The sequence below is a fragment of the Hyaena hyaena genome, unplaced genomic scaffold, assembly GCF_003009895.1.
Source record: "Hyaena hyaena isolate Hyena2069 unplaced genomic scaffold, ASM300989v1 scaffold_452, whole genome shotgun sequence".
Lineage (NCBI taxonomy): Eukaryota > Metazoa > Chordata > Mammalia > Carnivora > Hyaenidae > Hyaena > Hyaena hyaena.
This window is the reverse complement of record NW_024081085.1, coordinates 371,469-648,813: the sequence shown is the minus strand read 5'-3', so window position 1 is coordinate 648,813 and position 277,345 is coordinate 371,469. Positions and strand designations below refer to the sequence as shown.

General features: G+C 41.4%; 2 protein-coding genes across 3 annotated transcripts in view; both read left to right on the top strand.

The window, feature by feature from the left end:
* The first annotated feature begins 116,326 nt into the window (after positions 1 to 116,326).
* On the top strand, positions 116,327 to 220,872 carry SDC2 (syndecan 2). Its single transcript, XM_039253460.1, has 5 exons — positions 116,327 to 116,871; positions 204,947 to 205,058; positions 212,229 to 212,362; positions 217,423 to 217,558; positions 218,471 to 220,872. Exons 1-5 carry the CDS (start codon positions 116,812 to 116,814, stop codon positions 218,632 to 218,634), a joined length of 606 nt encoding a protein of 201 aa, XP_039109391.1. The 5' UTR covers positions 116,327 to 116,811; the 3' UTR covers positions 218,635 to 220,872.
* A 31,938-nt stretch (positions 220,873 to 252,810) lies between these two features.
* CPQ (carboxypeptidase Q) overlaps positions 252,811 to 277,345 on the top strand; it is a 386,524-nt gene continuing 361,989 nt past the window's right edge. The window contains exons 1-2 of one of the 2 annotated variants that reach the window (XM_039253462.1): positions 253,188 to 253,286; positions 253,719 to 253,832. The gene's annotated coding sequence lies outside the window, so the exon portion shown is untranslated. Of the gene's footprint in view, positions 253,015 to 253,187; positions 253,287 to 253,718; positions 253,833 to 277,345 lie in introns of those variants that run through there. The other variant, XM_039253463.1, reaches the window with a different exon arrangement.

Here is a 277,345-nt window from a genome sequence, read left to right as displayed (position 1 = left end):
ATTGTTTAGCCTTAAAAAGGGAAGGAATCCCATCACATGGTACACATGGATGAACCTTGAGGACATCATGTTAAGTGAAATAACCAGATACAAAAAGACTAATACTGAATGATTCCACTTATATGAGGGATCTAAAGTAGTCAAATTCTTAAAAACAGAAAATAGAATGGTGGTTGCCAAGCGTTTGGGGAAAGGAGGAAAAGGGGAGTTGTTATTTGATGGGTCTAAAGTTGCAGATTTGTAAGATGAAAAGTTCTCGAAATCTGTATCACACAAATTGAATATACTTAACAGTACTGGACCATATACTTAAAAATAGTTAAAAGGGGAAATCTGTGTTATGTGTTTTTTAGCAATTTTTTATAGGAGCAGGTAAAATGAGTTTTAATACTATATAGATATAAATAGATATAGATATAGATACATTTAAGCTAGCATATCCAAAATGCTATCACTGCAACATATAATCAATGTAACAACTATCAATGAGACATTGTATATTGTTTTTCTTGTACAAAGTCTTTGAAATATGTGTATTTTGTACCTATAGCACCTATCAACCCAGACTGGACACTTTTCTCGTGCTCAATACCCACATGTGCCCAGTAGTGACAGTCAAGTTCTAGATAATAGAATAATAATCATAGAACACTTGTTGAGCTGACTTTAAGTGCCCACTACTGCTGTGAATCCTTCACATAGAATGACTCGTTTAATCCTCGTAACGGCCTATGAGATTGGCACAACTATTGTCCCTGTTACACAGGAGACAACTGAAGCTCAGAAAGCTTGAGTAGCTTGCCGGAGGTCACACACCACTGTGTCTCCAAGTGGAAAGCTGAATCCAGGTGCTCTGGTTCCAGAACCCTTCTGTAGCCACTGTGCTATGGGTGCCCTTGTAGGACTTTTCCCAAGGGGTCCTTTTCTGGCCCACTAGGACTCTGCACAGCCCTGGCACGTCTTAGGGCAGTGGGGACATGAGTGAGCCATCAGGCAGCCAGTTAGGCTTGTCTCTCCCTGCCAATCCTGAGGAGCATGGCAGAGGCACTGGCTGGCCCTTCTGAGAAGCAGAAAGAAAACCCATGCTCGCTTCACAACCACCTGGGATGTCCTCTGTTCTCCTCTGTGTTTTCATTGAAAGAGGTAGTGGGTCTGGGCAAATCAAGATGAAACACAGACGGGCAGAAAGACTGTCCTAACTCATGCATGTAACAAGAACTCGCTACCAGGGCCTTGCTGGTGAGTTGTCTGCATTCCAATAACATTCTCCTGGGTTCTCCATAAGAAAGACAGATTTCTTCATTTCCTGGGACTCCCATCAAGATTATGCTGACAACTTCCCCATTAATTATTGAATTATGCGCCCTCACAAAATGATTGCACTTGCTTCCTATCTAAATACCACCCTTCATTGCTGAAAAATCTCATTTAAACTAATATGCTTTTAACTTGCTTCATTTCAATACCTCCGTGGAGGGTACTAATGAGCTGACTCCTTGCCCAACTGGTCCCTCAGCCCTTCCTTGGAACAGTCCAAGCCTGATCTTGCTGGGTAGGAAAGGGGAAGACTCACCATTTGATTTAGAGTCTTGGCTGGAGGCTCGCTGAGGGCTGTGTATACTTTAACACCCGACTTTGAATCTAAGCTCCCCACAAAAGTGAGACCCCACTTGCTGCTTCCAGAACCATGAAAACTGCTTAAGAGCGTGTTTAAATGAATAAAGCATCCTCCCAGTTTTAACTGGGCAGCTTCGTGAGTCAGGTAATTAGACCCAGATTCCCTTTGCAGGGGCCTCTTAATTATTATTTAATAAAGAGATGATTCCAAGCTGTGACCTACAAGTTTGGCGGCATTATAACCACAGAGCCGGAGAAGTGCCTTCTCCCGGATGTTGTCCTTCTCTGGCAGGGAGACAAGGTGTTTGAAAGGACCCCTCATCATTGCTTTTGGAGGATATCATTTGCCAAGCAACTCATCTTCCTGGCACTGTCTTCTCCAGGGTGTCAGACGGGTCACTTCACTGGAGTGCTGTGAATCAGGTCAGTCTGTTCCTCTGATTAACCCTGATCTCATTCTGTTGGCAGCAGGCAGTGGCCTGAGGCCCTGCTGCCTTCCAAAGGCTGTCCACTTATGCCAGGGGTACTGGGAACAGGAAGGGCTGACTGTGCTCACACCATGGGCCAGGCTTGGTTCTAAGTACTCTTGAAGCCTGTCTCCTTAAATTTTCACATGGGTAATTATTTTACTTCCCTCCCTGTTTTACAGATGAGGAAACTGAGGCTCACTGTGTCATGCCCACTGCCCAAGGCTACACAATTAATGTAATTGGGAGAGCTGGGATTTGAACCTACATCTCTCTGGCTCCAAAGCTCAAGGGCTTAACTCCTGTGTTGTACTGCTAGGGGTTAGCTGGCCAGAGAGGAAATTATCTGGGCCATGTTTTCATGGCCAGAACTTGGCCAGATTGGGGCAAACGTCCAACTTCAGCTCAGGTCACAATCTCATGGTTTGTGCATTTGAACCCCACATTGGGCTCTTTGTCATCAGCACAGAGCCTACTTCAGATCTTCTGTCTTCCTCTCTCTCTGCCATTCCCCTGCTCATGTGTACTCTCTCTCTCTCTTGAAAATTAGTAAGCATTAAAAAAAAAAAAAAAAAAAAAGAACTTGGCTAGATTACCAAAGGACAGCCATTTTTGTCAATATGGATGGTGCATCATGCACTTGGCCTCTGATCAGGGGCATATACAGTAATCATATTTTCCCTTCCCCACCCTAGCCATAGTCATTAGACCAGGGATGGGCCCATTATTTCAGCCAGACCAGAAGGAGATCTTCCCTAGGAATTTTCAAATTGGAATTGAGATAAAAGAGGAGCCGGTCCTATTCTAGTGGTGCAACTAGGTAGATGAGAGCTCCAAGTGGCCATGGGTCATGGTCCAGACTGTGGAGAACGGCAAAAAGATAATGTTTGATTATATACAGAATAAGAGAAAAAATCCCAGTGGATGGCATTTGAGCCCTTGATTAGAATTTCTGGGGCACAACCCTTGTATTCCTTACAATACAGCAATGTAAGCAAATAAATTTCGCCTTTTCACCCAAAATAGTCCTACCTAAGTTTCTATCACACTAATACAGCATGCACTGGAATTTGGTCTATTAAGGACAATGCAGAGCCTCTAAAAGGCTTTAATGTGCACTGGAGAGAGGCGGGAGTGGAGAGGGGGACGCTGTGAGCAGGAAGACCAGCAAGGAGCCTCTTACTGATGCGGTCACACACAGAGATGATGAGGGCTAGAACCAAGGCAGTTGGGGATGGAGTCAAGTTGGGAGAAGTTTTCTGATTTGGTGATTGATTAAAATTTGAGAGATGATATTGGAGATGCCCAGGATGATTCTCAAGTAGATGGTGATGCCATTAGCTGAACAGAAAACACAGGAGGCAGAGCAGACTTGGGGAAGTGAGTGGACAAACAATAGGTAAGAAGCTTGGCCACGGGTGGCTGACTGGTACTAGCTGTGTGTGGCTCCTTTAAGCTGACACGATATGTTTTGGCACCATGACAAAGGTGTGTTCTGTCAATCACCTGCTGGCCACAGCCTCAGTCCTGAGTCATTCACCCTAACCTGTGCCTCACACTTCTTTCCATCCTGCTTTCAGCTCTCCTAGTCGCCAAATGGTCTTCTTATTTTGTCCTTGCTTCACCCTGCAGATTTGTCAGAACTGGTATTATCTTCCTGGTAGAACTTAGGCTCCTTTCCACAGAATTCTGTCCTTCCTGCTTCTCAGCTGAATTGAGCCACCTTGGAAAACTCCCACCTTGGAGTGGTGAAGATGGATGGCTAGCACTGTTAAAAACAAACAAAGGAATCATGCTGTGGAAATCTGACCCCAGCCAATTTGGCTGCTTATGATGATTAGATCTTTTGTGCTGGGTATCTGTAGCCTACCATAGTTAAAAGGCTATGAGGATTGTAGATCTCCTCTACTATGACTGCCCAGCCAAGTGGTGCAGGTAGGTTGCATTGAAAGCAAGACCCAGACCAAATTCTGCTATACATACAAACGTTTATTAATAAGCAGGCATTATAGTAATGCCAACCTTTTTTTCTAAGGTTGATGAAATCTCTGCTCTCTGACATACACTTTGTATGATGAGACAATATTCTAGTGGAAGAATTCTAGTCAAAATCAGGCAATAGCCTCATCTGTTAAGTGTAGCACAAGATAAGGTGGAGTCTGAGGCCTGGCAGGACATTATGATGTAGGTGGAAGCTGTTGAGGTTGAAAAATTCTTGCACTCTGCTCAAGTAGGCATGGGGAACATGTGTTGTATTTCTGGCTAAGCACCATTTGTTTCACCAATAAAAAATCACTTCTAAACCCATTTCATGGGAATGTAAACTGGTACAGCCCCTCTGGAAAACAGTGTGGAGGTTCCTCAGGAAACTAACAATTGAACTCCCTTATGACCCAGCAATAGCACTGCTAGGAATTTACCCAAGGGATACAGAAATGCTGATGCATAGGAGCACATGTACCCCAATGTTCATAGCAGCACTCTCCACAATAGCTAAAACATGGAAAGAGCCTAAGTGTCCATCTTCTGATTAATGGATCAATAATATGTGGTTTATCTATACCATGGAATACTTCATGGCAATGAGAAACAATGAAATCTGGCCATGTGTAGCAACATGGATGGACCTTGAGGGTGTTATGCTGAGCGAAATAAGTCAGGCAGAGAAGGACAAATACCATATGTTTGCACGTATAGGAGGATTAGGAGGAACTTGACGGAGGAACAAGGGGGAGAAGAAGGGGGGAAATGGTTGGGGAAAGGGAGAGAGGCAAACCATGAGAGACTCTTGAATGCTGACAAAAACTGAGGACTGATGGATGTGGGCGGGAGGGGGGATGGGCATGGAGGAGGGCACTTGTGGGAAAGAGCACTGGGTGTTATGTGGAAACTAATTTGACGATAAACTATTTGTAAAAAAAAAAATGAAAGAGAGAAACAAAAACAAAAAATAAATAAATAAACCCATTTCACAATGAGCAGACCCTCTAGTGCTGATGGAAGATAAAGGTTGCTGAAGTTCTACCCAGCAATAAACCCATGCATGTATGCTCAGCTCACGGAGGCTAAGAAGACTCAATGGGGAAAGGATAGTCTGTTCAATAAATGGTTTTGGGAAAACTGGATAGCCATATGCAAAAGAATAAAATAGGAGCCCCTATCATATACCACTCACAAAAATTAACTCAGAATTGATTAAAGACTCAAATATAAGACCCAAAATTGCAAAACTATTAGAAGAAAACAGGGGAAAATCTCCTTGACATTAGTCTTGGAAAGATTTTTGTTTTTTTATATGACACCAAAAGCACAAACAACAAAAGCAATTATAAACATGTGGGGCTGTATCAAACTAAAAACTTTTGGGAGCGCCTGGGTGGCTAGGTTGGTTAGGCATCTGACCCTTGACTTTGGCTCAGGTCATGATCTCATGGTTTGTGAGTTCAAGCCCTGTGTTGGACTTTGCACTGACAGTGTGGAGCCTGCTTGGGATTCTCTCTCTTCCTCTCTCTCTGCCACCCCCCACCCCACTTGCTCTCTCTTTCTCAAAAAAAAAAAAGCGTTTTCACAGCAAAAGAAACAATCAGCAAAACAGAAAGGCAGCCTACCAAGTGGGAGAAAATATTTGCAAAGCATCTATCTGATAAGGTGTTAGTATACAAGTATATAAGGAACATACAATTCAGTAGCAAGAAAATCCAAATGATTTAATTAAAATGGGCAAAGGACTTGAATAAGCATTTTGCCAAAGAGGACATACAAATGGCCAACAGACACACAAAAAGATGCTCAACGTCACTAATCATGAGAGAAATGCAAATCAAACCACAGTGAGATATCACCTCACACCTGTTAGAATGGCTTTTATCAAAAACACAAAGGATAACCAGGATTGGTGAGGAAGTAGAAGAAAGGAAATACAAATATGCTTTTGGTGGGAATGCAAATTTGTACAGCCACTATGGAAAACAGTACAGAGATTCCTCAAAAAAAAAAAAAAAAATAGAACTATGATATGATCCAGCAATCTCCCTTATGGGTACATATCTCAAGGAAATGAAATCACTAATTGGAAGAGATATTTGTATACCCATGTTCACTACAGCATTATTCACAATATCCAAGACATGGAAATAACCTAAGTTGAATAGATAGGGAAAATTAATATTTATGAATAGACAAAATGTGACATATATGTACAATGGAATATTGTTCAACCATAAAAAAGAAGGCAATCCTGCCTTTGCAACAAATGGACAGACCATGAAAGCATTATGCTAAGTAAAATAATCCATTCATAGAATGCATAGAAATAGAGTAGAATGGTGGTTGCCAGAGGCTGTGGGGTAGGGAAATAGGAGACATTGATCAAAGTGTACAAACTCCCAGCTATAAAATGAATAAATTCTGGGGATCTAAGGTACATCATGATGACTATAAATAACAATACTGTATTCTATATTTGAAAGTTCTTGACAGAGCCAATTTTAAGTTTTATCATCACCAAAAGTAGTAGTAATTATATGAGGGATGAGGTGTTAACTAACTTTATTGTGGTAATCATTTTGCAATATATATGTCTATCAAATCATCACATTGTACATCTTAAACTTACATATAAATCGGTAATATCTTAATAAAGCTGGGGGTGGAGGGAAAATTGCTGAAGCTCTTGTAGAAGCTACCCTGGAGTATAGATCTCCAATTAGAATCTATCAAAGACAAATGTCTTACAAGACATTTTGGAATGTGTATTGCTGATTAAGGTACTTCAGACATAACAAAATGCTCCTAGGATGTAGTTTAAAGCTAATACATACATCTCTCAGTCTAGGCTGAAGTATTTAAAAAAAACTACATCTAAAATGCACATATGAATATATATATATAAAATTCATACCATCTACTTGCCTCAGGATCTTTGCATAAGCTGTTCCCTGAATGCAGTGTCTTCATCCCTTTCTCACCCATTTGCCTGAGTACCTCCTATGTAATCTCCAGGACTTGGAATACCTGTCACCTCCTTCAGGAAACCTTCCGTGATCCACCACTATCGTCACCAAGGCCAAGTTGAATGACTATCCCACGTCTCATTTATTTTTGTAGCATCTTGTGCTAACTTCTCGTCATTGAAAGAAAGTCAATCAGTCTGTCCCTTCCACTTGACTATAATTCCTAGTCTCTTTCTCCATAGTACCAGCAGAATACCTGGCCATTAGTAGATGCTTAGTTTGTTTGTAAAATTGAATTTAACTCAAAAGAGAAATCAATTTTGTTTTCCTCCCTCCCTGCTTTCCATCCATGTATTGGAAAAGGGATCATCAATGGTTATTTGTTGACCAAAGATAGATAACCAGTAAGAAAAGGCTGAATGGGACACTGCTCTGGGTAGCTCATAAGTCTGAGAATAATTTGGAAGCAACCAAACACAAACATTTTTAATTTGTTTTCACTTTAACTGCTCCAAGTGTTCACTGATTTTCTCTCAGGGTGAGGTCTGGTGCTGGAGTAGTGGCAAACATCTCTTGTGTTGGCTGTTCATTGATATTTATCCTGAAGAGAAGAAAGCCACCAGAGGCCTTATCCAAGCAGTGCTTCCCTATGGGTCGTGCAACTCCTCATGGAGTGAAGGTCAGTGAGGGGTTGTCAGCCAGCCAGACAGCCCATCAGGGGGCTGCTGACCTCATTTTATCCACCACAGTCCAAATACACAGACTTGGACTTGACATTTGCCAAAGTACAGCTAAACTAACGGTGGTCAAATGATGCTCTGTGTATTTAGCCCCACATCAAAGTGGCTAAATAAGGTTTTAATGTTAGAAAATAGACTCAGTGGAAATCTTGAGACATGGGGCCTTTATTTGGAGGTACTCTTCCTTTTGCAGCTCTGAATCTGTAATTTTATTCAATTTTTTAAGTTGAATTTTATTTTTTTAAAAATTTAAGATTATTTATTTTAAGAAAGAGAGAGAGGGCACAGGAGGGGCAGAAAAAGAGAGAGGGAGAGAGAATCTCAAGCAGGCTCCACACTGTCAGCACAGAGCCCAATGAAGGGCTTGAAATCATGACCTGAGCAGAAACCAAGAGTCAGTGCTTAACCAGCTGAGCCACCCAGCAACCCCTGAATCTGTAATTTTAAATAAGGCCAGGCCTATTTCTGAATGGGTATTTCGTCCCATTTGAATAAATATTGAAGAAGGAGAGAGGATGATGTGGAATTTATGCATTCAAAATATGTAAAGTTTATGCCTTGGGATTATGTGGAAGATATTGTAAGTGAACGATTGCTGTCCCTGGAGGTTCCAGGAAAGGAATGGAGGCCGAGGAGGGGCATAACACCTGTTTCTCTTTTGTACCTTTATCCACAGCCCCAACATTTCTTCCTATCCTCAACCCCTTAGCCCTATAGAATACCACAACACCGTAAAACCACACCAGGATCAGCACTCTGGGAGTGGAAAATAATGCTGGAAAATTCGACGACACAGAGTTGAAAGCCGTAGTTCTAGGAAAGAGACTGGGCAGCATAAGAATCCCTGGGCCTGCCCTCAGGTAGAGATGGACAGGTGTGTACAGCCTCCGCATTGCGGGAGGGCAAGGATCCTCAGAAGAGCTCTTGGACAAAGGCTCTTTTGATGAAGGCCATTCTGTGAATGACATCTGGTGTGTTTGTAATTCTTTGCTCTAGTGAGTAGCAAAAATGGTCAGGGATAATTGTAAAAGGTTCCAAAGCCCTCATCCAAAATTGAGACTATTTCAGGTTTTAGAAAGGGAACCCCATAGCTGATCACAGACCTGCAATAACATTTTCCTGAGGGGCTAGTGCCTATCTTGAGAAGAGAAACTCTGATGTCCCCTCCTCCACTTAGGAAACCACAAACCAACACAGAGATTCAGGCTCAAAACCCTGATACTCTTCAGGTGAACCTGTGGCAACCTGCTCTCACCTGCAGTTTTCTTCTCAGAGATTTAAGACTCTGTGTGTGTTTCATTTCTTCTCTCTTTCTGCCTTGTGCTTAAGGCAGTGTTGGCTTCATGGCTCCTGTTGATACCTACCATGGTGAAATAAGATGGAAACATGGTTAGGGGCTAAGACCTGTGGTCAGAAGGAACTTGGTTAACATCCTACCTCCGGCACTCGTTAGCTGTTTGTTGGATATTAGGAAGCTGCTTAACCTTTCTGAACCTCAGTTTATTCAGCTATAAACCCTCTTGCAGGGTTGTCAAAAGAATTAAATAAGGCTATGAAATCACTGAAACTTACAGAATGCTTGCTCTGTACCAAGCACATGCTAAGAGTTCTACGTGAAGTGTTATTCTATCCAACAGAGGAAAACAAGGTTTATTTTATGAGAAAACAGACTCAGAAAGGCTAAGTCACTGGAGCCATGTTGCAATCAAATGGAGAAGCTGGCATTCAACACCAAGTGGTCTAACCTCTGGTACTTATCTACTCTTACCTCCTCTGCTTTGATGGCTCAGTAGATGGGTCAGTGAAATGTTTGCACGGTTTCTGAAACAGAGGGAGCTCTCAGTGTATGTAACTACGATGTTAAAGTGATGACAATGGTAAAGGAAGACCAAACTTTAACATTGGTGGAAACTGGAGGAAGGTCATTGAGCTATGTGGTTGTCGGCGATATTGTGCTCCTGACCCATATTGTGTTCCTGACTTGGGACTCCAGGGGGAAGCCCCACAGCTCTGTCAACATCCTTTTAAGTAGCATGTCAAGCATAACTGGCTCAGAGATTTTCTAAATGTTACCAAGTGCAGTAGCACCCATGCTTTAGGTCAGGTTCCTTGAGAAACAGACGCACAGATGGAGATTCATGTGCAGAAAATTTATTGGTAATCTAGAGATTACTGTCTCTGGGGAATAAAGGAGGTAGGATTGGTGGAGGGAAGAATTGCAATGTTATGCAATCCCAACAAAACCCTCAGGGTGCCTGGGTAGCTCAATCAGTTAAGCATCTGACTTTGGTTCAGGCCATGAACTCATGGTTTGTGGGTTCAGGCCCCAAATCGGGATCTGTGCTGACAGCTCAGAGCCTGGATCCTGCTTCAGATTCTGTGTCTCCCTCTCTCTCTGCTCCTCCCCGACTCACACTCTGTCTCTCAAAAATAAATAAACATGAAAAAAGCCCTCAGGCTGAGGCTGAGGCTGAGAGACTGTGGCAGGCAGAATTCTATGAAAGCCACAGGATTCCTGCCCTCTGGTATACACGCCCTGTATAATTCCTTTTACCTTCAGTGCAGGCAGTAAATATTTACCTGTAGATATGATGGGATATCACACCCATGGTTAGGTTACTAATAGGTTAACTTGGAGTTCATCAAAAGGGAGAGTATCTGGGTGGGCCTGACCTAATCAGATGAGCCCCTAAATGAGCTTGTGCTCTTCTAGAAAGTGAGATTCAAAGCGTGAGAGGGAATATGGCAAGGACCACTTGGCAAGAAGCAGCCAGCAGTCTCTAAAAAGCGGAGCATGGTCCCTGGTGGACACCCATCCAGGAAATGGGAGCTTAGTCCTATAGTCAAAAGGAACTGGATTCTGCCAACACCTGTTTGAACTTGAAGGAAGACCCCAAGCTTCAGATGAGACCACAGCCCTGGCTGGCATGTTAGTTTCAGCCTGGTCAGCCCTAAGCAGAAGATCCAGTTGTGCTATGGCTGGACTTCTGACCTACAGAACTGTGAGACAATAATGTGTTTTTTTTAATTAAACTTTTTATTTTGAGATAACTGTAGATGCACATGCAATTGTAAGAAACAATACAGAGAGGCCCTGTGAACCTTTACCACGTTTCCCTCAAAGATAACATCTTAAGAAACTATACTGCAAGATCACAACTAAGATATTGGCATTGAGATAGTCAAGATACAGAACATTTCCATCACCACTCATATCACTTGTGTCCTTTTAAAGCCACACCCCCTTGCCTTCTGCATCTCCCCAGTGTGAATTATCAGGGAACCCCCAATGCAAAGGCAGCTATTTGTAGGACAGAGCTGAATGCTTGAAGAGATACTTTCTCTTTGGTCTGTCTGCCATACACCTAAACTCTGCTCATGTCTCCTTATGCATTTTCTCTCCAGCAGACTATTTCAGGACCAGCACACAGGGCATTCAATATGTACTTGATAAATTGAACTGAACTAAACGTGGTTTGGCCAGGTTATTGCTTTATTATTATTTTGTGTGATCTAATCTGTATTTCTGGGACTTTTCTTCTCCCAGCTCCTACTTACCTCAATATTAAAAAACCCCTCCCTTCTCCTTGCTTTACTATGTTTGGCCTCAGATTTATGGGAAGCAGGAGCCCTGGCTGTTCAGTGGCTACTCAGGACCCCTGGACACAGCGTCTGTGCACCAGGGTGATCCTGCCGGGCTCTCAGGGCACTTCTTGGTCTGGATAGTGATAGACTTGGGGGCAGGGACTGAGCTGCCTTTGTGATGAGGGTGGAGGACATGACATTCCAATCTCTGCTTGTCCAGGGACAGAGGAGTATTTGCTTAGTCAATGAGTGCTAATATTTGGTTGGATGTGAAGCCCTCAGGAAGTTGTTCCAAGAACAGAGACTGATATCCCAGCCTTCAAGTTCAGTCCATCACCACGCCCAGCCCTCACCACTCACCTGAGTGCCAAAGACTGAATTCTGTACCTTCCTTCATTGCCTTCCTTTTAAATCCACTCCTGAAGCCTTCTCTGAGCCTCTTTAATGTCACTACGCAGCCTAGGCATCCACTGTCATCATTCTCTCCACCTGACTCCTCCTTCCTCCCCTCTTCCAGTCCAGGTTGTTGGTTCAAACCTGCTGTATCTCCATTTATAATAGCTAATTGCAAAGTCCTTACAATCCCAACCCTGTCTTCCTTTAAGTATTATCTGCTCACCCCTTGACCATGACAAACTGGCCTTGCAGCCTCCTTCCTGCCTTACAGGACAGGAACAGTGGGGGTGGTGTCAACGGTGAGAAGATTGGCTTCAGGGTGGTCCTAGGAAGTTGTGAGGATGTGCTGGATGCTTGGTTGAAAGAAGAGGCCTTCAGAGAAGAGGTTTCTAAGAATCATCTTTGAGAGGAACTAGAAAGACATAGAAATAATGATCATAGATGCTCTTTGTCAAGGATTTAGCTCCTGTGATACCCTATTTAAAAAAAAAATTCTCTAGGGGAGCCTGGGGGGCTCAATCGGTTAAGCATCTGACTTCGGCCCAGGTCACTGATCTCATGGCTCATGGATTTGAGCCCCATGTCGGGAGACTTGGGAGTCTCTCAGTCTCCCTCTCTCTCTGCCCCTTCCCCACCTTTCTCTCTCAAAATAAATAAACTTAAAAAAATAATAACAAAAAGAAAATTCTGTTAAGATCATACCCATTCCTTCCTCCGAGGTTGGCAGTGGAAGAAGATCCCCTACATGGACAAGGTGCCTGGATGTCATTTCCCCAACTCCCAGGGAATAGCTGTATCTTTGAATGTCCTGCCCAAGCCCTGTCCATAAATTTCTTCATCCAGTCCACCCAATTGGACCATGTTGGAGAATAGACACTCCTTAACTAGAGCACTATGACTCCAGGCATCCTCTGCTGTGTGCTCCCATAGCATCAGCATTTCCCCATTCAAATGGCATAAATGGCCATTTGAACAGATTATGAGCCCAAGTGGCTGCTATAGGTCTGCTTTCCCGGGCTCTATCTGGGTCATTCATCCCCATATTATAGATCATAGCTCAATGACTGCCACAGGATAGATGCTCAATATATGTTTTCTGGAGGAATGAATTTTGCTTAAGTCTCAGGAGCAGCAATAGAGAAAACAGACTTGGAAAGCTAGTTGTTGCTAAGGAATGGGGCTTATAAAGTGTAGCTGACTCATTTCAAGCTTGCCTTCCCCTCGAGGGCTTCCCTGCCTAGCTCCTAGCACACCTCCACATCTCTTCCTTCCCACCTGGCATACTCCAGCATTGTTAGACTTTTCAAGACAGACCCATGGGGCAAGAGGGAGACAGAAGATCCATCCCATAGTGGTGTAAATTTCTAAGTTTCCAGATTCCCACATGAAGGGCTACCTCTTTCCTGGTTAACAGATTCTGGGACTAGGGATGATGCACTGACTCTAGGCCAGAAGGGAAAATGGGGAATTAATAAGAAAAAGTAGGTAATCAATTAACAGCGACTGCCATGGGCATGGTCAGGAAGAAGAAAAGCATTTCTGAAGTGTATTTGCCTATGGCCTCAGCAGGGCAACCTGTCTTTATATAACAAAACAGTCTAAGATCTACACTAAGGGGAATTTATTTCATATGTACCATTTAAGGATTTAAGGTTTTGGTTTCCCTGGATAGTTTTCACACCTACTACTTACTACTCCACTACAGAGTCTCGAGGAGTGGGAAATTTTAATAATTTGTAATAATTTCTGTTGTGATTTCTTTTCTATTGAGATATAACAGAAGCTGAAGGAAGCAATTGCAACAGGATGGTATTTCCTTCCTTTTTTTCTTTCAAGTTTTTATTTAAACTCAAGTTAGTTAACACATAGTGTGGTATTGGCTTCAGGGGTAGAATTCAGTGATTCATCACTTACATATAACACTCCATGCTCATCCTAACAAGTGCCCTTCTTAATGCCCATCACCCATTTAGCCCATCCCCTCACTAACCTCCCCTCCAGCAACCCTATTTCTTAAACTCAATTTAGTCTTTTTTTTTTTTTAGAATTTTATTGTGAGCTGTAATGGAACGCTGTGCCGTTTGTCAAGCATCATTCGCAAGTGCTGGCAATGGTGACAGATAAACTAGAGATAGTCCAGATTGGTCCTCCCCACCTTCTGTCCCGCCTGGGTCTGAAACATGCCCCAAAGAGAGTTTGGCTCGCAGGCACACCAGGACTCTCTATACTGGGGCTCTTGATGGGAAACCAAGAAGGTTCTTCAGAGTACCCATGAGTACACTTTAGGGGATATAGCTGGGGAAGGGCCTGAGTGGATTTAGGTTGATTCTGGGTTTGAACCAACATGGGGAAGGGCACCTGGGTGGCTCAGTTGTTTAAACATCTGATTTCAGTTCAGGTCATGATCTCATGGTTCCTGAGTTGGAGCCCCACATGGGGCTCTGTGCTGAGAGTGTGGAGCCTGCTTGGGATTCTCTCTCTCTCTCTCTCTCTCTCTCTCTCTCAAAAATAAATAAACTAAATGTTTGAACCAACATGGGGATGTTTAGCAGAAGAGGTAAAGGATAATCTGATCCACTTTGCCTCACCAGTGCCTGACAGGGGACTGCTGACCTGGAGAGAGAAAAACAAAATGCCTGGAAAGCTTAAACAAAAGTTGGGGGAAAGCAGTTTGGAGGGATGGGAAGGAGTCATTGCCCAAGTGACATGGCAGGCCACAGGGACTGAGCACCCCCAGAGAAGCAGAATATTGTCCTTGAATGCTCAAACCACTCTGAATTTCTGGTCCTTTTCCAAACATGTGCATGTGACATTTCTAAAACTGTGACTTGTTTCAAAACTGTTAGAAACAAGAATAGATAGAGGTGGGTTTCTGACTTTTCAACATGGAAAGGGAGGTTTTCCTCTCTGGCTCAGTAATGGAACCAGTAAATTGAAACCAAGCAAGCATGAATGTATTACCCCACTCACAATGTCTCGGCTCATCTTCCTACACTTTCAGCTGTTTCTCAGACTTTGGAGTTCTTAATCTTTCACTTTCTCAAGGAGCAGCACATCTTACGTGAAGGTAAAGGACACCAACCTGGCTGATGGGCAAAGGCTGAATTTCTAGGAAATGTTTGTTTTCCTACCCCTACCATTTAAAAAAATTGTTTCATTAGAAGACAGACAAATGTAAACCTCCGCGGATGATTTCAGAAATGCAGTGATAATGACTTGGGAAGAGAAAAACCCATTCTGCACCCAGTCATCCCACTAGTGTCTGAGACAGAAGAATATAATTTTTCACTTTCTCCCTTGATCTTCTCAGTCAATAAAAGGTGATGACAATAGCAGCACATAGTATTCACAGTGACCATGTAATTGATACCCAAATTGGGGCTCTTTTGAGAGTGAAAAGGAATGTTCATAATCATCACTCCTAGACAGCAGGCTTACACATACAGTCATTTTATTATCAATGGAAATAGAATTGATTCTCTAGTCAGGCCCAGAACTGACTCACATACTTACCACATGAATGCAGACATGCTATTTCACCTCCAAAGCCCCACTTTCCTCATTTTATATTCATACTAGTCTTCCAAGATTGTTATAAAGATTAAGTGAAATAGCATATGTGAAATCACCTAGCATAGTGGAAGGGTGGCATTCCTCATGTATCCATATTCTTTGCTTTACAGCCATATGCCAGGATTAGCAAATTAATTCATTTATTCATGCACTTATCAGTGAACTGGGTAAGCATTATTTAAAAAAATTTTTTTAATGTTTATTTATTTTTGAGAGAGATAGACAGCACAAGCAGGGGAGGGGCAGAGAAAGAGGGAGACAGATAATCTGAAGCAGGCTCCAGGCTCTGACCTGTCAGCACAGAGCCCGATGGGAGGCTCGAACTCATGAACTATGAGATCATGACCTGAACCGAAGTTGGACGCCTAAAAGACTGAGCCCCCTAGGCGCCCTGGATAAGCATAATTGACTGGAAGAGGTCCTCAGTGGAAGCTATACTTCTCCACAGAAGATGTTTCAGAAATTTGTGAAGGTGTACTTGGTTGTCATAATGATTTTGAGGGTGTTGCTGGCACTTAGTAAGATGGTGTCAGGGACCTTAAACATCTTGCCACGTACAGAAGAGCTCTCCACCACAAAGGATGGCCCCTTATCTTTCATGGCCTTCTAGTGTCCCACTGGACGTTCATGTAGGTTAAAAAAAGAATAACTCTTCATAATGATCTGAGCCTAGAGACCGTTTTTATTTTGCACATAAATGCAAAGCATTTTTTTGTTGTTGCAGAATTCTAATATGCATTGGCTTTTCCAAGAATGTGTCAGATGTGTAAATTAAGGGGAATTTGTACTTTGTTCCAAATTTCTCACCATTTCAGAATCTCTCATTACTAGTAGCAATACCGCCATTGGGTAGTAATGGTAAAATGGACAGGACATGTTAGTCATCACTACAACACACCTGTCTGAAACTGCATTGAAGGACTTCCTGTTCACACAATTCTCCACACAGAAATTGGAGACATCTTACTCTCATGTCTGCTAGCATGGCCACACCTAAGGATTTATGTAATGAAAATCATATTATTTTCTTGACAATTATTTTTCTTTTATTTCTCTTTAATAGTAGAGTATTGTGGTTGTGGCAGAAACTGCTAGATGCTAACCAAAAGCTATATTCTCCTCCCTTTTGTGGGCCCCCAACTAGACTAGATTTCCCAGCCACCTTTGTGCTTAGTGTGGTCATGTGCTGAGCTCTAGCCAATGGTATGTGAGTGAAGTGTGACATGCTACTTCCGGGCCTGGCCCATGAAAATCTCTTACAGGAAATCCTCCCCACAGATTACTTATCTGCCAGTGCCATGATAGGAGCTAGAAATAGTTTCTATTGTGCTTAAGCCTTTAAATATAGGGCCCATTTGTTTTAGCAATCAGTGTACCATAGCTAATACAATATAGCTTTCTTTTTCTAATGTTTCTATATGAATTCCATTTTAAGATAGTGAAGAGCACACTTAAAATATTAGCTGTAAAAGAGGGCTTTGTTCTGATAGGGCTGAGAGCTACCGGCCTAGACTGTCCAAGTTTTTGTAAAGACTATAAGGAAGAATAGCACATGGTTGGTACTTGATCATGTTTATAATAGAGTGTGCACAAGTACGCCAACACACAAATGTATGAGGTAATAATTAATTTTAGGCAGTGTGTAACCAGAAACAGTTGAGTTGTATAGATTGGGTGGCCTCCAAACTTTTCTTCATTTTGCATCCCCGTTTGTTAAAAACATTTTTGAGCAAGCACACCCAATATATATATATTTCACAGAATTCAAGACACTATCAATTATATATGACATCCTTATCTTATGTCTCATGAAGAAAGAAAAGTATTGCTGCTAACCATATTGGGACATAAGCTTTCTTTACGCATCAGTTGTAAAATGGATTTCAATATGAGAGACATTAAAATGTGAAGCAATGTGTGTCTTAAAATTGATGAGAATTGGTCATATACTTATAAATGAATATATTAGGTCTATTTAAGAACACACATGATGGGAGTTTTAAAAGGTTGAAATTTTATAAGCATAACCTCTACTACTTTCTTGTTGCACCCCAAAGGATTACCAGAGACACCTACTTTGGAGACCTCTGGTATAGACATAGGTCCTCTGTAGAAGGACTGCTATTAGCTGTGCCTGCAAGACTCTGGGTACATGGAACAGCATTCCCGGTGAGAGAGATTTCCAGAGTACAGAGAAAGGAATGCCTGAATGGTGTTGGAGGGCAGCGAATAAAGCAAGGGGCTATAAGTGACTTTGATTCTGAGCCTTGGTGTTAGGGCCAATGGAAGAAGTAGGGGAGCCAGGAGAGGAAGCTAGTCCTTAGGGAAGATGTGAATAATGTGAACAGGGGCCATGCAGTAGGGCTATAGGATAAGCAAACACTAGCTGGGCTCTGAATTTTTTTTTTTTTTTTTTTTTATTTCTAGGAGAGAGAGAGAGAGACAGCGTGAGCAGGGGAGGGTCAGAGAGAGAGGGAGATACAGACTCCGAAATAGGCTCCAGGCTCCAAGCTGGCAGTCAGCACAGAGCCCGACGCGGGGCTCGAACCCACGAACCGCGAGATCATGACCTAAGCGAAAGTCGGACCTTAACCGACTAAGCCACCCAGGCGTCCCATCTGGGCTCTGAATTTAACATCAGCCTGGAGGAAGAGCAACATGACATCTTGGTAGGTGCCACTTCAGTCTGATGTTATAAGCCGAATGTGGTGTGTTTGAATAGTACGGGTCAGGAGATCCTGGCTCAAAACATCTCCCCTACTGGCTGTCATAGTGCCTGAAATTTCTCCTTTGAAAATGAATCCCTGTCAGCTAAGGGACAGAAGACCCCAATTAAAATACAATTACTCCTAGTAGAAGTAAGGTCTTTGTTTCTTGTGAATTAATACTTCAAAGGGGAGGGGCGCCTGGGTGGCTTGGTTAAGCGTCCGACTTTCGCTTAGGTCATGATCTCGCGGTTCGTGGGTTCGAGCCCCGCGTCGAGCTCTGTGCTGACTGCCAGCTCGCAGCCTGGAGCCCGTTTCGGAGTCTGTGACTCCTTCTCTCTCTGACCCTCTCCTGCTCACGCTGTCTCCCTCTCTCTCTCCTAGAAATAAATAAAACATTAAGAAAAAAATACTTCAAAGGGGACAGATTGCCAAAGGAATAGAAATATAGCCGGGAAGCTGGAGGTAAGAAAAAGTAGGAATCCCAAGAGGAAAAAAGATCCTACTAACAGGAGATGTAGGAGAACATAGGATCTACTGAAGAGACTTTTTTTTTAATGTTTATTAATTTTTGAGAGAGAGCGAGCATGTGTGTGTGTGCACATACATGAGCAAGTGGGGAAGAGGCAGAGAAAGAGGGACAGAGGATCCAAAGCAGACTTTGTGCTGACAGCAACGAACCTGATGTGGGGCTTGAACTCACGAACTGTGAGATCATGACCTGAGTCAGAGTCAGATGCTCAACTGACTGAGCCACCCAGGTGCCCCTGAAGTGCTTCTTGTGTTCATAATCTGCATACACAGTCTTGGATTCTTCACTGAATTCCATATATATATATTTATGTATTATATAACATATAATTATATATATTAGCCACCTTGTGAGAAAACACACATATATATTATATAGTGTAATTTATATATAACACACATTATATAGTGTACATATGTATTTCTGAGCATATATGATGTATACATTCCTGAGTTTTCTTACAGTTTTTCTCTTATGAGAAAACACACCCTATATATGATATATATAATTATGTATAATTAAGTGTGTATAATATTATGTATAGTGTATATGTATAGTGTATAATATATATTATGTATATATGTATAGTATTATGCTAATTAGGTATAATTATTATGTATAATTAGTTTATTAAAAGTAATATAATTACATGTATCATATAAATGTGTATGTGTTTTCTCACAAGGTGAGAAAAACTAAAATTGCAAAAGAAAAATTGTAAGAAAACTCAGAAATAACCGTTTTTAGCATTTTCTAAATCAAAAGCAAGGGATAAAATCATAAGGGAAAAGATCATAAGGGAATAGACAATTTTAAAATTCTGTAAAAAAAAAAAAAGAAAGCACCACCAAATTAGGATTAAAAGGCAAACTGCAGGAAACATTTGCAGCAAATACAACAAAGAACAGCTCTCTTTGCTGTGTAAAGAACTCAAGCAACCCAATGAGAAAAATGCAGAGAACCCTAACTGTAAACAGACAAGGTATGTACAGACAGGTCACAAAAGAGAAACTATTACTAGTCAGTGATTATAAGGTCCATGAGGAAAGGAACATGTCTGTGAGTTCATCATCTTAGCCCTTTGCCTGGGCCCATGCCTCTTACCTGTTAAATAAATATTTGTTGAGTAATTAATTAAGTGAATTAATTAATACAAAAAAAATCAACTGAATTCAATATTTTTGCCCATCACTGTAGCAAATATATTTTTTTAAGGGGTAATATTCAATGACTATAGTAAGTACATGGAGTGAAAAGGACTGTCTCCGGTGAATTGATGGTCATGTAAATTGGTGTGACTCTACAGGGAAGCAATTTGTCAATAATATTAACCTTGATGTGATAGAGGATTTCAGTGCTCCCCTCCTTCCACTGTGTGGGAAGATGATACCTCCTCACCGGACCGCATTCCCCTTGGAGTCAGATAGGGCCTGTAATTAGTTCTGGAATGTGGGTAATGGGCAGGGGTGATGTGTGTCGCTTCTGGACTGATGCATTTGAGAACCTTCCTCTGAAGATATAAATTAGAGAGGAGGCCTTGGCTGAGACGGTAAAGCCAGAGACTGAGCCTCTTGGACTGCTAAGTCCCTGTGGAGAAGACGGCAACTTCATAGATACTTTTATACTAAGATGTAGATTCTTTTTTTTTATGTTTATTTATTTACTTATTTACTTATTTATTTATTTATTGAGAGAGAGAGAGAGAGGGAGACACAGTCGAAACAGGCTCCAGGCTCTGAGCTAGCTGTCAGCACAGAGCGCGATGCGGGGCTCCAACCCACGAACCGTGAGATCATGTTGTGAGCCAAAGTCGGACGCTCAACCAACTGAGCCACCCAGGCGTCCCTCTTTTTTTTTTTTTAAATGTTTACTTTTGAGAGAGAGAGAGAGACAGACCGGCAGACAGATTGTGAGTGGGGGAGGGGCAGAGAGCGAGGGAGACACAGAATCTGAAGCAGGTTCCAGGCTCTGAGCTGTCAGCACAGAACCCGACATGGGGTTTGAACTCACAAACCCTGAGATCCTGACCTGAGCCGACGTCAGATGCTTAACTGACTGATCCACCTAGGTGCCCCTAAGACGCAGATTCTTATTTTGTTAGGTCATTGATATGGTAGAGCTGCTTGTCACCACAGCCCACCTAGGCTCTTCTGATTAATATGCTTCTCATTCTTTTAATGAATATCAACTGAGCTAAGCACCTTCTATAAAACAGACTCAGGCATTCCATTTATGTGGAAGAAAAGAATCCTAAATATGGAAAAAGATATTTATACATGAAGATGCTCATTTAAGATTATTTTAAACCCAACATTCCCATAATAGAGTTGTTAGTTGCTGAAGAAAAACCTATCACATGCATTTAGTAGATATTTATAAAGAAGATGTAATAACATGAGAAAATATTTGTGACTGTCATCTTCATAAACTTCCTATACATATAAAAAATTGAAAACAACCAAAAATTTTAAAGACTCATTCTGCTGGGTAACAAAAATATAATTTTCCATCCTTATTTTTCCTACACTTTGAAGTTTTCTAAATTCTTAAAAATAAATTGGCACCAATTCTCATAATAAATAGCAGCATTTCTCTCCCAGGTACTCAATTTTTGGATTTATAACAAACAGATTATTTTATTATCTCATTGGTAAGATGTTTTTCTTAATCTGGAAGCAGATTTCTCAAGTTAAACCAAAATCCAGATGGTGGATGATCTTTGTATTTTTGCTACTTTTTTGTTTGTTTGCATACATGCAGAAAATGCAAATTGTAAAGAAAAAATCTGTTTGTCTCTTTTAAAGGCATTGCAGAATGCTTATTGATACTTTAAAATAGAGAGAATGTGACCTTGAGCAAGAGCCTCCTCCTCTCTGGAACCCATTGTCCTTGTCTGAACAATGTGGGGGCTGGGTCTGATGACCTCTAAGACCATGCCAGCTTTCACAGTCTGTGACTCTATGTTCAAGTGGAGTAAACTGATAATCTCATATGTCAAAGTTCTGGAGAACACTCATCTCATTAGTCTTTGTAAACAGATATCTATGGAAACTACTTACATTTGGACTCAAGAAACATAATCATTTATGAATTTATCTTCATACAGTCTTCACAAAGATGAGATTGTGACCAGGCTAAGCTTCCAAAAGATAGTTTTACACCATTTTTGGTAGAATCAAATAAAAATCATCCTGACAAATTGAGGTGTCAGAGTTCCAGAAACTGCAAGGTTTCACTTGACAATACACCATATGAATCCTGAAAGTCACAGTACTCAGCGGACACGATTTCAGAAAATTTGAGAAAGCTACACTGGGATGAAAAGCAGAAGAGAAAAACTAATTAAATGCAGGCAGCATCATTTTTCAACCAACCTGGGTCATTTTTATCCAATGATTCCAGAATACCAGCTTGTTCCTTAATTAGCTGTGCCTCTCTGGCACAGAGAGCTTTGGCATGTAGAAAATGAGGGACCTTAATCAGATGACATCTAAGGTCTCTTGCAGCTTTAATAATAGGACAATTGAGCTAGCATTTACTTTTTGCTATCATTCGATGTCCTTCATCACTGATTAAAAAGAAGAAAGAAACAGGTTCTATGTTTGATATTGTCTGAAAAGCAGAACTGATGTCTTCCAGCTAACGGTTCATAACTTCTCTCTAGCTGTGTTGTTCAGGGCTCTGGTTGCCAAAGACAAAAGCTGAACATGATTTAGGTTAACTTGAAAGGGAATGCCTTGGCCCATGCAACCAAATCACTGAAAGGGCAGGGGGCAGGTGGCCAAAGGACCGAGGATTCAGAGACTCTCCATGCTCTTTGGTGTCAGGGGCTCAGCCTGGTTCCACTGTCCAGTGAGGACATGGCTGTAGGCAGCTCTGGGCTCACATTCCTACAGCTTAGGACCAGAGAAGAAAATAAACTCTCTTTCTCAAGAGTGAAAATTCACATGTGAAGACACTGATTGTCACGCTTGGGTCACCTGCCCAGCATCTGAGCCAATCACTATGCTCGAGGGCAAGAGAGATGATGATTTGCCAGCCTAGTTACTTGTCCAATCTTTTTTGTCAGGAAGACTTGAGTCTATTATTAGGAGGGTTTGAAGGGAACAGTGCTGAGCAGGGAAACAGAATAATTGCTGTATTAGCCTAGTGTTGCTGTGTAGCGAATTACCACAAATTTAGTGACTTAAAACAGTACCCAGCTACTAGTTCATAGAACTGTGGGTCAGAGGCTGTCCATAGCATGGCTGGGATCTTGCTCAGGTGTCAGCAAGGTTTTGTTCTCCTTGGAAGTTCAAGGTCATCTTCCAAAGTCATGTGGCTGTGGCAGTATTGCCATTGTAGGACTGAGGTTCTGAATTCCTTAACGGCTGCTCCCAGCTCCTAATGGCCACTTGCATTCCTTGCCTCATGGCCCCTCCATCTTCAAAGCTGGAAAGTGTTGAATCTAGCTTGCTTTTTGCATCTGTTTCACCAGGAAGGGTCCTGTCCCTTTTAAGGGTTCACCTGATTAGGTCAGCCATCGGCCCTAGGATAATCTCCCTATCTTAAAATCAATTGGTTTCTCACATTAATTACATCTACAAGATGTCTCTTCTGGACTGCCTAGCTTAGTGTTTGATTGAATAACTGGGAGAAGACATATAATGGGTAAGAGGGGCATTCGACCACTGGGGGCCATCTTAGAATTCTGCCCACCACAGCTGCTATAGGAGCTTAGGAAGTTTAAGTCGGTCTTGAGTAAACATATATCAAGAGATTAATCATCCCTAGACTAAGTTTACTTAAATCTTGAGCAACTAACTCACTTATCAGACTGCTTGCTTGACTCATGCAATCAAAATCAAAATAATTTGATTGAATAGATTTTTTTATTATTAATCTCACTGTCTTAATTTTAGGAAGATAGATAGATAGAAGCTGAAAACAGAGCTTCCTTAGTTAGAAACATGTTCTAAGCATTTTTGGCTTGCTCCTCCTCAGGATCACGAACTATTTGATCCCATAACCTCAATCTGGTTTCCCTATTATATACCCTCATGGAACCCTATTCTTTTCACTCGTGAACTTTGTAAACTCCTACTTACTTATTCAGCATCATTCCTGCTAGACTATATACTGATGACACAAAATCTGTGTTTTCTGTTATATGCAGTATCCCCTCTACAGAGCATAAAGCCTGGCACATACAGTAGATATTTATAGTATGAAAGAGGACAGATGTCATAACATGCCCTAGACCTTGGCAGACTTCTATGCTTAGGGCAGTGCCAGCACATGGTAGGTGCTCAGTCAAGGTGAAAAGTAAGGATGGGGTGGCTGGGCGGCTCAGTTGGTTAAGCGTCAGACTTTGGCTCAGGTCATGATCTCGTGGCTCATGAATTAGGGCCCCATGTCAGCTCTGTGCTAACAGCTTGAAGCCTGGAGCCTGCTTCAGATTCTATGTCTCCCTCTCTCTCTGTCCTTTCCCACTTTACATTCTGTCTCTCAAAAATAAATAAACATTTAAAAAAAATTGTTTTAAAGGCAAAAGGGAAGGAAAGAGGTGAAAAGAGAGGGAGGACACAGTAAATAAAATAGCTAACTTGTGTTATTCCGATTGATCAAACTATATCAACAGGTTCTTAGCATTTTACTCCCCCCCCCAAAAAAAAAGGATTGCATAAGTTGATTTAATTATTTTTGGAACTCTCCAGGCTTATGGGGTTTAATGGGCAAAAGATCCCACACCAAAAGTCGGCACTTGGTGCGCCAGAGGCTGTTTATCTGGCTGGGCTCCAGACTAAGGACTGGCCGCTGGTGCTGTTCTCTCAGACTGTATTATCCTGAGCTCAGTCACTTGCCCACTTCAGGACTGTACACAGAGGAAGCATGCTGGAGTCAGGTGCTCCTGTTGTAAAGCAAAACACTCATCCCCTAGGCCAACAGCAGCCAGGCGGGAAGGCCTTCTGGACTTGAAGAACGTAGCACTGATTATAGACAAGATTTCCTGCCACACCTGGGAGAGCAGTCCCACTTGTGTGCTAACTACCCCCATCAGCCCTGGGGATCTGGCTCTGAAGAGGGTCTCAAGATTTCAGACAGCTCAGAAAATAAGCACTTTTTCTGGGCCCAAAATATCAGTAAAAATGTATAAGCAGACCATCTTTGCTGAAGGGAATTGGGGAAATACCTTCCAGGCCATTGTCAATGACATTGTGTTGGTCTTCCACTGGCCCTCGCCTCAGTCTCCTTCTCCACAGCCCTGGCCTCACCCACAACTCTGCCTCACCTTTAACTTTTTCAACTGAAAATCTGACACAGATCATGAACATGCCCCACTTTTTCTTTCTCTGAAACACCAGTGGTTGCAGGAGGAAGCTACTCAGAGACCCAGGAACAAGTGAATGGAAAAAGACCACTGGCAAGGATGTGTTTTCAAATCTAGTCCCAGCTCAGTGCTGGCTGGTCCCCATTTATCTGCCTCCCTCATTCACTTATTGTTAAGGACCAAATGGTTGTGCCCTGTGGAAGCTCGTACTTTGGAGACCTAACCTCCCATGTGATGGTATTTGTATGTGAGACCTTTTGGAAGTGAGTAGGTTTAGATGGGGTCCCAAGAGTAGGATTCTCAAGATGGGATTGGTGCCCTTTTAAGAAACAGAAGACAGGGGCACTCGGGTGGCTCAGTCGGTTAGGTGTCCGACTTCGGTTCAGGTCATGATCTCATGGTTCATGAGTTCAAGCCCCATGTTGGGCTCTGTGCTGACAGCTTGGAGCCTGGAGCCTGCTTCAGATTCTGTCTCCCTCTCTCTCTCTGCCCCTCCCCAACTCTCTCTCAAAAATAAACATTTAAGGGGCACCTGGGTGGCTCAGTCAGTTGAGCTTCCTACTTCGCCTCAGGTCATGATCTCACGGTTCGTGGGTTCGAGCCCTGCATTGGGCTCTGTGCTGACAGCTAGCTCAGAGCCTGGAGCCTGTTTTGGATTCTGTGTCTACCTCTCTCTCTGTCCCTCCCCTGTTCATGCTGTCTCTCCCTCTCTCTCAGAAATAAATAAAACATTTAAAAATAAAAATAAACATTTAAAAAAATGTAAAAAAAAAAAAAAGCAGAAGACAGACCTCCACCTCTCTTCTCATGTACACACCGAGGAAAGGCCATGTGAGCACACAGCTAGAAGGTGTCTGTCTGTCTGAAAGCCAAGAAGCAGGCTATTACCCGGACCTGAATCTGCTGGCACCTTGATTTTGGACTGCCTAGCTTCTAGAACTGTAAGCAATAAGTGTCTGTACTGAAGCCACACAGTTTATGGTATTTTGTTATAGCAGCCTGAGCTAAGATACTTACTTACATTACGGCAATTATTATTATTATTTGTTATAATTTATTTATTAAAATATTTTAATGTTTATTTATTTTTGAGAGAGAGAGACACAGACAGAGCATAAGCGGGGAAGGGGCAGAGAGAAAGGGAGACACAGAATTTGAAGCAGGCTCCAGGCTCTGAGCTGTCAGCACAGAGCCCGATGCGGGGCTCAAACTCATGAGTTACAAGATCATGGCCTGAGATAAAATCAGACATTTAACTGACTGAGGTCCCTGTTATCATTTATTATTAATTACTTGTATTATGACAGATTCCCTCACTTTCCAGGATCATATCTTATTTCCCTTTGCCCCTATGGTGCCCACCCACAGGTATCTGACTATATAAAATCTTATTAAATGTTAAATCTTAAATTCTAAGGAGTTGGGACTTGGATAATGGGAGCCACTGACAGTTTTTGAATCAGGAGTGGTATTAGCTATGTATTCTCAAGCAAATAACTTGCCCTTTGGAACCTCAGGTAAGACAAATTCATTGCACAGGGACAAAAAGGTGTGAAAACTCTCTGGGCCAACAGCATAATTCATGGCATAAGTGTATGACAGCCAGAGAGGTTCATACTTGCCCCTGGTGCCCACCACACACTCCCTGCAAGGTGAGAGCATCTGCTGAAAGTCCAGTCGGCGAAGTGCTCCTCTTTGTTCTGTTTATTGAAGCTGGACTAACCTGGTGACTGAGGCGTTCTTTCTGACCCTGTGCTGTTGCTGTCTGGGCAGAGAAAGTGCCCACATGCGGAGGGGATTTGAAATCCTTTATTGTGGGAAAGATCTCCTATCATGGCTTGCAGCTTTACTTCTAGGCACTCAGTAGGCATGGCTTTCTTTCTTTTCTTAAATAGTTTGTTTATTTTTGAGACAGAGAGAGACAGAGCATGAGTGGAGGAGGGGCAGAGAGAGAGAAGGAGACACAGAATCTGAAACAGGCTCCAGGCTCTGAGCTGCCAGCACAGAGTCCAACGTGGGGCTTGAACCGATGAACCGCGAGATTATGACCTAAGCAGAAGTTGGACGCTTAACTGACTGAGCCACCCAGGCGCCCCTGTGGGCATGGCTTTCTAAATAGTTAAAATTTGCTTGGCTACCTGACAACTACTGAAAGGGATAAAACCTTGAGTTTAAATTTGTCACATATGTTCCAGCAGCAACCAGAGCTACTTAAACACACACACACACACACACACACACACACACACACACGCCTGTCACTGCTATTGCCATTCCATCCTTAGCATTGCTTTACTTCTAAAGACCACAACGTGCTGAACACTTCCTACAAAAATGTCCTAGGCGGCGAGTTAGCTATGTGATAAGGATTTCCGTATATGGGATTGTGACTAAGAGCCAAGAGAAAATGTGGCAGAGGCTGTTGGCTACAAATCTTGGATAATTCCCTGAGAAGGGGTGGGGTGGGGGGAGAAGGATAACAAACCCCGTGGCGCACAGGAAATGCCTGGCTAACATCACAGCTGAGCACATCTGTGTGGGAAAGTGCACGGGCTCATGGGCCCAGCTCCTGGCCGGGACGTGTCTTCAAAGTGTCCGCTCCCATTTTTCCCCTTTCAGACACCCAAGAGCTTCTTCTGGGACTTTTGGGACAGACCTTGGCATTTCAGGCCAGGACATTTGGAACAGCTTTTCTTGCAGGCTTCACTCTGTGTTTCCCTGCAAACTGTTAAATCCTTCAACCTCTAAATTTTGTTTTGAAGTCATCAATTTCTCTCCAGGCTTCTTGGTTTTCAGAAATCAGCGCAGCATGTTTCATTTGCGAACAACTGGAAGAAAGCACCTTTACTGCCAAATGGGAAAAAAAATGTTTTTCACATTTATTAGCTTTTAATTTTATATAAAGATATGCCCTGTCCCTCAGATGGAGGGAAGTCCACTAGAATTAAAGTAGCTTAATCCTCAGAATTGTCCTGGTGTGCTAGTCTAAAAATACCTCAACAGGCTAACGTGGTGGGCCGAATTAAAATATAAATGAGAAGAGATGGATGTGATATCTCTCACTTCGCTTCCACCGTTCAGCTGCACAAGCACATTTCGGAGGTTACCTGCCTGCAAGTCTGCTGGTCCCTGACCCAGTCTCCGTGGTGCTGTCTCCAGCCCACACCCAGACAGGGAGGTGGTGGGAGGTTCAGATGGACCCAGACGACAGTGCTAGCTCAGCCCCTTACATAGGCCTGTGTCTGGGGACAAGTCACCTCACTTCACTGAGCCTCACGGTTCTCACCTGAAAAGTAAGGAAAATAGGAAATCTCTCCCAAGAGATGGATCAGGATTAAATGAGATGACAGATGTGCAGCATTTATCACAGTGTCTGCTCCCTCTTAAGCTCCCACTAAATAAGAGCCTGTTGTTCTTAGGGTCGTCTGTCTCTGCCCAGGCACCACTTTGGAAGACAACTTAATTGGCAGGATCCACTCAACTTTGGGTATTTCTGATATAAACCAAATCTGTATAGTCATGACATTGAACATGTTAAAGCCAAAATGAATCTCTTTGGCATGAGAACGCAATCTAAAGAGCTTCAAAACCATTCACAGGGGCCCGGTACGTACATTTTTAAGGTGTCAGTCGATATCCTCGCATCAACCCTTCTTGGCAAGTCTCAGGTTGAATGATAGGACGTCCCCCCTCCCCACCCCACATGGTAGGTATGCGGCTGGAAGCAGCCCCCTGGCCCGGGGAGATTGCTGTCAGTCCTCTTCATGCCTGCTTTCTCCTTCCTGTTCATGTTAATTCACATTTCTTTCCTCCTGAGTTCTCCACACATTCTCTCTCTCTGTCTCCTTGGACCAGAGACATTAAGTGTTCAGACTAACGTTGCTACTGCTGTGTTTCTTTTTTATAATGACTGCTTGGGTCCTAATCCTCTGTTACTTAAGTCTCTTAGCATCTCTGTGCCTCCATTTCCCCATCTGTAAAATGGCTTGGAGTGAGAAAGTACCTGCTTCCAGGCAGTGTTAGGAAGGGAAATCCACTTGTGCCATGTTCTGGGGCCACGCGGCACAGTAGAAGGAACAAGAGCTCTGGCCGTGGAAGAGCCTGGCTTCAAATCTTGACTCAATCACCTTCTAACCATCTTAGCACGTGAACATGACACAGTCACTTTATGCCTTTGGGTCCAATTTCTCATTTGCAATCCAGCATGGTGGACTGTTGCTTATCCCTTAGTCATTTCCCATTTTTCTTTACCAATAAAACCCTGATTTTCTTTGGAGCTGAAATGTGTCCAGACAGAATTTTTCATCTTCTCGCTCTCCCATTTGATAAGCTGCGGCCCATGAGCTATAAGTAGAAATCACCAAGCACAGCTGATAGGAAGGTTGTTTCTTAAAAGGACAGCCTGGGCTGGCATGGACAGCCCTTGACTTTTCTGTTCCCCCTAGAATGTGGACATGATGCCCCAAAGGGACAGCAAGCCATCCTGTGTCCATGAGGTGACATATGAGGAGGCTGGTCTCTGATGGTCTCACAGGTTCTCCGCAAGCCCTGGGCTGACCACCCCAGTCCTGAAGAACCACAAGGCAAAAAGACCCTTATGTCTTCAGGTTTTCTTGATCAGTTTGTCTGTTATTTGCAGCCAAACTCCAAACAAATATTTAAATGAAGCTTGCTTCCTAGGTTCCCTGTGGGAATAAAAAGAGGTTAGGCTTGTGAAACATTTAGCACCACGCCTAGTACTGAGCTGACTTCCCCTCCATGTGTATTCCCTTCCTCCCTTTCGGTCTTCCCACTATGAATTCTCCCTGCTACCTGAAAAGATCAAGGGTGGTGGGGCCATCTCACTTTGCTTTTAATGTGCTCTTACATGTGGATTGCCCAACCGAAGGTGATCTTCCAGTCGGATGTGACTTCCCCAAGCAAATATGCTTCTCTTCTGCCTCAGCAGAGTCCCAGGAGAAAGGGAACTAACAGCCAGGCACTCCCTGCACCAGTACAGGGCATTTCAAGCTTTATGACAAATTCCAAGCCCCACACCTTAGGACAGACATTCCTATCTAGTGAAGGGTCTGAAAACCACTGTCCTTTTGGGTATCTTTGGATGTTTAGTTTAGAAAAGCAAAAGTTTAAGGGGAACATGGAAGCTCTCTTTAAATATCACTTGGGCTCCTAGGGAGCCTTGGCCAACTGTTAGCCATGTAGACATAGAAACAGCAGCTTCTAAAAACCTTTCCAGTTCTAGTTGAGATGCATTGCAGGTCATGGGCTTTGAAAGGATGACCATGATATATTCTCAGTAAATATTTAGTTAAATGATTAATTAATTAAAAAACCTTTTAAATGTTTATTTACTTTTGAGAGAGAGAGAGAGAGTGTGTGTGAGAAATGGAGGTGCAGCAAGAAAGGGAGACACAGAACTGGAAGCAGGCTCCAGGCTCTGCTCTGTCAGCACAGGGCCTGACTCGTGGCTCGAACACAGGAACTATGAGATCGTGCCCTGAGCCAAAGTTGGAGGCTTAACTGACTGAGCCACCCAGGTGCCCCTAATTAATTTAAAACTTAGGTATTTACCCGTTATACTTTGTGAGAAAATGCAGCCTGAGTGCACAATATCCAACTTAGTGATAACATGTCCTTGTGGAAAATGGGGTCACCTTGCTTTGGGGTCATCTGAAATCGAGCTTCACCTTTTTCTCCCTGATGAGTCTCTTTCTGGGAATATTCAGGGAAGACCACCTTGAAAGGCCAAGGCCTACAATCTGCCCCAGCCCATATTCAAAGGCAGTGGCAATAGAACTTGAATTGCTAAGGCCAGAAGGACCGGCTTAAGCAAAAATGATTTTCCTGGGCATCTTGTTTTATTGCAGCCAAATTAGCATCCCACATGTCTGGCATCTCTTCCAAGAAGTCTATTCAGTTGGCCACAAGCATATGAAATGAAGCCTGAGCTCTCAGAAACACTTTGTTGACTGTACTTGAAGTTATTAAATCTTGAATGCATGGAAAAGAAAGTCATAATGCTACCAGTGGAAAAGAGAAAGCATGCACAAGATCTACTAATGTGAAGACAGCATGTTGGGAAATGAAGCAAAAGGGAATTTTTCATTACTTGGATCTGGGTTTTATGTTATAGAAAAGTACCTGGCTACTACAGTTGGTTTTATGTATGCCTCATCTATAACTACCTAAGCACTCCACTGGGCTAAAATTTAATCAAATATCTTGGTTTCTAGTTAGTAGATTTGTGGCAAGCATCAGTGATAAAATAAAAAATAAAACCCACCTGAAGTATTCCCACCTTGGGCGTGATAAATGTTCTCTTCTCAAATTCAGGTTGAAAAGAAGGAATTCTCTGATGGAGACAAGTGGAAATGGATTCTCTCACTTTTTATTTTTTGACTTACTTAGACAACGCATTTGTTTTATCACAGACTCTTGGCACTAAGTTTGAGATTGCAAAGTGTATCATTTTTTTGAGGTGATATTGGAAAACAGCATCACATATATATATATTTTAAGTTTACTTATTTATGTTGAGGTGGGGAGGGGCAGAGAGAGAGAGGGAGAGAGAGAATCCCAAGTAAGCTCTGCACTGTCAGGGTGGAGCCTGGTGTGGGGCTCAAACCCACGAACTGTGAGATCATGACTGAGCTGCAGTTAGATGCTCAACCGACTGAGCCACCCAGGCACTGCAAACAGCATCACAACTTCTTAATGATCTTTTCCCCATGATCCATAAGAGTCAGCAGAAACTTTTCCCATCATCGTCCCTTCCTATACCCTGCCCCAAATTAACCTTTTTATTAAAACCTGTCAAATTTCAAGCAAAGTCTTCTTTCTCAAATTACAAGAAATTTTTAAAAATGAAGTTAATCCACACGACTTTGGAAATTAGGGAAAGGTCCACTTTGATACTTTCATTATGACTTCTTTTTTTTTTAATTTTTAAAAAAATGTTTATTTACTTAGAGAGAGAGAGAGAGAGCTGGGAAGGAGCAGAGAGAGAGGGAGATACAGAATCTGAAGCAGGCTCCAGGCTCTGAGCTGCCAGCAGAGAGTCTGATGTAGGGCTCAAACTCACAGACCGTGAGCTCATGACTTGAGCCGAAGTCAGATGCTTAACCAACTGAGCCACCCAGGTGCCCATCATTATGACTTCCTTGAGTTATCTAAAAAGCTCTGTATTTTTATTTATTTATTTTATTTTATAAAGTTTATTTATTTTGAGAGAGGCAGAGAATCAGTAGGCTCTACACTGCAAGCACAGAGCCTGATGTGAGGCTCAAACTCAACCAACCATGAAATCATGACCTCAGCGGAAACCAAGAGTCAGATCCTTAACTGACAGCTACTCAAGTGCCCCAAGGACTGTATTTTCATACATTTTTTTTCTTTCTTTAAGTCCTGTAACAGTAGGTAGCATGTATTTTTTAGGAAGGCAGGAAGAGGTCGTGTTAAAATATGCACATCTGGATCCCTCCACCAGTCCAGCAGACTGCATGCTCCTGGGAAAGACTAGGGAATTGAGATTGAGGATGAACCACGTCCACTGTATTTAGAGCTTGTCAGACAACGCCTGACGTCTTGTGTTCAGCTCTGTGGGCCACATTTTAACCCAGCTATGTTAATCCAGAGAACCTCCAGAGAGGCCGAAGGGCAGAATGCACACCAGCTGAGGTGTGCTTAAAAGATCTGCTGGTCGGGGCACCTGAGTGGCTTGGTTGAGTGTCCGACTTCGGCCCAAGTCATGATCTCACGGTTCGTGGGTTCAAGCCCCGCGTCGGGCTCTGTGCTGACAGCCAGCTCAGAGCCTGGAGCCTGCTTCAGAGTCTGTGTCTTCCTCTCTCTCTGACCCTCCCCTGCTCATGCTGTCTCTCTGTCTCATTCAGAAATATAGAAGACATTTTTAAAAATTAAAAAACAAAGATCTGCTGGTGTCCGGCACTGAGAGGCCGCTATGGGAGCTGGGCAGCGCCCCCTGATGCTTGAAGATGGAGAAGCAAGATGAGGCTTAGTGTCCAAAAGCCAAGATCAGAGTGGAAGGGAGATACGGGGACACCAGCATCAGATCAAAATGAAAAACACATTCTGACATGGAGAATTGCCCCGAACGAGTGGATTGCCTCATGAGAAGGAAATCCTAGTGATCACTGGTGTCTGTTAATCTCTTTAAAGATTGCAACACACTTCTCTAGGTATTCTCTCAGTTGAGAGGTATTATTCTAGTTTTACTGTGGAGAAAACAGAGATTCTTGAGAAATCAGATGACTTTCCCAAAGTCATGTGTATAATCATCCCAGAGTCTTAGAGGAGATGAAGGATGTCTTCCAAACAGAGAAGATGAGCAGATCACAGACTCACAACTCACTTCCCACTTCCTTTCAGCCTGTTCCTCTTACTAGGAGCTTTCACATTCTGTCTGGGGGTCTCACTGAGTCACCCTTCACCCCTCTTCTCCCACCCTCACACACAGCACTATGACATGGTAGTTGAGTCTTAACACCTGCCAGCTTTGAAGCCCCATGAGTTTATTTTCTTTTTATTTATTTTTTATTTTTTAACGTTTATTTATTTTTGAGAGAGAGAGAGAGACAGAGCATGAGTGAGGAAGAGGCAGAGGGAGAGGGAAACACAGAATCCAAAGCAGGCTCTAGGTTCTGAGCTGTTAGCACAGAGCCTGACGTGAGGCTCAAACTCACGAACTGTGAGATCATCACCTGAACTGAAGTAGGACTTAACAGTCCTACTGACTGAACCATCCAGGTGTCCCACCCAATGAGTTTCTTAACCTATCCAAGCCTCAGCCTCATCAGGCCCCCACCAAGGGTGACAGTAGTGGTTCTTATCTCATAGGCATATGCATCTCAAACAGAATTAACACCACTGGGTTTCCAGCTTGATTTTATTGCTACCATCACCTAGGCCAGGCCTGTTATTACTCACTGGGAGTTGCAATAGCCTCTTAAATAGTCTTCCCACATCCATTCATGCCCTGTCTGGTTTATTCTCCATCCTGTAAATTTGTGACCTTCCCCAAATGCAGATCTGATCATGTATACTTCCTGGCTTAAAACCCTTTAGAGGCTTCCATTAAAATCTTTTACGAAGCCCACAGCACCTTGCACAAACTAGCCCCTGTGCAACCCCTGGGGGGCTCTGACCACACTGGACTTCTTTCTCATACCATCCAAGCTCTTTTTTCACTTCAGGGCCTAGAATGTTCTACCACCCACTCAGGAAGTCAGGTTGCCCAACCCCATCCTACATATTCTCAGAGCCCTACGTATATAACCCTTAATGGCACTGTACTCACTCACAGTTATATATTTCTGTGATTATTCACTGTAGTCTGTCTCTGTAAACTGTAAGTGTCTTGAGGGTTATGCTGTTTCCTAACATCAATCATGGGGCCTGCCATTTAGTAAGTGCTCAAAGAATGTGTTGAATGAATAAATGGCTTCACAAGGGACACTTTCAGAGCAGATTTTTTGTGACATTTAGGGTGGAGGGGAGGACTAGAGGTACTCCAAGGCCCCCTCCTTCCCTGGGATTAGATGATTCTATGCTTCCTTTGTATATGCTCTCACCCTCCTCCGCAGACATTACAGCACTTAGATGAGCCCACAGGAATCTTTCAACAAATCCTTCAGATCTTACAAACAAATGATTCATAGAAAATGAAACTTGAACTGAATACCATGCAAATTCCTATCTTGATATTATCTCTACTCCCCCACAGAAAGGAAGATGCTTACTAGGTGTGTGCTGATTTGGGACAGATTAATTAATATCTCAGGGCCTATTTCTTCATTATAAAAATTATTAGAGCCAGTAAAGAGTTCAGCTAGATTGCAGGATGTAAGTCCAACATACAAAAAATAAAGCAGCATTCCTTTGAAATGTAACTTTTAATACATATTATTTATGATAGCAATGTGAAATGTAAGATATAAAGTATCTATGAATAAACATAACAAGAGTTATATACATTTTTGTGGAGAAACTTATAGAGCTTTATCAAAGAACATTAAAGAAGACCTAAATAATCAGAGAAACAGACCATATTCATGGATAAGAATACTTAATTTTCTTCAAATTAACCTATAAACTCAATAAAACTCCAGTCAAATTTCTGTAGGAGATTTTCATGGGTTTTGACAAGCTGGTTCTAGAATTTATGAAAAAGCAGTAAGCTAAGAATAACCAAGACAATTTTGAAAGAGAATCAGGTGGTGGAAGTACAGAGGAAATAAGGTGCCTTTAATTATCTGTAGCAAATAAGACAATGTAGTTTGGCACTGGGAGAGAAAAACAGATCAATACAAAAGAATAAAGAGCTCAGAAATAGATCCTTGCATATACAAAAATAATATTTGACAGAGTTAAAATTGAAGATCAGAGAGACAAGGACGATCTAACCAATAAAACTATGCTGGAACAGTCGGTTATCTGTGTGGAAAAAACTGGAAATAGATTTCTACTTCACTCAACTCCCTAAAATTAATTTCAGATGGATCAAGACATAAAAGTGAAGAGCAAATCCACAGAAGGAAATACAGAAGAATATTTTTATGAAGGATTTAAAAAACATACACAAGGTTCAACACATGAAAGAAAAGACTGATAAATTTGAATGCATCAAAATCTCAAGCATTATTAATGGGTACAGAGTTTCAGCTGGGAAAGATTAAAAAGTTCTGGAGGCAGATGGTGGTGATGGTTGTACAACAATGTGAATGTACTTGATGCCACAGAATTGTACTCTTAAAAGTGGTAAAAATGATACATTTTATGTTCTGTACATTTTACCACGACTTTACAAAATTCTCAAACACTATTTAATTTTTTTAATGTTTATTCTTGAGGGGGGTGGGAAATGAGTGGGGGAGGGGCAGTGCAAGAGAAGGACACAGCATCTGAAGCAGGCTCCAGGCTCCCAGCGGTCAGCATAGAGCCCATGCAGAGCTCAAACTCACAAGCTTCAAGATCATGACCTGAGCCAAAGTCAGATGCTTAACCCACTGAGCCACCCAGATGCCCCTCTCAAACACTATTTAAACATTAAAAGACAACTTGGGAACTGGAAGAAAATATTTTCAAAAGCGTCCACAATATGTAAGAAACTAGTACGAAAACACAAGTACAAAGAGACAAATGAGGAAATTAAAGAATGGGCAAGGGCAATGAACAGGCAATTTGCACAAGAGAAAATCCAAATGGTCAATAAGTATGTAAAAAGATGTCATATTTGCTAGTCATCAGGAAACTAAAAATTCATGCTTCAGTAAGATACCAGTTCCATCCCACCATATCAGCAAAAATTAAAACACCCGACAATATTGTATGTTGGCCTGAATATGAAAAATGCAACTCTCTTCACTGTTGGGAGTACCTATTCGCATCAACCACTTTTGAGGTATCTCTGGCAGTATGAAACTCAAGATGGCTGTAACTCAGAAATTCTATTCCTTGGTAGCCATCCCAGAGAAACTCTTGTACCTCTGCCCAGCACAAAGAAATGACTAGAAGGGCAAACAAGCAAAAACATAATAACCTATCCATCACCAGAAACAGAAATAAATAAGCAGTATGGTTATACAATGGAATATACTATAGCAATGAAATAGATAAAGAAATGAACCAGAATGTCATATATTAGCATAATGTATCTTTTTTTAAGTTTAAGACTAAAAGCGAGTCTCAGAAGGATATATACTACATAATCCTATTTAAATAATGTTTTTAAATAAATGAAAGCACAAAATTTGTTATATAGGGATTCTGATAGGTGTAACAAAAGTATAAAGACATTGACAGGAGCAGTAAACACCAAAGCCAGTTGAGTAAAAGGAAGTGAGTATAAACTGAGTATGGTACACAGGGAGCTTCAGCCATTTGGGAATATCTAGTTGCTTAAGATGGAAAGTTGGTAAACTGCTGTGCATTATAATAATCTCTCTGCCTTTTTGCGTATCTGAACTATTTCATAATTTTTTTAAATGTAATATATTTTTAATGATTGATCCGACTTAAAACAACAAGAGCAGCCACACAGAATTTTGTGTGGCTTCTAGGCATGTTCCCCACTTGTGTTAAATTGGGTTACCTCTCCCCTTTCTGGGCTTAGAGGTGCCAGGCGAATTTTGAGCATCTTTGCTGTGCCTCCAGGTCCCCTCTGTCCCTAGACAGACTCTCAGTGGACCCTAACAAGTACTCAAGCCAAAAGGTTTGAAAGAAGATGTTTTGCCTTTAGCCCTGGGCTCCAGGAACAGAAAACTATTCGCTTTTGCAGGCAGCAGGCAGGAAAAGGGGCTAAAAAGAGCAGAGGGGGCAAATAGATCTGAAGTTAGCTTGAAGGTAAGCATTTGTTATGGATTAACATTCTCCATTCTGGCCTGAAGGAACACAGGGCTTTAGGTCTTCACATCAGGTATGCAAATAAAAGCAATTTGCCTGTTGCACCCCTGAAGGCCCACAGGCAAAGGCTGCATCTCCTTCTATTTCCTCTCTATACCACACTACCCACCTGTCTTTCAGCTGCTGCCCAAGGGGAAAATGTCATCATAAATCAACAGGGCATTTTATTTGTCTCCGGATGATAATTTGTGTCGTAAGATGTCAACAGAGGTCTGCTTATGAAGTTTCCCATCCCATTGGCCCTATGCTCCTTCTAAGGAAGAACGTAGAGATCACAGACACCAGACAAAATGAACCTGAGCCCATGATGCCGGCAGGGCAAGTCTGGAGCCTCCAAACTAGCCCCATACGGTGCCGCTAGCAGGGAATTTCCTGAGCTTCTGTCAGCTTGAACCCCCCAGACCAAACCAACATCACTTATACATAAACCTCACACACTGCTCTCTGGTTTCCTCACCATCCTGACTTTAATACCTAAAGCAGATCAGATCTATTTCATTTTGCGAAAACACTTTATAGTTAAGCAAGCCCAAGGTTTGGGAAAGATGCTCTTAGCTTGGCTGATTTGTCCTTCAGTGCTAAGACTGCAGGGACCCTCTGTTAGGGTGGGCTTCCCTCCCATGGTGTGCTGGGCGATCCATCTTCTGCCTTCTGCCCTGAAGGTACTGTGACCTGTAAAAAATAATCTCCGTGAAAGTCACCAAAACTTTGTGTTAACGTGAGCTTTCTTCTCACAGTTCTGTCTCAGGGCAGCCCTAATGCAAAGGTGAGGATGTAGGAAGGAGTGTGATGGTCAAGGTGAAAGAGAAGAGGGGGGTGAATGGGTGGGGGAGGGAACAGCTGCTCTGCAGGGGGCAGAGAAGACTGTGGGACACAGTGGCCAAGCCCAAGGCTGGAAAGTCACCTGCCCTGCCACTCACAGAGTGAGGTGCTCCTGTAACAGGCTCACGATCTGCTGGCCCGCCCAACACATAAACGTGTGTGCACATGCACGCGCGCACATACGCAGGCCTGGTGGATAGGAGCGTGGGCTCTGGCACCACACTGGATTCAGATCCTGGCTCCACTGCTTACCAACTTGGTGACCTTAGCCAAGTTTTCATGCTTTTGAGTGCCTTGGTTTCCTCTTCTCTCTTAAACACATACAAGAAATGTTGGTATCTGTTTCACGCTCATTGCCAGGGGATGAAATGAGTACTGTGAGTTAAGTATTCAGTACTGGCATAGAACTGAGTCTGACGTCAGTGTTCCGTCGACCCAAATGCGAGGTTTCCCATTTCTCATCCTCTCCCCACTTGGCCTGCCTCAACCCGGCCCCAGTAAAACACTTGAACAGCCAGGTGCCTTCAGGCCATGCTACTTACCTTTCTCCTAGGCATAGAAAGGTTGGGGGGGGGGGCAGGGAGTCAACCACCCCCACTCTTCACCCCAGATTTGTAACAGTTGCCACCTGTGTCAGAAGGGGAAGGTTTGAAAGCCCCCTGACTTTAGTCACCGAGTGTTTTGAAATCTTCTCAGGGTGACTGAGTAGGGGTGGGCGCTCGGCAGCTCTTGACCACGGCTAGGTAACCCGTTCCCTCTTGTTTCATCTGCTCTGTTCTCCCTACAGAAACAAGGATTGTAGAAATGGCAGTGTCCCACACTCTTAATATCTCTACCTGCAGCCCGGATAGGGGCCCTTGCGCCATTTATCCAGAAATATTGCTCATGATTGTTAAGCGATTAACATGTGCCTGTTCCTTCGAGAAACAGCAAACATCTCTATTATCTCTTTAATCCTCTCAACAATCCCATGACAGGGGTGCTAACTAATACAAGTGAGGTTAAATATGGCTTAGGGAATTTAAGTGACATAGCAAGGTCTTATCTCCCCTCATAAGCTTCACATGCAGCCTGGAACTGGCTTTAATCTGTTGTCCCTTATTTTTTCTGCTGGCCTCTCCGGCAGGGGTTAAGAGAAGGGTGAGGGGGAAATGTTGCTCTTTTCCTTTTTTCTCCTATTTGTCTTGGTTTCCTGAAAGCACGTACAATTCTTAGCCCAGGGCTGAGTATATAGCAAACCGTTAATGAGTGTTAGCTAATATTATTATACAATATTTGTTGAATGCACAGTATCAGGCCCTGGGGAGTGGGCCGAGAATATAGGACTCAATTCCTGTCCTCCAAGCACTGACATCCTAGTGTGAAGATGCTCACGCCGGAGTAAATTGCAAATGCGTCCAATAACTGCTACACCAGAACAGCTGAAGGAGAGCTACTCTTGGGCTGAGGTCATTCGGGATGGTTCCTGGAGGCGGAGGAAGGCTGGGGAAGATTTCAGAGAGAATGGAGATTGTCTACAAACAGCATGAAAGGGAAGCAGGCATTTCCCATCGGGGCCTCCATTCTCAGAAACTCAGCAAGATGAGGGGCCGAGTGGGGAGGGCCTCTGAGGACAGGACACCCCGTGGTGACTGGAGATGCCCCTGCGTGCCCAAGCCTGGCCTATTGCTGTGCCAGGGAGCAGGGCCTTGCCGTCTCTGTGCCCAGTTTACAAATGTTGTATTTATTGGCTGTGTTTCATCATGCAGATGCACCATAGTTTATTTAACCATTCAAGGAGGCCTTTCGCAGACGCTTACTAGGAGTGTAACCACAGGCAAGTGGCTTAATCTTTCCAGGCCTCAGTTACATTATCTATAAAATTAGAGTGATAAAGCAACCTATCTCATTGAGTTGTTACAAGCGTCCAGGGAAAACACATTTAAGTTAAAAAATATTATCTACTATATATGACTGCTTATTATGTGCTTATTAGGTGTCAGGCTCTGTCCTAAGTGCATTGTATTTTAACACATATGAGCCTCGCGACTGCCTTATTAAGAAGATTCTGTTACTAATACCCTCATGTTCAATGTGAGTGAGAATCACAGGAAATTCTCAGAGGTCACTAGCCAGAATGAGACTGGTAGTGAATGTGGGTAATGGGTCCCAGAGCCCACATTCTTCACCACCCCTCTGCTCTCCTGCTCAGTGAGGGCTAGTTGTTGCTTTGTTATTACTATCCTGCTACTGTTGGTGTTGTGACAGGGTCTTTTGGAGGGTAAGGGAGGCTCTAAGTCACTTTCTGTCTTCTAAGCTTCTGGTGGAAATGAGGAATGCCAAAACAGGGTTTTTAAAAACATAGCATATTTTAAATGTTTATACTTAACGAATTCACACTAGGAGTTGTTTATTTTAAAACACAAAAATGCAAACGCTCTCAGGAACAACAGACTCAAGAGATAAGCCACCTGCTGAGTTTGCACTGTGAAGCACACGCCTCCCCCACACCCATACCAGGGTCTTACCCAGAGAAGCAGCTATGGAGTCTGGGGCTAGAATGAGAGAGAGTTGGGGGGAAATAACATGAAAGTGTCTGGTGGGGTCTTGGCATGAAAAGCAAATGCTGAACTTTCACTGTGTAAATATCAGCATTTTAAGATCCTGGAAATTATACCATCCATTTCCTTCCTCCCTGCCTTCCTTCTTTCCTTCTTTCCTCCCTCCCTCCCTCCCTCCCTCCCTCTCTCCCTCCCTCCTTCCTTCCTTCCTTCCTTCCTTCCTTCCTTCCTTCCTTCCTTCCTTTTTATTTTGAGAAAGAGAGAGAGCACATGTGCATGAGCGGGGGAGGGGCAAGGGAGAAAGGACAGGGAGAATCCCAACCAGGTTCCAAGGTCAGCACAAGGCCCAATGCGAGGCTTAATCTCACGAACCATGAGATCATGACCTGAGCTGAAATCAAGAGTCAGATGCTTAACCAACTGAGCCACCCAGGCGCCCCCATCCATTTCTTTATAAATGTATACTCCTGTAGCTTGCTGTTATTTTAGATTCCAAGTAGAACTTTAAATTTTTGAACAGCCGCAATCTTATTTGAACTTGGATATGGATACCAAAGTCACTACCACCTTCCCCTCCCTCTTTCCAAATGAAAATATAGAATAGAATTCAGCAAGTATTTATTAGACAAATCCTATGTGCAGAGTGCTGTGCTTGAGGAAAGACATTAGCAATAGCCATTTGGTGAGCACATCATACATACTCTGCACCAGCACAAGCTTGGTGCTTCCCATACATTATGATTATTTAAACCTTGTAACCACCCTGTAAGATCGGTGTATTCTTATCATCACTGTTATACTGATGAGAAAATTGAGGCTCACAGTGCGATCTACCAGATTTTAGGTCTGTTGGTCTACTGTTCAGACACTGCTCCCATTGAAAGGCCCAAGTTTAATAGACAGGTCAGACTGTCCCTTTATCATTAAGTTTTGTCATCTGTAAAACATGAAAATTGGACAAGATTATTTCTAAGGTCCCTCTAATTTGCTCTCCTCAGAAGGGTAGACATTTCATATAAACTGGAACTTTGTCTTTCAAATTGTGTGTTCCTATGGACTTCTACTTTTCTGCCTTTTTTTTTTTAAGTTTATAATCCATGTAGAGAAAACTTTATACATCTTGATGAATGAACAAAATAGACACTCACATGTAACCAGCATCCAGAACAGAATTATAGACTTCTATTTTAATTTCAGGGATAAAGTGCCATTAACAAATTTTTTCATACTAATATTCATTGAGTATCTATACCATGCTAAAACATGATACAGGGTCAAGAATATGAGAAGGCACTCCACAGATTGGGAGGAAATACCTGCCAAAGGCATATCTGATAAAGTGCCTGTATCCAGAATATGCAAACTCTTAAAAGTCAACAAGAAGGGGCACCTGAGTGGCTCAGTTGGTTAAGTGTCTGACCCTTAATTTTGGCTCAGGTCATGAGCTGTGAGATCAAGGCCCATGTTGGGCTCTGCACTAAGCTTGGAACCTGCTTGAAATTCTCTCTCCTTCTCTCTGCCCCTCCCCTGCTTGCGCTCTCTCAAAATAAAGAAATAAACATTAAAACAAATTTTAAGTGAACAATAAGAAAACAAACAACCTAGTTAAAAATATCCCAAAGACCTTAACAGACATCTCACCAGAGACTATATACAGATGGCAGATGGGCATATGAAAAGATGCTCCACATCATATGTCTTCAGGGAAATGCAAATTAAAATAGTGAGATACATGACACACCAGTTAGGACAGCTAAAATCCAGAACACTGGCACCACCAAATGCTGGTGAGGATGTGGAGCGATAGAATTCTCATTCGTTGCTGGTGGGAATGCAAAATACTACAGTCACCGTGAAAACTAGTTTGGCTGTTTCTTACAAAACTAAGCAAACACTTACCATATAACCTAGCAGTTATGTTCCTTAGTAGTCATCCAAAGGAGCTGCAAACTTTATATCAACACCAAAACCTGCACTGATGTTTGTGGCAGCAATTTAATCAGAATTGCCCCAACTTGGAAACAGCCAAGATGTCCTTCAGTATGTAAATGGATAAGTAAACTGGCACATCCAGACAAAAGAACATTAATCAGCACTAAAAATAAATAAGCCTTAAATCCATGAACAGATCTTGAGGAAACTTACATGTATATCACTATGAAAGAAGCCAATCTGAAAAAGCTATGTGTGGTATGATTCCAACTAAATGACATCTGCAAAAGGCAAAACTAGAGATAAAAAAAAGATCAGTGGTTGTGAGGGGTTAGGGGTAAGTTGGGGATGAATAGGTGGAACACAGAGGTTTTGCAGGGCAGTGAAACGATACTGTAATGGTGGGTCACATCATTATACGTTTGTCAGAACCCTTAGAATATACTCACCAAAAGTGAACCTGAAAGTCAACCATGGGCTTTGGGTGACAGTGATGTGTCAATGTAAGTTCGTGGGTCTTAACAAATGTACCACTCTGGTGGGGGATGTTGAAAATGAAGGAGGACTGGGGGCAGGGTGTATGTGAAATTCCATACTTTCGGTTCAGCTTTACTATGAACCTAAAACTGTGCCAAAAAATAGTTTATTTTTAAAAATGATGCAGAGTGGAAACTGACCTTAGGAGACCCTACTTCTAGGCTTGCCTCTCTTAGACCTGGGACACATTTCTCAATCCTTTCTGGAAAATGCAAAAATAAATCTTGGTAAGATCACACATACCTTTTAGCTCTAGATCCTGTGTAATGACAGTTATAGTCAGGAACTTAGATCATTCCACAAAGCATTTGCCTTTGCTTAACTGAATCGTCTTTATGTTGAATTTTCTCCTGTGACTCTTTCAAGGAAAATTCATCAGATTGTACTCATGTCTAAAACCTTTCCACAACTGTTAAGAGTACGAGAAGGTGCAGACTACAAACAAAGTTGTGAAGAAAGCAAACATGGCTTTGTTCCCTTTTGTCTTTCTCTTCCCTTAACACCACTTCTGTCTCCAGGGATCCTAGCACCTCTGGACTCTTCCTCTGCCTTCACAGAGATGTGCCATCAGGAAGGAGCTCTGTCATTCTCCACGACATACTTGCTTCACGGAGTTGGGGAAGATTCAATATGGTTCCTCTAGACATGCTCCAAGGTACTCAAACCAGCTCTGTAATGGTACTAGAGATGCAGGCATGTGTTCCTATGCCCCATTTGCTAACCACACTCAAGCTTCTTAACAATGAGAACCACATCTTCCTCTGAGCACAGTCTCAGTTTACAGTTTTGAAGAAGGTCACTTCACATTAAAGTGTCCATTGCTGGTAAAGCCTGCTTTGTTAGCTTACTGTGAACTTACATGATCCTTATTATTTACGGATTCTGTTTTTTGAATTTTCCTATTCACTGAACTTTATTTGTAACCTCACCAGCACTTTTGCCTTTATTCACAAATATGTGCAGAGACTCATAAAAGTTGAGTCACTGAAGCACATCTTCTCAGCTGGGGCCAAGCACATCAACCCTCTGTCTATTTGTTTTCACTATGTTTCAGCTTATTTCAATAGTGGAAACAAGTATCTCTTTGTGTGTGTGGTATATTTAGTGGCATGTTTTTTGCATTTTTGTGTCTTTTTTGGTGATTTTGCTGTTTAAAAAGGATTCAGGTACAGTGCAGAATGGCTGTCTAGTGCTTATTGGTACAGGAAGGCTGTGATATGTGTGATGGAGAAAACAGGTGTGCTAGATAAGCTTCGTTCAAGCATGAGCTCAAGTGCTGATGGTGGAGGTCAGTGTTAACAAATAAACAATATATACTCAGTGAGGTGGCCTTAAACAGAACACACATAAAATAAGGTTATGTACTGAGCAGTTGATAAAAATGTGACCAGAGGCTTGCAGGAACCTAACTGGACATTTCCTCTAGGAGTCAGGGTTCAGTATTTTCTAATTCAGTGTTTGTTCTGACTTTATAGAACATAAATACTATGAATAATGAAAATCAACTGCATGTGCATTTTTACAAGGAGAAAAGCCCTGAATCTCTTACAGGAATCCAATGACCATCACATACAAGTGAGTTTATTTGGTGGACAAAGAAGGCAGAGAGAGTGGCCAGTACGAGGGCCCCAAATCCACGTTCCTCCTCTGAGTGCACACAGTTTAAAAATTCTGCTCAGCTGTCCCCAAAAGCTTTTCCAGAAAAGTCAAAAGAGCAACCAGGTGTCTTACTGCTTTCCAGGATATGATTTTACTGTGATAAATCTAAACTTCATGGTAAAGTAAAAGCCAATTGCTTTCAACACTTAACTCTATTAGATCAGTAATAAGTAATTGGTTTTTTAAACAATTTATTATGAGGAAAACAAAATAACTCTTACCTAACCCTCAGATGTGCAATACTCTAAATTCAGATTCTTTATTAAAGACCAAAATACCAATTAAGTATTAAAATATAAATTGTTCTGAAGCATCAGAGAACTCATTAGATGATTAATATTGAGCAAAACAGCTCTTTACTGTTGAATAAATGTAAAGAAAAAGGCATCAAAATTTGCTATTTGTAACTTGAATCTTAGGTTCATTAATTTTGCATGCTTTTTTCCTCAAAATGACATAAAAGATGAGGGCAGTAACCTCAAAAACAAACAGCAAAAATAAAAATTGTAAACAGCTGTTGCAATACTTCAACCAAATAGTTAAGATAAGTGGCATATTAGTTTCCATGGCTACTGCAACAGATTACCACAACTTGGTGACGTACAACAATAGAAATGTATTCTCTGGAAGTTCTGGAGACCAGAAATTCAAAATCAGGGGCGCCTGAGTGGCTCAGTCAGTTAAGCATGTGACTCTTGGTTTCAACTCAGGTCATGATCTCACAGTTCATGGTATTGAGACCTGTGTGGGGCTTCGAAGCTTCGTGCTGACACACTGAGTCTGCTTAGGATTCTCTCTCCCTCTCTCCCTGCCCTTCCCCTGCTCACACACACACACACACACACACTCTCAAAATAAATAAATAAACTTTAAAAACAACAACAACAACAAAAAACAACCCAAAATCAGTCTCACTCGGCTGAAATCAAGGTGTCATCAGGGTCATGCTCTTTCCAGAGGTTCCAGAAGAGAAACTATTCTTGATCTCTTCCAACTTTTGGTGGCTTATGGCAGTCGTTGCCTTGTCACCTCATCACTCTGGGGTCACATTGGCTTCTCTTCTGTGTGTGCCAAATCTTCCTCCTCTTATCAGGATACGTGACTGCATTCATGGTCCATCTGGAATAGCCCAGGATGACCTCCCTATCTCAGCTTCCTTAACCAAATCACATCTTCAGAGTCCTTTTTTTGCCATTTATAGTGACTTTCCCAAGTCCCAAAGATTAGGATATGGGTATCTTTGGGGGTGGTGGTGGTATTATTCAGCCTACCACAAGTGGTAAACTTAATATTAACTATGTCTATGCATGAGTGACCTAACACAATGAAAAACTCAAGAGAAGTGCCTATAAGAACAGCTGCTTCTGTTCCTGAGCCCCCCATACTTCATGGTCAGTTATGATTCTTTTATAGGGATGATGACAATGAGGGGGAACATTTACTGCGCATCCGTCATGTGCCTGTTCCTGTCCTAAGTTCCCATACATTACCTCACAGAATCCTCAAAACTACTGTAGGAGGCAGGGGCATCATATTTCCTTATTCTACACACACAGAAGTAGAGGACACTAAATCCGTGTGAAGACAGAGGCAGAACCAGATTCAAAACCAAGGGTGTCCATCCCCGGACCCTGCCTCTGGTTCCCTGGGAGTGCGCCCTGGCTCCCTGGAAAAGAATGTCTCACAGGCAGAAGTGGGTGCCATCGCTGTAGGCATACTTTAAGGGGCCATTCCTACTAACGGATGTATGAACTCCAGCTCATGAGTTCCGTATTACCAATAAAATAAGTTACGGCAGTAACTCATAAATGAAATACGGTTATTTATTCTATTTTTAAATAAATAACTTTAAAATTTTTTAAGTTTTAAATAAAAATCTACTTTTAAGTTGCTCATGATAGCATAGCTGTTCAGGAGATCATTTCAGGTCTACATGAACATTCAGGCAAATCTCACCTTTCTGAAGGTGAATGAAGTCCATCTAACACATCAACTCCCTCCAATTTTGGGTCCCAGGAGTTTCTGTGACTAGCTATTGATGGCCATCAGTGTTGAGCCCATGGGGACCACTGATGTCCACAGAATAATGGGTGGCAGAAGCTGCAGATTCTTTTATATTTTGTTTTAACAGTGGAGGGGCAGGAGGGACTCGGGAAATGCCTGTGATTGAGATGCCCAGTGATATAAGCCAGACTTACTGCTCAAATGGAGTAAATGGCCTATAAAATGATTTTTCTTCTGAGCCACATGTTGCCCTCAGTATCCTGGAACACACTGTCTCCAAACCTGTGCTCATACTGCTCTTCTCATCTCAATTCCCACCTCACTCTAGCCATCCATCATCACATATTGAGCACCTAATGCATGCAGTGCATTGGGCTTGGTGCTGCCCATACCAAGACAATAGGGCAGGATTTCTCCCAATGGTGGACCCTAGAGTTAAGTAACAGACAAAGAACAGTAGCCAGCTTATCCCAACCAGTTTCTCCCAACACTGGTGAGAGTTAGTCATTTATTTATTCATTCATTCAACAAATATTTATTGGGCATCTCTGGATGCCAGGTACTAAGGAAATAAAAAAAAAAAAAAAGGCATCTAACCCAGACTGAGAGAGAGGGTAGGGAATGCTTTGAGGAGGAATTATAGACTTTGCTTCATCTGAAAGTTGGGTAGGAATTATCTAGACCCAGTTAGAGGAGGGTTTCTGGGCAGTAGAGTAGCTGTGTAAGGCTGGGTCTGGGGCAGCTGGGTAAGGAGTGCTGAAAGGTAAGGGTGGGGAGTTAGGGCCAGAACTGGGAGGGGCTCAAAGGCTGCATCAAGAATTCCAGACTTTATCCCAAGGAGGAAAAGGAGCTCTTGAAAAGTTTTAATTTTTTAAACAAAAGAAAGTTTATTTTCATCACAGGAAGCACCCAGACCCTATACAATACATACCATCAGCAGTAGAAAGAATATAATATGCATCTTCTACTGCAAGTTCACAGTACAAGAATTACTGCCTTTTATATAAATATACGATGTATCTAAAAAGAAGGGAAACAATAACATTTTAAAATACTGATGTGGATTATATAGATGTCATTTTCCTGGCTGTGATACTGTACGTAACTTAGGGCAAGATGTTATCATTGGGGGAGATTAGGTGATAGGGATGATGATGACATCTTACAACTGTATGTGAATCTACAGTGACCTCAGAACAGAAGTGTTTTTTTGTTTTTTTTTGTTTTTTTAATGTATGTACATAGAAAAATCAAGTCAAAGAGATCTTCAAGGAGGGGGAATGTTAATATAGTAACACAATACTGTGGAACCAACTGGTAACTTCTGAAAACCAAACCAAACCAAACCAAACCAAACCAAACCAAACCAAACCAAACCAAACCAAACAACTCCTTCTCAGGTGCTTTGGAAGTTTGGATGTGGCTAGAGGCTCATTGGTGGGTCTATAACCTGCTTTTCTTTTCTTTTTTTTTTTTAATGTTTATTTATATTTTGAGAGAGAGAGCACACAGGGGGAGGTGCAGAGAGAGAGAGGAAGAGAGAGAGTCCCAAGCAGGCTCCGTGCACTGTCAGCACAGAATCCCATACGGGGCTTGATTCACAAACTGCGAGATCATGACCTGAATTCCCCAGGCGCCCTGTAACCTGCATTTCCTTGCAAAGGAGTTGCACATGCTCAGGGCACTAATAGAGGAAGGGACAAAGGAATAGCTCAGGTGAAAATGAAATTCTATTAAAGCATAATATTGTGTAATTGGGAGAAGAGATGGCTGCTGGATTATGATTCAGAGGTAGGGCTAGATGCGCCTGACTCCCAGCTTATCTACAAATAAAATCATGTTCTTTCATTGGCTTGTATGGGATCTGGTGCACGTTGTTTCTAGCAACACTCCTAGAAGAGACTCACAAATATATGATATAAACTGCAGAGCAAAATAACCACAAATAGCAAGTAGGACATGCTCAGGTCATAATATTCAATTCGTAAGGCAAAAGTATGCAATCACAAACAAATTCGACTTCACAGTTTCTTTAAAGATTAACAATAGGACTGACAGAGTCAGATTTGTCCTTCACAAGATCATTCTGACAGTAACATAGACAATTTATCGGAGGGGGTGAAAGGAGAAACAATAAGGACTTCTACCCACATGGCAATGGCAATGGACAGAAGGTAGATTCCACAATTATGAAGGAAGTAAAAACCAGCATTTTAACCTCAAAACCCCGAAAAGAGCTTGGCCTTTGAATCTGGTAGGTTCAAATTTGGCTGCAAAACAGGAAACTCAAAATGACAGTGGTTTAAGTAGGATAGATGTTGGGGCACCTGGGTGGTGCAGTCTGTTGAGCGTTCGACCCTCAGTCTCAGCTGGGGTCATGGTCTCATGGATTTTTAGTTCGAGCCCCACCAGGGTATGTGCTGATGGCAGGGAACCTGCTTCGAATTCCATCTCTCCTTCTCTCTGCTCCTCCTCTGCGTGTGCTCTCTCTCTCTCTCTCAAATTAAGTAAATAAACTTAAAATAAATAAATAGGAAAGATGTTCATTGTTCCATAAAAAGAAGTCCAGTTCACGTGTGGTGTGGCAGTTCCAGAGCAACTGGTATTCCTTCTGATCCACCTTGCTAGTGCAGAGCTCCCTTTCCTCCAGCTACCCTGTGGTCTGAGGTCACCAGAGGTCATCTCTTATGACCACGTTATAGGTAGCAAAACAGCAGAATGGAGAAAAGAAGGGAGAAGGCTGAGTCAGCAACCTTACCAAATTCTTCTCAGATCTTCCACACAACGTTGTTGTTTATATCTCATTGGCCAAAGCACATGGATATACTTACTGACAAGGAAGAGAGGGAAATAATATATCCTAGAGGAGTACCTTGCTACCCTTACCCAAATATCTGGAATGGATATTTGGTGAATAATTAGCTGTCTCTGTCACAGCCATCAATCAAATGAGGCAGAGAAGGTCAGGATATTCTAATCCTCCAGGATGGTTGTCAAGGAACACAGTGGACACTGATGCGCCACCCAGGTCCCCCTCAATGAAAGACTTGCCTCAGCTGAAGGGAGTGTTATTGGCAGAGAGCCTTCATCTGTCAGCACCTTCAGAATAGCCTCTTCGTGGAAAGAACCCAGACAGCTTATATTCAATGACTGTTGATGCAGGAATATAAAGGCATGCCCATCTTGATCCAGCTGATGACAACTCAGAACTTTGACAATTCAGGATGAGCTTCAGTTCTTCCTGTGGAGTTGGCCAGGGCTCTTGTTAAACCACATGGTAGCCTGAACTTTCCCTCTGTCCACTCCAGCTTTCTTCTCTTCCCCTCCACAATGGGGCTGTCATGGTCACTCTTTAATAAACATCCTGTATGCCAAACTACACCTCAGAGTCTGCTTTCCAGGCAACCTAGCCTGTGGCAAGGAGGGAAGATACATCTACCTCAAGCCAGGTGTCAGAAACTGTAGGAGGCAAAACATTCCTATCTACTGAAAACAGAATGGCCGAAAAGATGGAGGAATGCCCCTGTATGCACATTTTCTTTATCGTGTCTTCTGCTTGCTTCCAATGGCTGTCAGTACGCAGTCTAGATCATCCTCCACATCCCTTCCACTGTGTAACTATCCATTTAGGTTTGGATAACCAGATTCTCAAACGTGCTCAAGTTTGAAGTTTTTGAAGAAGAGAAAATATTGGACGAAAGCTGGGTCTTCCCAGATACAAAGTGCTGGGGTGCCCTCATGGCAGAACTTCTATCGCCAGCTATGGTTAGAGCCCCTTTTTCGCTTCTTTCTTGGTTCTTGGGTAGACTCCAGAAGGTGAGATGTGACTCTAAATGCAGTAAGTTAGGGGCACCTGGGTGGCTCAATCGGTTAAGCACCCGGCTTTGGCTCAGGTCATGGTCTCTCAGTTCGTGGGTTCAAGCCCCACATCGGGCTCTGTGCTGACAGTTCAGAGCCTGGATCCGGCTTGGATTCTGTCTCTCTCATCCTCTGCCCCTCCTCCACTCATACCCTGTCTCTCAAAAATGAATAAACGTTAAAATTTCTTTTAAAAATCCAGTAAGTTAAGAGAGTAAAAAAAGAAACTACTCTGTGGCATTTGTTACTCTAACTCAAGCCAATTTTCCTTAGCCTTTTAGGTACTTGTGGAATTTTGTTTAAAAGGCAGCCCCTCTTCATAGACAGCCCTTCCTCCGTCATTCCATCTGCATGTTTCTGAGAGCTTGTCCACATAAATGTTCACTCAGCATGGACAGGGGTCACCTGGGCTCCTTGTTGTGTGTGAGGGGTGCTCATGACATGGGGAAAGAAATGGCCAAGAGGTGCCAGAACTTCATCAACCAGTTCTGGGGTTGGTAGTCTTCACCCCACCATGGTAATGCCTCCTAACCAGTGAGCATGTGTGATCGGCAAACATTAGACTGCACCAAAAAGTTAGTAGCTAGAAATGACTCAGAGTATGCATTATTCATATAGTACCTATGAATATACCCATCCCTGAAAAAAAAAGAGAGAGAAATTTATGGCAAGAAAAGGGAACTTTGCCATCCATTTTTAGGGGAGTTTAAATTCTAGGTTAGTAAGCCCCAGATGTTAGCAATACAAGTCTGCATGCTATGTGACTTTTGAAGCTTTCCTATTCACAGATCTTTCTGGCTCTTCCCATTTGTCTCTGTCAACAATTGACACTGCAGTCTTTTTTCATCTGGGGTTTTAAAAATTGAATTTGTGATAGCACCTTCTGTCACAAAAGCACTTTTCAGAGCTGGGTGGTTGAGCAGTCCATACCAATTTTTTCTCAGTACATTCAAGAGATGTGCAAGGAAAAGATCATTTTCACTTAAAAAACATTAACTGAACTCACAGAAAAGTGTAAATACATTTATATGAAGACTTTTCCTTGGAGCTCCTAGGTGCTCAGTTAGTTAAGCGTCCGACTGCAGCTCAGGTCATGATCTCATGGTTGGTGGGTTTGAGCCCTATATCGGGCTCTGTGCTGACAGCTTAGACCCTGGAGCCTCCTTCTGATTCTGTGTCCCCCTGTCTCTCTGCTCCTCTCCCACTTGCACCTGTCTGTGTCTCTCTCAAAAATAAATACACATTAAAAAAGAAAAGACTTTTATTCATCTTTGAGTCTTCTAGGGCTTGCCACCTGGAGTATGGTAGACAGTAAATCTTTGTTGAATGAATACATGAATGAGTGAAGTGAGGAAGTGAATGATTATTATTGAGCAAATAAGTGAACATAAGCTCAAGAAGCTTACTGGAAGGAGGATGCAATAGGTACACAAAAGGAAAAATGCAGAAAATATCAAATGCTTTAGTGAGAGGGAACAATCACATCAAGTGAAATCAGAGATACCCAGTCCTGGCTGCCATGGCAGAAAAGATCAAATGCTTTAGTGAGAGGGAACAATCACATCAAGTGAAATCAGAGATACCCAGTCCTGGCTGCCATGGTACAGTTCCCACAAGGGCTGGAGAGATCACAGAGCCCATCCTGTTAAATCAGAGACTTTGGGGATGGACCCAAGCGTTGGTAATTATTTAAGTTCTTCAGGAGATTCCAAGTTCAGCCAATTGAGACCCACTGGGATGGGAAGATCAGGAAGGAATTCATAGAGGAAGTGTTTTTTGTGAATACCATTTTACGGATGGATAGTGTTTTGACTTGTAAAAATCGGCAGGAATTGGGGAAGAGGTCTTGACTTTTCACGCTCCCAGCCACATTTCCAGCTGGTCTGTTTTACCTAATTAAGACAAATGTTAGCAACTGGTAAGGGTAAGGTAAGAAAAACCACAAAGCTGACACAAAGAGATGGCCACCATAAGGGAAAACAGCAATTCCAGAAGGAGAAACAGTTTCAAAACAGGCCAGGAGTAAATAATGAAGCAAGAAGGTTTCCTGCCAATGAGGAAAGAGCACTAACTGTCTTGCAAGTTTTAATGAATTCTACACCTAAGCATATCTTGGTAAATTTCTGAATCCTGGAAGTAAAGCAATAAATATTTCAGCCTCACAGTTAAAAAGAACAAGGAAGGAGAATCAGGTTGAGACTTCACTCAGCTGAATGGGAAGCTAGGGGCATAATGCGTATGGACCTTTGAGAACAAAGGATTGCAACCTAAAATTCTTATTTAAAGAATTAAAAAATTCAGCAAAACGGATAACCCCCTCTCAAGTCTGATTAAAGAAAAGAGAAAACAGAAAAGAAACAACATAGGGAATGAAAAAGAGCCATCATCACAGATACAGAAGAGATTGAAGTAATTATAATAATTGATTATATGCTAATTCTATGATAATAAATTTGAAGATCTAGAGGAAATTACCAAAATCAATCCAAGAAGTGAAAATCTGAATGACTAATTATAGTGAGAGAGAGAAGAAAGATATTAAGGTTTTCTACCATTTAAAAGGGTATCAGGCTGATGGTGCCACAGCTCGCAGTTTTCTAATCTTCAAAGAATAGATAATTTCAATATTAATTAACTTATTATAAACCATGGGGAAAAAATGAAAGCTTCCCTATTTTATGAAGCAGGCATAATTTTAATACTGAGATCTGATTAAGATAATACATAAAAGGAAACTATAGGCCAATCTTACAGCTATAGATGCCAAAATTCTAAATAAAATATTAACAAATAAAATCTAGCAACATGGCCAAATAATAATACACTGTAGCTAAGCAGAATTCAGTCTAGGATTACAAAACACAACATCAAGAAATCTATCAACATTAATATCTCCATCAGTAAATTAAAGGCAAAAAGCTTATCATGCTATCAATAGTTCCTGAAAAGGAATTTGATAAAATGCAACTGCCATACCTATTTAAGCTTTATGAAAAATAAGAATAAAATGACAGTTGTTAGATATAATAAAGTCTCTACCAAAAACCAATAGCCAATATCATTCTAATTGGCTAAATACCAAAAGCATTTCAATTAAAATCAAGAACCAGACAAGAATGCTCACTATTGCCATTTTAACTCAATATTTTCCTAGAGATTTTGAGAGTCACAAATCTAATAAGGTAAGAAAATGAAGTGATTAGTATAAATTTTGAAAAAAGAAATAACGTATTGGAATATTTCTTTTTGCTCATGGTTCTTTCTTTTTTTCCAGATTTACACCTACTATCACTGTTTAACTTTGCCTTGGATATGTTTAGGAAATGCAGTAAGAACATAAAGTTATGTAATTGATATGAATATTTGACAATATTTTCTTCCACCAATGACATGATTGCATTATTAGAAAACTTAGGACACTGGAGTTTAAAAAAAAATAAACAACCTCAAATTAATGAAGACCTACAAAAATGCGTACAAAAATCAGTCACCTCTCTATATTATAGCATGCTTATCAAAACCAGAAGTGAGAAAAAAAATTCAATTAATTTTGGTGGAAAAATCTTTAAACTATTAAAGGATGAATATAAAAGAAAGGTATAGAAATATGTGTAAAAAAAGAAACAAAATCTGAATAAATGTTAACATCATTTGTTCAGGAGAGTTAATATCACAAAAAATTTATTCTCCCCCAAAATATAAATATAATGCAATCTCAATTATAATCCCAGAAGGTTTTTGGATTGTAAGTAGATTTTATTTTGAGGTATAGTGTGCATACAGAAAGCACTCAAATCATAAATGTGCCCATGTAACCAGCATCTCCATAAAGAAATACAGTATAACCAGTACCCCATAACTCTGTCATCTTGCCTCCCCCTCGTCCATACCCCCCACCAAGGGGATCTACTGTCTTGACTCTTCATACCCTTGACTTATTTTGCTTCCCACAGGTTTTTCTTTTTAATTGGATAAATGCACTTAAAATTTACATGGAGGAACAGGTGTCCAGAAAAGAAGAAAAACAGGAAAAAGTATTAATGCTTTGGGAGGCTTAACTTTTTCAGATACCAGAGCACTCCAAAAATCCATTGTCATCACATCATTATGTGTTAGTATAGGAAGAGAACAACCAAGGAGACGTACTGGATAGGGGACTGAAAAAATTCAGTCCCAGGACAGGAGAGCATTTACATAACAAAGCTGATCCTTTAGGTCATCAGGGAAAATGATACTAGTTCAATTTACTACTCTCTAATAGAACAAACTGAATCCCATCTTATGCCCTAGACAAAAACACTTTTAGACACCTTAAGGGCTTTTTACATTTATATAAAATAAAATAATAAATAGCTTAGAAGGAAATCTAGGTAAATACATTGATTGGAGAGGGGACGGGAAACCCAGAACCTCTGATTTAAATTGGAAATGCTTAGCAAAGTATGATAGGCAAGTGATGATAGGTTGGGGGGAGGGGTTATACAGAAGACAGAGAAATGATAAATAACAATAAGATAAAAAGAGCTTACTTCCCTTATGTTTCTTGAAGAACATTAATGGATCCAATTCACAATCCATGTCAAGACATCTTAAACTACCCTTCTTCAAGGTTTAACTTCGGAGAAATGAGAATGTTTAGGAAAGAGATACAGATGGTGGTTACACAACACAGTGAATGAAAATGCCACTGAATTGTTACCTTTAAGTTGTCAATTTTAGGTTATGTGAATTTCACCTCAGTAAATTATTTAGAAAACAAATACCCTTTGTCTCCCAACCTGAAACTTTTGTATCTACCTCACTGTGAACTCTACCAAAAATGTACCTCCCGGAGCAGCCCAAAAACCTCTTCCACGTGTTCCCTCTCTCTTCCTTCCCGTATTTCTGGTCCCATGTCTCTGTACCCCCCTCTCCCTATTCCAGATCTCAGAATCCCGGGACACAGGCTGGTAAACACGGAATTCTCCACTCGGGTGAGGAAAGAGGGAAGCTCAGGGGGAGAAAGACACATTTTCCCTTAACAGGTGGTGGGAATCGGGGAGGGAAGGCTGGGATTACTCATTAGTAACTTCTGGTCACCTTCACATATGTGAGTCTAAGGTAATCTGGGGACAGGCCGCCTTCAGCAGTCTGCCTTCCCCCCACACCCTGAGCTGCTGCCCCCGTCTGTCACCACAGCTGTTCTCAGCCCTGCGAAGTCAATGTCCTGTGGCTGGGAGCCCCAGTCTAGGTTACTTTGGATGGGGACAGTGTTCCTCCAGCTCTCTCTGGGGGGAGGTAGGGAGCGACCAGAGCTCTGCATTTGGCAGCCACAGTCTTACAGAACAGGTGGTTTTGTTTATTTGTTTTTTCCATTTGATATACAAAATTGTACCCTTTACTGAAACAGCCCCAGAGCTCAAGCACAGCGAGTACGGGCTCAGTGAGATGGCGTTTAATTAAAATACAGAAATATAAGCAGTAGACATCATGAAGGAGCAGCAAATTGCCACAAAATAAACATTCAAGCAGCCACCGCCATTTGGCTGCTCAGTGACAAGAGAAGACAAGGAGACAGAAGTGTCCCTGCCTCAGCTGCTCCCCCTGCTCACCTACAGCAGGGCAGGAAGGCAGGAACGGGGCCAGTCTGCGGGGTGTAGGGCCCCAAGGCTCCAAAATGAACAACCCCACAGCTGCCTCTCCTCCTCTGACCTTAATGTGGCCGAGTTTCCCTGGGCTCTTTGCATAGGTCAACTGTGTTAGGGAATCACTCTACTTACAATATTACTAGTATCAAAGAACATTTCAGAAAGCCATCACGGCACCGTAAAAAGAATGTTCGACTCCCTGTCCCCCTCTTTTTAAGTCAAATGAACTTGGCTTCAGAGTCTGGCTCTGTCACCAACTGAGTTGAATGTGTGCAAATCACATGAATTTTCTAGGTTTCGTTTACTCATCTCTGGGGCAGGTAATTGGTTAGAATGATATAACAGGTTTATTGGGAGTTGTAATTCATTGGGGGCATAAATACGAAACGGTTGTATTTTTCCTAAAATTGCTCTCAAACTGTACTTAGGTCAACCCCCTCCCCCCACCTTTTCTGGCTGAGGACCAGCTACTTTGACAGATCAGCTCAATTCCCTAATGTTTCAGTCACATTTTTATTATTAAACAGTTACTTTTAGTCCATTTTGCCTTCTTCATTTTGTTTTATTTTTTTAAGGTCCTTTTTTTTTTTAATGTTTTATTTATTTCTGAGAGAGAGAGAGACAGCGTGAGCAGGGGAGGGTCAGAGAGAGAGGGAGACACAGAATGAGAAACGGGCTCCAGGCTCTGAGCCGGCTGTCAGCACAGAGCCCGACGCAGGGCTCAAATCCATGAACTGTGAGATCATGACCTGAGCCAAAGTCGGACGCTTAACCGACTGAGCCACCCAGGCGCCCCTGCCTTCTTCATTTTAAAACTTCAATTTTCTATGTACTTCAAATATTTTTTTCTTCCCTCTTAGGATTGTCAGATAAAATATAGAATGCCCAGTAAATTATAATTTTAGACAAATAATTTTTTTGTGTAAGGATACCTCATATAATACTTTTATTTTTCTTTCTTAAATCTGACAATCCTACTCTTTCTCCCAAACATAGTGTATACTTTGGCTTTAGAGAAGGGGTTCCCAATTAAGGGAACCACTCACTACTCATTAACAATTTCAGTGTCTAGAGGGTATATTGTCATTGATCTTGTAATGGCATTGTGTGATGGTAGCTACACTTGTGGAGAGCATAGCATAATGTAGAGGAAGTTGAATCACCATGTTGTACTATGGAAACTAATGCAAACTAGTGTGTCAACTGTACTCAAAATAGTCTTTTTTATTTTGTTTTAGAGTTTTAAAAATTATTCTAGAGAGAGAGCAGTGGAGGGGCAGAGAGAGCAAAAGAGAATCTTGAGTAGGCTTCGTGCTTAGCATGGAGCTCTACATGGGGCTTGATCCCACAACCCTGAGATCATGACCTGAGCCAAAGCCAAGAGTCAGATGCTTAACTGACTGAGCCATTCAGGTGCCCCTAAAATAGTTTTTTTTTTTTTTTAAAGAAGGAAAATAAATGAACTTTTTAAGACATAAGACAAATATAGGATAGGTGTTGCTATTCCCAAAGGGAGAAAATGGAAGAAAAAAATAATGTGCCAGTCCCAGCGAATTTTAAATTGAGCGGCGTGCACATTTCATCAAAAGTCAAAGCCTGAGGGGCGCCTGGGTGGCTTAGTCGGTTAAGTGTCCGACTTTCGCTTAGGTCATGATCTCGCGGTTCGTGGCTTCGAGCCCCGCGTCGGGCTCTGTGCTGACTGCCAGCTCAGAGCCTGGAGCCTGTTTCAGTCTGTGACTCCCTCTCTCTCTGACCCTCCCCTGCTCACGCTGTCTCTCTCTCTCTCTCCTAGAAATAAATAAAACATTAAAAAAAAAAGTCAAAGCCTGAAAATAAAAAAAAGATAAAACTTCAATACCTGGGTTCTACTCCAGATCAGATCTGTTATATCCGAATATCTTGGCTTACCAAGAATTTTATTTAAACTCCCCAAGTGATTTTATTGCACAAACAGGGTTGAAACTATCACTAGGGTGAGGCTGGTCCGGCTTCCCTCTTGTCCTCCCAATACCTCCTCCTTCCCAGAATGCATTTCTTCGGTGTTGCAGGGAGGACAAAGGGGAGTCGGGTCTCTTCTTACCAGACTGCCTGTTGTCAGCTAGTAACCTTCTCTGTTGGTCACCACAGCTCCTCCATTTGACACCCACAGGCCATTTGTTCCCTGTGTATGGCCAGTGTCCAATATGGATTTTCCTGGGGGTATATTTGTTTGTTCTTCAGTGGGCCCTGTGAGGGTCTTTCTCCTGCCTGGTCCCTGGTGTGGGGAGGAGATGTTAGGCTGCCCTCTCCAAATCAGCCCTCTGCTACAAGTAACCCCCCAACAGTCTCTCGCTGAGTCCCTTCCCTTGACTAGGCAGCCTTCCAAGAGGGAGGATACTGGCAAGATGGCGTAAACCACACTACCTGTCCAGCAGGGATGTCTCAGCTGGCCGCCGACACCAGTGTTCTCTGAACTTTTAGAAGTGGGATACTTAGGGGCACTGGGGTGGCTCAGTCATGTAAGCATCTGACCCTTGACCTCTGCTCAGGTCATGAGATTGAGCCCTGCATCGGGCTCTGTGTGGACAGCATGGAGCCTGCCTGGCAGTCTTTTTTTTTCTCTCTCTCTCTCAAAATAAACAAAGAAACTTAAAAAAAAGAAAACAGTGGGATACGTAGCACTTATTTTCAGGCGAGGGCCCTGGTTCCCAATTCCAGGACTCCCTCTGCACCCACCGCCATGTTACAGGCATAATAACTAATGTTTGTTGAGATTTTCCATGTGCCAGTGCTGTGCTCAGCTTCTTCAAACACGACTCTTTTAATATTCACAACGGGGCAGGGAGTTAGGAATCACTTCCTCACTCTTCAGATAAGTAAATTTTGGCTAAGAGAGTTTAAGTAATTTGCTGAAGGTCATCCAGCTAATAAGAATCAGAGCTCAAAGTTGACTCCAGAGACCTTGCTTTTGCCACTGTAATTTATAATACTTACTCCCACCGTGATATAATTTATGTGTGAAACTTATCTCAGTGTCCAGTACACAGCAGGCACTCAGCAAATATCAGTTCTCTTCCTAGATAACCCTTGAACTGTCACCAAGTGCACTTTTATAAGGTTCTATCGCTGTTACTGGGAAACAATTTAAAACTTTTTTTTTAAATCACCCCCATATATTAATCTATTAATTAATTCACTCATTTAAAACATATCACATGTGCCTGAATCTATGCTCCTACTTAGAAGATAAAAATAATTTCGTATTAGTGTTCTGTGGCTGCTACCACAAATTACCACAAACTCGGTCACTATTTTTTTTAAAGTTTTCATTTAGATTCCAGCTAGTTAACATACAGTGTTATATTAGTTTCAGGTGTAGAATTTAGTGATTCAACACTTCCATACACTATCCGGTGCTCATCACAACAAGCACATTCCTTAATCTCCATCATCTATTTACCCACTCACCCCCACCTCCCCTCTGGTAACCATCAGTTTGTTCTCTATAGTTGAGTCTGTTTCTTGGTTTGCCTCTCTCTTTTTCATTTCCCTTTGCTTGTTTGTTTTGTTTCTCAAGTTCCACACATAAGTGAGATCATATGGTATTTGTCTTTCTCTGACTGACTTATCTATCTTGGCATTATATTCTCCAGCTCCATCCATGTTGTTGTAAATGGCAAGATTTCATTCTTTTTTTTATGGCCGAATAATATTCCATTGTATAAATATACGGCTTCATTATCCATTCATCATTCAAACTTGGTCACTTTCAACAACAAAGATTTATTCTCTTATAGTTCTAGAGGCTGGAAGTCTGAAATCAAGATGTCAGGAGGGCCGCACACCGTCTCAAGGTTCCAGGGGAATATCTTTCTTTGACTCTTCACACCATCAGTGTGAGTAAAGGGGAGTTTCTGAAAGATTTGAAACAGGGAGGAGTGACATGATGAGATGTTAGAAATACCACTCTGGAGTGATGTTGGGGAGACAAGAAGAGAAATTAGCAGGTAGCCTGGAACTTCTAAGGTTTCATAGACTACTACTACTATTACTGCTAATAATATAATAATAGCAATAGCATTATTTAAATTTGTCACCTTTATTATTTTTGCTAAATAAGGATTAAAGGGAAAAAAGGTTAGTTAAGATTTTATTTATTTATTTTTATTTGTTTGTTTTGTTTCATTGCAAGATTTTATTTTTAATAAAACACATTTTCATACCAAAAAAGTATGAAGAACAATCTCAGATTAGAAGTGAGTTCTTTTTTTGTTTGTTTTTTTGCTTATAGCTTTTTTTCTGTGGTAAAATACACATGACATAAAGTTTACAATTTGACAATTTTTATGTGTATAGTTTGGTGGTATTAAGTACACTGACACATTGTACAACATTCTCCACCATCCCTCTCCGAAACTTTTTCATCTTCCCCAGCTGATACTCTGACCTCCTTAAATGTCGACTCTCCCATCCCACATCCCTCCAACTCCTAGAAGCCATCATTCCACTTTGTCTCTGTGAGTTGGACTATTCCAAGTACCTAATACAATTTTATGGATTCATAAAATATCTGTCCCTTTATGACTGGCATATTTCACTTAGCATAATGTTTTCAAGGTTCATGCATGTTGTAACGTGTCTGAATTTTCTTCTTTTTTAAGGCTGAATATATTCCATCGTATGTACATATTCCATGTTTTGTTTAGCCATTCATCTGCAGATAGACAGTTTGTTTCCACGTTTTGTTTCCACGTTTTGGCTATTGTGAATAATGCTGTTATGAATATGGATGTACAAATATCTATTTGAGTTCCTGCTTTCAGTTCTTTTGGGTATCTATTCAGATGTAGAATATCCATAGCTGGATCATATGGAAATTCTATGTTTATTTTTCTGAAAAGTCATCATACTGTTTATCACAGTGGCTGCACCATTTTACATTCCTTCCAACAATGCACGAGGGTTCCAACTTCCTCACCAATTTCCATATCCTCACCAGTACTCGTTATTTTTTAATAGTTGCCATCAGAAAGAATGTGAGTGGCATCTCATTGTGGTTTTGATTTGCATTTCTCTAATGAGGAGTGATGCCAAACTTTTTTTTTTTCATGTGTTTATTGGTCATTTGCACATCTTTGGAGAAATGCCTGTTCAAGTATTTACTCATTTTTTAATTGAGTTGTTTGTTTTGTTGTTGTTGAGCTACAGGACTTTTTCTCCAATTCTCTGGATTGCCTTTCATTCTGTTGATAGTGTCCTTTGACAGCACAAAAATTTTTCATTTTGAAGTGTGATTTTCATCTATTTTTTTTCTTTTGTTGTCTGTGCCTTTAGCATCATATCCAAAAAATATTTGTCAAATCTAATGTCATGAAGCTTTTCCCTATGTTTTCTTCCAAGAGTTTTATAGTTTTATTTTTATATTTAGGTCCTTAGTCCACTTTGAATTAACTTTGGTATATGGTGTAAGTTTAGGGTCCCACTTCATTTTTCAACATGCAGATATTCAGTTTTCAGTTCTCCATTATAAATAAAATTAGACTTATGGAGAAAATTACTCCATTGTCCTTAACTTTATTTGTCCCTTCAGATTGGTACAAATTTCACTAGGATCTGTGGAATGATACATGGCAACTCCAGTCTAGGAGAGAGGCAATGATGGCCTGAGTTAGACCTGCAGAGTGGGGTGGGATGGGGTAGGGTGGGAGAGGTGGAGCTCAATTTGAGACCTTTCTTGATGCTGAGTCAATAGGATGTCAAGGCTCATGGCATATGGAATGTGACAAAATCCAGGCAGAGGTCTGTTTGAGTGATGGGGCAAATCATATTGTGTTTAATAGTTGAACATAGATAAAATAAATCTTAAAACTGGCAGCCACATTATAATCCTTCTTGAGGAGCAAAGAAATTTTGGGGAGCCTGGGTGGCTCAGTTGGTTACACATCTGACCCTTGTTTTCAGCTTAGATCATAAACTCACAGTTTGTGAGATCAAGCCCCGTGTCGGGTTCTTCGCTGAGCACTAAGTGTGTGTGAAGCCTGCTTGGGATTATCTCTCACTCTCTCTGTGCCCCTTCTCCCCTCAAAATAAATAAATAAACTTAAAAAAAAGAGAGGGCAAAGAAATTTCTATTTAGGAAACATCCCTTGTCATTCATTGCAGGATGGAGGGAATAAACCTAGGCCTTGACATGAAGAAGAAGACCGGGCAAGAGAAGGCTGGACTCATTTGCAAAGGAAATGAGAATGTTTTAGTTTAACAGAGCAGGCACAGAGGGAGAGGTGAGGGACCTAGGAAGATGAGGGAGAATAAAGAAGATGCAAGGAAATTGGGGATAGGGGAAGGTGTTGAGTATGATGGCGGAAGTTGTGCCTAAGGGGGAAAGAGAGCCAGATTGGAAGGGTAGCACAGAGACTTGGAAGAGCAGGTTAATGTCTCATGTTGCTTGTTGTTCCTTGTGGTCTGTAACCACTTATATTAGCCTCAACTTCCAGTTACCATCTGCACAGACTCTGCCTCGTGATACTAGTTCTTTGGGAAGATAAGTCAAAGAAAAAGAGACTAGGTAACTTTAAAGATCCAAGATAGAGTGAAGAATGGTAAGTGAGGTGCAAAAACCAGCTCTTTTCTTCCCCAACTATTAACAAAATCTCGCCCCTTGCAAACCTGAACCAGTCCCTCTGGCAATCAGAATGCATAGCACTGATGAGCTTACATTGGTCACCCATCATCTCTGAAACAATCACTGAGACAAAGAGGTGAGGTTATGCTCGCATATGACATGACCTACCCTTGAGGTTAGGGGCAGGGCCGACCCATCTGCCACACCAGCTGGGAATGGTCCCTCCTTCAAGTAGGTGTACATGTTCTTGCTGTCACCATTTCCTTCCCCTACCAACCTGCTGAATAGTTTCTGGTTTATTCCAGTTAGTTCATGGATGTGAGCTTATGGTTCATGGATGTGAGCTTCTACAACTGGCTCCACCCTCACAGTCTTGTGCTTCCTAGGACACAGCTTTCTCCTCATGCCCATGGCACTGGGCTGCCTGCCTCTTGAATCTTCTTGTCACATGATCTGCAATGTAGAGTGACATCAGGGAGGCAAGATCCATTATAACGTACTGTGAAAAATATATGCAGGTGGCTTAAGCCACACTTCTTCTTTTTTTAATGTTTATTTTTGAGAGCGAGAAAGAGAGACAGAGGGAGAGAGACAGAGCATGAGCAGGGGAGGGGCAGAGAGAGACGGAGACACAGAATTTGAAGCAGGCTCCAGGCTCTGAGCTGTCAGCACAGAGCCCGACGGAAGGCTCAAACTCATGAACTGCATGTTCATGCCCTGAGCCAGTCAGAAGCTTAACCGACTGAGCCACCCAGGCGCCCCAAGCCACACTTCTTATGCAGCAAAATGTTGGTCTGATCATTTTTGAATTTTGTTCCTTAAAAATTTCTCTCTTAGAAACAATGAAATCTGGCCATGTGTAGCAACATGGATGGACCTTGAGGGTGTTATGCTGAGCGAAATAAGTCAGGCAGAGAAGGACAAATATCATATGTTTGCACGTATAGGAGGATTAGGAGGAACTTGACGGAGGAACAAGGGGGAGAAGAAGGGTGGAAATGGTGGGGGAAAGGGAGAGAGGCAAACCATGAGAGACTCTTGAATGCTGACAAAAACTGAGGACTGATGGATGTGGGGGGAGGGGGGGGATGGGCATGGAGGAGGACACTTGTGGGGATGAGCACTGAGTGTTATGTGGAAACTAATTTGACAATAAACTATTTGTAAAAAAAAAAAAATTCTCTCTTAATCTTATGCAAAGCTGAAGAACTCTTCAGGATGACAACATGAGTTTTTCTCTAAGGAGCTAATGTAGTGCTTCTAAAACCTCTCTTGTGTTTGTTGGAATGAACCAGGAAGCTACTCATTAGCTTGTTTTCCTCTTTTTACATGTCTATTTTACAGATCAAGAGCTGTCTAGATCCTAGAATAGGCTCTCATTAGTTCTTTGCACTTCCTTTACGACTAATAAACTCCTGGTGAGTGGGGACGAATTTGTGAGAGGCCAGCATATGACTGCCACTCCTTACCATCTTTGAAGTTTGGGAAGACCCAGCAGAAGAGAGAGGTGACAACAGCACTTCCCACCACCACTACCAAAAAAAGAGCAAGATACCAGAATGACAGAAAAGATTAGATGTTATTTGTCAAAATGCACAGTAAACAAAAGGGAATCCTGCAGTGAGAAATGTTCCTGGGCCGCCGGCTTTTGAGGACCATAAGGCTTACTTCTGCTGCAGATGGTATACCTCTGCATTGTTCAAGTGCAAGCTGGACAAAGGGGAGATGGCTCCAATGTAGGCTGACTTTGGAAGCAGAAACAGGAAAATCATGGATATTGGAAATCAAGGAATGAGGACATTGAATGATGACAGGATAGAGCATGCCTTTCCCAAACTGGAGACATTTCCAAGCAGTTGGCCACCTACAGATTTCTTGTAAAGTATCCTGGATCTTCAAGAAGATATTTTGTAAATAGAGACTAGGCTAAAATGGTACCACGGAATAGATTAGTGTATTCATTTTTTAAAGATAGATTTATCTGTCAAAAAGTGACAGATAGAAATAAAAAGTATAAAGACACAACTAATCTAACCCCATCACCTAGAGACCATAAGCTACTCTTTGGATCTCAAAGTCTTTGTTTCTTCTGTGCATATATAGAAACCCTCAAACTTTCCTTCCCCAAATTAGGAAATTATATGGCATATTTTATGTTATAACCTGCTTTTGTCAGTGAAAAACATATAATGATGTCATTCCATGTAAATACACAGTTTCATGCCACTTTTTAAAAAATTTCTTTTGTTTATTTATTTATTTTGAGAGAGACAGAGACAGCATGAGTGGGGGATGGGCAGAGAGAGAGAGAATCCCGAGCACGGCACATGAGCCCAACGTGGGGCTTGAACTCTCGAAACCGCAAGATCATGACCTGAGCTGAAACCAGGAGTCATAAGCTCAACTGATTGAGCCACACAGGCACCCCAGTTTCATATCACTTTTAATGAATAAATAGTTTTAAGTCATATGGATTTCAATTAATTAATGCCCTCTGGGTTAGAAAATGGTCTTTTTGCATTTTTTAATCATTATAAACAGTATTACAGTAAAGTCTTTGCTGATAAAACTCAGGACACAGCCATGATGATTATGTTAGGATAAATTCCTACAAGTAGAATCGCTGGAACAAAGGGCATGAATGTTTTTAAGAAGTTGAATAGTACTGCAAATCCCCTTTATGAAGGTCGTACTGATTATACTCCTGGGTCCTGCCGGCAGTGCGTACACACTCCTGTCTTCTTACATTCGTAATAAAGTGCACCTTACAAGATATTAATTCAGGAGAACACTGGCCACGCTAATTAGGCAGATTTGAAGGGAATCACACATCAAAACATTATTATTGCAGTTTGCTTCCGTCGTCAGCCCTTCACATCCCTGACTCTCTCTCTCCTTGCTTTCTCCTTGCCTTTATTTGGGTACCTATCTCTCTCTTGCATGAGGCTTAGCTAGTTTAAGGGTAAGGGACATGTCTGATGCGATTTATAGTCTATATCCCTGAGGGCCTAGCCCTGAGTTTTGCTTGTGATTGATTTGTTAGATATTTGTTAAAGTACCTGAACAGAATTCAGATATATAATTTAGATCCAAAGTAACTCAAGAGATAGAAAGTGACGGAGCATAGGGGAAAAAATAACATTCTATAATTATAAAGCAATGAAATGGATAGTTTTATTTTGAAGTCAAACGCTGCTTAGCAAGAATCCTTACCCTTGGGTTTCTAACAGAATCCTTGCCAATGTTGCCCATAATCAATGTACTCATTTAGTTCTTAATTCACTTGTTCAGACTCTTATGAGCAGCATATTGAGCACCTAGCACATTGGGGACATAAAACTCAGTCACTGCACACTCAGATTTTACAATGGATTTGGAGAGTGGAAGCATATGTATTGATGCATCAACAGTTATCTTGCACTCGTGATGTGCTCGTGGGATACAGAAATACATAATACTAGTCTGTGACTTCTTATAGTTTCTAATCCCATGGAGAAGAGAGACTGTGAACAAATAATTTCATCATTGTATGATTAGTGCTATTCATACACTAGCACTGTGTCAGCAGAAGGCACTGTGGTGTGTTTGGGGCAAAGCATCAGCTTCTGAATCAGGCAGACCTGCATTTGAATTTATGACGGTCTGCTTTCTAGCTCTGTGTCCCTGGGCAAGCCACTTTAGTCTTCACTTTTCTTACACTGGTCTGAATGCACAGATTGAATGAAATAATGTGTGTGAAGGGCCCTCAAAACCTGTAGATGGTAAATGATTGCTGTTAGCAGGACATGGTCAGGGAAGGATTCATAGAGGAAGGGTGCCAAGACTGGACCAAGAAAGCAGATGTGACATTATTGGGCACAAATTATGAAGAAAGGCATTCAAGCACAGGGAACAACTTGTATAAAGTGGAAGCATGGACACCACTGGTCTGTTTGGAAAGTTATCATAGTTTCACAGTATTATACCAAAAAATAAGAAATAAAGATGTTGGCAAAAAATAAGAAACAAGGCAGGAAGACGTTGGCAAAAGACCGATCACAGGAAGGCATTGTATGTCATGGTGAGAATGAGGTTGTTTCCTTCCACAGCTGTATTGTTAGCCACATGTGGCTATTTAAATTCATAGAACTAAAATCAAATAAAATTAAAAATTCAGTTTCTCAGTCACACAAGTCACATTTCAATGGCCAGTCTCAGTAGTCACATAAGGCTACCATATTGGACTGGCCAGATAGAGAACATGTCCATCATTGTAGAACGTTCTATTGGACGGCACTGCTCTGGAACCTTCCTCCTCAAAGTGGTCAGCAGATCAGAAGCGTTGGCCTCACCTGGAACTTGTTAAAAATGCAAAGTCTCAGCCTCTACCCCAGATCTAGTGAATTAGAATCTGCATTTTAACAAGCTCCACACCCTCCCCCCCAACCCCACCCTCGGCGATTCACCAGTAAGTACATGGAAGTTTGAGGCGCACTGCTCTCTGAAATGCGGTTGGGAATGAACCATTTAAGCAGAAGCAGCATGGTTAAACTCCCATCTTCTTTATTCTTTTCATTCACTATCTCCCCATTCTGCCCCACCCCCACCCCAACCACCACCATTCTGTTCTCTATCTCTGCAAGTAGAGAGAATTTTCTTCCTGTGCCTGTCTTGTTTCACTTATTAGCATAGTGTCCTCCAGGCTCATCCATGCTGTCACAAGTGATAGAATTTCCTTTTTTTTGAGTGCTCAGTAATATGTATATCACATTTTCTTTATCCATTCATCTATCAGTAAGCACTCAGGTTGTTTCCATACCGTGGCTATTGTGAGTAATGCTGCAATGAACATGGGAGTACAGATACCTCTTTAAAATACTGACTTTGTTTCCTTTGGATAAATACGCAGAGGTGGCATAGCTGGATCACACGGTTGTTCTATTTTTAATTTTTTGAGAAACCTCCATACTACTTTCCATAATAGTTACACCAATTTACATTTCCACCAACAGTGCACAAAGGTCTCTTTTCTCCACATCCTTGCCAACACTTATCTTTTGATAACAGCCACTCTAACAGGTGTGAGGTGACATCTCATTATGGTTTTGATTTGCATTTCTCTGATGATCTGTAATGTTGAACATTTTTCATATATTTCTGTATCTGCTGGCCATTTGTATGTCTTCTTTTGAGAAATATCTATTCAAGACATTTTTTAATGGGCTGTTGTTGTTGTTGTTGAGTTGTTTGAGTTCCTTATCTGTATTTTAAATTAAGCCTTTATCAAATCTGCAAGGTTTTTCTCTCATTCTGTAGTTCTCTTCACTCTTTCGGTTGTTTCCTTTGCTGTACTGAAGATTTTTAGCTTAACGCAGTTCCACTTGTCTATTTTTGTTCTGTGCTTTTGGGGTCATATCCAAAAAAATCATTGCCCAGACCATTGTCAAGAAGCTTTTCCCCTATTTTCTCTTCTAGGAGGTTTACAGTTTCTAGTCTTACATTTAAATCTTTAATCCACTTTGAGTTGTCTTTTGTATATGAAGTGAGGTAAGAATCCAATTTCATTCTTCTATATGTAGATATCTAATTTTCCCAGGGTTATTTATTAAAAAAACAAAATCTGTCCCTTTCCCCATTATATGGTCTTGTCACCCTTGTTGAAGATCATTTGACCATATACATAAGGGTTTATCTCTGGGTTTTCTATTCTCTTCCATAGGTCTATATGTGTGGCTTTATACCAGTAACCACATTGTTTTGATTACTGTATCTTCATAATAGAGTTTGAAATCAGGAAGTGTGATGCCTCCAGCTTTGTTCTCCTTTCGTAACACTGCTTTGGCTATTTAGGGTCTTCTGTGGTCCCCTATGCATTTTACGAATTTCTTTTCTATTTCTGTGAAAAATGTCACTAGAATTTTAATAGGGATGGCACTGAACGTGTAAAGATCCCTTAGGGCAGTATAGACATTTTAATAGTAGTAATTTTTCCAATTCATGAATGTAGGATATCTTTCCATTTTTGCCTCATCTCCAGTGTGCTTCAACAATGCTTTCAAAACCTGCATTTAAAAAATCTATCCTCATAGAAGGATAAATAAAAGGAGAGCAAGACTAGAGGAAGAGACACCAGTCCAGAGACACTAGCAATTGGGCTGCTGTTGCCACTTTTAAACAAATTAGAAAAAGTCACCTCTTCTTTGTAGAAGCAACCTACACAGGCTTGGTGAGCAGAGTGCCGGCTGATTTTAAGCCTTGCTCGGGCCCAGGCACGCTCTGCAGTGAACATTGTGCATGAGCACATGAGGATGCGTGGTGGCAATTGTCTAGGCATGTGATGAGGAGGGCCTGGGCTGCATAGCTTGAGGATTTTGATGAACAGTAACAAGGCACCACTCTAGAGAGCGCTATTTTGTAAAATGGCATGTGCTGTGGGCAGAAAAGGTAGCAGCAGTCATGAGAAAGTAAGGCTGCCTCCCACAAGCACCAACAAGGAGCACTGGCCTTTTCATGCAGCACGCTAATGGGCAACCCTGTTCGGTAGTGTCCCGGCTTCTTTTCACATCAGGAAAGTGATTAAACTAATTGCCTTAAACCAGTGCTGTATTTCATGTGTATAATACCCGTAATTTGGGGTTTGAATATAATTGTGGTAAATTATACTAATCACAGGAAAACTTCATTAAACTAATATAGGTTTATTCAAAAGAGTATAGTTTTAAGCAAATCAGTATTCCCTAGTTGAAATGGTGCCTTCTTGCTTTATAGTAAAAGATATTGAATACTTCAAAACTCTGTTAATTCAAAGTACATTTTTCCTACAATAATAGGAGTTTTAGAGAATATTAACCCATTTGGAGTACAGTCACCTTTAAAAGCATGAGACATGATGTTAACAAAGATTACAAACAAAACCAAACCCTCAAAATACCTAGAAGCAACCTTAAGTGGAAAGAGTCTTTAAAACTCAGTTCTCTCTTTTCTGAATTCTCCTGGATTTCTCAGACAGGCAAAATTTAATTTATGCACTTCCAATTGCCTTAGATAATGAGTTAGAGCAGAGAAAATGTCTACCATTTGCTACACAGGCTGTACACATGTACACACACACAGGAACACATCCTGTATTGGCTAGAACTCCTGCAGGAATTTGATGGTATACTCATTCATGGTCCTGGAGGACTGTTTAATAAAAGGCTCATGTCTAGCAGGTGGGTAGGGGCTCAATGGAATTAACAAGGACAGTAGCGCTCTGGGGCTAGCCACAGCTGACAGCTGTCACCACCCTAGGCCAGAAGGGGAATCAGGAGAAGGCACTTCCTCAAACTCTGTGCAGGTAGCTGCAAGAGAAGACTGACCACAAGAAGCTTTGACCTTTGGTGGAGAGATGCAACCAATTTACAGCGACCTGCTAGCAAGGCAGTTGAAGGGAAATGTATCCCAATCTCACTCTGTCCTCCTTGCCTTCTTCTCATGGCACCACCATTGGCCCAAACTAGTATATGTTGCCAAATGGTAAAGAAATCCATTGCTCAGTCCCTTCAAGGGAGGATCCCAAAACACAAAGCAAGGTGGAGAAGGGTGAAGAGTGAATAGACAGTATCCAGCACTCATTTCACAAATGCATGCATGCTTATACACAAACATACAGCTTACGTTTCCATAACACCCTACAGTAAGCAAGTACTTTCAAATATTTTTTAAATAGTCGCCTGACTTATAGCAGGTGACTATATCTATATCTATATCTATCTATATCTATATCTATATGTACACACACACACTATACACACACACACACACTATATATACACACACACTATATATATATAAATACACTGAATAAATAAATCAAACCTATGTTTTGCAACTGAACTAATTTTTTCTTATTTACAGCAATTAGGTTTTTAATATATTTTTTACTATTTAAAAATACATATGACATATAACTTACCATTTTAGTCATTTCAAAGTGTATAATTCAGTGGCATTAAGCACATTTGTGATGTTTTACAACCACCATTATTATCTAGTTCCATAACTTTTCCCATTAACCTCAAATGGAAACCCCATACTACAAATTTATTTTTTAAATGACTTGTTTTGCATGCAAATATTTGTGAAAGGCTAATGGCATATAAGATCTACTAAATGGTGTGACAATTTTCTTAGTAGTCAAGGATAAAAAAAAGCCCCCAAACTTCAAAATTCTCTTATCTATAGAAACATATTGAAATACACAGAGTAGTTACCCAGAGTCACATAGAATTAACACACCTAGAGTAGTTACTTCTAATATAGAACCTGGATAACTTCCAGTTGATTACTTTGATTGATCAAAGTGGCCAGAAAGTTGATCCATTTTTCACTTCAGGTTGACTGTAGAGATACTAATGCCTAAATGGTACCTCCTTCTTTCCTCTCCAAAGATGAAGTAACCATTTTCAATTCCCGGGCTTTGCTGATGAGGCCAAAATAAATTCCTGAAGCATTTTGAGCAATGTAACTTCAGTCTCAGTCAGCCTGTTGATGGCAGACAGGGTGTCTCGTCCCGGCTCTGCTGTTCACTAGCTGCCTGGATACAGGCTGGGGTCAATCTGGCCTCCCTTACCTCTAAAAAAAAATAATAATGGCTCTGGACTTTGATTCCTAATGCCCCTGACAGCTCTAACATCCCCGTTACTCTAGGCTCAGCCCCAAAATCTCCAGAGATTTCACTGGAGAACACTCTCAGTACATGCACTTCAAATATCTAAACACACAGTATTCACCCTTCTGATGAAACAGCCAGTGTGGAATTTGACCCTTTCAACAAATCGTGGATGTGAAAGCCAACGTTCCGTGCATATAAAGTCAGGTGGGGACAGGTTTAGCACTTAGAGAAACAAGGAAGCCAAATTCATCGACCAATAGAGTTTTGAATGGGTATTTTAATGATACAGAGATGCTAGCTCTGACCTTTATTCAGAAGCAGTTTTCCCAGTGGAGCTGGCAGACTACCCCTGATCCATCCCCACCTGGTCTCCTTGGTAACCAAGGGCCTAGATCTTCGAGGTGTTTCCAGAACATCTGGCCAGCGTTAAGGTGCAGACCACTGCTATCAGAGATCAAGCCCACAGCCTTGGCCTTTGAAGACCCTAATTTAATTAAAGACTTGGCAGCCACCGGCAGGGGTGTGGAGCACCCAGTAATGCTGGTGAATCAAGTTATCACAGTGGTTGAGAACATAAGCTCTGGAACCGCACTGGTTGGGACTAACTACCAATGTGTCTCTTACCGATGAAAGAACCTTGCACAAGTTTTAATTTGCCTTCCTGGGACTCAGTTGCCTCTTTTGTAAAATGAACTTCATAAAAGTAACTTCTTCATGCAGGTGTTGAAAGGATTAAATACACTTAAATGCTAAAAGTACCTAGAATCATATACAGCAAGAGCTCAATATGAATAGACCAGCAGTAGTAACAATGCGATAATTATGGGTAGATTATTTAAAAAATAGAGCTTTTCCAAGATGACCATATGCAGAATTGTTTTAGGGAGATCTACAGGAAAGATGGTAGGACTTCAGAACTGCAGTTGGAAAACCCTCTGCTATGTTCCCATAACAAATACGCAAGTTTAGACAAATAGGGCAGGGATTTGGAGAGCAGCAAAAAATTGAGAAGGTCAACATCAGTGGCTTTGGCATCAGACAGATCTAAGTTGGGATCCTAGCTCTGTAGATTAGTAGCTGTGTGGATTTGAGTAGCTCGGTCTAAGCCTTGCTTTCCTCAGGTTACAGTAGGGAGAATAGCAGACTTGCCCTATAGGGTTGTGCTGATGATTTAGGGCGAATGCATGAAAAATGCTCAGCACACTGCCCAGAACGAAGCAAGTGGTCAATAAATATGAATGACTATTATTACAAGGTCCAATTGTGTCCCATTAGGCCCCAGTTTTATCCCATATCCCTAAGTTTATATCTTTATTCATTCATTTCCTCTGTCAAATATTGGCCAGTGCTTGCTTTGTGTCTATCACTAAATGGACTCAATGAGCTTCAAAATAAGGACAAAGTGAAGTTCATGCTCCTGGTCTAGTCTGGAGGTGATTCATAGATCCACCAAGTAGCAGGAGAGCCACCTTGAGGCATTCCTCGCACAGGTGTGAGATTACAGAGAGGGGAGCAGCAGGGCGTGGTAGGGGTGGGGGTTGGCAGCGAGGTTGTTCAGGACTAAAGGGGGCACCTGGAAGATGGTCCTGCTGGCTGAGGAGAGGCAGTGGTGTCCAGCAGTGAGGAGCACAGACCTTCATCTCAGACAACCGATGCCCTCAATCCCAGATCTGCCTCCCTGTGCTCATGTGACCTTGCTTTAGTCACGTTATCTCTATTTGCCTCAGTTTCCTCAGTTGTAAAGTGGTGAAATGATAATACTTAGAGAAGTAAATGAGTTAAAAACCTGTGAGGCACTGAGGAGCACCTGGCTTGTAGTGAAAGTTACTGTTACAACATGAGTAAGAGAGAAGGAGAATTTTTTGGGCAGATAAGATATCAGGACCTTTGATTTTTGGCTTGTTTTGGTTTGCTTTTTAACTAGATATGACCATGGAATGCTGCCACGGGGCCCCTCAAAGTCTAGAAAGATGGATCCTCTTAATCTATCCCCAGTCTTATTTGTGGTTTATAAAAACCACAGGTGGCTCATAAAGGCTGGTGTAAATATTTATTTACCTTCTCTTTGGGCCACTTTTCAGCAAGTGCCGCGTCAGTACCGCATGGCCACATAGAAGCTCCTTCTCCTTGACCACCTACCCTTCCACTGCCTCCACCGCCTCCACGCTCTAGGGTTCCAGCCCCATCCTGTCATTGCCCCTGGGCAGTGGAGCTAGTGCGGTCCATCTCTCAGGGCTCCCACCGTTCCTTGACGGTGGTCCTGTTTGCCTGTGTTTATGTGGCACCCACCACATTAGCTAGCCTCTTTCAAGCTAAAACCAATCACCTCCCATAGAATAATTTGTATTTTATACTAAGAGAATCCCTTCCCACTAAGGGAGAATGAGGAGGGACAATGGGGGTGGACACAGTGTTGAATGTACAGAAAATATAGTAAAGAATTTCCTACTCAATTCCCCACTCTCCAGTCTGGCATAAAGAATATTTCATGGCTTTCTTTATAAGGTCACCCTACACCAAGCTTAAGCCCCAAAAGTGGAATTTAGGAGAGCTAAGGGTTTAGCAGAGGATTCGCATTGCTGAAGAGCAGCTGGATAGAAGCATCACCCACCGCCCCCATTGGGATTCTGATTCCAGTAGCATCAAAAGTCCTGTCATCCCAGCAACTCAGTGAGCAGCTCCGCACAGTGTGTCACCATGATGCTCATCACTGGATGCATTTTGCTTCGCCGGCCATATGGCAGTGCAGAAGAGCTCCTTTGTAGTTTGATGGGCTGGAAACAACTAAGTCTCTCCTCACATTCTGTGTTGCTGGCTCATTTCTGTTTGCGAAGAGCTAATGCTGCCAGGGCTTACCTTGCCCTTGACACTGCTGAAGGAGCCTTACGAATGGATACTTTTCATCTCTCAGGGACAAATATCTTCACTTATAAGGCAGATGGGTAAGGAGCAGTAGTTCAGAAGCACTTAACAATCAGCAAGCAGCGTTTCTTGGACAACAAATATAAAGACTCCAAATGGCTTGGTCTAGTGGGAGAGAGAGATGAGGAAAATGTCAATCACAGGAAAATGGGAAAAGACATAGTGGAGGGAGGCCATGGGAGCTAAGAGAGCCAGAAATAGTTTCCAAAAGCAAGCTCAAGTTGAGTTGTAAAAGAAGAGTATAATTTCTAGAGCACCTGCTAAAGCCAGGGCTTCTCCTGGTTATCCTACTTATGTTATTTTTTTAATTAATTCTCTCACCAAAATTGCAAATCTAATGATTATAGGAGCTGGGGTTTGAAACTATGTCCATGTGAACCCAAATCCATTCAGCTCCATCCCACTGCTAATGAACCAGGCAAACCTAGGCAGGGGGCTGGAGGATGGGATCCCGGGCCAAAGAGTGGGAATCCACCACGTACTTCAAGTCAGACGGAAGGGCAGATACAGGAATCCCTTCCCATGTCTGAGGCAGGTCCATTGCATTGTTGGTTTCTGAACCCTGAAGTGGCCTTAGAATCCTTCTCAGTCCATCACTCCAGGACCAGCGTGAGTCAGATTTGAAGCCTATTTGCCACAAAGAAGAAAAGAGTGGATCTGGAAAAGCCACAGGGGTTTCTAAAAGAATGTCATAGAACCAGAGGTTCCAGAAGGATGATTTGAATTTTCTCAAATTCTCAGTGGAGAACTTAGGGAGAACAAGTTATTAACCTGAAAATCCTACCGCTAAAAAGTTGAGGCTAATGTTTATCCAAGGGACAGGACCTGAGTTCAAGGTCAGAATTTTTTTTTTAAATTTATTTGGTTTTTTGGTCTTGTGCTAAAATCTCACCATTTGCCACTGGTAAACACTTGCTGACTACCCCAAATTGGACTCCAGAATGATACTGAAAACTTCGTAAGAAGTGCCCAAAATTGGGCCTTGGCATTGAAAACTTAATAGCCGAACAGATTCATACCAGCTGCTTGCTCTGCTTTCCACTAATTAAAGCACTCTGTAGTTAAGGAAAATGGTAAAGGTTGCCCAGCTCAGGCTGGGGCATTAATGTGAGGCTGAACTAACCTGGAATATCTCTCTGACCCAGCCAGAACTTTGATTAAAACCCTGCAATGTTTTCTGCCTCAATGGTTTTTGAGTACTTGGCTGATGTCTGATACCCAATTGGGATTAATCTCCACATCCTATTAAGAGGAACAACTATTTCTCAGGTAGTTGGGTTCTTTTCCTGGCTGCAATATCTTTGTAATATCCTTCCAGCGGCTCCTGTGGGATTAAATATACAACATTCAAAAAATGATATGTAAATGAATTTCTATCCATTTCATCAAGGGAGTTGTTTTCTCCATTTGTAATGTTTTTTTTTATGATTTTATTCTTCTTGCAGGAAACAGAAGTAGAGGTGCATTCAGGCCATGTGTGTAATTTTGGGATCAGCTTTCTGTAATGAAACTGGAAGTAAATCCCAGATAAGAGCCGCAACTCTTTCAGAAGAGCATTGCAAAGCCCAGTGGTCCTGACCAAGTTGTCACACGCAGAGCAGAACTATCGATGAGAGCCATACAACATCTGTTGCCCAGGTAACCATCAATCCACTAAGCCAGGCCTGAGTCATAAATGGCATGAGGAGGCCTGGAGCATAGAAGGCAGTACAAACTCTTCTCATGCTTTCCCCACCTCCAGATATGGCCCACGGCTGCCCTACAAGGTTAATAAAAACCTACTCTCAGACCCCTAAAGACCTAAAAGACTTCTTTTTTCCTAGCCCTCATTCAAAGATTCTTGGACCTCTATTAGTCTTATCACAAAACCTCCCCAGATTCTTTTCAGTGCCTAGGACATTACCAGTGCTAAGCAATACTACTCAAAATTCCAGCCTGCTGATTGGTACTCCATTGTTCACCCCCCCCCAACATCTGGTCCCCAGCCTGCATTTTGAACCAAAGCACCTATTCCTCAGGACTGCTGTGGCAGCCCGCCAGGGCTCACACACTTCTCGTGACTTTCACCTGGAACTGTTGGGTTGGCAGAACCAACCAGATGGGTCGCCTTTCACGTGTCCCATCACATCCAAGATGCTACACACAATCAGAGGGAAAAATGAATAAGTGTGCCTTTGCCAAGCAACTAGATCTGAGAGAGAGAGAGAACAAGCAGGGAAGGGACAGAGAGAAAGGGAAACACAGAATCTGAAGCAGGCTCCAGGCTCTGAGCTGTCAGCACAGAGCTTGATGCAGGGCTTTAACTAGTGAGCTGTAAGATCATGACCTGAGCCAAAGTCAGACACATAACCAGCTGAGCCAGCCAAGCACCCTAGTATGTAGTTTTTAAGTTGCTTCATAATATTATACTAATTTATACTGATACCACAATATATGAAAATCCTTGTTAGCACTAACATTGATTAGTCTCCCCCAAAAAGAAAAAAAGACACTATTACATGGGTGTTCTAATACTTTTTCATTTGATTGTTAGTAAGATTGTCGCCCTACAACTTTTTTCTGTTTTGAAATAATAAATAAATGTTTAGTAGATACTTCTGTATGCTTTGTCTTAATTAGACAGTAGCTAGTCATTATTTTGGGGGGGAGAATCCAATGGCAAATGCTTTAAAAGACTAGACTAGACACAGTTGTCCCTGAAGGAGGGACTGGAGAACTAGAAGGTTAATGAGACCAAATTACCTAGAATGCAATAGTGAGCAGAGATAGGAAATATGAAAGATGAACGATAAGAATATAAAAGGTAAAATTTTTAAATTCTGACAAAAATCAAATAGGTTGTATCAGTGAAGGATTTGACATTGCCCAGTAGTGGGAGGTGGCTAAATCCTCTAGAAGGCTGTTGCCTTCCTGTCTGATGCTGGAATAGGTACTAGCCTAGCCCCCATGGCCAGAATAGAGAGTCTCAGAAATACCAGACTGGCCCTGGTATATATCCTAAGACATAGGCTGTTCGGTCTCACACATGGTTCTCTTGTACTTCAAGGCATGGAGGGGGAAGAGAGACAACAGTAGCTGGTGGCCGAGGCCATGGAAGCCACTTAGTCTCTCTTCTCCAGGAACTAATAGAGATTGAATTCTGTATCTGAAACCTACAAATAATAGCACTGTAAATTTTAAAAATTTTAATCCATACCATTACTGTGTTGAGATGCTACTCATGTGGCAGTGTGGCAGAAAGCCACCAATGACATACTAAAATGCTGAAACTTGGCTTGTTCATGAGTTATTAGGGACAAAACATAGGACCACCATTATCAAGTGGCTTGGGGCTCTTGCCTATGACCTTTCTGCTTCTCAACTTTGTCTCCTTGTGAAAGCATCCTTTTTTTTTAGGAATGCCAAGAATGGCTGAAAAAAACAACAGAGAAACTTAGGAACACGATGAACATTGCCCAAGATTAATTTGGTCTCTGTTCTTTCGTAAATCGAGGTAAAAATCTCACAAATTAACAAAGACGGTAGAGGGTGGTAGTCTGTCAAGATGCAGGATGCCCCCACCTCTTTCCGATTTTAGAGTAAAAATACCAGAAAAAAATGGGTTCAGCAGCAATATGCAGAAGGGGAAGCTGTGACTGAACCGTGACGAAATGTACTGAACTAATGGATGCATGACAGATGGGCTGTACTTCTGGTGAGAACAGACTACATCCTCAGTGGTCAGTTTTCAGTCCTTCAGTGTCTACTTGTGATGCAGGGCAGTGGTTTTCACATTCTGCCATTCGGACCTTAATGTTCTAGAGGCCAATCCTGCCCTTCAACCAGAGCAACTCTGTTCACATCTGTATACGTATTGGAGTTTTATGAAGATGTTGCTTGAAAAGAGCCCTAATTTTAAAGTTCGCTTGTAATACCATTGGTATAAAATAAGGAACTGTGATATACACTATAATCAATTGATTTGAGTCCTGATTTTAATATCGATTAGCTTGTTATCTTAAGCTGGCTACTTATTTTTTTTAATGTGTATTTATTTTGAGAGAAAGAGAGCATGCATGAGCCAGGGAGGGGCAGAGAGAGAAAGAGAGAGAGAGAGTGAGTCCCAAGCAGGCTCCAAAGTGCTAGCACGGAGACTGATGTGGGGCTCGAACTCACGAACTGTGAGATCATGACCTGAGCCAAAATCAAGAGTCAGACACTTAACTGACTGAACCACCCAGGTGCCCATAGGCTGGCTTATTTTGCTTCTCAAACTCCATAACTATTGGGGGTAATGGGGATCACTAATGTGTGAAAAGACATTTTGTAAACTGTCACCATATAAATGTTAGGAATTGTCATCTAGCATCAGTGATTGCAAGATTGTGAGAAATGAATTTAGTTTCACTGCTGCCACAACAGACTGTAAAAGAAAACAACAAATGACTGAGTTAACCTTAGTGCAGTTTTTCTATTTGGAGGGATAATATTTCAGAAAGTAGCCAATGAAAAAAAATGAGAGAAAAGATTGAAAATAAAATGAACAGAACTTCAGGAATCTGTGGGACAATACCCAAAGGTCTGATGTTTTTGTCATCAGAGTCTCAGAAAGGAATGAGAAAGACATGTAGATTTAAAATACATACATACATTTGAAGATATAGTGGCTGAAAATATACCAAATTTGATTATTAAAGACATAAACTTATAGATTCAAGACTCTCCAAACAAGAGAAACTCTAGGAGATAAAATGCTGACACATATTAGAGCCAAACTTCAGAACACTAAAAATAGGGAAGAAAATATTGGAAGAAACCATAGAAAAAGGACTCTTGTAGGGGAACAATGATTTGAACAACTGTAGGTTTCTCCTCAGAAACTGTAGGGGCCAGGAGAAAGACACACAAGAATTTAAAGAAAAGAATGATCAACCTAGAGTTCTATACACAGTGAAAATATCGTTCGGGAATGAGTGCAAAATAAAGACATAAAAATCATTAAATTAAACCTCATTTAAAATGGAGCATGGAGCAGTACAGTGTGGAGGTTCCTCAGAAAATTAACAATAGAACTCCCCTGTGACCCAGCAATAGCACTGCTAGGAATTTACCCAAGGGATACAGGAGTGCTGATGCATAGGGGCACATGTACCCCAATGTTTATAGCAACACTTTCAACAATAGCCAAATCATGGAAAGAGCCTAAATGTCCATCAACGGACAAATAGATCAAGAAGATGTGGTTTATATAGACAATGGAATACTACATGGCAATGAGAAAGAATGAAAGCTGGCCATTTGTAGCAACGTGGATGGAACTCGAGGGTGTCATGCTAAGTGAAATAAACCAGGCATAGAAGGACAGATCCCATATGTTTCCACTCATATGTGGAACAGGAGAAACTTAACAGAAAACCATGGGGGAGGGAAAGGGGGAAAAATAGTTAAGGAGAGGGAGGGAGGCAAACCATAAGAGACTCTTAAATACTGAGAACAAACTGAGGGTTGATGGGGGTGGGGGAGAGGGGAAAAGGGGTGATTGGCATGAAGGAGGGCACTTGTTGGGATGAGCACTGGGTGTTATATGGAAACTAACTTGTAAAAGAAAAAAAAACATGAAATTAAATGGAGCCTGGAGGCAGCCGGGGAGCTCTCATGCTCTACCACCCCTTGTCAACTGCAGACCCCAAGAGAAAGAGACTACTTTGCATTCCCAACTGGATGAAGCCTATACTTTACTACCCCAGCAGGAGGTTTTCTCCTTGCCTGGCAACAGCTGGTCCCAACAAGAGACAGTCACAACTCAGCCAATGAAAAGCCACTATGCTTGGAACTCCCAATGACCAATGGACTTTTTCTTTAAAAGAGCTCCTCGCAGCTCCCCCTTTCCTCTATCAAAGAGCCTCTCTTTCTTTTGATCCCTGAATTTGCCCATGATTTTGCTGTAACTGCTATCCTAAGTGCTGCAAAAGTGATAGAAAACGCTCTGGGAGCTCAGATTGAAAAATTGACATTGCCTGGATCATGGTGAGTAGCTTCACAGAGGGATAAAGGATAAGCAAAAATTTGTCAGGTTGGGAAGGCACAGGGAGAAAGGTATTCAAGCATGGTTAACAATATGGGCAGGAGACACAGAAATGTGAAAACATATTCTGGAATGAAGTTCAATTGATAAGACATATCTGCTGTGCCACCTTACACACACACACACACACACACACACTCACATATGCTTGTATATATACATATACATATACATATACATATATCATAACTTAAATATGATTTTGTCTCCTACTGTTAGAGTGAAGCTTGCAAATGATCTAAATTTACCTAAAATGCTACATAAAGAAAGGGGAGAAAATATTTGGCGATACATGTTTACTAGGGAGAAGAAATCTCAGGAGTAAAAAAATCCTTGAAAATGTTTGTTTAAAGCTCAGTTTATATATAGGGGTTTTAATATTGTACAAAATTACAATAGCAGAAAACAGTCACTAGAGTAATATAGGCCACTAGAGTATAACACTCAGGCACCCTGGACCTGTTTGGTTTTTTTCCTCAGACATTTTGTTCCCTCCCTAAGCTTTTCAGTATCATTTATTCCCATTCTCCCTGTGCCCTTCACACCACCTTGTACTTTCTTTACAATACTCTTAAAGTATTCTTTAAGAGCAGAACACTGCAGCTTCACTTCCCTGCTTCTTGTTTCTCTGCCTTTGCTCATATCATACTTTGTACTAAGATGGTCCTGCTTTATGTCCCCACCCGACCCTGACTAACTCCTACTCATCCTTTATGCCGTGGCTCAAATACTACTTCTTCCAGGAAGCCTTCCCAAAAGGAGAATGCTTGGGTTGGGCATCGAAGTTCCTTTAAGATTCCTGTTTGTAAATTAAGGATGTTTCATATTTTTCTGCATTGCCTTTGGCTGTGCATTAATGTTTTATAATTTTATACTTCTTAATTCTAGAGCATAGGTCTAAGTAAGATTCAGAGAGGTTTATGGCGTTTCTGAGACTGTGGAGTGGCTGGAATCTTCTGTTGTCATGTTGCAGGAAGCAGATCTGAAAGATTGTAGCAAATGGGTGTTTGTTTTTCTTGGGTATTCTAAGAAACACCGAGGAGGGCTTTAGAAAGCAAAACTCTAAATGGGGGCAGGTGCTGTTATTCCAGAGAAGAAATTAGGCATTAATAAGGGTGTTAATACTAGAACCAAATGCATATCTCCTCTCTATGTTGGGAACTTGCTGGAAGGATGCCAGCATGTTGCATGGACACATCCTAGGCTCTCTAAGAAATACAGAATTGGATCCCAAGAGGACCTTCCAGGGAGGATAAAGTTTGTCAGCCATAAAGCTTTTAACCAGAAGTGCAAACCCCACAGAAACATTGATTCTCTCTCTCCCTGGAGCTCCCTATGGCAGGCGATAGAGAGAGAGGGAGAGAGAGAATACAAGTCTCAACAGAGTAAGGAAATGAACATGGCAGTGATGTGAATTTTTTATGACAAGGCATTACAACTATTATTTAGGACAAGAATTTTTGAACTGAGCACTGCCCTGCCTAAATGAAGTCAACATGTAGTTGCAGACAGGGAGCTGTGCTTGATAAGATGTTGTGTGAAAATGAAGTAAGCTATAGAATACTGTATATAATACCATCCTACCTCCATTTAAAAATAGGAACAAATGCTGCTTATTACAAACATTGTGAGGAATGTCATCAACACTTTAACAGTGGTTGTTTGGGGTATTGAGATTCCAGCTAATTGCTTCTGCTTGCTTGCCTTTTCTGATAGTTTTACATTGTCGGTACTGAGCACATATTGCTTTTATGATAGAAACGCAGCAAACTTAGTTAAATGATGGTAAATAAATAATGATAAATTAAAACATGAGGCTCTGTGTTATAGGGAGAGGGCATTGCCTGGACATGGGAATTTGACCAGTCAAGCCATGAACTTGCAGAATGAAAGCCTGGACAAGGTAATTTCTTACTCTTAGCCAATTTGACAAATAAAAAAGGTAACTCAGTGTTATTAATTTGTATTACTTTGGTACCAATGTTATTGAACATTTGTCTTTTGGAGAAAACACTGAGAAAGCACTTTGGGGATTTGCCATTCAGTATGATATCATCAAATGGGACATCCACAACTGTCCTCTGTACACACAAAAATCACACTTTTACCCTTGGTGAATTTGCCTTAACAACTGTGGATGAACTTCCAATGAATGGGTAAATAACATTGGTGGAATTCTACATTCCATTACAGAATCTTAGCCTTAGGTAGGAGCTCTGAACTCAGCGTGGGCCCATGGGTGGTAGGTGAGGTGAGTGGGCTCTGAAGAAAGGCTGATAATCCAGAGGGAAGAAGGTGGTCAACTGGCTACACTTTGCCACATACAACTGGTATACCAGGTGACTCCATCTCTGCCTTCATGTTCTGCCACTCCTCTACAAAGGCCAGCCGTGTGCCCTCCAGACACGCCTGGTAGACAACAGTGCCCAATTCTCAGAAGCTGACTCAGCCACTGATGAAGACTCGGGGCTTGATTAGAAAATGACAACGAAAACGAGATGAATCAAGCTTCATGGTTCTTTCTGCAGCTCCCACTCTCTGGTGTGGACCCACTGAGAGTTTTCCCAGGAAGTCAGAAGAATCCTTCAGTCCTTTAAAATCACACAGATGTGTCACTCTGGGCATCCCCCAGGAAGTCCTTACCACATTTTGAGCCATGACTCGCTGGCTTTCATGCCAATGGGGAAGAGTTATTGTCAATATCTGTTAGGCTCTTCCTACACCAATGAACCATTGAGAAAATGCTCCTGAGTCTCAGAACGCTGTTATCATAATCAGCGCAGCAGCAGCATAGTCAGCATTACTAACTTCAAGTAAATTGACTGTGCGATCTTCATGGCATTTGATAGCCGTCCCTTGCTGAATCAATTTTCTAAACAAAATCTCCCTAGTCTGACTGTAGGAGTTTTTTATAACACAGCACGAAGGCGTTGGCGTGAGCTTCGTGAAAGGTTTCTCAGGGTATGGAAGGGAAAACTAGCAATACTTAAAACAGTGAGATAGCGATCAATGGCAATTATTATTTACATCACCGACCCTCAATAATATCAATATTTATAACACCAATGACTCATTTGTAAATTAATTTTATTTTCTAAATTATCACACAGGAAAATCAATTCTGTTTTTTTGGTGTGCAGTGCTATGAATGTTAACATATGTCGGGATCCATATACCTACCACAATAATCAGGGTACAGAACAATTCTATTAACGCTAAAAACCACTCCTGCTGCCCCTTTGTAGTCACATTCCCCCGCCCCTGTCCCCTAACACACCGATCGGTTCTGTTATCACTATAGTTTTGTGTCTTAGAGACAGTGCTATACATGGGATCATATAGTACATAATCTTTTGAAACTGACTTCCTTCGCTCAGCATAATGCCTTTGAGATTCATCCAAGTTGTTGCCTGTATTAATAGTTTGCTCCTTGGCACATGTACCCCAATGTTCATAGCAGCACTCTCCACAATAGCTAAAACATGGAAAGAGCCTAAGTGTCCATCAACAGATGAATGGATCAAGAAGATGTGGTTTATCTATACCATGGAATACTACATGGCAATGAGAAACAATGAAATCTGGCCATGTGTAGCAACATGGATGGACCTTGAGGGTGTTATGCTGAGCGAAATAAGTCAGGCAGAGAAGGACAAATACCATATGTTTGCACGTATAGGAGGATTAGGAGGAACTTGACGGAGGACCAAGGGGGAGAAGAAGGGCGGAAATGGTGGGGGAAAGGGAGAGAGGCAAACCATGAGAGACTCTTGAATGCTGACAAAAACTGAGGACTGATGGATGTGGGGGGGAGGGGGGAATGGGCATGAAGGAGGGCACTTTGGGGATGAGCACTGAGTGTTATGTAGAAACTAATTTGACAATAAACTATTTGTAAAAAAAAAAAAAAAAATAGTTTGCTCCTTGGGACGTCTGGGTGGCTTAGTCGGTTAAGCGTCCGACTTTCGCTTAGGTCATGATCTCGTGGTTCGTGGGTTCGAGCCCCGCGTCGGGCTCTGTGCTGACTGCCAGCTCAGAGCCTGGAGTCTGTTTCAGAGTCTGTAACTCTCTCTCTGACCTCCCCCTGCTCACGCTCTCTCTCTCTCTCCTAGAAATAAATAAAACATTTTTTAAAAAATTAAAAAAAAAATAGTTTGCTCCTTGACGTTGCTGAGTAGTGTTTCAGTCTATGTATGCACCACAGTTTATGCGTCTTTTTTTTTGGAGGGCATTTGAGTTGTTTCCAGTTTTTAGCAATTAAGAATAGAGCTGCTATCGATATTTGTGTACAGATTTTTGTATAAATACAAGTTTTCATTCCCCTAAGATAAACACCTGGGAGTGGGATTGCTGGGTCATATGGCAATCCCATATTTAACTTTATAGGAAAGTTCTAGAGTGGCTGTACTATTTTGCATTCCCATCAGAGAGGGATGAGAGTTCCTGTTGCTTTGCATTCTTACCTGCACTTGGTATTGTCAATATATTTTTTATTTTAACCATCCACTGTGTAGCGATATCTCATTGTGGCCTCAATTTGAGTTTCCCTGATGGTCAGTGATGTTGAACATCTTTTCTTGTGCTTATTTGCTATCATTATATCCTTTCTGGTGAGGTATCTGTTTGTCTTTTGTCTGTGGTTGAACTGGTTTGTTTTCTGGCTGTTGAATTTTGTGGGTTCTTCTATATTCTGGATATGAATCATTTGTGGAAAATATTTGTCCACATTTTTTCCCAGGCTGCAGTTTGTCTTTTCATTCTCTTGACAGTGTATTTCACAGACAAAATTTTGAGGAAGTCTAACTTAGGATTGTATTCTTTCATGAATCATGCTTTTGTGTCATGTCTAAGCACTAACCCCAAGTTACAAATATGTTTACTTCTGTGTTTTCTTCTACAAGTTACATAGTTCTAGGTTTTACATATAGATCTATGATCTATTTTGAGTTAAGTTTTGTATAAGGTGTGAAGTTAGGGCAAGGTTCATGTTTTGCTATGAACGTCCAATTGTTCCAGCCTTATTTGTTGAAAAGACTGTCCTTTCTCCACTGAATTGCTTTGCACCTTTGTAAAAGTCAATTGGCTTTTGTATTTGTGTGGGGCTATTTCTGGACTCTATTCTGCTCTATTGATCTATATGTCTATATCCCTTCACCAATACTGCTGTCTTAATAACTGTAGCTTTATTTAAGTCTTAAAATCCAGTTCCTGCAACTTTACTTTTCTTTCTCAAAATTTCAATAACCAGTTGTCAGTGAGCTTTTTCTATGAATTCTATATCATGCCAAGCACCTTTAAAAAAGTTTATTTATTTATTTAAAGAGAGTTAAGAGAGAGACCAGGGGAGGGGCAGAGAGAGGGAGAGAGGAAGGGAGAAAATCCCAAGCAGGCTCCACACCGTCAGCACGGAGCTCACACATTGTGAGCCCAAGTCAAGAGTTGGACACTTAAAACCGATTAAGCCACCCGGGCGCCCCTACCATGCCAAGCACCTTACATGAATTATCTCATTTAACCTTCACATCAAACTTTTGAGGATGTGTGGCAGTTCAGGTTGCTAAGAAACAGATATCAGGGTGGATCTAGAAGTTCAGTAAAGGGGAGAGGGAACAGGAATAGCAGGGAAAGCCTTCATCGTGATTTGGTCTGACATCTGTGCAAGGGAGAGAGAAGGTAGGGGGCTTGAGGAGGAGGATACGCGGACTGTAGCACAGCTCTGAGAAAGTCTCAGCCAGGGTTATGGGGGAGGGAATCCAAAGCAAAACTCTCCCATTAGAGGAGTTCTGCTTTGGGCCCTTGCACCCCACCGTGGCCGGCCATTGGCTAGGAGCAGCCTTGGGCAAGTCTGGCCTTGGTGTGAATGCTGCAAGGGAATTAAAATCCAGAATGATCAAATCCTAACTCTTATTATTACCTCAAATGCAAATTTCATTTCACAGTTAAATTTCATGATAATATTACAAATGTGTAAAATAAATTGAACCCTCCCTTCCTCAAAAAGGGAGATCTCACAGTAAATGGAGTTAGACGTTTTACAGACGTTTTCTGCTCGGTCAAGATCCGAATATGAATAAAGTTTAATACTATGCTTTTTTTGGATGACATTTCCATCCATTTCCCTGGGCACAGCCAGGGGCCTGGGCTCAGATACTTTTTCTTGCTCGGGCTCCTTATTAATTGATGTTTCTTTCCTTAATACTGCTGCTGCTTCTCCTTCCCTGCTTATCCCTCTGTACAAATTTCTCCAGAGATCAAAGTCCCCATCCACTTGTATCCTCCTGTCTGGTTAGCAGAGGGCAGCTGTCTTCTGCTCCATTAAAACACCACATTTAGAATCTCTTGAATCAGTGCTCCCATTTAACATTAAAGTGCTGAAAGTGGAGGCGCTTGTGCGGCTCAGTCAGCTAAGCATCCATCTCCTGATTTCAGGTCAGGTCCAAAATGGTCCCATGATCTCACAGTTCATGGGCTCAAGCCCTGTGTTGGGCTCTGTGCTAACAGTACAGAGCCTGCTTGGGATTCTCTCTCTCCTTCTCTCTCTGACCCTCCCCTACTTGTGATCTCTCTCTCTCTCTTTCAAAATAAATAAATATTTTTTAAGTGCTAAAAATGATGTGGCCTCTTTGCCATGTCTATTATTGACTGTCAAAGCCATCACTGTACTTTGACATTCTACGTGCATGCCCTTGAACCTTTTAGAGCATTTCAGTTTGTACAAGATATTTGTAGTGTGTTTTAAATATGTAGACTGACCAGCAGCTAGCAAGTCAACACCCTCTCTCCACTGAGTTTTCACTGATTTTTCTATTCTTTAATAAAAGAAACAGTTACTCTTTTCAGTAACAGCAATGATAACGTCAACCTAAGTATGCACATTTCTTTTTATTTTGGAAGTGCTTCCTTCTCTTGATCCTAAAATGAGTCTGTGAGTCTGTGAGGGCCAGTGTTACCATCGCCATTTTGCATGTGAGGGAAGCATCGCTTAGAAAGTTACAGTGACATCCACAGCAGAACCGTGATGGGAATCTGAGTTTCGTGACTCAGATCATGTGCTCTCTTCGCTATACATGAAAGCCTGTATATAGCATCATAATATATAAACATAGAGGATATACAAACATTTTAAAAAGTAAATAGTTGACAGAGGGTTTTGAGTGTTTGTGAACGTGGAACATGCAAGGCATATACATGTTTATGTAGGAGCCTAACCACCCACACTAATGAGAGATTGACCCAGACAAGGTTCACAAACAATTGAGTGAATGAACAAATGAACGAATGAATGAATGAGTGCATGTGTGTGCATGAGAGCCTGCCCCAGATCTGGGCAAAGCAGCGACTGCCAGCATAGGGAGCCCGAGGGTAACCACAGAGCTCTGCCTGTTCCAGAACATGTCTTCCTGTGTCATGACATCACATTTTCTTCCCACTTGCCCTGAAAGCTTTCCTAGGTGGCCTCTGCTAAGAGTCCAGCAATGAAGGTAGAGTGTTTTCCCCAGCCCTGGACAAGCTGCACTTACAGGATGTGAGGACAAACTCAATGATGGATCAGCCTTTCCAATGAGCACATCTGTGCCCACTCACTTCATCCAGAAAACATATTGATTTCCTTCTATCCACCTCCCTGCCATCACCCTGCCATTTAACTCACCTTATTGTCTGCGTGTTTGTCTCCTTGTTCACTGAGTGAGCAACATGGCTTCAGGAGGACACGCATCCATTTTTATATTGTAAAGTATCCATTGCAGTTTGAGGTGTAGTTAGCATTCATTAGGCAATTGTCCAAATGAAGGAATGAGAGCTATATGTTCAGCATTAGGGTTGAGATTTCTAGAATTCAGATGAGGAGGAGGAGGAGGATGAAGAAGATGATGATACCAGCTAACATTTATCAGCACGTGTCCTATGCCTGGTTCTCTGCTATGTCTTTTACACACACAATCTTACAGAAGCCTCACACAACCTTATGAGGTAGGAATTTCTTTTTTTTTTTTTTAATATTTTATTTATTTTTGAAAGAGAGATAGAGACAGCATGAGCAGGGGAGGGTCAGAGAGAGAGGGAGGCACAGAATCTGAAACAGGCTTCAGGCTCTGAGCTAGCTGTCAGCACAGAGCCTGACGCGGGGCTCGAACCCACTAACTGTGAGATCATGAACTGAGCCGAAGTCGGACGCTCAACCGACTGAGCCACCCAGGCGCCCCGTGAGGTAGGAATTTCTATTAGCCATTTACACATGTTAGGAAACTGAGGCATATTGGGGTAAAATAACCTGCCTAAGGCTACAAATATTCGGCAGAGAGATATCTGTTGGATTCCAGGGAGCATAGTCTTAACTTCTGTGTTATTCTGCTGGCCATACCGTCCAACCCAGAATGCAGATTCACGGTCCAGACCATGGTCTTTCAAAGAAGACAGGAAAGATTACTTGCACAATCTAGGAACCAACTTAGCTATGGGAGAGAAAAGAAATTAAGTAGAAAACAAGGTCCTAAATTCAAGGAGACTAGTTATAACAAGGAGATGAGACAAACATGCATATTCCTGAGAGAGTGACCCAAACACATGAAACTGCCTGTCTAGATGCTCTCTTATTTATCTAGACAGCCACACCACTACCAGTTGGTGAGTGTACCCTATATGCCTCACCATACTATGCTAAGTGCTTTACATCATTTAATTAAAAAAAAAACTTTTTTAATGTTTATTTATTTTTGAGAGAGAGACAGAGTGTGAGTCAGAGAGAGACACACAGAATCCAAAGCTGGCTCTAGGCTCTGAGCTGTTAGCATAGAGCCCGACACAGGGCTTGAACTCATGAACTGTGAGATCGTGACCTGAGCCCAAGTCGGATGTCCGACCAACTGAGCCACCCAGGTGCCCCTATATCATTTTATTAATAATCCTTCCAATTATCTTTAAAAAGTATAGATTATCCTCAATTTGCAATTGAAGAAATTCTAACTAGAAAAAGTAGGTAATTTGTCCTAGATCACAGAGCTAAGAACAAATGGTGGATTTCGGTTTTCAAGACAGGTCACAGGACTTCGGAACCCAGAATAGAAACCCCATTCTCCACGTCCTCTGAACTAGGAGTGGTAGAGATCCGGCGGTTATGCCATAAGAGGTGAGATGGAGACATCTTATTTATAGAAATGAGAATCCTTAGCAAAAACTTACAGATCTGCTACAAACTAGTTCTTTCAGATTAGTAGTAATTCAGTCAGTATCTTACAGGCAGCAGACATAGGACAGATAAAGATTTCATCTTCTGCTCAAATATGGTGGGTCTGTATGAGGGCCACGTGGGCAATGGGACATAAGTCGATATAAGTAGTATAACCCAAGGACTCTGGAATTCTGCCAAATGGGTAATAGAATGATAAAGATCAAGTCCATGATTTCATCAGGGGCTGGCCCTGCTTACTAAAGTAAAAAATTGTGTTTTGGAGACTTATTCTTGGATCTCATTCTGCCTGTTTTGTTACAGCAAAAGAATATCTAGTAAAGTAACTAAGATTTCGGAGCACTTAGTACGTGTGTCAAGCTGCATTCTAAATAAGTTCTGCATGAGTTATATCTCATTAACTTCTCACAGCTAGCTAGGAGGTAGTTGGCTGTCAACAAGTATGCACTGAATAAATGAATCCTATATGGAGTAATCTGTCACTTGCTTTTATTGTATGTAACAGTATGTTTGGAGCTATTTCTAGGTCAGGTTCTTAGAAACTGCTACATTCTTTTAAATGGACATACATTATTCTGTAGTGTTGACCCACCATTCCATATATAACCATTCTTCTGTGTTTGGATATTTAGGACATTTCTATTGTCTTTATACAAACAATAATTCAGTGACTGTTTCTGTTCACACCACCTGGCGTGCTTTTGTCAATGTTGCTGTAGGAGGGACATCAAAAGTAGAGTGTCATAGTTTAAAAAAAATAAAACTAAAAATCCAAGCTTTATTAATTATTGAGTTGCTAAAACAACTCTAACTTCTGACCTAAATGGATTTTTGGAACATTCTTCATCTGTTTTAATGTAAAGCCGAAAAACATCTTTTTGGAAGATAGGAGGTATAAATTATAGGCCTTCTATTTTAGATAATAGACCAAAAAGCTATGTGTAATCATAACAAAGCTATAAAATTCTACTTTGTTTTTCAGCATGAGGCAAATAAAAAATTTCAGAGTAATGAATATAATTTGGGGTGTGTTGATGTCAAAGTCAGGCAATTCAGGCTTTATATCTTACAGTAATGCCCTTCATTACTTATATTTTCAACAGACTTTTTTTGTAGATTTATTTTTAATGCATGGAACACCAATACATGGTGGAGGGGATGTACTAGTGAACCCTTGAGTGCTTTTTTTCTTACTTTATTCTGCAACTGTGCATATTTGGGTTTCAACTATTTTCTAAGCAATTTAATTAGAATGCAGGTGGAGGGCGCCTGGGTGACTCAGTTGGCTAAGTGTCCGGCTTTGGCTCAGGTTATGATCTCACAGTTTGTGGGTTCGAGCCCCGCGTTGGGCTTTGTGATGACAGCTAGCTCAGAGCCTAGAGCCTGCTTCTGATTCTGTGTCTCCCTCTTTCTCTGACCCTCCCCTGCTCACGCTGCCTTTCTCTCTCTCAGAAATAAATAAAACATTAAAAAAAAATTTAGAATGCAGTTGGTAGGGAAGGGTCAATAGGAGGTGAGAAAATACAGAGCCAAACTAAAATGTTACCTGTGGATCCAGGTGCCTGAGTGGCTGGGTCAGTTGAGCCTCCAACTCTTGATTTCAGCTCAGGTCATGATCTCATGGTCGTGGGATCCAGCCCCATGTTGGGGTCTGTGCTGGGTGTGGAGCCTGCTTGGGATTCTCTCTCTGCCCCTCCCCCACTCATTTTCTCTCTCTCTCTTAAATAAATAAATAAATAAACAAACAAACAAATAAATAAAATGTTACCAGTGGGGCACTCCTCCTATAGACAAAGCTCCTAGACTCTGAAAGATTTACAGATAAGCAACTCAAATGTCCATCGACAGATGAATGAATAAACAAAATGCAGTCTACCTGTACAATGGAATATTACTCAGCCTTAAAAGGGAAGGGCATTCTGTCACGTGCTACAACATAGATGACCTTGAAGGACATCATGTGAAGTGAAATAAGCCAGTCACAAAAAACAAATTTTGTCTGATTCTACTTGTATGAGGTATCAGGAAGTAGTGAAACTCATAGCATCAGAGTATAGAATGGTGGCTGCCAGGGGCCACAGGAAGGAGGTAATGGAGAGTTTTTGTTTTAATAGACACAGAATTGATTTCACAAGATGAAAACATTCTGAAATCTGTTTCACAACAATGTGACTATACTCAACACCAAAGAGTAAATGTTATGTGTATTTTACCAGTTCAAAAAAATTACAGGGGCACCTGGGTGGCTCAGTCGGTTGAGTGTCTGACTTTGGCTCAGGTCAAGATCTCACGGTTCATGAGTTTGAGCCCCAAGTTGGGCTCTGGGCTGACAGCTCAGAGCCTGGAGCCTACTTTGGATTCTGTGTCTCCCTCTCTCTCTCTGTCCCTCCCCCCCTCTCAAAAATAAATAAATAAATATATTTTTTTAAATTACAAATGATCTAACCCAGACAAGAAGGAATCTGCTAGACTTTGCATAATTTTGACTTTGAGTAATCTACCTTCTAGTGCTCATATTTATAGATGCATTCTCAAAATTAGTTGTTTTATCTGGGATAGACTAGACCCCAACAAGTTTACCTCAAAATATAAAATGGCTAAAATATAATAGAAGATCATTTCTCTCTCATGTAACAGTCCACAGCAGGTGGTAAATAAGTATTTGTTAAATGAATGAATAAACATATGTGGGTTATAAGATATGTATGGAAGCCATAGTACCAGATATGAATTCAGTTTATAAACTCAGACGTGGAAAAATGTGATTTTCTTCTTCCAGAATTAAAGTTAAGATATACTTTGAACCTCCCTTCTGCTGGGTTGGGTGGCCAAAACTAAATCTGAGATAGTTCCTTGCTGCCCTGTGGTAGACAGAATAATGGTCCCCTAACGATGCCCACATCCTAATCCTCAGAACCTATGACTATACTACCTTATGTGGCAAAGGGACTCAGCAGATGTTATTAGAGTAAGACTCTTGGGATAGGGAGACCATCTTGGATTATCTGGGTGGCCCTATATAATCACCAATGCCCTTATAAATGAAAGAGGGAGGCTGGAGAGTCAAAGTAAGAGAGAAGTTTGCAGATGCTACATTGAGTGCTTTGAAGAAAGAGGTAGGGGCCATGAACCAAAGACTGTGGGAGGTTTCTAGAAGATGGAAAAGGCAAGGAGATAGATGATTCCCTAAAGCCTCCAGAAGGAACCCTGCCTACCTAACACCTTGAGTTTAGTCCAATGAAACCCATTCATACTTCTGACCTCCAGAACTTATAAAGTCATGAATTTGTGTTGTTTTAAACAACTAAGTTTGTGGTAATTCATGACAGCAGCAATAAACACGCCCCATCCCCCACCTTGCTGGCAGTGGTATCTAAATTCTGGATTCAGGAGACAACAGTGACACAGGAACTCAGAGTGGAGACCACTTGGATTTGAAACTCAGCTCCATCACCTGCTTACTTTGCAACTTCGGTGAAGTCATGTAACTTCTTTGTGAATGGCTACTTCATCTGTAGATTAATGTCCTCATCTGTAAACTGGGAGTAAGATCAATACTTCTTTCAGTGGGTTATTGTGAGGAATAAACATGTTCATTTAAATAAAGAGCTTATAGGGGGCTCCTGAGTGGCTTAGTCGGTTGAGCGTCCGACCTTCGCTTAGGTCATGGTCTCGCGGTTCGTGGGTTCGAGCCCCGCGTCGGGCTCTGTGCTGACTGCCAGCTCAGAGCCTGGAGCCTATTTCGGAGTCTGTGTCTCCCTCTCTCTCTGACCCTCCCCTGCTCACGCTGTCTCTCTCTCTCCTAAAAATAATAAAATAAAAATATAAAAAAAAATAAAGAGCTTATAATAGTGCCTGGCATGCAGTAAACTCTATAGAGGAATTAACTCTTACCGTGGTTACTCTTTTTATTTATCATTTGGCTCTAGGCCTTGATTAGTCCATGCTGGTTCCTGCCAGGTAGGCCCCCACTGCAGACCATAGGCTGTCCTAGCTCTGCTTGTATTTCAACTAACTCTGCTCCAAAATGCTCCCATGGCTGGAAGCATGATGCCGATTCCCATGCCAGTCTGAAACAGAAGACATTGGTGCCTCACCCCAATTCTTTGGAAACCCTTTTATTTGTTGGTTGGCGTGTTTGTCTCCAACCACCCCACCCCAGCTTCTGCCGGTGCTTTGGCTGAAGGGTCACCCCTGCAACCCTGTCTAGAGAATTGCCCTTGGGCAAGGGAAATCACCTTGCCCAGAGTTAAAATGGCCTCTTTCGAGGTCAGGAATCCTGGGGAAGGGTATAAAAGTCTCCCTTGACAGACTCTGCAGCATGATTCATGCTCTGGAGCCTGAAAGGATATGGTGGAAGCCACGTTCTTGCCCTTCCCTAGCCTGCTGTCCCTACTACATGACAGATGCTTCCTGAGAGAACTCCCTCCATATATCCCATGCAAGCAAAGTTCTATTGTGAACTCTGTTTCTAGGGAACTTGACACTCAGACACTCAATAGGAGCTGTTTTCCACCTGGGAGGTTGTAACAAAGAGCTGTGGGATTTCAGGGGCAGGAGAGCTTCGGGCTAATGGAGCAGGGAACGGCCTGCCCACTGAATGGCCTGAGCCCACACTGGGCCTGGACACACCGAATCCAAAACACATACTTTTAAACTAGGATTTGTTCTATCGGCCACCTTCAGATGTCATTGTGGCCCACGCACACAGAATGTGTAATGCTATTTTAGATCCAACCTTAATTGTCACAAAGTCAATTTGTGTTTCAAAAGAAGTAACACTTCTACCCCTTAAGGCCTCCTTATGTCCTAGATGTTAAAAGTAATACTTAAGAACTCAAATTTTGGCTGTACCTAGAAACCAAATAAAAAGTTTCTAAGACAAGTAAAATTATGTTTATAGTTTTTCCTGAATAGACTTAAAAAGAAAGAAAAAGGACCAAATTAAGTCATTAAATTTTGAAACATCTCAGCAATTCATACTATTACCTTTTTGTTTTATTTTCCCTTTAGGTGATATGCTGCTTAATATGTAAACATTTATTGCCATAGTGTCTCAGTACTTTATGATTTTACTTCATTACATTTTCTGTAGTTTACATGTTTATGTTCCTTCCTGACTTTCCCCACTATCCAAGACAACTCCTGCTGCCATTTAAACTCTCCTCTCTCACATCATCCATACAAATGGTTCTTGAAGCACCTTAAAAAAAAAAAAAGAGCTATGGTCATTGGCAGGCTATTCTGGGAGTTGTAAGAATATCATGTGGGTTCACTGAAAAAGGCACTCACTATATGTTCCACTGGAGGCGTGGACAGCATGGGTATTCCCCTGCTTTTCAAAAGTTCTTGTTACACTACTGTACTTGCTTTAGTATCTGTTTCTGCTAACTGAAAGAAACCTGAAGAAGATTTTCACTTTTATGAAGAAGGTTGAAAAGCAAAAACAGCGTTCAGGGTTTCTGTTTTTGTTTTTTGTTTGTTTGTTTGTTACAGGAAGCCCTTACAGAGGCAGCATGCACCCCGAACAGGGAGAGGGTCCCCACCGAGCTCCTTCCCCAAGAACCACACTCAGCATCTCAGCATCAAGCTGCCATAGCTTTGAACTGTGTCTGTGGTCATCTGTGCTTTATCTTGATTTGTTTTGTGCATCCATTAGCAAGACGTGCCCTAATGTATCAGAATAGCCTAAGAGAGGTTATTTTTGGGGTCTGGGGATGCTAAAAAAATTTTCCATGTAAATGGATGATAATTGCTTCCTCACTTTATGCCATTTTGGCTTACAGAAGCTTTCATAGGAATGCTCTACTTTTACACAACAGGGGAATCCTGTAAATCTAAAGGACAGTGTCTTCTTCCCAGGACATGAACCTGTTCAATGAAAGGAGCATCCAGCAAGGACCAATACTTTGCCACTGAAAAAGATGAGAAAAATGGTAATTAGTGACTCTACACCACCCATTTGCTTTTGTATTTCCTTCTTTCTAACCCACCACCTTCTTAGCCTTTCTGGACAATGGCCAGAAACCAAATGAACCAAACTGAAGTGTGGGAACTACCTCCAAGCTTACTCGATGAGAGAACAAGCCCCTTCCAGGCTGCCAGACGGACCTGCAGAGGCTGGTCCCCGAACAGCCCCTCAAAGGCTGCACATCCTCTCCCAGGACCAGGGGTGTTTACACCTCAGAAGGGGGCCTGAGAAGTGCTAAAGAGAGGGTTTCCCTCCCTTGCCCCTCTCTGTCTACTTCTTTTAAAAAAATTTTTTTTTAATGTTTTATTTATTTCTGAGAGAGAGAAACAGACAGCGTGAGCAGGGGAGGGTCAGAGAGAGAGAGAGAGACATAGAATCTGAAACAGGCTCCAGGCCCTGAGCTGGCTGTCAGCACAGAGCCAGACACGGGGCTTGAACCCACAAATGGTGAGATCATGACCTGAGCTGAAGTGGACACTCAACCGACTGAGCCACCCAGGCACCCCTCTACTTCTCTCTTAAAAACACACTGGCATGCACATGTTTTGATACTTTCACACTGAGAGTCTCCAGTGTAATTCTTCGCTTTTTGCTATTTTAGGGTTTAAGTTGAAACTTGAAAGGACAGAAAAGATACTTTACTCCTTCCTCTCATTTCCCTCTTAAAAATATACAGTAATATGTGCTTTGAGACTTTTGTATGGTCTTTTCTCTAAGTTTCTGCTTCACCCGTTTTAGTTCTAAACCAAGAATGGAGATAGACCAGAATCCAGATGCCTTACAAATTACTTCAAGGGGAAATGAGGAATTGTGCTAGTAAATATAGCATGTAGTAGTTAATCATACTGAACTATTTTTATTTCCAACAAAAGCCTTATAAAATGTGCTGGTCATCTCCATTTAATACAGCAACAAAAACAGATGAAAAATGGAGTGATTTGTTAAAAACTCATCACATTCATGGCAGAGGCAGAGCAAGAAAGCAATAACTCTTTGATCTGAACCCAGAGAGCTTATATAGCTTCCAATTTAATGGGGGAAAAAGTTGAGTACTCGTCTTTGAACATAAAATAAAAACAAATATAACTTCTAGTGCATGTACTAATTCTCAGAGAACACAGCCTCCAGTTTTAGAGTTTTAAAGTCTTTCCCAACATTTGAATGGTTTTAGCACCAGCCTTAAGTAAGCCTTCATTTAGATGGCTATTAGTAACATTCGTATACAAGAGATTGTTCTAACTAAAAAGAAATTAAATGCTTATATATCTTTTCCCTGTCCCCACCCCTAAATGCACATTGCTATTTCCTATTGTCTAGAAAGGCAATAAAAACATCATGAACAACTTCCATCTAACACTGATGTGAGCCTTTATGACTCACTTCTTGGATACTTACTTTCAGAGCACTAAAGCTGTACAGGAGAACCATAACTCAAACCGTGTCCTTAAAAGACAAGTGTCCTTTAGCCTATGACAAAGGATCTACAATGGGAATGTTAAAGGCAAGCAAATTAACAGGTATCAAGAAGAAAATGTCACCAGAGAAAAAGAGCATCAGAATATAGTGGGAAGAGATGAAATAATTCATGGTCATTCTTGGAATTTTCAGGTTTGGATAGGTTTTCTGGATTATTTTTATTCTAATTCTTTACAAACATGAAGACAACTACTACTTTTATTACTAGATAAAATATCTACCAAAGAGGGTGATCTTGTATTTGAATTATAGGAAGAGCTTTCTTGGTGTTCTATTTTCATCTTATAATTATCTAAAGCAGAACCACAGCCTACTTAATTATTTTTGCTTTCTGTTTCCCTGTTATCTTAAAGAAATTTTAAAAACCTAGGAGTTAGACTTAAATTCATTATTTCTAATTCATTCTTTGATTGTTGCTGCTGTTGTTATTATTTAAAACAATCACAACTCTTGACTCCATCCATATATTTATTCCTTCTCTTAGGCTCATTAGGGCTAAAAATAGATTGGGTTAGACTTAATTAATGCAATAATTTCTCAACTGAGAAAAGGAATCATCAATATTCTCTATGCTCTTAATGGCCCCTGGCATTACCACATCAGGGCTCTGACATGGTCCAAAAGATAGGCAAATGTTTTCTAGGCTGATAAAACTTTTTATAGACTTAGGTTCAAAACTTTGATCTGCAACACTAATTTAAACTACTTTGAATTTATGATCTTTGGGGAAATTTGTGATCCACATGCAAACTGTTATTACAATAAATTAGCTCCCGGTAGGGGTCGATATAAGGAAATGAGTATGATTCTATGACTAGGCAGAGGGAAAGTCTAACAAAAATAGTCAAGGGTTGGAAAGAGAAATGTTTTCCCAGAGATATCTTAAAATGAGTCAGATATTTATTTGTCCTGAGTGGTTTAGTTGAAACATCTCCGGACGCTGAGTGATGTATTATATAACTCTGAAGTTTATTCCCATTTCTGCAATCTGGTGATAAATCTCAGAGCAGTACCTTAGATTTGTGTTCTCACAAGTGGGGGATATGGACCTCTCCCCTTTGACTCCAGTGAGAAAAATATATGTTCAGAAATTGTCTTCTTAGACTTCTCTGTCACTCTTCCTGCCTAAAGACCCTGAAGACAGATGTAATTACATATAAAGGCAAAAAGAAAGGAAAGAAGGAAGGAAGGAAGAAAGGAAGGGAGGAAGGAAGGAAGAAATTGGATCCCTACCTCATACAAACACAAAAATTAAATCTATGTGGATTAAGGATTTATTTATATGTCAAATGCAAAACTTTAAAACTTTCAGAGTTCTGTAGGTGAGTATCTTTCTGACCATGGATCCTTTAAACAATGCATCAGATTGTGCTGGCCATAAAATAAAAGCTTGAGAAATTCAACTATGTTAAACAAAGAACTTCTGCTCATCAAAAGAAACCTTTCAAAATTGAAAAGATAAGCCACAGACCGAGAGAAGGTATTTATAACACACATAACAGACAATATTGTTATTAGGGCACATAAAGAACTCCTTCAAGTGAATAAGAAAAAGGCAAAAAGTCCAATAATATAAGAGGCAAAAGAAATGAAGAGGCATTTCATGGAAGAGGTAACATACATGACCAAAAAAAAAAAAAAAAAACATTTGAGGAGATAGACACACATGCTTATTAGTAAGAAGGGAAATGCAAATCCAGACTAGGAAGTACCATTTTATACCCAATTAATTGACAAAAATTCAGAAATATGACAGTAGCAAGTATTGGAAGAGATAGGCGTCAACAGAATCACTTGTACATTTCAGGTAGGAGTATAAATTGGTACATGCATTTAGGAAGATAATTTAGCATTGTCTTGTAAAGTCATATCTCATGACCTGGTAATTCTATTCTTACGCATATACTTGTCTACCACCCAAACATTCTTATTTTTAAGAATACCAAAAAAAGAAAAAAAAGATGTTCACACCAGTAGAATAGATACTATATGTATATATATTATATATATATGTAAAATATATATGTATATATATTTTACATATATATATAAAATATATATGTATATATATTTTACATATATATATAATATGATATGATGTGATATGATATAGCAGAAATCATTCTATTGGGTATTTACCCAATAGATTGAGTGAACTATAACTACCCACAATACAGATGAATTTTAGTAACATAATATTGAATGAGAAAAGCATGTCCAAGATATAAAATGAAGCAAACTAAGTAGCATATTATTCATGCATATATAAAAATAATAAAGACAAAATGCAGGATACTGGATGTTTCTGGAGTTGAGGTTGATAACTCATTGGTTAAGTTTAATTTTGGGGATAGGTATTCTTAGATTGGGATGGCAGAGTCATCCAATCATTTAGTTAAAAGTCACTTAATGGTTTTCATTAAATAACTAAACAAAAACAAATGAAAAAAGAATAAATGAATGAAAAGATAGCTAACTCCAGACCAAAGATGAAAGTGTTCATTAACCAAATTTTGTATGTATGAGATCTCCCCAAAAGAGAATAAAAAATAAATAAAACGTGATTTCATAATTGGTTTTATTTGTGCATTATAGTCTTTCAAGGATTACAAAATCTCTGACAAGTTTCAATCCATAGATTCTATACTACATAACAGTATTTTACCTACCTCCTCTGACTTCGTCTCTTCTTAGTGTTTCATTTTTGACTTCCAGTTGGAGAAATGGGCAAAAGAGAAAATACTTAAATGTTTTTCTCAAAACTCAGTAGTGAATCTAGATAAATGACTTCCTAGCTTTTATCTCTATATCCAACAGAACACTGGTATATACTTCACCCTAATTAACAGCAATGACATGCATAGTTCTTGTGAGTTTTTCATTTTTGCTTATTGGGCTTATTTTTAAATCAATTTTGCCAGCGGGTTAATATTTTCATTAATCTTTTCAAAGAACTGACTGTTTGCTTTGTTAGTTTTCTCTACTGGTTGTCTATTTTCTGTATTATTAATCTTTATTTTCCTTCCTTCTACATATTTGTGTTTAGTTTGTTTATATTTTATACTTTTTTTTTGAGAGAGAGAGAGGGTGCAAGTGAGCATGGGGTGGGGGGGAGACAGAGAGAGAGAGAGAGAGAAGTAGGGCACACCCAAGGTGTGGCTCTAGCTCACTCAATGTGGGACTCAAATTCACAAACCCTGAGGTCATGACCTGAGCTGAAGTCAGATGCTTAAGGACTAAGCCACCCAGACGCCCACTTTTAGATCTTTTTAAGATTGGAAATTTAGGGGGTTGGTTTTAAGACTTTCTTTGTTTCTAATGTAATCATTTAAAGCTAGACATTTCTCTCTAAATACTGCTTTAGTTACATTTCACAAACTTAATACATTATTTTCATTTTAATTCAATTAAAAATCTTTGTAAAATATCTTGTGATTCCTTCTTTGGTCCACTGGTTATTTAGAAGTATGTTATTTAATTTCCAAATGTCTAGGCCTTTTCTAAGTATCTTATTATTATTACTTTCTAATTTGTTATTTATTTTATTTATTATTTTAACTCATTTCTACTGTAGACAGAAAACCTATTCTGTAAGATTTAAATCTGAAATTTACAGAAACTTACTTTATGGCTTGGTTTATGGTGTACCTTGGTGAATGTCTTACGTGCACTTGAAAGTATATTCTGCAGTTGGTGGGTATAGTGTTCTGCAAATGCCAATAAGGCTAAGCTGATTGGTAGTTTTGTTTATATCTTCTACATCCTTACTGATTTTTAAATCGATTTATTATATCAGTTACTGAAAAGAGAGTGTTAAAATATCTAACTATGATTGTCTTCCTTAAGTTCTGTCAGTTTTTGCTTTCTATCTTTTGAAGCTCTTAGTTCATATATATTTATGTATTCCTGATGAATTGACACTTTAACATTTTTCAGTCTTTTGTAACATTGTTTAAAGCCCACTTTGTCTGATATTAATATAGTTATATCAAGTCAAGTTTCTTAGGTTTACTGTTTACCAAGTATATTTATTCCCTACTTTTAATTACAACCTATTTGAGTTTTTACATATAAAAGTGCATTTCTTATAAAGTACCTATAGTTCAGCCTTACTTTTTAAATTTTTTTATGTTTATTTATTTGTGAGAGACAGAGAGAGAGAGAGAGAGACCAGGGGAGGGGCAGAAAGAGGAAGACACAGAATCCATAGCAGGCTTCAGACCCTGAGCTGTCAGCACAGGGCTTGATACCGGGCTCGAACTCCCTAATGTGAGATCATGACCTGAGCCCAAATCGGACATTTAACTGACTGAGCCACCCTGGCGCCCCAACCTTACTTTTTAAAATCCAGACTGACTTTTTTTTTTTGCTTTTAATGGGTGTGTGTAATCCATTTGATTTTACTGTAAGTATTGCTATAGTTGGGTTTAAGTCTGCCATCTTACAATTTTATTTTATCTGCCACACGTGTGAGATAGGATGACTTACCAGCCCAGGAGACACATCAACCCCAGGCATACTATAATAGTTGGCTACTCTCGGATCACAAGATGCATCTTTACCTTATCAATTTCTAATTCAAATTAATATCGTACGTCTTCATATAAAATGTAAGAACCTTACTATAATTCCATTTACTACCTCTCTTTCCTTCTTTTTGCTATTGCTTTCATGGATTTTACTTACATATACATTATAAACTCCAAACTAAATAATAATTACTTTTGCTTTAAGCAGTCAAGTATATTTTTAAAAACTTAGAAGAAAAAAAGTTTTTTTTAGAAACATATGGTACATTTATTTACCGCTCCTGGTGCTCTGCATTCTTGCCTGGAGATTTAGTTTCCATTTGGTATCATTTTCCTTCAACGTGCAAAACGTCCTTTAATACTTCTTACAGTGTACGTCTGCTGACAATGAATTCTCTCGGCCTTTGCTTGTTTGAAAATGCCTATTGCATTCTCATTTCTCAAAGGCAGTTTTACTAGCTATAGAATTCCGGGTTGACAATTGTCTTAAGCCCCTCTAGCACATTAAAGATAATCTCCCACTGTCTTCTGGTCACCAAAGTTACAGAAAAGAAATCATATTACATTCTTATTATTATTCCTCTGTGCCTAATGGGTCTTTTATTTTTGTCTTTTTTTTTTTAAGTTTATTTCTTTATTTTGAGAGAGAGGGAGAGAGAGAGAACATGCATAGTTGGGGAGGGGCAGAGAGAACGAGCGAGAATCCCAAGCAGGCTCCCCACTGTCAGCATGCAGCCTGACATGGCACTCTATCCCATGAACCAGAAGATCATGACCTGTGCCAAAGTTGGGCACTTAAGTGACTGAGCCACCCAGGAGGTACCCCTTATTTTGACTATTTAAAGTTTTTTTCTTTATCTTTGTTTTCCATCAATTTGACCATAATGTGTCTTGGTGTGGTTTTCTTTGTATTCATCCCACACACTATTTGTTGTGGTTCTTTTATCCAATTTTGGAAAAATTTCAGCCACAGTTTGTTCAAATATTTTTTTTCTATACCCCTCTGTTCTCTCGCTCAATCTCTCTCTTTCCATCCGTCCCCATTGCTTCCTCTCCCCTCCACTCTAGTCTCTTCTCTTCTCCTTTTCTCCTCTTTTTGGGCAGTAAAAGATGTATTTTATTATTTTATTTCTTAAAAACATTTATTTTGAAATAGAGACAGTGTGCAAGCAGGGGGAGGGGCAGAGAGAAAGGAGAGAGAGAATCCCAAGCAGACTCTAAGCTGTCACCATGGATTCGACCTGGGGCTCGGTCCTACGAACCATAAGATCATGACTTGAACTAAAATCAAGAGTTGGTCACTTAACCTACTGAGCCACCCAGGTGCTCATACTACATATATTTTAGATCACTTGATATTGTCCCACAAGTTCCTGAGGCTTTGTTCACTTTCACTTGATTTTTATTTTTCTGATATTTTACTTTTCCGTTAAAGATTTTCATCAGACTCTTTCTTACAATTTTCATTTATGTGCTAATATTCCTTACTTACTTATTCATTATGTCCATCTTTTCCTTCAAGTCCTTGAAATATGTATATTAGCTATTTTCAAGCCCTTGTTGGCTAAATCTAACATCTTGGTCACCTTAGGGTCTACTTTTTATTAACTCCATATTTTTTTCTTAATCATTGATTCACATTTTTCTATTTCTTTGCATGTCTAGTCATTATTGACAGTATTCCGGGTATTATGGGTGATATGTTATAGGGATTATTTTGCCTTCCTTCAAAGAGTGCTGAAGTTTGTTCTGACAGGCAGTTATAATATTGTTAGATCTTCATTTTCCTGTCAAGCTTGATTTTATGCGCTGTTAGAGTGATTCTATTTTGATTTTATCCTTAGCCCTAGGAAATGGCTAGTTTACTCTGAAGGTATGGTATTTCTCTGGTTTTAACTGATTGCAATGACATCTCTACTCTGGCTGGGCCAGGACTCCAACATCTTCCAGAGCTGTAGGATGTCTAGTATCTTGGTTCTGATTTTAGCTTCACACTAGCTGTCTTCTACCAGGCTGCTAGCCTGCACCAAGGATCCATGATGAATCTCCACACACACTTCTGGGGTTGTCCTCTGTGTAGCTGTATCCTTTCCAGTACCCTGCTCACACATCTCAGCCTTTTGCAGCCCCACCTCTCATCTCGTCTCCTCAAAAAAAGCAACACTACTCTTTGGGCTTTCCCTTCCTGAGTTATGATCCAGAAATTTCTCCGACACAGAAAGCTAGGGTAGCCATGAGTGTCCCTTTGTCTATCTTCTTCCTCCCAAGGATCACAATCCTGCACTGCCTGTTATGCAATACTTTAAAACAGCTAGTTACCTCATATATTTTGTTCAATTTTATAGTGGCTTATGATAGTTGGGCAAATTCAGTAGCAATTATTCCATTCTGGACAGAAGAAGAAGTGACATTACTTGATTTTATAAGCTTTCATTTTGTTTTAATAAAAATTTTGAATTTTTATGGTGTTGCAAAGCAAATTGAATTATGACTAACATCCACAGTTCAGAGATCTAATTTCTCATGTTTTTGCAGAGCTGTCACATCTCCAACTGCTACAAGTTTTTTCCCTTTCATATGTCAGAATATTTCTCTGGAACTTTTGTACTTTCTTCCACCCCCACTCCCAGTGTTCCCCTCCTCATGCCAGTTTAAGGACCCTACCCCAAAATGGCTTACCATCCACATCTTCTGAAAGATTCATCTCAAAACTTGAATCCCCTAAATCTTTAAGAACTTTTAAAAGTCCAGGGTCCTGGGGCACCTGGGTGGCTCAGTTAGTTAAGCTCCGACTTCAGCTCTGGTCATGATTTCACGGCTTGTGGGTTTGAGCTCTGTGTTGAGCTTTGTGCTGTGACAGCTCACAGCCTGTAGTCTGTTTCTGATTCCATGTCTCCCTTTCTATCTGCCCCTCTCCCGCTTATGCTCTGTCTCTCTATCTAATAAGCATTAAAAAAAAAAAAAGTCCAGGGTCCAGTCACCATTTGTGCATTATGAAAATGCTTCTTGAATCTGTTCATATTTTCATTCTAAGCTCTATTTAGACAAAAGATCTCCAGTATGCAATTCTTTATACTTTTATGTATGTGTAGAATTTTTTACAATAAAATATAGCAAAAACAAAAAGAAATCTCTAAAAGTTCACAGTTAATTCTCCCTCATTAATTTGTTCTCTCAGAGTCAAAAAACTATCCTTCAAGAACTAAACAATGCCCTTTGTTTCCAAATCCAGAATTTAATGAACAAGTCTGACTTCTCTCCAAGATTACTTTCATTACTGTATAAACATAAGTCACCTTCCTAGTTTTCTTTATCCTTTTTAAAAATTGTTTATTTATTTTTGAGAGAGAGAGAGAGCATGCACATGAGTAAGGAAGGGGCCGAGAGAGAAAGAAAGAGAGAATCTCAAGCAGGTTCCACAATGTCAGTTCCGAGCTGATGAGGGGCTCAAACTCATGAACTATGAGATCATGACCTGAGCTGAAATCAAGTTGGACACTCAACCGACTGAGCCACCAAGGTGTGCCCCCTCCTCCTTCCTTTATTTTGTCTGAACTCTACTATTTCCTTTAGTCTCTCTTCATTGGATAGCTCTTAAATCTGTGGTCATTTTTGTTGTTTTTCTATAGAACTTTCAAATATCCTTTATGCTTCTTTCTCAAGTATAGCAATGCTAGCTGTATCTGATACTCTAGGCAAGCATCCACGATGGATATGGACAAGAAGAAAATGACCATCACCCAGCAAGGAGGTTCTGAGCTTACGTTGAGGTCCTCTTTGGCTTGAGACACATAGCAATGACAGATAAAAAATATCCCAATTATGTTCTCTGATGACAATACTGTTCATTTGGCAGTTGGTTATAAAAAGATAGATTTTAAAAACTACAAATGTGCAAAGTAAAAAACACATTAAAAACAAAACTGGAAACTCCCTCAGTGAAATATTTATAAATTTTGCATAAGCCTTTAAAAAAAAGCTAACAGGTAACTAATGGAAACATTTCAGAAGACTTTTAAAACTTCCAGAGTCACTGGGTTGGGAATCCTGGCTCTCAGACTCACAAGTTGGATCAATTTGGGCAAATGATGGAAACTCCTAGAGCCACAGTTTCTAGTCTGTGATACACAGACATTCCTTGGTTTCCATGATGTTTTCCCAGAAATGCCCACCTTGCAAATAACTCCTGTTCCTTAAACCCTTTTCTGTTCTCACTTAAATGGGCAACGAAACCTAGATCTGTCAGTCTGATGCCACAGCCCAGTCCAGCCACTCTGTTATAATTTATATAATTTTTATAATATATATAAGTATATATTATATTATATATTTATATAATTTTTTATAGTTTAGAAAATATAAAAGATAGCTTAGGAGAGGCCACCAAAGTGGTAGTCCTTAACACACACTCCCATTTATACCCGTGATTCCCCCAAGGAGAATCCAAAAGAAAATGGGCCGTAGAGTGTCTATAGGGAGAAGACACTTTCTGCTCCATGTTGGTGGGCTAAGTCTGGCTGATCCCTTCTACAGAGGCCCAGGAGGGGTGAATCTCTCCTGACCTTGAGGCTGAGGACCAAGGAAGAGAGAAGCTTCCTTCAGTTGGCCTGGCAGGGAGGCAAGAGAGCTGATGGTGTGCTTGGCTGTCAGCGCAGGGACACATGGGCAGACACCTTTGCCTTCCACTACCTGTGATCTCCATTAGAAGGAAATTCTCTGATCAGCTACATCTGAGACCAAAGTAGCCAACAAAGAAATAAAACGCCCCATCAAAGCAGTAGGTATCCAGCAGCCACAGAGACGAAAAACTATTAGATCATATACCTAAGGAAATAATCTGTTTTCCTAGAGGAAACAGATGAAAACATTATTTTTTTTAAACATGCACTTTAAGAACACAATTGCATCTGCAAATAAATAATATTAGTTAATAATAAAACACAAGATTTCCTAATAAAAAATTCTGAAGGTAAATTAAAGGAGAAATGTTTACTGCTGTAAAGATTTGAATATCAGTCTGGAAGTTCCTGAACATGAGCAAGCAAAAACATGAGAAGATGGAAATCATGTCAGAAAAGATAAGAGATCTGGAGAATATATTTAGGACATGTAGCAAACAAATACTAGGAATAACATACAAATAATAGGAGTTCCAGAAAGAAAAAAAGTGAGGAAAATTTAATAATAAACCTACCAAAATAAAACAAAGAAAACCTCACAATTAAACAAACAAACAAGGAAACTTTAACTTGAGTAGAAAGACGGGAGTCTGAAAACTGAAAGGCACGTTGATGAAAAATCACAAGGATGTAGGTATATCCCATTAAAAATGCTCAATTCTAAGGACAATGGGAAAAATCTTAAAAGCTCTTAAGCTGAAAGAGCAAATTACCTAAGGGGAAAATGCATAGTCTCAAGTGCTTTTATAATTACAAAAAAGACAAAAAATAAAAGAACTTAGAATTCCATTCAAGAAATTTAAAGAGATCAACTTTTTAAACAAAAGAAAAGAATGAGAGAATATACATAAAAGAGAATGCAAATAAACACAAAGAGAGTAAGGATAAGTAAATGTAAAAGTTACTCTAAAGAAGATGAGTAACAGAAGAGAGAAATCTCCAGAGCCAGATGAGAAAGAATTGTCAGAGACAAGGCAAAGAATGAAAGAAAGGATGCAAGAGAAATTTTAAGAATCACAAGAGAATGCTCATCTCTCTAGAAGCACATATATGGCAACGAATTTTAAGACCTAGAAGATAATAATTACTTTCTGGAGAAATGCAAATGGTGAACTGGCCCAAGAAGAAATAGTAATCTTAGGGGCACCTGGGTGGCTCGGTCAGTTAAGCATCTGACTTCAGCTCAGGTCATGATCTCGTGGTTCGTGGGTTTGAGCCCTGTGTCAGGCTCTGTGCTGACAGCTCAGAGCTTGGAGCCTGCCTCAGAATTTGTGTCTCCTACTCTCTCTGCACCTCCCCTGCTCATGCTCTGTCTCTCTTTCTCTCAAAAATAAAATAAACATTAAATTTTTTTTTTAAAGACTAATTATGGCAGAAGAAATGGTGGTAATAGGGCTAACATCTAAACAGGTACCAAGATTAAGTGGATTCCTGGAGTGGTGCTATCTAATCTCTAAAGAACTGATTTTTTTTTTCAATGCTGTTTAAATTATCCCAGGAATGAGAGGAAATATAGTCAGCCCAACTTTAATGCCAAAATCTGATCAAGTAGAAAATGGGATGAAAAAGTTACGGAGCTAATATCACTTTCAAATAAGATGCACAAAATTCTAAGCAAAATACTAGCAATTATTAGCAAATTCTCAAAAATAGATGCACTAAGATCAAGCGTTATTAAAGGAACATGAAAGTGGATTGCTATTAGAAAATCACCCTCGGGGAACATCAACACAATCTAGTACATCAATCAAGTAAAGGATAAAACCCACAGAATCATATTAATAAGTCTTGGGAAAGCTTTGATAAAATTCGACAACTATTTCTTTAAAAATTTTTTTTTAATATTTATTTATTTTTGAGAGAGAGAGAGAGAGAGAGACAGAGTGCGAGCAGGGGAGGGACAGAGAGAGATGGAAACACAGAATCCGAAGCAGGCTCAGAGCTGTCAGCACAGAGCCTGACACAGGGCTCAAACCCACGAACCACGAGATCATGACCTGAGCTGAAGTCAGATGCTTAACTGACTGAGCCACCCAGGTGCCCCAACAACTATTTCTAATAAAAACTCATTATAAGTAACAAAAATTCTGATCTATTGAAGACCACTCCAAACCAACCACAGCTGTCCTTTGAAATGATAAAACACAGTACACTAAATTGTTTTCATTAAAATCAGAAGCTAGAGAGAGATACCTTGTTATCACCATTATTGTGTATAACACTTCTGTGGTTAAATAGTTGGCAGGCACATGCATTAGAGAAGATATTAAAACCACACTTTTTGCGGATGATACAATTGTACACATGGAAATCCAAGAGACTCTAGTAAAAAAATGTACTAGATCGATTAAAGAATTTTTCAAGATGATAGCATACAAGGTAAATATTAAAAGATAAGACAGTTTTCCTCTAGCAACGTGTTCCTAAATGAAAACAAGGGGAATCCTACTTGTAATAGTAACATAGTATATATAAATAATGGAAATATATATATACATGTATATAAAGTCACAGGATCTATAAGAATTGATAAAACCTTATTAAGTAATAAAGATGTGAACAAAGTTGAATATAACCTTTTCGGGTTTGAGAGGCCATACTATCCTGAAAAATGTGAATTGTTGCAAAACCAAAATACAAGCTCAGGTGAATTTCAAATGGAATTCTAAAATGGTTTATTGCATCTAACATATCCTAAAATTTGTATGGATCAAAAGATGCCCCCAAAATAGTCAAGAAAAACATGAAAAGAAAAAGAAAACAGTGTGTGGTTAGGAAGAATAAGGAGATTGGAAATATCACAGGATTTTTATATCATCAAGGTAATCAAATGAATATGGCATGGCATGAGATTAGACACAAAGATCACTGGGTAGAATAGAGAATTGGAAGACTACACTATATATAAGAACACATGTAAGATGGCTTAATACCATAGTTGTCGATGGATATATTAATAGCAGTCATACAAGAGCTCTGACAAGGGGGCATATTATCATGTAGAAAAATGAGAAGAAAATAAGAACAGTTTCCAGAAGACCAACTCCAAGTGTAACAAACACATGAAAAGATGCTTTAAAGTACTAGTAGGCAGGGAAATTTAAATAGCACTAGCTACGAGCTGTCACTTCTTACTTACCAAACTGACCCCAATGAATATTAGCACCAATTGCTGGCCGAGGAGTGGAAAAAAGAAAAAGATACTCTCAAACGTCACTAGTGGGAGTATGAGAATTTTTTTTGTTGTTGTAAAACTGTCAAACAGCATCTCATAAAATTAAACACATTTATAGTCTCCAACTCAACATCCTACTCTTGGGAATCCAGCCCACAGAAAGAAAATCACCATTAATTGAGGAAATATATAAAAGGTATTTCCTGCAAGATTGTTTGTAGGAAATAACTGGAAACAGAAAGAATGCCTTTTGCAGGGATACGGCTGGCTGAAGTATGAAATGCCCACGCCAACGGGAAATAAGAAGCCATTAAAAAAATAAATACAGGTTTCTGTCAAGTGACTTGGAGGAATTTCTACAAGATGAAGAAAGTGTTTGATGGTAAAACATGCAAGAACAAAACAAAAATACTCGTGTATCATGGATGTGTGTGTATGTCTATTTGGGTTCTGTGAGAAGGGAAAGGGGATGATTTATTCACGTAGGTCACAGTGGGTGTGCCTGGGGTTAACAGGGGTCAAGGCAGGGGGTTGGGGGGAAGGACCAGCTGCTTTTACAGTGCAGCACTGGGATGAATTCTGCAGAGAAGTTGCCATCCTCTATCCTTGCATCACTAATAGCTATAAGAAGAAAGCATTTTTCTTTTCTTGTTTTTAATGTTTATTTATTTTTGAGAGAGAGAGAGACCAAGAGAGACTGAGCATGAACCAGGAAGGGCAGAGAGAGAAGGAGACACAGAATCCGAAGTAGGCTCCAGGTTCTCAGATGTCAGTACAAAGTCCGACGCAGGGCTCGAACTCTTGGACCTGAGCCTGTCGGATGCTTAACCAATTGAGCCACCCAGGTGCCCCAGCATTTTTCTTATTTCTATCTGAATTCGAAGGGATGTTTTTTTGTTTGGTTGTTTTCACAATTTAATTTTCTTTACTTCTATTTGAGAATTTGCAATGTTGGAATTTTATACTCTCTCTAGGTTTTTATTTGGGTTTAAACTGGTGATGGTGCACATTTCTTTGTCAAAGACAGAATGATGGGTACTTTTATTTCCTACGTCCTCTTAATGCTATTCAGTCTTTTTTGTTTGTATATTTTTTAGCCACACAACATAACACGTTTCTACAAGCAAGTTTTTCCAATGCTCAAATATTCTATCCTAGATCATAATTCATAGGTGAGCATTAATTATCCTACAGGTCTGTTATTCAGTCTAGGAGACTCAGGGAAGGCTACCTGGAGGAGGTGTGTGACACACGGTAGGCACACAGATATTTATTAGCAAGGACATTTCTAAATTGACACTGAAGGGATAGGTAGGAATTAGCCAGGCAGAGAACTGGGAGAACATTTAGGTTATTACAGGCAGAGGAAATACTACCAATGACAGCTGGCACTTACAACAATTGGCACTTATTGAGACAACTGCCATTTATTGTGAGTTCACTAATGTAACTTGCTAAATACTTCATATGAATGAGTTCACACACTCCACGCATTCACCCTATTATCTCCAATCGATAGGTGAAGAAACTGAGGCTTGCTCAGGTATCAAGGCCTCGTCGAACACGGTGGGAGGTACAACTGGGATTCAAACCCCAGTCTGTCTGTCCGCAAAGCCTGAGCTATTATGGGTTGTGGTGTATGGACGCCAGGAACAGCAGGTATAAGAGGATGCATTATGTCTCCTTCATGGATGGGGTTACTTAACAACTTACCAGGCATCTTACCTGTTTCACATTTCATTACCTGAAAGAATGTGGTAACATTTTCACACCTGGACATTTGTGCACTTTGTCGTCTAGATATTTTAGAAAAATATTCAATGAAATAATTCCCTGCATTAACCTGTAGGTGATCCCAGTATTAATACTATTTTATTCAGAGAAATATCAATGTATTCTATGCTGCTTTTAGAGTTTTTAAGATACGTTGCTCTCCTGGACATGGGAAGCATTTCCCCTAAGGTAATTCAATAATTAAAACATCTTTTCTTTAAAAATGCTTTTCCCTACCAATCTAGTTTTTTAAAAACAATTCTTATAGTAGTTTGCCTTCATTAGGACTGTTAAAAAAAAAGGAAAAAAAAAAAAGACTGTTCTTTACACATATGGGCCTTATAGGGTGAGCACTAAATGGTGAGGATTTCATTTTACTCAGGGTGAAGAGTGTCCAAACTCTCATCTATTTTCATCTCTGTCTTTGCCTGGGATCATTTGTTGTCCAGGAACAGAAGTCCTCTTAAACTAGTTAGAGTAAAAATAAAAAAATTTACCTTAAGGGAAATATCTCACAGATCGTAAAAGAATAAATCTGATTGGAGTCTCAAAAGAGCTAGAAAAGGAACAGAACAAAAAAAGTCAGGGACCTCCATTTCTCTGGAACCATGTACCCTCTATTTTTACTTCTGTTTACCCGCTTTATTCTTTCCACTGCACACCAACCAGTCTTTTCTATTTCATCGCACGGGACCCCTTGACAGTTTTGGATGATTCTCAGGTCAATGTACAGTTGAGTTCGACTCTCGGCTCCATGGATCTGAAGGGTGGATCTAATTGGTCAGTGGTCACTAACCTCTCCCCACACTGGGCCCTGGTTCACACAACTGTGATCAAGGAGGTGTAGGACCATTTAGTATATAGGATACAGGGCTCTCCTTCAGGGCCTTGGGGAGAGTGGCTCTCTAAGAACAGTGAGTGGGGTTAGAGCTAGCTGCCATCAAAGTCATAGCCAACAGACAGTCATAACAAGAGTAGTACCATTTTACATAAAATCATCCAGGATTATATTTTCATGTTCAACTGGATATATGCAAATGCAATGCAAGTAACTTGAAGATATCTTTGTGGAACCTTCCCGAATTCATATATCCAAGTTCAGCTCTCAGGTAAATGTCTGATGCCCCAAAATAATGTAGTCTATAAATAATGTTTTCTTTAAAATTTCCATTTCTGGATTTCAGGATACAATTTGACATGTACCTTAGTCAAAGACTTGTAATTCGAGGGCAACTCTTAAGTTAAAAATAAGCCAACGTCCCTGGCAAAAGAGTGATGCAAGTGAATGGAGAGAAAAGTGGAAAGGCTGAGGGTAAGAAGAGATTTTTTTTTTTTTTTTGGATTGCCTGTAGGTTTTCATCATGGCCTCGGTTCACTTGCCATTATTAGCCTGGGTAATTAATAGCTGGCTGGCTGGATTTCCTGTTATTTTCAGGTTCTATCATCTTTCAAGTGAATTTAGTCAGGGCTGATCTTACTGAATAGGTTTCTAGCCTAGACCCCTGGTGACATTCCAGGGAATGGCAAGTGAAAAACAACCGAAGACAACAAAGTAGCATCTTTCTCCCTTTGCAGTGTCCTACTCTGACAGCTCACCTTGGGCCACAGCACCTGCTTGTCCATGGTGATAACGTGACGTCATTAGGTTCCTAATGACAAGAGCCTACTGTGTCAGCTTAGGTTAAAAATATGTCTCTAGTAGCTTTCATTTCTATCATCTCCTGTGTTCTGTTTCTGTTAATTCACAGTGCCCTTTCCCCCATTGTTTACATGTCTGCCTCTCCTTAAAAATTTTTTAAAATATTTATTTATTTTTGAGAGACAGAGAGACATTAGAACACACACACACACAAACACACGCACACACACACACACACACACCTGTGCAGGGGAGGGACAGAGGATCTAAAGCAGACTCTGCTTTGACCAGCAGAGCACCGCATGTGGGGCTCGAACTCATGAACCTTGAGATCATGACTGGAGCTGAAGTCTTAACACTTAACTGGCTGAGCCACCCAGGCACCCCTGCATCTCTGTCTTTATATTCTGTTCATCTCCTATATTTTCTTCCAAGATTCTTGAGATAGGTTGTTTATTCTTTCAGCAATCAATGAGCTATTTGGGAAGTGATTAGTTTTGCTATTTTATTTGCTGTGCCCCTGAAAGCATAGCCCTCAAAAGGAGGGCCTGAAAACATACATGAGGGAGGAGCCTTTGACTTTAGCCACTTGCTATGTATATTAGATATATGTCATGAGATTCCCACTGAATTTTATTTAGTTAAAAAAAAATCACAATTAGCAAGACACACAAACAGGCTACTGTAGATTGAATGTTTGTGTCCTGGCCCCACCCTCCCACCCCCATACCTTTGTTGAAATCCTGATCTCCAAGGTGATGGTATTTGGTGATAGGACTTTGGGAGGTGATTAGGTCATTAGAGTATAGCCTTCCTGGATGGCTCTAATGCCCTGATCAAAGATGCTCCAGAGAACTCCCTCACCCCTTCCACCGTGTGAGGACACAGCAAAGAGAGCCATCTGTGAACCGGGAAGCCTGCTCTCACCAGACACCGAATTTGCCAGTGCCTTGATCTTGGACTTCTCACGTTCCAGAACTGTGAGAAATGTTTGTTGTTTATAAGCCGGTCAATGATATCTTCCTTATTAGCAGCCCAGACTAAGACATGGACCTTTATCATTTCCAAGTTTAGACATGTTCCTAACACCATCAGACAGCCTTTGTCCCCCTCCCACCACCACCCACTCCGCATGAGGCAACTTTTCTGTCCCCAGCCCTCGTGTAGGTGGTTTTCCTTTTAGGGCCTTTTGTACCTCCAGGTTATCCTTCTGGCCACACCTGGTAATGCATTTGAACACAGGATTTGAATATTTATTTGTTATCAAATACCTGATACTGTGTGACTCTCAAAATGCTACCATTCCCTTTATCACACATACTCTCAATGCTTCCGTACCATTTATAAAAAACAAATCACCAAGAGTCTCATAAACACCAAGAGCTTAGGTGTATATGTCCCTCGAACAGATGCATGTGCTTATTTATTTTTATCACTGTCTGCCCAAGCTGAATCAGAGAGCAGCCACCATGCTTCTTGTTAGGTAGATGCCCCGATAAACAGCAATAGCTCAGAGAGTCAGCAGATGAGTGCATTTCCCCCTTTCATTAGAGTTCTGATTTATCTGATGTTTGTAACTGTTGGGGAGAGAGGAGGTGTGGCCCTGCCCGAAGACTGAAGAGCAGACTAGATCTCTTTTGGGGGGAGAGGTAACATGTTGTGGCTCTTTGTATTTCTCTCACACTGCTCATTTTCCTTTTGAAACTCCTTCCAGAAGTCCCTCTCTCCTCCATCCCATGAACTTCTTCAAACCACAAAGAATCCGTCTTAGAAATATGGTTGTAGTTCATTCTTCTAAAAACCAAGCTGGACCCACATTGACCCGCAGTTGCCAGCTCAGTTCCTATGGAATCAGAAGCATCTGATGAAATAACTTCTGGTCTCCTGATTTTTTTTCTTTTTCTCCTTTGCCCGCTCTTCTATTTCTCTACATTACCTTTTTCGACTGCCAGTGCCCATGGGGAGGTTCATGGATGGCACTCAAACAGCCAAGGGCTGGATGTACTTGAGCTATAACTCTCCAGTTTTCCAATGTCTTTTTCTTTGAGATTTATTGCAGTGAAAGGTTACTAGGATACTATAATTCTCAGAGTATGAATGTATTTTATTCTAAGTTCAAAAATTACCATGGCCTTGTATCTATATATCCACATCTATGTATCCTAAAAGTTCACAATTCTTATGCAGTATAGATTGAGTTTTAGATAAAAATTTATTCAATAAATATTTATTGTGTGTCTTTATGTATCAGGAAGGAAATACAGTGGTGAAAAACAGAGAGGTCCCTGGTCTCCTGGAGTGGGCGTTCGAGGAGAATAGGTTCTACAAGTTTTACTCCAGAAGTCAGAGAGAAAAATAGTGTTAGAAACTGGAAGGGAATAGGTATTTGGCATGTTCTGTAGTATACATACGATAGATACAGAGTTGAAAAAAGTTTTCATCACAAAATATTTCAGTTACTTCTATTCAGGAAGTACATGCTCATTATTTTCTTCGAACCAAAAATTACTTTATCTCTCTTTTCTTTGAAGTTCTCTTAAATCTGTTATTATTCAGTGTCTCTATCCAATTTCTCATCAAATTGCCCTATTTGTAGCTTCCAAACGTTAACACCTCAATGCTGAAATGAAGCCTGTAAAATGACTTAGTGGCTTAAACTGTGTGTGAGGCAGAACTGGTATTTAAGTCCTTAATGAAATTATGAGCTTTGAAAGCGTTTCATTTTGGGTTTACTGGGGGTCACTCCTTTTTTCTTTCAGAAGGCGGTTTAGGAAGGGTGGGGAATACTCCTACTACACATTTATGACATTGCCTTCTCTTTTAAAATATAGTTTTCATGAACTTGTGATTTATGACCAGTTCACACTGCTTGAAGGCATCTGTAAAGTTTGTGTATGTTTTTCCAACTCCCAAAGCAGTTTCTTTCTACTGGTCTAATTCTCGCGGGCAGAAAAGCTAAAATATGTCTCCTGTTGCTTCACCGATCGCTTGCCAGAAAAGTGAAAGTGGGGAGACAAGAAAATAGAGAAGAAAAGAGCACGAAGGTGGAGAGAGGAAAAGAGGAGAGGGAGGGAGAAAACGAAGGAGCATTGGAGCGCTGGAGCACTGATTGCGGACCAGCAGATCCAGAGCGGCCACAGCGCGGAGCCACCGGCGCCCACTGGTCCCCAAAGCTGCCAATCGAGGCGTAATCCTGTAGGAATTTCTCCTGGGTTTAGCTGGGAGTCACATTGCCGCCTCCTCTCCCCCAGACGCCCGGAGGAGCTGGGAGAAGGCAGGCGAGGGAGGGAGGGAGGGAGGGAGCGGGAGGAGGAGAGGAGGAGGAGGGGGAGGGGGAGGAGGAGGAGGATCAGGGAAGGGAGGCGGTGGCGGGAGAGGAGGAGGGGCGCAGCCGCTGAGCCACTAGCCCCGCTCGGACGCGCTTCTCTCCATATACTCCCGGAGCTCCAGCCGCGCGGACCGCCCGCCCGCCCTGACCGCTGTGCCCCCAAACTTCAGCTGCAGCCACATTCCAAGCCATCTAATTTATTCCTCAAAACCAGCAACTGAGCCGCGACACGGGGACGGAGTCCGCGGAGGAGTAAAGCAGCCGCAGAACGAGACGAGCTCTAGAGAACAGCCTCCCCCGAGCAACAACTCGGCTTCGGAGTGCAGGAACCAGCAAGTGAGAAGGCGCCGCATTCCCGGGGCGCAGCCGCGGGCGGCGAGAGCAGGCGCAGGAGCAGCCAGCTCGCGCCCCCGAGCCGGGAGCCCCAGTGCCCGAGCCCGAGCCGCGGTCGCTGCGGCTCTGCCCCGGATCCCTCTGCACCGGCCGCGCCGGGCGCTGGGCAGCAGGCTTCGTTTCGCCCTCGGTGCAAGCCGCGGCTGGGAGCAGCCGGTCCCCGGGGAATATGCGGCGCGCTTGGATCCTGCTCACCTTGGGCTTGGTGGCCTGCGTGTCGGCGGAGTCGGTGAGTGGCCCAGGACGGGGAAGCGCGCGCCGTTTCGGGTGCTCCGGGCCGAGGGGAGTCCGCAGCTCCCACGGGCGGTCGGGCAGCGCCTCCCGGGGGATCCCTACCCCCGCCCCCCACCCCGACCTGGCGCCTGGCCCCCGGGAATCTAGTGGGACAAATGCGCTCGCCCCTCCACCACTTTCCCCCTCGCCTTCCTTTCCCGCAGAAAAGCGCCGCTCGCCGGGGTTGCCGCGAGGTCCCCGGGGGTGAGGGCGCGAGGATCGCAGTTTTGTCTACCCGCAGAGGCCCCTGGACTCTCTCCCAACATCGCCCTCGGAGGGGTCTTGCTGCGTGGCCCGAGAAGCACCTAGAGGAAAGGGGGGCCAGGACAGCCGGAGGAGGGCCAGCGAGGGAACCCGCCCCCTCCGCGCGCTCGGCGAGACCCAGGGACAACCTGGAAACTTGGGGATCCTGTCTTCCACACACCACCCCCCACGCTTAGCTAGCTTTCCTCCTCGGTGGAATGCAAGTCCTGGGGAGATGGGGTCCCGATTTAAGAAACCCGAGAGTGTCCGGAGAGGAAAGTTTGCAAAAGTTCTTTTGTTCGGTGTTCTCTGTGGCTGGGGCGAGGTAGCAGACACTTCGTGGAAAGGCTACCCCCTGAGGCCCAGTCCCGGGTCCCGCGGGGTGCGCGGAAGGCGCCGGAAAATACTGGGGCCCCGGGCTCTGGAATCCCAGCCCTCGAGGGGCGGGGGGGCAGCCCCGCGGGCCCTTAGGGGCAGGAGGACATTTTAATACGGATTACCCTGGAATGGAGCGTGCAGGGCAAGGCGGGGTGACACCAGGCTCGGCCTCGGGTCGCCTGGCCGTTCGGGGACCGAGGCTTGCAGCCTGCCACGCTTCTCCTGGCGGGCCCTGGCAGGGGTGCTTCCGAGGCCCTGAGCAGGCTCTTCTCCCGCCGGGGCCGGCTGCGTGCAGCCAGCCTCCCTCCCCGGCCGCGGCAGTGGGAACTTGGATTCTCCTCCTTTGGGTCGAGTTTCTGGGGCTGGAGTTTGTTTCCCTACGTCGCCCGATGAGCGCCCTCTAAAGGGATCTGCCTCCCTGGGTTTTTCAGGTCGGTGGCGGCCCCTACCTGGGCGCCCCCAGCTTTGCCAGGCTAGGTGGAAGCCTGAGCACCCCAATACTGTCCGCAGCCTCAGTGCTTTCCGGGACGGAGTGCAGCTGTTTGACTCCTTTTTAGCCCCTCATACCTCCTCCCTTTGCCACCTAGTAACTTGTCCCGGGATGGTTTTGTGAGTTTCCCTCCCCCTTCTCCCTCGTTTTGGAGTTGAAGCGGTTTAAAGAGTGGAAAACCTCTCGGGCACTGAACAGCAGATGGACATTTTCCATCAGCGTGGGAGCCGCTGTGTGTACTAGCAGGTCCCCAAACGTTATTTGGGATTGAAAAGCAGACCTGTACACTGTAGACAGAAGAGATGAGTGCTTGGGTGCTTGGGCTGTAAAATAGAACTGCGAGCCTTATCAGTACTTCTCTTTGGCAAACGATGGGCAAATCCTTTGGGACTGGTTAACTCCCAGCCAGTTATGAACTTTGACTCATTGTACACAAAAAGGGAGAGATTCTCTGTTTATTTCAGGAAAAACGTTATTGCTCATCTTGTTGCAAAACAGGGCAAAGGGAGAACTCCCTCTAAAGGTTTTCAAGAGAAGCCTAAAAGGCTGTATAGGGTTAAGGAAGTCCTTTTTTTGGACAAATCCTGTTCAGGATTTGCCAGGAACTGTTACTGTTTTGGGGTTCTCCAGACAGAATGCTTCTGTCTTCTGGTTCTCTGGATTTTTGCATAAATCTGACATTGCTTCTTAAGGAAGCTTTGTGGCTGAACTATTCTCCTGTCTGGTGACACTTTTCTCCTGAACTCTGTCTTTTTGGTTCTAATATTTCTCATTTCTGACCAGGATTAGATGCTTTCCCGGTGAGCTCCTTCCCTGAGGTTGATACTCTTTTCAGTAATTGGACTAGCATCCAAGAGGGTGATTAGATATTTTTAAAATGTCAACTTGGAGACTCTAGTAGACAGTCTTGATTATTAGGCTGTTTCAAAGCTCGGATGGCTACTAGTTCATTTCAAATTACTTTTTAGTCTCTGTTTGAGGTATAGCAGCAACCACATAGGCGAAGTTGAAAGGCTTAATTTTTCAACAATTAGCTATCATAGCACATTATTTCCAGTAGCTCGTATTTTAATTTGGAAACTGTAGCAGTTTCCTGGAGTTAGAGGTAGTTAGTGGTCTTCCGAGCTTTAAGTCTGTCTTTATAAGGAGGAAAGGAAAAATGTGTGCGGTTATTGAATTACTGAGTTTTATACTAAGCACAAGGGAAGGTGAGGGGGGAAGGAGGTTCTTAGGAATGAAGGCTCAAAGCTGTGAGAAGAAACTTGTTGGCTCTTCCTTTCTGAATGCTGGAGACAGCAAGGACTGTTTGTGGTGATGCGTCCGTTCATTGCACCAGCAGCAGGTTAGGGCTTTCTCTGCGGGAACACCATGTGAGGGGAAAGACTGAGTGTGGCGGTAGTGATATGCTGCTGTTTTTCTATCCATTTTTTTTTTAACTCGACTGTTTATCTTTAGAAATAATATATTGCAGACTGCTATAAACATGTAATTGGAACTGGAAATATGTCTAAGAAGAGGAAATGTTTTGAACTAGTGGAATTTTATACACATGTTTCAGTGTGTGTAAATTAAAGGAAACTGTCAAGTCATTTGGACCCATGCGTTACCTCTCTGCATTATAAAAGGCAGGCTTTGGAAAGTTTGCATTAGAAAGAAAAATATAAATTGGAACCATATAACCTTTTTCAGTTCTTTAAAAAAATATATTTTGGCTGCTCCAGTAATGAAACAAATTATTTCTGCTAGGGAATTTTATAGAATTCCTGTTTCTCTTTTAGTTGGTTATTAGAAGTAGGTAGACATCATTTAAGAAATAAATATTTTGTAAGATCAGGCTTGTGAAGGATGCATGTCCTAAAAGGAATTAGAGTTTGCTCTCCAGTTCCTGCTTCTGGGACCTGGTACATCTAGTTTTGAAGGACTGCGTAACATGATTACTCACAAGACACCTTGAATAATCATTAGTTTGGAAAGGATTTCAAAAGATTACCTAGTTTTTTTCCCGGGCAGGACTAATTCTCAAGTCTTCAGGAGATCTGCCTGGTCAGCCACAGGTGGCCTGGAGTGTCCTCAGGTTGGCAAAGCCCCGAGGATCCAGCCACCCAGAATCCGGGCAGCTCTGTCATTAAGGTTTATAGGGAGTCTGGTCAAGCCACCGTGCTATTTGGCATGTCAGCTGGCAGTGATCCAATAGGTGGTGTAAGGAATGTCATCTGGGTTTAGCTCCTCACAACACTGCCCCTTTTCAGCACTGCCAAAAATCAAACTAAATGATCTCTCTCATCATTTCTTTCTTTTTTTATATTAAAATTTTTTAAACGTTTATTTACTTTTGAGAGAGAGAGAGAGACAGAGCATGAGCAGGGGAGGGGCAGAGAGAGAGAGAGGGAGACACAGAATCCGAGCCAGGCTCCAGGCTCTGAGCTGTTAGCCCAGAGCCTGACATGGGGTTTGAACTCACCAACGGTGAGATCATGACCTGAGCCCAAGTCATACGTTTAACCGATTGAGCCATGCAGGCGCCTCTCATCATTTCATTCCCACCATGGAAGAAGACTTGCTGTTTCTGCCACCATCAACAGTACATTCCAGGTTCTCAAAAATCACCTAATTCTTTCATGGCCCAGAAGCCAAAATAAAGTTTTAGAGAAAAAAAAGCAAGAAGGAATGAAGAAGAGCCTTTGCTGAAAATAAGCTACTGTTATTTACTTTGTTTAGTTGTGCCAGTAACATCATCTTCATTCTAGTCTTTGGGATTTGAATTTTGAAGGTGTCCTTGAGTCATTCCACTTTGTTGACATCCATGTCCAGTTGGACGTTAAATCCACCTATGTGGTCATTCCACAAACACAGTTCAGCACCTACCGAGTGCTGGGGATAAAGCACTGAGCAAACCAGGCAAACTCTGTGTTCTCGCAGCTCACATTCTAGTGATCCAGGTAGCTTTTCCTTTAGTTTTGTCTTTCTTGAGACGTGTGCCTTTATGTGAGCAGCTTTTTAGTGGTTCTTCCTGGCCCAGATGCTCACCTGCTGTTTGATTTATCCTGTACCATTCAGATGGGGCTCCCATGGTCCACAAACCTCTGTGTTTCCTTGTTATCATGGCATGGACTCTAACTAAACACCTCTGCCAGGTTTAGAAGATGCTCATAATATTGCTCCTTTCTACTTCTTCTCCCTTAATCACTCTCCATCATGTCTCCCCGGCGCCTGCCCGCTGGCCTCACTCTCATGAACACTCCTGGGACATAGCCACCGCTTTAGTGTTTCTCCCTTAACATTCTGTTGATTCAGACCCAGCCTCCAGATGGCCTTTCATGTTTGACTGAGCCCTTGTTTTTATTTTTCTGTAAACGGTACAGCAGACTCATGATGAGAATCATTGGAGGTGTGTAAAAATACAGGTTTCAGGGCTTCATCTCAGACTTACATGATCAGTAGCCTGAAAGGGGGTGGGATATTTTTATGAAGCATCTCAGATGATTTTAATGAATCAGCCACATTTGGGAACTGCTGGTCTGCTCACGTACTTTACCTCTTCTTATGTGCTATTTTGGGTTGGTTGGTAGGCTCCTGGCAGTATATAGCTGTGTGACCTTGGGGAGCACTGTAGAACACTAAGGGTTCGACATGGGAGGTAGGTAAGTTGGGTTCAGATGCTGATACTTTGCCACTTACTGTAGTATGTGGACAAGATACTGCAACTCCAAGTCACTTGAAAAAATACATATGTACATGTGTGTCATTTGGACCTGAATGGCTTTATGACATGATTATAGTGAGCCTAAAATGAGGGTGTGTAGGAATGGTGCTTGAGAGGTGCCTGGGTGGCTCACTCAGTTGGTTAAGCATCCGACTTTGGCTCAGGTCATGATATCACGGTTCATGGGTTCGAGCCCCTCGTCGGGCTCTGTGCTGGCAGCTAGCTCAGAGCCTGGAGCCTGTTTCAGATTCTGTGTCTCCCTCTCTCTCTGACCCTCCCCTGCTCACGCTGTCTCTGTCTCTCAGAAATAAATAAAACATTAAAAAAAAAAAAAGGAATGGTGCTTGAGGCACAGAAGGTAACAATTGGTTCTTCTCTTCCTTTCTTGGCCTCTGTTTTCTTGTCTATGAAATGTGGGAGCTGTATAAGATGTTCTTAAGCCCTCTGACATTCTAATAGGTGAATTTTCTGTTCCATCGAGATTGGTGTCCTATAAGGGGAGGGCCTTCCTTTTCACACATTTCCTCCCCGCACAGTGCTGAGCTTGGTAAACAACTGTTAATGATCCATATTTAAGTGCTGGTGCCCGTGGCAAAGGCAGCTGGGATCCATCAGTTCCCCTGAAGCTCAGCTTTGCTCTGGCCACTGAAAGCCGTGTGGTCTGGGATCAACGGAATCCACCAACCCATGGGTGTACCTGGGCTAGTTTGTCAGTTTTGACTCATTAGACCTCAGTTTCATCAACATTGCAATATTGGCATGAAGAATAAACAAGACATTGCAGGCAAGTCCTGCAATCATTGGTGTGCATCCATGCTTCCTCCTGTTTGCTTCCATTGACATTCTAGCAGACTGGAAGGAGAGAGTCATGTCTGTATTGCATGCTGGGGTGTAGTAGCTGGTCACCTGAAAGGAGGTAGCAAGGCTGGTGAGGGAATGTCGGGCCGGGGGGAGGGGTGGGTGCGTGGAGAGAGTATTTTTTTAAGAGTAGAAATGCATAAAATTTCTCCTTTTAGCAATTTGAGTTTTGGTTCCTACTATCAAAAATCTCGCTGTGTTTTGACAACTCTGTTTCTGGGGCCGCATTAGTTTTAGCAACAAGGGCTAGAGGGGTGACTGCCTCTGAATAGGAAAGAACTCTGTTGAAATAGAATCATGAATGTTTTTCTTGGATATCTCAAAGTATTGGTAGGACTGGGAGAAGGGGAGAAACCTTGAAGTCTTTGGAGATTTCCCATTTGAATTTCATATCAGCAGAGAGAGGCCAACTTGTGTGCACTCGGTGATGTGAGAGCCAGCTCATGGTCTTGGACTCCAAGCTACCGTTAATGTTAAAGACAAGATATGTTTTCACATTTTTTCCCTCTGCTGTTCAGTTTGTTCTGTTGAAAATGTCACAAAGATGCAGAGAATGTGCCCTTTACAAAGCATTTGGATGTTTATTTTCTTTGCTGATTATACAGGTATATTAAATACAAATAGTACTGATATTTAAGGAGTATGTGCAATTAATAGAGTTAGTCTCAAGATAGGATGACACATGGAATGAGATATCCAATTATTAAGGGAAGATTTTTTTTTCTAGTTCTTACCAAGAAAGAGTAAAAGTCAAATATTAGTTTCAGAGGCTATATTATTAAATATAAAGACACTAAAAGTAGATGTACAATATTTAGGGCAAAAGTGAGGTTTTGCATACATGTAGTTAATTATCTTAATCCTTGTGGGACCTACCTTAGCTTCCCCATGTATAAAATGATGGCATGAACTCAAGAATTTTCTGTCTTTAACATTTAGTTTTTCTATATGCTTCAGGGTAAGATTGGGGAAATGTTCAGATTAACCTAATCAATAAGTAATTATTAAGCTCCTGCCAAATACTTACTATTTTATCACCGAAGGAGGGAATTCATTCACATTACTAAAAGGTACGTCATTTCTAAGAGCTGATGGTAATCAGTTAACTCGAATGGAGTGTTCATCATGTATTTGCATTAGATATGTTGTTCTGAATGTTCATGATCTAGTATTTTGTCATATATTTTCTGACATAAGCCGCTGTAGCATCAGCACCAGTTGATGTGATGATCAACACCAGTTGATGTGATGGAATTCACTTTCATTTTGGACAGAAGACAACATAACTTGTTATAATTTGGGGGGCTTTTTTAAAAAGTTTATTTATTTTGAGAGAGAACAAGAGTACGTGAGTGGGGGAGTGAGAGAGAGAGAGAGAGAGAGAGAGAGAGAGATCCCCACGCCTTCCCACGTGGGGCTCGAACTAAGAAACCATGAGATCATGACTTGAGCCGAAATCCAGAGTTGGACGCTTAGCCAGCTGAGCCACCCAAGCACCCCAGCGGAGGCACCCAGTCATCCCTAATTCAGAGGGCTTTTTAAGGCATAAGTCACTGAGGGGTCTCAGGCTCTTCATTTGGTTTCTGGCCTAGATGCCCATTTCTAGAGAGGGGCCTTTAACTGGTGCCTTGCCCTTGCTCCTCTCTGTAGCACCAGAACCCAGTGTAAGTGCTGTGGGCACCACAAGCGAGAATCTAAATGAGCAGGCAGTGTGGTAGACTGGCTCAGAGCCTGGTCATTGGAGGTAAGACTTGCTTGGGTTTGAATCCCCTTCACTGTGTAACTTGGGACAAGATTTTTAGTCACTCTGCGCTCAGTTTTCTCTATAAAATGGAATATTCTAAACAAGGTGTTTAGGATTATGCGAGACAGAATATATAGGAGCTTTTAACACAGTGACATATTCATGTTTTACGTCATGTGTTAATTACTATTATTCTGATTCATGGTTTTCTGATTTGTGGGGGCTTTGTACGCTACATGGGCTTATCCCATCAGCTCCAGCCCAAAGAGTGGCCTGGGAGATGCACGATTGAGCCTGCTCTTTTTTCTTTCTTTCTTTTTTTAATGTTTATTTATTTCTGAGAAAGAGAGAGAGAGAGAGAGAGAGACAGAGCACTAGTGGTGGAGGGGCTGAGAGAGAGGGAGACACAGAATCCAAAGCAGGCTCCAGGCTCTTAGCGGTCAGCACAGAGCTGGACGCGGGGGCTTGAACTCATGAACCGCGAGATCATGACCTGAGCTGAAGTCGGACGATCAACCGACTGAGCCACCCAGGTGCCCCGAGCCTGATTTTTCATAGCTGGGGTGCTCTTTCCTCATTTGGGGAGACCTAGCTCTATGTTGAGATATTGGGTATATGTTTGTATTCAGCTTTTCTCTAAACATGGGTGATGTTAGAGGATGTGTCATTGGTTATTACTGAAAGAGTCCTTGTAGGAACTAGATGAATCTCTGAGTGTTAAGGTGTAAAAAGCCCATTTTTTCCAGTAATTTTACCTTTCCAAATCTATCCAAAGGAAATAGTTATAGCTGGGTAAAATGTGTTTATTGAAGATTTATTAATAATAATTAAAAAAAGGAAACAACCTGAGTGTACAGTAGATTAAAGATTCTAAATTATACACTAAATATCATGCAGTCATTAATAATATATTTGAAGAATATTTATAACTTTGAAACTTTATAATAGACAAAAAGTTTGATATAAAACTATATATAGTGAAACTAAGGTTATATTAAATAAATTTACATATGTGTGTGCATAGACCTGTACATGTGATAAAATGCACAGAACTAAATGTACCCATACACACACACACAAGAGTACAGGTAAAATTTAGGAACTCTGAATAGGATTAGTGGATTTTGTCAATGTCAATATCCTTCCTGCGATATTCACTATAGTTTTATAAAATGTTACCAATGAGGGAAACTGGTTAAGGGGTAGAAGAGATCTCTGTATTATTTCTTTATAAAAAATTGTTTTAATATTTTATTTATTTCTGAGAGAGAGACAGAGACAGAGAGACAGCATGAGCAGGGAAGGATCAGAGATAGAGGGAGATACAGAATCTGAAACAGGCTCCAGGCTCTGAGCTGGCTGTCAGTACAGGGCCCGATGCAGGGCTTGAACCCACGAACCATGAGATCATGACTTGAGCTGAAGTCAGACGCTTAACCTGACTGAGCCACCCAGGTGCCCCTGTATTATTTCTTACAATTGCAGGTGAATCTGTAATTATCTCAACAAAAAAATCAATAAAATAATGGCAACAGATGTAGAGAGTTTTTCAAGTATGTTCTGCTGATCCTTGAAGGAACAGATAGTAATTGTTATAGAGTTTAAAGAATGAGAGAGGCCATTCTTTTTTCATTTTGTCAGGTTAGCAGTACTCTAAAATCAGACAGGGAAGATATAGGAAACAAATCTATAGGCCAGCTTCACTTATGATGCCAAAAATTTAAATATAATATTATCAAACTGAAAACAGCCCCTTAGTAAGAAAACTAATGATGGATCCAAATAGAGTTTATACAAGGCATGTTTCAACAGCAGAAAAGCATTGTAGTCAACAGTTTAAGGGAAATAACAATACGATCATCTCAATAGATGCAGAAAACATCTGAGAAAAGATTATAAAAGTGTTAATACAAGGGTCTCTAATTTCTGGTTAACTGAAGGTTTACTATTTAGGGTTAGTGCATCTGTGCTGATGGCTCAATACACTTGACATGTTTAGCCACCAAAAGATCACTGTTTACTGAGTTGTGAGGCAACAACAGTCTCTAGTTGCTGGGGTGACAGGTGTGTGACAGTGCAATAAAGTATGGGTCATAACATATATAGATTCTAATCCATATGAACTTGTAGCTCTAGCATTGCCAAGTTTCAATTTTGTGCTCTCCCAAATGAAAATGACACACAGTGGATGACCTCAAGAGTTTTGGAATCCCATGTTGGGGTCTGGTTTTTGGTATTGCCACTTGAAATCCACGTGACCTCAAGGAAGTTTCTGACCTTGTTTTTCAGTGTAACACTGAGCATTATAATATTGTGCTTTTTGGTTATTTTGAAGATTAGCTTCTGACTTTGTTTTTTCAGTGAAACACTGAGAGTTATAATAATTTGCTTTTTGGTTATTTTGAAGATTAGCTTCAATAATAATGGAAAACTTCTAACACAAACCTGACCGATAATAATGTGTTTTAAACACATCTGATTCTCTTTCCTTCTCGCTTTAAATTTTCTGATTCTGGAATACATTATACATTCATAAATGTGTGTATATATATGTTTTGTTTGTTTGTTTGTTTCTCACTTGCATTCTGACCCCTGACCCCATGGGACATCTAGTTTCACAAATTTATGACCAGCTTATTTTTTACCAGGCAGGGTGTGATGCTGAATTATACTTTCTTTCCGCCGTCATCTGTTTCCTGAATTACATTCAGCTAAAGCTCAAAATAGACTTGCATACAAGTTGAAAATTTAGTTAAGACTTCATGAAAACTTCATAAAACCTGACATAGTACTTGGGATTACCATTGTAAATGCTTAAAGAAGGTCAATATTGGAATATTATGTTTGTAAACACGGATTTATCTGTTAGGTTTGCCAGTGAACTAAAATCTTAATTTTATTTCTGTCCCCCTTTTGAACTCATTTAGATAAGAGTGGTGAGTATTTTTATTTCATAATTCAGGCATCCCCCTGCTTTTTGAAAGTTCACATTAGGCCATTGCACTTTTATGTAAGACCTATCTTAGTACCTGTTTTCACTAACTGAAAGAAATCTGAAGAGAATTTTAGCTTTTATGGAAAAAGGCAAGAGGTGAAAATATGTTCCTTGTTTGTTTTGCGGTGAGCCATTCTGGAGGCGGCATACACCCCAAGCATCAAGAGGGGCACCACCAAATCCTTTCTGCAGAACTACACACGGCATCTTTGCCTGAAACCACCACAACTGGGAACTGTGTCTCTGAGCATCTGTGCTTTATCTTGATTTATTTTGTGCATCCATTAGCAAGATGTGTCCTAAGATATCAGAAAAGCCTAAGGGAGGTTATTTTTTGGGTCTGGGAATGCTTCAAAATTTTCCCATATAAATTACTGGCAATTGCTTCTTCGCTTTCTGCCACTTGGGCTTATTAAAGGTTTCATGGGAATTCTCTGCTTTTGGATAGCGGAGGAAGCTGTATTAGATTTGATTAGATTTTGTGATGGTTCTGATTGGTTATTGAACGAGGTTTTATGTCTGGTAAGTCAGTCAGTTAAGACTTAAATCATGTTACTGCACATCAACCAAGAGCAAAACTCTTTGCTGGTCTTGCAAGTTAAAAAAAGAGATTATGACATGATACCTACCTTTAAGCAATTATCATCTACTTTTTGATTATTTAGGGTAGTTGAAGATGGGTTGGGCCCATAAGCAACACATGCATTATATGTAAAATATGTATCAGTCTGAATCTAGTCAGACATACCTAGCAATCAAAACTGCCAAAGAACTACATCTACAATTGAGAGGGATAAGAAGAACCCCTTGTAGAAGAGAAGTCACTACTTTCCCAGAAAAGCAAAAACAAAACCATCTTTGAAGTGGCATGGTGTGTTGGAGAAAAAGAATTCTATTCATGACCTGAAGTCATTTGATGTTCAGTTTTTTTTCTCTTTCCCCAAGTGTTCTCTGAGGAAAGACATCTGAGTATTAAAATGTATGAAAGACACGAAGATTAAGAGATTGTTTAGAACCTGTATAATTTTTTTTTTTATGTTTTTATTTATTTCTGAGAGTGAGAGACAGACAGCGTGAGCAGGGGAGGGTCAGAGAGAGAGGGAGACACAGAATCTGAAGCAGGCTCCGGGCTCTGAGCTGTCAGCACAGAGCCCTATGCGGGGCTCGAACCCACGGACCGCGAAGTCATGACCTGAGCCGAAGTCGGACGCTTAACCGACTGAGCCACCCAGGTGCCCCAGAACCTGGATAATTTATTGGTGTTTATATCCGAGGAGAAAGAAACCTTACATTTCGTATAGTCTAATTCTTGATGCTCCATAAACTTTGGGCTCTGACAGGTGAGAACTAGACTTTAAATGTTTGGCTAAGATCACATAGTCTTAGCTGATGAATGAAAGAGGTATAAAAGTGTTGGGATGATTTTCATTTTAGTCTTTTGGAGTCTGCCTTTTTATTATGTAACAACAGATTTAGAGATGGAATTGACTTTTAAAGGGAAACCCATCTAGAGAGATAAAGTGATTTGCCTAATATCACATAGTTAGTGGTAGAGCTATTTGTTGGATCTAGGCCATCTGATGTATTAGTAATTTTTTCTTACCATGAAACATTCTGGCTCCTTCTTCATTGCTCACATTAATGAGTAACACCTAATATTCTTACTTCTGGCCCATGTTTGATGGGTAAATGAAATATCAAATGGAACATATATGTTATATGCTCTGGATCAGTGAGGTTAGTGTGTTCCGTGCAAAATGAGTAATTTAAAATGATGTTTAGATAATGTCTCGGTTTGCAGCAAAACTTGTACTCTCGGGCGGACTCCATTATTATCTACAAACATTTTGGCTAATTTGGGGAGGAGAACAGAAAAGCAGTGGAATTTGGAGATACCAGGGGCTGAAGTCCAGTTGGGAGATTGTGGAGACTTGTAGACAGAAAGGGAGATGAAAGGTTCTTGGAGATAAGAATCAAAACTAGAAGCAAAGTCCTCGTGAATTAATACCACATTTTATGGGATTAGAAAAAAGCTGCTGTGGTAGGTTGAGGGAAGAAGAGCATTCCTTAGATTTTTATACTAAAAATATGTCAGTGTCTTCCAGGAAAAGAGGCCGAGGCACTTCTGGTCCAGGTAAAAGCACTTTTTCGCTCAGTTCCTTTTGCTGGTGTTGGATGTAGGGTCATCTTTTCTCCCAATGTTTTTCTCTTAAATACACTTTTGGTAAATCTTAGTGTAATAACATAGATATATTTGCATCATAGTTTTTCAGAAAATAAGTCTGTGGGGTGATATTTTTAAGAAATGAATTTTATTAAAGGACACTAACATTGAAAATTACTACACAGACGTCCTACTTAGAGCTGTGATAGGCACTTTCCATTCTTGTCTGTAATTGTCTCACAACTGCCAGGTGGGGCTTGCCACGACTGCATTTGATGTGACCTAGCAGAAGTTAGATCCTCGGGTTTTTTGTTTTTTTTTTTTAACTTTCAATAACCCTGACATGATACCATTATCTTTTTTTTTAAAGTTTATTTATTTATTTTGAGAGAGAGAGCAGAGGAGGGACAGGGAGAGGGAGAGAGAGAATCCCAAGCTTGCTCCACACTGTCAGCACAGACCCCTCCCTGCCTGAGGCTGGAACTCATGAACTGTGAGATCATGACCTGAGCTGAAATCAAGAGCCAGACGCTTAACTGACTGAGCCACCCAGGTGCCTTGATACTATTATCTTTCAAGAAAGCAGTGCAACTGTTTAAATGTATAACCAGTTTTTAATATGGTCTAATAGGTACAGCTCTGAACAGTGAGGTATCACACCCTTCATTTGCATTGGTTGGCCAAATACTCCAGATCTCCCATATTCTGATTTTTTTTTAAAGTTTATTTATTTATTTTGAGACAGTGACCAGGGGAAGGGCAGAGAGAGAATCTCAAGCAGGCTCTGCACCAGTAACGCTGAGCCCCACGTGGGGCTCGACCCTACCAAACCCATGAATAGTGAGATCATGATGTTAGCCTAAACCAAGAGTTGGACACTTAACTCACTGAGCCATATTCTGGTTTCTTTACCAACACGGAGCCTATTAGTTTGATGGCTTCTCTCCACAAGCCTGTGTCTGATAATGGGGGAACCAAGGAGTAGAATTCATAGGGTCTCTTTAAATTCCCAGCTCTGCCAGTATCTGGCTGTGTGACCTTGGGTAGGTTACTTAGTCTCTGTCTGCCTCAGTTTCTCATCTGTATAAAGGCGATTCGTCACAGTAGCCACCTGATGGTGATGCTGTGAGGATTAGTGAGTTCCTGCATGTCAAGCATTTAGAAGCGTGCCCCGTGTGGAGTCAGCACTGGCCTCTGTGTTGATGCTGATTGAAATGGACAGCTGATTAGATGTGCTGATCAAAGAAGAAAGGACTCTCTTCGGAGGTTTTGAACCTGAGACTAGGAAAAATGATGGTGCCGTGGATCAGATGGGAAAGACAGGAGATGGGAAAGAAAGGAGAGGCTGAATTCTTTCTTCTTTTTTCTTTTCTCGATGTGGCTATTGTATTTTATTGAAAAGAGGTGTTTTAGCCTCTCTAGCTCTTAGTTCTGGAGAATGAGGAACATGTTCTAGATCACTGACTCTCACCCCTTACTGCACATTAAACTCATCTGGGGAACTCTGACAAGCTCTCTGTGCCTGGGCTCCACCTGGGACATCAGACTCCTTGTGGGTGGGGCCTAGCTGGCTATAAAACCTTCCCAGGTAATTCTAGCTTCCAGAAGGTTTGAGAACCACTGCTCTGGGTGTCTTCTTGGGCTCCTCCAGCTTAGAGGGAAGGCTAGCAGGTAAGATTTTGTCTTCTTCTTAAGTTTATTTATTTTGAAAGAGAGAACAAGTGGGGGAGGGGCAGAGAGAGGGAGAGAGAGAATCCCAAGGAGGTTCTTTGCTGTCTGCGCAGAGCCCAGTGTGGGGCTCTAACCCACGAACTGTGAGATCATGCGCTGAGCCGAAGTCAGATGCTTCACCGACTGAGCCTCCCAGGTGCCCCAAGATTTTGTCTTCTTAAACCATGTTTCCTACTGCTTGTGACCAAGCCCGACAGATTGCAGTGGCTTCCCGGGACTGCCCTGCTGCTCGTCACAGACCACGGCTGTAGAGAAGAGGACATGCTTGTTCCCTTCTGGCTTCTTCCTTTTCTACCCTTCTCTTCAACATCTTTTCCTGTTGGCTCATACTTCTCTGATAATTTATGTTGGTGGATTATGATACATGCTCTTTACACAGATTATATACGTATAAATTAAGTCTTTCTGAGGATGTCTTAAAAAAAATGGAAACGTTTCCTTTCCCTTTCAAAAACTTTCCTTAGTGGAACAAAGGATGCTTGTCCTCCTGGCCTGGCTGCAGAAAAGCATGTTTGGTCAGCTTATTAGATTTGCCTGAGTTCATGCTTTGAACGGAGAGATTGTGTTTTACTGATTGGGAATGTGTCCTAGAACTTGTCTGAAGTTACTGATCATGTATAAGCCCTACACACGTGTCTTAATGATGGTCCTTTTCTTCAGTTTATACTTTATTACTTCAGCTGAGCTACTTGGATCTTGTTCCAGTTGAATTAATTCCATGGAACTCTACTGTTTCTGGCGTTGAAGTAGGGAAGAGCGAGCGCTTTAGGCTATCCTCTGAATAAGACAGCTGAGTTGTCTTTCGTTCTTAAGTAAAAAAGCAGCAGCCCATTATCTCTTTTCATAGTTTACTTCGTTCAGATATCTAATTTGGGAGCATGTTTGCCCTTCGTTCTGAAACACAGTTTTCCATCCCTTGAATAAAGGGGGCTGTCTTTAATTGACTCCAAAAAAAACCACCTTTGCTTAAGAATTCTAGAGTTTTCAGAGCTTTTAAAAATTGCTCTGTGGGATAACATTAAAGTGCTGACCCTTTAGAAACTGCCGCTCAACATGTATCGGTCCCACAATAGAGTTGGAAGGAGGATTATTCTGAGCAAGCTGTTAAAATAAACCGTTTGCTAGGTTTCGTACGCCTTTAAACCTAGTCGCTCTGTAATATCTAGAATGAAATTCAACATTGCTGGGTTTTTTGGAGGGGGGACAGCAGGTGTAAGTGTCTTTCCAAAGTATGAAGTAAACATGTAGACTAACTTTAGAAATTGAGGGAGTGGAAATGTGAATTCTGCCCTCCCCCTCTTAGCGTGTCCCTGACACATAGATGTTGCAGAGCACTGATATAATACAGTTTGCACATAGAAGTGTGTGTTCTCATGGGGAGGTCTGGGTGGCTTAGTTGGTTAAGCGTCGGACTTCAGCTAAGATCATGATCTCCTGGCTTGTGGATTCAAGCCCTGCGTCGGGCTCTGCTGACCGCTCAGAACCTGGAGCCTGCTTCAGATTCTGTGTCTCCCTCTCTGCCTGTCCCCCCCACCCCCTCTCTCTCTCTCTCTCTCTCAAGAATAAACATTTAAAAAAAATAGTGGAACTTGAAGTCTATTAGGAGAATTGTTAACCCTCGCATTAGGTCAGTTCTCTAAGTGTGGATGGGTCAGCAGTACCTGCATCACCTTGGAACTTGTCAGAAATGCAGCTTCGGGGCCTGATTCCAGACCAGCTGAATCAGAAACTTGAGAATAGGACCCTGCTTCAAGAAGCCCTCAAGGTGATTCTGTGACATGCTGCTAGAGATTAAGAGCTATGGAGAGTGGCTCTTCCCTGCTGTCCCAGACACTATTGAATGAGAGCCCCTGGCTGTGGAGCCTGGCTATCAGCGTTTTGGTTTTGTTTCCAAGCTGCCTTGGTGATTCTAGTGTGCAGCCATGCTTGCGGGGCCACTGCGGTAGGGCCCCGCTACTCAAAATGTGGACGCCAGACCAGCATGAGCATCACCTGGGAGCTCATTAGAACTACAAAATCCCAGCCCCACCTGAGACTCCTGAATTGTAATTTGCATTTTAACAAGGCTCCCAGTAACTCCTAAGCACATGAAAGTTAGCGAAACAATATAGAGTGAGTTTTCTTTATAGAAGTGGGTTCTAGAATGCCCTTCATTTAAAAGTTTTGTGAGTAGGCAGCGTGGCAGCTTTGTTTGGCTTCTACCCGGTGTTGACTCAGGGAAGCTGGCATTGATCGGGGGAGATGGTTGGAACGGTAGCTATTGCTAGAAGGACCTGGGACCCTCAGGTGTAACAACAGCCCTTACGCCGACATCAAGTGAGTGATGGCAGTTAAGACGCTTGCAGGTGCTAGCAGCAAAAATCCCAACGCAGACTGGCACTAAGAAATCAAAAGGAACGTTGTGGCTCCGGTAATGGGGGAAGTCCAGGAATATGAATAAAGGAAAAAGATAAATTTGTTTATCTTTGGCTGATTGGTAAGTGCTTTTTAAAAATGTTTTCAGTGAAGTGGTTTGCATCTTTAACTGCTAAAGATTGTATAAATAGGGGCCGTTAGCACATCAAACAGTGGTGAGTGTTCCATAAATGATGAATTGCCATGTTTACCCTCTCATTTGCAAGATTTTGTTTCCTTTATAAAAATACATACACACACACACACATATATATTTGTATCTTACTCATTAGAGAGAATTTGAGGTGATTTCCAAGACTGCATACCTTTTCCACAACCTTTAGAAGAAGTTATATAAATGGTTGGATTATACTCCTGAAACCAGAGCTTTCTAAAAGCTTACTGTGTAATGTTTTTCAAAAAAAGTTTAGCAACCTTAAATGATAGAAAAAGAAATAACACGATATTCAAAATATCCTGCTATTTCCATGCTTCTCAACTGAATGCTTATTGTCCTTTTAATAAAAATGTGGATTGCAGGCACATTTGATGTAGATGAATTAAAATTTCATTTGCCTAGAACTTTGTGTATTACGTTTAATAAGATTTACCCAAAACGCTATTGTTGGTTTAATAAATATTAAGAGAACATTTGTGAGCTGCCTCCTGGTGTTTGCTGTTTCTCTCCTTGGGCATTAACTACTCTTGTGAGTCTTTACCAGGCTGCTTTTGTTGTTTTGTGCCTTGAGGTATAAATAGAGGCAGAGAACCCAGAAGATTCAAATAAATTCCATACCATAAACTGTTTGCAGATGTGTTTAGTATTCAGGAAAACCTTTTAGTCTATTTAATATAAAGTTACTTTCTTTTAGCATTCTAGATGTGCAAGAGGTTCAGTTTTTATTTTACTGGAAATTTCAAAAACCGGAGTAAAAGGATTTTCTGGGGGGCGCCTCGGTGGCTTACTTGGTTAAGCATCTGACTTTGGCTCAAGTCATGATCTCAAGCCCCGCATCGGGCTCTCTGCTGTCAGCATGGAGTCTGCTTTGGATCCTTGTCTCTACCTTCTCTGTGCCCCTTCCCCACTTGTTCTCTCTCTTTCTCTAAATTAAAATTAAAAATTTCAGGAAAGTATCATCAACGAAGGACCAGGAAGATACAATGTAATGACTTACATCTGACCCTTTGTCTTCCTGGATCTTCTATTATTTTGGACAATCAGGAATAAAAGATCTGGAAGCTTTTAAGGGGGCAGATGTTGATTGAATGAAAGACCTTTCTAAAAGGCGGTCACAGAAGCAATAGACCACTTCAGAAGTAGCGAGGCCCTATACCTAGAGATAATATGCAAGCATGTGTTTGGCCATTTATTTGGGATCTTCAAAACCTCAGCTGGCTGGGAGGTTAGCTCACATTTACAGCTTCCTACTAACCTTAGATTCTTTCATTCATACCATATTTTGAACCACTTAAAATACCATTCTGTTTCCTTCCCTGATAACTTGGCCTGACTGAAACTAGACATCAGTGTTGGCCCTTGGTTGAAGGAGTATGGCATTCTAGGACAAACTTTCTGTTAAACTAACGGCAAAGCCTCTCTTTGCCACATTCAAGGCTCTGTAATTATTAAAATCTGGTGTCATCCAAACTTCAAGTGGCCCTGACAGGTACTTAATCAGGTGGAATAGCCAGCCTGACTTACGTGAGCCAGAGAGATGTGTACCTGGGAGATAAAGTCACAGTGGGTGGCCTTGAGGGGGAAGGGAGAGAGCTTCTAGAGGTGGAGAGGCAGAGGGTCCCTACTGTAGCATAAAGAGTATCCAGGGTAAGGGGCCCCTAGCAAGGGTTTGGAGGGTACCTTGGGCCTCCTAAGCATGCATCCTTCTATCGTTTTTGCCAGACCTCACGGACCAACTGGTCGAGGGCGATCATGTCATGCCATGAGCATACGTGACCCATGGGTCCTAGTGAAAAACACCACTGAAACAAACGATGCACAAGGACTCTGGGTTAGGAGCCATTCCTTTACCTCTTCTGCCCAAATAGCACGCACTTTGTATTTCCTTCCTTATCCTGGTGAGGCAAGACCGTAGTGGACAGGTAGCCAGAAGACCTGGATGCTTGTAGCTGGCCTTCCTCCACCAGCAACCAGCTGTGACTTCTGGCAAATCATTCCACCTCTTTAGTCTCAGTTTCCCCATTTATAAAGCTCCTTGATTTTTGTAGCCAAACATGCTGGAGTTCTCTATTGGCTGCACTTTCTTTTTTAAAGGAAATCATGTTTTCTTCCCTTCTACCTACTGCCATGGAATAAAGCTTCAAAAATGCCAGCCCAGACTTTCACATTGTGCCCTCGCCTCCTCTCTTCTCCTTTGCTAGCTGAGCAAACGTTACAGTCGTCATTTGGAAGGCAGTAATCTTTCATGACTGACCGTTTTCTCGACCGTTTCCTTTCAGAGACGCCTCCTGCAACTAGCTGCTGTAGCTCCAGTTTCCTCTCCCAGAGAGGAGGGTGGAAGTTGCCTATAGAAGCTGGAGTAGGAGGGAAAACTCTCACAGTAGGGGAAGAATGGTGTGCACCTGTCAGACAGGAAACAACTGGGGTGTGAAGGTGGCCCTCCTTATTCAGTGGGTGATTCCCAGCAGATTTATTTCCCCCCTTTCATTTGAGGCTCTGAATATTACACGCTGGATATGTGATCTCGTCCTGAAATCTAGTAGTTCTGTTACAAACTGGGCGAAAGAATACACTCCAAAGATCATGAGGCTGCAGTAGCTCCCGTTTTGTATTCTGGGGGCCCCAGGGAATTGGGGACCTTCTCTTCCAAAGGCTAACATTGCACCCAGCATGTTCTATCCACAAGTTTTCAAATTTAAAAATCTCTAGGGGCACCTGGGTGGCTGTCAGTTGAGCATCTGACTTGATTTCAGTTCAGGTCATGCATGATCTCTTGATTTGTGGGTTCCAGCCCCTAGTCGGGCTCTGCGCTGGCAGCACCGAGCCTGCTTGGGATTCTTTCTCTCTACCCCTTTTCCCCCTCCTCATGCACGTGCATGTGCTCTTTCTCTCAAAATATTAAAAGAAAGAAAATTTCCCAAATGCCTGTAAAATTGATGGCAAGAGTTACTGCGAAGCAGGTGAAAAATGCTGCCCACCTGTGCTCATGACATCCGCCATTCCCCCCACCCCCCAGTTTCCAGTTCATTAGCCCCAGGCTGCCGGAGGAAAGGAACCTTTCCAGGCTGATGGGCCTAGTACAAAGCGCTGTCCTCACCCTGCCTGGATTTGGATTTTCTGGGTGGCGATGGGATGGATTTGTTAAAAAGGCACATTCTTGGTTCTGACCCTAGTCTCTGTATTTGAATGTGGTCAAAACGTACTGAAGTTAGAGAATAACTGCTCTGGCAAAGCGACCAGAAAGCTTGGACTGAGTTTCTGTGGACCCCACTTCTATGCTCCTCTTCTGGTGCTTTTCGTTCCAGCTCTAAGGTCCTCTACAAAATGGCAAAATTTGACCCCGAGCTATGGATCAAGACATACCTAACATTATTGGGAAAGTGGTCCTTTCAAAAAAACTGTAGTTTATCTAGTCATGCGATAGGATGAATGTCAAACAATATCTTCTCTGCTACTTGCAGTTAATGTACATGATATTTAACAGCTCTCTTGAGATTTAACTCCCATGCTACAAAAAGTCACCCGCTTAAAGTGTACAGTTGAGTGGTTTTTACTATTATCACAGTGGCCTCAGTCACCACAGTCTAATTTTACAGCATTTTCATCCTCCCCAAAAGAATCCCAGTATTCGTTAGTAGTTGCTTCTCATTCCAGTCCCCAGCAAGTCCTAGGCAACCTCCCATTTACCTGCCGTTTTTTTTTCCCCCCCACGTTTTAATGTTTAGTTTTGAAGGAGAGAGAGAGGCAGAATGTGAGTGGCAGAGGGGCAGAGAGACAGGGAGACACAGAATCTGAAATGGGCTCCAGGCTCTGAGCTGTCAGCACGGGTCCTGATGTGGGGCTCAAACTCAAGAACCGTGAGATCATGACCTGAGCCGAAGTTGGGTGCTTAACTGACTGAGCCACCCAGGCACCCCTACCTTCTGTTTCTATAGACCTGCTTATTCTGGATATTTGGTGTGAGTGGAATCCTACAGTGGGTGGTCTCTGTGCCTGACTCTCTTCATTTAACATAACGTTTTCAGGGTTCACCCATGTCTTGCACATGTATCAGGACTGCGTTGCCCCTTATTGCTAAATCACACCCCATTGGATGGATATACCAAATTTTGTTTATCCATTTGTCAGTTGATGGACATTTTGGTGGTTTCAACATTTGGCTATTAGGAGTAATGCTGCTTTGATCATTCATGTACACGTTTTTTCTGTGGACATATGTTTTCGTTTCCCTTGGGTCATGTGGTAACTCCATGTTGAACATTTTGAAGAGCTGCCAAATGTTTCCAAAGTGTCTGTAACATTTTACATTCCCACCACGGCGGACAAGGGTTCCGGTCTCTCTACACCCTTGCTAACACTTGTTACTGTCCTTTTTCTTATAGTCATTTTGGAGGGCGTGAGGTGACCTCTCATTGTGGTTTTGCACTTAACCTAATGACTAATGATGTTGAGCATCTTTTTGTGTTCCTATTACCCATTAGTGTTTCCTTTTTGGAGAAATGTCTTTTTAAATCCTTTGTCTGTCTTAAAATTGGGTTATTTATCTTATTGAATTTTAAGAGTTCGTCATATTGTCTTAATACAAGTCCCTGATCAGACAATTCATTAATATTTTCTCCCATTCTGTGGGTTGTGTTTTCATCCTTTTGATCATGTCTTTTGAAGCACAAAAGTTTTTGATTCCTATCAAGTCCTCTTATCAATTTTTTTTCTTGTGTTGCTTTTGGTGTTCTTATGCAAGAAACCATTGTCTAACTGAAGGTTGCAAAGGGTTATTCCTGTGTGTTCTAAGAGTTTTATGATTTTTAGCTATTGCGTTTAGGCTTATAATTCAGTTTGAATTTTTGCATCTGTTGTGGAGTGAGCGTACATTCTTTTTTTAATGTGTTATTTAATTGTCCCAACACATTTTGTTAAAAACATTGTTCTTTCCCCTGATTGTATTGTTTTTGCACCCTTGTTGAAAATCAGTTAACTATAAATGTAAGGATTTATTTCTGGGTTCTCAATTCTATTCCACTTAAATGATCTGTGTGTAGTACCATACGCACTTATTTGCGCGCGAGCGTGTGTGTATATGCACACAAACACAAGGGCATCTTAAACTTGGTTGTGAATGCTCTTTCCTTTGGCTTTAATTTAGGCTGTTAGGAAATGAACAAAATAAAAAAGTAGGAATTTCAGACATTGACTACATCAGGAGACTTGGCCATGAGGTCCCTTAAGCCTCTGTTGAGTCCACTTGCCAGGGATACAAAGAGTTGGTAGCTGGGTGGTTGGTTTGCTTCTGTTTTTATTCCTCCCCCCACCTCCTGAGGTGGAATAATGCTGTGGAATGTTTTGGAGTGGGGCATGTTTTAGATTGCTGGTCTTGGCTTAGCCTTGCCGGTAAGTACTTGGTTAAGTGACCTTCAGGAGATCTGAATCCCTGCATACAGATTCCTGGGCCGGAGGTCTTTGGCTATGAAATGAAGGAGCTTGACTAGATTCAAGGAGATGCTTCTCCCCCAATCAACTTGAAATTCTGTGATTTGTATGCATGGCCATCTCTTAAAAAGTGGTACATTTCATCATTGTCATCTGTACATAAAACCAAAGGAATCAAGACCTCTGATTACCTTTACTCCTATTTTTCTACTGATTCTGTTAGGAAGATACTGGGAAGCAAACAAATGGTAGGGATGCATGACTAGCTCTCCTGTTATTTAGTTTAATGGTATAAAAAGCCTAGTTGTGCTCTTAATGTTTCTTGTTATCTTAATGTTTAAAGATGAAATGCATGACCTAGAGAAAGGAAAACATGAGACTTTGCTGTGATGTAGTATGCTTCTGCCTTGTGGATAACAGGTGGAGAGACTGCCTTACCTTGAGAACAGTTAACTACAGGTAAAGAGCTGAAACTTACTTCAGAAATGTCTTAATTTTATTCTTGGGTTCCTGGGAACTTAGAAATATAGGCTTCTAATTATTCACAGCTGGTGTATGAAGAGAGTGGTAGTAATAATTAGGAATAATATGGCTCACCTCTTAAGCTGTTAGTTTTAATCCCCTAAATTTTTTTGATCTGAAGTCTGGCAAAGTCTTCAAGTGGAACATTTAGAGGAGGTCCATCCTAGGTTTTGGTCAGGAAGTATGCGAGCGAATCTGCCTTGTCTCTCTAATTTGTTACAAGGATTTTGATGGTTTGATTTCCATGCCTCCCAACGAAAAGCTTATGTTACACAAAGCTAACCCACACTTAATGGAACTCTTCTGGACATCTCACTGCAGCCACCTTGGGTGGAAACCAGAAGTACCATCCGAGCCTGCATCGAAGTATATGTGGCGCTTGCCGCTTCACACGTGGCCTTCTGCAGCCAGACCATTTCTGCTAGAGGAACTTAGGGGGCTTGTTAGGGGAGGCAGCCTTCGCTTTAAAGGTTCTTGTGAATGGAGGCTGAACCAGGTGCAGCCCTCACAACTTCCTGGGGATAAGAAGAACTCTTTCAATTCTGATAGTAGTCTTAAAAATCATAAAGCTGATAAAACAAAAAAATTACAACCCTTTTTTATAAAATCCTCAAATTCCAAAGTACTAATATAGTTTATTGGAAGAGTCATGGTTTCTTAATGTTTCATCAGAGACATGTTTCAAAATGATCAATATTTATTAGAGAGTAGGTATAAAAAATAGAATGTGTTCTTGAAGAATGATTTGGATTGAAGTTGTATTCCGAATAACTTTAAAACAGAGTAGATGTCTTTTTTTTTTAAATGTTTATTTATTTTGAGAGAGAACAGGAGAGAAAACAAGCGGTGGAGGGGAGCAGGGAAGGGGAGACACCTGATCTGAAGCAAGCACCAGGCTCTGAGCGGTTACCACAGAGCCTAACACAGGGCTCGAACTCCTGAACCATAGGGTCATGACCTGAGCCAAAGTCAGACACTTAACTGACTGCGCCACCCAGGCACCCCAATAGGATAGATGTCTTATGAGAACATGTAATTGTATCAAATTTTTACCTTGGCTACGTGGGGAGATAAAAGCTCAACTTTGTATTTTGTATATTAAATTTTTGATTGCAATTAACTTTGCATTATGTTTAGAAGTAGTTGTATAACCTTAGTTACTTGCACAAATTGGTAGCTTTCCTAACTGATGCTGGCCACTAATTTGGCTGTTAGTAAATAGTTATTAACTGAAACTAAGTGATTTATCCAAATTCATCATCTTTACTTTTCTCCCCGGACTTCCTGGGACAAGATGACTTTTGCCAGGTATAGCCGATAGAAGAATCCTGCCAAGAAGACTTTGCAGTGACCACCTTTTTACGTTCGGAAAAGTACACCTTGTAAAAAGCTCTCTTGAATTTACAGATGGAACCCATTTTACGAGGTTAAGTTGTTTAAGTCACCTTATATTTCCAGGAAAACAGGATAGAATTATTTTTACTTTAGGGCCATAGCACTTCAGTGAAGAGAAGCTGTGACTTCATGGAAACATGAATCAGTGTTAGAAATTGGTGTGAGGTCTAGAAATTTCAGCAGTTTCTAAATGGGTGATTTTTGCTACTTTCCTCACTTTTACTATTTCATGAAAACTTGTTTGTCAGAGTGAACAGAGGAGCAGTAATAATTCCACTAATAAGGAGTTCTCTATCCTGCCCCTCAAAGAGCCTCTTTTCCCTTCACAGACTGTTTATATATGATCAGCATGTGGACACCGTGCACGCGTATGTTTTAAGTATTTGCTTCTGGAGAGCCAGCTTGAAAAAGCAAAACAGAAAAATCCATTGGCATTTTGAGAGTTGAATCCACAGAAGATGTTGTTTGCAATGTGCCGAAAACATAAGGTCCAAGCAGCCGGAACAGGCCTGGTGCCAGGCAATTTCACTGTGAGAGAAAGAGGAGGTCTGAAGCAGTTCTTTTAGGATTATCTCCAACTCAGCAGCTGCTGTCTGAGTTTGATTATGCACATCCTGCTCTGGGAGACCTGCATTAACCCGCGGGCCCCTGGGGAACATCAGGGCTGTCTTTTCAACAAAAGACTCTTACCCTGGACACCCAAGGGCAAAAGCCAAAATGGTATGGAGGTTAAAAGAAGGTGGAGCTTTTGAAGATTGTATTTGAGAGAACAATCTAGGAAGAAAGCTGTAGAATTTTGGGCTTGCAAATGGCTCTTAAGTAAGACCCTTTAATTGTACTGATGAGGAAGCAAAGGTGAAGTGATTTGCCCAAAGAGAACCAGTGAGAACTAAAATTCAGGACTCCTCATTCTCCGGTTAGAGCTGTTTTATATCGTACCACATTCTTGATGACGTAAGTCTCATGTCAGTTCAAATCCTGTCCTTCTGAAAACTGAGATGAAAGGGAAGAAACTTTTAAGAAAGCATTTTGGAATTCTGTATTAACCACCTCTGATAGACTGTCCAGGCATATTCAGATTTTATTTTCGAGCAGTAGCGTTTTTATCATTTTGTAAATCTTAAGTGAAGAGCGAATACATTATTCCAGTAAATTCTGTGCATGATTCTTAAAGGCAGAACAAGCGTATTGGAGAGAAGTGTTGGGAGGGAAAAGTGGAAATGGGAAGACTGCTCTGGAAACTAGGAAGGATGTTGATGTCAGGAATCTTTTGTTCAACGATGGCGGTCTGGAGCTGGGCTGCAGCCTCTGAAGATTTACAGCCTCCAGTCTGGAGAAGGTAGGTGGGCTCACATTATCTGTGTTGAGGAACATGTGTGGGGTCTATGAGCCTAAGGTTGTCCAGGTAACAGAAGGCTTTGTCAAAGAAGATGGCGATCTCACGTTCTTTTGAGAGTAATGTGTTGCTGTTTATTCCACATCTGTGTTGGGAATGGAAAATTTTCCCTGCTTTGTGGTCAACAGGATCCCCAGTTTTCTTCCTTTCAAAGGTTGGGAAGCTAATTTCTCTTAAGAAAGAATGCATTAAATCCAAGGATATCACCAAAATAGGGTCAGTTCTCTTCCCAGTTGAGCTGAGTTTGATATAATGGAATTATTTAACGTTGTGGACCTAAAAGGTATTGATTAAACAAGATAGAAAAAATCATGATGCTCTTTCTCGCTCAAATTCCAAGTGTATCTGGAATCTACTGTTATATTTTTTAAAAGTGGGATTTTTTCCCCTTTAATATTGGGTTTTATAATTGCTTTATTCATCTTTAAAGGTGACTGTGAGCTGAGTATCCTTCTGTGTCTGGCATCCTTTTCGCAAAGCTTAAAAGAAAATGTTACTTTTAGGATACTCTGAATGTCTTTCTCTGCATTTATTCCTCTTCTAAGATTTTTGGTGACCTCTGTAGCTATAAATAAAGGGAAAAAGAGGTCTGGAGCACACAGAAGAACCTCTCAAAGAGGCAGTTGCAAGAGTTCTTTCAGAGCTATGCTTTGGGTAATATTTTTCATTTGGTGGTCTAATTAGGACATACTTATGTCTGCTTAGTGATTGAGCTTTTTGAAGTCCTGTTGCCTGGAAGTGAGTTTTTCAAGTGTTTACTTGATACTTTTATCCCCTCCTCTGGCCAGAGAAAAGTTAGGGCAGCAGGGGAAGCTACTGTTGTTTTTGTTGTTCTTCACCAAAGACAAACCTTTTGATACCTTTGGAGAAGGTATCTAAAGGTGATTGGTTAGTCCTTTCCTCCTTTGTTTCCCTTAATTGATGATAGGAGGGGCTCTTTGCCCCCATTGAGAAATACTGTCTCAAGGCTGTTATAATGCTGTAATGATGTCAAAGGAGGTAACTAAAATGATTTTTCTCTGTAAGAAGTTATTCCAATTTATATGACATATTATAAAACTTTTTGGAGAACTCTTTGGACTTCTGTGGTTGGGAAAATAGATTAAGGATCCGGGATCGATATTTCATAGTTATTAAGGTATGCAGTTGGACGTTTAGCAGAAGGAGCAGTTTTGGGACATAGGGTGTTAAGATAAATCCTGTGTGGCAGAGAAGGACAAATATCATATGTTTGCACGTACAGGAGGATTAGGAGGAACTTGACGGAGGAACAAGGGGGAGAAGAAGGGCGGAAATGGTGGGGAAAAGGGAGAGAGGCAAACCATGAGAGACTCTTGAATGCTGACAAAAACTGAGGACTGATGGATGTGGGGGGGAGGGGGGGATGGGCATGGAGGAGGGCACTTTGGGGATGAGCACTGAGTGTTATGTGGAAACTAATTTGACAATAAACTATTTGTAAAAAATAAAAAAAAAAAAGATAAATTCTGTGTATGTACTGTTTCCAAATCCTCACCTTGACCAGAAGTAACAGTCTTCAGGTGGTAGCTGTCTCTAGGAAGAGGGTCTATAGGTCTGTTTCTGGATTAGTTTTACACAAATGAAGTATATTTCCCTCCTGCTGTTCTTGCCTGGGGTTGGAATTTTCCCTTTTCACTGCTTGTCACTTGGCATTTCAATGGAAATATATCGTTCCTTTCATAGCCAGAAGATTCTGGTTAATTCATCAGGAAAAATTTCTTCGTGGAGTTATTAATTCAGCTGCCCCATAGTATAGGGCTCACACTACAGTGATAGACCTCTGAATTAGAAATCTCTTCTGAAAATCTTCCCTTCAAAAAAGAAAAAAAGAAAGCAAGCATACAATGGATTTCTGAGCTGCTAAAAATCCCACATTGTATAGCACTGTCATTCTCTATAATCTCTTTTTAGAAGATTTGGTGGTGGTTTGCTGCTTGAGCTCAACTACGTTAACATGAAGTTTTAGGCTTTTGAAGTGTAGAAGTGGTTCAGGATTAATAACCGGAAGACCCTTTAGATTCTCTTGAAGAAGAAAGATGAATGTCTGGTGAATATACATGAATATCATCACATGTTTGAAAAATGTTATTTATGAATGTGGGTTGTGAGTTCAGCTTCCCCTGGTGGGCTGGGCCTCTTCCAGGGGGAGTGTATGGACCCCTAGTTGCTTTGAGAGAGGAGTCTTTCATTCTTGGCATTCTGGGGGAGATTTACAACTGTAAGCCGGATAAAAATACGCGGAAAGGTGATTAGTTTAATTGGCCCACTGTTATAATTATCCAGTAGGAGGTGACTGTGGGATGGCTATTATAGTCCAAAATGCCTGGTAGGAAGGGGAGGAGACTCATTGAGAGAACAGCAGCAACATTACAGACGCGGGTGAAACGCGCACTCAGTAACAAATTACCGCGGCACGAGGAGTTCTTCACTATTGGGGACAAGAATCCATCCCCACAAAGAGGTGGGCTTTTTTCAAGGATAATTGTGGGGGCATTCTAGCGACTTCTCTTTACTTAAAATAGTAACAGGATTTAGCGCTGTAAACTCACTCGAAGGGTTTGTAACATTAAGACCGTCATTCTCCAGTTGTCGCCTCACTCAGGGTGGCCACGGTGGTGGTGGTGGTTTAGCCTCTTTCAGAATAAAAAAAAGCATGGTGCAGGGTCATGTTATAAAGTGGAGTATTTTTCTTTGACATCAAAGGGCGGGGAATGTTCTACAGACAGTGAGCTAAGAAGTAGGGAGCAGGCATTCAGTACTTGTGTTGGGAAACTATGTGTGGAATGTCATAGTTCATGGACCAGGGACCCTGAAGTGAATCCAGGTGCCTGCACGGTGCCGTTTTCCTGGAGCAAAATGGCTGTGGGCAGAAATTGCAGCCAGATGAACCAAAAATAAAATGGATGGCTTTATTGGACATTCTTTTCATGAAATCTAACTTTCTAATGTGCACATATATCACTCCGGAGATGTCATTACAAATGGCTGACCTTTTGTTTGGGGGAGCTGCTGTTCACTGTGTGTGCGGCTCCACTCAGCTCAGCTTTGATTCTGGCCCACATCTGTTGAACATGTGTGTGTGTGTGTGTGTGTGTGTGTATATAAAAATCCCCCCCTCCCCCCCCCCGCCGAAGCACACTGACAACTGACTAAAAAGATTTAATGAAAACCAGTCAGAACTAATTTCAGTTATATATTCCAGTTCGGGATATTAGCTCTTTTGGTTTCAGATGGAGAAGTTATAGCTTCCTTAAAAGTCATGGTTGAAGGCAGCCTCAGGATGTCTCCTTGGGCAGGGAACTGGGTTTCTTTGTCTTAGCTCACCCCGCTGCTGCCCCGGGTTAATGATTGCAGGGTGTCTGGGAATAATGAGCCAGTGCTGCAAAGCTTGTTATCAGTATGCTTGAGTGATATTTAAAAATCTTTCCTCTTCCATCTTCCCCCTTTCTGATAGAAGTCAGAGCACTGCTGTGGTTCTACCTAATACTTCAGACTCCATTGGGCAAATGGGACCTAATGTAGTGTCATTTCTGCACTCTGGTGGGTGTGGTTCTTATTTTTGTGTGGTTTACTGCTCGACCTTGCAACCAGGTGATGTTTGAGAGCCTTCTAACAATTATTGTCTTTTATGGAACCAGAGTTTGAGTGAGACGAGACTTTGACCATTCTTTAACAGGCCACCTGGATTTCCATATGACTTTAGAGGACATGTCTAAGACTGTACCCTGCTGGATTCCCAGATCTGTTTGTGTGGGGTTTTTTTGTTTGTTTGTTTGTTTGTTTTTAATCTGAGAGTACTCCCAAGCCTTCTGGATCTGCTGGGACTGCCCGCAGGCCTGGAGGGGAGAGACAGGTATCCTTTGAGAAGGTGGTGGCTGCATACAACAGTATTTCCCCAAAGTTTGGGTGACTGCAGTTCTAATACTTGGATCTGTCTTTGGATGCCAGAGTCCTATTCTTCATTTGTGGTGAATGCTGCTGATTTTTGGCACCAACCCATCCACGATTTATTTTAACAGCTAATATGATGCCTGACCTAATAGTAGGTGCTCAGTAAATACTGGTTGACTGAATGTAACCTCCAGGGGTAGAGAGGGAGGCCTGTTGACATGTGGGGAGAGTGACCTTGCTTGGGGATAGGTTCACGAGCTTCATTATTTCTGCTTCTGGCATGTTGGAACCCCGTCTCTACAGCAACAGAGGCAATACTCTAACAGCATAAATACCACTGGAGTCATTCTGGTTTCCATTACTATCGTCCCTGTCACTGCTTGTCTAGAACAGGTACCACAGGAGCGTCCTAACTGTTCTCTCTGCCTGTCAGTGCTTTAACAGTAAGCCAGCTGTCCAGCTTTCCTCGTCTTTATCCTTCTAAAGCAGAAATCTGATCACGGTACTCTCCTACTTAACCGCCCTGCCACGGCTCCCTGTGGCCTCCAATAAAATCCATACTTTGTTAGTGGGTCACACAGGGCCCTACGTGATCTGGCCTGTGTGCCTCTGTAACCTCAAACCCCGAAACCTCTCCGCGCCCTGCATGGTAGTGTGTGCAGCCCTGCTGGCTGGTTAAGTTGGGGCTCTAATCTACACGTGGAGTTAGAGTTCTGAGGTGTTAAAACCAGGGGATTTTAGAACCTGCATTGAATGTTTGTAACAGGAGTGAAATAATTGATGGTAAGTAGCCAGGGAAAATTGAGATGTTAAGAGATCTTTGCAGGTAGCCTTCAAAAATCAGTTTAATAAAAAATTTAGTTTTCAACTGATTCTGCAGTTCATCTGGAAAATATATGTGTGTGTATAGGTGGACACACATATATACACATATATATACATTTTAATTTGGAGAAAGAATGAGGCCAAGATTTGTACTACTGGAGATTAAAACATACTTTGAAGCCATGATAATAAAAGATGATGGGAGCGTGAAAAGTATGCAGTCAGACAAAATAGCACCTTTCAGATCTTCACTGTGTAGAATAATAATTAGGTGATAAGTCATCAGGGGGAAGATACAGATTATTTGGTAACGGAAGTTATAAAATTGAATACCTAAAAAGAAAAAAAAAAAAAAGACCTTGCCTTAGGTTATATACCAAAATATGAGTCATGTGAATTGGAGTTAAATATATATTTTTAAAACCTTAAACTAAAAAAAAGAAAGATATTTGATCTCTGGAAGAGGATATCTTTTTAAGCCTAGAAGCAAGAAATGATCGCTGATTGCTCAACTTCAGTACATAAAATTATCCCTTTTATTGAGGAATTACAAGTAATAGTGATCACTAGGACCAGAACAGTCAAAACAAGTAGTCATTGTTTTCCCTCATATTAAGAAAGATTTAGAAAATGTAAGCAGTTAGGATATTCCTTGATACCCTTTCTAGAAAGAAATGCCATTTAAAAATAAATTTTAAAGTATTTAAAAATAATTTGCATTAAAAAAATTGGTTTGGATTTTACATGTGGTAGGAAATATGACTATTTAAAAACTGTAAATAACCTTAATATTTCTAATTTTAGTTTTTCATAACCTTTTTTAGTCCTGGTTTTGCCATTTTTTTCAACAACCCTTTGGTCTTTAGGTTGTCCGAAAGAAAGCTTTCTATAATTTACTTCTCATAATTATACACATCTCCATATATAGTAATGGCAGAGATAAGCCATTGGGGAAAACATGCCTTATGAAAGGGATTTATGGTCCTTCATATCTTAGACCATATGAGGTATTCTGTGTAAGACCCATGTCATGTTAGATTCCAGTTTCTGAAATGCTCAAATTATAATTCACAATGTGACTTTGAACAAGACACTCTACCTCTCTGGGCCTGGATGTCCTCATCTGTAAAAGGAGAGGGTTGGGTTAGATCAGTTTACTCACTGGGACACCCTTGCATGGTTGTGCAAAGATTCAGATGCTCCTTGGCCGTTAGGGAAGCCAGGGGTAGCTGGACAGAGCATGGGGAGGAGGCCCCAGATCGATCCCCTCCGGCCAAGAGCAGGCATTCATTTCCCCCAGTGAGTTGTGCAGATAGTACCACAAATCACTCTTAATGCATGAAGCCTGTGTGAGGTGAGTTGCTTTAAATTCAAGAGGTGGAAACTAGGTGGAAAAGGAGATAATTTAAAATATAATGGACCACTCATCTTTCCCACTCAATATTCACTAGCCATATTAAAAAATGAATAGAAGAAAATACACCATAATGTTATCAGTAAGGGGCACCTGACTGGTTCCTTGGATTGAGCATCTTGAGCATTGGACTCGGCTTGGGCTCATGGGGTTGGACTCTGTGCTGAGCTTGGAGCCTGCTTAAGAATCTCCCCTTCTCCCCTGTTCACATTTTCTCTTTCTCTCTCTTTCTCTCTCTTTCTCTCTCTTTCTCTCTCTCTTTCTCTTTCTCTTTCTCTTTCTCTTTCTCTTTCTCTCTCTCTCTCTCTTTCTCAAAAAAAGATATCAGTAATTACAGTAATCTGGTAATTTATGGGTAATTTGTTTTCTTATTATAATCTGTATCTTTCAGATTTACTAGGTTAAGAGTAGGTTAAGTTGAAACTAAGACTAGATACTGAAAACCTCCCTTGCAGCCATATTCCAAAACTCTGTGAGTGACCACGGCTGCTGTCAGTGTTAAGATTCTAACAAAAATAAAATGCCAAACCTGGACTTCTTTCCCATTACGTAAATATCCTGTGGCACTGTTATCCCCTGGTGTCTTGCTCAGTGCTTATTTTCAAGGCTGCTTTAAGATGAGCAGTAACATTTGAGCAATAAGCCTGTCTGTAGAGTGTGTTAGAAGCTATTCCTTACTCAGAATCGCTTAGCCCCAACATCTTCCTCCCCATTTTTCTTCCCAAATGCTTTCTTCCGTCTTTTTCCTTTCCCAGTGATCTCTAGAATCAGGGAATAATTCTTCTTTCTTTGTTCTCCTTGATCCCCAGGGTGTATATAGTTAGATGCCCCTTGTGCTCTCCTAGCTAAGCGACAGAGATTCTGTTTTTAGCTTGTCCCTTATGTACCAGCCCTTCTATTTCCAGTATTGTTTTTCCTCTCCCAGATCCCCTAGGCTTATTCACATCTTTCTGGTAATGAGTTGCCTACAACTTTTGGACTTAAAAGGGGAAGGGGGTGGAGGGTTTGAGGGCAGGGAGCGTGGGCTTTTTTCCCTCCCTTTTGTTGATTTTGCTTTACTTTGAGGAGAAACATTATACAAATTAAAGATGTTTAAACCCTATTTTTTCTGGCTTCCAAAACCGGCACTTTTCATTGACTGTAAACATTTTAAGTGTTGAAAAACTATGATTGTTTTGTCTAAATGATGGGGGTAGTGGACACATGGGAATTAGAAGTGCCATTATAATTCTTTAGCAGAATTTTAGAATCATTAATAGTGAGGCCAGCATAAATAATGGTATATAGTCATTATTTATAAAAGTTAAAATATATTATAATGTTTGTATTAAAATTATGCTAAATACAGTTAACTTTTTAAAATAAAATACTTTAGGATTTTGTAGTGTGCCTTGATATTCTGAATATCGACAGTAACTAAATTATTAAGTAATAAAAATTAATTGTTAGAATGCTAGTAAACAACATTGTAATTCTAGATTTAATTTTTATATTAATGTTGATTTCTTATAGTGGTGCCAGGGCAATTTGAGCCATTGTAACAAATTTGTTGAGTGCCTCCTAATTATAAAGTATGCTCTGCAGTGTAGATGATAGAATCGCATAGTTGGCCCAGGCAGTAGCTCAGACTTAAAATTACAGAGTTACTGAATGTGTCTGGGTTAGCATGAATCTTATGTCCATCTAATCCCATGCTTCCCACCCATTTTTCCATCATGGTGCACCTTGAAAAGGTTTGCATAGCTAACTGTGGGGAAAACAAATGGCCTCTTTTGGCTGAAGGTGACGGATCTGGGGCCTCCATTGTGGGCTCTGCCCAGCTGCCTTGAGGGCCAAGGGCCATCAGAATCTTGGTGCAGTTGGGAAACTGTAATCTAATCTAAACCTCCCAATTTATAAGTGAGACACATCTGTATTTACACAGGAGACCCAGAGAGATAAAGTAGCTTGTTCAAGGTTACACGATGAATTAGTGATGTTATAGTAGTTAGAATTTGAGCATTTTAGACACTAGAGTCTGATAGGACTTTCTTTTACATAGGATGCCTCATTATGGTCTTCTTCCACAACATTAAGAACCATAAGAAACATTTTATAGGGCATATTCTCCCAGAAGGTTTATCTATTTGCCATGTTTTATACGGAGAAGTATATGATTAAGAGTCATAAATTATATTTTTCTTTCACACAACCTAAAGAATAAATGGTTGTTTTTAAACAACAACAAAATTAAGGTCATGAAACTAAAAACAGCCTAGTATATGTAAAAACAACCAACTATTTACACAAATCAGAGTTAGTTGCCTTGCTTTTCAAACTCAAGAGAGGAAAGTAGGTTGGAAAAGGAGCCTAAAAATTTAAATATCATAATGAACTACCAGCCCCTCCATCCTCCTATTTACCAACCATCAACTATTTAAACTCTTTAAGAACACGAGGAAACTGGTTGTCTGGCATGGTTTTATCATTCAATTCTCCTAAGTTCTCTCTCTACCCCATGACAGGATTCACCAGTTCTAGTGTAATGGTAGCCTGGTTCGGCCTTGATGTACGTCCATGGGTTACCAGCCAAGAAGCATACTAGCACATGGCATCTTGTCTTTAGTTCCTTGACTGAACTACAGACTGTACCAGGTAAGAGTTGCATTTAGGCAGCTCTATGAAACCTAGGAATGGCTTTTTCATGCCGCTTAAAGGCATGATGTTGAATGGCAAAATGCAAACAGGAATGACTTGTGTTTGTCAACTAGGAACATTTATGGAAATGTCCATGGGGAGTACCGAAGTAATCCGATGATATGGACTTGCCCCTTGAGAAATTGAATTTATGGGTGAGAAATTTGAAAATAGAATGGCTTATTCTAACTTCTTCTTTTTGTTTCTTCATTTAATTTCCCTTGGCAGAACTAGGTCTGCCAAGCTATGGATAGGAATGATCAAGTGAAGGATAATTCTTCACTGAACTATGAAAGTCCATGGATGCTCCCAGCTAGAGGTTGCATTACTGACTCCGTGCTGTTTCTTAAGTATCTGCAGGATGGGGGATATCCTCATCTTTAAGTGCCTTGTGTATGCCTGGCAGGGCTTTAGATGATGTGTATGCAGCAGTGACATAGGTACAGTCCTGGCTTCATGAAGCTTGGGCTCAATCATTGTGGATACTCTGAGAAATATAAAGATGTACCAAGTCAGGTAGGAACCCTGGCCTCTAGGGGCTTGCTTGAAGATTGATTACCTATGAGCTTTCCTTCTGTGGTGATTAGCCAAAGAGTCCGCTATTGGTCAGAAATGTTGGAAACCTGGTTGTGTGTAGTGGTTTTGAAAAGCTCTTAAGACCTCAGGTCCCTCACTGAAGAATTTTATGCCAGAATCTTCAATAGCCAGTCCAAGCTGACTGTGGCAGTCTGTAATAAAAGAACTTAGTTAATCAAATATAATGCTTTATGAAATAACAAAAGTATCCTCCATCTCGTGTCAGATGCCTCCAAATAGTGTTTACATCATCAGTACCTTTGTGGGGTTCTATTATGAAAAATAATAACAGTGTGATTAATTCTAGTGACACTTTGTTAAATTTTAGGGGGCTGAAAAGATTGTGACAGGAAGATTTTTTTTTCCTCATTATCAAAGAATTTATAAATGGCACAGAATAAGAAAGAAGACTAGTGGCCTGGCAGTTCTAATTTTTTTTTAAGGTAAGAGGAAAAAAATAAATCTGATCTTAAACCCCTTGGAATTTGAAATCTTGCCTGTGTTCTAGAAGCTTCTTAGGTTGCTTGGGATCCCCAGCTTAAAGTTTCTAGGATGTCATAGTGTGTAGGTATTTCAGAGCTGTTACACAGTTCTCAGAAAATTCTGAAAAGGGTCTACTTAAGGAGCAAATGCATGCAGTGGGATATGCTTTAGGGCTAGCAGGGTTCTCTACTGGGGGAAATAACAAATCAGGCAGTCACAGTGTCCTGTCAAAAAGACTGCATAGGAGTCAGTGGCTTTATGTTCAGGGATGTTAAAAAAAAATACTGACTTCAAGATTTTTCTTTGGAACATTTTGGTTATTTTTTCTGGTTTCAAATGCTATTTTAATGAGCCCAGTACTTTCTAGTGGGACTATATAACCTATAGCCATGAATTTTAAGGATAAGTTGGGGGGGGAAGTCATTCTTTCATTCCTTGAGGGCTAATGCACTTAAAAATATCTGTCAGCTTTGTCTTTAAACTCTTTTTATTTAAAGCGACCCCCGACTTCAAGCCTAATTGGTTCCTGAACGTTTAGTCTTGAGGCATGGCCATAACACAAGCTCTTATTTCCTGTAGGCTGTGTTAAATGTAAAGCTTATGTTTTATATTGGGCCTCCATTCTTGGAAGTTTGTTTTATGATATAAAAATATATATGAAAAATACAAATGCACTCTTTTTTAAACAAATACTCATTAAATATTTCAAGCCAAAGATACTAGAGATCATAAAACATTCTGTAAATGTTACTTTTGGGGAATTTTTGTCTGTTTAGGCTGAATTGACTGAAGCTTGTTAGAGTCCGAGGTTAAATCTCCCTAAAGCAAATGGAGGTATTTTTCCATTGCTTCGAGGATCTTTAAATTTTGTCACATAATGGGTTATCTGCCTCAAACTGTGTTGCGCATGAAAAGTGTAGAAATGCAGCTAAGTTTCTTAATTACTAGAAGTTGAAGGAGGGACAGTTGCCATGGCAACCTCTTCAGCCACCCATGCTCTGATGTTTCAGAAGGATCTTCTTAGCTGAGCTGTGAATGAAATATTAAGAATTCAATCAAGTCTTCAGGATGCAAAGAGCAGTGGCTGAAGCAAATGATTTGCCAAAAGTACAGTTAGATCAGACATCTGGGTCTGTACCATCCCCAGCCGAGTCAGCCTTGCCAGCCCACTGACCAAAGCATTGACCTTGGATGTAGTCCTTTGTGGGTCTGATTGCCATCTATTTGCTTATCCCTTTGTGGCTCTCATGAGAGGCAGTTGCAAGTTGAGTTGTGTTTGGAAGAATTTGCTGTCCAAACATCATTAGGGTGTCCTCCTTGAATCTATAGGTGTTTGTGTTATAAGAAAGAATGCAAAATATAAATTTTGACTAAAAGATCATTTTCTGGTTTTTCTTCTACATAAGAGGTAGGGCCTGCTGCTATCTCATAATAACCAGTACTGACCATAGAATAGCATGTGTCTGTATCTACATGAGCTGTTAGAGTTCCTACAGAAAAGACATTAAAGGAAGATCTTTTATCTCCCATCTTTTCAAAGATGAAACACATCTAAATGTGAATGACAGGATATGAAAGTATTTTCTTCAAACATTTTAGGGTACTTACTTTTGCTTACCGATCTCAACTAGATTTTGTGCTCTGTAGGGTGGCATACGTGGTAAAGTATGCATTTGTGGATTCATACTATGTTGACTCTGAACTTGTATTTAAAAAATTACTGAGTTAGGTTGAGAAAGGAAGAGAAACAACAATCTTGTTTTATTGCTTATTATCAGGTACACATCAATCTATAAATCAGTATGTGTTAAGTATAATAGGTATTTACCCAGCATTATATACCACGGGGATCAAAAAGAAATATGAGGGATGATCCCTGTTCCCTTTAGTTGCCTGGTCTGATTTCCTGGCCAGTTATTAGTGATTAAAAAGCAATAGAACATGAATTAGATTTTCACTACAGTGCTTTCTGCTCCCATTCTTTTCATTCATTCAGTTTTCCAATTTTAGATAACATTCCTGGATATCATAGTCTGGTGGGTCATTGCCCAAGTTTTCTAATTTTCTAAGGTGTTGTATGTGGATCAAGGTATAATTTAACCCTTTCCTACCTTTAGGACATCCTGTGATAGAAACTAACAGAAGCAATTATAACCGGTTGATGTGGTTGGGGAAAATGGGGCCATGTTGACAAGAAGAGTTGACGGAAGACATGCTTTTAAAACAAGTCATTATATTCAGCTTTATTGAGGTAATTAGATTAAGCCCTTAAGAAGTTTTAGGGAGTAAAAAGAGCATAGTTTTTACTGTGGAAATCATGCATGGTTCTGCATTTCTGATGTTCAGAATCTCAAGATGGCGGGAGGAAGGAAAATGGAAACTTCTATGAAGACTATCAGAATTGTACACAGTGGTGGCCTCCTGTGCCCACCAGCCCATCTTGGAGGTCACCTTGTGGTGACAGTTGTTGCCCAGAGGCCTCCACCCCCTTCTTTTTTTTAAGTCTCTGTGGTTTTGGAAGCCAGGATTTGAAAAGATTCAGCAATGTGTGTTCATTCTGTAGTGACTTTCTCTTTCCAGATAAAGAGGCTATCTTCCTTGCCTTTATGAAACTAGAGTTTACTCATGCACTGAAACTGTAGTGTTAAAATATAAGCTGATAAAAGCAAGGTAGTTTAGGGTGGGAAATCCCAGTTCATCAAGTGAGCTATCAAGTTATGCATTCTCCTTGAGTGGTAGGAAGTTGAACAGAGCCTTGGAAAGTGTTTTCGTACCTGATTTTTTTTTAAATTGCCAATTTGTCTGTTTTTCGTATGACATTTTAAATATTATAGCCCCCAAAAGAGATTGAAGTTATATCAAATTTGAAGAGACTTTGTTCTAGTCTCTGAAGTATAGTTAGTTCATTAATTCAAAAGATATTCTGGAAAAACAATACGGGATGTATCCATACAGTGGGGTATTACAGTCTTTAAAAAGAAGGAAACTGACACACATTACAGCATTGGATGAACCTTGAGGGCATTATGCTAAGTGAAATAACCAGTCTCTAAAGAGAAATATTGCATGATTCTAGTAATGTGAGGTGCCTAAGTAGTCAAAGTCCCAGAGACAGAAAGTAGAAGGGGGGTTGCTGGCGGCTGAGGGAGGGAAAAAAAATGGGAAGCTCTTTAATGGGTGCAGAGCTTCAGTTTTACAGGAAGAAAAATGTTTTGGAGATGGATGGTGTTGATGGTTGTAGTCTTTTCGAATGTATCTAACACTACTCAATTATACATGTAAAAATGGCTGAGGTGGTAAGTTTTCTGTAGATTTTACTACAGTTTTAAAAAGGTATTTATGAGCATCTGATTTGGAGGGGCTGATTATACTCACGACTGACACGAAAGCCTCCAGCCTTGAGGGGGCTCACAAGTCAATGAGAGGTGAGGTGCAAAGCTGCTGGGAAGATGAATCCAAAGTCGTGTCACAGTTAAGGATGCTTTGGTCCTGAAGTCGGGTGACCCTCACCCAAGCCATGCAAATGCACGTGAAATGGTCCTCTTTAGAATTCCCCCTTCTGCCCAGCTTCTCTTCACACATGTAGTGCTGCCTCCTATGCGGTATCCCCAAATCAAGACCTTGGATCCTTTAACTAGCTACTGCTTTAACCGGATTGCTTTCTGCTCTGCTCTCCTGTCCAGCTTGGCTCTTCCTCATTGGCCTGCACTTTTAAATCCCCTATTTGATGTGCGTGTTATCTCCCACTTACAGCCCACATCGTTTTCTTTCTTGGACTATAAATGCAGAGAGGACGTGGGCTGTGCACTTTGACCTTTGCAGCACCCAGCACAGTAAACCGTACTTAATGAATGTTTTGGATGAGGACCTACCCCTGAAGTTGGAAGCTGACATTGCATTATAATGCCTATTTAATTGAAGGTTATTAATGCCTCTTTAGCAGTGAAGGATAGTTCTTTTTCCAGCAGAGAACAAACGAGCCTTCCAGCTTTTTCCAATGGTCCCAAAGAATTCACAGTCAGGTATTCCCCCAGTACATGCTGGTCTGGACTCCTCATCCCAGAGAGGGGCGATGGGGCAGTGGGACAGCTTCTATTTCTTGTGTGGGGCTCAAGGATGGGAACTCAGGGCTGGGATAGGTGTGAACATTTATATACTCGCTCAACCTATTAAATATGAGCTTTTCCTTCTCTTCCTCAGTGAATAGGTTTTTCCTTCTCCTCAGAATAATAGTTGTAAGTAGAGTCACCATATATCCCAGCTCTTGCTTTAATTATGAATATCTCCTCTGTCTCATTCTCAAAAATGCCCTGGTTTGGATGGTTCATATTAGCACTATCAGAAGGAATAATGTAGAAAGAGGCAGTTATTAGGGAAAGGTGGGGAGAAGAAACTTGGGCTGCCAGACACTCAGGAGGTGAGGACTTTAAGATAGAACAGTGTAGTCAGGCACATTGGATATTCTTCAGATGGGAAAAAGTATTTGGCTTTTAAATTACATACATGGTAGTGTAATATGAATTTGAAAGTCTTGAGGGCAGCATGGGATCAAAGGATTTATTTTAGTCATACTATAGAATCCTTCAGTGCAGGTTAACAGGTTAATGTGTTTCCTTAGAGCTTCAAACATTTTTGTGGCTAATGGCAGAAGAGTTCACTTGCCATGTACAAATGTGAGCATATACCTTGCATTCATTTCCTTAACTATGAAAATGAATTCTAGTCTGCTGAAATTCTGTTTTCTCTGTGTATGTATTTAACTTAGGTAATTGTATAGTGGATAGTTAATATTGAATGACCTTAGCTATTAAGAAAAGCAAAACTGGTCATTAAGGAAATTAGGTAGGACCATATTAATAATATCTTTATATTTGTTAAGGGAACACCATGTAAATGGAACAAAACAAGTATTTTTTTTTAATGTTTTTTATTTATTTTGAGAGCGTGAGAAGAAGGCAAGCCAGCAGGGGAAGAGCAGGGGTTGGGGGTGTGGAGAGAATTCCAAGCAGGTTCTATGCTTGCCAGCACAGAGCCCAATGTGGGGCTTGAACCCACGACCCGTGAGATCATGACTTAAGCCAGAATCCAGAGTCGGACGCTTAACCAGCTGAACCACTCAGAGGCTCCCCAAATAAGTGTTTTTTAAACAAGTATCATTTAGGAACTTTTTACGTTGCAAGTTTCAGTTTAAAGAGGTTTGAGCTGATTTTCTTTAAGGAGATGTACCTTTTTAAGTAAATGGAAAGCCTCGCTGCCAGGTGCATTCAGGGCTGTTGATCCCGAAGCTCAACTGCCTTAGGACCGGTCTGTTTATGTCCTTTCTCTGCTCTGGCAACTTCGGCGTCTGCTTCAGCCCGAGCCTGACACTCCCCTCGTGGACAGTCATCGTAATGAATTTCATTTAATCATGATGGAGAATGAACTTGGACTTCAACCCAGGTCTTCTGACTTTATGTCCATTGCTCTAGCCAGGACGTTCCCTCTCACTTCTTGCCCAGTTTATTTCAGAAAGAAGATTTTTGTTTGTTTATTTGTTTCCAGTTGCCTTTCTATTCAGGCCTAGTTTGAGGTTGTGCTGCACTGCTCCTTTTTAGGAAAGAAATAATCTGGGTGCCTTTGGGCTGATTGGATGTGGTCTACCCATCAGCAAAATTGTGGTACTAATGTAAAATTACCCCCATCCTTTGGGCATACCCAGGAGAGGCCAGGGGGCCTCAGTTCAAATACCCTCTTGATGGCTCTGTCTCCAATGCCATCCCATTCCCGAGACTTGGAGTGTACGGATTTTTTTTTCTTTTTTTTTTTTTTTTGGGTCATCTCTGTTCTTTGGCTCTTGTCCTTCCAGCTGGACTGCTGGACTGGCCTGTCAATTCTCATCTCCATTTCACAGACTTACCGTCATCCCGCAGGAACCTGTTGAAATAAATGCCACTGCCTCAATGCTGTTTTCTCTATTCTAGTAATCCCTCTCCTGAGCTCCTGTTGTAGCGCCTTGACGACTTTCTCTTGTGACACTCCCCCTCCCCCCCACTGTTTTGCACTCTAGCTGTCTTTCATTACATTCCCTCCCTCAAGCCTGTGCTGAGCTCTCAAGGGCAATGACCATTTCTCATTCATCTTGGTGTCCCCACAGCACTTAGCTCTTAGTTGTTTTGTTTTGAATAAAGGAGTAGTTCTAGAAATGGTTATGCCCACTGATAAGATTTGAGGATTGCAGAAATTTAAAACATTACGTGGAGCCTTATTATCAGTATAATTATCACCTGGTTTGTGCATAATTTGAAAAAGTAATTGCGTGTTTTTATGCAGTAGGTTATCACGTACAGTTTTTAGTCTGCCCTAGTTTTTATGGGCCTGTTATTTCATTACATTGCAGAGGTGTATTTCAGAATGCTGCTGTGAAGGGAGAGAGAGGTGGAGTAGAGGTCCTTTGCAGAAGCCGGGTGAGCTGACCCCCTCAAGCTGCTGCATATCCTGTTAGGCTAAGCCGGGCCACAGCTGTCCCCGCCTGGCCAGCTTTTCTTTTATAGCTTGCATTCACAGCACTGGCTCAGAGAACAAGCTTGAAGATTTTAACTCTCCTCTGCCTGGCCTCGGATTCAGAAGTGTTTCAGAGGATTTTTGGAAAACTCCCGTGGACAACCTTTGGGTGGTTTTGGGAGTCCCTGCTGTTTTATGTATACTTTGTTTTTTTAAATGTTTACATACATGCATTTCATGCCACCTTCTAATTCAGTAGAACTTGGATGGGTCTAATAACTGGCGTTTTTAAAAACTAGGCGATTCTGATCTGAGGTCAGAAGAACCCCCCTTGGGAGATAGCAGAATTGATCAGCATTGGGGAGAGTATTGAGATAGACCTTTTAAAATGTGTCAGATTTAGGTGGATGGAGAGGTGGGTATTTCCATGTACAGGTAAGAAATAGGACAATGTCTGGGTGAGAATGAGTGTGTCCTCTCAGGGAGGGTGGGCACGGAGGACCCTAACCAGGCCTCCATGGAAGACGCTGGAGAGCAGTGGTTCTCAGACTGTGAGTTCGTAAGTGTCCAGAGAGCTTCTGAAATGTTCACATCCCTGCTTTCCACCCCACCCTGAAATCCTGTCAATTCGGGGTGTTCTGAGGATTAGGGTGTGGCCTGGGCATCTGCATTTCTAAAATCCCATTGATCTTGAACGCCCCGAGGGAAGGAACCCTTGCTTTATGGAGTAGAAGAGCAGAAGCTGGCAGGGTGGTGGGGACTGCGTTTGGACAGTCCTTCCATTTTGGGATTTCTGGTGGGCAGAGTAGAGCTCCAGCTGCAAGGTCAGTCCAAGACTGCAGGTCACCAGTGCTCCTGGTGTGGTGACACATGCCTGAGGGGACGGGGAGAAGGGAGGATCGGGAATTAAAGGGTAGAACTTTTCTTGCAAGAAGGTACAGACAGCCGAAAAAGGAGTTTCCTCTTCTGTAAACTGCTGAGAGATGGCAGAGAAAATTTCCAGTTATATAGTCTTGAAATTTTTTTTAGAAAGTTCGCCTTTTTAATCCGCCCCTCTAAGCAGTTCCTCGTAATCATTCAAAATAGCCCAAAGTCAAAGACTGGTATAGTCTTGGGGTTTGACTTGGAATCCAAAACCCTGAATGGCCCCAAGGACTTTGCAAATAACTCCCAGAGACTGCAGGGTTTTGTGTGGACACCCATTTTCTGGAGAGAGAGCCTGTAGTTTTGATCACAATCTCAAAGGAGCCTTTACTGGGATTTTTGGGTAAGATAATTTAATATTTGGCTGACTGGTTGGCTTGCTTTCTCTCTCCTGTCTCTTTTTAAAAATCTAAAATCAATTCCCGGTAGTGGAAAAATTAGCCAGAACAAAGAAGACTCCAGTCCATTGGATGGAGTGATAGTGGAGCCCTAGATTTACCTACAGAAGCCCTTCCAGTTGTGTTTGTGTGGGTGGGCGTGCCATCATTAATAATCAGAGGAAGAAGGGAACAGGGAGCTTTCTGTAGAATGTGCGATGACTTTTTCTGTTCCTCACGGAGCAATTTCAGTGGTGTCCTCTGAAGTACAAAGAAAGGGCTATTTTAACAGCAAGGAGGCGAATTACTGGTTATTACTATCAAGTTTGGAGCTGAGGAAAAAAAGCTGGTGTGTGAAACAGAGCTATGTGTGAATGGATTTCTCGAGTGTTTCATTAAAGATTCATCAGAATGGTTAGTCCTCTAACCATCCTAGAATCTCTTCTTCCTTTGGATTCCTTTGTGGAATTAAGAAATGCTTTTGGCAAGAAGGACTAAACAAGCCTTTTGTTTGAATTTCCGCATATTGATTAATGGGCTCAGCAAAGCATCCTGCTGTGAATTCCCTCTGCTGATAATGGTAACCATCACAAAGAGTAACGCTTTCTCTGAACTGGCACTTTCCACGCAACCTGTAGGCTGCTATATTGGGTGTGACCATTTTTAAAAAGCCATAGTGCCATAATGAAAATGGGCCATTTCTAAATGGCCTTTTGATTTGCAAAACCTTTTTGTGTCAGATTGAATGGTCTCACATCCGAGTTGAGGGGAAAATGCAGGCTATTTTCAATTTATTATTGTGTCTTAAAGGTTTGAGTTGACAATGTCTCAGTGGCCCTAGAAGGTCTACTGGCATCGTATGCCTTGGCTAGACATGTAAAAATCTGGTTCATTAGCTTACCCTGTAAAAGACTTCTACAGCCCCACTTATACAGTGTGAGTCAGTCAGTACATATGGATCTAGAATTCCTAATTATGACTCAAGCTCGCCCATAAACTTGGGGACCACCTCCCCACCAACGCTCTCCACTGAGAGCGTAATCAGTCCTGAGGCAGTCTTAGGAAGACTTGCAGATGGTAATAAACCATGTCAGGTGTATCTGGGTAGAGTATGGTTTTTGCCTGCTGATTCAGTGTATCAGGGTGACTGTTATGTAAAAGTGTGGAATCTGGGCTTAAAAGATGCTTTCTTTTCTTAATAACCAAGTGGACTTGGTGTGGGTCCTGGTTTGACTTCCTATGGAAACTTTTAATACAGCTTTTAAGGATGTTTATTACTAACAATGATAATAAAGATAGTTGAGATATGCAGTATTTGTGTTTCCCCAAACATGAAAGTTCAAGAAGGAAGAAAGTTCCAAGAGTCACAAGTGCTTTTTGTTGCAGATTTGCGATGTGATTCATCCTGACAGAGGAATTCTTCTCACCTTAGGGCATTTTTGACCTCTGTTTTACCCCCTCATGTTAGGGCTTCCTTTTTTAGTTTTTTTTTTTTTTTAATTTTTTTTTAGGTCTTTATTTTATTTTGAGAGACAGAGAGAGTGAGCAGGAGAGGGGCAGAGAGAGAGGGAGACACAGAATCTGAAGCAGGCTCCTGGCTCTGAGTTGTCAGCACAGAGCCTGATGAGGGGCTCGAACCCACGGACTGTGAGATCATGACCTGAGCCGAAGTCAGATGCTTAACCGACTGAGACACCCAGGCACCCCACCTTTTTTAGTTCTTGAAGTTGCCGGGATATCCCTGAATATTGAGGACCTCTGGAAGTAGGTAGGACTAGAAATTGATGAATGAAATTCCTGGTCTGAGCCTTTAACATTGAGAATCAGCTTTGCAGTGAACACAAAACAAGGAATTTGCAGCCTTGAAGGCTGTACATTTCACTGTCTTGATGCCCATTTGGGTTGTAAGTAAGTCCGTTTGAGTGGTAAGTAGGACCATGGCAATAAAAGAGCTCTGACCTCAACTCCACGTGGGAGACATAACTTCCTAGAATGTCCTAGAAAGCAATGCACATGCGAAGCAAGCATCCTGTTTAATGAGTTTTTGCAGCATATCGTGTTTGTGTAAAATTTTCTCTTATCACCATTCTGGCAGATAGAAATCAAATGTGCCTATGTATCTTTTACCTCCTATATAGCAAATTACATCTGTCAGAAACATTTCTTGGGTAGTCTGAGTATAGAAATCTAAAATCTGAGTGTTTAACAGAACACCCTGATACTGAAATTGAGATACATAGTTTCTTAAGCAAATTTTAGGAAAATGTGTCATTTACAAACAATTTGGAGAATTACCAAACTTTTCTCCTCTTTTTCTCCTTCGCATTACTCACCCCCCTTCTCCAACTGGAGGACTTGACCCAGGGATGTGGGGGGGGGTTGGGTTGGGTTTTTGGGGGGGGAAACAGACACCCTTTTTCCCTTAGGTTTGCCTGTGTTTCCTACTCCTGAATTACAGGCCCCCTGAGAAGCTCTGAGGCCTCTGACTTTGAGTCTGTCTTGCAGGATACGGGAGAGGTTGATGTGAATAACAACAGTCGTACCCCTTGGTAACTCTGAAAATGGGACTGAAGCCCTTGATCTTGGAGAACTGTCCAGCAGCTGCCATGAACTGAGCAGCTTTTAGAGAAACGAGTGGCCTATCAGCTATTGAGAGTGAAAGTTTCTTCCTAGTAACAGGGACACCGAGAAGCATTAATATAGCTTAATATAGCTGGAATACACAACCAGTCATAGGCATGAAACAGAACCAATTATAGGTATATAACTATGATAGCTGGTAGATAGAACCAGTTGCCCTTCACTTAGTAGGTCTTTGAAGCCAGTAATTTGGGGGATGTTTATTATTGGCCTTTGGCTCCTCCTTGTATCTTATTGGGCTGATCTTTGTGCCTCCCGTCAAAGAAAATAAGGCTTTATAGAAGTCCTATCAGTTTCTCTTCTGAGAGCTGGAGCAATAACTCACATATGTTTGCACACCCCAAAATGCCTTTCTGTAGGGATTCAGTAAGTATTCATCACTGAATTTTGTTTCTTAAAATTTAATGAGCATTGTTAGAAACAAGATCTATTTCTTTATGGGGAACCAGAGCCTAGAAACCTTTGTAAGTGTAGTGACATGTATTCCCTCCCTTCAGCCAAAAAACAGAATAACTTCTAATTCATCAGTTTTGAAATCCAGCTACCCTTTTGAGACTGTTTTCTTTTTTAGGTTTGAAACTTGGGCTTTCTGGGTCTCCCTAGTGTGGTGCTTTCAGATACAGGCAGCATAGTGTGGGGGCCTCTCTGTTTATATGAAAATGGGAACCTAAAAAGTTCAGCAAAGACCACATATTTATGAGTAAGCATGCTGTATGATGTAAAAGTTGAAATAAAAGTGGAAGTTTGGATGGCCGTCCCAGTCTGAGTCTAGGATTTTGGATAGGAGATAGTTATACTTCAAGCACTTGATGGATGGAGAATGCTGACCATCATTCCCAGAAAGAGAAAAATTCCACTGACAACGAAAGTTTAATGCTGACAGTTCATCGTTACTGACACGAAAGTTTAATGCTGACAGTTCATCGTTACTGACACAACACTTGTGTCAAAGGTGCTCATGAGAAAGGAGTTTCGATACTCCTGTTATGTATGTGTCACACATCCATCGACTTGGGCTGATTCCCACCTAACACTCAGGCCCTGGGGAACTAACTTAGTAAGACAGCCTGAAACAAGACCCCCGACCTCACTTTTCTAGGCACATTTTATTAGAAAATAAAAAATGTTCTGTTGAAGTATGCCGCAGTGATTCTTACTTAAAGTGGCCAATTGTGACCATCTAGTGCCCTTCTGTGATTATTCCTCTTCAGCCTCAAGCCCCTAGGAGCCTCCTATGTAGCTTTCACTCCTGGGGTGAGAAGAGTCCAATTGCCCCCTGTTGATGAGTGCCCTGATCTTTTTTCTAGTCCTAATATTGTCAGCTCTTGGTTCCTACCTATAGTCTCCATGATCCTCTGTCTGACAAGGCCCCCAGGTGTACACAGCTCACAAGTCCCTGTTGAGGAAGACTTGGAATTTGCTTACCCAGTGATTGCCATGCTCGCCCAAGTCCTTCTGGTGAGCAGGCCTGCTGGAATGGTGGATGACTGTCCCTAGGGAGCTTCTACTTCATTCAGGCCCCTTCTCCCAGGGGAAGGTGTCTTTGGTCCATACCTAGCCAAGGCAGGTGGTGTAGATGCAGAAGAGCCCTATCGTACCCTTGCTCTGGGCTGTATCACCTTCTTCCTACAAGCCCCAAGAAATACACATCTCACCCTCTAATTGGGATGAAGTGAGAAAATCTGCCCGTGGTTATAATTTTCCTAATCAAACCCATCTCTTCTTCATAGGACAATATAAAACAGTTTAAAATGGACTATTTCCTCAGTAAGTAATTACTAATAACTGACACGACGTATTGCTTACTTTGTGCCAAGCTGCTGTCCTGAGCAATCTGTGTATGTTAAGTCATGGAGTCCTCACTGCCAGCTTAGAAGGCAGGTATACTATTATTAGCCTCAGTTTATAGACAAATTAACCAGAGATACAGAGTAGTTAAGTAACTCGCCCAGGGTCCCCGGGTCTGCTGGAACCAGGAATTAACCCATCTAGCTCCAAATTCTGGCCCTTAACCTCATTAGCAAGTGTAGGCTAGTTTCAGGGAGCTTAATTTTGGATTCTGATGGGCTTTTCAGGTGACTGAATTTGATCATTTATGAGAGCAGGCAGGTCATTTTCTGAATCTGCAGAGGAGAGCTTCCAGGAAAGAGACTTGCACGGTGTGTATGGTGGGCCCCGAGGCTCTGGGACTTTCTCTCCTTGCCATCAGACTCCAACGCTGTGAGCTCAGATGCCAAGTCCTCTTGTGACCATTTCCTTTTTCTTGGAATAGATTTTTCTCAGATATCTTCATCTTCGTTCAGATCTTCTCTTCCTCTTTCCTTTTTCTTGAACAAGATCAGCCTGTGCTCATTCTCAGGGTACAGGGTATATGCCCCGTGAGTCATGACTTGATTGGCAGGAAGAGATGCAGTTCTTGCTGTCTCTCTGGAGGGTTTAGGTGTCTTCTGATTTGGGGAAAGTAAAAAATTACATACAGCATTCTTCTGAAGCTGGGCCACAATCGGTGTGTACTTTTGGCTTGTTTCTGAGTGGATGTTGCTCTTCTCCCACTGGGCTTGGCCCAAACCCCTGCTTTAGCCAGACCCTGTTCCAGTTAATGTTTGAGGCTCTGGGTGAAATGAGGCATGAGATACAGATTCTAGGATCTCCTACGTAACTCTGTCTTGCTTTTACTCTGAGCTCCGTCTTGAGATTATACTCTCTCCAGGAGCCCTGAGGAACTTTCCTTCTTTTGTTTTAATATATTAAAGTTCTTGAATTATATTCCATATTATTGATCTTGGCAAATGTGGGTTTCGAAATTGAGAGAGAAGTAAGTGGTGCTTTGTTGTTAACTGTACATTTGTTTGAATTCTATCCAGCGTCTCCAAGAAAGGAATCCTATCAAGCTGGTCTTCTGACATAAAATCAGTTTGCACTTTGCCTTTTTAAAAAATTGATTCATTCAATCCATTTGGTGTGTGCCATATCTGAGTTTATTCGATTCAGTATTACTGTCAAGTTGTAAGTTTCACTTGAACAGGCTTTTCTAGTAGTTCCACTTACAGACTGTCTTCATCTTCATTCAAGATTGAAAAGGACAAAGTAGGGGCGCCTGGGTGGCTTAGTTGGTTAAGCGTCCGACTTTCGCTTAGGTCATGATCTCGCGGTTCGTGGGTTCGAGCCCCACGTCGGGCTCTGTGCTGACTGCCAGCTCAGAGCCTGGAGCCTGTTTCAGTCTGTGACTCCCTCTCTCTCTGACCCTCCCCTGCTCATGCTGTCTCTCTCTCTCTCTCCTAGAAATAAATAAAAAAACATTAAAAAAAAAGAAAGAAAAGGACAAAGGAGTTTTTAGGTTTTTGTCACTAAATTCTAATGGGATTAAAAATAATGTTTCACTGTTTTGAACCCTCTCCATTTGTTTTTCTTGGTTCTGTTGCTCTTTAGAAGAGACACTTTACGGTTGTTCAGTGTATTTGGTTAACTTTTCATAGAGCATGGTGTCCCCTCCCTGCCACGTTCAGGGAATCCAGAATGATGAAATTCCTGTGGAGTCTTGAAGCATCTTGCCTTTGTTACGGAGTAATGCTTCTCTAGTCATTAAGCTTATAAGCGTTTTCTGGCATTGAATGAAAAGGAATTGTAGGTATTTCAGGAATTCCTGATTAGCTTTTTTTATAATCAGACTGATGAAAAGAAAGCAGTTTTCATCTTGGGGGATTGGATATACTACAAATTTCAGATTTTAAAATGATGCAAACATCTGATGGCCTTATTTTACAAAATGCTCTTTTACATCGAGGGGGAATTTGCCAAAAGACCTAAAATAAGTTTCATTTTAGTATTTGGGAGAAAAATGTGTTTTGTGAGACATACTCTTAAAATAGACTCAAGCCCTACAAACCAGGATGAATTTCATAAAATATTACAGGCATTTGATTTTGATATAACTAATCTATAAATAAACGTATCCATACAGGTTGTAGAGGAGAATGCATTTTTATAAAATTGTATACTGTTTTGTTATTTTGATTTTAAAAATGTTTTGAAGATAACCCACAGCAATTGTAACTATATATGACCTGGAAGGTATATGTTTTAATATTACTAATAGCTTAGCCAGTTCTTGCTTTTGTTTGTTTTTGTTTTTTGTTTTTGAGTCATTACTCTTGCCAAGTTTGATTGCTTTAGTAACTTCCTTTTCAGAAGAGATAAGGGTAATAGGAAGTTGTAGAGATAAGCTACACTTATACCAACATCAGTTTTAAAGCACCTTCCTCTTTTTTTTTTTTCTTGGTATTTTTTTGGAAGCAAGAACTGCACACACCAGTAACAGTAGATAATACAGCCGTTCATCCATCATAAAGAGTCACAAATGCTATTTTTTTTCTTTGTGCTTTATTGCTCTACTTTAGAATATTGCCTTCAGACCATGAGAGCTACTTGTATTTTCAACTTATTTGCATTTAATTTTATACAAAGATTCATAATCTGTCTTGTTTGGCTCCAGGCTCTCTATATAATGAGGTAATTGATTGATGACCTACAATTCTGGATTTTTACCAGGGATATTTTTTTCTAAGGAGCTTTACGTGATGATTATTTAAGATACAAGATTCTGGTGTACTGAAATATAATATATATAAGCATCTGAGCAGCCTATCCTCCATTTGTTGAGGGTCATCATGCAGATTAAAATCCAAACTTTATTGAAGTCTTGAGTTTTGTGAATATCACTGCCTTCATTGAAGCACAAATATGAGAGCATTACTCTTAAAATATCATCTTTGGGGACATGTTTCCTAATTAAAAGGGAAAAGTAGACTTTGCGCAGATCGTGGTTTATGTTCCAGCACTTAATTAAAAATAATCTTTAATCTTACAATGCTGTTAATTTTCCAGATACTTTACAAAGCATTTTCACATACTTTTACCTAGTTCATTCCTCACAGGGGTGCTCAGAGATGGGCGCTAGTGTCTTCAGCTGACACCCTGAGTGGGACAGAGGCCAGGTTGAATGCCACCAGCCTATTTTTGAACTGAAACTTGGGCCTTGGGTTCACTTGTCTGATTTGGGAGCCAGTCCACTCTCTAATGTACCCTACAAAGCTCCATGGTTTTGATTTTCCTCTTTCTTATGTTGAGATATGACCTATCCTCAAGGTACTTTAGGTCTGGCCTCTACCCTCCCACCCTGTGTGTTCCCTGCTCTCTCGCCATTCAGCGGCCACCAGCAGTGTGCCAGCTTTTGTCAGCTTCTCCTGCAGATTCCACTTCCTCCCGTGGGTCGAGGTGGGGTGTGGGGGAGGTTGCATAAGAGCCTCTGTCTGCCTGGAGCTCTCCTCTCTCTTTGCACATCCTTTTCCCTTTCCTTCCTCCCCTAGTGAAGGCTGGTTGTCCTTCAGGCCTCTGCAAATGTTTCTTTGACCAACCCGCCAACCCCCCATCCCCACTCTACATATCTTCACTCCTCTCTTCTTGGAAGTAGTGACCTCTGTGGGTTATTTTTATGGCACTTGGTTACCTGTCTGATTAGACCAAGCTTGAGAAGCATGAGGACTTTGTCCCATTTTGCACCCTGTGTGGTAAATGGGATTCATTCTAACATGACTACCGAAATTACACTCGGAGACGCATGTGCAGTTAAAGGAGTTGTTACACTCACAGGTCCTAGAAGAGGGTGGCAAGACGTGCCGTGCAGGGGGCCACGTGAGTGCCCAGGAAGCACGCTCAGCCAAGCAGGTGGAGGGCTGGAGAGAGCGAGGTGCCCTAAGCGAGCACCTTCATTGGATGGAGTGCACAAGCAAAGGCTTGAGGAGATTTCCATTGGTGTGTTTGGATGTCACTAGGTCACAGTTAGTGGAATGAATGCAAGAAGGAGAACTTGTGGCAGGGACCAGCTTCATCACACGCTTACTGGCCACCTGAGCCAGGATACCGACAGCCTGTTTGTAGGGATGCGGAAGCATGAGGAAAACATGATGTTTTAAAAATTTACAGTGCACACCTATTCTGATCTCAACCCTGGCACTGTGCCTGGCACAGAAGAGGTCTCGTGTCTGGATGCATGGACGGATGAATGAATGATACAGACTTTGTTTTGTCTCCTTTCTTAAGCCATTAGAATAATGGGGAGCCTGTGAGGTACAGTTAAGGTCCCTTAAGAGTAGCTGGTAGAACACCCAGATTTGACCAAATTAGGACTCCTTTGTTTTGTTTAGTCCTCATTCCAATCAATAAACCAATATTTATTGAGTTAGGGGGGCAGGGCGTGAAGTGCTGTGGCTCTTGCTTCTCCATCTTATCATTGCTTCATGTTTACAGAGCAACAAGGGTGATTTAGTTAGTTACTGGAAGCTACTAGGTAAAAGCACACAGATCAAATACTAGTATTTATTTAGGGCAGCTGCATAAACATTGCAACACGAATGTGTGTCACTGGTGGAATTTAATAAAGTAGGCTATATTTAAAATTGTTCTCTTTGGTGTATAATACTTTACAGTCTTAGAAGTCTTCATAAAATGAGGACAGTTCTTAGTTACTCCTGACAAAACTTACTCTTCAGATTTAATAGCATTTTCTGCAACAGTCACCTTCCTTTGTTCATCTTTCAAACTCCCTTTATGGACCCTACAAGTTGAGGCATCTGTACAAATCCACGTACTTCTTTGCTGCAAAGAAAGGGTTGAGATGGTATAAATTTTCTCTTGGTTCTAAGAATAGTGTATTTCCAGGATGAGCTATAATAAATCGTCAAACCTAGTGAAAGCTAGACCTCTCAACTTCCTCCTGGACTTGATTGTTAAAATATAGTTTGTTTGGAGTGACTTCTCAGGCTATCACACACATCTATTCAAATGTGATCAAGTGACATGCATGGATATCCAACTTGAACTAGAAAGCTTATGATGTGGGTTATTTTTGTGATGTTATTTCTGATTTCTCGCCATTATGTTCCCTTCTTCGGGGCTGATAATTTGAGAAGTTAACTATATATAAACCAGCTGTGGTAAGACATTTTATTATGCTTAAAAGAAAAATGCTCCTTCCTGTTTGGTTATGCAGTGCCCTCCCCCTGTGCACACAAACTTTTAAGCAATTTTAGGATTATATTAGTATCAGTTTTGCCACATGTCTGGTCAGTTGGTGTCTTCATATAAGAACAGTGCTGTTTCTTCTTGCATGGTATTTTTATCTGTTTGATCCTTGCCCCAAACCCAAGAACAGGATAGTTGTGTTGTGTAGTAACAAGGTCCTGAAATGCCAGGCTGGGTTTTTTTTTTTTTTTTTTTTAAAGAAGATGCATAAGAACAGGAAGAACACAAGTACATCAAACTGATCCTGCGGATAGATGTTGGGGCATGTCTAAACTTTGTCTACACTCCATGTACTTTGTAAATAAAGCCCATAATTGGTATGCATGAGTAGTTAGAGCAGTTCTAATTGCGTGAAACCCATCTGAGAGAAGGACCCATTCTGTTCTTGGCGGTTGAGGAGATTATAAGTGTAGGGTAGAGCTGTGTGTCATTTAGAAATGGTTTGCTAGGGTTCAGACGTGCTGCTTTTCTGGTGGGTGGAGATGGGGTTGAGAGGAAAATAACTAGATTTTGGCCCTGGTTCTTGGGAAGGGAGATGGGAATCTGTGACTGCAGCTCAAGATTTGGGTAAGTGGGAACAATGCTCAGGCTGAAGAGATGGCTAGTGGTCTTGTGGAGGCAACTGATGGGCCTTGAGTGGGTAGGTATCATTGCCTCTGTGAATGCTTGAGTTGGTCTTGGTCTTCACCTACATCCTTGACGTGTGTGGGAGAGCTCTTTGCAAAGTAAACATGACAAAGAATTTCTGAATTTTATCTCCTGACGTGGGCTTAGGGTTTGTTGGGGAACAATTCCTGACACTTAGTGGGTGCTCTGAAATATTTAGCGACTGAATGTAATTTTTAAACGGGTTAAGTCCGTTGAAATCAAATACCCATTTTTGAAGCATTTACCCAAATCAAATGAAACTTCTTACTGTGTGATAAACTAAGTGATATAAATTAGTCAAGCACTTCAATGGAAAACTCTGAAATCAGTGCTTTACCTTAAAAGTCCCATATAAAGGTAACGTCTGGATTATTTTATGAATTGGTAGTGGGGGAGCTGATTTATTTTTTAGACTGTTTCTCCATGAATTCTTGGAACTGGGGAGTACATCTACTCATGGTAATCTAGTGGCTAAAGTTATCTACTTTATACTCAGTCTGGGGCTGCTATGGGCGATCTCTCCAAGGAATCATGGTGGACACAAGGTTGCATCATTTGGCACAAAGACCAGTGGGGACCAGGCAGGATATGACAACAGGAGAGGGGAGTCCAGGCTGAACGACCAAGGAGGAGGGGAAATCTGAGGTGAGGCTTAAGAGATCTAGGATTTTGACAGCTAGAGGGGAGAAAGGAAGGGACTGATGGAGAATCTCTATGAACTTGTAGATGCAGTTGTGTGTGGACAGTGAGGGTGGGTGACCACCTTGTGGAGCTGTTGGTAGGAGGTGGGAAATGAGGTGGTGTATGGGGCCAGGCAGGGGATTTTGGATTTAATAAGATAAATAATAAAGAGGCCATTGAAGATCTCTGAAGAGAGAAGTGGAAGAATGAAACCATGGTTTAAAGATAAGCTTGATTTTTTTTCCAGTGTTCATGAGTGCTTCTCATAAGTGCTTCTCATAATTTGCTATTCTGTAGCCATATACCAGGTATTGTCTCCGGTTGGTTTTGCCCCTACCTTTTTTAGTTTAAAGGGAATGACCAGTAATGATTTAGTGATCAAAGCTTTTTCAGTGTTAGGTTTTTGTCTCTGCTTTCATACTTCTCTAAGTTAGAGTGCAAAGAAGCAGGGCAGTCGTCCCTGTTTTATAGGAAGGGAGATTGATGAAACTCAAGAGTTCTTCAGCTGCATTCTAACCAGGCTGGCCCTAATCCAGGATTACTAAACCAACTTTTCTCTTCCAGTTATTACCAAACTTTCCAGTGTGAAATGAATCAAATACTTGGGGGAAACAAACACCTGGACTTATATGAAGTCTTTATAGCTTCACATAGGACCAAATGCGAGTTTTTGAGTTGGTATTAGCCTTCATCTTTAAGATGACAAAGTATCATTCATCCCCCCCTCAATTTCAGTTGGTTTAACAGCCTCCTTGAGATATAATTCACATACCATACAATTTAGCCATTCAAAAAGTATACAACTCAGTAGTTTTTAATATATTCAGAGCTATGCAGCCATCACCACAATCTAATTTTAGAATTTTTCCATCAAAGTTCCCCTCCCTGCCCCTCCAAAATCCCCGTGTCCATTAGCAGTCACTGCCCTCCCCTGATCCTGCAGTTTTCACCTCCTTTCTCCCCGACCCCTCCAGCTCTAGACAACCACTAATACAATTTCTGTTTCCATAGTCCCAGCTGATTTTTTTTTTTTTTTTTTAAGTAGTCTACCAAATGTTACTATGGACTTTTACATCAGGCAACTTAGGTTCAAACCCGTTTACTAGTACTGTGACCTTGAGAAAATTTCTTAACTTTGTAAAGTCTGCTTGCATCTCTTTAAAACATGGATAATATCTACTTCACAATTGGTGGAGACTAAAGGATATTTATGTAGATGTGTTTTGTGAAGTGCTGTAGGAGTTAATTGCTCCACAGTTAATTGTTCCACTGAATTATTAAAGGATATCAAATATTAATCCTTTAAAATAGTTGGTGGAACGTAATAGAATGCACAACAAATGTTTGGATATGATGGGACAGATTTTGTGCTTTTAAGACGATGGATTTTTTTTTTTTGTGCCTACGACTTTAGGGTTTGATTTTCAGGACAGAAGACGTGTTTGTGTTTCCCGGTATAACCCAGGATGGTAGTGCTTCTCCTATTTTTGGATCACAAGCCCCTTTGAGGATCTGATGAAAGCTATGCACGTACACTTGATTTTATTTTTAAAAAATCAGAAGGTTCGTGGTTCCCTTAAAACCATCCCTACACTCCCTGCATACCAGCTTAAGAGCCCTTGGTCTTTTAAAGGAGAGATAAAATAGCGCTTCAAAGCTGGAGTGAGCAGTCCGGCACGCAGACAGGAGAACACAGCCATCAACCAGAAGTGTGTGTGTTTACTCTCCAGTTTATAACATCCACGTAAAAGTGTGCCCAGCGTGTATTTGGCCAAGCAAGGTGGGCTTTGTCCTCGGCACGGAAATCACCCCCATCTCACACCGAGAGGTGATCCCTAGAAGAGCTGGCAAGAGGAAGGACAGGCGACCAGAGTATCTTTCATATTGTAAGCAATGTCCCTCCAGCCTGCACTTGTTATTTCCCTTGTATAAACTAGCATCACGTTCCGACCAGTGGGAAGTAGGAATTCACAACAGCCTTAACTGTACAAGGTGAGTGGGATGGCCTTGATTGAGTTATTCCCCAGGTAAGTGTTACTCACAGGCCGCTTGATAGCACTGTTGTGTATTTCATAGCCGTTAAATGGCCTGACAGTGTAGCCTCCCTCAATAGATTTTTTTAAAAAAATTTTAATGTTTTTATATATTTTTGAGAGAGAGAGGGAGACACGGACTCTGAAGCAGGCTTCGTGCCCTGAGCTGTGAGCACAGAGCCCAACTCAGGGCTCCAACCTATGAACCGTGAGATCATGACCTGAGCTGAAGTCGGACGCTCAACTGACTGAGCCACCCAGGAGTCCCTTCTCAATAGATTTAATAGAGAAGTTCTTACCGTGTCTACAGAGCAGATTTCTTCCTTACCAGTTCTGGTTTCTGCTTACTCTCCTTAATTTGAAACGCATTGTTGTGGGAAGTTATTTGGACACCCGTGGTAAAAGGATCGAACTAAGAACAGATCTCAGAGGGTTGGGACACGGAGGAAAGGTGGGGTGAAAGCCAAACGGTAAACGAAGAGTGGCCACCCTGTCAAATAAGAAGGCAGGTCCTACATGCTACATGGCCTTGAGAGAACAGCCCTTTGTCAGGTATGTCTTCTGCAAATATTTTCTTTCAGTATGTGGCTGGTTTTCTTATTTTGCTGGCAGTGTCTTTTGCAGAACAGCAGTTTTTAATTTTAATGAAGCCTGGCTTATCAGTTATCCCTTCTGTGGATCCTGCTTTCAGTGTTGTATCTAAAAAGTCATCGTCCTAAACCGTATGAGTTCACTCGTGTGGAATCTGAAAAAACAAATGAATAAACAAAAATCAGAATCAGACCTATAAATACAGAGAACAAACTGATGGTTGTCAGAAGAAAAGGGGCTGGAGGGTTGGGCAAAATGGGTGAAGGGGAGAGGCTGAGGCTTTGAGTTGTGGAATGACTGAGTCATGGGAATAAAGGGCACAGTATAGGGAATATAGTCAGTGATATTGTAAGGGCATTGCATGGTGACAGACTGCAGCTACACTTGAGGTGAGCATAGTATAACATTATAGATGTGTCACATCACTATGTGGTACACCTAAAACTGATATAAATTGTGTGTTTATGATGCTCAAATAAAAAATGAAAAATAAAATGTCATTGTCATGCCCAGGGTCATTTAGATCTTGTCCTATGTTATTTTCTAGTTTTATAGTTTTGTGTTTTACATTTAGGTCTATGATCCATTTTTAAAAAAAACTGTTTATTGAGAGAGAGAGAGAGACAGAGAGATAGAATGAGCACAGAGCCTGAAGTGGGCTTGATATCGTGAATGTGAGATCATGACCTGAGCCAAAATCGAGAGATGGATGCTTAACCGACTGAGCCACCTAGGCATCCCGATCCATTTTTCTTTAATGCTTATTTATTTATGCGAGAGATAGGGTGCAAGCAGGGGAGGGGCAGAGAGAGAAAGGGAGACAGAGAATCGCAAGCAGGCTCAGCACTGTCGGCTGAGAGCCTGACCTGGGGAGCTTGAACTCATGAATGTTGAGATCATAACCTGAGCTGAAATCCAGAGTCAGGTGCTTAACCGCCTGAGCCACCCAGGCGCCCCTAGCTCTTTGACCCTTTTTGAGTTAATTTTTGTAAAGCGTGTAAAGTCTATCTGGAGTTTTTTTTTGTTCTCCTTTGGTATGTGTGGGTGTCCAGCTGTTCTAGCCCCATTTGTCCAAAACACCACTTTTTCTCCTTTATATTGCCTTTAGCCCTCCGTCAAAGATAGGTGTTTATGTAGGTTCATTCTTGGGCCGAGGTGTTTTCGTGACGTGAAGATGACTAACTGTTCAGAGGCAGCATCTCCAATCCAGCTGCTGCCTTGCTTGCCCTTGGCAGGGTTTCCCAAGGTGACGGTCAGCCTGGGGAGCCCGGATGGTGGGGGGCTGGTACAGATGGCACTCCCTGTGGGTGTCAGTAGCTCTGCAAGTTTGAGGAGAGGAGTCCTTGTTATCAGAGTGAAAGTGAGAGGCGCTGCATTACTGGAATAATGGTGAGTCCAGTCCTCACTTCCTCCTCGTCTGCAGGCTCCTGAGCCCTAACACACTCATTCTAACTGATAAGATAATTAGAGCAAAATTTTGTGTAACTACTGCAACCAGGACTTCCATTGAAACAAATATAATTGGTAATCCTCACCTTCAACTCTTCGTTTTAGTGAAACCTACAATAAAATTAAGGATGTTTTCAAGCAGAGCTTTTGTGCTTAAATTACCCCATTTCTCTTTCCTTAGCTGCAGGCTAACCGAAATTCCCTCTTTCCCAGTGGGGGACTTGGGTGGTTCTCCTGTAGAGGCCAAGGTTAATTTAGTGATGTGTTAGTGACTGGGAGAGGGGACATGTTCACAGTAGAGTTCCATTCCTTTCTTTCTTTATATTTCCCCCCAGTAATAACACCTAGCTTTGTGGCTTCAGACTATCGTTTTCACACCTGTCACCCCTAATTTGTTTTTCTGGCTCTGTGTTCTTTTCTCTTGCACCATTTAAGCCACGACATTTTCCCTTGGACATCCTGTGGGTACCTCAAATACCAAATGCAAAATCTGCCCATCTTCTCCCAAGCTTACATTTCCATTGCTGTTTCTGTAAATGGTATCAGTAAGATGTCTCTGTTGCCAAGTCTCATTGGAGTTTCCAGTGCTGAAATTTTATAACTCTCTCCCTTGGCCATATTCTGTTACCTTGCTCTAGATTAGCCTTCTTGATAGTGTTCCATGTGGCCTGCCAAACCCAACCTTCTAGGGTCTCCGTCTTGTCCCCCAGATTTTCAAGAGCTCAGAATTTCCAGTTAAAGTTTGGGCTTCCTGAGCTTTCACTCAATCTCCTGGCTTTCGGCAGCCTTTGTCTTTTCTAGTACACCCCTTCATGCTCTTGGCTTCCTAACTAAGCTGAGTGTTCTCTTAGTCCTTCAGTTTCCTGTAAATATCTTCTGTGTTTTCACTCTTATATCTTGGTTTTCAGACTTCTAAGCTAGTGGTCCTCAAACTTTAGTGTACATCAGACCCACGTGGAAGGCTTGTGACCACACAGATGGCTGGTCCCATCCCTCCAGGTCTAGAGTGGTGTCTGAGAATTGAGTCCTTAACAGGTGTGTGCGTGATGCTGGTGGCCTAGGAACCCTACCTTGCCTCTTGAGAACGGCTGTTCTAAGCAATTTTGCAAAAGCTGGATGCAAAGGCACTGTAGTTCATGTTTAATACATATGGACTAGGAGATAAATTTAATTTATAAGGAGTGACATCAGTTATTCAGATCTGTGCACAAGAGTTTATGTACGAAAGTGCTAAAATTATGTTTTGAACTCAAAAATATCTAAATTCTTTAAGCTCTTAATCTATGCCAGCTGACAGGCCCTTTGCCTGTAAAAGCACTGTTAAATTGAGGGGTATACTTGCACTTCCTCTCTACATATTGGATGAGGATACTTGCCATATTTATCCATGAGCCACCGATGGCTACACTCTGTCATTACAGACCAATGGGCCGTACATCCAGTCAACTGCCAATTACCAAACTACAGGCCTGTGTTTCAAATGCGGTTTAGCCAACCTATGCCAGCATCTCGGTCATTCCTTCTGTGACCAGCCTAGGCATAGTCCTGTAGCATGTTGCAGCTTGAGGACTCGGTAATTACAACCTTTTATAAAGACTCAGGTGTCCCCAGTTGTCCTGGTGAGAAGGCTTACATTGTAGTTTTATTGTTAAATGTAGGCATCATTTCCCAGTCTCATTCAAAATGGAAATGTAAGCCACCTGTTCCCCCCCCCCCCCCCCCCCCGGTGGGGTTAGGAAAGGAGGGCCCAGAAGGGCACTGTGGCCATAGGTCCGTGGCTCCTGCCTAGGCCTATAGGCTATTAGAGGCACTTTTGTCACTTTTGTGCTGTTAACATTGCAAGGGCATGTGCAAGCATGAATGTGACTTGAGTAGGGCATTTGGGACTCTTAGAAGGTAATCAGTACCGCCTAGAAGATCACTTCTGTGCTCATTCCAGTTGTATTCTGCGGGCCTCGACTACAGCCCCTTGCACACAGGACTGTATCGTGGTTGCCTATGGCCTAGCCTCATAGGAAGAAGGAAAGGACCTGTAACTTAACAGGGCTTCTTTCGTGAAGGATTCTGAACTGAAAGCAGGAAGACTGCTCTCCGATTGGTGAATGTGCCTAAGGTGTTTCCCTTCTATCTCTGGACTTTTGATATCTAACTGAAATAACACTTTCCAAGGAAATACCTTGCGATTCTACATTTTTTCCCCCAGTGGTTCATCTTACAAGTTTTATTATCGCTGGCAGTTAAGTGACGAAATTAGCTCTGCCAGCACTTTGGAGGAAGTACCTCACCCCGCGTTTTTGGAGTTGAATTTTGTGGTCCTTTGGAACACTGACTTAATTGTCTGTTGTTGTATCTTAGTTCATTCTCTGTACATTCTCCACTTTGCGTCCTACACTTTGATAAGTTAGCAATAGGATATCCTTTTCTGCCCAGGCATATTTATTACTTCTTTTAAAATTGTGCGTTGATGAAAGGAATTTTTAGAAAAATTGTAATGCGTTAAGCATGTGCACTAAAGGTGTGAGATGTATCAGGTATTTTAGTATCGCTCATTATGAACAAATACCGTATGAACAAATTATATGAGTATTATGCATGAATACACTAAGCCCTCATTTCTGGTTTGGTTTAGAATTGAGATATCCATTTAGAATTAGTCTGGTTAGGTGAGTCAATATTTGCCATTTGTGAACTATCAATTTTTAAAAACTGTTTTCATTTTTTTTTTTTAGAGGTGAAAGTTTTATTAGAGATGTTCCGATCCAATCTCTCATTTTATAGGTGAGAGCAGTGAGGTCCTGATAAGTCACACCGACCCCCAGAACCACCTTGAATCTGACTTAATCTTTGATTTAGAGGAGATCTTGGGGTGTCGTGAGATTATCGAATTTTCATTGCTTTTCTGTGCTGAAGAAAGAAATATGTTAAGTCTTAGTTTAGTAAGTTTTGGGTAGATATACATATATATGAATGGAACATATATAAATTTCAATAAGTACATGCACATGTGGTCTTGTGTGTGAGGGTAGAGACGAGGTGGGACATTGGGTTGGGAGGGTAGAGAATTGAATGTCTGTGACACTGGCGCAGTCTCTTCCGTGACTGCAGTGTTGAGTCTTGCCTCGTGGCTGTGTCTCAGTGTTCCCTGACTCCAGTCATACCTACATCACACATAGATTGGGAAAGATGGCATTTTCTCCAACAAGGGGTAGAAATAACTGATAGGGAAGGCCACATAGCCAACTACTATGAAGAGTTTGTAGACATTTGAAATGTAATGGTGTTTCCCCTGCAGGTGGGAGGGAAGGGCCCAGGGATGGATAATTGAGGAATTGATGACTTGGAAGTTTTGGAGTTGAAATTCTGCAACTGGTTGTAATGCCTGAGCTGTTACCTCCCAGAAGAATCATCCTGTTAGTGAAAAATGTGGTGGGCATGCCCACCACAGGAACTGAGCCTCAGTGTTCTTTTCTGCCCCTTATGCCACTTATTAGCTGTGTCACCTTGAGTAGGACCCTCGATTCACATCCTTTTTGATATTGATGATGTCGACTGCCTGGTCTACCTTCCCTGGGTGCAGTGAGCATCCACTTTCACTGGATGACATGAAAGTGTCATAGACATAAAGCAGCAAAAGGGAATGTCTGGGGTGTTAGCATGATCATTATCATGGTTATATTATTTTGACTGTTGATTAATTTTTATTGTGGGTTTCTTAGATGCTTCTCTTAAAAATATATGGAATTCTAATTTGAAAACATATTTCGTGTCAGAACATTGGAGTTGACTTTGGTAAATGAACTTAAACATGTAAACTCTCTCATGGCTTTTAAATATTTGGAGCAACTTGTCCAAATGCTATGGAGTTATGAAACCATTAATGTATTGTGTAGCTCTGGAAGCAAAAGCCACAGCTAATTCATTAGAATGGTAAGGATTCGCGTGAAAGGGTTTTCAAGCGTTGTAGTCACAATATTTCTGGGGAAATAACGAAATGTGAATCATAACAGATTTTTTTTTTCCTTTTGAGAGAGAGCGAGCGGGGGAGAGAAGGAGAGAGAATATCTCAAGCAGGCTCCACTTTGAGCATGGGGCTAGATCCCATGACCCTGGGATCATGACCTGAGCTAAAATCAAGAGTCAGATGCTCAACCAGCTGAGCCACTCGGGTGGTTCCATGTTTTACCTGTCTGAAGAAGTTCCTATAATAACTATTGTACTTCTATTTTTGTATGAGATGCAACTAACAAACATATATACTGCACCAAAAAGTGTTTTTGCTGGTTGTGCTTTGTTTCCTTGAATTTGGTGGCTCTCTCTTTTTTTTTTTCTTAAGTCATTCTGACCTTGTAGTACGAGAAGAATGTTCATAATTTTCATACTTTAATCCCATTGTGAGTATTTATATTTTGGGAGGGCTGAGTGTGTGTGTGTGTGTGTGTGTGTGTGTGTGTGTGTGTCTTTATTTATTTTCTAAAGTTTACTGAGAATGTTTCAGTAATGTCTTTATTTTCTAAAGTTTACACTACTGAGAATGTTTCAGTAAAATCTCATGACTATAACACTTGGTATCGGATGTCATCAAAGTCTGACTTCCCAGAATTCTGGTAGCAGGAAGATCGGGAAGGATTCTCATTTCTCAATTGCAATTTGAAGAGAAAATGGAGCCTTATGAAAGTCTTAAGTTTCAGGATGTTCTGTCATCTTTAATGTAAGAGTATTCAGAGTAATTTAGTTGTCATAGATCTTTTTTCCTAAACTTATTTTTACCAAAAAGCCTCGTTACCCAACTGTATTCTGAGAAGTGGAGTGGGAATAACATCCATTGAGCACCTACTGTGTGCTGGGCACTGTTATTTCAGGGGCGGGTGGTCATGGTAACCAACGGAGTGGTGATCTAATCTTTGCTTTTTAGAAGAAGAAACTCCTATAAGGTGGTGTAGTTGTTCGAACCTAACTAAATCTGCTGCACATTGCAAAGTCCATGGTTTTCCCACCTGGTGCCTTATAAAGGCGTAATTACTGACTCTTACCTAACCTGCCAGTAGAGCTTATTCTAAACTTAGGATTGCCTCCATTTTCTTTGCTTTTTCTTACAGCATTACTGAGGGAGGAGCCAGGTAAACCCCTCTGTCTGCAGCGAAATGTGTGGTTTTTCCTGTCTTCCTCAGAAGTTCTTAATTACTCTTGGCACATCTTGTGGTGAAAGAATACATCTTGTGGGGGTGGAAAATGAAACGTTAACTGTAATGAATAAAATTGTTTGCCAGCCCAAAGAGTTGGTTTTTAAACAAAAGGCGGAGAAACGCGAATGAATTTGTTTCTCATAACAGCCCTCTAAAACCTAGCCAGAACCTCTTGGACATACTAAACAATTGTCCAGTTGCTGAAATGGTGGGATTAGTACTTGGTGATAGAGCTCTGAAGCTCAGCATGTGTTAGCTAGGCAGGTAAGGTGACTGGAGGGGTGGGTAACATGTGGGTCAGAAAGTTCAATGCCTTGCATAAGGGAAAACCTGGAGGCGGGACTTGTACTTGCAGTTCCTGGGTCATAGATGGGAAATAAATTCCATAGAGACAGAATTAGAGCCCTCTTTTCTTGTATCTGCAAGTTTGTAGAATGTAATGATCAGATACTATAAATTGAGCCTGGCTATGCCAGAGCCAGGAGCTGGTTTGTACAGCCCTGGTCTAGGACCATAGCTCAAGTCACCATTTTGAAAATGTGGGTCTTTAGTCACACGAGAAAGTAGAAGAGAAGCAAATTCATTTCATAAACATTTATTGAACATTTTCTGGGCTCAGTAGAGAAACAGGTGACATGGGGAACTCTTCATCTGTTTGGAGTAGGCAGATCTAAATCAGAGTGTAAAACAACAGAGGCGTGAAGAGAAATGAAAAGTCCTTATGTGATCACAAAAGGGTGAGAAGTTTCATGTGCCTCGTGCTTGGGTAAGAATGCTAGAATGTTCTTTCATGCCCATTCCCCCTTCTTACAGTCTCAGCCTAGATAGTCTTTCTTCCATGAAGCCCTTTCCCTGAGCTCTGCCCCAAGACTGGGGTAGGTTTCCTAGTTGTGGGTCCGAGCATACAGTGTGTCACCCTTGGCAGGTCCTCTGCCCCCTTGATTGTCACTGTCTCTTACCTGGCTCCTAACCTGACTGTAAGTTCCCATGAGTGGAAGAGCCATGTTGACAAAGCACCCAGCACTTAATAGGTGCTTAACATATTTGCTAAATGAGATAAAGCTCTTAAGGGTGGAGTCCAGTTGTGGAGGGCCCCTGTAATAATAATAGATATTTATTGATGGTTTACCAGGAGCCAGACACTGTAAAGGGTGCTTGGCAGGTATTAACTCATTTAACAAACTGGAAAAGTATGTGTTGTCATTCCATTCTATGGATGAAGAACCCGAGGCACAGAAAGTTGAACGTGTTCTCACTCAGCCTGTAAGTGCGGGGCCTGGCTCACCCCTCACCATTTGGATCTGGAATCTGGCTCTTCTCCCTTCCCTGTCTGTCTCAGGCTTGCCCTGCAGGGAGATTTAGGCTGGTTCCTGGAGGTGTTGGGGCTGTTTGTGTTGTAAGCAGGAGAATGTGCGAGCACATGCGCCCCATGGTAAAGTAATCCTGGCATCGCTGTGTAGACGAACTGTTCACAGAAGAGAGATGCCTGGAGCAGCGAAATCACTCCTAAAATGGCAACGGCAAGACCTACCGTGTGATTTATGGGCCTAACGACCAGAGCACTTGCTATGTATCTGACACTGTTCCAAGTACTTTACAGATAGTAACTGATTGAATGTTCACGGCAGGTCCCTGGGGTGGGCACAGTTAATGTCATTGCCCTTTTGTAGATGAGGAGGTTCTGGGGGGGGGGGGGGGTCAGAGACCTCCCACAGCTGGCCGGTGAGGTAGCAGGGCCAGGTGAGTCCACTTCCAGGCTCTACTCACTTTCTCATGCTGCCACTGAGTCTTCTTGTTACAGGGAATGATTACTAAGTAGTCACTGGTGATGTTTCTGTCACAGATAGTACAGGATCTCAGTGATATTTTGGACAGATCTTTCCATTCCTAGAAGTATCTGCTCTAAAGATCTTGGTCTAGAAATATTTATGTGATTATGTTCTGTTTAATCTATGCTTGATTTAGAGGGAAAACATGCACGTACTTGCGCGCACACACACACACACACACACACACACACACACACACCCCGGTCTCAAGTCCTTAAGGAACTTATATTCTGGTAAGGGGACACAGGAAAACAGATATATAAAATTTTTTTTCGTGTAGAGAAAGATAAGTGAAAAGCATAAAACAAAGTAACATGATAGTTACATATCCTGTTATATAATGCTTTCCACTATGGTAGCCACTAGCCACACATGTCCATTGAACATTGGAAAATTGGCCAGTCCATATTGAAAAGCTTTGTCAGTGTAAAAATTACACAGGCATTCAAAGCCTTAGTATGAAAAGAAAGTTATAAATCTCTCAATTTTTACATTGATCATGTCTTAAAATAAATTTTTATATATTGGATTAAATGAAACTCATATGTAAGTGAAGTAAGCTAGGCACAAAGAGACAAATATTGTATGATTACACTTAAGGAATTTTCAAATTGCTAGAGACAGGAAGTAGAATGGTGGCTCTCAGGTGCCGGGGGTTGGGGGCAGGGAGCAGAGAGTTTTTGTTTGATGGGTAGAGTTTCAGTCTGGGATGATGAAAACGGTCCCGGAGATGGACGGTGGTTATGGTTACACAATAAGAATGTACTTCATGTTACTGAATTGTGAACTTTAAAACTGTTAAAATGGTAAAATTCATGTATGTGTTACTACGATTCTTAAAGACAAGAAATGAATTTAACCTAAAATTTGACTACTAGAAAACTCAAAATTACAGATGTGGTTTGTGTTTGTATTTTTATGAGACTGTGCTGAGATCGAGGGATGGGTAAGATGGTCAGGAAAGGCTTTCTTGAGGATATCCTCAAAAAGAGAACTGAGTCCTCTGAACTGAGAAGGAATTGAGCACAGAGAAGCTTGTGGGAAGTTTTAGGTAGATGAAGAGCTGGTGCCAAGGCCCTGGGGTGGGAACAAGTTTGTATGTTTGGGGTGATGGGGTGAGATACAGATGGAAAGTGGGGAGTTCCAGATAATACAGACTTACAGGCCATCGTGAAGAGTTCAGATGCTACTTCAGCTCAGCTTGAGAACAAAGCAATGAAAACACACACACACGAATTCTGTAAAAACTAAATCATACAGAATTGCTTATGTTTTTGACCTACAAAAAATGGCCGTTTCATCTGATTAAACCTGATATTGTGTTTGTAGTTTGGGGATTTGATCTTTTCATCAGTGTTATGCCTGGTCCACTAGCAAAGAACACGCTTTATTGTTTTCTAATAATTTTTGCATTGCTAGGCATCTCGGAAGACAGTACTCCCCACCCTACCTCCCCGTTGGCTTGCGGATCACAATGCCTGGCAACAAATCTGTGTTGAAATAGAAGAAAACCTAGCTGACCACAAACTAAAACTGTCAAAATTGATAAAAAAAAAAAAAAAAAAAAATCTTGTAGTACCTTGAACATTTCCTAGCTCATAAACCTCCTTCTTTGTCAGCTTGGTGGTATTTGGAACCCAGAGGGAGAAAGAATAGTGTTGTTAGCACCTTTGGATCTTGGCTCTGTCGAGTCATGGGGGCATTTATTATTACTGCACAGGTGAACTTTTTCTTCTGGAAAGGTTTTGGCTCAAGACAAGTAAATGGGAGAGTTAGCATTCTCAGTAGAAGAGGGTTGTTAGGAAGGTAAGTTGGGGGTTGTCCTTGTATTAAAGGCCACACGGTGTGGCTGTGTTGTTTTCCGGGCCCACCTTGGCCACCTCATTGTGTGTTATTACTGCCTTTTCCAGAGCAGGGGGCCTGAGACCGTGAGAAGTGACCCCATAGGAAGTGTGTAGAATGAATCTTTTTCTTAATAGTCTTTGACTCCAGAGCCCCTGGAGGGAAATGTTTGTTCCTATTAAAGGGGAAGGTGGTTAATGCCTAAAATCTTTCATGGAAGCATTTTCTGAGCTTTGAAACCTCTCTGGCCACCTGCTGGGGAGTGAGTCCAGCCAGTGATAATGATTAATCACCTTGTGCTCTGTTCTTTGGTGGAGGAGTTCTGTGTCATAGAACACAGTTCTGTGGGGAGTTTGCTCCCCAATGAAACAGTCCTAGTGGCTCTGGGCATCTCAGGTGGCATGAGGTGGAGAGGTCATGACTGTGGCTTCCCAAGGCTGTTTGTAGTTTAAAAGTTGACGGGTACTTTGTGCTCCCCTGAGATGAGTGCTCCCCTGAGATGACTAGACCTTATTTCTCAATAGCCTAGGTGCTATGTGGGCTGATTTTCTAAAATCAATAGAGGTGTGTTCTGTCCCCTTATTGTGTAATTATTGATATCTGAGCCACAAATCAGACCTCTGTCTAGATTTTTTTAGCTCTGCATATATTGTGTTCCATTTCTGTGGGATTACTGTTGTGTTATCTGTTTACTGTCAAAAGGTCAATTGATAGAAGTCATTAACTACATTAATTCAACACTTCCTAATCTGGTGAAGAACTCCTTATTCGGAGAGGTTTATGTAGAGGTGGAGTGAGGTTAAGGCTTAATTACAAATCCTTTCTTCATTTATTCCTCAGCCCTGATCAGCTTCATTTGTTTTTGTTTGGTTTTCTCCTGCGAAGGTTTGCTGGGTCATCGTGACCACTGGCTTAGCTGTGACCCAGACTAACAAAGTTGTGTGACCTTCCTGCAGGTGGCTTGAGTTTGAGGAACAGTCAGTGGCTTTTTCAACATGGCACCTGACCTGCCTGAAAGAGCAAATGCATCTACACAAGTATAAATAATCGTTTGTGTTAGGTTTTTAGTTGTCAGTTTACCCTGGCTATTTCACACAGTGCATCTCCTTAGCCTTCCCGTGAAACCTGGCACTGGTGGCATGATTATTTTCTCCTTTTACGCACAAGGAAACTTGTCTTCAGAGTTTCAGTCCACATGGATTCTCTTCACAGTGACACCTCCCAGCTGCTACCACGTTGCTGAACTTTCTGGCATGTGGCCAAAGGGCTACACAAACCCAGTCATTCAACAGTAGTGGAGAAAACTATCATCTCTCAAATGTCCTTTCTAGTTCTTTCTTTAGTAACCCCCACTAGCACATCCTCCTTGCTCAGTCTCCAAACTCCTCATGTCTCACACACAACTTAATGTCCGACCATACCCCTGCTTCTTCCTACATTCCTGACTCCGCGAAGGATGTACCCCTTACTTGGGAGCCCAAATCAGAAACCTGGGTGTTCTTCTCAGATGTACTTAGGTGGATGCCGTTGGGCAAACCATGTGATCCCCAAGACTCAGGTATCTGTAAAATGGGGATATTATTATTGTCCTGCCATGTTGGATGTTGAGAGTATATCGGGGTCTCATCAACACCCAGGTACTCTATAAGGACAATAGCTCTTGTTGTCCTAAAAAGAAGAAAACCAACCTTATACCCTCTCCCCCCTTATTCTTTCTGCCAGTTTGGAGACCCTGTAGGTTTTATCCACATTAATACTGTTGACTTCATCCTCTCCTTTGCAGTCCCTCTGCCTTAGATCTCTTCCCTAATGATTGTCATAACCGGACTCATCACGCTGACTGAAATCCAGGCCCTCCAATGCATCGTCTGTGATACACCCAGGCAGATCTTTCCAAAAGCACAAATTTGAACTTCTTGAGGTCCCTCATTTGCTTTACAGAATAATTAGAAATCCCCTAGTTTTCCCCCAGAGGCCCTTCACGATCAACCCTTTCTACAGCCTCTCCTCACATGATCATTTCTGTTCCAGGACACATACTCTCCCCTCCACAGTGCAGGACTAGGACTCCCCTGGGTCCTCCATCCTGTCTGGGACCCTACATGCCAGCGTTTCCTGTGCCTGTTTCTCCTGTCTTCCTCCTTCCCTCTACACCGCCCCCTCCTGCCTGGCTAGATCGGCTCGCCTTCAGCTCTGTGCTCTTAGTACCTGGCACAGCACCCTGCATGTAGTAGGTGTTCAGTGAGCAAATGGGTTAACTCTTGGCTTAGGTAGATACAGGGTGGCCAACATCTTTAACCTCATGGGCCCTGTCTCCCAAGTCTCTAGCCTTTCTGGAGGGTTGGCTAGGCTGGACATAGGTTGGTGGCTGAGCCACCAGATGTGGAATGTGCACCCAGGAACTTGAGGTGAAGAGAAATGAGATCACTGTCCCCACACTTTGCTTTATCAGGAGCAACTGTCCCATCAGGGATTTATCTCGAGTTGCCATGTGGCTATTCAGAATTTAAACCATAATGACCCCTAACTGCCCCATGCAAAAGCACTCATCGTTTCCCCCAAGCAACATCCAGCTAAGAGTGGTTATCTGTGGTTAGTGGGTGCAAAAGCTCTAGTAGCTGAAAAGTAGCAAAGCCAGACTTACTGTCCACCAGGCTGTAGGGTCCTATCTTGTTGTGATAGGAGCCGCACCTGTCTCTACTCATCTGACAGCTTTCTGTGGAAGGTTCTGAGGCACCAGTCTGGTCTTACTGTTGTTCTGTGAGAAAGACATTTAACACCTCCCATCTCCATGTTACACTTTACTTCTTTGGGAAACTCAAGAACCACGGGAAAATTATAGAATTACATGTATGTTCTAAGCAACTCGAAATCCAAACCTGGGGGGGATTTGCTTTGCTCTCGTGAGATACAAAGCGTGCTAAATATGTTTCCTGCGGGAGTGCTGACGTGTCTGACTTTACTGCTCAGATGATAGGTGTGCCTGAAAAAGAGCCACGTGATCTACCGGCTTTGTGTCTTGTAAACGTATGTAAAGGCAAACCTGTATTATAGAGAATGCTGTACCAGGGAAAAGGGTTCTGTAAGACTCCAGTTGCTCTCTTTATGTTTGTTTGAGTCAACTTTTTACTGCAGTAGGACATAATTAGAAAAGTACACAGATCAGGAGTGTATAGCTTGAATTTTCAAGTAGCCTTTTAATATATAAATATATAATAATACATTAATCATTTAGTGTTTGGCACTTCCACCAATTTCTTGTTTGATTAATAAGGGGCTGGTGAGAATGGAAAGAGGAAGGAAGTTCTGAATTCTGTTCTTCTGACACAGCTGCTCAACAACTTTCCTGTTATTCACATGCTCAAGGAGGCAAACTTTTGTTTTCCTGGTGGTAATATCTGAGTTACTCACAGCCTATGCTTTTTACCTCCAATTCTGTTTTCTGAATGAATTCTATTAGAGCTTCACTCATAAAAGTGGTCTGTTCCCATCTCTGTGTGTCGGATGCTTATCTGTCCAGGGACGGATCACCTAGGAGTATAGCTGTACATGGCTGTTCTGGTAAATCCCTTACCTTGATTGGTTTTGTTTTTACCCCTTACTCTTATGTCTTCAAGGATGGAAACCTTTTCCCCGTTGGGACTGTAGCTTATCTTTCAAGTTCATAACCTCCTTTTCTGCTAGAAGACTGGTCACCTCCCTTCCTGTGCAGTCTTTTTTGGATCCAGGTAGTTTAAACCACCTAAAAACAGGCCGGTTTAATTTTCAGTGAAGTTCAGATCACTCTTCCGTCTGGCATGAAAAGCATGTTCTCTTGGCCCATTAGTGAAGAATTGTCTTATGATCAGCCTTGGTGTCCCCTGGAGGTTTTTTCAACTGGTGTTCCCTCTCCTCCCCAACTTTTTCGTTACAAAAATTCTAAAATACACAGAAGACTTGAAAGAGTAGGACAGCCTCTTCCACCAACATTCAATAATTGGTAGTAGAGATTTTCTGAGTTGTGCTGTTGATAGCAGATGTTGGTCATCAGGATACTTTACCCTGAATACAAGGCATTCAGCCCCTGTAAGTAAGAACAGTATCTTCTCTAAGAAAGTTAATGATGAGTCAAGGTTGTTTTCTAATAGCCAGGCTGGGTTCAGATTTCCCCAGGTGCCCGAAGTATGTCTCTTTCAGTTCTTGCTTTCAAACCAGAATGCATTGGAGTTTTTTTTTTTTTTTTGAATATTTTTATTTATTCCTAGGAGAGAGAGAGAGAGAGAGACAGACAGACAGACAGCGTGAGCAGGGGAGGGTCAGAGAGAGAGGGAGTCACAGACTGAAACAGGCTCCAGGCTCTGAGCCGGCAGTCAGCACAGAGCCCGACGCGGGGCTCGAACCCACGAACTGCGAGATCATGACCTAAGCGAAAGTCGGACGCCTAACCGACTAAGCCACCCAGGCGCCCCTGGAGTTTTTATCCCCTTCAGTTTATTAATGTATCAGAGAATACCCCAACAATTTTGACCGCAAAGTGAGGGGGATGGTGCAGCCCATTACTTAACACATGAACACAAACAAGCCATCCTCCCAGGAGAGGACTGCACTTGGCTGCCTGTTCTTGGCAGTTCGCTTCCTCGCTTGATGGAGCAGAGTAGGCAAGAATGAACGGATGGGAACAAATTCATAAGACTGTCAGTACTGTGAATGGGCCTTATAACTTCTAGAAATCTGGGAATGTCTCATTGGTCTGGTGAAGCTAATTGAGTTTGATGCCGTGGGGGTGAGGCAGCCAGGTACACACATTGTTAGCAACCAGGAGCCATCTCTTGTGTGCTGCTTTGCCAGAAACCTGTTGTCGCTGTAGCAGGAGGCCTAGCTCAGGGTGGAATATTTGGGGCGGCTTCAGGAGTTCTCCAGGGATATGGACGTCATGATAACTAATAGACTTTCTTATTTAGGGGGAGGGGGCAGGGGAGGACTTTCTAAAATTTGTAGAATAATTCTGGTGCACAGACTCCTCCAGCCTTCCCTTTTATCTTATTATTGGGTACATTTGTGTACTCTGCGATCATTGAGCTGGTGTTGGTACATTATTGTCAGCCATAGTCCACAGTTTATGTTAAAGTTCACACTTTATGTTGTCCAGTTCTGTGGGGCTTTGACAAATACACAATGTTATCATGTATCTACAGTACAGTTTCATGCCGCGTAGTTTCACTGCCCTGCAAATCCCCTGTGTCCTCCCTCCTTCCCTGGCAACTCCTGATCGTTTTACTGTTTCCACAGGTTTGCCTTTTCCAGAATGTTCTGTAGTTGAAATCCTATAGTATGTAGCCCTTTCATATTGGCTTCTTTCCCTTAGTAATGTGCTTGTGAGCTTCCTCCATGTCTTTTGGTGGCTTCACAGCTCATTTTGTTATTCAGCCATACCATATTTTGTTTTTCCATTCACAAGCCTTGCTGGTTTATTTTTAAACAAATGATAAAACATTTCCATGCATAGTAGGTATTTGATAAATAGTCATTAAATGACCTAGTTAGATTGAACTCTGAATTCTTCTGACAGGTGTACAGTGCCAAGGGAGAGTCGTGATGGAAAAGGCAATTACGTTGTTAGGCGCTGGCTTCTGCTAATGTGCAGTGATTGTTCAAGGAGAGCACTTGTCCCTTAGTGGCTTGGCCTGGCAGCAGTAGACGGCTTCCAACGTCAGCTTAAAAATTCTCTAGAACTGCACTCTCCAGTATGGTAGCCATTAGCCACATGTGGCTATTTGAATTTAGATTGATTAAAAGTAAATAAAATAAACCGCTCAGTGCCTCTGTTGCACTGGCCATGCTTCGACTGCCTGACAGCCGTGTGTGGCTAGTGGCTACCATTTTGGACAAGGCATGTATAGAACATTTCTGTTTACCATAGTAAATTTCGTCAGCTAGCCCTGATCTAGGGCATCCAAATAAAAGGATGGACTTGGCATTAGTTGACCAGGAGGCTGACTCTAATTCTGGTTTCTGTTTAATGCCTGGGTGTTTTGTGCTGCAGCAGTTTTACAATGGAGGAGAAGAAGGCCAGAGCTGTGTTTGCTAGAGGAAAGTTGCTCTAAATAATGTACTGGGGTTAAAGAGGCTGCCCAGGCCAGTGAAGCTGTGAGACCCTCCTTGTGTGGCAGGCCTAGGAGGTACGGCTTGACAAAGGTTTAGGCCCTTGATCAGCTAGTGTTAAGGGGTTATACAGAACCCTCAGCTCTCGCTTATTTAGCTTGGTGAAAAAGCAGGGGCCTTCTCTAATTTTTGATGGGTTGGGGTGGGTGTGGAGAAGGGAGTTAACTTCTCAACTAATAAATCTGCAAATCGTATACCATCCCTTCAGTAAGCCCCTGTGGTCATTGGATGCTGGGAACAGGAAACCTGAATGAAGATCAGACGCTTACCACAGAAATCATGGTTCACTCCCTTGAAATTAAAATTGTACTTCCTTGGGAGCAAAGCAAAGGGCAGCTAAGTTTTCTTCTTTTTTTGGCTTTATTGCCAGCTCTTTGGGTTTGACCAGATCTCATTTCATTCACGTGGTAAGTGCCACGCTGACACAGTGCTAAGGGCTGTCTGCTCAGATTCCCGTGCACTATTCATTTTACGTAAGGCGTTTCATAAGGGGTTTTTTCCCCTTCTCAACAGAAGTACAGTTAACAGACATTACATTAATTCCTTAATTTCCCAAATTTCCTTAATCTGGAAATTTGCCGTTGAGGCTGGTGAGGACTTTTAATTGAAAATGCCAAACTGCCCTATCTGCACATTATAGTTTTAAACATTGACTTTTCGCCTTTTGGAAAATCTGAGTTTCTAAGAGGCCTCATGTGGAAAGGCAGATTTGACAGAATAATAGATCTACCATAATTCCTGGGAAAAGACTTCAAATATTCCGCTATTTGGAAGTTCAGTCAGGATGTGATCACTTTGGAATCATGACTGTCTATAAACACAGGCTTAGAATTGATAGTTTTCTCTAAGAATAGGCACAGGGAAAATAGCATATATTGTCTTGCAAATGAAGAATTGGAAAATGCTAGATCTCAAATGAAGACAGATTTCCCTTTAATCTTTAAGTTAATGTCACCTGCTAAAAGACTCTTCATTCCTGAGATTTAATCAGTATTTAATAATTATCAAATTTGTTCAACTGACTTTCCTTTCCAAAAACAGGAAACATGTTTGCCCTAGAATGAAAGGCAGGATAACAGATGGGTTTCTTATATCTGCTATGGTTTTTATTTAATTTGAAAAAATGTAATTTAGATACTGTTTCATGTTAGCCAAGTCTAGAGAAATTGATTAGGGGTTCTTCGCATGGGATTGTTTTCTTAAAAGCCGTGAAAGGGGAAGGAATCAATATTAGTGCTTTCCGAGTGGCAGCTTTTTGCAGAGCCCCCCTCCCCTCCAAAGCACGATTGATTACAGCTGCTTTTGTAAGAGATTTAAAAAGAACAATCTGTATTAAAAACATCATCTTTGGTACGAGCTTGAACAGTTCCAAATGGGTTTCCATGGGGCCCGCACTGCAATGTGACCGCTTGAAGGGATTGTGGCCGTCCCCGGCGGGCCAGGGCAGCGAGGCAGAGGAAGGCTATTAGGTGAGGAGTTGCTGGCACGCATGCCAAAGAGGTTGCCCCGGCAGCTGTAATCATTCAGGCCTGCGTTCCTCAGGGCAGGAGGGGCAAGAAGTGAGTAATTTTTCTACAACCGGTGCGTAAGGTTAAGCATCAGGAAAAGAGAATCAGGAGGTCTGCTTTTATTCCAGAACACTGGCCAAAGGCAGGTATGTCCAGCTGAAGTTGGGAATCCTAGAAACCTAGAGCTCCCCAGCCTCTGTATCCCCAACTGTTTCCCTGAGGCCCATGGACATGGCTTCATTGGGCACCTACACACAATGTGCCACGTGTAGTGCCAATGGTACACGTATGTGCCATGACTGAGTTATTCTAGGGCTACACGCGGATCTTCTACCAATTAAATAATAAACACTCCACAGGCAGAGGTATGGGTCCAGAGGGAGGGTGCCTGGAGCAGTTCAATCTATTAGAAATCTGCCCCATCTCAAAAGGCTTGTGATGGAACCCAGGTGAGAGACCATTAGTGTGGATGGGGCTCCCAGCGTTTTTTCATAGTCAGTGAGACTGCCGCTCTCTAGGAAAGGAAGAGGTGCAGGTAGCCCTGGGGGTTTGCATTCTAAAAGGAGTGGGAGGGACTTTTTATATAGACTTGATCATTGGTTATTTCACGGGGGCATTTGTGGGAAGGGGGAGGTCCATTAATTTGGGAAGAATTGAAGTTCCTGGGGAATGTGGGAATTTTTAGAAACTACTGTTAGGTTTAGCATCATCAAGTTTTATTTAGCACTCTTGGGTGCTAACTCACCCCAGAGGCCTTTGGTATGGCTTGCTTCGGAACGGATGGAATTGGCTGGTATGCTGCTTTTATTACTGGCTTCACTTGGAGAAAAACAAATTTTCTTGAGATGGTCTGATGTATTTTCACTCATAACGATTTCTTTGTCATATTTTTAGGAAACTAAGTGCTCTATCTCTTATGAAATGGTGCTTATGAGTATGTGTTCCAACTGAGACTTTTAATCACTAGTGAATCAGCCTCCTATGGGGGCAAAAAATAATAACAGTATGCTTTTTTAAAATAGATTCCAAAAGCACTTCTTAAATATTATTTTTTAATTGAGCAGGTAATTTAACTGTCCTGCAGGCTCTGTCTTCTGCCTTATCTTCCACGCCTCTCCTAAGAGTGTACAGTTCCATCAGCAAAATGTCAGAATGTCTTTTCCCATCTAGATTCGGATAGAGGTAGACCAGAAGGACAGAAGGCAGCTCTAGGTTGTTACCCTTTGGAATTTTGGAAGTTTTGGTCCAGTGTCCGTTTACAAAGCCAATAAAGTGTTTATTGTTGGTGAGGAAAAGTATTAATCTTTTTCCCTCTTCATTTGGCAAGTCCGCAAATGTCATCTTCACGCAAGTGACTTAACTACAATACTTCAGCATACCAACAGGAGCACTTTCTAAATTGTGTGTGCTTAGAGGTGGTGCTGGTCATGTGACATAAATGCACTCCGTGAGGCACATGCTTGTGTCCAAGAGCTCATGCTCCTAAGTGCTGTGGTGTAGCCTGGGGAGACTCCATTTCTTGGGAAATTTTATCCAGTATCTATGATGGATTTCATAATAGACTCTCATGGTATCCTTAAATCTTTTTTTAAATTTACTTTAACATTTATTTATTTTTGAGAGAGAGAGTGAGAGCAAGGGAGGAGCAGAGAAAGAGGGAGACATAGAATCCAAAGCAGGCTCCAGGCTCTGGGTTCGAACTCACAAACTGCAAGATCATGACCTGAGCCGAAGTCTGACGCTTACCTGACTGAGCCACCCAGGCATCCTGATACCTTTAAACCTTAGCCTGGTTTCTCTATCAAGGAAACCATTTCTTTAAAAGCTGCTGGGCCCTCAGTTTCTTTTTTTCTCCCCCCCCCCCCCACTTGGTTAAAAAGTTTGGTCAAGAACAATTCCTTTATATAATAAAAAGAAATATGGGGCCTGGGACTGTGAGTCTTGGGTAGAGTCAGGGTGTTTTTGTTTCCAGCAGGTATCAGGAATGTGAATAATCCCTTGGGCATACAGTACATCTGCTGCTTTGAACTGGCCCTGAGTCTTAAAAGCCAACTATTCAGAACAGCTTGGCTCTAATGTGAAATCAGTGGTCTTATTGCCTTTGGATTTATCCCCTTCTTTCTGGTTTTGTTACCTTTTATTTATAAGCGTGGACACACTTTCAGTCTTCCAGGATGAGGAACCAGCAACAAATGTCATCGTTACTGAGAAAGCCCTCATAGATCAAGTAGTCATTGTGTCAACCCAAAGGTTTCTGGAATTAGCAGGAGAGACAGAATGTGAGGCTTCCCTTACAGGCAGACAGATAAGTGTGGTAGAACAGACTCTGAAGTCTAGGAACGATGTGGAACATCTGGGGGTGCACTTGGCATGTCAGCCCTGTAGGCATGTCAGGGCACAGTGTTCCTAAGTTCCAAGTTCAGGTTTTGGCCTCCATAGGGAGAGCCTAGGCTGGAATGGAGGCTTGTGCACTGGGAAGCCGGGCAACCTCACTTGGACATGGAGTGGCTTCTTGCTTTAAATAACCCAGGAGCAAGGAGTAGCTAATGAGATGGGTAATTAAACCCAGGAAACTTTAAAACCTGGAATCTTGTGATGGAATATCCATTGTGCTAGACCTTTTGCTAGTGTGACCTCCAATGAAGTGAATCAGGTGTAGACCAAGCACTGTTGTGTCATTCTGTGGCACTTTTCTGAAGTGTGAAGGTTTCTTCTTAATGTTTGTCACTTATACAACTATATAATTCCATGTTGCTTTCTTTTATTCTAAATATACGTATACAGCTACACACAACACACACACAGACACACACACACACACACGTCCATATGCACTTGTCCATGTTTGAATGCATGAACTGTTAAGTAAGAAGTTTATTATCAGAAGTTCATTTATAGTGTTGATGTTAGAAGCTGGCCCCTGGTTCTTTGTGACTGTGACTCAGTGGTTTTGTGCTTTCTGAGCACTTAGCACCATACATATATATGTAAAAATGCACCATAATATCAATTAGGAAAGAAATCACCCAGAAGCCATCACCCTCACCAAAGAACTCTCTCCATTTTCCATTTGCCTGCCAGCGTTTGGCCAGATGATACGAAATTTTAATGGAGTTGTAATATTAGGAAAAATTAAAACAATATGTGCTTTTGAAATTTAATGTGTTGTCTAAACATTTGTCTTTGTGGCTCTGTGGCATATCATTTTTAATGGCCGTGTTGAGAAAGTTCATCTAGCACATGTAATTTACACACCTCCCCCACTACAGTTGGCATTTAGGTTGTCTCCATGATTTTGTCTTTAATGTTAATGTTAATGTCTTTAAGTTAGGGTAAACACCCTAACTTTTTTTCTTCTTAGGATATTTCCTTAGGGTGATGCCTGAGGGTAGATATGTCGAGTCAGATGGCATAAAAAATTTTGTATCTTTGTTTAATGTTTATTTGAGAGAGAGACAGACAGACAGTGAGGGGCAGAGTGAAAAGGGGACAGAGGATCTCAAGTAGGCTTTGTGCTGACAGCAGAGAGCCTGACAAGGGGCTCAAACTTAGATACTATGAGATCATGACCTGAGCCAAAACCAAGAGTTGGACACTTAACCGACTGAGCCACCCAGGCGCCCCAGGATTTTGTATCTTCTTAAACAGTGTGCTTCCCAAAGGGCGTGTGTCGATTTCTATTAGTTGGCATCTTTTAAATTGTCAAAGCATCTCTTTACAGGCCGGTAGTAAAGTGTCCTGTATTCCTAATAGCATTCAAACTCTGTGCTAGGTGAGCCCTCAGAAGTGCAGGCTGAGCTGGAAATTCTATGCGTCAGCTGTTGCTAGGCCTCAAGGAGGTTGGTCCTGGGCATCAGCTGGAGCCTGGGAGGGTGTGGTTTGCCCTCTGGACCAAAGGTCTTTCCCAATTTCCCGTTCCATAGGCTTCCTGTGACATTCTGTCAGCCCCTGGGTAGGGTGGAGAATATATGTGTTTGTGCCTTGGGACCTAAAATTCTAACAGCTGAAAACCCTTAGACTGAATTATTAAATCTAAACCAGAGCCTGTTGTCATCTTGTGCTCAACTTGGAGTCTGTTTCCTTATGGTAGTTTTGACAAAACACTTCTGAGTACAAAATAAATTCCAAATCTTTTTTCCCCCCTCTCCTGCCAAACTCCACCAGGAAACAGAATCTCGTTATTTCAGTTAGAATATATTAATACTGACCCTCTCCAGCACTTGGGACTTTTCAGGTTAGGCTCACACGGCTTCTATTTTTACTCCAGTCTAAACTGTGGTCATATGGATAACAAAATAAATACTGGAATATTCTAGTTTGGAGGGGGAGAGGCGGCAATGCTTATAATAACACGGCTACAAACCTCTTGCTTTCCTCTGTTTGATATTCCAAAAAAGGAAGAAAGCACAACTTGGACCACATCTGTAAGTAATGAACATTTTCCTTCTGTGTGTCATGCATATTCAACATAATCCCACTCAAAATCCCAGCCACTGCTTTAATATACATTGCTTCATGGAGCCCTATTTTTGTTGCCAACAGATTTAATTCAAGACAAAGGTTCTTCCTTTCTCTCTCTGGATTAGGAATATGAACCCTTTACTGCACATAGAAGTAAGAATTGGTGTGCAAATTAATATAAAAATTAAAAAAAAAAAGCATTGTTGGTGTGTCCAGCGTCCCTCCCCTCCTCCGCCGTGCCCCCCTTGACTTCCTTGTTACCTAAGAGGAAGACTCGTTTTTGTTTAGCATTAGCAGTAAACCAATTTCAGCAAGAGTCTTTTTAAAAGACATATTGATTAAATTTTATAATTCAAATGTTTCAAAATTCAAAAGCTAGAAAATCTAACTCCTTTGAACCACTTTGGGTTTTTTTAAAGAGGAACTTGAGGGTGTTATGCCGAGCCAAATAAGTCAGGCGGAGAGAAGGACAGATACCATATGTTTGCTCCTATAGAAGGATTAGGAGGAACTTAACGGAGGACCAAGGGGGAGAAGAAGGAAGATAGTGGGGGAGAGGGAGGGAGGCAAACCATGAGAGACTCGAATGCTGAGAACAAACTGAGGGCTGATGGGATGGGGGAAAGGGGAAGGGGGGTGATGGGCATGGAGGAGGGCATTTGTGGGGATGAGCACTGGGTGTTATATGGAAACCAACTTGACAATAAAGTATTTTTTTAAAAAAAAATTTCTACCATTAAGTACATTAATTCAGTGTTACTTTTTATTTTTTTAATTTTTTAATGTTTATTTTTGAGGGAGAGAGAGCGCAACAGTGAGCAAGCATGGGGGAGGGGCAAAGAGAGAGAGGGAGACACAGAATCCTAAGCAAGCTCCAGGCTCTGAGCTGTCAGCACAGAGCCTGATGTGGGGCTTGAACCCATGAACTGTGAGATCACGACCTGAGCCAAAGTCCGAAGCTTAACCAATTGAGCCACCCAGGCACCCCACTCAGTGTTACTTTTTAAATGCTCTTCCGCCATTTAAATGTTCTCCACAGACCAGCACTGTCTCTGCCCCATTGGAGGCCTCCTTAAAAGGAGTTGGCAGTTTCTTCTAAGGTCTTACTTATCTTTATAACTCTTCTTCTCACAGTATAAGGCAGAATTGCTGAATACCCTTTTCAAAGAGACCAGATAAGAGAACATTGATCGAGTTTTCCCAGAGGAGAGGCAACCAGGTAGTGTCATTAAAAAGCATGGTTATTTCCTTTCCCCAAGTGGCTTTAAGCTTGGGTTCAGCCTTTCTTAAAATGTGACCTCTTCTTCTCTTTGTTGAGCTGTTATTATGTGCTATCTCTTGGAGCACAATGATAGATCTTGTAGGGGATGCGGAAAACAGCAGACCCCGTCCTGGTTCTTAGGAATGTCCATTCTAAGTAGTGAGATCAGATTCCCACTCTGTGTGAGGCAGCCAACAGGAAAATCCCAACCTGAGTGGTAATTCCAAATGAGTGGTTCAGACTTGAAGAACTGGAACTAGATACTGTAGGAATTCTGTCCTATACTGTGGCTTGGTTTGGTTCAGAAGGTTCCTGGAACAAGTTGATTTCTCCATAGTTGCTTATGATTTTACATTAATTTTTTTTAATATGCCATTTTTATGAGCAACCCTGACTAGTCATCCTGCCTCACACTTCATACCTTCATGTGATTCTTCCTTCATAGAACCTAATGTTTTTTTTTCCTCCAGAATTTGGGTTTATTTTCCTAATATGCACAAGTAAATAATTTACAGGCATACCTTGTTTTATTGTGCCCTGCAGATATTACAGGGTTTTTGTTGGTTTTTGTTTTTTTGTTTTTTACGAATTGAAGTTTTATGGCAGCCCTGCGTTGAGTAAATATATCAGCACCATTTTTCTAATAGCATTTGCTTACTTTGTGTTCCCGTCACATTTTGGTACTTCTTAACAATATTTCACACTTTTCATTATTATACTTGTTATGGTGGACTGTGATCAGTGATTACAATTCATTGAAAACTCAGATGATGGTTAGGATTCTTTTTAGTAATCAAGTACTTTGTAATTAAGGTACGTACATTGTTTTGGACATAATGTTACTGCACACTTAATAGACTATAGTGTAAACCTAACCTTCATATGCACTGGGAAACCAAAAAATTCATTTGTCTCTCTTCATTGTGATATTTGCTTTATTGTGGTACTCTGGAACCGACCCTACAATATTTCTGAAGCAGGTCTGTAAATTCATTCCTCTCTTTATGGAAGGTACCCTAAAGTTTTTCTTAAAGTAAAAGGCATTAGCTTTCTGTGTAATTAATTAAGGACTAGTGTAGGTGTTTGAAGCAGTTCAAAACTAAAGACCTTTCACCAACTTGACAATAAACTATTTTTTAAAAAAAGAAACTATCAACTGCATATGAATAAAAATTGTAACTTCCTCTTGAATTAAAAAAACAAACTGTAACTATGTGAGGTGATCTAGGCATTAACTAAACTTATTGTGGTAATTATCTTTGCAATATGTACATATATCAATCATCATATACATCCTAATCTTACACAGTGTTATATAGGCAGACATTGTGGATTTAGTTCCACACAATCACAATAAAGTAAATATCACAATAAATAAGTAAATTTTTGCTTTCCCAGCGTGGGGAAAAAAAACAAAACTAAAGACCTTTCTTAAGGACTTCTTAAGTAGAGATTTACGAATTTTCTTTCATGTGTGACCTCACCTTTGACCTTGGCTTTTGTATGTATTATACAGGATGGTAGAGTAAGCATTGGACCTGATTGGGTACCAGGTAGTTAGTTGTCTGTAAACAAACCCTTAAAACAAGTGCTTATAAATACAACAGTATTTGCTTATAAGGTTATGTAAGAAGCAAAGGTCACATATTTGAGGACAGCAGTATCTTTTTCCAACAATAAACATAGAGTTCTTTCCTTCTGTTACATCTTTGGTTTGGATCGAACACTTGAGAGAGATGAAGGTATTACTGAAAATGAATGGCAATGATGGTCATGACTCCAGACATCCTTCATATGGGAAACTTACAGAGAAGAAACCATTAAGCTGGAACTCTAAGTTAACATAGAATTTTTCCCCTATCTATGATGTCAAGAATACTAGTAGTTCTGAAAGATGTTAAATAGATATCCTGGAGGGAGAATTTCCATGGCCAAAGTTTGTAAGTGCTAGATAAAGCAAGGTTCATCGTGACTCTGTTGGAGTTCTCTCACGACCTTTATTATGATTAGGTGTGAATCACAAGAATAGCAAGTGGGAAGTTAGGCACAGCATGGCCAGCACTCTCAGTGAGCATACAATTTGAAGTCCATAGTTGGATATGAATTCTGCTCCCCACTTCTGAGCTGGAGGTCTTTGGGCAAGCTCGGGTTCCTTGGTCTGTAGTGGAGATTGTTGAGATGATTAAATTTGCCAATGCTTATAAAACACTTAGCACAAAATGCCTAGCACATAATAAACACTTAACAGTCAGTTACAGCTAATCATTTTTGAACCCCAGGCTGAATGGCTCTGATATCTTCATGTTCTGGGGAATTACAGTTTAATAGAAAGAACCCAGAATTAGGCGTCCGAAGTCTTGGAGTTCTCTTTGGCCACCAAGTACATTGGTTGATTTTAAGCTACTTTCTCACTGTGGTACTCTGTTTTGTCACTTTTGAAATGAATAGATGAACTTGATGCCTTTGGTGTCCAGTCATGCTCTAAGATTAATGTCCCTTTGGGCTTTACCTAAGCCAGCATTGGCAAGTTCATCTTAAGGACAAATATACCATCTCTGAGTGACTATATGGGAGAAAATTTTAATTATTATTTATAGTGTATGTTAGCTATTAATAAAATAGCTTATTGAGTCATCTCTAGAAAGATAAGCTAAAGTTACAGCCAGTTTGGCACTTTGTAATCATCATAAAAATTAATATACATTTCAGTTTAAGTCGGGACAAATGTGCCTTTATCCTAAAACTAAGAGAAGAGTATTATCTAAGTGTTTGTTTTCTATATTATGATACAGAATGCACTATTAGGCCACATGAATATTTTATTTTTATATCCAAAGGCTAATTTTCTGAAGGTCAGTTCCAGGGATGTCTGGTATCCAAAAATACTTAGGCTTTCTACTTTCTGACTTTGTTGTTAACCTCAGTTTAAACCATAAAGTGAATTTAACACCTGCTGCTTTGAGCTTTAATTATCTTGACCACTGTTTATCGCTTGCACTAGTTTAAGGCACTTAGAGAACATTCATCTAGTAGATAAGGCCGTGTATCTTTCAAGGAAGACCTCAGATTTCCAAATAACTGATTTCCACACTGGCAGTTTGAAACATAATATTTGGTCAAGGTAGGCTTTATCTATGTGAGAAAATCCAATGCATAGATTTGTTCCGTTGCTATCTCACAAATTTTCTTGCTGAGAAAGTAGACAGGTTGGTGATATTACTAAAACCAAGACTGGTCCACTAGACAGTATTTTATGCGTTGAATTAACATTTCTCTGTTCATTTATATTCTGGATTACGGTATAAGTTTTAGCTGAATCATCTTCTCAAAATACTAATTTTCACCATCCTCAAGCATGTAAGACATAGATCACCATTGCTTTCCTCAATTTTCCATCCTGAAAGGAGCTTATTTCCTCTTAGAGGCGTTACATAAGGGAAATCGGTGTGACCGTGTCTCTTGAGCGTGTCTGGGGTTGGGTAGAGGAAGCGGCAGCAGCCAATACTGAAGTGCAGGTGAGGCCATATGGTGAAAGCACTTCCTTCAAGGCTAAGGAGTGTTTTATTTCATCCTGTAGGTGATGAACCAATAAAAGATTTTTAGCTGCGAGTGATACAGTCGCATTTAAGGATGGTCCCTCTGTAGGGAATGGGTTCAAACACAAAGACTTAGGCAGTGGCCACAGAAGGAGGCCTTCGCAGTTAATGGTCCAGGCCTGGTATGAGGTTGCTGCAATTTGGGGGCTAGAGGCGTGATAGAGTTAGGGTGGAGGCGGGCAAGTATCTTGCCTTCCTTGAGGGGTTTTGGGGAGAAAACTGAGTCAGACGGGCATTCTCCCCTGGGAAGAGCTGCCTTCTCTATGGAGTCCATTCGGTGCTCCAGGTTTGGTGGCTGAAGGTGGCATGAGGTATTAACCTCTGTCTTCTTGTGCAATAGATTTTCCCCCTCGCTATACTAGGTGGCTTTCCACAACTCCCCTTGGCTCGCCTGTGTTCACATCTTGCATCAGCCGAGGCGGGGAAAGGTCTGAAAGACCAGCTCTATTTGTCTTGCAGCTCGAACTCTGAGCCTCTTAGCCAACAGCATTGGCACAGCCTCACAGAAATGGTCAGTCCCAACTTAAACAACCTCGTTACGAAATCCTCTGGTTGGCCTGCTGCTCCGAGCTGCTGGGCTGTGCCTGCGTACATTTTCGCCCCATTCCTTCTGTCCGGTGGCTCTGTCTTGTTGAGCAAGAAAGTGTTCAGAGCGTGTCCTGGGGTTTTCTGCTTAGTGAGGCAGACCACATTTGGCAAGGTGTAAAAAGAAATCCTCTTGAGTCGCCCTTTCCCTGGCTTTCAAGAGATGCACATCTTCTTGCCCCAGGGGAGTGGTTGTGCATAATCCGTTTCTCTCCCCAGGCATGTTGACTGCAGAAACCTTCTCAGCACAGAGTGTGCAGTCTTCACAAAAGGCACTTGTCATGTTAGGGAAGGTGTCCTTTATTTAAAGGAAAGACAATGGAGGTATTCTTTGAGCATCATCTGCTACAGAGTGAAAAGGGCCCTGCTTGTGATTAAATGGACTCTATGCAAGGATTTTGGTAATTCCTCCTATGTGCCTGGCGCCCCTGACATCAGGGCAGGTGATAACTTTTAGTTTGGTATCCCAATTAAGTGCATCCCGCTGGAGGATGGAGGAGCAGATTCACGTAGCTGCCCTCGAGCATGCTAAACATCCCACTGCCCCCCCACCCCACCCCCCACCATGCTGGAGCCCTGCAGACCCCGAGTGGCCCAGGGCAAGCCAGCTTCTCCAAAAGCGTCCAGACTTCTGCCCCAAGTCCTGTGGTGATTCAGGCCTGACAGCTTCCTGGTAAGGGTTGGCCTGGGCCAGTCTGTTGCTTGTCAGGGTACCCAGTGTGGTGGAACTGTGAAGTGGCCAGAATTCCCTGGAGGCATTTTTGGCCCTTCTGCCTGTTTGTTGGGACAGATATGTCAGTCCGGACAGCCAGCTCACCTAATGAATAAAAATGCAATTTACCCACAGGGGTTAAATACCTTGGTGCGACCCATGCCACATCAGACTTCTTTGACAGAGCCAAGAGGAAAATGAAATCAGTACTAATAAAAGACAAATAGGTTTTGAAGATGTTAAAAGATACTTTTACTTACTTTTCAGACTGTGGGTTACTTAAGTAGGTGCAACGCAACATGTATGGGGGGCTTGGGGGCAGATGATCTCCCAGGCTTAGAATTGAGAGATTTTTTTTTTTTTTAAACTGTAGGAATCCTGGAGGTCTTGTGACATGTGTTAACTCTGAAACCCGAGTCAAAGGCCAGTTTGTTTTAGGTAATCTCAACGGACAAATATTTATTGAGTGCCCACGTACTTTGAGAGAGGCAGGGGGCATGCTAGGTCATTGAAGGTCAGCAAGTTGGACCAGCTGAGGGGCAAGCGAAAGTGCACATGAAACCAGGAAAAATGACAGTAAGAGTTCAGGGCTTAACTGTTCATCTGCTATAAAAGCCTCTAGCAGCTTCTAGCTAGATGACACGCAGGGACTGGGGAAGTCAGAACCTTTTTCATAGGCAGGATTTGAGAGAAAGAATGAGAGGGTCCCCCAGATGATGTTCACGGGACAGAGTTCAATATAAGCAGGGCTAAATACTGCTTTTTGTCACGAGCACAAACAGCCTAAGCAACATTTACTGAGCACCTAGTATATGCCAGAAGCTGTGATTACGGGGAGCTGGGGTGGATTAAAGATGAGTGTGGTACTGTCCTTGCCCTCAAAGCCGCCAGAGACCCTGATAGGGGTCACTTAAGTTGATTGTAGAGCCGAGGAATTCAGGGCCCCTGACACGCTTCACCAGCTTTGGGAATTACTGCCTGGAAGGGTGATGATGGCCTTGGAAACCCTTGTGATGCAGGATGGCCTCAGATTGCAGAGTTCAGCCCTGACCATTCTACCAGCAAAATTCCAGCACGGTCTTGGCTCCGGGTGGTGGGTCACTCGATGCCCGGGAGCCAGCCCGCTGGAAAACCAGTCCCCACGATTTTAGTTCACAACCTGCCAGTGTGGTCGCTCACACAAAACGAGTCCCCCCATACTTTCCCGTCAGTTGGCACTGACTCCTGGTGGAGAATGTGGGCTCAGGTTTAAAATGCTTCAGCTTCTCGAGGCAGCAGCTGAAACCCGAGAGAATACAGTTGGTCCTGTTACGGAAGGCTGGACCCGTCTGCCCTTTTAGGAAGGTTCCTGTCTCAGCGACCACTGGAACACAAAGTTTTATTTTAAGAGGAAATCTAACAAGAGCCAGTGTAGTAAGGGAAACATTTTTTTATAATTCCTGTTGGGAACAAACATTCAATCTATATTTAAAAATAGGACAATAATGAGTGTTGCCTGTTTCTAAACACAAATGTTGTTTGGAATCTGGCGGTCTGCTTTGTTTCTGGGTTTTCATGAGATACTGATGGTAAAATATCAGTTTCAGTAGAAACCATTTTAAAACCATTTAAAAAAATTATACGTCTACCCTGCCTCCCAGTTATGAGTTACTCCTCTGGCAGGATTAAGTTGAATTTTAATACTGAAACTCTTACTGAAGAGCTGAGAGGCTATGGAGCGGGTATACTTAGCGAACGATCCCTCTCCTTATGAAGTGTGTGATTTGCTGTTTCCAACTGCCAGTAATATAAAAAGAATGTGCTTGTGTGGGTTTATCTGCATTTGTCATTAAGGCTCTGCTAAGCCAGTGAGCCCTTGAAGTAGGTTTGTGGGGGCTTTCGCCCTTGTCAGATGAACCCCGCAGGCACTGCTGTTCTCAGGGTGCCCTGCCTGGCATCGATCAGTGTGGATCTGGACTGCCCAGATGACTGGGGGGGCTCTTGGGTGTAGTGATAAAGGTCTGAGTGTGGCCAGGCCTGCAAACATGTGCTGGTCCTTGATGGGTCCTTGGGTCATGATTTGGCATAAGTGTGATCATACTATTGTATTCATCCCCGAGAAATAATTTGAATGTTTGGGAATTTTCCAAGTGAGGGAGCCTCACAGTGACTCTGTGGCAAAGAGAATGCCTGAGCTGGCTTCTAACTAGCACTGAGACCACCACATTCAGACAGCTCTAATGGAATAGAAATGAAATAAGCCCCTGGTAGGTGCTTAGGTCTCTGAGCGGTTTGGTTCTCCTAGATTTTAGGCTAATAGGCTTCCTTGGGGGGCTTTCGCCTCTGGTCAGCCTGTGACTTAATCCAGGTTGTCAGGATGTCCTGAGGAAGGGGAGGGTTGGAAATGTGGGGTCAGAGGATTGGAGGAGAGAGAGGCAGTCACCGTGGTGTAAACCTCAACAGTAAGATGAATGAGCATGTTTCTTGATCTCTCACCATCCTGAATCCCTTCTCATTGTTTTCTCAGAGAGCAGAGCCGACATCTGATAAAGACATGTACCTTGACAACAGCTCCGTCGAAGAAGCTTCAGGAGTGTATCCCATTGATGATGACGATTATGCTTCTGCATCAGGCTCGGGTAAGGCTGGCTTACTTCCATGCGCACCTCCATCCTTTGTGTTTGCACATGCACCCACACACATGCACAGGTGCGTGCGCGCACACACATACACACACACACACACACACACACACACACACCTTCTATTGAAACTCACTTCAAGGAGGCAGGCAGGATGCATGGTGATTAAAAAGTCAAAATGCCTGGCAATATATTCTAGCTCTCCGCCACTTACACTGTGAGATCTTGGGAATGCATTTGACTTGGCCTAGCCTCAGTTTTCTCATTCATAAAATGGAGGGTAGTAGTAGTATCTTCCACATAGGTTGTTGTGAGGATTAACATATCTGCGGCTCTTAGAGTTTGGTGCTTGGCAAGTAGTCAGTGTTCTGTTAACATTAGTTTTGATTTTATTATGAAGGCTTTCAGAGTGATTAAAGTGGAATCCACCCTTTATTCCCTCAAACATTAGTTTCCTGAAACTGCCAACCCTGTGTTATAGATTATGAGTGGAGCCAAGAAGAGTTATGCCTTCTTACTCAACAGTGGGAGGGAGAATGTAGCAGCCAAATAAAATCATGATACAGTGATATTCTTATTCCTCTGGTGTATCAGTTATCTAGTACTTCAGTAACGCTGCATAACAAACCACCCCAAAGTGTAGTGGCTAAAACCAGCAACCATTGATTTAGCTCATTATTCTGCAGGATGGCAATTTAGGCTGGGCTAACTGTGTTCCCTCATGTGTCTTTGGCCAGCTGTAGGTTAGGTATACAGCTTTGCTGATTTGGGCTGGGCTCTGACATATCTTTGGGGCAGACTTGGCTCTCCATAGTCTCTCATCCTCCAGTGGGCCAGCCATTTGTTCAGAGGTGGCAGCAGAGATCCTAAGAGGGCAGCATAAGTGTGCAAAGCCTCTTGCACACTAGACTTAGAATTGACACAGCATCACTACCACTTTTTATCGGTCAAAGTAAGTCATAGGTCCAACCCAGACTCCAACCCTTAATGGAAAGAATGTACAAAGTCACATTGCACAGGATGTGGATATGGCATGGTGGGTGGGTAATAAAGGATTCTGGCCATTTTTGCAACCTCCCATAGTGGTAAATGTTTCACCTGTACCAGGAATGCACTCCCCTCCAAGAAGCTGGGAAGGAGGAAGAGCTTGTGCATATATTCAACTAACAGTTGAGTCAGAAAATTGTGGTCAGCAGTATGCTAGGAAAATCTTCTCCAGGACCTTTCTTGCTTTGAGTTTTCATTGCAGATTCAACAGATGGTAAAAGTTATGCTGAACATAGATGTCTGAAATCAAATTAGCCTGGGCTTCAGAATGACCAAGAACAAACTAAAATCAATGGTATCTTTGGTAGAGATCTGCTTATATTGGAGTTAGTGTTTTAAGTTGGAAAAAAACAAGTCTCAGAAAGACCAGAGAAGTGGTGGCTGACCTAGTAGCAATGAGCTTACAGTGCAAACTGAATGTAAAAATAGCCCTCGTTATTCTTGGGGAAGTGATCTATATCGCACATGCAGAATGAGTGTGGAAAGAGTTGTTCTCCACAGCCCACAACACTATTAATATCTTTCACTCATGGCACCTCTTTTTTTTCCTTTAGCACCTCAAAAATGCTTTGTAATTGTCATCATCAGAATGTCCCAGGAAATAATAACATGGACCCCTTTTTTCCCCCATTTCATAGATCTTAGAACCCAAGAGTTGTTAGATCTGTAGATGTTATTCAATCACTTTGCTGACTTCTGCCAAGATTGTACTGAAGTTTAATGTAAAGAAAGCAGGTACACAGTCTTGCTTCTCTGCCACCCTTGCAGATGTAAGGGGTTTGGAATAAGTCGTTTGAAATCCTGAATACACCAATCAGATAGATTGAGCTAAGGCTCAAATGTTGGTCCACATTGCTTCTGCCTTGGCTCCAGCCCTGGGCAGATCATTGCTGCAGAGAAATGCCTCATTCTGGACTTTGGAAACGTTGCACTTCTTAGAAGTATATTGATTTGCAGTTTAAAGGTAGTAGAAGTTATAAGTAAAATTTATAAAGCACTTCCTGTGTGTCAGGCGCTGTTCCTAATCTTACAATATCTGTGTAGGGGCAGATGGTTACTGTCTCCAATTTTTCACATGGGAATGCCTGAGGCACAGAAGGATTGAGTAACTTGCCTCTGATCACACTGTCAGAGAGAATGGAGCTGGGGTAGGTACTGGGGAGTTGGGCTTAAGAGTGTGTTCTTTTTTGCTCCTTTGTTGGCCCGCCTTCTTGTGTCATAATACCCCACTCTAGAGTTAGGCCACCCTGCCTAGCTGATGCCCAATTCCAGCTGGAAACTGGGACCCTCCAGGGTGTTGGCCATTGTTCCTTCTGTCCTCACTCCTAGCTTAACTATCTAGTGGAAAAGCAAATGGACTGGAGGAAAATGGCTGGAGGCCTAAGGGCTACTTTCCGGGTGAAGAGATGGGGCCATGCTATATGTGTGGACCCCAGGATGGGCATTAATGAATATGAACACTGCAACCATTCACTTAAATATTTCCTAAGCATTCACTGTATGCCAGACATAATGCCTCGTTCTTGGGACACAGAGATGAGAAAGACTTGGACGCGATCTTCAGGGAACCAGGCATCTGAGAGAAATGTAAAAATGAAGGGGAAAGAAAAACAATTGCAACACCATGTCAGGAGTGACATAATGTAGGAAAATGGTGTACAACAAAAATTTGAGAGTTAAACGTAGCATTCTGGTTGAAGATGGCATATGGAACACATACCTCGGGGCACCTGGGTGGCTCAGTCAGTTGTGTCTGACTCTTGATTTCAGCTCGGGTCATGATCTCAGGATCGTCGTGACATTGAGCCCTGTGTTGGGCTCCACACTAGGCTTGGAGCCAGCTGAGGTTCTCTCTCGCTCTCTCTTTGCCTCTTTCAAAAAAAAAAACAAAAATGGGGGGGGGTGTAGGGTGAGAAACACACATCCTTCCAATGCCCAACTAAAGCATCAATAAAGGAATTGGTCCTAAAGTCACAAGGACACATGAAACAGTAGAGGACACAGAAGCCATGATGTTTTCAAAGCTGGGAAGCAGATGGTCTCGTAACGGAGAAGAGGGGATGACGTTGATTCTGGGCAAGACAGCATGAGCAGTAGTTTCCCAGGTGGAAACGGGCTCTGGGCTGGGATGTCTCACGCCAGAGGGAACAGTGAGAGCTTGAAAGTCAGGGATGACAGAGACATGATCGGGGGGGCGAGGGGGCTCCCGGGTCTCTTGTTTGGGCAGGAGGGTCCATGTACTTTAATAAAGATAATAAATACCTAGAAGAACCACCTGAGGCAGATCACTCCTCTGTCTGTAACATAAGAAGTGATTGCTTGAGGGAGTTTTCTACTTTTCATAACCTCTTCTCTCTCCAAACAGATTCTCCTAATTCAGTGATTCATATTTATAACTGCTGTGAACAAAGGGGGGGGGGTCTTGAAAGCTCTTAATGGAAAATTTTTCATTTGGCATTGAAAACCTTTTTTTGTAAGGAAATGATTCATTGTAGGAGCGAATCAAGCATAGTATGTGTCACACTGTGATGGGAAATCAGGTAGGCTGTTACCAAGAGCAGTGTGTTTCTGGAGCCATCAGTATTGACATATTTACATACCATTTTATACGTACAGTGCTTCTAGTATACGTCCCACTCAGTCCTCCGAGACTTCGTTCTTCTCTCCACCTCACACATGAAGACGCTGATGCCAGCATTCCTTGCCAAAGGTCAAAGCTAAAGATGCCAGAGCCAGTCCTAGATGTGTTTTTAATGCCAAATCCCATACATAGTTTGGATATACCCTACCATTTCTTCTCTGAATATGATGAGTGTGCGTGCTAAAGTTGAAGGGCGTAGTTGATAGAATAAAATATTTTAAAATGTGAAATTGAAAACAAAAACAAAGCCAACACTGTCCAAGCCGCTTGCCCTGTCTATGACACATCACCTCTTCCGAGCTGCCTCTGTCCTTCTGCCATGATTCCATGAGGAATTCGGAGGTATTCGTGATTCGCTCCTGTCTGAGGAAGCAGGTTAGTTTGAGTTACATAGTTTTGAGTTTGTGTTTGTTTCACATCTGACAGATGATCACCTTAAAAAAGAATATTGTATTTGAATGTCAGAAATTCTTCAATGCTATTCTGGTAAAAAGGCAAAAATAAAAATAAAAAAATTGTGCCCAGGTGGCAGTCAGCGGTTAGTTACACATTGAACAAATACTGGATTGGAGCCTATGTGTGGGGAGGAGATTCTGTGAGGCAATTGGAGAGCAAACAGATGCAATCTCTTGACCTTACAGAGCTTCTAGTCTACCAGTGGAGATTTCAGTCAATAGTTACGTAAATAAATGCAAGATTACAAATTTGTTATAAATGCAATTACACTAAGAAAGGTGGTACTAAAATCCATTTAACAGAAGACTCTGGCATAAAATGGAAGGGAGAGTATCATGAGGAATGACCTTTATGCTAACGTCTGGAGGTGAATTAGGAATTAGCCAGGTGACGGCTTCTGGCAGGAGATCAGGGGACAGCAGGGGAAAATGAGGCTCAAGGAGGCTGGAAAAGTGAGGCAGGGCTGGACCACGCCAGGCTGGGCTGAGGAATTTCCTGTACATCTTGAGCAGTGGAGTCCCACTGTAATGGTTTTAAACAGAAGGATGACAGGGTCACAGCCAGTTTGTGAGCAGTGGCCTGGAAAGGGGGCTCCAGAAGAAGGCAGTTACAGTGGATTGTGGACAGATTACGGTGGCATTGGACAAGGGTGGTGGCCCTGGTACTGTGGAAAGGTGTTAAAGTGAAGACTTATTAGAAAATGAAACCAGTAAAGCTAGGGGATGGATTCAGAATGGGGGTAAGGAAGAGGAAGTCAGAGTTGTGATTTCCAGGAATGGAGGCATTTTCATTCGAGTGAAAATGTCAAGTAGATGAGTGGATGTGTAGGTCTGAATTTCAGAGGAGTGGTTATGCTAATGATATACACTTATGTTTCATTTGTATTTAGATGATAATTGAAGCCATGAATGTAGGGGAGGGAGAAAGTGTAGAGTAAGGAGCAGAATGAAGCTGACGCTTAAGGAACTCTGATATTTGAATTCTATGTCAAAAAAAGCCTCAGCCTGCAAAGGAGACTTAGAAATAGCCCAAGAGATGAGGGGGGAAAGGTGGGAAGTGAAGTCCTAGAAGCCCAAAGATGTTAGATCCAGAAGGAGATGATAGCTGACCAGTGTCCATTGTCCAGTGGTGCTAGGAGGTCCAATTACATAAAGACCTATCTGGAAGATGCCTTTGGATATGACAGTGTGGAGGACATTGGTGACCTGATTAACAAACAGCACTGAGAGCATGATGACAGGGAAAGTCTGACTAGAGGAGGTACAGATAGCTGGTGAGCAAGGGAGCTCATGAGGACCCACAGCGCCACTGGAAAAGTCTTGGCTGTAAAAGAGCAGAGAGAGGACAGCAGTTCCCTCAGAGAATAAAGGGTCTGCTGTGGGAGAGTGTTCCCTCTCTGTTGTTTTGTTGTGCTTAAATATGGAGAACATAGAGGCGCCTGGGTGGCTCAGTCTGTTAAGCCAGGTCAGTTCGGCTCAGGTCGTGATCTCGTGGTTCATGAGTTCCAGCCCTGCATCTGGCTGCATCAGGCTCTGTGCTGACAGCTCAGAGCCTGGAGCCTGTTTCGGATTCTGTGTCTCCCTCTTTCTCTGCCCCTCCCCCACTCATGCTCTGTCTCTATCTCAAAAATAAATGTTTAAAAAAAAAAAAATGAAATGGAAAATGTAGCATGTTTCAGCATAGGAAAGGAAGAAGTCTCCTGTACAGGAGAGTTTGAACATGCAGATGAAAGAGGAGACACTTGAGAGTGTTCAGGATAATATTACAAAAAATGCCAGGCTTCCCATAGACCCTTTGGAAATCACTTCATCGCAGTGAAAACTGCAGAAAAGTTAAGTGTGGAATTTTTTTTTTTAACTTTATTTATTTGGGGAGAGAGAGCACAAGCAGGAGAGGGGCACAGAGAGGGAGAAAGAATCCCAAGCAGGCTCCATGCTGTCAACACGGAGCCCAATCAATGTAGGGACTTAAACTCATGAACCATGAGATCATGACCTAAGCCAAAATCAAGATTTGGAGGTTCACTGACTGAGCCACCTAGGATCTCTTAAATTCTGAATGCCTGAGAATATTTTGAAAGTGCATGGCCCTGTCAGTGTCTACCCTGAACAGTACCATCTGACGATATAGAAATCTGTGTTGTGCGAGATGCTGGCGAGGATGTGGAGAAACAGGCACCCTCTTACACTGTTGGTGGGAATGTAAACTGGTACAGCCCCTCTGGAAAACAGTGTGGAGGTTCCTCAAAAAATTAACAATAGAACTCCCCTGTGACCCAGCAATAGCACTGCTAGGAATTTACCCAAGGGATATAGAAATGCTGAGACATAGGAGCACATGTTCATAGCAGCACTCTCAACAATAGCCAAAACATGGAAAGAGCCTAAGTGTCTATCAGCGGACGAATGGATCAAGAAGATGTGGTTTATCTATACCATGGAATACTCCATGGCAATGAGAAACTATGAAATCTGGCCATGTGTAGCAACATGGATGGACCTTGAGGGTGTTATGCTGAGCGAAATAAGTCAGGCAGAGAAGGACAAATATCCTATGGTTGCACGTATAGGAGGATTAGGAGGAACTTGACGGAGGAACAAGGGGGAGAAGAAGGGCGGAAATGGTGGGGGAAAGGGAGAGAGGCAAACCATGAGAGACTCTTGAATGCTGACAAAAACTGAGAACTGATGGATGGAGGGGGGAGGGGGATGGGCATGGAGGAGGGCACTCGTGGGGATGAGCACTGGGTGTTATGTGCAAACTAATTTGACAATAAACTATTTGTAAAAAAAAAAAAAAAAAGGAAGAATGAAAAAAATAATATAAAATATTCCATTAATACATCTTATTAAAGTATATGAAAGCCATATCAAAGTATATATTTGATTATATAAAACATGTTTTGAAATTATATGAATTTGGAAGAAAATGTATTACTAAAATAAATTTTACTTATTTAAAAAAAAAAAAAAAATCTGTGTTGTGATTCGTGTGCTCAGCTCCTCTTTGCTTGTTTTCTCCAGGAGCTGATGAGGATGTAGAAAGTCCAGAGATAACGACGTCCCGGCCACTTCCAAAGACAGGGTTCACTAGTGTTGTTCCCAAAGTGGAAACCACGACGTTGAAGATCCAGAACAAGATACCTGCTCAGACAAAGGTGTGTTTGTCTTGCATTGCATCACCAGGTTATTGTAAATGCGTCTTTTTAAAAATTGCACCGAATGTTCCTTTTGAGAAGCCCCATTTAAAATTATGTGAGGACAAATGGTCTTTTCCTCATATTGCTGTAAATGGCTCTTTCTTACTCTCTGTGGTTGTTTTGACATTTACCCACCGACTACTTCGTCGTCGTTGTTGTTAAATAGACTTTGTTCTTCAGAGCAGTTATAGGTTCACAGCAAAATTGAGTGCGAAGTACAGAGAGTTCCCATGTGCCCCTGCCCTCACACAGGCACCACCTCGCGCCAGAGTGGGACATTTGTTACAGTTGATGAACCTACACTGATACGTTATTTTTACCCAGAGTCCATAGTTAACCTTTGGATTCACTCATGGGGTTGGCCTTCTGTGGGTTCTGACAGATGTACCATGTATCTGCCATTACAGTATCATACAGAATATTTTCACTGCCCCTTTATCTCTCCTGCCCCCTTCCCACCCCCTGGAAAGTACCGATCTTTTTACTGTCTTCATAGTTTGGCTTTTCCAGAATGTAATAGAGTTAGCACTGTACAGTATGTAGCCTTTTGAAATAGGCTGCGTTCGCTTAGCAATATGCATTTAAGATTCCTCCGTGTCTCTTATAGCTCAGTAGCTCACTGAGTATGAAGTAGAAACACTTCGTAGCTCTTCTACCCACTACTTTTATCACCCAGGCCTACCTTATCTATGGATATTTTTTATAAGGTGCTAAGGGTCTCACAGCCCAGTTAAGAAACAATATCTTTTGTTTGTTTGGGCTTAAGCCAAGAAAATTTGTTTTCAGTTCATAAAGAATTTTTTTCTGAGTTAAAGCCATTGTGAACTTTACACATGCTGAAACATGTTCTGGAATAAGGAAACTCCAGGTACCTGTCTCATTCAGTTATTTCTGAAAGTCTCCTCAGGCCCGTCATCAGTGGTATACAGACTTTGACGTCTTTCAGGGATAATGATGAGTGTGGTTACGTCTCAATGTATTCATTTTGAGGGCTGATTTATTAAGAAATAAGGTCTTTGGATTTAGAGCCAAAGTACTAGTTGTTGAAAACTGTGAGACTGGTGATTTTTGGCCTTATTTTCATTGTATTGTAATTAGCTGACCACCGGCTAGTGGGTCAGCTATTTAAGTTGGAAAATGCATACGAAAGTCTAAAGAAGGCCTAGGCTTTAAATTCTGGATCTGGTCAAATTTCTTAGCTCCTCTGAGCCATTCCTCATGAGTCTTTGAGAGGATTAAATGTGGGTGCCTATAGCATGGCCCCTGAGACCCAGTAAGCATTCTGTAAGCCTTGATTGAATTTGGTTAGAGCAATCACCAAAGACGCATTACAACTTCAGTAGGAGGCTTTGTGGCAGACTGCTTATGAAAACTTAGAACACAAGGGTCCCCTCTGAGAGCTCATCCATCTGTTAGTATGAAACGAGCTGTTGCCAAGCTTTAGTAGGAGACAAGATGTGGAGGGCTGTTCCATGAAGGTAGTGACACTGACACGTCTCTTCTGCAGAAAGAAGCGCCCCTCTGAGGGCAGGAACACATGATGGCTTCCCACACTTTCACGTTCCTCCCTCCTCCCCTCCCTCTGTGCCCCCCCCCCCCCCCCCCCCCCCCGCCTGGGAACAGGACAGTGAAGGACAGAGCTGGATGCATTTCTGCATATGTGGAAGGGTCATGTCCAACCCTCCCCAGACTGGAGTGAGCTCTGTAGGATTAAGAAGAGCCAAATACTGTTAGTACAGATTGACTTCACAGGCCAGGCGAGAGGACAGAAAGAAGAAGGTCCCTGAACACAGGCACACATACTGGCATGTGCTGGCTCCACGTGTGGGGGCTGCTCTGCCAGTGTATTGAGTTGAACGAATAAAAGGAGGAAGGAAGAAGGGGAGGAATGCAGGGTAACTGGTGCCATTTGTGGGAGCTTAGGGGAGGGGGCCCTCAGAGGGGGTGGCACAGTTCTCCAATGTGGCTGTGGAAAGATGCATTTGGCGTTCCCGCAGTTTTATTTGACCACTTGTCATAACTGAATCTCTTGGGACCGTTAGGACCCACTGGCTTGAGGCAAGAAACCCAGTTTTGGCTTTCAGTGATAAAAGTTGTACCCTAAACAAAACTTAATGTGACAGTAGAGTTCCGGTCAGTTGACAGGAATGGATTTAAAATTGATTTCAATTTTTTAAAATAGGCTTTAAGGAATTAATTGTGTCAGGTCTAGATAAAGAAGATAGATGTTTGGCAGATGAGCTCAGATATTAAGAATCCCCAAACATTTTAATATATGTACATTCCTGGCATCATTCATGTTCAATGGAGTGATCATTCATTGCTTCATGAGAGATTTATTGCATGCTACTCATTATTCTAGGTACTGATAATGATACTATTGATAATTAATAATAATGATTTAATTTTCTTAGTTCCACAGTACCGCTAAGTTAAGCATTGCCTCTAGGATACCATTAATGTCGACTTTTGAAAGGGTCTGACGGTGGCATCAGCGTCACTGTTACAGATATCCTATCTAGTTAGTTGTAAATACATGTAGCAGCAATAAAAAGAACACGTTGTTTGTCGAAGCAGAGCATTGCTTGTCATTGTTTACTTCCGGTACATTTCCAAGGCATACGAACAACCAGCCGTGGATGCCACAGATCTTTTCTTGACTTCATTGAATCATTTATGCTCTCTTTTTGTAATTTCATTTTGCACGTATCTCCAAGAGTTAAGGTATTTCTTTTTGTAATTTCATTTTGTACATATCTCTAAGAGTTAAGCTATTTCAGGTTAGTTCCATACTGTAGAAAGAATCCTTCTGACTCAAACCCCTACTCCTATACAAGAAAACATTTCAATTTAAAGGATAAATGTTCCATCCAGAGCAGAGGAGCTTGTGCACTGATGGACTGTCCTGTAAGAAGATGGTGGCCCCAGTTCTCTGGGGCCTCCTGTCCCCACACCCAGAGACCCGTGAAATACAGGCTCCTTCCTGGCTGCTGGATCAGAAGTGGAATCTGAGGAAAGTGTGTCAACTCTTACAAATAATTAGAGACTCAAAAAATCTGAGGGGAATTCATGTGATTTGTCATAATAACAGGACAGAGATGATATGGAGAAGTTAAATAGAGTCTCTAATATCACAGTAGCTACTATGTATTGACCACCAGACTTGCTTACCTTTTCCCTAGTCGCAAACCTGAGTATCCAGCTGGTTGATTCTCTCTTCCCTTCCTTAACCTCTGGTAGCCTTGCTACTGAGCAGCAAAAACGATGTACTAGATTAGAGCCCAGAGGATCCATTCTCTCAGCTGTTGAGCTGTCTGTCCGTCCACCATGCCACCAGTTAGTAACAGGCTTTCCATGGGAAGAATTGAGAAAAGTCCTGCAAAATCCTGCTGGTGAGCTTCTTTCTTCTGCTTTCCTTTGGTACATGCAGCCCTGGGAAGACCTTTCATGTTTTCTTCTCTCAGTAATGTACAACCTAGTGATTGTGTGCCTGTTGGGTACATGTTGTGGCCTCTGCTTTCTGTAAGTCGTGGCATGTTGAGGTTTAAGGCAGCACAGGGTTTCCTGCAGCTTTGGGAGAGTGTGACAGACTTTGTTTATCACACTTGATTATGTGTATACTGTTTTCATTGGAAGCCTAGTGCTCCGTCCACTAAGGCAGGGACCTGTGACCTCACATACTCTGGAGTTCAGATGGATCCACCTGGTCTGGTTAGTGATCCTTCCTGGAAATACCAGTGACCTCAAGGCACCCCAAAAAGGTGAGGTCTTTTCTTTTTGTGTGTAGGCTTGAGTAGACTTGAGTCGGTGGCTCCCATTTTGGATGAACCCTGGCCTTCAGAAAGCAACCAGTCACTTAACTGGACCACAGCTGAGAGTTCTAATGAAAATGGACTTGGCTGTTTGTAGGAAGACTAGTAGAGCTGATAGAGATCATTGTCTACAGCAATAGCCAATGCAGTTGGCAGTGTTGTCATCAGTAGTGTCGTCAAGAAGAACTTCAGCCTGGTAGTTAGAAGTTGCTGCAAGGACACGAGTGTGATGTGATAAACACCTGAGCAGGGCTGTGGAAATGGGGAGCTGACGAAGGCACTTAATTTGAGAGAATGGTGAAAAGGCGAGTTGACAGGACTGTGACATGGTAAAACATACAATTTGAAATGTGCTCAGATAACTTCGGGGGCCCAAAAGAACGGCTGGTACCATGCATGGAAATAGCAAAGAAGATCAGTGTTATCAGTGTAACCCAGAGCTACAGCCAGGGGTCAGTTAGTGTCCAGCAGGATACTGCATGGTTGGGATTAATGCTGACTAGAGATGAGCTTCTGAGAGTTACCGTCTTGGATTTGAGCTGCAGAACTGTGGAATACCCAAGAACCAGGGAGGGGCCTTCACTGAACGGATGCAGACACCAAGGTGCAGGAAAGTGGTATGACTTGGTCTGGATTACACAGGAGCTGCTTCTAGAACCCAGACGCCTGAAGTTCTAGTTCAGGGTTTGCTGAAAGTTTAAGAGTGAATAGGGGTAGGGGAGCATTACAGATAAGCCTGGGGAGCTACTCTGCAGGGTGATAGCAGGGAGAGCCTTGGAGAACACCTGGAGGTAAGGCCTAGAAGGAAGCTGTCATCACAGAGCCCCATGTGGCAACGAGATGAAGGGATAAGAAGACTTGGGGCCATGTTCTTGGGTTGGTGCAGCCAGAGAGAGTTGTAGCCTGAAGTTAAAAGAGTGGTAAGAAAACAGATCTTATGAAGTGTCAGCTAAAACAACCTAACCGTGTTATTAGGGTTATTATGAACTCACTAACTGGCCATTTTGCCTATACCTGTGATGGGTATTACATGAAACCATGAACAACGGGGGCCCATGAACTTGCCCCTCGGTGATTATTCCAGATCTATCCCAAACTCATTGTTTTAGAAAAAAGAAAAACCTTGGAAAATCTTATCTATTGTGTCTTCTTTCCAGCACATTAAAAAAAAAACTCTTTACAATCTTTTCCCTTTTCTGATATCAGTCACCTGAAGAAATTGATAAGGAAAACGTTCACCTCTCTGACTCAGAAAGGAAAATGGACCCAGCTGAAGACGACACAAATGTGTACACTGAGAAGCACTCAGACAATCTGTTTAAACGAACAGAAGTCCTGGCAGGTGAGTAGCCCGGTGGGGGCCTGGTGGTAAAGTCCTTAAATAGGCCTGTTTGGCTAAGTGATATTCAGAGGTGTAGGCCAAGCTTGCTGAATGTCACCTTCCTGCTGAGAGCAGTCTTGAGGGCCTGTCTCATTCCAGAGTGAGAGACCAGAGTTAAGCAAATGTTGCCTTTATTTTCTGTCAGCAAATTCATCCTACTGCCTGGTGCAAGAAGAGGAAAGTTAAGAACTGAATTGGTCCAGAACAACTGGTGGGGGGGGCGGGATTAAAGCCCTCTGGGTCCTGCTTCAAGTCATCCTGTTACCAAAATAAATTCAAGAGAAGGAAAAATTCTTCATGGGGAGGGCCGTTGACACCAACAGTGCCTGACGCATTAAGAATGCTGTCTCAAATTGTAGCTTAGCTGATGGAAGTATTTACTATTTGATTTTAAAGGGGAAGATTTGCAAGACTTAAGAACACTTAGTCCTTGAAAGGATAGTCCCAAAGCCAAGACCAGAAAGGAAATTTGCTTGCTTTTTTTCATACTTACCCTTACAAAGCTTAAGTCCGTTATATCCTGTTCTGTGTCTTCAGTGAAAAAGCAATTAGAAGATTAGCCTATGAAATGTGAGTACTGAGAACACGAAGGAATTTTAGAGAATGGAATCCGTTGAGGCCCCAGCCAGATTTTTCCTCCTGAGGCTTTTGGGTGATATTATTAATACTAATCGAAGAAAGTATTGTACCTTTCTTGGGAATGTCAGACTTGTGTAATTACCCTGTTGCTTCTTTGAATCTCCTTTTTAAATGTTTTGGGGTTTTTCAGATGGAGCCTTTTATAAAAGTGTAAATAGATGGGGCTTGGAAGAGTTCATTTCTGCAACCATTGAATCCGTCCTAAAAGTAATCTTCCTTTTTGGCACGTTTCAGCTGTCATTGCCGGCGGAGTTATCGGCTTTCTCTTTGCAATTTTCCTTATCCTGCTGTTGGTGTATCGCATGAGAAAGAAGGACGAAGGAAGTTATGACCTTGGAGAACGGAAACCATCCAGTGCTGCATATCAGAAGGCGCCTACTAAGGAGTTTTACGCGTGAAACTCCCACTTAGTGTCTCTATTTATGAGATCACTGAACTCTTAAAAATAAAGCTTTTGCATAGAATAATGAAGATCTTTGTTTTTTGTTTTTCCCATTAAAGAGCCGTCCCGGCACTTTAATGATAAAATCCCAGTGTATTTAAAACTTTTCATGTATTTCTTTAGAACAACATAAAATTAAAACTTCACATCTGCAGTGTTCTGTGAATAGCAGTGGCAAAATATTATGTTATGAAAACCCTCTATGTTCACGGAATTGGTTTAAACTTCTATGCGCAAATACAAAATGATCGTTTTTATCCTACAGTTCGAAGATGAAAGCTGTTTTAATTTGTGTCTGCGTGTCTCTGATTGACCTTACCAAGTTGGTCTTACTTTGTTAATTTATCTGTTCCTCTCTCCTCTGCGCTTCCCTCTTGTCCCCTTGAAAGCAAAACAAAACTCTATGCCTTTTGTAGCTGTTACGGTGCAATTTGTCTTTGGATAACTCAGATAATGGTAATTTAGTGTATATGTGATTTTCAAATATGTAAACTTTAACTTCCACTTTGTATAAATTTTTAAGTGTCAGACTATCCATTTTACACTTGCTTTGTTTTTCATTACCTGTAGCTTCAGGCAGATTTGCAACAGCAAATTAAGGTGTAAAATTGGATTATTACCACAAAACTGTTCAGTCATAGCTATCTAATCAGATCTTCTTTTGGGAGGATTTGATGTGAGTTACTGACAAGCCTCAGCAAACCCAAAGATGCTAACAGTATTTTGAGAAGTTGCTGCAGATTCCTTTGGCCACTGTATCTGTTAATTTCTTGCAATTTGAAGGTACGAGTAGGGGTTTAAGGAAAAATCAGTTTTTGTTCTTAAAAATGCATTTAAGTTGTAAACGTCTTTTTAAGCCTTTGAAGTGCCTATGATTCTATGTAACTCGTTGCAGACTGGTGTTAATGAGTATAACAGTTTAAAAAAAAAGTTGGTATTTTATAAGCACAGACAATTCTAATGGTAACTTTTGTAGTCTTACGAATAGACATCAATTGTAATTTGGGAACATAAAAACTACTGAATAAATCATGTGGCCTGATATTGAAAATGTCACTGTTATAAATTTTGTACATTTTCGATCAAATGTACATCTCCCCTTTGCAAATGACCATCTGCTCTCAAGGATGATGTGGGTTTGATTTCTCAGTGTTCCATATTAGTGTCTGTAAATCAAAACCAAAGAGCTCATCGATGAGGCTGTTTATTACCGGATTCACTTCTGAATTGGCCAGAGGAAATCTGAGTGTATCCTCTGTGTGTTTGGGTGTAGATATTGGAAGACTGCCAGGGAAGGAATAGTGGAGTTTGCAGCCTCTGTAGGATAGCTGATGGCAGCATTGAGAGGGATCCCTGCTTTTGCAAATAATTTTAGGAGTATAAATTCCAAAGTACCAAAGGGGACTCTCCTGATGTCGGTATCTAAGGTTTTGTCTTACAGACTGAAGACTGATTTACCTTAGAAACTGTGCTCCAGATCTTTCCTGAAGCTTAAGGGAAGAACTAATAGACGGAATGCCATAGTTCACACCGTAGGGAAGGGAAAAAGGCAGGAAGGCTCCATGCATTAAAAGGAGGGCTTCACTGCTGAGCATTGAAATAGCCGGAAAGCAGGGGTGCCTGAGGAGGAGATGGAAGTATGAGGGTACCCTGCTGGGTTTTTCCTTCGAACTGAACATTTCCTTTTCTGTTTAACCATAAATTTTGTTTTAATGTGTGAGCCGCCCAAGTAGGAAGAAGACCGCAAAAACAGCAACCCTTTCAATACATAATATACTTTATTAATAGTCTGAATACTACTTCATTTAGAGACCGTTCCTGGAATTGCCACATAACTCATTAAAAAAAAAATTTAAGCAGCACTTGGAACAGTGTTTACTTAAATTCCTAATGGCCTTAATTCTCAAATTCCTGTCCCATCACTTACAGAGTCAGTCCACTTTGGAGTGATTAAAAGGAAGTTCTAGCACCTTCTAAAGTTGCACAATATCCCTCGATTGCAGAGGTTAAGAATGTAGTGGGTATACCTCTAACTGTGCAAAAGCATAGTGAAATTCAGTTCGTAGAATAACAACTGCTTGGAATATCCATGCCAAGAAAAGAAAGTTTCTGGCAAATATTTTGTCACTGCTGTAAAGCAAAATATTTGTTAAAGTGCCAAAATAAAGTCTGTCATGCTGAAAGTAAAAAATCATTGTATAGACTGACATCCAGTTTTCTTCAACTGTATGCTTTCTGCCTAGTTTTTATTTTTTATTTTTAAGATGCAGCAAATAGTACTATAAGAAGTGTTAGTAACAGTTACCAAGTTCAGGAAATTTTTGGTAAAATATAAACATTAAAGCCAATATGAAAATTTCCTGTTTCCTTAACCACATGTAAGTGATTTCCTTTGTGTGGATGTGGCTTTGTGTTTGAAAGACTTGCAATATTGAAATTGCCCCATTTTCAGTGGATGGGGAAAGTGCAATGCGCTCATGGTGTGTGTTTTTTGTTTTATTTTTTAAGTTATGGCCGTAGGTACATAGTACCTGAACTTCATGATGAGGACCTGGTTAATAAAATTGAATTTCAGTAGGATAAGATAGCAGAAATTACTGTCTATTCACATTGGAAGTTGATAGTTTCAGATTGAATGTTAGTGGAATGGTATTTTGGCTATTCAGTTTTGCAAGTTAGACAAAAGACCCTTGCTTATTGAGAATATAGTCTGTTTTTGTAGGGTCTAGGAGGTTAACCTAAATTAGTAGAACACAATTACCTTATTCTGGTTGCCTGAAGGAATGTGAATGTCCTGCAAAGGATGCTGGATCCTGCAAGGAGGAGGGAGTAAGTAACAGCTTCCTGGTTTTTAGGAGCTTGCTTCTTCAGTGTCTTAGACATTTCGAAAATGCATGGAAAATGTTTAAGTGAGGAGCAAAAATATAAAACCCAAAAATATTGCGGGGTGAATTTTATGATCACAGTTCTTTACAGCTTTATTAGAATTGTATCATGGGATGGTTGAAAATATTTTTAATGTGATTTTAAAAGACGATGACCTAAAAGAAAATTTTTAATGTTTATTTTTGAGAGAGAGAGAGAGAGAGAGAGAGAAAGAGAGAGAGCGCCTGAGTGAGGGAGGGGCAGAGAGAGAGGGGGACACAGAATCCGAAGGAGGCTCCAGGCTCTGAGCTGTCAGCACAGAGCCCAATGCAGGGCTCGAACCCATGAACTAACTGGGAGATTATGACCCAAGCTGAAGTTGGACACTTAACCAACTGAGCCACCCAGGTGCCCATGAGAGGCAATGACTTTAAGCAACATAATCTCTAACTTGAACTTCCAAGTTCTAAGCCTTGGCAGACATTAGTGAGACCCTAAGAAGTTTTCAGTTAACATTAACCAAGTCAGATGATAAATGTAGTTTGAATTGAGTAACCATGGAGGTGTTTTTAGTGCTGCTATTCTGTTACAATAGTGAAAGTTGAGATTTGGCTATTTCTGGGAAATCAGCTTTAGCGGGCATGGGAAACTTATTTTTTTCTTAGTTTATTGTCAAGTTGGTTTCCATATAACACCCAGTGCTCATCTCTACAAGTGCCCCATGCCCACCCACCCCCACCCCCCGCCGAATAGAAAAACTGTGTGCCAGTTAGTGGTAAAAACAGTATCAAAATGAATTTTGTCCCATGCTGTTTCCTAATTCTGGATGACTTCACCCTTAGGATTTATGGTTCTAAGATTTCATTTCTTTTTATCTGTTGCATATGATTTTTAGCAAAGCTTTTTCTGATCAAGGAACCGTGATGGCTTTGGGGGCAATTTGGTTTCCTGTGAATTAGCTGGAAGGGTGTATGTGACCCAAGCAACAGTTCTAATGCACAAAGGGAGTGAAGCTTCAGGCTTTGGTGTTTCTGATGGCAGAAACGCAAGATTCATTCATTCCAGTTGCCTTGTCAAAGTAGCATTCAAGCAACAAATGCTTGTATGTGCAAGTCATCAGAGGTTTAATCAGATCTTTGCCTACTGAGTATGCCCTGGGCACTCTTCTAGATGCTGGCGGTTAGTAGTGAGGTAGATAGAGACCCTACTCTCATGGGGTTTGGAGAGGGGTGTGTAGAGGAAACAAAACTAGCAAGTGGGAATTGCTAGTTGGTGGTAATTTCTAGTGGACACAATGCAGGCTGATGGAAGGGACTGAAAGACTGTATCCGGCAGCTAAGCTAGGTGTGCTGCGGTAACAACTTCAAAGTCTCAGTAACTTGCAACAGAAAAGATTTATGTCTTGGCTTACACCACCTGTCTGTGGGTTGGCAGAGTTCTGCTGTGAATAATTGGCATCCTCAGCCCCAGTCTCTGGTCAATGGAGTGCCTATTATCTGGAACATGGCTGGTCACTGTGTAGAAGGAAAATCCTGGTAAGCACACGGTAGCTCTTAAGGCTTCTACCTAGCGGAGGGGCGCCTGGGTGGCTTAGTCGGTTAAGCGTCCGACTTTCGCTTAGGTCATGATCTCGTGGTTCGTGGGTTCGAGCCCCGCGTCGGGCTCTGTGCTGACTGCCAGCTCAGAGCCTGGAGCCTGTTTCAGTCTGTGACTCCCTCTCTCTCTGACCCTCCCCTGCTCACGCTGTCTCTCTCTCTCCTAGAAATAAATAAAACATTTAAAAAAAAAAAAAAAAGGCTTCTACCTAGCGGTGACATATGTTACTTTCCACACACACTTCGTTTGCCAGAGCAAGTCACATGGCCACAAGTGACTTCCGGGGTGCAGAGAAGTGCAATCCTACTTTTCCCCCTAAGGAGAAAGATGGGGGTATTTGTGAACAGCTATGATTATTACAGTCTGGTTAGGAAAGATCTCAGAGAGGGTGAGGGCTGAAAGATGTGTGCCCAGCCATGCTAAAATCTGGAAATGCATTCCAGGCTGTGGGAAGCCCTAAACAGGGAAGGAGCTTGACATATTGGAACAACCGTGAAAGAGCCAATATCTTACTTTCGGTAGGAGAGCATGGTAGAAAAGTGGGGGTAAGAAGGCTGAGAAGTGTAATTGCCTCCTTATTGGTCTTCCTTCCTCCACTTTGGTTCCCTTATATTTTATTCCCCACAGTGAAGCTAGCCTGATTGCTTTATGTCCCTTTTTTCAATGGCTCCTATAGCACTTAGAATAAAGTCTTGACTCCTTACAGCTGCCCTCAAGATCTCCAGGACCTGACCCCTGGACAACCCATTACAAGGAGGCACTGTTGGGGGGCTGCTGAGTAGCATGGCCACTTAGGGGATCATTATTGTTACCTAGAGGAGAAACGGTGGTGGCTGAGCCTAAGGTGGTAATGGTGGAGATGAAGAAGAGTTGAGTTGAATTGTTTCGGGAGGAAGAATCAGCAGGTCTTGCTAAAAGGTTGGAAGGAGTAGGGAGTAAGGAAAGGAGGGAATCAAAGATGACGACCATACTTTTGGCTAAGCTGAGTGAGTCACATGCTGAGAAGGGGAGTATCAGGAAGTTGGCTGATAAGAGTTCCTTTTGAGTCAGGTTAAGTTAGAAGGAATTCCACCCAAGTGGAGGTGTCAGGTGAACAATTGAATGTAAGAATCTGGAGCTCAGAAGAGGTCTGAGCTAGAGATAATATAGGAATAGTGTCCATCACTTGCCTGTTGGCACTCTCATTTCCTTCTTTTCCCTGCTTTGCTCTGTGTGGAAGCTGGAAGGCAGGGAGAGGGATGACCCATGCGAACTACATTTCCCAAGCTTCCTTGCCAACTGGCTTCTGGGAAAGTCTGGCCACTGGAAGGTTACTGGCAGAAGACCATAGGTCAGGAGGAAGGGAAAAGTCTGAGTATTCCCCCTCCTCCTACTTTGGACAGCATCTCTAGCATTAATGTATGTGTTCAATGGTTTGAATTCCCACTGGACCAAGTCTCCAAGGTCCCAGCTCCCCTTGTTCCTAAACTCTCATGAACCCCACCTTCTTCCTTGGTCTCTCCAGCCTTAGGGAGGGTAGCAGCTTCTTGCCATTGCTATTCTCTGGGTTATCTTGCCCTCTCCAGTTTCCCCTTATAACCTTCCCAACATCTTTGTAACTAATTCCTTGGATTGAATTCCCTCTATTGCATTATCCAGCATGGGTTCTATTTTCTTTCCTCGACCCTGACTGATGACATAGGAATGAACAGTATAGATAGCATTAAAAGCCAAGGGTCCAGTTGAGATCATCTGAAGAGGTAAATAGATAAAGAGGGAGGATTGTCCTGGATCTGCCTTCTAGCACAGTCTGTCTTTTTAGAGGAACCACTACCAGATTCACTCTTCAGTACTGGTCACAGAACTGGGTTTTCATTTTCACAGATGCTTAGCAGGGAACAGCAATCTTTAATTGCAGGGAGGGGGGGAATCCCCATAATGCATCATAGCTCATTTTTGAGCAAATTAATAAGCATATTAAAGTATCTACTTCTACCAGGTTCTTAATAACATACAATATGAACTGTTTTTTTTAAACCAAAATAAGTTAATTGGGTAGAGGAGTAGAATTATTTGAATGTTCAGGAAATCTCTCTATTATCTGTGTTTACAATAGGAAAACATCAGCAAACAAAACAGTAATTTTCCCACTTGTAGCCTTGTCCTGGGATCATTGAAAGCAGGATTTCTGCCTCCTTAATTACTTTCTGCTTAGGTGAACACCAGAGTAAAGCTTGCATTTCCTCTGTCCAGACCAATTGCAAGGAAAAGCAATAAAAAGTTTACAAAATGTAGATGGATTTGGCTCCATGTCAGCCCCAGAATTTGGGGATCATGAAGTTCCCTTTTCTGATAACCCATATCTCAGTCCTATCTTTTTTTTAGTATGTTACCTCTTTTCCCCACGTATAAAATAAAGATAATAACATCCAATACAATGGCTTGTTGTGGGAATTCAGTGAGGCACGATGAGGTAATTTAGCACATTATCTGGCATCTGGTAGCACCTCAATACGGATTATTTACTCGTTCCTCCACAAAGTGTTTCCTGGGCCCTCACTATGTACCAGGCATAGTTCTAGGCTCTGGGAATACAGAAACCAACAGAACAAATTCCTGGCTCTCAAGGAACTTACATTCTAGTGGGAGGAGACAGCCAACAAATGTGTTATGTGTTAACAAAAAGTCATTTGAGCAAAGGCTTGAAGGTGGTGAGGGATTGAGCCATGAGGGGGGAGGGTCTGGGGTGCTGGGGAGTGTTCCTAGCAGAAGGAACAACAACGGCCAGGGCTTTGTGGCAGACGAACAAGTGAGTGAGAGAGGAGAGTGCTGGGCAGTCAGTGAAAGATCCACAGGCCAGATGGTGTATGTATGATCTTATAGTCATTGTGATGACCTTAGCTGTTACAGGATTTTGAGCCAAGTGTGTTAGTATCTGACCTAGGCTTCTAATTCATTCTCAAACCTTAGTAGGCATCGGAATCACCAGGAGCTCTTATTAAAACATAGTTTTCTGGGCTCTACTCCCAGAATTTCTGATTCTGAGAACTTGCATTTCCAACAACTTTCCCACGCGCAACTGCTACTGCTAGTCCAGGGACCCCACTTTGAGAACGACTGTGTCAAAGGGCTTGCCTTGATTATTGTGTTGAGGGTTGATTGGCTATGGGCGGTGGTTGTGGGCAAACACAAGAGCAGGAAGACTTGTGAGGCTCTTTCAGTACTCGAGGAACGACCATCATCGTGGATGGCAATGTTAAGTGATGGGATTCTGGGGAGCCAAAGAGGCCACAAAGTCTGGAAATCCAGGTGAATACATAATAAACTGTTTATTGACATTGTAGTATAATACCTGATAACCATACGATCCATATTTCTAAACTTTATGGCCTCCCCATACGTTGACAGTGTAGCCAATAGAAATTGCTAGCAAACCCTGTGTGATGCTCTTCTTCCAAATGGCCCCAAGCTCCAGACTCTTCCCATAGGATATCAGAAACCGCTGTCATTATCCAGGCCCCTGTCAGTCTCACTCCTTTCCTTTCACTCCTATAACCTTCAACATGTAACTTGTTCCAACACTGTGTTATACTCATCTGCTTTTACCTTCTAAGTGTGTATAGGACCCAGATCAGGTTTGATTGATTTTGCCATTCCCCACCTGCCCTAAGTACCTAATCCAGTTCATAGCACTGGATGAAAGCTGCATGTACACATAGACAGATCTCTGTTATTAGCTTTTTACTCAATTCCCCTCTGAAATGTAGTAAGGTCCCATATGCCTGGGACTTTCAGCCAAACGAAACAAAATGAAACAATCTATATCACGTCAAAAGTCTAAACAGAATCTAAGTACATAGGCAGTCACAGATATTTGTTAAAACCTTGGGCTTGAACTTCACCTACTTAAAACACAGAAAGTGCTCTGATGGGTTAATGGTTTTCTTGCAGATACATTTTATCATTTTGTAGATAAATATTTAGCATTTATACAGGGCACTGATTAGTGTTTTCTTTCTTTGTTCTTTCAACATTTCCGTTATTGTGCCACATAATCACCATGCTGGATCCATGCTGTCCTGAGATCAAAAACTACCCTTTTTATGACCCTCTCTCCCATTTCTGTGAAAGAGGCTGGGCTGTAAACATGGTATGAAAAAAATTCTTATATGCCATCTTGATTGCTAACATCTGTTCAAATTTCCATTCATAAATTTAAAATTCAGGCTTCTACAGCCATCTGTTTTCTTGCAACAATCTGAAAAGAAGAAAAGCCCAAGGCAGATGTGCAGGTGGGAAAAGAGCTTCTGCTTGGCTTGGCCAACTTTTCTGAGTGTTTGTTTTGCTTCCTTTTTTCTCCCTAGCAGAGTAGGCATGGCTTTTCTTGCTATAGGGTGGGATTTTAGTCTTTGTGTTACAGTTTCCTGTTCTACTAGGAGAAGGGATTAGGAAGTGGCCAGAGTATTTTTCTTTTTTTATTCCCCACCCTTCTTTTCAGTTCATTTAATCATATTGACCCCATCTTCTGGATAATTTGGAGAAAAAAAATACTTTAATGTTTATCTTATCATCACCTCCCAATGCCCTCTCTGTCTCTTTTTGTTCTCTTCCTCTCTCTCTCTCTCTCTCTCACTCATGCACACACGAACATACACCCCCCACCCCACCCCCCCACACACACACATGCACACATGCTACGAGTGAAGTGCTCATTTTTTAAACAAGAAGACAGGAATGGACATCTTTCTACTGACTTGCTTCAAGTTGCCTGGCAATCACAGTAGACCCTGGAGAACTGGAACCCCATTGCTCGCCTAGATCATAGGCAATTTTCTAGCTTGCTGGGCTACTGGGCCTCTCTTTGGGAATTTCTCCGCGGATTACTTTGGCATGGTTATTGGATATGATTTGGCAGCTGCAGGACCCAGATGCCAAGCTAGGCAATGGCCCTTTTTTTATTTTGCTCTTGGCAGTGTCGTCTATGTCTAAGGGACTGGGCTGCTTCTAAAGCTGCTTGGCTTTCTTCCAACGGTGCTGTTGCAGCCACTGTGAAGTGCCTTCGAAAGCTGACATGACATTTTGTGGGCCTACTGGGCTGCTGTCCTCTCCCAAATACAACTGAGCTTGGGACTCAATTTTAGCACTATGTTATTCTTTTTTCTAGTTTATCTTGAGAGAAATGCATCCTCAGCAATCCACACTCAAAATTCATTTCACCTTCTGATGTCCCTCTCTGAAAACCTCCACAGTGTGTGTGAGGATCCACCCACCCCAAGCTTTAGTTTACTAGTCCAGTACATAAGTCGGTGGTTTGTGGGATCAACTTACTGGGTTGTATGTGCTCATTTTCATTCTACCCTGACATTGCTTTTATATATAACTCGTGACAGATGTTCTGACCTCACTGTGTGACCTAGAATGAGTCATTTAACCATTCTGACAACTTCTTGAAATGCCGCAAGAGTAGACAATGTCAAAACCTTGCTCATGCTTGCTGGTGTGTGGATCACTTAGGGTGATGCTTGCGATGTGAGGAAGGACCAGGGCCGATGCAGGGATATTCAACCTATGAGTTCCCCATAATTCTGCTGTTGTCACCCCATCAGAGGAGCTCACCAGACCCTCCCACATTATCCCAGAAGCCCTGGGCCATCTCCATCTCCTTCTTCGCTGTCAGAATCCCTGCCCCATGCCCTTTCCTCATTCCCTGGACTCCTCAGGGCTCAAGACTGAGCAGGTTGCAAGGCTTACCTTCCAGCTTAGTGTCAGGGTTTAAAAGGATCTGGAGCAGAGACGGCCAGTGCCAAGCTTTGGGCTTCTCTTCCTACTTCTCCATTCATGGTGACATCATTCATTGATCCCAGTATGCTCTCCTGCTAAGGCCAACTTCAGAATTCTTCTCAACACAGTGCTCCCTGTAGCCACAAGTAATTGATTGGAACCGGGTCAGGAGATGAAATCTATTCCCCATCCTCTGCCCAGAGGGACATGGATCTTGAGGCCATAGTTGTTCTGAATCAGTCATGTTGTGAATTAAATATGTTTGGTCTATATAAATAGGTTGGCTTAGGAACCAAACCTAATTTTCAATATTGTTTTGGTGGAAAATGGATTAAAACTTGAAACGTTGGCTTACAAGTGAACTTTTGGAAGGCAGTTGGTATATAAATTAAAGTTCTCTCCTGTACTTGGTTATGTGCTGGTAAGAGCAGCAGCCTCGGTTGAGACTGAGAGTTTGGGCTGCCTGGTTCTAATTCTGTCCCTGACTCTTACTGGCTCTGTGACGTTACACAAGTTAATTAACCCCTCTGTGGCTCAATTCCTTCATCTATACAATGGGGGAGGAATAGAATTACCCTCCTCATAGGATTATGATGATGATTAAAAATTTATTATTTGCAAAGCACTTAGAATAGTGTGCAGCATACAGAAGGTACACTGTAAGAATTCATAAAATAAATACAGTAGTTTCTCTTATTCATGGTTTTACTTTTCGTGGTTTCAGTTACCCACGGTCAACCCTAGTCTGGGAAGCAGTTGATCCTCCTCTGACGTATTATCAGAAGGTTAACAATAGCGTAATGCTACGTTACAATGTCTATGATGTTCGGATTTCTTCACTTCATCAGAAGGCATTTTATCATCTCACATCATCACAAGAAGGGTGAGTACAGTATAGTAAGATATTTCGAGAGAGAAACCACATTCACATAACTTTTATTAGAGTATATTGTAATTATTCTATTTTACTATTTGTTATTGTTAATTTCTTACTGTGCCTAATTTATAAATTAAGCATTATCATAGGCATGTATGTATAAGAAACATAAAATATAGGATTCCAGGGGGTCTTGGAATATATCTCCCATGGATCAGGGGGGACTACTGTCTGGGAGGCTATCTCTGTTTTTTTTTTAATTTTCTTTATAAAACAATAAACAGAGGTGATCACAAATTTTGTATTTGTATAAATGAGGTGTTATTGGTATCTATTAATAATTTATTTAACACTTTACAAATATATTAACTCATAATACTCCCAATAATCTCCGGAGGCAGGGTATTAGTACCCATTTTGCAGGCAAGATAACTGAAGCTTTTCTATATGGTATTAAAATGAACTGGTACAGGGCGCCTGGGTGGCTTAGTCAGTTAAGTGTCTGACTCTTGATTTCGGTTCAGGTAATGATCTCACAGTTTGTGAGTTTGGGCCCCGCATCGGGCTCTGCACTGACAGCAAGGAGGCTGTTTGGGATTCTCTCTCTCTTCCTCTCTTTCTCCGCTCCTACTCTGCTCGTGCTCTCTCTCTTTCTCTCTCTCTCTCTCAAAATAAATAAATAAATAACAAAATTTTTACTGGACTGGGACAACCATACACACTCTTCAGCACCTCTCAGACACATATAGCAGAGTTAGGGACCCTATGCTACAGATAAGCTGCTTCAGACACTTTGCCCATTTGTCTTCTGTAATACCAACATGTCCCAGCTGATACAAATGTATTATTTAAGTTCTGTAATTTAAATTTTATTTTTAAAAATTATCTTTTACTACTACAGAATCAGAGCATGTGCACTGTCATATGTTAGAAAATAAAGACAAGTGAAAATCACAGAATAAAAAAAGTATTCCCACCCCTCAGTAAGTACCAGGGCCAAGGTTAGAGTTTATCCTTCCAGAACTTTATTTATATTTCTCTCTTTTCCACAAAATGAGATCACGATACATACTACTGTTCTATTTTATTGCTTGTTTTTTTTCCTTTTCTGATCAATGATCTCTACTTTTCCATTTCAACACATTTCATCTCATCTAATAATAAACCATATTTACATTGCCTGGTTGTCTCCAAAATGTGCCTTATCACTGTTTATCCCAATCTGAATCTCATCCAGGACCATGTTTGCATCTGCTTGTTATGTCCCACAAGCCTCTTTTAATCTATCCCTTTTCATGACACAAATTTGTTGAAGAGAGACTGGGCCAGTTGTCCTGCATTCTTGAGTTTTATTTATTTGTTTGTTTTTTAAATTTGTTTTTTCACAAGTTTGCAGAAAATTTGTAGTACAAATAATTTGATTTTCTTTTCTGAAGCATGTGAAAGAAAGTCACTGACATGATTGATGTCCCATCACACCTGTTATTGTTATTTGCTATTTATTTATATCAATATGGACTCACAGTTTCCTATTTTATTTAATGGGTTATAATCAGTTACTATCTTTATTTTCATGCTAATATTGTTCCATATTTGGCTAGTTGCTTCTGTGTCCTTTGGATGTGACATTTCTACATTCTTTGATTACTTTTGTACTTTTTGGTACAAAAAAAGCTTTCTGGCCTATCTGGTACTTTCCTAAGCCCAGCTCTGGAATTAGCCATTTATCCATGATTCTTTTAGGTCTTTTAGTGGAGAATAGTGTTTAGAAACCAAAATCTATACACTCAGTATGCTCATTGCTCTTGGAGTGTCATAGCTCCCAGATCCTCTCAGCGCACAGAGCTGGGGAATGTGCAGATATGTGCATGTACACTTTGACATTCTTAAAAAATCTAGATGTCTATCTATCTATCTATCTACAATCTCTATCTATCATTATCTATCTATCCATATCTAGCTAGCTATCCAGCTATCTATTCATGCATCCACTCTATCTATCTATCTATCTATCTATCTATCTATCATCTTAAACTTCTGTGTTCACATCATCATCTCCAATTTTAATCCAACACCACAGGGTTCTAGTTTTCCCCTTTCCATATTTGTTATTTCCTTCTCCAATGAGACACCTAGCTCTCATTGCTCCTAATATATTTATTTATTGAATCAATTCAACCCTATGTAACCAACCGCCTATCTGCCTTCTGTACTACTTGGGTTCCAACATTCCAACACCGTGCACTGGGCTGACCTACCACATGGTTGCCCCATGTATTCAGCTTAAGCCCTGCCACCTCACACCAGCTCACTTTCTTTGTGAGCGTCGTCCTCACCCCACTGGTGCTCCAACATACCATACCAGTGCCCCGCTCCCTATCCCATGTGGATGCCTTCCTCATCCTTCTCGTCCTCTGACACCAGGCGGAGTCACCCTGCTAAATGGATGCCTTCCTTACTCTGCTCAGACTTCATTGCTTACACTGGGCTGTGGGGAAGGGACACCCTCCTCACTTCGCTTTGGCTATGACACCCCACATGGGGTCATCCTCCCACATGGAGACTCACCTTACTATGTTCGGTTTCAACTCTTCACACCAGGTGGCCCATCTACATAAATGCCCTTCTCTTCGTGGTCAGGCTACCCTGTGCTAGGCTTAGCCCTTATATGGACATTCTTCTCCTCCCACTTAGGCTCTGGCACCCAGCTCTGGGCCACCAAAGCTTTCTATCCCACTAACCCCCAACATTCACACTTTGCTTGCTCAGTTCTGTCTAATGGCTTTTGCAGAAGTTATTCAAGCAAAGAAGAAGGGAAAGAAGAAGAGGAAGAGGGACCATATTTGACTCTGGAGGAAAAGAATGCTGGCACTTTACCACTAGTTCCTCTCTCACCAGTGACTGAGACCCCAGATCTATTCCTTAGTTATTGGCTAAATCATAAGTGGCTAATGGTAATTGCACAAATACTATGAATTTTCTTTTTGAGAGCATCAGGAAAAGATTCCTATTGTTTTTTCCCCCAAAGGATTTGATGAGGAGAGATGCCAGGTCATTAAAATTTATTTTCTTATAGTTGTGGAGGCTAGGGGTTCAAGATCAAAGTGTCCCAGGGCTGGTTTCATCTGAGACCTCTTTGGCTTATAGATGGCTGTCTTCTCCCTGTGCCTTCATACCATCTTCCTTCTGTGTATCTGTGTCCTACTTTCTTCTTTCAGTAGGAGCATCAGTCATACTGGATTGGGACTCACCCTAATGATCTCACTTTAACTTAATTACCTCTTTAAATATTTTTATCCCCAAATATAGTCACACTCTGAGGCAATGGGGGTTAAGACTTCAACATATGAATTCTTGAGGGGACACAATTGAGCCCATTATAGGGACATATTCCCATAAGGCTAAAAGTCTTACATTCTTCCTTTTGTGGTCAGAGTGTCTTATGCAATGTAGATTTTTTAGGGCTTCCTTATTTGAATGACTAACCTCTTTAGAAAAGTTTATTCTTTCCTATTATTTCCCACCAAAAATCCCTATTATCAAATCTGAGGAAAGTAGTATGAATATTTTGGTGGGCTAGAGAGTAGGTTTTGATCTTTGGGTTTCCTGAATAGCAAATTAAAGCCAAGGGCAGGAACATCAAAAAGAAAGTGAACATGTACTAAGGAGACCTGGAAGACTGGCTGCAGGACCCACTGAAGGAAATAAAATTACTCAGTCGCTCTTGCTCTGGCAGAGATGTCTGGCTCAGGGGCCCTGGACTGGGTGCAGAGGTTGGAAACACTGGCCCATTGGATAAAAAGGGTGCACTCCAGGATTTTGGGAGGAACTGCATTCAGGGTGAGACTGAAATAGAAGGTCAGGCTCAATGTACCATGAAGTATCAATCCAAGGAGATCCAGGTACCAGACCACAGGACAGGAGTAGAGACAAGGAACCAGAACAAAAGGGTTTGTAGTAGAAAGTACAATGTGGAACATGAAACAATTTTCTGGAGCACTGGGACATAACTGTCCCAGTTATAGGTCCTCAGCAGCCTGGCCATCCTAGAACTGTAGGAGCTGTTAGGGTAACCAAATCAAGTCAGGCACTTTGTAAATTAGAACTATCTTAGAAGCAAATGATAGACATTCTGACTCAAATAAGCTTAATTAAAAATGGGAATGTATTGGTGCATGTAGCTGAGAGGGGCAAATCTAGCTTCAGGCACAACTGGATCTTGGGGTTCAAGTGGTATCACTACTTCCCATCTGATGTGTGCTCAACTCTGCCTTCCCCTTTGGTTTGGCTACCTTTTTTTAAACCACATGTGACCTTTCTAGGTCTAGGAGAAATGTTTTCAAATAGAGCAAATTCTACTTTCCTTCATCTTTCCAGAAGAATCTCCCCTCTCTCTTCCATTGTCTGTCCTAAATTTTAAGGTCTACTCTAGAACAATTTGAGTCATGTATCTATTCACAAATCAATCACATAGTCAGAAAAATGGCATACTCTGAGTGGTTATTCTGGTTCTGGCAGGGGCTGGGCACAACTGTATTAAAATCATGTAGAAACAGAGAACTGAGGATCCCTAGAAGGACAGCAAAGTGCTATTACCAGAAAAAGGGAGAAGGGATGCATGGTTTTGCCCACTATGCATCCATTGTAAACATCTGTACCAAAACCAGGGAAAGGACACGTTTTACATACCCATGACAACTTCTATCCTGGAATATTCTGTGTGCTAGATTACCCCTAAAATGTGGGAGAATGACCTTAGAAGACTAGGTCTGAGGACCCTATAAGACATCCTAGAGTTTCTTGCTGTGGCTCTGGCCTCCTTCTGAGTCAGGTCCTGTTAAGCCAGTGTCCACTCTGGCCCACTTTTGCTTGTCATTTTAGTGTTCCTTTAAGAGGCTAGTAAGCAGTTAGTTTGACCGTAGCACATATAGTCGGCAAAGTACATCCAAGTTCAGCCAAGCAGAGAAATGAATCCTCAGGTATCTGGTGAGATGTCTCCTGCCATGGAGGCCTAGTGACTCTGCTTTTGGTAGAAAATGTTATAGCCTATTCCAAAATATGAGGAACATGCTGGCTTGTTTTTCAGTGCATTTCCTCCCTTTCTTCTTCCCTTCCTTCCTACTTCCATCTCTCCGACTATCTCCTATAATCTGTGACACTTATACAGCACTCATTATGTGCCAGGCACCATTCTAATATGCTTTTTACAAATATCAGCTCCTTTGTTCCACATAATTATTATATCCTAACAGTACGCTTTGTGTCCCAGTGGAGGAGAGATGTTTTCTTCCTCAGGCTTGTGAAAGTCCACACGTTGATCCTGAAGACTTGGAAAGTCAAAGTAAATCAAAATTTTAAATGATAAAGAGAAACTTAGCTCAGAACAAGTCAAGGTTACCCTCATCCCCCACAAAAAAAGAAGAAAATGTTAACTAAGTTTTCATTGAATATTTAGTCCCTGGGTCTTTTGAAAATCATACCTTAAGGCACTCCTCTGAATTACCTTAACGTGATGTAAGTAAATGGAATTCCAATCAAAGTCATTAAGAGTCTTCTATGTTCTAGATACTATGCTAAAAATATACCTAATTATTTGTCCTCAGTGAATGAGACATAGTTCCTGTTTTCATGAAACTTACTGTCTAGAGAATAATAATCAAATGTGGCAGAGGTTTATATCTATCTCAATGTTTATTCCATCCTCCTTCCTATTAGTAATAGAGTCCCCAAAAGTTTTAGCTGTACATATGGCTGCCAAGCTAGAAACTACTTTCCCCAGCACCTTTGTGATTAGATTTGTCCAGGAAATTATATTTTGGCCAATCAGGTGTGAGCAGAAGTAATGTATAGAACTCCCCCGTTACATTGTTTAAAGAATCTCCTTTTCCCCACTTCTTTTGTTTCTCTTCCTATAGATTGGAATGTGCAGATATGGTACTGGGGTCCATCGTCAACTATAGGATAAGAATCATACTCTAGCAGCCTATCTCAACTAGTTTCCTGTAAGAGAATTAAGCCTTATAGAAAATGATTTAAGTAACTCTTATCTCCATTATTCCGAGGATGGTACAAAGTGATATACTACTCTAGATACATAGGAGAAACGTCAGTTCATTAACACAATTTATGCTTTAAAGCATTAAAAGTTAATCCTCTTCTTAAAACTCCATTGGGAAGGGCTGCTAGAGGATATTGGAGCAAAAAGACAGAAGGAACCTGGATTCCTGGAAGTCCACAAGGATCACAGCCTCTAACCCATTCTAGACTGCTGGCCCACCTCTGGACTATAAGAGAAATTAATGTCAGTATTATTGGAGTCACTATATTTTCTAGTGTCTTTTATACAGCGGCTTAGCCTTTTGCCTATCTAATTTATACCAACAGGAGAAAGAGCATTGTTGTAGGACCCAAGAGGCTTAAGTTCAAAGAGCTATGTGATGTTGGGCCAGTTGGTCTCAATCTGAGAAGATAAATAAGAGCACGTTGGGTATTATCTTTGGCATAATCCTTTGGCTAAGGGAGGCCATCTGGACAGGGCAGGAGCTGCAGATTCAGGGAGAACAACTCGGAAGTAATGCCAGGAGGATCTTTTTCCATTTGTGTCCTTCCTTCCCAGTTTTGTCCTAGACCCTTCTGGGGTAATTACCCCTTTTGTTCATGAACCAAAAATTGAAGGTGCCAAAGAACAGAGTTCATATGTAAAAGGCCAGTCAGACCAAACACATATTAGCAAATGGCTGGCCTTTCTTTTGGGAGATACATCTTTCCTGAAAGACAAATAGCTGTAGTTGTTAATAGGCATGTTGGGGCATGCATTCTGGGTTCTGCTGGATTTTTGTTTCTCTCCAGTATGGTAACTTTGTAGCACCAAAGTCCAACTGTTGATCTCCCTTCTCATATTTTTTTATTAATAGAGTCACGGAACACTAGATATGACTACCAGAGAGGTCCTAATTAGTACCAGTGCCCAAAGTGCACACCCATGGACAATATCAGATGCAATTCTTATAATCACTTAGAAGATGAAGGAGGTATCAATCTAGATTTTGTAGATGAGAAAACTCATGTCTGAGGAATTTTAAATAATTCATGGCAAGCCATGGAGCTATTAAGTGATTGTCTGGCTCCACAATTGATATTCTTTTAATTATACCTTATAGCTTCTAAGTATTGAGTAAAAATGGCCTCTATGATAGATTGAATTATTGACCCCAATTTTTCACCTCTTCCTGTATCTACACTCTTCAAAGTGAGTTTGTAGTTCCTCTCACTAGGGGCATAATATACTTCCCTGTCTCTTAACTTTGGACTTGGCTGTCTAAACTGCTTTGGCCAATGCAATGTGGGTGGACATCACTAAGTGCCTGTTGTGAGTCTCAGCCTTAAGAGACATCACATTTCCTGCCTTCCCGCTGTGGCCTCTGCCATTGCCATGGGAAGGAGATGCCCTGGATAGTCAACTGTACCAAGGAAGATGAGAAGAAGCCTCCTTCAGTAATGCTTCACCTTGAACCTGGGCCTCAGAATGAACATACATGGAGCAAATCTGAGCCCAACTTACAGCAAGGAATCAAGCCCAGCTAGATTTTCAGATTGGGGCAGAGCATTCAGCCAAGCTTAGCCTGGATAGGCCTGGCCAACTCACAGACATGTAAGACCAAATGAATATGGTATTATGATACTGAGATGGTTTGTTATATATACATCAATAGCTGACTTAGATGATCTTTTAGAACACTTCTTTAGCTACTGTGGAAACATGATTGCATTGTCCTGAAATTGGGATTAGAGGTACCATTATTTTGCTTATATAATATTTGAATGGCTCCCTGTAGCTTATGATTAGGTCCACACTCTAACAGACCTCTCAACAGGCTTGGATCTGATCCTTTCCTGACTGTCCATTGCATCTCCTTCTGTACATACTCATTACATTGGGTCCCCACATGGGTCATGCTGTTTCACACCTCCATGTCTTTACATACTCAGTTCCTTCTTCCCAGAATGTCTCCTTCTCTGCGCAACTAATTCTAATCATTCTCTAGTATCCATTTCCTGTGGAGTTTGTTCCGTGCCTAGCATTGTGCCACAATTTGTACATTGTGATAACTGTAGCCACTTTCTTCTGATATGTAATCACCACTGCCTGGCCACTGTTACCTTGGGTTTGTTGCTCTCACCCTTCTTAGGAGATCAATTCTCTAACAACACCTCTTATCTTGCACACAAACAGTAACTACTACTGAGCTTGTCACGAGAGTGTCCCTCTCATCAGTCATCCTTATTGCTCTGGTAAATGGTTGACTGGTGGGCTTTCTTGCCTTGGGTAACTTATATATCAGTCTCGTAAACTCTGGGATCTATTTGGTAATCTCTCTAAACTTTTGATCCATGCTTCCACCATCTGCATTGGCAGCTCTGGCATTTGTATTTCCTTTAGTATGGTCCATCACTTTTTCCAAGATTCCTAAAAACCTAACTTGGCCACATATAAGTATCATCATCACCTCAGAAGATGCCTTGTAATCATTGCCTGAATGAATTACATCAGGAAATACTGTGTCAGTGGAAAGTGCTACCAGAGTTGACAAAGTCTTCCTTATTCATCTCTATGTTTCACTCTCCTGGATCCCTGCACCTTAAGGGCAGTCCCATATTTTCTGAGCTCCTGCTACTATATATTAGCCAGATTCTGCATCAACTTTGGGGCACAATCCTCTATTCTTGTACAAAGTCCAGCACTGGCCATCCAGAGTCCTAATATTTGTATAGCAGACCTGCCTACATTGAGAATTTTACTTTCTTTGAAGCTATCCCATAATGATTAAGGCGGGTCATCAGCTTTTTCTGCTCTCCTGTGTAGGCGATGAAAGCCTCTTTATTTGCTACCACAGGAGTGCTCTGGCTTCCACACTCGGCTTTTGATTATACATTAATCACTCTCGACCACTTTCTATTGCCTGAACACAGTCACTCAATTCCACTGTTCTTATAGTTTCTTCCATATTTCTCTAATGCATCACACCCTCTTTTTATGGTAAAAAATAAAGAAGTACTCAATGAATAAGACAACCTGCAACAGAGGAAATTCTGGAAGAGGGCTAATAGCTGTGGGCTGGATGTCTGCCAGCAGTACTCCAGAAGTGAAGGCACAGAGGCATGAGGCACCCTGGCATGGTGGAGGACTACGAGCAGTTTAGAATTGGAGTTAGAGCTGGAATCCCATACTTATTAGTAGCGTATGTCTTCTGAGAGTGAGTCTAGTTGTTATTCTACTGTAACGAGCAGTCCTTGTGAAGCCAGATAAGGCAGCTAGATTCCTTGCTCACAATAGGGAAAAGCCACGGCTCCTCTCCCTTTTTGCTTCTCAATTACTACCACCCCTTGGCACAAAGAACAGGATAGAGAAGTATAGACTAGGGGCCCTGGCGGAATACATGAAGCTGGGGCTTTATTCCAACATTTTGGGGATCTCTCAGCTTCCTTAGTGTCCTCTCCTCTCCCATACTGCCATGTTCAAGGGTTCCTGTACCAGCCATCCCTTCAGGGAGACAAGAACCATGCCAATGGCTACAGATTGCTCCCTTCATAACCTCTTTCCTTTTCTTTTTTTAATTGTTTTTTTTGTTTGTTTGTTTTTTATTTACTTCTGAGAGAGAGTGAGAGAGAGAGAGAAAGAGACAGCACGTGCAGGGGGAGGGTCAGAGAGAGAGAGGGAGATACAGAATCTGAAACAGGTTCCAAGTTCTGAGCTGGCTGTCAGCACAGAGCCTGATGCAGGGCTTGAACCCACAAACCGTGAGATTATGACCTGAGCCAAAGTCGGACGCTTAACCTACTGAGCCACCCAGGTGCCCCTCATCACCTCTTTCCTAAGGGGCAGAGGACTCAAGGAAGCTCTAACTTCCATTTCTAGGATTGTTACCATCCACTTTCCAGCAGAGATTCAACGTTATTAAAAGATTCACTCAATCTGTTAGCCTGTTTGAGAAGGTAAATTTTTTCAATGTAAAGTAATGAAAGTTATTTCTAGAAAAAATGGAAATTTCATATACAGGAAAAGAAGAAATAAACGTATTCATCTCATCACACAAAGACAACCATTGTCGTATTTTGGTACATTTTATTCCATATTTTTCATGATTATTTTTTACATAGGTTTAGTCATATAAAGCAGTTTTCCTGCTTTAGACTTTAACACTATAAAAGAAGCATTTTTTCCACTGTAATCCTTGTAAGCATAATATAAGTGGAACATTATACAACAATGAATGTATTACCTACTTAATCATATCCTTATTTAGGGGAAGATATATATGACAAATATATATATATACATATAATTAAAATGCTATAAATAAGGCTTCTGTTAAGGCTTTTAATTTAAAATTGTATGCTAATATTTTCCATGTTAAAGAAAAATTATTTGTAGGCCTAATTTTAAATTGCTGCATATTTCACTCTATGAATGTACTGAAACTTGCGAGCTATTTGGTATTATTAGCCATATGATGTGTTGTTGGTGTTTTGCTATACTAAATTCATCTGTTTATTCATTCTGTTTATTCATCTGTATATTTTCGATGTCCTTAGAGTTAGAATAGACTTCTAGAAGTACGTTATTAGGTAAAAAAGTGTGACAAAGATTGCTAACTTTTCAGCAAACCCATTGTTTCTTCTTCCTGGGCACATAACTTGACCATATTTCCTAGTCCCCTTGCAGTGAAATGTGCCCAAATAGCTAAGTTCTATCCAGAGGAATGTGAGCTACTTCCAGGCATTCCTGTAAAACATTACATGCACACTTCTCTGTACTCTTTTTACTTCCGCAGAATGACCCCTGTACATCTCCATTGAATCTGGCTAAGGATCCATTAATTTCCAGATTCTTGATGATTGTATAATGGTATAGAGCATCTCTCTCTTCCTCTCCCTCCCTCTGTCCCTGCATATCTCTCTATTCTCTCTCTTTTACACACACACACATACACACACACACACACACACACACACACACACACACGAGACCTGAAATAATTTAGGAATATCATATGAATAAGAAATACTCTTTTATTTTGTTTGAGCCATTATACTACATTTTGGGCCAATGTTTCAGCAGCTAGTGTTACCCTGGCTAATAAAAAATACACATTTTAAAATATCTTTGTATATTGGGTTATTTTTTGTACTTATTTTTAAGCTGGTCTAGAAATGTGTTGCTAACGTATATTCTCATCTGCAATGTATGAGAAAGCCCACATCATTGTCAGCATTAAAAATATATTTGGCACCTTGCATGGAAGGATTTATCATCATTAACTTTGTCTTTTCTGATTGCCAGTGAAGCTGAATATTTTTCTGTTTATTAGTCATTTGTATTTCATGATTTATTTTCAGATATGGAGGCCATATAACTTTTTTAAAGCACTCAAATATATCTTTCCTTCAGTGATGACTTTTATTGTTCTAATCTACATGTTTATACACAATTTGAAATTAATATTCCATTGACCTGAAGGGTCAGGTTTACTTTTTTTGGCTAATAATTTATAGCTAACTATATTTTAAAGATATAGTAATATCTCACAACCAATAAGACCAAGAAAAAAAAGAATTTGGTTCTGCAATTCTGGGAAAACTGAATTGTTAATCAGATAATTGTAGAACAGAACATTCAAAACAAATACCAAGCAATTCCTTTTGAAACTCTGGTGTTGGAAAACAGGGCTACCACCTGGTATATTGTATATTTATTTGGTTTTGGGAAGTGTAATTTGGCTGCAATTCACTGTAATTAGGAACAGTATTATAATGGAGTTTAGCTCAACTCATACATTGGCTTTGACTTACATGACATGTAATCATCTTGGGTTTCTTACATGAGCTGAATGTTTTCTTCCAAACATGGTCTCCAGCCTATATTTACCACCTTGCATGGAAAGCTAGGAGTGGGTGAATGGGCAGTGACCAGGGTTCTGGAAATATAACCCATTCTCCTACACTTATTTTTTCCTCTCTCTTCTTACTTGGCTCTGCTAGTCACCTATACCTTACCCTCATAGCCATCTTGGTTAACTCAGTCTCAGCTATTATTAGGACATACAATACAAACATTTATTGAGTCCTACTATGTGTCAGATACTGTTCTACATAATGGGAACACAGTAGGTAAAGGAATAAAGTAAAACTCCATGTCCTTGAGGAACTTGCAGAAAATGTACAATAACATAATAAATAAGTACTATTATATACTGTGTTAACAAATAATAACCACTATGGAAAAAAAGAAGTAGAGCAGGGTAAGGGCAATTGGGAGTTCTGGGGTGGGGAGGGACTGGCTTAAATTGTATTAAATTGGTGGTCAGGGTTGGCCTCATGGAGAGGATGAGATGTTAGCAAACTCTTGAAGAAAATGAGTGAGAAGAGATGGTCACGTAGATGTCTAGGGAAGATGAGCAGCCAGTGCAACGTCCCTAACGCAGGAGTGTTTAGAGAGTAGCAAGAAAGAAGGCAGTAACTCTGAAGCAAGTAACCAAGGAGAAGGGAGGAAGGAATGAAGGCTATTTCGTGCAGTATCTTCCAGGCCATTATAAGCACTTTGGCTCTTCCTCTGGGCCTAATTGGAAGCCACTGGAGGGTTCTGAACAGATCAATGACATTATCTGACTTTCACTGTAAAAAGTTCTGTTCCTATTACCTATTGCTGTGCCACAAATAACCACAAATCTTAGTGACTTAAAACAATTTATTATTATTTCTCATGGTTCTGTGAATTGGGTGGGAACAGTTGGGCCGCTCTTCCTTGAGATTTCCAGTCAGATGGCAGGTGATGCTGGCTGTTGGTTGGTTCAGGCATTGACAGGAACATCCTTATATAACTTGGGCTTCTCAAATATGGAAATTGGGTTCCCAGGGGAAGCATTGCAAAGGTGAGCATTCTATGAGGTCCAATTGGATGCTGTGAGGCTTCTTATGAACCATTTTGCCTCATTCTATTGTTCAAGCAAGTCTCAGATGTTAGCCTGGATTCATAAGAGGTGATTTAGAGTCCACTTCTAGCTGGGGGGATGGCAAGGTCACATTGTAAAAGAGTACATGGGATGGGAGGTATTCATCTGGCTGCTATTGGAAAATATAAAATGCCTCAGGGTCCCTCTAGCTGCTGTAATGAGAATAGATTGGGTGGTGGAGGGAAAGATGGGAAGGGGTAAGCACCAAGTGCAGACTGTCTAGGAGGGTTATTGCAATAACCCAAGCAAGAGATGATGGCGTTGTGATATGATAACAGTAGAGATAATAATAAGGTAGTCAGATTCTGGATTTATTCCGAAGGTAGAGCCATCATTATTTACTGATGCCTCGGATGTGAGTGTGAGAGAAAGGAGCCAAGATGTTAACAAAGCTTGTGCTGGGCAACTAGAAGGATGGAGTTGCCAACAGATGTGAAGACTGCAGGTAAAGCATATTTGGGCATGATATGTTTGAAATGTCTATTAGATATCCACAGGGAGAAGTTAAGTTAGCAATTGGTATACATGCTGAGAGCAAGGATGGAGAATATATTGACATACTTAAAATACATTATGAGTACTCTATGAGTGCCTTCTAAGCTCTAAAATTCTGATAGATTTTTATTTTCCTCATTTTAAAATGTTATGTATAGCACTAATTACAATAGCCACAAATTACATACTTCCCAAATGCCCATCAACAGTAGAATGGACAAATATATTGTGGTACATGCACATAATGGAATATAGATAGCAAGGAGAATGAATGAATTATAGTTATGCACAATAATATGAATAAATCCCAAGCATTTAAAAATGTTTCAATGTTTAATTATAGTAAAGGCATGTAACATAAAATTTATTAAGTGTACACTTTTAAGTACTGTTCAGTAGTGGTAAATATTCACCTTGTAATGCAACAGATCTCCAGACATTTTTCGTCCTGCAAAACTGAAAAATTATACCCATTAAACACAATTCCCCATTTCCGCCTTCAGCTAGCTCCAGGCAGCCACCACCATTCTACTTTCTGTTTCTATGAGTCTGACTACTTTAGATACTTCATATAAGTGGAACCATACAGTACTTTTTTGTGACTGACTTATTTTACTTAGCATAATGTCCTCCAGGTTCACCCACGATGTAGCATATGACAGGATTTTCTTTCTTTTTAAGGCAGAATAATATCCTTTATATGTATATGCCACATTCTGTTTGTTTATCCTTCCACTGATAGACACTTGGCTCTTAGGAATAATGCCTCTATGAACATGGGTGTGCAGATAATCTTCTCAAGATTCTGCCCTCTATTCTTTTGGATATATGCCCAGAAGTGGGATATGTGGCTCCTATGTATTCTATTTTTACCTTTTTGAGGAACCACCATACTGTTTTCTATAGTGGTTGGAGCATTTTGTATTCCCACTAACAGTACCCAAAAGTTCCATTTTTGCCATGCTCTTGTCAACATTTCTTGTTTGTTTGTTTGTTTTTTTAATAGTAGCCATCCTAATGGGTGTGAGGTGGTATCTCATTGTGCTTTCAATTTGTGTTTCTCTAATAAATCGTGATGTTGAACATTTTTTCATATTCTTATTGGCCATTTGATTATTATCTTTGGAGAAATGTCTGTTCAAGTCCTTTGCCCATTTTTCAATCCAGTTGTTTTTTGTTGTTAAATTGTAATTCTTTATATATTCTGGTTTAGCCCTTTACCAGATATAGGATTTCCAAATATTTTCTCCCATTCTTTTTTTTTCCTTAAGTTTATTTATTTTGAAAGAGAGAGCATGCAGGCATGTGTGAGCAGGGGAAGGGAGAGAGGGACAAGGAGAGAGAGAATCTCAAGCAAGCTCCATGCTGTCAGTGTGGAGCCTGATGTGGGTCTTGATCCCATGACCCTGGGATCATGACCCAAGCTGAAACTAAGAGTTGGATACTCAACTGACTGAGACACTCAGGTGCTCCTGGACCTGAGTCCCATTCTGTAGGCAGAGAGTTTTACTCTGTTAATTGTCTTTTGCTGTATAGAAGTATTTAATTTTGATTAAGTCCAATTTATTTATTTTTGTTTGTGTTGTATGTGTCAGACCCAGGAAATAATTGCCATACTTAATGTCCTGAAGCTTTTTCTCTATATTTTCTTGTAGGAGTTTTATAGTTTTAGTTCTTACATTTAGGTTTTTAAGTCATTTGAGTTGATTTTTTGTATATGATATAGGGTAAGGGTCCAATTTTATTATTTTGCATGTGGATGTCCAGCTTTCCCATCATCTTTTGTTAAAGCCACTGTCCTTCCTCATTGAATGGTCTTGGCATCCTTGTCAAAGATAATTTGTCCATTTATGTGAGGGCTTACTTGGCTATTATAGCTTATTGGTCTATACATCTATCTTTATTCCATCAAACATATTTTTAAATGAAAGAAGCCAGGCACAAAAGAATATGAACTGTATGATTCCATTTACATAAAATTCAAAAATGATTAATTTTAATCTGTAGTGTTAGAAGTCAGTCTAAGGGATATCCTTATGGGGGTGGGTGGATGGATGGGAATATACGAAGGGCTTTTGGTGGCACTGGTAATATTGTTTCTTGATCTGTGTGCTGATTATACAGGTGCATTCATAAATCAAATTCATTGAGCTGTGCACAGGTATTTAGCATTCACAAGATTAGCAGAATCTTGATACTATTTAATATAATCTTTTTTTTTTTTAAAGTAAACTCTACCCCCAATGTGGGGTTCAAACTCACAACCCCCAAATCAAGAGCTGCATGCTATACTGACTGGGCCAGCCAAGTGCTCCTATACTATTTAATATAATCTTAGTTAAAAACTTTTGCATAGGAATAGAGAACTATGATAAAAAAAATCTATTGATCCTGTAGTGCTTTTAATTATTATTATTATGATGTGTGTGTGTGTGTGTGTGTGTGTGTGTGTGTGTGTTTTCCCCTATTGGATTCAAACTTAGTAGGCAAGAGAATTTCAGTATAGGTTTCAGCCATTCACATTCATGCCTCCTTTTACTCATCTAAGATTAATAGAAATTTACCTCATAGAACCATGTGAGAATTAAATTGCATTAGCTCAGTGTTTATCACCTAGTAAGCATCAAGAAATATTAGCTACTATTAACACTGAGTACCACTGAGTAACATTTATTGAGTACCAAGCTTGAGTAGGATTTTTTTGCTAGGAATTTTTAAAGTTTATTCAATCTAATCTGCAAAGTAGGTTTTATTATTTCCCATTTTATAGGTAAGGAAATGAATGCTTAGGTTAAATGACTAGCCCATGGCTACACAGGTAATTAATGGCAGAGGGAGACTTTAATTTTTAGGTCATGTAAACCCATGGCTTTCAAATGTTTTTGCTAATATACTTCCTGGAACATTAAAAAAAAAAAAAAAACCATTTGCTTCTTTAATTTTCATTGTAAGTTTAATAGTTGCAAAGAATGTTTCCAGCATGTTGTAAATATTGATGTTTCAATATAAAGCTGTTATATCACTCTTTTAAATGTATGCAATGGTATTTAAATTCTACAGTGGTTGGGTAGTAACCATAATCTGTTAAAAAAATTATTTAAAAACTCTTTGTAATAGTAAAAAAAGGAATTACACTGTTCCTGTCCTTCCATGAAGTTGTTTACTATCCTAATGCCCCTTACCTAGAATTTTATCTCCTTGGTTTTTACAGTTCAAAATATTTTGTTGATTGCTCTATCATATTTTTTCCCCATAATAAAAATACACATGTAAATCTAGTTTAAAAACAGTTCCTATGTTACAGAGCTAGAACAAATAATCCTAAAATTTGTATGGAACTACAAAAGGCCCCAGTTGGAAGGCCCCAGTTAGCCAAAGCAACTTTGAATAAGAAAAGCAAAGCTGGAGGCATTCCAGATTTCAAGTTATGTTACAAAGCTGTAGTGATCAAGACAGTATGGTATTAACACAAAAACAGACACATCAACCAATGGATTAGAATAAAAAACCCAGAAATGAGGTCACAATTAATTGGTCAATTAATCTTTGAAAAAGTAGGAAAGAATATCTGATGAGAAAAAGAATGTCTTTTCAACAAATGGCGTTGGGAATTCCAGATAGCAATATGCAAAAGAATAAAACTGGACCACTTTCTTATAACACACACAAAAATAAATTCAAAATGGATTAAAGACCCAAATGTAAGACCTGAAACCATTAAAGAGAACACAGGCAGTGACCTCTTTAATATTGGCCTTAGCAACTTATTAGGTATGTCTCCTGAGGCAAGAAAAACAAAAGCAAAACTAAGCTATTGGGACTTCATCAAAATAAATAAAAACCTTCTGTACAGGAAACAATCACTTGACAATCAACAAAACTAAACGGCAACTACAGAATGGGAAAAGATATTTTCAAATTATATATCTGACAAAGAGTTAGTATCTAAAATATATAAAGAACTTATAAAACTCAACACCCAAAAAACAAATAATCCAATTTAAAATGGGCAGAAGACATGAACAGACATTTTTCCAAAGAAGATATACAGATGGCCAATAGACACAGGAAAAGATGCTCAACATAACTGATCATCAGGGAAATACAAATCAAAACTACAATGAGCTGTCACTTCACACATGTTAGAATGGCTAAAATCAAAAACACAATAAACAACAGGTATTGGCCCGGATATAGGGAAGGAGAACCTTCTTGCACTGTTGGTGCAAGAATGTTCTTGGTAGTGCAAACTGGTACAGCCTCTTTGAAAAACAGTAGGGAGGTTCCTCAAAAAGTTAAACATCGAACTACTCCATGATCCAGCAATTGCATTACTAGGTGTTTATCCAAAGAATAAAAAAACAAAAAAACAAAAAAAAAAACCTAATTCAAAGGAATACATGCACCCTGATGTTTATAGAAGCATTATCCACAATAGCCAAACTCTGGAAACAGCCAAAGTGTCCATGGACTGTTGAATGGATAAAGAAGAGGTGGTGTACATATACAATGGAATATTGCTCAGCCATCCAGAAGAGTGATATCTTGCCATTTGCAGTGATATCAGTGGAGCTAGGGAGTATTATGATAAGTGAAATAAGTCAGTCAGAGAAAGACAAATACCTTATGATTTCATTCAAATGTAGAATTTAAGAAATAAAACAAATGAGCATAGTGGAAAAAAAAGAGAGAGGCAAACTAAGAAACAGATTCTTAACCATAGAGAACAAACATGGTTATCAGAGGGGAGGTGGGTGGGGGATGGTTGAAATAGGTGATAGGGATTAAGGAGGGCACGTGTTGGAAAGAGTACCGAGTGTTGTATGGAAGTGCTGAATCACTAAATTGTACACCTGAAACTAATATTACACTATATTTTAACTAACTGGAATTTAAATAAAAACTTAAAAGAATTTCCTGTATTATAATTTTTTCTGAAATGAATTATTATAATTACTGGTAGTAAATAATTTGTTAAAATATAAATACATTATACATTTAATAAATAATTATTGAACATAAATGTAAGATATTGGAAATGAATTTTAATGAGATACATGGGAGTCACAGGTGTTTATGGAACTTTGTTTAAAGGGAATATCAAAATGTCCTTTAGCCTGGCTGCTGGGACATCTTTCCTCTCAGGGCAATGCATTTTGGAGAGGCATCGGGTATGTGAGAAGAATTCTTCCTTTTGGAAAGTGGGAGAAAGGCAATTATAAAAGACACCTTTCAAGCAAACCAACTTTTGGAAGGAGACAATATGACCTTTGAGGTTCTGGATCTTAAAACTGGTGCTTTAAAACTCTCCATGCCTGTCTGCCTCTTGGGCAGTCCTTGAGCACTAAGATGACCACACACTTCAGTTTATGCCTTTGTGCTGGTGCAATTATTAAGAGCAGCCCCTGTCACCCTCTAAGTATCTCAGTCTGAATGATCTCATTGGTCACCCCCTCAAGTACCCCTTCTGCTTTCCCAAAGGAACACACATTCACATTTAAGGACCACTCTTATAAACCAAAGGGTGCCTGACTTATAACTCTCCTTTTTTTTTTTTTTTTTTTTTTACAGAAAAGGAAGCTGAAATTCCAGAGAGTTTAAATGACCAGTCACAGCCAGAGACCCCAAGCCCTGGGTCTCCTAGTCTTTAAAGTCTATGTTCATGGGGGCGCCTGGGTGGCTTAGTCGGTTAAGCGTCCAACTTTCGCTTAGGTCATGATCTCGCGGTTCGTGGGTTCGAGCCCCGCGTCGGGCTCTGTGCTGACTGCCAGCTCAGAGCCTGGAGCCTGTTTCAGTCTGTGACTCCCTCTTTCTCTGACCCTCCCCTGCTCACGCTGTCTCTCTCTCTCCTAGAAATAAATAAGAAACAAACAAAAAAAAAAATTAAAAAAAAAAAAAAGTCTATGTTCATGATCAAAGCTAGTCACTGGGTCTCCAGTACAGGGAACACTGCCTTGTGTTGTTGGGTCCCTTTCCAGGGGCCTGAAGTCCCACCTCCTAAAACTAGGGTTGTAGTTTAGGCCTGGACACCCACCACAAAACTACATTTGAGCTACATTTCCATGCAAAACACCTCCACCCAGGCTCTCTTTCACAGCTGCCTGCACTTTCTCTTCATCTCTGTCCTGATTCTGTTCACCAGCATCTCTTCTCGGTGGCTACGCTATGCCCAGCCTGTTGGGCAAAGGCAGAGATATGGCTTCAAAATGCGAACTTCAGTAGTAACTGAATGCTAACAGTAGTAACTGTGCTACTATACCTGCTTAAGCGACTTTGGTGCTTCCCGTAAGGATAAAGACTGAACTTACCAAGATTTACAACACTCTTTTCAAATGTACACGTCAGCCCCATTGAACTTTCTTTTTCCTTCTTCAACCTCTACCTCCTTGTCAGTTGCTTGTCCCACACATGTGTCCCCCTCCCAAGCCCATGTTCGACTCATATTTCAGATCTCACCTTAGTTCCCTAAGCAGCTGGACCCTGTGTGCCACTTGCTGCCACACTATCTTGGTGTCCATCCAATGGTGTGCTGGAGCCCACTGGTACAACCACTCGGAGCCAACTGCTCACATCACCTCCCAACTCCAGCGTTGTGTGATGTCACACTGGCATTTGGAAATGGGCCATGGAGAGACTACTGATACCATAGAAGTTGGCAAATGGTACCAATCAGGTCTCTCTCTCTCTTTTTAAGACTGGTTGGTAAACATTTACCAGCACAATACTGTGTCTCTTCTAAGTTTTCATAACGCTCTGAATACTATTTATTCCCTCATTTATTCACTGAATATTTACTCACTGCCTATTCTGTGTCAGATACCAGTAGTTGCTGAGGATCTAAAGGTTGGCCAATCAGACAGTTCCTGCCATCATGGAGCTTACAGGGCTGAAAGGGGGATACTGACCTTAGTCAAATATTCACATATAAAATAGAAAAGGATAATTATGTTAAAAACAAAAAATGCTTTAAAAATGTACCCTAGGATATTTGACCTAGTCTAAGAGGATTTTCCTGAGCTAAAATATGAAGGACAGTTTGGGGCTGAGGAAGGAACAAGGTGAAGGAACCGCATTCCAGGCCCAAGGAGCAACGTGTGCTGTGGTCAGAGCTAGAGCATGAACCTGGGGAGTAAGGGAAAGAAGATAAGTGTGGCTAAAAGGGAGCCAGGAAGCTTGGTAGGAGAGTCAGGTGTAGAGCCAAGGCCACAGAGAGTTTTAAAGGCCCTACTAGGGAGTTTCACTTTTATCCTAAGAGGAGTGGCAAGTCACCGAAGTGTTTTCAGCAGGAAGACAACACAGGGTAGTGGAAAATAAGTACAACGTGATGGTTGAGAATTCAACTCTGGAGCCAGGTTGCCTGGTTTGGAATGCTGACTGTGCTACCTATGAGTATCCTCCTGGTAATTTTTCTGTGCCTCAGCTTCTTCATGGGTTAAGTGGTGCTAAAATAATACCTGCTCTACAGGGCTGTTTATGAGATTGTAAAGCTCTGAGAACAGTACTTGGCACATCATAAGTGCTATGGAAGTTCTTGTTCAATTAAATAAACAAAAACATCTTTGATAAGATAACTGAATGTCCTGGGTGGCCTGTGGTCTAATAGGAGATGCAGACACAAACAAATAATTACAACATGAAGTAAGCACAGAATATATGGTAATGCAAAGATAAGGAGGGGCTTGCTTTCCAGTGGTTATTATGAGCAGAATTGAGGGCATAAAGAATGTTCCGGTTGGAGGAAGCAACACTAAGAGTCATGGAGATACGCAAATGTCACTGTACTCAGAAGCTGAAAACCTAGTGTAGGAAACATGTGAATGAAAACCAATGGGGAAAAATATATGATAGAAGTATAAAGAAGGAATGATTAACTTTAACTCCAAAGCAAATGGGAGGTTTTATGGAAGAGGGCCCAGCCTCATGGCTGACTGCAATGGATTCTGGAAACAGGCTGGCTCAGTTAGAATGTTAACTTTGAGCCTCACTGGTTGTGTGATTTGACTTCTCTCTCTAATCCTCAGTGTCCTCCTTTGTAAAGTGGAAATAATAAAAATAATAGTAATACCTAGCTCATAAGAATTCATAGTGAATGCATAAAAGTCTTAGCATAGAGCACTCGATAAATCTTAAGCTACTGTTACTATTACATTATGAGTTGAACCTTGGGTGACAAGAACTTTGATCAGCACTAAAAGAAGAACATGAGAAAAGGCCCAGAAGTTGAGAAGCATCCGACACGTTTATTTTTTTTTTTAAACTTTAAAAAAAATGTTTGATTTATTTCTGAGAGAGTGACAGCGTGAACAGGGGAGGGTCAGAGAGAGAGGGAGACACAGAATCCGAAACAGGCTCCAGGCTCTGAGCTGGCTGTCAGCACAGAGACCAATGAGGGGCTGGAACCCACAAACTGTGAGATCAGGACCTGAGCCGAAGTCGGACGCTTAACCGACTGAGCCACCCAAGTGCCTCATATCTGACACACTTAAAGAGCAGCAAGTCAGTGTCACTTCAAATATGGTCATCGCTGCCAATCTGTGAACTGTTTTTACTGGGCCACGATGAGATAAATATAGAAATCGAGAGTAAACATTTAGAAGTTAGAAGAAAACAAAGACAAATTGACAGAGTAATTTTATACTTGTATACTTGTACACTCATAATGAAAACTGGGGCTTGTAGTTTTTGTCTTGTTCCCACTTTTTCTAGCAAGTTTTTAATTGTATCTTAGAAAAATTACAGTCCATGGCTGTTAGCATAAAATCTTGTCCTTTGCCCCAGATAGTCTGAGAAAGAAGTAATTTAGTGAAGCTGGATAGAGCACCACAGAGATGAACCTGGAAGCGTGAGGCCAGGATCACATTGTGAGGAACTTGGAGGAATCTTGAGTGTGTCAGAGTTCATACGTTATACCGCGGGCAACAGGGTTAATAAAAGTTTAAAGAGATTGTTAACTGAGGGCTACCCTTATATAGGTATTACATGTTTTGCACTCCAACCCACCCCCGGCCCGAGCATGTGGTTTTCTCCCCGCCCCTTTATTTTAATTAAAAGATTTTTTTACTTTCTGGTTAAGAGGAGAGACCTGGATTGCTCCGTGTTTCACAAAGATAACTGTTTGTGTTTGACAAGAGTGTAGTTAAAAAAGAAATTCAAATTTATCAAAACAGAAAACATTGAAAACACGTGAGCACACACTTAGCGACCAGGAATGCGTGTGACTTGTGGACATAAGCTACAACCAGGTGATCAGATGAGTCTCCTTTCTTCTTGAGCACCCTCATACAAATAATGCATAAACTGAAGATTATCGACGCTTCCAGATCTGCCAGCTTGGGGCATCTCCCCATCCCTACCATCCTCACCACTTCTGCAGCAGGCCTTCCCGGCCAGGATGGGAGAAAAACGGTTTAAGAACCAGCATCTGACAGCTCACTAAGCCTGGGTTTCCAAACTCCTTTAGCCAGGCTCAGCGACAGACCGAAGCCTGTCACGTTTTCTGTTTGGCGTCACAGCCCCGTCTGTCCTCACCTACCTGCACAGCACACGCTAAGTCGGCCAAGTCCGATGTCCCACCTGAGGCTACACCTTTGGAAACACAGAAACCCAGGCTTTGGGGACCGTTCTGGGCCTGAGGGCGACTCCTGAGGCCCCTTTGATCCCGTATAACGAAGCTGGCGCCTAGGACCCAGCGTGTGACTCTCAATTTTCCAACGGGGGCCCCGGAACTCGGAAGGTGAGGCCCCCAAGCGTTCTGGAGGTGGCATCCCGGCCCCCGCTCCCCCTCCCGCCCCCTGCGGCACCCCACACGCCCCTTTCCGCCCGCGGCGCGAGGAGGGGCGGGGGCCGGGGGCAGGGCCGCGGTCACCCGACGGCTTGAAGGGCCGCGGGCGCGTCAGGGGTGTGGCCGCCGCCACCTGAAAGCTGGGCCGCGAGCCTGGCCCCCGGCACCGCCGCCGCCGTAGCCGCAGCCTCCGCCGCAGCCGCCGCCCGCGAGCTGACCGCCAGGTGCGTTCGCCGTAGGCCCGCCGTGCCCGCGGGCGGCAGGGACCAGGCCCGGGCTCTTCCCGCGGGCGGGCTGAGGGGGTGCCGGCCCCGGGGATGGCCTAAGTCGCTCATTCGTGGGAGCGACTGACGGACGGGGCTGGGAAGCCACGGGAGACGGGCAGGCCGGGCGGCTTCCGTGACGAGGGAAGTCAGGGCCCAGAAACGGGAAGCCGAGCGCGGGCGCCAGGATGGAGGGGGATGCGCGGCCCTGGCGGGGCCTTGGTCCCGGGGCGGGCCCTCCAGCCCCTCCGGCCGGCGGGGGGGGGGGGGCTGGGCCCAGGCCTCGGGGCTGCCCTCCCGATTCCCCTGAGCCTCCAGGGCGCTGTAGCCGAGCTCCTTCGTGGTGTTTTCGCCTTTTACCTTGTGCTTTCGCTTTTTGGTGTGCACGTCTAGGTTCCCCGAGGGCAGGGCCTGTGTGGCTCGTCCCTGCTCCGTGGTCCTCCCTAAGTGGTTGAAGAAAGGAGCCAGTCAGTGCCTTTGAAATTGACCCGGTGCCTTAACACCTGAGTAAGTGCATGCGTGCCTGCGAAGTGGAGCTCAGTGGAGGAATGCACCACTGGAAAGAAATACCAAGTGCAGGCAGTGGAGACACAGACTTACGGCTCATCTTCTGGCGGATAGTTTTCCGAAAAGTTGTGTAAATGTTGCCCTCCTGTAAATCGAGTCATTCAGTGTGTCGCTTTAAAGGAGCTTTATTCCGCGCTGTTTCTATTTTTATTTTTTTAAAGTTGATTTATTTTGAGAGAGAGGGCGAGAGCGAGCGAGAGCGAGCTTGCACACAAGTTGGGGAGGGACAGAGAAGTAGAGACAGAACTGTGAGACTAGTAACTGCGAGATCATGACCGGAGCCAAGGTCGGGAGTCAGAGGCTTAACCCGCCGAGCCACCCGGGGACCCCTGTTCTATGCTGTTTTTAAAGAAAATAATCATCCGAAGCACATCCTCATATTTCCAGTTTAGGTAGATTTTTATATATGTGTTGCTTAAAATATGCTTAGGCTTTTTCTTGCTTGCGTTTTGCTTTCTGCTGTGGACTTTGGAAGAATCATTGTCACTATAATGTTATTTACTGTATTTCTGAAAGATCAGGGAGAATCTAAGGATAGAAACACATGGCTCTGCTTTTAGTAACTTTTGTAAAATCAGACCTTTCTCTTGAATTCAGGTCTGTGAAGATCTTATTTGTTTTCCCGGGACAGGTACTAGTGGATTTGTGAGCGACCGAAGAAGACTGAATGTAGCCCAGAGAGGAAAAATGAGAGACATTTATCTGTGTAGATGTTTTGGAAGTTATAATAGGTTGACTGCTTCAATACAGTTGATGACTGCATCAACTCCATAGGTTTCCAGACTTGAGTTCCAGAAAAGCCAGATGACTTTGAACTTGTCATTTGCTCTTTTTAGGTCTCAGTTTCTTCACCTCCAAGAGGAAGGATGGTTGGTGGGACCCCTTTCTTAGCTAGACTCCTAGGATACTCTTTCATCAGGTATTACAGGTGAGAGATTGTAGGAGACTTTATGGAATTTTGCTCACTTCAGCCGATCTGTTTGGGATTCTGTAGAATCCTGACCCTACTTTCTTCTCTGCACATTGCAGCTCATTCCTTATTCTTCTCCACATCTGCTACCAAAGAGCCTGGGAGCTCAAGATGAGAATAATAGACTCTGGGATGGAGGGGAGAAAGAGAGGCAAAATTTTACTCTGCATTGCCGGAGGCTCTTGGGCCTGGGTCTAACGTGTTTCCAGTGCAGCCCAGCCTGACAGTGCCATATATCTCCAGTGTATCTGGGGCATTGTATCGGTATTAATTTGCATGCATTTGAAATTAGTTATTATAGATCACAACATTTTGGAGCTGGAAGGGCCTTAGAGATTTTTTTTAATGGCACTTAAAAAGTCATTTTACAAACATATTAAAATATTTTTTGCATGCTACATTTAACAAACTCAAAGTCCCAAATGTGTTAAGTAAAAGAAAATTAATGTTACCTACTTCGGTTATTTCAAGTCTATTGGGACAAGTGGAGCCAAAAGTGGTACTTGGTGAAAAAGACCAACTTTCTGGAGCTCTTTTCCCACAGAACCAGTTAGGGGGTCATGAGTTGTTCAGGCATGGCATGTAACAAAAGTTGATATTTATGGGGCACTGATCGTGCAGCAAGTGCTGTTATATTTAATCTTTTTACTTATATTGCCCCATTTAATCCTTACTATAAACCTAAGAGCTAGGTACTGTTGAAATCCCCATTCAACCATCTGAAAAAGAAACTGCTTGGAAAATGGGAAAATGAAGTACTCAGAATATAGGCAGATGGGGGCAGGGTTTCTCCCGGAAATGTAGGCAATTCCTGCTAGGAGAGTCTGTGTGATGTTAGAGGATGGGGTCTCTGTTCATGTTCTAGGATATGCAGATATAAACTCTGAGGCATTGTGGGTAGATGAATTTAGGGTGGGGGCTTAGGGATGGAATGGTTAAGACTGAGTTATAGAGAATTGAATATATGTTGAATATATTGAATTCCATTGGGACTCTGGTAGACTCTGATACTTTGACCTAAATGCACATGCATCCCAATTTTTAAACTTATTCAGACTTAACCCAATTTAGGGAGGGTGAAATGGGTGACATCAAGAGCTACCATCAGCTTAAGAGCTTTGAACTGTGAGCAGAGAGCGTTATTATTTCTTGGGCTAGCTTTGTGTCCTTGCTAAGGCATTGCCTCCCAACTTCCTTTATAGGAATGGCAACTTCTATTGCTGAAAAAGTATAACTGAGACCATATCCCTGTAATCCAGGGACAGGAATGCAAGATGGGTTTCCAGGACCTTTATAAGTAATTGACGAGAGCAAAGAGGAAAAGAGAGCCCCATAAAATAAATGGAAAATTATTTTGTTTCTTCTTTGTCAGTCAGGTTTAGCTTCTGAGACCTTTCAGTGGCAACTGGAAAAACTGAGAGTAGATGCCAGTTTGATTTAGCTCAGGAGGCCGAAACTTTCTGCCCTGAAGGCTGCTGTGATAGAATAGGCCTTCCCATTGCTCACAAAGTTATGAAAAAAACATTAAGGCAACAATTTTTATTACTTGCCCTGGAGCTAGAGCTTGAAAATGTACTTTCTTCTCCTCCTACCCTCCCTAAACCACTTAGCTTTTAAAAACAAACAACCCATTCATGTGTTTGCCTCCATCAGATTATGAGTCCTTTCTCTTTATTCCTGGGCCCTGTTTCTCTAATGCAGTGAAGAAATTGGACTGGTATGCTTCTAGGTCTCTGGAATTTTTCTTTAGCTATTATTTTGTTTGCGCGTGTTAATTTCAGTGCCCATTTATTGAGTGTATACTATATGCCACATTACGATGTGTGAGATACTGAGTTTAAGTAGGAAAGTGACCGTTCCACAAATAATTGAACCACAGGGTGACGTGAGAGCGGGGGCATTCATTCTACTAAAGAGCTATGGTTAGAGTTATGGTTTTGAACTGGATTTTGAAGCTTGAAGGCCAAGGGGAGGGAAAAGTGCATTCCACACAGGAAGAACCACATTGGCAAGGCAAAGGAGTATGAGGGTATGAGCACTCCCACTCCCAGGAAGAGATGGGGGCTCAGTGTGGCTGCACTAGAGAGATCTTGTGAGGGTGGGCCATGTTATCTAGAGTTTTTTTTCACAGTGTGGATAATCTTTTTTAGAGTGTTTTTTTTTTTTTTTTTAAAAAGCTGAGTTTTGGATTGGAGGAGTCCTATGATTGTATTTTTCTTAGAAAATAGCTGCAGCAGTACTGCTCTGAAGACACTGGAGATGGACAAACGAGAAGAAAGGCGGAGGAAGAGGAGGAGACTGGTGCTATAGCACAAATGAAAGAGGAGAAGGGTCTAAATTAACACAGGTTTCAAAGATCCTCCGAAACTAGAGAGGGCAGGATTCAGTGACCAGCTGGATATTGGAGATAAGGTTTGGGGTTTGCTTGGCTGGGTGAATGGAGATGCCACGAAAGAGGCTAATAAATCTAAGATGAGGAAGAGGTTTTAGGAGAAAGACAGTGAGTAGAGGCAACTGTGGGGCATCTAGGGGAAGCTCCGCTCTCCGGCCTCGACTGTCGCTGTACTGCAGCATCACACAGTCGAGACCTGCCAAACGTTACGACAGATCCTCAGTCTGGAAAGAAAAATCCATTCAATAAATCACTTAAAAAGAAGGAAAAAAACCAAGCTGGACTTGTCTAAGGACCACTGCATCATATTTCATGTGAATTTGTGGGAACTCCAAATCTTACGTAAGTTCCAGTGGAGGAAAAAAGTTGGATACTCAGACAGTGAGGGGTTACCATAAGGCACCAAGAGGAACCAAAATAGAGCAATGTAGATGGGAGCGGTTCAAAGGAACAAAGATAAGCACATGGCAGGAGTGTGGCCGAGAGGACGGAGACACAGGTGTAGGCAGATTTGCAATACAGACATTTGAGCTGGCTCTTCCAAATAACAGTACTTCTTTAGTGGTAAGAATACCACAGGCGTTGGTTTCTCCTCTTACTCAGCTTTTCAGGAAGAGACAAATAGGAGATTGTTCAGAGGTGCTGGGCCGAGGGTTTGGTCTTTGCAGAGAAAGTGTGGGGAGACTTTGAACTAAGGGAAGAATAAAAGAGGTAGAGTAAGATAAAATGAAAAGGATAATGACTGAGAGGCATTTTCAGAACATCTAACTAATTCTATGACAAATAGCTGCTAACAGAGAAAAAAGGAGATTGATACAGCATTCTCTTAGTGTTGTGGCATTAGACTTACTTAGCAAAAAGAATATATTAGCATGGCACTTTATATTTAAGTGGAATTTTTACATTTGATTGTTACAGGAACCCTCAAAACTAGGTACAGCCAGGCACTGTTATCTTTCTCTTATAAACTAAAAATCGGGGTATTAAGCAGGCTGTAGCTTGCCTCAGACCCCCTGGCTGGCAAGAGCCCCAACCAAGCATTTGATGTCCAGCCCACTGCTCTGTCCATTGTATCAGAGCCTTGCTTTGCCTTGGAACCCTGGCCTTTTACAGTGTGCCCCCTCTCCTCTATCATGTCACATCCTGTAAAAGTAAAGCTGATGATATTTGAAGGCCAGCAAAGCCAAGATTTCTCAGGAGAGGCAGTGATAGAAAGTATCCTTAGCACAGTTCTGCTGCATACTGTAGGGATGGTCATGGATGGTTGTATATAGAGAGTATCTGTGGAAATCTAATGATACTTTCAATGCAATAGGAAAGTCTCCAATGTATCTTCTGATTAGTCTTCCATGAGGCAAATCACCCCTTTATAAAGTGAACAATTAATCACTCCTTAATGTATTGTCTAGATAAATCCAGACTTTCGAATATGGGGTTTGCTTAAAGCAAGACACATCTGCAAAAAGCTACATCTATCTAGATTATATTATATGTTGAAGACTTTTCTAACTTGAATATGAAATACGGAAATGGGGATCTGGAGCTGGATCCCTTAATCATTAGAGACCAGCGAAAACATATTGCATGTAATGATTTGCAGTTAAATCCATCTAGCTACCTTCACTGCTTACAAAGCACGGACCATTAGGACACTGGGTGAGGTGAAGCCTGGGAACGGCAGTGCTCCGAATTGATGGTGGGACCCACAAGAGACAGTCGTGAATGTAAATGTAAACAGAATGGACCAGGGTAGGAAAACCAAAAACCCTATGGGCTTTGACTCCCACACTGTTAAAATGAAATCAAGTATAATTCAAAAGAAAGATTATTACACTAGATCCAAAGTTTTATGTTGATGAAAGATAAAATCTGTAAGGGTGACAGAATAGTTGTGACTTTTTATGGGCCAAACATTTAAAAATACTTATCCTCAAAACATATAAAGGAAATGGTCAGAAGTACAAGAAGATGGCCAAAACAGTTTGCAGGAGTACCTTAAGATCTTTTGTTACATGACAAATCAAATAGACAAAAGACAAATGGTAGGATTGAATAATGTAACTAATAAAGTTGAAGAATATAATTCACAAAGATGAACAGGAATGTAGGAAGTTCTAATAATAAGACATACCTAATAGTAATAAAATAATACAGTTATTTATATTATGTATGAATATATATGGATGTGATATATAGGTACACATACATCTTATTTTTATTATGTATCTGTGTGTATATATGTGTGTGTTAAATATATGATCTTTGAGGACAAAACATGGAAGTCTGCACTATTCTGACATTTCACTGCTTACTGAATCCCAATTTTAGGGTTTGCCACTTAAACAAATCACTCACTGGCACCCATGTTCTCTAGAACATAGAATGTTTAAGAATATGGGCCAATTTCCTGTGTTCAAACCTCAGCTCTGCCACTAACACCTGTGTGACCTTGGACCAATTACATATACTCTCTCTGACTCATTTTCTTCATTTGTGACATGAAGGTGATAATTAAAGTGCTTGTGCCCATGCCCTGCTCCCTAGAACCTGTGAATATGAGAGGTTGTATGGCAAAGGAGATATGCAGATGCAATTAAGATTGCTAATCATCCACGTTTAACTGGGAGGATCATCTTGGATTGTCTGGGTGGCCCAATTAACAGTGAAAGGGGCAGAAGAGGAATAAGAGACTTAGGGAGATGTGACTATGGAGGAATGGCCAAAGAGATGTAATGCTGTCTGCTTTGAAGACGGGGGAAGGAGGCCTTGAGACCAGGAATGTGGGTGGCTACACAGAGCTGGAAAAAGACAGATATCCCCTTCCAGAGCCACCAAAAGGAATGCAGCCATACCAGCACTTTGATTTTTACCTGGTGAGTCCCGTGTTGGACCCCTGACCTACAGAACTGCAGGTTAATACATTTATATTGTTTAAGCCACCAGGGTTGTGGTAATTTGTTACAGCAGCAAGAGAAAAATAATGCTGTTTGTTGTAGGATTTAGAAATATAACTAAACATCTAGGACAGGCCTGACACATGGTAAGTGCTGTCATTATCAGCCACTGTTCTTATTCATTGGTAGTTGAATTTCCCTTGTCTTTGCTCCTTTTTCATAGTTGTGATTATCTAAAATTGTTGGAATCCCCTGAGCCCTCAACCTGACCAGTGCTGGGGCCCGAGGTGTTTCTTCCTCTCGTGGTGTCCACACTCAGTGTCCTGCAATCTGTCAAAGTTACCATGTAGGTATTCTTACCAGTTTGTGGCTCCAGTGGCTTGTGGTCGAACTAAGCAGATCAGGGCTTTATCAGCTCCTGAGTTTCACCCGTGTCTTCAGATTTTAGGGTGGTAGTTTGCGCTGCATCCTTATTACCTTGCTAGGTCAAAGGAAAGTTGTTGGCTTTCAGTTCGTTCCATTTTATTTGTTGTTGTAAGGACAGGAGTGATGACTTTCCAGTCTTCCGTGTTGGGGCCGAAACTGGAATCCAGGGCCACGCTCTCATTACCCTGTGGCTTGAAGGAGCTCCTCTGACTCAAGAGATCTTCATTTCTACACCTGAATTCTCTCTGACTTCCCTTCTCTGGGTTTTAACTCATCAGTTTCATTCCCAGATACGCTGTTTCTGTGTTTTCTGTTGTGCTTAATGGCACCTCATTCTTCAGGATTGTAGATAATTTGATGTGTCTGAAATACAGGGTACAAAACAGGCTCAAAATCTGGGAGTTTATCCCTAACTCTCCCCTTGTCCTCCAGAATTAGTAAGTCAGCAAATGCTGTTTATGTCTACCTGTTATAGCTTCTGAATTTTTCTGTCTCCCTCTCCTACCATCCTTTTCTGTCACTGCACTAATCATACCCCTTATCATCTCTTGCCTTGACTGGGCAGAATCTTTTAAACCACTTTACCTTCCATACAGACTTAAGAGTTGGATCGTAGGCTGGCTCATACTACTTCCCTACTGCAAAGACCTATGTTTTGAGAAATTGTCTGTGGAATAAAGTCTGAATGCCTAATATGGCATTTAAGGTTCTTAAATATCTGGCATTAAAATATATTTCTGAGTGGGGTGCCTGGGTGGCTCAGTCAGTTCAGTGTCTGACTCTTGTTTTCATCTCAGGTCATGATCTCACTGTTCGTGCCATCTGTCTCTGTGCTAACAGCATGGAACCTGCTTAGGATTCTCTCTCTCTCTCTCTCTCTGTCTTTCTCTCTCTTTCTCTCTCTCTCCCTCTCTCTCTCTCTCCCTCTCTCTGCCCCTCCCCAGTTCGTGCACATGTGCTCTCTCTTTGTCTCTCTCTCTGTCTCTCAAAGTAAATAAACTTAAAAAACAAAGTATTTCTAGGGCACCTGAGTGGCTCAGTTGGTCCGACTTCGGCTCAGGTCAGGACCTCACGGTTTGTGAGTTTGAGCCCCGCATCAGGCTCTGTGCTGACAGCTCAGAGCCTGGAGCCTGCTTTGGATTCTGTGTCTCCGTTTCTCTGCCCCTCCCCCACTCATGCTCTGTCTCTCTCTCAAAAATAAACAAATATTTGAAAAAATGTATTTCTGGGTGCATTCATGGTGTTTTCATTTACCATATTAGTTTGCTAGGGCCGCCACCACAAAATACCAGACTCAGGGACTTAAACAGTAGATTATTTTTTCACAGTTCAGGAGGCTGCAATTCCGAGATTATGGTGCCTACAGGTTTGGTTTCTCCCCAAACCTCTGCTTGGCTTGCAGATGGTCATCTTCTTCTATTTCCTCATACAGTCTTCGTTTCTGTTCACGTATCTGAAATTTCCTCCTGTTATAAAGACCCTGTTCAGATTGTATCAGGGCCAACCCTAACACCCTCATTTTAACTTAATGACCTCTTTAGAGGCCTTATCTCCAAATATAGGCATTTTCTGAGCTACTGAATTAGGATAGGACTTTAACATACATATTTTCATGTGTATGGGGAGGGGGGCACAGTTCAGCCCATAACACCTCCTGTATTCCTCAGTGTATTCTATGTGTGTTTCCAGTCACATCATGAGTGCACATCAAGATCTGGGAGGATTTTAAAAATAGTGATTCCTAGGTCCCACCTATCTGTAGGTCCTGAATCGGTGAGTGTGAAAGGGACCTGGGAATACATTTGTTGTGTGCATGTGAGTATATTTAAATGTTTCCCTACTGCTTTAAAACATCAAGCTTCCCCAGGCTCTTTATCCTTTCTGGAGAACATATAATAAATGTTCAGACTTTTGCTCATGGTTGTTTAACTAAAAATACCCTTCCCACTATACAGCTATGAAAATTAATCTATCCTGCAAGATTGAACTGAAATACCATCTTCTCTGGTATTTCTTACTTGTGACAACCCTGCTGTATTTTATCATTTCTTTATTGTAAGTACATGAGAATTTATTTCCTTTTATATGATAGTCATCTGACTTCTTTGTTCACTAGCTTCCAGGCCAAGGATGGCATATTCCTTATTTCTGTATAAGGAAATATGCTCTGAGCATAGTAGGTAATCAGTCAATATTTGTAGTATGAATAAGTGAATGAACTCATTAATAAATGATTGTAATTTTTATGGCTTTTTATACAGTGGAGACCACTGGGTAAAGAAATAAGCTTATCAAATATAAAGTGAGTGGCAGAATTTTTATTTTTGAATTAAATATTTTTTTTAATGTTTTTTTTATTTATTTCTAGGAGAGAGAGAGAGAGAGAGACAGCATGAGCAGGGGAGGGTCAGAGAGAGAGGGAGTCACAGACTGAAACAGGCTCCAGGCTCTGAGCTGGCAGTCAGCACAGAGCCTGACGCGGGGCTCGAACCCACGAACCGCAAGATCATGACCTAAGCGAAAGTCGGACGCTTAACCGACTAAGCCACCCAGGCGCCCCATTGAATTAAATATTTTTAACATGATACATGAACAATGTTCTCTCGAAGAGGGCATTGATAATCAGAAGAGGATACAGGGAAGGCATCAAAACAATTTGTGATAATGGCAGCTTTTTTTTGCATTGCATTTTTCCAAGCAGACTATGAATGGTTCAGTTCCCTTTTTTAAATTTTTTTAAATGTTTTTTAAAAAAATTTTTATTTCTGAGAAAGAGAGACAGTGTGAGCAGGGGAGGGTCAGAGAGAGAGGGAGATACAGAATCTGAAGCAGGCTCCAGGCTCTGAGCTGTCAGCACAGAGCCCAGCATGGGGCTCAAACCCACAAACTGTGAGATCACAACCTGAGCTGAAGTCAGATGCTCAACTGACTGAGCGACCCAGGCACCCCTAAATGGTTCAGTTCTTAAACATGAATGGATTCCCCAGGGTCTACTTGTAGAATATCCTTGTTTATCCTTCCAAGAACTGCTTCCTTCTAGCTGGCATGTGAAGGTACACTTGTGTGTTAGCTGAGCTAATAAGCTGTGTTTTCCTGGGTCAATGAATGATAGAAATAATTCTTGAAATAGCTGTGTCAGCTAAGACCTGGTTTCTGGGCAGGGATCTAGGGCCTGGCATTTTCTTTTTGTTAGTTTTTCAAAAACCACTAAAACTTCAACACTACACTTTCTAGAGATGGAGTAATCACCTCTCAAACCATTTCTCCAACGCCTTTTCTGAATCAGGGCAGGCAGTTGCAGAGATTGGCAGGGGAAGGACTGATGTCTACTCGTGGGGGAAGAAGGACTCCGCTTTGCAAACACAGATAAGCCCTTGGATGTGGAAATTTACAAGGCTCAGAGAGCCCTGAAACATCTTTAGAAGCCAAGCGCTGCAGAATAATGGGAGGCTGTGTGCTGGCTTGGCATTGGAGCCTGTCTGGCACCAACCACACTGTAAACAACTCTTCAAACATTTGCATCTGCATACATGACATTAGATTTTCAAAATGTCCAATTAAACACTTGTCAATGGAAGACATGTTTGTTTCTTCAGCTGACCTGGTGTCAGCCTGGCCTTTCCGATGGAGAAGCATTTCAGCTGATACTGTTGTATGCTCTTCCTTTCTGGAACTGATCTTGTCCCTCTTGTCCAGACAGAATTCTTGAAAGCCATGGGGACTGTGCCAAGCTGTGGACCATGGGATCAGGTCAGGTGACTAAAGAAAACTACTGAGGCTGTGAGTGCTTCTCAAACCCAGGGAAACCTCCTCGGTGCTTAAAAGTGGTAGAAAAAGAGAGAAGGGCAGTGCTGATACGTGATGTGTTCTCTTTTTGCTTAAATATAATTCTCCTAAGGGCTGGATTCATTTTTCCAAACTTTCAACATATATATTTCAAACAGGTGTTTGTAGTGGTATTGTGTGTGTATGTGCGTGCAGTGTTGGTATGTCCCTATACTTGTTGACAGACACAGAAATACTCAGCTCTAAGTCACCGTGGCACAGCAGTGAAGGTTTTGGACATATGATACAGAAACACAGGGGAAGAGAGGAAGGAGATAAAGGAGAGTCAAATTTAGATAATCTGTTAGAAAAGTTGGAGTGTACAAGCAAGTAGAAAGCTGTTTGACCTAAGCGAATTTTCCAATACTGGCCTCAGTTTATTAATAGTATAGGGGATATGCTATCAAAAACACCGAAGGTTATTGTCAAGATTAAATATAATGATTGATGTAAATTGCTTATAGTGGCACTTTCTACATTGTAAATGCTCAACAAATGTTAGCTAGTAATGAAATACTGACTTCCTGGACAGAGGAAGTTTAAGCATTCCTGTATGGTGAAGGGAAGGAGCCAAGGAGAGGGAGAAAAATTAAACAATTGGTACTGTTTGAATAGAGAATTTGGCTTTGGAAAGGAGGGTGGGCAAATCTGTCCCTGGAGCATTAACTGAGAAAGACTGTCTAAAGGGGATAGGAAGGTTTTGACTTGAGGATGAAGAAAACCAAGGCATCTTATGGTTATAATATTATATCCTGACTTATGTAAAAGAGGAGGAGAGCTTTCGCTGAGCATGTGAGGAGTAGGCTGGAATTTGGGGCTTAAGGAGAGTGGAAAAACTTTGTAGCAGCTGCTATGGGGAATCTGATAGGGGTCAGCTGAAGATACATAGGGGGTGCCGAGCAATGCCGAGGAACCCGCTGAGATGAGACAGCTTTAGTTTATAGTGGAGACATTTGGTATGATTAGGTAAATGGTGATGGTGGTATTATGGAGCAAGCAAGCACAAAGAAAATTCAAAATTTGTTTTAAGGAATAGGCAGGTAGGTGAGGAGGAAGGGCAAAGGCATTCTAGGGTGCTATTGAAAACCTTTTGGAAGTGTTAACTACCAAGGAAGGTTGTGAACCAAGATTAAATCTTTAATGGGGAGTTGGGTAGATGGATATATAGTCAGACTGGAGATGAAGAGGTGTCTTCTTAGTTCAGGCCGCTATAACAAGTGCCATAGACTGGGTGGCTTGCAAATGAGAGAAATTTATTTCTTATAGTTCTGAAGGCCAGAAGTCTGAGATCAGGGTGCACTCATGGGGGTTTCTGGTGAGAGCCCTCTTCTGGGTTGCAGACTGCCAATCTCTCATCGTAGACTCACTATAGCAAAAAAAGAGGGTTCAGGGGCTCTCCAGTGTCACTTTTATAAAGGCAGTGATCCTGTTAATGAGGGCTCTACTCTCATGACCTAATTACTTTGCAGATGGCCCACCTCCTAGCACCATCACATTAGGATTAGGATTTCAACATACGAATTTCAAGAAGACTCTTCACTTAACCAACAACAGTCTAGCTGCTACTCTGTGCTGCACATGTGCTGACTGATGGAGCTGTACGGATGAAGGAAACACAATTCACTTTAAAAGCTCAAAACATTTATTGAACTTCTGGTATATATTGGGTAGATAATCCATTTGACATCATTCTTTCCCTTGAAAATCTTTAAGGCGAGTGACATAATTTGGATAATTTCACTGTAAACTGTGGTAAACTTTGAAGGAGTTAAGCAGAGGGTACTGAGATATCACTGAAGAGGACATTCAACACAACCTGTGAGAAGAGGGGCCGAGTCAGGAAAAGCATCCTGGAAAAGATTGTGTCTCAGCTGATTCAAGGTGATTGTAGGAGAGTGGGGCTGAAGAATGACAGTGAGGGGGAGGACAAAGCAGAGCAAGGGATTGATGTGGCCAGGGCAGGTAAGAAAAGGTTTCAAAGAGGGGCGCCTATGTGGCTTAGTAGGTTAAGCGTCCGACTTTCGCTTAGGTCATGATCTCGCGGTTCGTGGATTCGAGCCCCACGTCGGGCTCTGTGCTGACTGCCAGCTCAGAGCCTGGAGCCTGTTTCAGTCTGTGACTCCCTCTCTCTCTGACCCTCCCCTGCTCATGCTGTCTCTCTCTCTCTCTCTCTCCTAGAAATAAATAAAAAATATTAAAAAAAAAGATTTCAAAGAGAAAGTGACACTTGAGATGAGTTATATATGACATTATTGCTAAGTGACAAAAATAAAAATGACCAGAATTAAAGAAGTAAAACTTTTATGGGTAGGGACAGAAGGAAGAGATGTAAGAGAATGGAATGATATGTAGGCTGACTGAATATGTGGGGGAATGAATAGATGATTTTGTACCTTATATTTTTTTAATTGTTTGTTTATTTACTTGTTTTTGAGAGAGCACAAGTGGGGAAGGGGCAGAGTTAGAGAGAGACACAGAATGCAAAGCAGGCTCCAAGCTCCCAGCTTTCAGCACAGAACCTGACGTGGGACTTGAATTCATGAACCACAAGATCTTGACCTGAGCCAAAGTTGGACGCTTAACTGACTGAGCCATTCAGGTACCCTGATTTTGTACTTTTGAGCCTGAATGATAGGGACAATTATGACTTCATTAACAGAAAGAGGGAAATCCTCTTTCTCAGATGGAGAAGATTTTGGGGAAGTTGATAAGTTTGGTGATGTTGAATTAGCACATTTGGTTGTAAGTGAAAGCAATCCAACTGAAATGAGATTAAACCAGAAGAGGGAATCTCTAGCTTTCATAACTGGAAAGTTCAGAGATATAGCTGGCTTTAGGCATGGCTAGACCCAGGACAAAAATGATGTAATATAGACCCATCTCTATCCCTATTGTCTATATTTCAGTTTAAGTTGTCCTGCTTGGTTTCATTCTGTAGATAGGCTTTTAGTATATAGTAGGCAAAATGGATGCCTAAAGGTCCTAGCAATCTCAGTGGAAACAACTTCTCCCCCCGCCCCATAAACAATTTATTTTCCCTTATTAAATATAATTTTAAAAACATGAATTATTACAGGGGCGCCTGGGTGGCTCAGTTAAGTGGCTGACTCTTGATTTCGACTCACATCATGATCTCAGGGTTGTGAGATTCAGCCCCAAGTAGGACTCCATGCCTAGCATGGAGCCCGCTTAAGTTCCTCTCTCTCTCTCTCTCACTCTCTCTCTCTCCTGTGCCCTTTCTCTACTCATGCCCCCTCTCTCTCTCAAAAAAACAAATATAAGTTATTACAAATGTCCAATCTTCAACGTAGTCTGGTTGAGGGACAGAAATACTATAATTGTCTTCCAATAATTTGAAGTTAAGAATATGTATTTTTTCCAGATTTACTTTATTTTCATGAATCTGGGAAGCTGTTGCTATTCTTATAAACATCTTTCTACTGAGTGTCTTAAATTTTTATTCCTTCATATATTTATACCATTTTAATCACCACCCACTCATCAGATTTTTCCTATTATTTTTTTACTAATTAGAAGACTCAAGAAAATCCTTTTTAAAATTGCGTTTGCATTGTCTTCATTTGCCATTGCATTTACTGTAATTAGTGCAATTAATACAAATAATTCAACCAGCATTTATTCCACATCATTTTTTATTATAAACACTGAAATATGGAGGAAATCAGAACACACAAATACTTAAAGCTCCTTTCAAAGCAGTCATGATCTGTTAGAGACAAAAAGGCAAACATACAATTCAGAGAAACTGCAGTGGTCCTCAGGAAGAAAATGAGCAGAAGGCTCTGAAAACCAAGAAAACAGAGACCCATGTTCCTGCTTTCTTAGTGGGAGGTCTCAAGGGCTTCCCTAAGATAGGGCAGAAACAACGCGGGGCAGGTTAATGTGCAGGATTTGATGGGAGAAGGAAGAAGGGGAGTCAAACCTGCCCACCAAGTTTGGAGCATTTGTATATGGAAGGATAGTATGTTTCATCAGAAATAGGAAATCTTGAAGGAAAGACTTTGGGGAGAGGAGATTATGAATTTAGTTAGGCTTTGAAAGGATCCACAGATGGAGGTACCTAGCAGGCATTAGAGAATGTAGGACTGGTTCTAGAAGACAAAAACAGGGTTTAGGATTAGGTGCAAAGAGACACAGAATATGATTAAGTTGGGCAAGGAAAGCAATTGGATAGTAGAATAATAAAATAATCCACTCAGGTAGATCTCAGAGGCATCTAATGTAAGCATAAAAGGAACATTTAGAAAATAAATTGTATGATAGAAGCATATCTGGGCTCATATCCTTTAGCAAGGAGGGATTCTTTTTTAAAAATGTAATTAATTAAATTTATTGATTGATTTACATTTATTTAAACTAAACAAACAAAACCTAAACAGTTCACATACTTCTTTCCCCACTCTTCCACCCCTGCCTCTGGCAACCACCAATCTGTTCTCTATGAGCTTGGTTTTGTTGATGATTGATTCTACATATAAGAGAAATCATACAGTATTTGTCTTTCTCTGTCTGATTTATTTTACTTGGTACAATGCCCTTGAGGTCTATCAATGATGTTGCAAATGGAAGATTTCATTCTTTTTTTTTAAAATGACTGAATAATATTCCATGTTGTATATATATATATATACCTTAATTTCTTTATCCATTTGTCCATCAGTAGGCACTTAGGTTGTTTACACCTTTGGGTATTATAAATAATGCTGCAGGGAACATGGGGATGCATATATCTTTTTGAGTTACTTTTGTTTGGATAACTACTCAGAAGGGATTGCTGGGTCATATGGTAGTTTTATTTTTAATTTTTTGAGAAACCTCTATACTGTTTTCCACAGTGTTTGCATCAGTTTTAATGTTTTTATTTATTTCTGAGAGAGAAAGACAGAGAGAGAAAGAGAGAGAGACATTGTGAGCAGGGGAGGGTCAGAGAGAGAGGAAGATACAGAATCTGAAGGAGGCTCCAGGCTCTGAGCTAGCTGTCAGGACAGAGCCTGATGCGGGGCTTGAACCCACGAACCTTGAGGTCATGACCTGAGCCGAAGTCGGACGCTCAACTGACTGAGCCACCCAGGCGCCCCTTCTTGTCTTTTTGATAGTAGCCCTTCTAACAGGTGTTAGGTGATATCTCATTGTGGTTTTGAGTAGTATTTCCCTGATAATTAATGATGTAGTGCATTTTCTCATGTACTTCTGGGTCATTTGTATGTCTTCTTTGGAAAAGTGTCTAGTCAGATCTTCTGCTTGCCTTTAAATTAATTAATTTTTAAGTGTTTGTTTTTGGTATTGGATTATGTGAGTTTTTATATATTTTAGATATTTGCTCCTTATTAGATATATGATTTGCAGATATTTTCTCCTATTCAGTAGGTTGCCTTTTCATTTTGTTGATGGTTTTCTTTGCTGTGCAGACAATTTTTAGTTTGATGTCATCTCATTTATTTATTTTTGTTTTTGTTGCTTTTGCTTTTCATGTCAGATTAAAAAAAATCATCATCAAGACCTCTGTCAAGAGCTTACAGCCTGTTTTCTTCTAGGAGTCTTATGATGTCAGGTCTTATGCTCAAGGCTTTACTATATTTTGAGTTATTTTTTGTGTGTGGTGTAAAATAAGGGTCCACTTTCATTCTTTTGCATGTGGCTGTCCAGTTTTCCAAACACCATGTGTTGAAAAGACTATCCTTTCCCCATTGTATATTTTTGGCTTCTTTGTTGTAAGTTAGTTGACCAAGTATCTATGAGTTTATTTTTGGTCTCTCTCTTCTGTTCCATTGATTTGTGTCTATTTTCATGTCAATGACATACTGTTTTAATTACTATAGCTTTGTAATACAGTTTGCAATCAAGGAATATGATGCTCTCAGCTTTTCCTTTTTTTTCAAGATTGCTTTGTCTATTTGGAGTCCTTGTGACTCCACATAAATTTTAGGAGTATTTGTTCTATTTATATGAAAAATACCCTTGGAATTTGATAAGGATTGCACTGAATCTGTATATTGCTTTAGGTCGTATGAGCATTTTAACTATTTTAATTTTTCCAATTCATGGGCATGAAATATATTTTCATTTATTTTGTCTTTTTCGGTTTCTTTCATTAATACCTTGTAGTTTTAATATACAGGTCTTTCACTTCCTTGGTTAAATTTACTTCTACATATTTTTTTTTCTGATGCTGTCATAAAAGGGATTGTTTTCTTAATTTCCCCTTCTGATATTTTGTTATTACAGTATACAAATATAACAGAGTTTTGTGTACTGATTTTGTATCCTGCAACTTTAGTGAATTCATTTATTCTAACAGTTTTTGATGGAGTCTTTAGAGTTTTCTATTTATAATATCATGTCATCTGCAAATAGGGACAGATTTACTTTCTCTTTTCCAGTTTGGATGACTTTTATTTCTTTGTCTTGTCTGATTGCTCTGGCTAGCTAGGACTTCCAGTACTGTGTTGAAACAGCTTTTATTTGTAATATCCATATGTTTAAAAATATATTTTATTGATATTCAGGTGTGAAGAGCCGACAGATCAGGAAAGAACTGACATGGAAAAGATATTTTGTTACTCACAGTTCCTAAGAGGAGGGGCATGGCAGGCCATACAAGCACCAGGGCCAGGTAGGAGGTAGAAGGTGTGAGAGGAAAACATGTGCGAAAGACTTTATTGTAGTTTTGATGAGAAAGAATGGGTGACACAAAATAGGCTTAGGATTGGCTATTTGGGATAATTTTAGTGGGTTCTCGGGTGTGGGGACTATCCCAGGTTGTCTGGTCCCTGGCTCGGGGTTTGTTAGGACAGAGGAATATTGGCTTAGCATGAGACAGTTAGAGGAAATCTTTAGAGGGTATAGGTTTTAGATTGGTTGGTTTCTGTATAAAAGGAATGTTCACAGGGGAGTCTAAGAATCAGCTAACTCTGGAAGGGGCAATCAGTGGGGCCCAAGATGCCAGAGCATCAATGATATAGAAAATTTAAAAAATGTAGTTAATATGCCATATTTCAATGTTGGTGAAAATTCTGATTGGCCTTACTTGGGTCATTATGTCTCTGTAGTTTGGGTATGGGTGTGGGATGAAGAATGGTACTGTGATTGACAGCCAACCTGGACCACAGTGTGGGGATCAGGGAGGATGACCTGAAAGAAAGAAATGACCTAAAACAGAAAATGGGGAAGTATGCTGAGAAGCCAAAAATTATAACTACCAGAGTCTACTGTGATGTGCCTTTAGCCATCTTGGTTGAGGTGACCAGTTCAAATGTAACTCCGGGCTTCTAGATTCCAGGCAGATTAGTTTTGTTTAACAGCTCTTGCTGCACAGCATGCACTGCTCCCTGGCGTACTATCTTCCTTTTTTCCTGCTTTTCTACAAACCTATAGAGTTCCTGAAATTTAGTGTCTAAACGTAAACTCATCATTTCTGTTTTCTGATCCCCTTGGCTAAGTACTAGTATTTTCCTCAGTGCCTGCAACAGAACCCTTACCTATTTTTTTTTTTTCACTCTCTTCCTTCTCCTTCTGTCAAATCATCTATCTTCTGAAATCTCTCCTTGATTATCCCTTTCTTACGTATGTTTGCTACTGCCTTTCTAGTTAGGATGTTCATCACCTTTCTAGTCTCTTCTTTTAAATCTGTATTTTCAAATATCGGAAGATTTATCTTACTGGGGAAAGAGCACCTCCAAAATCCTCCAGTTATTTGAACATTACACAGAGAGAATGGTGTGCACATGGCAATGTCTGAAGATCTAAATTCAAGTCACCCCATGTTTCATTTTGCATTTCATCCAAGGTATTTGGTGGCTTAAATGAAAAACTGCATGTTAGAAAAATTTTTATAAACTGTAATGCAGCTCAGGTGATTTGCTTTGCTTCTTTTTCTATACTGTGTGAATTCTGAGTCATTTTTTAATATTTTTTTATTTTTTCTCTCATTTACAGTTTCTTTTTTGTAAAAAATATAATTTATTGTCAAATTGGCTTCCGTACAACACCCAGTGTCTGAGTCATTTTTAAACTCTGATTTTCAGCCTTATCTCCTCTAAGCGAATTCTTCTCTGTTCCACACTTGGACTGAGTTTGTTTCTATCTTTGTATCTTTCTACTGTTCCCAGACCTGAGATGTCCTTCCCTTTGCTTTCCTTTCAGGCAACTAAATCCTAATTATTTTTTCAAGCCTGATAGAAGAAGGTCTGTCTCTTACGAAGTTTTTAAAACTTCAGATCACCCATGTTCTTTTTTTTTTCTTAACAGTTCATTTTTACTGATTTATTTACTCTTTAATTTTTGCTTATCTTTTAGTCTCCACAGTATACTTTATTTTTTATTTTTTAAATGTTTTTTAAGTTTTTTTTTTTTTTTTGAGAGACAGAGTACAAGCGGGGGAGGGGCATAGGCAGAGGGACAGAGGATCCAAAGCAGGCTCTGTGCTAACAGCAGGGATCCTGATGCCGGCTTAAACCCAAGAACTGTGAGATCACAACCTGAGCTCAAGTCAGAAGCTCAACTGACTGAGCCACCCAGGTGCCCTTCCACAGTATATTTTGTACTGCTGAGGGCAAGAATCCTGATTTCACTTCTTTTGTACCATGCATAGTTCTTCTCATGTAGTTTTGAAATAAATAGTTGCTAATTAATTAATTGTTAATTGGGAAAAAGTACTAATCTGCAATAATTGCACTTTGGATATACTTTGCGAACTTCTCTTTTCCCCGTGGGAAGAAATAATTGTGAATTGATTAGACTGACAGATGCTGAAACAATTAGTCCAATTTAACAAACCCTTCTTGAGTTCTGGAACATATGGGCAAGTGCTGAATAAACATTCATTTGTTCACTTTTCCAGTCAACAGATATTTACTGGGTCTTCACTATTTTCTCCACACTGTGTGAGTTACTGGAATACGTGTATACTCATAGACATTCCGATATTGAGAATGCAAACATGAATATGACATGGTCTTCATCTTTAGTCTTCTTTACTTAGGTGACCAATGATGGCACTATTGGATGATTATAAGGCTTTGCAGGGAAGTAAATGACATGCTGAGGACACACAAAGAAAGAAGTAATTAATTCTGACTTGGATAGTACTAGAAAGGATTCACAGAGGAGATAATGTTCAGGAAAAAAATGAAGCATGCAGGGAGGTAGCACTGAAATTCAGATTTGCTTTGTGAAAATTTTGTACTTCACACAATGTGTTGTTAAAAAATTAACATGCCAGAAAGTTTCCACTTCTGGAAAGGTGGAGTAGGTGTACTTTTTCCTGTTTATCCTGATAACTGGGATAAAAACAACTAAGAACTCTTGGGGAAAAATGTATATATAAAACATAAGAAGACTCCGAAAGGTGGAAAGAAGGCAGACTAGCTAGGGACCTTGGGACCTGAGTTCCTTGGGTTTTCTTTTTGCATCATATACCTCCGACTTGGAGCTGAAAAAGCTAGCAACTTAGAAATGCCAGTGAGTACAGACCAAAAAAAATAAATAAATAAGAAAAATAAAAATAAAAAGGAAAGGCCCTAACAAAAACTTGCTCCCTGTAGCCAAAGAACCAGGAAAGGGATAGTCTCTCAAGACAAAATCTTAGAAAGTAACCATTTTACTCCAGTCAGACACTACAGAAAAAAAACCATGGCCGTGGTGTGACCCATACCAACAAAAACTAAGTGGGTAGCTTAGGTCTCTGTCCTCACAAGGCTGTTACAGGGTATTCCAACACCCATGACACCAATACCAGGGTGGTGTCAGGGAAGACTGAGCAGGAAGCCAGGAGTTTCATACCTACCACCCATTAGTGAGCCTCCCCACCCCAAGCCCCACCAGTGGAGTAAGTAAGAGACCATGTGGGGAGCCTGGGCTTGTGGCCCAGGTGGCAGTAATGCACCCCTCCCCTTCCCTGATGGCATGGTCTTAGAGAGACCTAGTGGAAAGCTAGGACTATCACCATTGGCAGCAGCGATGGGACCATCCTACTGCATTGTCAGTGGAGGCCATGTGGGGTGTCTGGAACTCCCATCCTCACTCAGGATTTATAAGGACATTCCTTCTTTGAATGTCAGTGGAAGCCAAATGGGGAACTGAGACCTACCTGCAATGGCAGTGTTGAGGCAGCAGCATCCCCACCCTTTCTCCTTCTGCAATGGTGTCAGAGAAAACTAGCAAAAATACGAGGTTTAAATTATATCCAGAATCTTATAACATAATATAAAAATTCCTTTGTTTCAATTGAAAATCACTTGTTATAATAAAAGAACCAGGGATATCTCAAAATGAATGAAAGAAGATCAATAGATACCAACAGCAAGATGACAGAAATTTTAGAATTATCTGACAACAACTTTAAAATAGCCAAATAAAAATGCTTTAATGAGCAATTACAAACAACTTGAAGCAAATGAAAAAATAGAAAGCCTCAGGAAAGAAATAGAAAATCTCATCAAAGAACAGTAAATATAAAGAAGAATCAAATGGAAATTCTATACCTGAAAAATACTGTAAGCAAAATAAGAATCCCAGTGAATGTGCTCAACAGTAAAATGGAGGGACAAAAGGAAAAACCAGTAAACTGGATGATAGAGCAATCTGACCAACAGAAGAAATAGATGGAAATATATATATATATATATATATATATATATATATATAGACCCACAAGGAGCTGTGGCACTATAAGGAAAGATATAACATTCATATCATCAGAGTCTCAGAAGGAAAGGAGGAAGAAATCAGGGTTGAAAAATAATCCCCAAAGAAATAATGGCTGAAAACTTCGTAACTTTGATAAAGACATAAACCTTGAGATTCAGGAAGCTGAGCAAAGCCCCAGGAGGGGAAGCCCAAAGAGATCTCTGCCAACACACAGCATAATCAAACTTCTGAAAACTAAAGACAAAAATCTTGAAAGCAGCCAGAGAAAAAATGACATCTTACCTATAAAGGAAAAACAATAGAATGAGAGTGGATTTCTCATCAGAATCCAAGGAGGCTGGAAGTTGGTGGCACAGTATTTTTCAGGTACTAAAAGAAAATAACTGTGAACCTGGAATCTTATACCCAGCGAACATGCACTCTAGGAACAAAAGGGAAATCAAGACATTCTCAGGTAAAAGAAAACAACCTTAAGCAGACAAACCCTAAAAGAATGACTAAAAGAATTTGTCTCAGCAAAAAAGAAATGATAAAAGAAGGAGCTTTGGAACATTAGGAAGGAAAGAACATGGTGAGCAAATACATGGGTAAATAAAGTTTGCTTTCTTTTTTTTTCATGAGTTTTCTGAATTGTGTTTGATTGTTGAGGTAAAATTATAATACTCTCTAAATGTGATTCCAAATGTAGGTGGATAAAATATTTAAGAAACATACTATAAACACGGAAAGGTAAAGGGATGTAATAGTGGGTAAGTTTACCATATGTTACTCAAACTGGTAAAATGATGACACCAGTAGACTAAGACGTTTTACATATTTAATGTGATCCATAGAGCAGCCACTAAAAAAGCTATGTAAACAGATATATTTAAAAACACTATAGATAAATCAAAATGGAATTCTAAAACATGTCCAAGTAACCCACAGGCAAGCAGGAAAAACCCCCAGAGAAACAAATAACAGAGAGGAAAATTAGAAAACAAAAAATAAAATAGAAGATGTAAGCTCTAGTATATAAATAATTACATTGAGTAAATGCTATAAATACCCAGTTAAAAAACAGATTGGCGGAGTAGATTAAGAACATACCCAACTCTATGCTGTTTATAAGAAGAAGCTCATTTCAAATATAATAGTATATGAAAGTTAAAAATGAAAGAATGTGAAAACACAAACAGTTGGTTCCCCTTATTTTTAGTAGCTAATTAAGTCATTGTGAACACTGAATTAGTGAATACCGAACTGCTGCTCCTAGGAGAAATAGAGAGTTAGGTTCCTGTGAGCCTCTGTTCACATTTTTGTCAACTGGTCAATACATATTCTTGTTTTATGTGTGTTTCCGTTTAAAGACACGCTATTGCATGTATATTATTGATTCATTAACTTTGAACTCACTGCCAGCAGCACTGTGAGTCCTGTCTGATTCTAGCACACATTTTCTCTATAAGGTGTAACAGCCTTCTTGCTCTTAGGAATTGAAAACAGTACTTTAGCACTATCCTTGAGGCCATTTTAAGCACTGAACTCACTAGCAAAATGCACAAAAATGGGAAAAATGTGGTACTCAATAGATTGTGAGGAGCATATTTGTTCATAGCTTGAGAGTTGGAATAAGAAGGCAGAGTATTGCCTTGTTGGACTTTAGCTGGGAATACGTGCATCAGGCAACTCACTTTGTGCTCTGTGCACGTTCATAAGCGACTCCAAAAATACTGGAAGTACTGATTTTTGGGCTACACATAAATTTTAGTGAGTGGGTAAATTAGCAAATATTGAACCCATAAATATTGAGAACTGACTATCATTATAAAGATTAACCAAAAAAAGAAGAAATAGCTATATTAATATCAGGTAAAGTAAATTTCAAGGCAAAGAAAATTCTCAGAGACAGAGAGAACATTATAGGATAAAAGCGTTAATCCATTAAGAAGACATAGCAATTCTAAATGTGTAGGTACACACACACACACACACACACACACACACACACACAGCTATAAAACCTGCAAAGCAAAAACTGGTCAAAGTGAAAGGAGAAATAGACAAATTCAAAGTCACAGTTGGAGACTTCGATACCTCTTTCTCAACAACCAGGCAGAAGATCAGAAGGTTACGACAAAATTCAACAATACCACCAACAAAAAAGACATAATTAGATATTTATATAACACATCACCCAACAACAGCAGGAAAATGTTCTTTTTAAGTGCCCATGGGGCATTATATCAAGATAGGGCATATCTTAGGCCATAAAACAAACCTCAACAAGTTTAAAATA

Bases quoted from the DNA above. Each gene is read 5' to 3' on its own strand.
- SDC2 (XM_039253460.1), top strand. From the start codon at position 116,812: ATGCGGCGCGCTTGGATCCTGCTCACCTTGGGCTTGGTGGCCTGCGTG. The intron at 116,872-204,946 runs GTGAGTGGCCCA...TTGTTTTCTCAG, and splicing joins CCTGCGTGTCGGCGGAGTCG to AGAGCAGAGCCGACATCTGA. The intron at 205,059-212,228 runs GTAAGGCTGGCT...TGTTTTCTCCAG, and splicing joins TGCTTCTGCATCAGGCTCGG to GAGCTGATGAGGATGTAGAA.